Source organism: Leguminivora glycinivorella, chromosome 8 (assembly GCF_023078275.1).
Source record: "Leguminivora glycinivorella isolate SPB_JAAS2020 chromosome 8, LegGlyc_1.1, whole genome shotgun sequence".
In the NCBI taxonomy this organism is placed as follows: Eukaryota; Metazoa; Arthropoda; class Insecta; order Lepidoptera; family Tortricidae; genus Leguminivora; species Leguminivora glycinivorella.
Genome location: NC_062978.1, coordinates 5,017,040 through 5,304,048, shown reverse-complemented (window position 1 = coordinate 5,304,048; position 287,009 = coordinate 5,017,040). Strand labels below are relative to the sequence as shown.

The window sequence follows — 287,009 nt, the reverse complement described above, 5'->3', positions numbered from 1 at the left end:
CGCATCTGACACGCGTGTACAGCGGACACTTACCGCACTCTTAGTTAATGAGTTAAAACATGGAAAATATTTAAATTAGTTGAAATTATCCGCCAGTCGAAATTTCACCCTATACCTTTTATATTATTTATATATATATTTATTTACACTGACGATCTCGGAAACCGCTCTAACGATTTCGCAGAAATTTGTTATGTGGGGGTTTTTGGGGTGAAAAATCGGTCTAACTTATCCTTAGGTCCCGGAAAACGCGAATTTTCGAGTTTTCATGCGTTTTTCTTCCCGCGCCATCTCGTGTGCAGTAGTTGTACTGTTAAGACAGAATTCTTTCGGTCGATGTAAGTACTATTTATCGCAAACACTAGATGGCGACACAGGTCAAGGCTAAAACGAATAGAAAATACACTATTTGAGTTTTTGTGGCGAAATGCGCGCCATCTCGTGTGGAGTAGTTGTGTTGTTAAGGCTGAGAATTCTTTCGCTCGATGTAGGTACTATTCATTTTTGAACTAGATGGCGACACATGTCAAGGATACGAAACAGAACCGAGCGAAGCTCGGTTGCCCAGATATTATTTTATAATCGCCAATACCTTCCCAGTTTCAACTCATCACTTATAGATCAGTCAATGAATGCTCAAAAGGGGGGTCTAGGTGGAATGGCCGAAAGCAGAAAGTTTCACTACGGGATGTTGTTAGGGGTAGTCAGGAGACATACATACTAAAAGTCCTCGGACTTTGGACGTGATCTCGAAGAGGGGGGATGAAAAAAGGTCCCAAATTTTGGTTTTTTGGTCATATTTCAAAAACTATGCGTCATACGAAATTTTGGTTTACTAGACCTTGAAAGCTTATAAAATTCTCTATAAGTTTGATCTCGAAACTTTTTTTCTATTCTCAACCATTATCTAGGTATGAGCTCCTAAAAACTGTTAATTTTTTAAAAATCGTTTTCCCCCCACTTTTTGCTTCATACATTGCTCCATATCTTGAAAAATATTTATCTTAGACAAAAGTTTTCTTAAAAAATCTTGTAGATCATTCAAATACCTTTCATAATATGAGTACATATGCTTCTGGGTCATGTACCGTTGAATAATTATACGACTTTAAAACGAAATGAAACAATGTATGTGAAAAAATGTATGTGATAAACGTGTAAAATATGTATTTCATGAACATGATTGTATTATGATGCTGTATAAATGCATTCACACAACAGGTAACAATACAATTAGCTGTACATAAAGGCCTTCTCACACCCACATCTACCACTACTACAATCTGTGGTGCACCGGCAAAATATTGACTTCAGTATTTCTTCCGGAGCAGCTGGTACTTTGGTTTGCACAGGAATCAGTAAGTTGATTTCGTTCCGTGCCATCCCCATTCATCATCCTCCTTGTGTTATCCCGGCATTTGCCACGGCTCACGGGAGCCTGGGGTCCACTTTGACAACTAATCCCAAGATTTGGCGTAGGCACTAGTTTTACGAAAGCGACTGCCTTCTTACTTTCCAACCCGAAGGGTAATTAGGACTTATTGGAATTAGTCCGGTTTCCTCACGATGTTTTCCTTCACCGAAAAGCGACTGGCAAATATCAAATGACATTTCGCACATAAGTTCAGAAAAAAGTCATTGGTATATTAGCGAGGGAGGTAAAAAAAGTGTGGAATACTAATACAACTAACTAACTTAGTTTCGGAGGTAAAAACTGCAAATAACAGCTTAAGTTACAATTATTTCCTAACTCTTAAAAGTTTTCTACTACTATTCTACTTTAAATCAAATTTTAACGTAAAAAAAAAGTTTTTACTTGACGAATACTGGACCAAGTGCGCTAAAATACTCGTATACTGGATCAAGTACTCTTAGATCATAAACTGTTATAAATTTGAAATTCTCATGAATGCAGAAATAACCTCATTGATTTCGTTAAAACAAATCCGAATTTTTATGTTATTACGTGAACAAATATGTTAGTTATGTTACTTTGTACCTTTGAACGGCTCTCCTCTGTAAAATCATGAGTTTGCACTTGCCTCAGTATCCTTAGGAGGTATGGATATAACTTACACGTGTTTTAATTTACTCGCTGCCTCTTTGGGCGGAATGATACTGATCGGTATTCTTTGTTTGTTTGAAATGCTGTCGGTCTCACACCTTACTACTGTCAACACTGCAATTCTCTAACCTTGTGTGTTACTGTGTTTGTTGTCCCAAATAAATCAAACAAATTGAAACTGTTTCTTCCATGTCATCTGGATCAGATGTGACAACTGTATCTTAGACAATATCCTCCTTCCTCTATCCTGGGGGTGTCGTTGACTTTCGATCCGGAGGTTGCGGGTTCGAACCCGGCTCGTACCAATGACTTTTTTCTGAACTTATGTGCGAAATGTCATTTGATATTTGCCAGTCGCTTTTCGGTGAAGGAAAACATCGTGAGGAAACCGGAATAATTCCAATGTCCTAGTTACCCTTCGGGTTGGAAAGTCAGATGACAGTCGCTTTCGTAAAACTAGTGCCTACGCCAAATCTTGGGATTAGTTGTCAAAGTGGACCCCAGGCTCCCATGAGCCGTGGCAAATGCCGGGATAACGCAAGGAGGATGATGAATGGGGATGGGCACGGAACGAAAGCAACTTACTGATTCCTGTACAAACCAAAGTACCAGCTGCTCCGGAAGAAATACTGAAGTTAATATTTTGCCGGTGCACTACAGATTGTAGTAGTGGTAGATGTGGGTATGACAAGGCCTTTATGTACAACTAACTGTATTGTTACCTGTTGTGTAAATGAATTTATACAGCATCATAATACAATCATATGTTCATGAAATACATATTTTACACGTTTATCACATACATTTGTTGTTTCATTTCGTTTTAAAGTCGTATAATTATTCAACGGTACATGACCCAGAAGCATATATATGTACACATATTATGAAAGGTATTTGAATGATCTACAAGATTTTTTAAGAAAACTTTTGTCTAAGATAAATATTTTTCAAGATATGGAGCAATGTATGAAGCAAAAAGTGGGGGAAAACGACTTAAAAAAAATTAACAGTTTTTAGGAGCTCATACCTAGATAATGGTTGAGAATAGAAAAAAGTTTCTAGATCCGCCTATTATGCCTCTACGAAGCATTTTCGTTACATTCTGTGAAATCTTCGTGATCGGCTACGACTTAATGCTACACTAAGAGAAAATATAACCAGTTTTCATGTTCGTTCAACAAGTTTTTATGGTTAAAATAGCGCCTACGTGCTCTTTGGTTCAAACAACAAGCTACTTGTCATTTGAATCGGCAATATATTTGAATCAACAAGTCGATTTTATAAAAACAACCTGACACGTATTGTTTTAAACATACGTTTGGCTGATTCAAACGGTTAAACCGCAACAAGTCGAACTTGTTAAATTCACAATGCAAATTTCTCTCAGTGTACGAGTGCTACGAACGTAGCTCGTAGTCCGTAGCTCAGCGGTGAGCGAGTTAAGCCGGGTCCAGACATGTATCATTTGCCCGATCCGATCACCGTATCCGTATCGCCGACGCGTATCATGATCGCATATGTGGACGGGTAATGATACGCGTATCATGATACGCGATCTCGATACGCCGTTATGATACGGCCCGACCCATGTCATGTCGGTTTTTGTCCGATCATCAAAGGTGATACAGATACGGACGGGGGTCAGTCTGGACGCATCACTCGCGACGCTCGGTCGGTTGCACGTGCGCGTCATTTTCGTGTCCTTGCCGTGAAATAAAAACAATGAAAATGTTATTAAATTTATCGAGGCCTATAAAGAAAAGCAAGTATTATGGGACCCCAGCCACAAAAGCTATTACAACAGGAATCTGAAGCAGGAAGCCTGGGATGAACTCTCCGTCGAAATGGAGTGTACAGTTGGCGAATTAAAGAAAAAGATGGATTATTTATTGGCAGCCCTTCGCCGTGAAAAAGCAAAAATCATTAAAACCAGCACAAACTGGGCAATTTGATACGCGATCATGACTATTGTGAAGATACGGATACGGAGCAAATCGGAGGCGTCCACAACTTGATACGGGGCTTGATACAATACGCAGATACGGTACGGTGATCGGATACGGTGATAGGATCGGGCAAATGATACATGTCTGGACCCGGCTTTAAACGTTAATTCAATGTCAAAACAAATTCTTGAAATCAAAGAATTATTCTGGGTATCAAATAACATTAAGCAGGTGACTATTTACAAAAAAAAAATATTATAGGAGATTCTTACACAGATTGACTGAGTCCCACGGTAAGCTCAGAAGGCTTGTGTTGTGGGTACTCAGACAACGATATATCCATACTAATATTATAAATGGGAAAGTGTGTGTGTATGTTTGTTTGTCCGTCTTTCACGGCAAAACGGAGCGACGAATTGACGTGATTTTTTAAGTGAAGATAGTTGAAGGGATGGAGAGTGACATATCAAGGTACGTTTTGTCTCTTTCTAACGCGAGCGAGCCGCGGGCAAAAACTAGTATAAAATATAAATACTTATATACATAGAAAACATCCATGACTCAGGGACAAATATCTGTGCTCATCACACAAATAAATGCCCTTACCGGGATTCGAACCCGGGACCGCGGCGTAGTAGGCAGGGTCACTACCGACTAGGCCAGACAGGTCGTCAAAAAAAAATACTTTTATTATCTCGCTCAATCCAGCCAAGCAGATTTTTTTTTTAATTTTAGTACGAGTAGGTATTTAATGTTTCAAGAAGTTTTACACTAATAACATAGGTAGTTATTAAAAGAATAGTTATTTAAAAGCAGAGGGTCAAGTAAGGTTTTTTTTTTACTCAACCTTAATAAATAGGTTATCTTTAAAAAGTCAGCCCATTTTACTATACTAATGCCCTTAACTCGTGAACGCTGCCCGGCCATGAAAATTAAGCTGTTACCGATCACTACAATGGTTGAATTTCAACAAGACACAAGAAAACATTTTTTTTATTAAACGGGCAATGTTTTCAATTTCGGAGCACATTTTATTTTCGGCCGCTAACAAAGTTAAGGACATTAAAACAGCACGACATCTAGGGAGCGTAGAAGGGACTCACGTGAGAAAACTCGCCCGATCACATTGTGACTTTGAAGTCAAATCAAAGAACATTTCATACGAATTTGGACCAAATTTTAACGATTTATGGTTGAAATTCCAAGTGCATGTATAGGGTGGGAGAATGGGACTTGGGCTCATGGGGGTAGATCGCGTACGACTCTCGAGGGACGGAGCCGCGCCATGACAATATTTATTATTTATTTTAATTATCTTATACTTTTTGTACGGTTGTTTGTGTCATGTTTGAAATATGATTTTAATCTGATCAGACAAGAAGTGAATTTTCATGATCGTTGCAATTTAGGCCGAATATCATTTCTCTTTTTATTTATATTACTTTTTATATTACTTTTATATTACTTAAAAGAAGGTTCTTGTTTGGTTTCTATATACAACCTGTGTAACCAATAAATCATTTTCATTTTTCATTTCTTTTTAAAATATAAAAAAAAATGGTTCTATTAACGGAATTAACATGCAGTGGCTAGAATAAATAGGTACTTACAGTGCTAATTTATACTAAAGATGGAATCATTAATTTTTTTTATATTAAACGGGAATGTAACGAAACTTGCCGATTTCGTAATATTACATTCCTTTGTTTATTGTTTTCCCCAAAAAAGAAAATTAATTTTTAAAATCAATCGGTCAGGCGAGGCGATACGTCTGATCGTTTGGCTCCTATCATATAAAACCTTCATATCTTTTACAGCACATTTGAAGCGCTGGTAGCCTAGCGGTAAATGCGTGCGACTTTCGTTCCAAAGGTCGCGGGTTCGAACCCCGGCTCGCACCAATGAATTTTTCGGAACTTGTGTGCGAAATGTCATTTGATATTTGCCAGTCGCTTTCCGGTGAAGGAAAACATCGTGAGAGGAAACCGGACTAATTCCAATAAGGTCTAGCTACCCTTCGGGTTGGAAGGTCAGATGGCAGTCGCTTTCGTAAAAACTAGTGCCTACGCCAAATCTTGGGATTAGTTGTCAAAGTGACCCCAGGCTCCCATGAGCCGTGGCAAATGCCGGGATAACGCAAGGAGGATGATGATCTTTTACAGCACATTAAAACACAAGCGCAAATCCTATTTCGTCGGAAACAATATTCAAACCATAGCCAATTTACTAAATGTTGAAGGTTTCTTATTTTCACCGTGACCCTGTAGGTATTACTACAAAACAATCAGTAACACAACTAACCATAGACCTTACCCTCTTGGTAACAAAGACTACTCGGCAACAACCTTGCACGAGTTTTTCAGATGAAAAACAAAGAGTCCCGCGTAAAATATGTGAACACTTAGCAACCTGCAATCAAGGAACAGCTTACACGTAGTTTTTCACTTTCCCTGAAATTGTAACTTTTTCCTGTATCCTGTAGTATTTTGTTGTTGTTTTGAGCATTATTTTAGGCATAATTTACTTTGTGCGAGACGAGGTATTTTAATGCGATTTTTTTGCATATTAAGAGGCTATTGGCTGACCTGGACAACTTGCCCCATTAGAATTATATTGTCAGGGGCAGGTATAGACCGTGATTACCTTTTTGTTTTTTGTCGAGCGGTGATCTAGCGGAAAACTACGTGATCATGATGCGTGATCATTTAATGACGTTATTAAATGGATTCCAACCCTCAACAAAAATGTATGCAGGTGTTACATATTTGGCTCCAAATTATTATTTTTAAATAGGTACCTACCTACATTCAATGTTGTGTAATCGTCCCAGCAACCAGACAACATATTCCTTGACTTTTATCCCATTTAAAATATGAACTCATGAATTTGCGCCCCGCGATCTAAATGGATAATGTGCCATTTATAACATACATACTTACATACTAATATTATAAATGGGAAAGTGTGTGTGTCTGTTTTTTTGTCCGTCTTTCGCGGCAAAACTGAGCGACGAATTGATGTGATTTTTTAAGTGGACATAGTTGAAAGGATGGAGAGTGACATAGGCTACTTTTTGTCTCTACCGCGAGCGAAGCCGCGGGAACAAAGCTAGTGCTACATAAAATTTTAGTTTCGAAAACCAATTTTTACAGCATTAGATATACGTATAGTAGAAAGGTGTTGCTAATATGAGTTTTAAAAAATTATTTATTTATAAAAGAAAAGGAATCGAAATTATGATTTATAACTGTAATATATTTCCCGTGACAACTTAGTATTTTTAGTGGCATTTTCAATAAAAAACACGTTAAGATTAATTCAATGTGGTGTTATTGTCCAAGCGCCAAGATACTAATACACTCCTTGACCTTCTCCCCAACAAAACAGCTTAAAAAAAAACTCGTGTAAGGTGAAAGTACACTGAGAGAAATTTGCATTGTGAATTTAACAAGTTCGACTTGTTGCGGTTTATCCGTTTGAATCAGCCAAACGTATGTTTAAAACAATATGTGTCAGGTTGTTTTTATAAAATCGACTTGTTGATTCAAATATATTGCCGATTCAAATGACAAGTAGCTTGTTGTTTGAACCAAAGAGCACGTAGGCGCTATTTTAACCAAAAAACTTGTTGAACGAACATGAAAACTGGTTGTATTTTCTCTCAGTGTACTAGTGCTCAACACGGAACTAGTATTCGACATGGGCACTTTATATCAAAGTCATAAAAGGTTAATTTGAACGAACGAATATCCATACTAATATTATAAATGGGAAAGCGTGTGTGTATGTTTGTTTGTCCGTCTTTCACGGTAAAACGGAGCGACGAATTAACGCGATTTTTTATGTGGAAATAGTTGAAGGGATGGAGAGTGACATAGGCTACTTTTTGTCTCTTTCTAACTCTCACTTATCTAAAATGGGGATAGACTTTTGTATGGAGCATTCCGTAATTTTCGCGAATTTAACACGAGCGAACCCGCGGGCAAAAGCTAGTTTTTCTATAATCGAATAAACCTTGTCAGTGTCACTTTGACATAAAGTACCCATGTCGAATACTAGTTCAGCGTCGAGTACGATACCCTGCGATCTAAACTGATAATGCACTGGTTATGTCGTGTCATAACATTCCATTTGGTTTACTTCGCTTTTCTACACCTAAATGCAATGTTGCTTTCTAAAAAAGGGCGCCTAACACTATCTTGACAATATTTTTTAATGACTACTTTTTTCATTCAGTTGTCCAAACAACCAGACACCTACTAATAGATACCCCTTCACCTTGCCCCTAACAAAACAATTTTGATGACCGGTCTGGCTCAGTCGGTAGTGACCCTGCCTGCTAAGCCGCGGTCCTGGGTTCGAATCCCGGTAAGGGCATTTATTTGTGTGATGAGCACAGATATTTGTTCCTGAGTCATGGATGTTTTCTATGTATATAAGTATGTATTTATCTATTTAAGTATGTATATCGTCGCTTAGCACCCATAGTACAAGCTTTGCTTAGTTTGGGGCTAAGTTGATTTGTGTAAGATGTCCCCAATATTTATTTATTATTATTTATAATTATCGTGACAAAAACAAACTCGTGCGCTTATGCACGATATATATATTTGCGCCCCGCAATTTTTTTCTCTATACCTACTACTTCGGTGGCAAACAAGCATACGGCCCGCCTGATGGAAAGACGTCACCGTCACCTGGACGTCTGCAACTCAAGGAGTGTCACGTGCGCGTTGCCAACCCATTAGAACGTGTACACTCCTTTTTGCTATGTTATACTTAACATGTGTACTCACAGCAAATTTAATCTATCTAATTTGATAATGCGTCACAGCGCCATTAATGTAATGCATAATTCACATTTTCACCATCAAGTGTGTAATCAATTTTGCTCATTAAAACTTTCTTGGCTACTTTTTTTTTAATAATTTATCCAAACATCAAGATTCCTTGACCTTGCCCCAAACATAACAATTATAAAAAAAAACTCGTGCATAGTTTTTCTCCGCCAAATTTCTACGCCTAAAGGCAATATTTCTTCTAAAAAGGATTAGGTAGGCACCTACCTAAATAATCTTGAAGATTTATTTAAATATCCTTATTTATTTAGGAGCTTTTGTCTTTTTGACGTGGCAGCTCCATCGTTTCAAAAACAGTTGTTAATGGGTACCCTAATTAAACATTTTTTCAATTTTTTTATTTTACCACTTTGTCGGCGTGATTGATATACATATTGGTGCCAAATTTCAGCTTTCTAGTGCTAAGGGTCACTGAGATTATCCGCGGACGGACCGACGGACAGACAGACATGGCGAAACTATGAGGGTTCCTAGTTGACTACGGAACCCTAAAAACTATCAATGGTCCGAACACTCCAAACAACAATTGGCATATGATTAATCCTTGACCTTGCCCCCAACATAACAATTAAAAAAAAAACTCGTGCATAGTTGCGCCCCGCGATCTAATTTGATAATGCGCCGGTTATGGCGTGCCGTGCGTGCCCCAGTCGCGATAATTTGATTTGCTCCCCCTTCCCCTTCTATCCCCCTCCCTTCCCCCCCTCGGCCACATGCCGCTGCACTGTTTTTAATTAAGGAACGCGGTTGGAGACGAACTCACTTGTATTTTCTTCAAGATGGTTTTGCAGGCTTGAGAAATTGACTTGTTAAGTACTTGGTGCTTACTAGTCACGATCAAAGATGGCTACATTTTTTTTGGTTTTTTCTTATTTAATACTTATATTTAATAGTACTGATGTAATCATAATAAATAAAGAATGTTCTAAGTTAAGATGTGAGTGGCAGATGCCAGTGTGAAAGGTCACTTTTATTCAAATTCAAATGACATTTTTAACTCAAAAAAATACACCTTTTCAAAACGAAATATTTGATACATGAGGAGTCAAATATAAATTTAACAAATTTTAACTCGTACACAGCCAACTCATAAATTGTTCCGGTTAAACATTTATATGTATTATTCCATATAAACTAAACAAACCCTTGCATTGCGATTCAGCGAGGATATGCTGCCAGCATCTTGGGCACTATGTCTCTTTAGATTTAGATTTTTTTTTTAATGGCCTAGTTCATAATATTTATTTTATCAAATTTTAATTTAAGTGTTAAAAATAAATTTTAAATCTTTTAACAGACCCTTATATTAAAAAATAAACAAAAATTTCCGATGCATTACATACCGTCATCGACGCAATCCATCATCAAAACCCTTGAAAACTCAACTTATATAGTTAACTTTTCGACTTTACATGTGAACATGTCCAGCGGGCCCGGCCTAACCAAAATGACAATCGTTGACCCGAGCCGCCGCTCGAAACGCATTCTGTCTCTGTCGCGCCAATACAGAAGAGCGATAGGTATAGACGGCCAAGGGGCATTTCACGAGAATGTCGCTTACGACATGCAATTCTTCTAATAATTCTGAAGACGCCAAGAAAGCGAAATTGTACAGACCTGTCTGTCAACCGGTTAACGAATTGGCAGTATTTTGTGCTTCACGGATTTGATTGAAATGCTGCCATACAAGGCAAAAGCATGTCGCAAGCCACTTTCTCGTGGAATGCCCCTCAACTAAATCTTGGCACTAAAAAAAGACAAGTTTGAAAAATGTAGGTATCACCGGCCATAAAACTCGTTGGTGGAATCATGAACGAGCCATAACACTTAATAGTGGGGACGTTTATCGACAAAAAGAGGCCAAACCTTTTTTTTCTTGACCAAAGCATGAAACTTGGCACAGTTGTTCCTTATATCAAAATAAGCCGATTAAGATCGGGAGCCTTCGGGAGCCTCCCCCCTGGGGCTCGGGAGGGGGGGTCAAAGTACCGCTTCACCCGGCTTGCTTTGAAAAATTCTAACATAGCCCGTTTAGTTCATAGGTCATGTTTGGTATCGTTTTCGAGTAAATCAATAACGTAGAATTCATTTTTGGTACTAAAATTATAATTTAATGGTAAATAAAATAAAAAAAAATTAAAAGTTTGAAATTTTCATCTATGATTTACAAATTAAAGTCATCATAAATGTCAAACTGTTTGCTTTTTCTACAAATGAAAAATATGATATGAAAGCCTATTTAATATAGATTATGAATAATATAACTTTTACCCACCTTTACTAACGTTAAGTTTCATAAAAAAAACTTTAAGCCGCGCGGCGTCGGGACGCCGCGAGCGTAATTTTAAAATACCTTTATTTTTAAAAACTCTATTAGAACCCGTTTAGCTATTAGGTCATGTTTAGTATCGTTTTCGATTAAATTAATAACGTAGAATTTAGTTTTGGTACTAAAATGACCATTTAATGTTAAATGTGATTTAAAAAAAAAATTAATTTTCTGTGAGTTGCAAATTCAAGTCACGATAAATGTCAAACGGTTTGCTTTTTCTATAAATATAAAAATATGATATTAAAGCCTATTCACAAAGGATAGTACGCGTTCACCTACGCGAGCTTAGACTGTGTGCGGGGAACGCGCCTCTTTCATATATTTGATCGCCAGTGTCAGAGGTGTGTTAATGCATAAATAGAAAAAGATTCATTATTATTGACTCTGGTGTCGACAACGGCAACACTCGGGTCGGACCACACGATCTAAAGACCGACTGTACCTGTTATTTATTCATTGTAGTGAATCCTGAAAGAAATTTATATAATAGTATTTTATACAATCGTGATATAATACAAAACTTTTCAGTCGAGTACCATGTGTAGTACGGTACGAGAGTGAAAAGCTTAATTATATCACTATTGTATACAATACTTTTTCTACGAGTCATCATCTTCATCATCAATGGATGGAAATATGTATCACCATTCATGCAAGTTAAAATTAATGTCAATAGAGTCGTTCACCGTTGTATCAACATCGAATTACCTAGCAACCTATTGTTTGTAATAACCGTCTCTGATTGGCCGATAACGCGACAGATAAAAAAAATGTGTTTCAGATGCAGGAAAATTTGCTAGGTATCGCAAATTAGTATAGAAATTGTATGAAGTTCTATTTTTGAAATTATTATAGTTAACTAAAGTCAATTATAATGAGCTTATTATAATTGAGTCGGAACTGCCATAGAGTATCCAACACTGAAAAGTTAGCACTTATAGTTTAGTCTGTGGTGTCCTAATTGACAGATTACTCATACTCATACTATACATTCCCTTCACAGAAACATAGCTGGGTACATATGGAACTGCATAAAGAAGGCTCTACCCTCTTTATGCAGTTGCATCGGTTTTTGCAACCTGATTTACATTTACATCTTGTAACTTCTAAGCATATACTGGCCACTTCAGTGTTGTCTGACCAGTGTGGTACCCATTCGTCTCCTTCTTCCTTCCATCCCCAAGAAGACGGACTTGGCAAATTTTGGTGTGGCACCAACGCCTGACTCCAAACAAGAACGCCCTGAGTCCCATTTCTCAAAACTGAAAGTTACAAGTTACAAGCGGAAGTCTCTTTCCAACTTGTCATATTAGACATTGACAACCAGTTGAAAATTGTAACTTGTAGCTTCGAGAAATGGGCCCCTGGTACACTGTGCGCAGTATATGCTGATCCAAGGCAGCCTCTGAAGGAGGTATGTTCTCCAATTGTCGATCTTTTCTGGTACCTAAAGCCTAAAGAGGTAGGTACTTCGACCACTCATTCACCGTTGCGCAACGACTTGGTCTGAAACAATATGTGCATTATCATTTTAGAGTCTACAACTATCAAATTACAACTTTTTGGTGGATCACGTAACCTTCAGTTTTACCCAATTACGTTACGTACCATAGAAAATTATTACAAACTTTAGTAGAATCTGATTTGCCTCTGATATTGCTCCATCTTGTAATAGTTTGACACCTTGAGTGGCCTGGCTAAGCTTCAAAGCCAAAAGAAAACGTTTCTAGATTAGACATAGTATGGGATAGGTACGATAAACGCAGCTTGAAACGATCAACAAGGGAGAAACATGGCCACCCAAGGCTTCAAACTATTACGAGATGGAGCAATATCATAGATAGGCTAATCAGATTCTACTAAAGTTTGTAATTATTTTGTATGATAGGTAAATGTGTAATAGTGAAGGTGATCCACCAAAATGTTGTAATTTGATAGTTGCAGAATCTGTTTAAATAAAATGACAATGCACATATTGTTTCAGATCAAGGGTCCTTACGCAACAGTGAATGAGTGCCGGAAGAACCTCTTTACTAAAAAAGATCGAGACTTGGAGAACATACCTCCTTCCGAGGCTGCCTTACTTCATCATATACTGCCATTTGTCTAAGACTGGGGCTAAAGACATGCCAACCACACCCTTGCTGCCGACGCATTAGGACACCACGGACTCCACTGCCAGTCTATTGCTGGCCGAATTTTGTGACACACTGCACTTAACGATTTAATCCGCAAGGCTCTCGGCACAGCGAACATACCGACAACCCTCGAACCTGTCGGCTTGTCAGCAGCAGACGGAAAGCGGCCTGATGGTTGCTCGCTTTTGCCTTGGTTTCTGGGACGACCCTTGGCGTGGGGCGTGACCTGTGTGGATACCTTGGCTCCGTCCAACGTCTAACGCTCGGCCCAGAAACCAAGGACTGCTGCTGCAAAACGCCCAGTTTAAACGCGCAAATATGCATTTTTTAAAAACAACTACATATTTGCGGCAATTGCATTTGAAATATTTGGACCATGGTCATCAGACACCAAGCATTTCGTGAAGGAAGTTTCCACCAAACTTGTCTGGGTGTTTGGTGACATACGCATAGGCTTTTACATCATATTTTTTATTTAAAGAAAAAGCAAACGGTTGACATTTTTGTTGACTTGAATTTGCAAATTATAGATGAATTTTTTTTTTAATTTATTTACCATTAAATTATAATTTTAGTACCAAAAATAAATTCTTTGTTATTAATTTACTCGAAAACTATATCAAACATGACCTAATAGCTAAACCGGGTCTAATAGAGTTTTTAAAATAGAGGTATTTTAAATTTACGCTCGCGGCGTCCCGACGCCGCGCGTCTTAATGTAATTTTTTTGTGGAACTTAACGTTTGTGAAGGTGGATAAAAGTTATATTTTTTATAATCTATATTAAATAGGCTTTCATATTATATTTTTTATTTATAGAAAAAGCAAACAGTTTGTCATTTATGATGACTTGAATTTGTAAATCATGGATGAAAATTTCAAATTTTTTAATTTTTTTTTATTTTACTTACCATTAAATTATAATTTTAGTACTGAAAACGAATTCTACGTTATTGATTTACTCGAAAACGATACCAAACATGACCTATTAACTAAACGGGGTAAGTTAGAATTTTTCAAACCAAGCCGGGTGAAGCGGTACTTTGACCCCCTCCCGGGCCCCAGGGGGGAGGCTCCCGAAGGCTCCCGATCTTAATCGGCTTATTTTGATATAAGGAACAACTGTGCCAAGTTTCATGCTTTGGTCAAAAAATTTAAGGTTTTTCAATAAACTCCCCAACTATAAAAACTGATTGAAAATGTAGGGGCAAGGCAAAGGTTTAATCCCGATTGAAAATTTGAATTATGCGCAATTTTTTTGACATTTTGTGAAAAAATTTGGTTGACCGTCTATAGTTCGCAAGGAATACGATATTATCGTAAGCGTGCATTTTAGCTACGTAACCAGCCGACGGCGTAGCCGAATGGCAATCGTCGACGCCGGACGCCGACAGAAATGCAGTCTGGCTCTGTCGCGCCAATACGCAAGAGCGATAGAGATAGATAACGAAACAGATATTATAGTGAGCGTCTGTGCATTTTGGCTACGTAACTAGTCCTTTACAAGTATCGGAGGGGGGGTGAAGGGTGGGAGGCGCTGCACCTGGGTCCGTGATTGATGATCCAGCCATCGCCATGATTGTGACGAGCCATTAGCGCAGCTGATGTTATGATTCTTACGATCATGATTAGTTGAAGCCAAATTGTTGGCAAGTAGTGCTGGTGGATCTGTGAGTATATAACTAGATAATTTTTAAGAAAAAAAAACCGTCGCCTTTCGGGTTCTGGTGAAAGCTACTTGCGAATGTTGGATTATGTAGAAATGTGTAAGTATTTTTTAAAACTGCTTTTAATGCTGGTCATTTCTCAAAATTTTGCCACCCCCACCTGTCAGTACGTTTATGTTAGAACTTTTTTTTTTAGTATACAATATCTTCATAAATAAATTATCAATACATATTAAAAGACAGTTTTTACATAGAGGCCTGATGCTTTGAAATCGATTTATTTTATATTAATGAAATAAATAATAATTGTAACTAAGTTTTGTCGTTCACCTTCCGTGTCCCAACGCGGAGTACTCATGTTTCGAGTTGTTAAAAGTACACAAATTATTAACTTTACTTACCTTTATTGCTGTATTTTATTTGCATATATCCTTAACTTCTAAAACTAGACTATCTGATAATAATATTACACTTATGTTCCAAGTTATTTGGCTTTAAAGTTTGTCCACGGCCGTTTTTGTCGTTGACCTGTCGAGACAAACTCGCAAGCACTGTGCGATCCCTACTCCACCTCTGCCGCCCCACCCCGCATGAATCGAAGCCGCCAGTATCGGCCACCACCTGCAAGCAACGGCACGTGCTCACTACGCCTTGATTATAAAATAGAAAATTTTAATTACCTCGAACGGGAGTTTGTAACGGGTAAGTAGTCGTTATTCTGTCAATCGTAATTTGGTTATTGTTTGAGATACTGCATTAACTGTAACATATGTTTCGTATTTTGTTGCTTAATTTTTAGGCACCTAAATATTTAGTTCGTTCGGCAAATACTTTTTGAATTTTGGCGAAATAACTGGCATTTTGTCGGTCACCTGTGCATCGTTCACCTGGCTAAAATAGGCAAGTGAACGACATTTTGGGACAGGGTGACGACAATAATGATAAATTTACCAATCGTAATAATACTTTTTTACACCTTCAATATTTGTTTTGTGCGTTAAATGAGAAAAGTATTACTGTTTTATCGGTTTAGGCTGCATTTCTCAAAGGATTAAATAAATATTATAATATTATAAGGACATTCTTACACAGATTGACTGAGGCCCACGATAAGCTCAAGAAGGCTCGTGTTGTGGGTACTCAGACAACGATATATATAATATATAAATACTTATATACATAGAAGAATTGTTGCTTTTTTGCGGTGTGTGTCCTTCACCTGTGCGATAAAGCCAGGTGAACGACTCAGTGACAGGAAACCGACACGTCGATCACTTGTCATAAGCCAGATGAACCATTACGAGGGGCGATCAATCGGATCAATAAGTAATGATAATGAGTATTAAAACATAATCTAGAATATGAGTATCCTTATATTTTTATAATTAAAAGTAACTCTTCTGTGATTTATTTACATATTTTAATTTTTTCATTTGTTTTTTGCCCCCTTTAAAAAATGAAATCTTAATTATAGTCTAAATACCATGTCAGTAAGCAAGTGCTTGCTTGAAGTGAAGTCACTTCATTATATGTACTTCAGAGTAACTATTATATTACAATTTTATTTAAAGGTCGGGTATAAAATATTAATGGCCCTTATATTGCCTTCAATATGAGGTATGTCACTTGTAGCTTTAAATACACCAATTAAGCAGCACCCTCGGCAATTTGAGGGTTCGGCCAATTTTTATTTGATTGTTTAAAATTTTGTTATTTTAACTAATCATTTTTTTTATATAAAAAGAAATTATATTCTTCTTTAATACTAAATATATACATTCAATAAAAAAAAATATTCAAAATCGGTCTAGTAACGACGGAGATATCGAGTAACAAACATAAAAAAAAAAAAATACTGACGAATTGAGAACCCCCTTCCTTGAGATTTGGGCGGCGGTTAAAAACTATTATAATGCTGATGGGCAGGTGAATGTCGTCCATATCAGGTGAATGACCACCAAACTACAGGTACGACTACGGACGCAGGTTAGCGACGCTTGTCGTTAACTTGTCAAATGTGTCATACAAATTTGTACTAATTTGTCGTTAACCTGCTGCTGTTGTCGATAACCTGTGTATATTTATCCTTCACCTGATCATGGTGTCGTTCAACTGAATTTTAATCGATCATAACTTCTAAAATAATTAATTGATATCGGTGCCTTTGACATTTTTGAAATGTTTGAGACGCATTCAAACGATCCCTACAAAATTTTTTTTAAAAATGCGACATTTAAAAAAAAAACAAATCTTTCACCTGTCGGTGCCAAAATTTTGAGAAATGGCCCTAAATTATTAGATGGCTTATAATTCTTAGGATGCTTAACAAACATAACTAAATAAATGTCACTGTTCTTGTCAGGAGATATGGAAACGACCATTACCGAGCATAAACTAATTTATTCATACATAGCTTAGTCTACCCACACTGTTATGATTATCAAGATACCTACAACCCCCCTGTTACAAAAGAAATTAAATTGTACAAGATAAAACATCTTAACTCATCATCTCACCTTAAATTTTTAATTTTAATTACAATAGTTAGGTAGGTACATTGTTTTGGCAACAAAGTATTGCGAATAATTGATTTCATCTAATTTTAAGGATAATTGCTTCACTTAGGTATTATGCATAACATAATCAACTAGAAACATAATTAGGTATTTAAATTGATTACCTTTTTTTTTTATCCACTGATTATTGTGAACATTTTCGACATTTTCACCCGCATGCTTTGGTGTTACATAATGTTAAAATATATTTATATATTACCAATTGTTTAAGTTACAACATGCATACCTAATAATGATTTATGATCGAATTTTCTAGCACTTAGTGTTATTTATTAAACATGTAGTTTTTTTTTTTTTTTTTTTTTTTTTTTTTTTTACCGAGCATAAACTAATTTATTCATACATAGCTTAGTCTACCCACATTGTTATGATTATCAAGATACCTACAGTTCTGAACTTAAATGCATGCTTTTCTTACAAAACTACCAAAGTCACTATGAGTGTGCCGTTCAGATTTGAGGAGTTCGGTTCTGACTATCATCAGCAGTTCCACTGCACCAAATGTCACTGTTCTGGACGAAAGTGCATGCTGTTCTTATAAAAATACCAAAGTCACTATAAGCGTGCCGTTCAGATTTGAGGAGTTCGGTTCTGACCATCATCAGCAATTCCACTGCACGAAATGTCACTGTTCTGGACGAAAGTGCATGCTGTTCTTATAAAAATACCAAAGTCACTATAAGCGTGCCGTTCAGATTTGAAGAGTTCCGTTCTGGCGATCATCAGCAGTTCCACTGCACCAATGTCACTGTTCCGTACCTAAATGCATGCTGTTCCTTTAAAAACACAAAAATCACCATATGTATGCCTTTCAGATTCGAGGAGTTCCCTCGATTTCTCCAGGATCCCATCATAAGAACTGGGTTCTGAGAAAAATGAGACCAATCTGTATGCATATACATTCAATCAAAAAAAAATTTTCAAAATCGGTCCAGTAACGACGGAGATATCGAGGAACAAACATAAAAAATAAAAAAAAAAACAAAAAATAAAAACATACAGACGACTTGATAACTGTCCTTCTTGAGAGATATGAGGCGACGGTTAAAAACTACATAGAACTCCTCGTACCAAACCTGTGGCGTAAGGCCAGAAAATGTGGACTGTAAATACATTGTGGTTTTTTTTATTGTTTTTTGTTAAATTCGACGTCGTTAGGTTCATTATCGCGAACCGAACCACCCGGTATCACTTTTTGTTTAATTGTAAAAAAATATTTTCATAGTTTTCATACATGATAAATTAGGTAGGTAAATTAATCAATGTGTTTCAAGTTAGTGTCAAGTAATTGACGTCACATGTCATCCATACTTCCATACTAATATTATAAATGGGAAAGTATGTGTGTCTGTTTGTTTGTCCGTCTTTCACGGCGAAACGAAGCGACGAATTGACGTGATATTTTAAGTGGAGATAGTTGAAGGGATGGAGAGTGACATCGGCTACATTCTGTCTCTTTCTTACCCCCTACTCCCCTAAAATAGGGGATGGAAATTTGTATGGAGCATTCCGCAAGTTTCGAATTTTACGCGAGCGGAGTCGCGGCAAAAGCTAGTACCTAATAAATAATACTAAGACATTATAAAGGCGTAGTACTACACTTATTGAGCCATTAAATCTATTTTTTAATAACTCGATAACAGGAAGAGCGAAGGCGCTAGTTTCTTTGAGATTAATTGTAATTCACCTAACCTTCTCTTAAAGTTAACGGAAATTCACAGGACTCCGCTGGCTCGGCCACCTATGTATGGGACAGGATCGTGGTGTGAGAAGAGCATATGTGGGATACCTGGGTGGAAAACGTCAGCGTGGGCGTCCCAGATATCGCTGGTGCGAGGAAGCCCTGAAAGACCTGCCCGCACTCGGTGCAGAGCGGCGATCTCTTGTGATCCTTTTTGGGTCGCTGAGCCAGTGAGGTAAGTAATATGTAAGTAAGTAAGAAGAGGGACTACTTATACGTCAGAAGCTCTACGTTGGCTTACCGGGTTCTGCGAGTTGAGCTGCTGGCAGAGGCGCCCGCGTCGGTAGTTCTTCTGCTGAGTTGGACACTGTATTTCTGGTTTACGTTGTTATTAAATTCTTCAAAACAGATTTTGAGATGACACTGATTTTATTTTGAAGTTTGACATTTATATAGCTTCAGCAATAACAAAAGGTTATATACCTTTTAAACAAACCTCTTTAAAAAAATTAAAAATTAGTTTTCAATGAGGAGGCACACTCAAAGGTTATGACAGATGGCGCCACCCTATTAGTCCATACGTGAGAGCGAGAAGATGATATGGTTTTTCTCTCTGTCACATATGAATGACAGTGACATGCCTAGACACTTGCACAGGCGCCGCCTGGCGGGATAAAATGTCAGTGTGCCTCCTCATTCTTTTCTAAACATTGACGAATCAATCTTTATTAAAGTTTTAGGTCTTATATGTACCTAATATTGTTGTCTTTATATTTTTTTAATAGGATACAATAGACGACCCAACAAATCGTGTCACTAAATAAGGCGCGAAATTAAATTTTTCTATGGGAATGAAACCATCGCCCCTACATTTTCAATCAATCTTTAAGTGTTATCGTCGATGATTCCGCCAACCTAAATTTTCCTTCTACCGTTTAAATATGTTTAAGTTTGTCTCACTCATATAGTTTAAATGCGTTTACCCTTAGCTTAAGTTAATTACTCCCTTATGTTATATGGTATTAGCTAAATTGTTACCCAATAGTTCTCTGATGTTTGCTATTGTAGTTTTACTTACTAGATAGTGTTAAAATATGTATTATTTCCGCTGAATTGTAAAACATGCTGAGTACACTTGTTTTGGATCTCGTGCTAGTTTTAAGCCACTTAGCATAAGATTGAATTGTTATCAAGATTTTGTACGAAATCTGTTTGGTGTACCTAATAAAGTAAAATAAAAAAATAAAAAATAAATAAAAATAAACCTCAAGGTTTAGGGAGGTACGCGTTTTATGCAGACTATTGGCCGATAAGCCCCACATTGTTCAAATCGCCACCTTTTCTAAAAATTTGGTTAGGAAGGCCACAAATAGATCGGACTGGAGTAACCTGCTTGACCAGACTAAGGCCCACCCGCTACTAATGCCTCAAGTGATCTTAGTGACAAGATTTGCTTGACCGTCTATATTTACAGAAGAGGTACTCATTTTCCTTGACGATCGAGGCATATAGATATAGATATAGATGTTTATTGGTAAAATATTCACATGTACACGTCAATTACATACAACGATTATTTAGAAAAAAAAAACACATTTCACATTAGGACATTAGCACATTAGGCACAGTGAGCTGCAAAAGTTGGTTTAAAGATATTTTGTTTGTCTCAAAAGAAATATTACATTTCACTTATTGAGATAAGTATATACAATTGTAAAAATTAAATTATGCTACTGAACATTAATATATAGTAGTACAAAATTTATAAATAATTATGGTTTTCATTATGATATTCATTATTAGGGTAATAATTAAATTGACACATTAATAGTTACTTAACAGATGATGAAAGTGCATGACGAATTTATCAATGAATTCATTCATAATTTCTTCATGCAATGTCGAAACACCAAATTCATCCGTCACCTATACAGTGTGCCCATATAACCATAATCGGTCGCCGTTCCTACGCAAATCCTCCTATTTTGTGTACACACAGGTCTTCGGGTCTCAATGCTTAGTCGCAGTACGGTCGACGTTTAATCGCGGCGACCCAAATGGGGACGATTGGTAACAGGCACAAATGGTCACAGAAGTGTGCACTACGCGTGCACACATTGTTACCGTTTGGCGACTACTTTTCCAAAATCATTCGTTCATTTCATTCTTTTCAAATGGCGACTGTCAGAGACGTGAGAGACGTCAAAGTAAAAATGAAATAAAATCATTTGACATTAAAATGTAATGGCGTAAGAATTTGTTAAAGATAAATATTGTTTGCATTTGTAATATAATGTGGGCTAATTACCATGGCCAATTAAATTGCTCGAGTGATTTCATAAAATAAGTCTAAATTTATCAACGCGCCATCAATTTACCTCAGTTTAACCAGTAATAATATTATTGACTACTCGGTGTTTGCGTGTTATGTATATTGATTGGTGAAGTTTTAGTGCTCCGGTGCATATACTATACTGAAATAATAAAAATAATGCCTAGAAAACCAATAAAGTTGTTAAAATATGGATTAAGACGGTAATATTCCATGTAAAAAACAGTCGCCAAACGGTCACCAAACGGTCGACAAACGGTCGCAAAATGGTCGCAGCGTACACGCGTGACCGAAGGCAGTGAATGCTTCTTGTATTAATTTTTTCCAGGTATCCTCAAACTTTATAAACAATTAAATATGCCGTCGTACTCAGTTGCCCTCACTAAAGAAGATTAAAAAAAAAATGTAACGTGCGTACCGAGCTGCTGGGTTGTAAAGGATCAGGGATCATATTATTATGGTCTTCTATAGAGCAACTAGTATTTTGCGGCATTTCACAATTGACACTTGTTGAAGTAGTCGTCATTAATATTACTATCAACATTAATTTCAGCGATCTGTACTTCTTTTGTCAAGATTTTTGTATAGATAAGTATCTACAAATTTGTAATGTTAAAGAGACATAAATAAAACGTAGTAGAGTAAATAATGTGTTTTTTTTGTAACCCAAACAAAATACTTGTAGATACGAGTGCGGAAAAGAGGAAAATCGATACGAGTAGCGATATATTAATACACGAACGAAGGGAGTGTTTTAAATCGACACGAGTTGTGAATGTCCTTTTCGCACGTGTATCGTACGACGATTTTCAGTACCTAAATCTAAGCTAAGAGTTTCGACCAGACAAGAAATGAATCATTGCTTGATTTGCTCGCACTACTGCGTTAAAAAAGCAGCATCTGTACTGAAAAAAACTATCATTGCGCAACAGAAATTCTATTAATATCACAGTAAATACTCTATTTCATTTGATTCCTACTTTTATTGTGTAAAGCAACACTACACTTCATTTTTATGAATAAGAATTAAAAATTATATATTTAATACATTAAGTAACAATAAAGTGCTTATCTATTTGTATTATCATTCTGCACTTTTATTAACTTTCCCACATTTCTATAAAATGTCGAAGAGTGCTTAAATGGTCGTCGTCGTTTATATTATTTAATTCGCTCATATTTAAATGATTCAAAGCAACCAGTCCACAACTTCACAAGACAGTTTGAGAAACCTTCGTATTTCAGATTGTCATTTGCGGATACAGTGGTTTAGGAACAGTTCGGTAATCAGACCTACACATGTGTGTACAAATTCTGTCAATGTCACTGTCAGAAACCGTTCTGACAGTGACAATGACAGCCACAAATTCGTCCACATGTTGTTACCGTTATGTGTGCAAACGTCGACTAATAAAGTGTCGTTAAAAGTCATTCTGACAGTGACATTGACAGCCACAAATTCGTACACATTTTGTTACCGTAACGAGTGCACACGACGACTACATTTTGTTATTGTATCAATACGGTCGCATTGTTTGCACGACGTTACCACGCGTTATGTCACATTTGACAGTTAGTTACTGATTTGAAGATTTTGCGACTGAAATGGTTGTATGGGTGTTACCATCATGTGGGCTTTTCTTAAAGAAACGTAATCTAATCATGCACTTAATTTAATTAATAATTAAAAATATTGACTTTATAAACTTTCTAACAAAAATTTCATTGCCAGCAATGTACAGCACACACAGTTGTCAAGTGAGGGCAATGACAGCTCATAAGCACACCTCGGACACTGGCGATCAAATATATGAAAGAGGCGCGATCCTAGCACACATTCTAAGCTCGTGTAGGTGAACGCGTACTATGCTTGTATGAGTGAAATATGACAGGTCGACTGTTCGTGTTTTTGACAGGCGGTAACTGTGAGGTAACCGAGAGGGGGTGGGCGGCACTTTCAGCGGGGAGCGGGAGTGGCCATACTGTACGATAGTACTCTTTATTATACTCTGTCATAAGTAAGAGCGATGTGACAAGTAATAACAATTAAGAAGTGCACGCATTACATTGTAATGTTGGGATTTCGTAAAATTATTTTTTCGGTTAATTTAAATATTTTAAATAACTATGATTTGCTGATATGCGAGGAGAACTAGGGAACAAATCAAATTATTTTATTGAATATTTTTGACTTGTTCTTTTTCAAGTAGTCACACTACTATATATAAATTATAAATTGAAATACAGATATCATACACGAAAGAAAAAACGGCAAGGCCCACTCCATGCGCGTGCACGCGCTACGGCGCTACGGCGGGCGTGTGGTCTAGTGGTAAAGACGTTAGCCGCGTAAGCTGAAGACCCGGGTTCGAGTCCCTGTTCGGCCACCAGTGGGCCTTGCCGTTTTTTCTTTCGTGTATGATATCTATTTCAATTTATGACTGATGTATTATTATTGGTTTTAATAAATGCCCGGGTGGTGATAACACACTGTATACCTAACTGCACCTTATATTAGACACCGTCCGTACTCAGTAAATAAGCCGACCGCGCTATTTGCCATCAGCTCCTCCAAAGTTCGGAGGGTAAGATCGCCCGGTCCGCGTCGCTTGTCAAAGCGGCCGCTGGCTGTTTGTACAACTAATGAGCGGGCCCCAGGAGACGTCGTGTTTGCTCCGGCGCCCCGAGCCAGTGGAGATACTGTAGGTACCGTGAACACAGAATATATAAAAGTCCATGAGTGAAGAATACGTCTCGAGAGCGAGGTATTTTTCAATGTTTTTTTATGACGACCAGTCTGGCCTAGCGTGTAGTGACCCTGCCTGCTAAGGGTTCGAATCCCGGTAAGGGCATTTATATGTAGATATTTGATCCTGAGTCTTCTATGTATATAAGTATTTGTATATTATATATAACGTTGTCTGACTTGTCTGAGTACCCACAACACAAAGCCTTCTTGATCGAGCTTACTGTGGGACTCGGTCAATCTGTGTAAGAACGTCCTATAATATTTATTTATTTATTTATTTATGACAAGGTCCGGTTAGTGCGCGTTTTTTCGTCGCACGATCCCTTTCACCAGATCCCTTTATTACTTACCTATTAGTATATACAGGGCCGGATTAAGGGTAGAGCGAGTGGAGCGGCCGCTCTAGGCGCCGAATGGTAAGGGGGCGCCAAAATCGTCATTGCGTGGGCGCACACATAGCCCAAAATGGCGAGAGGAGCCGGAAATGAATTTTATTCAGATATTGCAAATCTAGATTTGTGATTGTGATTCAGATTATCTGAAAAGTTGCACCACAATGCCACCATGTACAACATTCATAAGGTGGGCGCCGTTGCTACTGTTGCTAGGGCGCCGCGAAAGATGTTTCTAGCTCTTGGCAAACCACATTGTTGCGAGGCCGAACGACAAAGACAATGTTACGTCGCTATCCAAACGCTCAGTGTTTATCCGCAATTCAAAGCGGAGTTCCTCTTAAAGCCAAAGGCGCTAAACGTCTCACAGAGGCGCAATTATGTATGAGATAAAGGAGCGTAAGCGTGATGATAAACGCAGTTCTAATAATAATAATTATTATTATTTGAAGCCCGTCGTGTCCCACTGCTGGGCAAAGGCCTCCCCCCAATTTCTCCACTGATCTCTTTCCAGTCCTATGTCTGACCATTCCTCCAAGAAGGAGTCCAGTTCATCCCTCCATCGCCGGCGGGGTCTGCCGGATCCCCGATTAGAGTTTTCGGGCTCCCACACTGTAGTGAGTTTGGCCCACAACTCATTAGTTCAACAGTTCTAATAACCCAAATCTAAATACCCCAAAATATGCCAAAGGCCGAGAGCATAATTAACCAAAACATGAGAGCATAATTAACCTATTTAATTCCAAGGTTTGCTCTTCCGCAGTTCTGCAATTAGAGTCGATGCCATGCCTTACCTTGGCCGTGAAGCCCGTGAACTAATGACTGTTATCATTTATCGGTTTCTTGGTCTGCCAGAGCTTGGTCTTTGACCTCTTTTGTTATATCCCAGCCATTTGTTCTTGTCCTAGTGAACTCCTCAATGAACACGCCGCACAGGAAAGCATTAACCTCGCGTACGTATGTCCTATGAAGACAGAGATTTTATAGAATCAGCCCCCCCCCCCCCCCCCCCACTCCCCTGCCATAAATAATGGGAAAAATTTTCGCGCTCGCTTCGCTCGCGCTTACAATTTCTGTCTGTGAGCATACATGTGAAATGTTTTACTTACCTAGTCAAATGGTTGTGACCTTTCTGATGGACACAGCGAATCTATGACCATTTTGGCATCGAACCTATATCTCGCTCTACCCTGATCGAGTGCGCGGGCCGGCGCTGAGTATATAAGGCTGTTGGTTCCTGTACGTACGTACGTACGTACGTAATACGTTACTGTAGTAAGAAATTTAAATCTATTCTATTCTCAATAAAAATATTAAGGCTGCTTTCAAGAGAAACGTCAAAATAATGTAAAATTGATAGTTTTAGTGGGTGAAATACTACACTTTCCGTTATCTAATAGATATATTTAATTAAAGGTTCAATTAGAGCATCTTATTATCTTGATTCTTATCAGACGGGATTTTCGAAAACTAACTCACTAAATTATTTATGATTTCTTTTCTGATGCACGTTTAGGAAAACCCGCGTATAGTGCTGAATTAGTCGATCTTATTTGTAAAATTTGGACAATTTTGAATACCGAAACTGGTAAATTTATAATACGTATATCCTGTACTACAATCTTCTCAGACTACATTTTTATTATAAGGTTTTGAAAAAGAGTAAACGAGGCTAAGACGAGTAGAATTTTTTACAGAAATTACCTAAAATTAAGTGACAATTTCTTTGAAAATCCACATCACATTGAAATTATTTTCGTACAAAATTAATCTGCAATGTTTACTAAAATTGCTCTTATTCCTTTGTGATTATAAATTTCTATTATATATTTTTGGCATTTTTTTGAAAACGAGCCTTCACCGTTACAATTATTACCACTTTTGGACATTTTCTCATATTTTTTTAGACCAAGTAGTAAAAGTCCTATAATATGTTATATATTTGTAAACTATCTATATTTGCTGTCTGTTACCTATAGGCGTCACGGAAAATATATGGAGAAAATGAACAGGGCCACCATACGGTTTCCTAGGACCAAAAATTACATGCATTTCCCGCTATCGAGTAGCTAAAGTATTAGCACAATACGCACAATGCATAGATAATGTAAATGTATTTTCAGTACAGATGGTGTTTTTTTACGCACTAGTGCGAGAAGTGGTTCATTATATGCCAGGTCGAAACTTCGGAGGCTCATCTGTACTGAAAAACGTCGTACGATACACGTGCGAAAAGGAAATTCGTAACTCGTGTCGATTTAAAACACTCCCTTCGGTTTAATTTATCGCCACTCGTTTCGAACTTCCTTTTTTACGCACTTGTATCGTAATGTACTATATCATCACATATCCACATAATGTGGAGTTATAGAAAAATCGTATGTATGTATCAGGGACCGGCCCGCTATCCCTTATACGGGGTTTTGTATGGGTATTTCGTTAGGCTTAACTTACCCTACCCTTTTGACGCGATACCCTTTCATTTTGCTTTTAAAGCCCTAACGAAAGCGCTTACCTAAAATAGCCCAATACCCTTTCAAAACCCTTATCATCGGCTCAGCCTAACGCCATAAGGGTAAGCCTTATATTGGGTTTTATTTGCTTTCCCTTATAGCATATCGTGCGAGTTTAAATCCTGTACCTCGCTCATAAAGCACACATTACTCCGAACGAAATAACATACGATCGTTACCTACGGCGGCACTGTGTGTGATATTTGCGCGTTTCTGTCTGATGGAAACGGCTGTAGTTAAAATAAGGTTCAATTTTCAATACCAAATACTTATAGTTATGATAGGCTCCTGCTTTGCTCAGGTGTAACACAGGCAAACGCTGCTTTTTAGGGTTCCGTAGTCAACTAGGAACCCTTATAGTTTCGCCATGTCTGTCTGTCCGTCCGTCCGTCCGTCCGCGGATAATTTCAGTAACCGTTAGCACTAGAAAGCTGAAATTTGGTCCCAATATGTATATCAATCACGCCAACAGAGTGCAAAAATAAAACATGGAAAAAATGTTTTATTAGGGTACCCCCTACATGTGAAGTGGGGGCTGATAATATTTTTCATTCCAACCCCAACGTGTGATATATTGTTGGATAGGTATTTAAGAATGAGTAAAGGGTTTACTAAGATTGCTTTTTGATAATATTAATATTTTCGGAAATAATCGCTCCTAAAGGAAAAAAAGTGCGTCCCCCCCTCTAACTTTTGAACCACAAGTTTAAAAAATATGAAAAAAATCACAAAAGTAGAACTTTGTAAAGACTTTCTAGGAAAATTGTTTTGAACTTGATAGGTTCAGTAGTTTTTGAGAAAAATATGGAAAACTTCGGAACCCTACACTGAGCGTGGCCCGACACGCTCTTGGCCGGTTTTTTTTATCGGACTTGTCTTAATGAGTAGAATCGTCCCACGATAAGTCTGCATAGATTTTAATAGCCCCGCCTCTGCAAGGGTTAAGTAAACGTCATAATTTCATCAAAGTTTGACGTTTAAAATAACATCTGCACTGGCGAGGGTGTGAAAATCGTTGCAAACTTATCGTGGGACGATTCTACCCGAAGTCTAGCTGATGCTGAACCCTGGCTGCACCTAGGGGAACTCGGGTTTAGTGTAATACAGGCAAACGCTGTTTTCGTCATCGGACTTGTCTTGATGAGTACTTGAGTGAGCAGTACCCGAAGTCCAGCTGATGCTGAACCCTGGCTGTACCTAGGGGAACTCGGGTTTAGTGTAACACAGGCAAACGCTGGTTTCGTCATCGGACTTGTCTTGATGAGTACTCGAGTGAGCAGTACCCGAAGTCCAGCTGATGCTGAACCCTGGCTGCACCTAGGGGAACTCGGGTTTAGTGTAACACAGGTAAACGCTGTTTTCGTCATCGGACTTGTCTTGATGAGTACTCGAGTGAGCAGTACCCGAAGTCCAGCTGATGCTGAACCCTGGCTGCATCTAGGAGAATCCTGTTTAGTGTAACACAGGCAAACGCTGTTTTCGTCATCGGACTTGTCTTGATGAGTACTCGAGTGAGCAGTACCCGAAGTCCAGCTGATGCTGAACCCTGGCTGCATCTAGGGGAACTCGGGTTTAGTACGTGTAACACAGGCAAACGCTGTTTTCGTCATCGGACTTGTCTTGATGAGTACTCGAGTGAGCAGTACCCAAAGTCCAGCTGATGCTGAACCCTGGCTGCACCTATGGGAACTCGGGTTTAGGGTAACACAGGCAAACGCTGTTTTCGTCATCGGACTTGTCTTGATGAGTACTCGAGTAAGCAGTACCCGAAGTCCAGTTGATGCTGAACCCTGGCTGCACCTAGGGGAACTCGGGTTTAGTGTAACACAGGCAAACGCTGTTTTCGTCATCGGACTTGTCTTGATGAGTACTCGAGTGGGCAATACCCAAAGTCCAGCTGATGCTGAACCCTGGCTGCACCTAGGGGAACTCGGGTTTAGTGTAACACAGGCAAACGCTGTTTTCGTCATCGGACTTGTTTTGATGAGTACTCGAGTGAGCAATACCCAAAGTCCAGCTGATGCTGAACCCTGGCTGCACCTATGGGAACTCTGGTTTAGTGTAACACAGGCAAACGCTGTTTTCGTCATCGGACTTGTCTTGATGACTACTCGAGTGAGCAATACCCAAAGTCCAGCTGATGCTGAACCCTGGCTGCACCTAGGGGAACTCGGGTTTTGTGTAACACAGGCAAACGCTGTTTTCGTCATCGGACTTGTCTTGATGAGTACTCGAGTGAGCAGTACCCAAAGTCCAGCTGATGCTGAACCCTGGCTGCACCTATGGGAACTCGGGTTTAGTGTAACACAGGCAAACGCTGTTTTCGTCATCGGACTTGTCTTGATGACTACTCGAGTGAGCAATACCCAAAGTCCAGCTGATGCTGAACCCTGGCTGCACCTAGGGGAACTCGGGTTTTGTGTAACACAGGCAAACGCGGTTTTCGTCATCGGACTTGTCTTGATGAGTACTCGAGTGAGCAGTACCCGAAATCCAGCTGATGCTGAACCCTGGCTGCACCTAGGGGAACTCGGGTTTAGTGTAACCCAGGAAAACGCTGTTTTAGTCATTGGACTTGTCTTAATGAGTATTTGGGTGAGCTGTACCCGAGATAGAGCTGATGCTGAAACCTGGCTGTACCTAGGGGAACTCGGGTTTGGTGTAACATAGGCAAACTCTGTTTGCGTCATCGGACTTGTCTTGACGAGGACTTGGGTGCGCAATAGCCAAGACAGCGCTGTAGCTGAGCCCTGGCGGTATCTAGGGCAACTCTGGTTTCGGTGCATTATAATATAGAAATATTTCATGCAATGTCAAGTTAGGCATAAAACATAATATTAACTGAACAAAAATCCTACCAGAAGTGAATATTAACATCAAGTAGTTAGAACAAATTTATTAATTTGCCATACATAAAACACTTTATTTATGTCTAAAAAAATACGTATGTATATCCATTTGAATATCAAAATTAAGTACAGTCGATTTCACTAATAGTAACACAGGGAATAAAGAGAATACTGGAGTTCCAAGCGTCTATAGACTGCGGTAACTATTTACTATCAGACGGGCTGTATGCTTCATTGCCACCAGAAAATTATTTCTGTTTTAAACGATCTTCATAGAATTCACAACAATCAACAGAAATAGTTTGACAGATTCTATGGTACTACTCAACTCAACCAAGTACCAGTCATAAAGACGAGTCTAAGATATTTCACACGAAATATACTATGAACAGAAAACAGCGTTTATTTATATTGCACCGAACCTGAGTTCCCCTAGGTACCACCAGGTCTGAGCTACAGCACTGGCTTGGGTACTGCGCACCCAAGTCCTCATAAAGGCAGGGCCTATAACGAAAACCCGGTTTGTCTATGTTGCACCAAACCTAAGTTCCCCTAGGTACAGCCAGAGTTCAATATCAGCTTTACCAGTACTCATCAAGACAAGTCCGATGACAAAAACAGCGTTTACCTATGTTGCACGAAACCCGAGTTCCCTAGGAATAGCCAGGGTTCAACATCAGCTCTACCTTGGTTACTGCTTACTCAAGTACTCATCAAGACAAATCCGATGACGAAAACAGCGTTTGCCTATGTTGCACGAAACCCGAGTTCCCCTAGGAATAGCCAGGGTTCAGCATCAGCTCTACTCTGGTTACTGCTCACTAAAGTACTCATCAAAACAAGTCCGATGACGAAAACAGCGCTTGCCTATGTTACACCAAACCCGCGTTCCCCTGGGAAAAGCCAGGGTTCAGCATCAGCTCTACCTTGGTTACTGCTCACTCAAGTACTCATCAAGACAAGTCCGATGACGAAAACAGCGTTTGCCTATGTTGCACGAAACCCGAGTTCCCTTAGGAATAGCCAGGGTTCAGCATCAGCTCTACCTTGGTTACTGCTCACTCAAGTACTCATCAAGACAAGTCCGATGACGAAAACAGCGCTTGCCTATGTTACTCCAAACCCGCGTTCCCCTAGGAATAGCCAGGGTTCAGCATCAGCTCTACCTTGGTTACTGCTCACACAAGTACTCATCAATACAAGTCCGATGAAGAAAACAGCGTTTGCCTATGTTGCACGAAACCCGAGTTCCCTTAGGAATAGCCAGGGTTCAGCATCAGCTCTACCCTGGTTACTGCTCACTAAAGTACTCATCAAAACAAATCCGATGACGAAAACAGCGCTTGCCTATGTTACACCAAACCCGCGTTCCCCTGGGAAAAGCCAGGGTTCAGCATCAGCTCTACCTTGGTTACTGCTCACTCAAGTACTCATCAAGACAAGTCCGATGACGAAAACAGCGTTTGCCTATGTTGCACGAAACCCGAGTTCCCTTAGGAATAGCCAGGGTGCAGCATCAGCTCTACCTTGGTTACTGCTCATTTAAGTACTCACCAAGACAAGTCCGGTGAAGAAAACAGCGCTTGCCTATGTTACTCCAAACCCGCGTTCCCCTAGGAATAGCCAGGGTTGAGCATCAGCTCTACCTTGGTTACTGCTCACTCAAGTACTCATCAAGACAAGTCCGATGACGAAAACAGCGTTTGCCTATGTTGCACGAAACCCGAGTTCCCTTAGGAATAGCCAGGGTTCAGCATCAGCTCTACCTTGGTTACTGCTCACTCAAGTACTCATGAAGACAAGTCCGATGACGAAAACAGCGTTTGCGTATGTTGCACGAAACCCGAGTTCCCCTAGGAATAGCCAGGGTTCAGCATCAGCTCTACCTTGGTTACTGCTCACTCAAGTACTCATCAATACAAGTCCGATGAAGAAAACAGCGTTTGCCTATGTTAAACCAAACCCGCGTTCCCCTGGGAAAACCCAGGGTTCAGCATCAGCTCTATCTTAGGAACTGCTCACCCAATTAACTCATCAAGGCGAGTTGGATGACGAAAACGGCTTGTTTTTATGTTGGCAATTAACGTTTTCAATGTGTAATGTTAATGGTTAATTGTATTGATTTTCGGCCAACACTGTATATTTACAGGCATACATACATATTTACATAATTATATTCATACATACATACCTACATACATTCATACATACCTACATACATTCATACGTACGAACATACATACTGATCTATGGGCGACGATGATCATTACCAGTCATCAGTCCCTTGTCTCCCAGTTCATTAAAAATAATTTCTAGCCGTGTTCTACTTTTATCCAACGAAAACATGTTTCGTTGCAAAATTAAAAATAGGGCGCATAGTGCGGAGTGGCAACAGCGCATTTTCCTTCCTGTTCTTACAATAGCTTAGATTCATAATCCTGTCTCTTTCACGCAAGGCTCGACTACGCTTTAACAAAAGGGAAAGCCTTATAAATAGCGCTTAAAATAAGGGTAACCCTTATTAAAGGATTGCAAGCCGTATCGGATAGCGCTAAGCCAATGCACAGGGCTAGCTTTATTGTTTTGCTTAGTTTTTTGTAAGGGCTAGTCAAATGAATGGGCTTGCAGTTCGAAAGGGAGAGTCTCTCGATTGGGTCGTCCTTACGTTAGGGATTCCCAATGAAAGGCTTGTAGCGCGGAAGGGGTTGTCCGGTCCCTGGTATGTATGTATGTAATCGTGTGTATGTATGTATGTATGTATGTAATCGTGTGTATGTATAGAAAAATCGTCCTCCCTAGGGACTTATGAATACTTTAGTAAAGTATTGTGTAGTCGTCGGATTAAAAAAAAACTTTAGGTATTCTTTTTATGGGCCTAAGTTTTTAAATTTGCAGCTACAAACGCCATCTATCGCGGGAGCGTGACAACGTCAACGTACGCAGTTAGATTACATCGCCTGAATAACGACGTAGCACAACGGCGCCGCGTAAGCTCACCCTCCGTGCCAAGCCAAGAGCTTTCACAAATTTCTGATAGATGGCGTTAATAACATACTCGTAAAGTTGTGATGCTATTGTTGGTGAACTTTTTAAAGCTTCATACAAACTTTGCCCTCGAAGTACTTAAGAGATTACTTCACATCACCCTTTCCTAGAAAGGGGATTTCCCTAACCCGCTAGTAATATTAATGCCATTACCAGTCCAAAGATTCCAAAATTAAATTACGATTGTAGAGAGTCAAGGCGTGAGTATTATTTGGTATTATTAATATTATTATATTCTTTGGTCAAGGCCCTTAGCAACGCTAGTTAGTCAAACCGAAGTATTTTCTTTTCAAAATTTACTCAGCTTATCGCGAGGTCAGAGTTACTATTACATATTTAACTACCTCTATGTTACTATGGTAATAAAACTAATAAAGGTGCACTATGCTATATATACAGGATGATTCAGGAATTTCAGGATACGTTTTTTTACTGTCCGATGATTTTTGTCTCGTCAATGACAAATATATCCATTTTAATATCATCGGATTCTGGTTACTTTTGAAATTTTCTTTCAAATCAAAGTGTTGTCATACCGTTTTTATAATTATTTATTTCATGTTATTATGTGACCTTGATTGTAGATAAATGCTTAAGTTTGTCCTTTCCAGAGAGCAAAAAAAGAATTTTTACTAATACTTTTTCTTTTTTTTTTTGCTATTTTACCAGAACGACACCCTGAACATTTACTAACTGTGATGATTTTATTAAGTGTGTTGACTTAGCTCACGTCTCATTAATCACCCCGTATTATGGTATTGGCAGTCACTATAGCGAATTTATCAATGAATTCATTCATAATTTCTCCATGCAATTTTGTAGCACACTGCACAAGGTAATAAAACAAATATAGCCCCTTCTGGTTTTATGTTTCAACTATTTTATTAGCAATTAACAAAGTAATTCAGGTGGACACAAATAAATAATCTATAAGGTACAAGTAAGTAGTGTGTACTAAAACATCCTGATCACTCCAACCTCTTAGTCACTCGACTAAGATTCCATAAATTGAGACTAAGTAAATTGTACGATATGTAAGGCCGGTTTTTCTGTCAACGGACCGTCGCGCGAAGCGATTTGCACGACCAATTTGTATATAAGTTTGATGTTGTCGTCCGCACGGACCCGCTTTACTCTCCCTGACTTACGATTACAGAGCTAGACTGCGTTTCGATCGACGTCTAGCGTAAGGTAACGATTATAATTTCAGCTAGGCCGTCTGTAGTTAACCCCTCACGCGCCTTGTTCCAGATCTGTCCCAGGCAATTTAAACTGTAATTAACAGATTGAAAGTTATTAATTCAGTAGCCAATTTTTGACAACGGCGTTCCAGGGGTTAATATTAATACATATTAGTTCGGTTTCCATCGCTCCACGAGTAAAGTATAGCTCTATGGTATATTAGGCTCCGTATGGAGATGCTTATATTAACTTATGTGAAAGTTACGTGGCGTTGTTGAATTAGGAGAGAAACTTGAAAGCTCAGCTTTTAATTTATTCTAATTAGTTTAATTAACATCGCGTACGCACTCGGCCGCCGCCACGGCGAACCGCCGCCATGCTCAAACGAGCCTACAGCGTACGTTCCTCACTGCATAACCATAATCTTTGTACAGCATCATATTTCTCTCTAATTTCATTACCACAAACACTCGTGATTACAAAACTATATGAACCTTTTTGTACAATCCAAATTGACAAATCTACCCTAAAACTTACTTTAACTTCTACATTTACAATAAATCTTAAACATCAAGTTTGGTCGAAAACAGGAATGTGTAAAACATGTGACTAGAATTTACTAAAACTTAACATCGACCTAAATAAATAGATATTACATACTTTCAAGAATTTTCATTAGAAATTAGTAATAATTAAAATACTCACACCTTTGTACAGGCATATATTTATACCGAACTTACTACGAAGTGAGATCTTATAACTTAAACAATGACACACAAAACAATAATCAAACAAGTATGAATATTCTTTCGACGACACATACAAGCAGTACAAAACTACGTTATTCTTAATTATTTCTAATTGTAATACAACTCGTTGGGGCTTGCTGCCATCGCCGACGACCACGCCATTTCATAATGACAGGAATGATTCAAACCATGATCATACAACTTTACATGTGCGCAAACTAAGATTACATCGATGAGTATTTTATTGTAAAACATGTAAAAAAAAACAATATTTTTTGATTCAGTCTTATAACACGTACCAGTATAAGTAGCAAATTCAATGAAGGAATGTAGTTGTACGTTCAAACACTGAGACCCAGATTTTGCATTAGTATGTTTACAAATAATAAATAAGATACATCTACTTTAAAGTAATATTTCACATAAATAACTTGAGATCAATGGGGAATTGTCTAATATTTCCTCAGGTGTTCACTTCACGTTTTGATAGGTACACGAACATTCATTCAATTCCTCGTTTACCTGCGCCGATCCAACACAAAAAGTGTCTTCGACGGGACAATAGGCGCATCTCGCTTATATCCAATTTGGAGATTCAAACATTTGTGCAAATATAACTGCGATTTGAGCAAAAACGTTAACACACCTATTCTTTCGCTCAAGTTTCTTTCAACTCCGAGATCATGCATGTATCTATCGGCTTAGAACCGATATAACACAAAGCAAGCTGTGTACATTTGGTATTTTCTGCTATGAGATTCACAACCTGGTCTCCACCCAGAACTCGTCCGTATAACTTAATTTCTAGATTTTTAACATCTAGGTATTTGTAGGATGTTCTGAACAAGTCTTGGATCGCCGTCAGCGAAATGAGACCGAATGTGTGATGAAGCCCGCTGGTTAGCGGTTGGAGATCAGAAATGCACGTCCTGGACATCTGTGGGTGTGTCTGGCAGCTGGGTGGTGTCGTTGGGCTGCTTGACGGGCGGCGCGAGGCGCGGGCGGGGCTCCTGGGGCTGCGTCTCGCGCGCGAGCACCCGCTCCACGTGGCGCGCCACCAGCTCAGCTGCGGCTGCGGCCGTGTGCGTCAGTGCGCACAGCTCGCTGATCGACATTCGCACGCGCAGGCCCCGCGCTGCTGCCGTGATGCACGCCACCGCGATTAGAGATGGTGGCACCAGGAGGAACTCGGTTTCTGTGGGGAAAGATTTACATCAATAAAACTTGTCATGAAACATGTATTTTGTCCCTCTTTTGAAGCATTATGAACATCAAAATTATACCAAACTACCAAATGAACGAGTTCGCGGAGACTTTAGCGAACTTGGCGTCCCGCCCTCGAATGGACAGAAAATACTTTCGGCAAAGAAGCAAATCGGTCTTTGTCGGTGTTAGACGCCATGCAAGATGCAGTCGAGGCCAAACTAACTTAACGGATTTCCTCCGCATCACGCAAAAAAGTTTACTAACTAGGTATAATAATTAACTCTCGGTTATATTATAATGCATTTTCTTTATTTTAATGACCAAATTACTTAAAGCCCAACTTAACAATTAGGTGCATACAAATTGAAAAACAGAAACTGTGATACATTTTTAATACAGAAACGATTGTTGCTTTTTCACCACACCTTGACATTTCATCGAGATGAAGTATTCGTTCAAACTTCTACAAATCGTCTCGTGTTTTAAGAGAAATACATTTTCATAAAGTTAACCGGATTCGGCGCATCTGTTGTGGCAATTATAGGAACAGGTGGTTCGAGCGGACACCTTGCATCTCAGCGGCCTTGCCTACCTGCGCCAACTTAGCATACGATCTTAATAAAAAGTAATAAAAACAAACACGCACTGACCGACGATCGAATCGAACATATTCTACAACAAAATTTTGATCCAGTGAAAAAGTCAACTATTCCTTCGACGTTTTGACGTTTAAAGAAAACGCATTATTCCCGGTCGACTGGAAAGGACCGCAGAAAAAATCGGTGTTACATTTTGCACAATACCGAGCAGTCTATTGTTGTTTAGAAGAATAAGGAAGGAGTCGACCTCGAACAGCTGCCAGATTTGTGCACTCCGTCCCCGTCTGCATCTTTTTGTGTGCGCCGGGACAATGGCACCGAATAATGGTAATTTACCATCTTAAGTCGTCTAGTTAAGGGCACAGCTGCAATTTCGCCAAGTTAGAAGCGACCCCATTTTGGGAGAACGATCGAGGCTAAGACTAATCAATAACGATCCTAAATAAATATTCTATTATGAAAAGTTGCGTTAGGGAAGGCATGTCAAAGTTCTAAACAATAGAAGTCAGTGAGTTATAAATATAAATTTATCTACAAGACAAGTTTCTATTGAAGCTCCCTCGTAGTCGGTGACCTAACGGTAGCAGTATTGAAGCGTAAACACGTTTGAAGATATTTAAAGTAAGTTGGTAGTGGCCCGCGCGGCGCAGGCGCAGGCAAGACGGCAGATGTGTGGACACCTGGCGGGACCCTTCCGCTCTACCTCCACTAGGGTCACTGCCCACCTACACCCGTTTGTAAGTAAGTACTTAACTCGACCATGCCCTTAGACACTTTTCTTCACGCTATCTACCCCTGAAAAAACATTATCGCCACACGCGAGCGCTGGCTGCTTATAACTTTAATCAGAAAAAGCGCCCTAGACACACAAGCGCCTTATACGTTACCTAGGTTTATTATGTTTAAGGTGGCTAGCGGTCGTTGATACTAAAGCGAGTTCATATTTAAAGAGGTTACCTTGTGGCTCAAGAAATATGTAAGGTCAAAAGCTTTTTAGTATTTATGGTTATGCGTTATGCGACCTTTGATGCAGACGAGACATCAGAACATCCAAACATGCCGACTAAAACCTTAATTTCGGCACTTTTAGATCCCTTATCAGCATGTTAAAGCCGTTTACCTAACGTCTGGTAAATTATAGGTATGAAAGTCTTAGAAAAATGTTCCCAGATTTTCCACTTTTGCAACAACGCCGGTCACTCCGAACGATTTCGTTGGACCCATGCCACAAAATGTTAACGAACAGTGTTTTGGTTTTTGGTCGCATTACGGACAACGATTGCGCGGTGCATATCAGAGTAGATCTCAACAGGCGCGGGCAGCGGAGCGGCGCGATCCGTTGCGCGACAGGTTGCCTGTCAGTTGGCACCAACATCTGCTGGCCAAGCACACGCCAAGGGGCAAGACACCCCCGCGTCTTACCACTTGCCCCTTGCCCTTCTAATTGTACACTTAATAACCCCAAGCAACAGACATCGAGGACCGTTAAGTTCCGTTTGACAAACCCGTCTCGTCTAACACAAATAGATGCACGAAATTGCAAGGGTTGCAAATAGTCAATGTCTAATTGTGCGAAACGGGTTGCCATTTTTATGTTCGCCGTTTAGATTTAATGTCTTATTTTGCAAAACAAGTTTTTAGTAATAGACTCGGGTGCATAATGTTTTATAGTTTTTTGCTTGGGTTATAAATTAGAAGTGGCAGCTTATGAAAAGACAAGCAACTTCACATATGTATGTGCTCAACAAAAGCAACTGACATTTAAATGTCTTAAAGAACCTTGAAATCATTGCGCGTTTTTTGCACTCGAATTATTGGTTGAAGAAACCAGTTCACATGGTAAATAGATAAGCAGTAAAAAGGATAAAAACGAGAACATCCGCATCCACCTCCAAAGAACGGAAACGCGAGATTGTTGGTTCCGAATTTATAAGACACGTTGAGATTTGTGAAAACGAATCGAACGTAACTTAGAACTTGTTACTCGACTACTTGAATATAGACTTTAGTAAGTTGGGTTGAGGTTGATGCTTAGCGTTGGTTGGGAAGGGTCGGTACGCCAGGTGCGCGCCGAGACGATCTTTTGTCGCGTACCTTTGTCGGGGAGAGGTAGCACAATGCCCGCGGGACGTCTTCGATTGTCGCGAGTCAGCTGTCGCGGCCCCGGCACCCAAGCGGCCATGACACGGTTAGAACATCGGAGATGCAAACTCAACCTAACTTGAACTTAAACTGGATTTGGACAAGATTTTGATATGAGATATTAAGTGGTAGCGGCGCCTACCTGGCTACTAAGACCCCGACATCTTAAGTAAGACGTTTTGTTACAAAAAAAAAATCGAGGCAGTCACGGCAACGACGGGGCTGATCAATTACATTGAACAATACAATTTGCATAAAGAAAAGGGGCTGATCTCGCTCAATATCTTTTAATAGCGGACCATAGACTAGTTATTAAGAGGAAGTTTAGGGTCAAGTCGTGCTATTACCCTTTCACACCTCGTGTGCTGTGTACCAACACCAACAATTACGGGCCACTTCCGGCGGAGACATGTGACACCAACGCACGAGCTGGCCACCCTTGACATAGCTCCTTCGTATTGGGCGATAATGCCCATAATCAAAATATGTAGAGAAAAATGTATGCCAATCTTAAAACTTAGGTAGATCTAATTTTCCGGATTGTATTTCAACACTACTTTCAATTTAAGTACCTAAGTTATTTCGTACACTATACCTACTTATGTAATGAAAATTACTTGGTACAAACTGTATGTATAGATTCAATAATGGGCGAGACGACTAAAAAAAAACTAATTAGTCCGTCAGTTAGATTATCAACGAATTTTAGACACGTATTTTTTTCTTTTTTATCGTACCTAAACGAAAAATGACGACGGTACAGTACGTTGAAGCTTCGCGTGACGTCACGCCTAGGTATAATTTTTACTTAGAAGTGACGTCACAAGCCCCCACTCCGGAACTTTGATGCTCTATATCTTTGTATTTTTTAATTAATTAGAAAAAGCGAAAAATGTGTTCAGTATTTTTAGACGATCTAACTGACGGACTAAACAGAAGGCCATTTTTTTATATAGTCGTCATCCCTATTTGACTTGACACTTATTTCTATGAGATTTTTTTTTACATTGTTCTTAAAATTTAATAGTGTTGTGTAAAGGTGCCAAATGCTCACAGAATAGATACAATCTTACAAGAACAAACGAAAGATGAAAATTTTGGGATGATTGGTAGATCCACGTAAGTCATTTCGGTAAACATAAACCGAATTTTCGAGCAACCAAAGAGAATTCCGACGCACGTGATCAATGCCGTGGACCAAAATAAGGGTAGCCAACTGTCACCCATAAATAACTGTTATCAGGCTCCGATGGACCATACGGGCCTAATCGGGCGCAGTGTTAACACTGCACAACTGCCAATGGTTAATTAACCTAATATCTTCCCACTTTCATGTACTTTGTATTACCAATTAGATTTACAATTAGACTGGGACTTACAGGAGAAACTAAGGAATTAAATAGTAATAAAGGAGAACAGCTTATTTAAGAGTCAAATTACTTACATGGAACAACATATTCTATTCAATTTCAAAACCGAATTGATTAAAAACCAAATTCAGTTAATTCGAACAACGCCTAGGTAGTTAATTTATTATTCATAATTCATTTATTGTCTGTAGAACATAGGTAGATACAATGATGGAACATAACAATGAATACGTATAATCACCATGGTTTTGCTAACGAAGTAATATGAAACAATAATTCAATTCTAACGTTTCTACGGCTTCCCTAAAATCCTTATTGCAAGACTTATTGAAAGATATAGAAAGGCAGATAACGGTTTTGATGTTTGCGATATGCCCTCTAATCTCTAACAGAGGACCTGCGTTCTAACATCATCATCATCATCATTTCAGCCATTAATCGCCCACTGCCGAGCATAGGCCTTCCTTCGTGTACGCCACTTATCCCGGTCCTGGGCTAATCTCATCCAGAAGTGCCCCGCAGTTTTTCGAATGTCGTCCACCCAACGAGCCATAACGGATGCCAGGCGCTTCTTACATCTGATAGCGGCCACCATTCGGTCCTGGCGTTCTATAACATCACCCTACGCTTTGTAAACATTACCTAAGTAGTGGAAAGCTACCATGTAGGTACTCGTGAGTACAAATAGAACAAGTAGGTACTGATACTTTTTATAAACTTCACGACTAAGGTTTCAATTATGGAATGCACGTATCAAGTATCCCAGTTTCACGCATACGTCGGTTACTGTGGCTTACGTACTAATGTTATTATGGAGTTATGGACCCTAACCGGTCATGCTACGTAATTGCCACTGACCAACAGTGACCCTCCACCAACCCCGAAGGGTTGAGCTTGCACGATCAGTGAGCACGTCGTAAAAAAATATTTATCATGCATGTTAATACTGGCAGTACTTGACATTTTAATTGTAGGTACATAGGTAGTCGGCTGTAAAACGCGAACTATCATAGTCTTTCGGCATTTATTGGTTTTTGAAACACGTGGCGACACGTGTTTTAAAAACAGAGACCAAAGAAAGTTGGAAGCGATTTTGGTGCTAGAGTTATTATTTTAAGGTTGGTTCATTGGTTCAAATTGTCTGTCACCGTTACAGCGTCTGCTAACCTTATTGTATGGGTAGTTTCATAGTAAACCGCCTGTTAAAGTTGATCAGTCTATTAGTACGAATGGTGCCTCTGTCACTAAGTTATTATAAACGAATCCTTTATTGTGGTCTATTATGTGAAGGTACCAGTAAGCTATGATACGATAGGATACCTACGAGATTTAGACAGATATTTAGCATCCTTTCTAAAGGGGTTAAACTTTAGCTAGACAATCTCCATCCTTCCTAAATATATATTTGAACAATTCTTACGTTCGGTACTGCAGGTATCTATTTTTTTTTGCCTTGAAAACAAAATTCATCTTATTCATCCTACTGCACACGTGGATAATTAAAGCGGTCATCCCACATTATAAATAATAAGTCCTAAAAGTGTACCATTAAAGTTTTTACGTATAATTCGTACAGTGGGGTCAGTGGCTGAGGGGCGCCGGCGCAAGGTGTGCGATATCACAGCCGGGCATGTGCGTTCCGATACACTCCCCCCCCCCCCTTCTCCCCCCTGTCACTCCGTGTGCACGCACTACTATGACTTACATAAACAAAGGGACGATTTGTAATTAAGCTAGAGTTTTTTGTACTTTTAGCGGACACTAAAATTTATTGAATGCGTTATATCGGCGGTCCTCCGAAAGATTCGAAATAAACGCGAGTTAACCGTGTTTTTCCATATTTAAAGCATGTTCTCAAGTGCTCTAAGGTTAACTGGAATAAAATAAATCACTAAAAGATTCTATTTTTGTTTTTGTACAAATGTAAGGATGCGGGTTGTTTTTTCTGTTTACGAATATGTTTATTTTTTGTACTAACAAAGTGTTTAAAGCCTCATATGAACTACGCGCCATGTTGCGGAATTTTATTAGAACGATTTTCTTCATACTATACTGAACTGTCACCGAATTCATCGCGTCCTCTTGTCAATAGTCATATATTTCTGGTCAAGTGGTCAGGCTTTACATAATAGAAGTAGTATTACTGCATACTACGATATGTTTGACGAAAGTTTAACCTTAAATGAGGCATGAAACCGATTCGCACACGCGCTTACCAATTAATTGGTACCTACATTCATACCAAAGCAGGAAGTTGGGACCCGCATGTTACACAGTAGGTGTATTAGAGAATTTATGTACTAGCAAAATACCCACACACGACACCTAAAGATACTATATCTACCTACAGCGGATAATTTAAAATAGGCAATAGTTCTTTATTGGCATAGTATATAAATTTTAGAATACAATGACCCTGAAAAAAGTCTTATAGCAAAATTGGTACTTGAGTTCAGTAGTCGTTGGCTATAATATTTATTACACGTAAGGTTTTCGACCGAATACCTATTTTGATCTTTTCGACGACTCAGGCAAGTCAAGCACCTCGTCGCCGAAGTGTATAACTGAAACTGAACTTTATCCATATGCCCTGTAATATATGTTGCTCTGTGGTCCGTGATCGATCTATCCGTCATTGCTGTTGAACCTGCAGTGCCAACATACAGGGTTTTACACCAGCCACTGAGAACCTCAGGCTCCCCATAAGCTGTAGCATATAGCAACTTTTGCTATGGGAATGGGACCAACCCGGACATCTTTTTAGGGTTCCGTAGCCAAAATGGCAAAAACGGAACCCTTATAGTTTCGTCATGTCCGTCTGTCCGTCTGTCCGTCTGTCCGTCTGTCCGTCTGTCACAGCCGATTTACTCGGAAACTATAAGTACTACAGTGATGAAATTTGATGGGAATATGTGTTGTATGAACCGCTACAAAATTATGACACTAAATAGTAAAAAAAAGAATTGGGGGTGGGGCCCCCCATACATGTAACTGAGGGATGAAAATTTTTTTTTCGATGTACATACCCGTGTGGGGTATCAATGGAAAGGTCTTTTAAAATGATATAAAGTTTTCTAAAAAACATTTTTCTTAAAGTGAACGGTTTTTGAGATATCAGCTCTCAAAGTCGTAAAAAGTATGTCCCCCCCCTCTATTTTTATAACTACGGGGTATAAAATTCTAAAAAAAATAGAGGTGATGCATGCTAATTAACTCTTTCAACGATTTTTGGTTTGATCAAAGTATCTCTTATAGTTTTTGAGATAGGTTGATTTAACTGTAATTTTGGTTAAGTTATTGGTTTATTATATTTGCTGCTACGGAACCCTTTGTGCGCGAGCCCGACTCGCACTTGGCCGGTTTTTTTTTTTCACTTTTTCACAATTTTGACATTTTACTCTATTGATGATGTGTTTGCCGAATGTGGTTGATGCAACTAGCCCTTCGTAGAGAAACGACTTGATATAGTAAATAAGTTTTTTTTCAAAAATTTCATTTTTGGCACAAGCTTTTATCGCCGACTGTACCTTTCTTTCAACAAGCATCGATACGACGCTTCATAGCAACGATACGACGTTTCATAACAGTAATCCTATAACGACGCAAGGATATGACGTTTCATACGAGGGTCATGCCAAAAGAAATTAGATACTCAAAATTTACATACTTTATTCTTTATTACAGCTATCTATTTTTTCGAAGTATTCACCGTGAACACGTATACACTTTTCCATTCGTCTAAACCACTTAGAAAATACCGATGACCACTCTTCTTTAGACACCTCAGAAATTTCATAATTATACGCAGCCAGGGCGTCTTCTTTGTTCTCAAATCTCTTTCCTTTTAATTTTTCTTTAATTTTAGGAAAAAGGTAAAAATCACAGGGGGCTAGGTCAGGGGAATATGGGGGTGGGGCAGAATAGCCACGTTTTTGAGCTGAAATAGTCAAGTGTTCTAGCGGAAGTGTGCGGGGCAGCGTTGTCGTGGTGCCAGAGCAGGTGCCGGGTTCCTGACTTCGGCCGCTTGTCACACCAAGCTGACAGTACTCTTGGGGCACAAACTGTCACATACCATTCTGAATTAACTGTCTTTTGATCTTCTAGCACTATTGTAGCAATATGTCCCGGCTTGCAGAAAAATGAGGCAACCATTTGTTTTTGTGTACTTCGGGTTCGGCGACATTTTGTTGGCGTCGGTTCATCTACAAAACACCATACTGTGGACAGTTGCTTTGTTTCGGGATCGTAGTTATATAGCCATGTTTCGTCACCTGTAAGTATATCATATACGTTTTTTTTCTCGCCTGCGTCGAATTTATCTATCATAAATTTGCACCAATCCATGCGACGGGGTTTCTATAAATTGGTGAGCTTGTGCGGCACCCATCTTGAAAAACGCTTATGAAGAGACAGTTTACTATGAATTATAGTTTGCAATGCTGCTGATCCAAAGCCCAGTTCACGTTCGAGCTCTACATATGTAATTCGTCGGTTCGCACGAATATTTTTTTCCACAGCCTGTACATTTTCTTCAGTGACTGCGGTTGGCGGCCGTCCGGTCTTCGCCTCATCTTTAAAGCTCTCCCGTCCTCTTTTAAATTCAGCAAACCAATTAAAAACAGTTGCACGTGAACACGCAGACTCTCCAAAAGTCGAGACTTTTTAGTCTCAACTTTAACTTTTGTTCAAAACACTCTTGAGGTTTTAAACCTTTTTTAAAGTCATAATATATCATAACACGAAAATCACGTCCAGTAACCTCCATTATTGCGGAAAATTCCCGCCAAAATTATTTAGAAAAAAAATAATTAAAAAAAGAATCCTAAGAATTTCCAAGTGTTCCATTTTTAAATTTATAAGCAAATAACCTACCTTTACAATGGTGTATAACTGGCCAGTATCGATCAAATGACCATGGAGTATCTAACTTCTTTTGGCATGACCCTCGTAACAGTAATCCTATAACCACCTTTCTGCTCCATCATCAGATCAGCTCCATGATACCATAACATTGCATTGTCACGTGATTTACATATTATGTGTGCAAAATTTCAGCTCAATCGGAAACCGGGAAGTGGGTGGGTTAGCTTTTAAGTTTTGAGCCAAACTAACATACAACTAGCACAAGGTAGTAGAATAAAAGCTTGTAAAGACACTTACCAGTATAACAGACGGATGTAAGCGTCAGGGCGTGAGTGCGCACGAGTGGGTTGGCGCGACCCCACGGCACCCGCGCCAGGAACGGCTCGATGAAGTCGAACGCTGTTGCGATCGACAGCTGCCAGTTCAACCGCTGCAGCAGCAGTAGCTCCCATTGCTGCAAGAGAAGGCCAGCTTTTAATACTAGTATTTTCTATTTATATCTACAAAAAATAGTATCTTTTTTTATAGCGTGAGAACTGAGGGAATATACGCTGGAACGAGGCCAAGGCGGTGTCTCAAGATAGAAAACAAGATCTTTTATATAGTCCTTAGGACATACAACAACAACAACAATCTTTAGGTTTTAAGTAAATAAATGTATACAAAATCTACCCTCAAAAGGTTCCTTATTTCATCTTACTTTCGGGGTAGAAGTGAGACAATTTCTGCCGTCTTAAAGGATTATTTCCGAGATCAAAAGTATCCTAAGTCCTTCCCCGGGACTCAAACTATTTCTGTACCATATGTTAACTAAATCGGTTAATATATAATTTTAGGAGGAGGTAGGGCATAGCGAATGATATTCCGCTTTGTGTGGTAGGGCACAGCACAGCGGATATCGTCTCGCTCGAATCTAGAGCAGAGCCCAACTGGGGTAGTACCTCCGCCTTACAGAAGACCGCAGCCAAATAGCACTAGACCCTACTCATAGTGTTGTGTTCCTGCCGGTGAGTAAGGCTGCCAGAGCTCAACGAGGGTGCGGTGTGCTGATGACGAGAGGACTTACGGAACTAACTTGTTCCGTCTATTGTCCTTTGAGTCGACGGCAACCCGAACCCTCCTTAGAACTTGTACATTCCTTTTTGCTGTGTACTTAACACAGCAAAAGGGAGTGTACAAGTTTCTAATAGGGTGGCAACGCGCTTGTGACACTGTTTGAGTTGCAGGCGTCCATAGGTTACGGTGACCGCTTTACATCAGGCGGGCCGTATGCTTGTTTGCCACCGACGTAGTATAAAAAAAAATATATATATATATATTATAAAATAGGCAGCAAACGAGCAGACGAACCGCCTGATGGGAAGCAGTTATCGCCGCCCATGGACATAAGCACCATCAGGTGAGCCACTTACGCATTACCGACCTTTGAGAACCCTAATAGCGACTTATTTAAACGTAAAGAGGTAACAAACAGACAGGCACATTTTTGCATTTATAATATTATGGGTTTTAGGTATCTGCAGGTACGAACGGCAACCATTGTGTCTTCCAAGGGAGACACCCCATGTGAACCTCGTCCCTTGCAACTTTATAATTTCACCCAATGCAATTACCATCCACTTATTTAAGGAGGACCCGAGAATACGTATTCTTTGCAATTGAGTCGTAACCGTCATACTCGGCGGGTCAGGAAACCGCAAAAAGTACAAATCGGCACATGTGAAAATATAAACCAAGGATTGTTTATAAAAGGGGAGCCGGATATTAAAATAACAAAGACAATGTGAAGCCACAAAACTCCACTATGATAGAGTTTCCGTAATTAAAATGTTTATTTATCTTAACAAAGTTCATTCATCCATAATAAAGAAAGCTTATCGGTTATTGAAATACATTTGGACTAATACTGTAAACAAAACCACATTGTAATAAAAGAGATAAACATGGTCGCACGATAAAATATCCATTGACATGAAGTTTAATTGAAGAAGCATGTGTTGCCTGTAAGCTGCGTAATAATTCGTAAGGCATGGGAATGTGAAACTGACCCTACGCGATACGACCTCATTGTATATGCGTACGATGAGTTTATCGTTGACATCGCACGCATTAATTGCAAGGAAGTATGTCCCACGACGCCATACGGCACCTTGAGTATGCGAGGCGCTTCTCACGCTCTGTTATATTATATGGTATTTTAATTTATACTTAATTATGGAACCTATGCATTTTGTGTTATGTTATCTATCTAAGCATCAAGTGAGATGTTCCCACAAATGTTATGTTATAATTGGTTTACAGTTTAGTATTCAATAACCTGGGTTTCGAGTGATAACGTAGGAAATTAATTTTTTGACACCTGACTGGCGGTGCGTGTGAATCTAGTGACAAAGTCAACGCGCAGCGACCGCTCTAATTGATCGAGTCGCACCTGCCTACCTGGATATTACGCATTATGATATTTTGGAGGACTGTGGGAATGTTCTGTATGTCTGTCTGCACAATACAGTGCACTATACAAATGCAGTTACTTTCTCCAGTGCAGCAACGTGTTTAATTGTTAATGCCAACAATAGCAGCGCTTTGAACCACCACATTCTTTCGTCATTAGAACATGTCTATGCTACGATTTTAAAGGTAAACTAATGGGAACTATAATAAGCCTTATCTTGATATCAGTTCGCCCACATTTCCGTCGGAAGCCCGTAAGTAACCATAACCAGTGCCCGAGTCGTCACAGGCCGCGACTTACAATGACGACATTTCCCTCCCCAAGAAAGTGTCGGAAGAAGTAATTACCGGAAACCACAGGCGATTTAAGGAAACGGGTAATATGGGGGTCATCTTTGTAGGGTGACATTTGACTCGGCTAATCGAGACTTGGCCAAAACAATGGGCAGCGCAGGTTGCGGTGGCCGAAGGATGTAGGAACCACTTGACCTTTCGCGGTTGAATCACGCCTTCATTAGATGGTATCATAATGTGGTTTAATTAAAGAAGCCTACGTGATTGTTTAGAGCACGCTTGCTGCTTTCGTGTGTCGTAACTCGTTTCCGGAGTAGGATGTTTACAATTATCACGGCTAAGGAAAGAAAATGCTCTGTAGGTAATACGATCTTTTCTGATGCTAATAATCGTTTTGACATTAGACATTGGATAGATAATTCTACTACTCCGTTGCCTCAATACCTCGGAACATGAGAATTGGCATCCGACCCAAGACTTTTCTTGGTCCTGTGCTACTTTTCGCCAAATGACTGGGAGTTCACGCAGATCCGTCTGGACCCTGTTTCTCCAGCGATACCTAGGGCGTCCAGATAAGATGTTCTTCTTCTTGGCAGCCCTAGACTTCCTGAGTACAATCATTAACACTCCGAGCTCCGTGGCAATGTCACACCGATAGAGAAAGATAACTTGGACACGAAACGAAGCATTATTTATTGTACAGTAGTGCAAAAATAGCTATCGAAATAATCCTCATACATACACGCCTTTTACAACTTAGGACATATTTTTAGATCACAGGGTTAGCTACAGGGCCACATATACGCCTTTGCAACCTAGATCTTTGTATACGTAGATCAGATAAATACTATCTTTCCTTATGTCATTAATACAGTTAGAAGAAGACAGGTCATCTATCTTCACGACATACCTACCTACGCGGCCATCATGCGCTAGGCCTACAGGTAAATACTATCTTTGTACTTACCCTAACTTCATGAGGGTGAACTGAGTTGTCAGTATAAGCACAGAGGAGGTCCACAGAGAGGGGGTGACACTGTCGGAACTTGGAGGCGAGCAGCATTGCTGTAGCCGCCAGCAGTTGCAGCTGCTGCCGCGAGATGGCGCGCTGCGCTAGGAAGCGGTCCATGTAGCTCACGGCCAGTGGGAACACTTGCTCCTCGCATTGTTGCTCTTCGCAGACCTGACAAAAAAATATGATAAACTTTACAACCTTGACAAATATATAAGTCGCTGAAATCTGCGATGCTTTTAACCCCTTAAACGCCGCCGTTACTATCGAGCGCGAGCCGTAATTTTGATCGTTGTCAAGAAAGCGCGCGTCATCTTTCGCGGTCAAGAGGTTGAAAGTTAAGGCACAGTATAATAAAGAGTACTATCGTACAGTATGGCCACTCCCGCTCCCCGCTGAAAGTGCCGCCCACCCCGTCTCGGTTACCTCACAGTTACCGCCTGTCAAAAACGCGAACAGTCGACCTGTCATATTTCACTCATACAAGCATATAGTACGCGTTCACCTACACGAGCTTAGACTGTGTGCTAGGAACGCGCCTCTTTCATATATTTGATCGCCAGTGTCCGAGATGAGGTTAAGGATAAGCAGCTGTAAATAATAATAAATCACTACTTCATTAAAATAATTTCTTTCATGAACACTTAAAAGTATAAAAAAATTACAGAATGTAGAAAAAATGGGTATTATTCATAAAATTAATAAATTAAAAAAATATAAGCATTTTCAGAGCTTTGAATAGAATAGAATAGAAGAAATTTTTTCAGAAAACGCTTAAATTTAGGGATTACATAGACAGTACTAATTTATTGTTAAGCGTCACTGATAGGGTCTCCACTCAGCTTAATCTCAAGATACCACTTAAGGATCTCGACGCTGGTCTTCCGTGGAAACCCTTCCGAGAGAGCGCAACTACATGCTGTACATAATAGTGTTTATATATAGGTAAGTGCAAAACCTGAAATAGATACCAAAGATACCATACACCAAAGAAAAAGCGGTATCAAAACTAATAACATTACTTTGTGAATGTTAAATTCTACTGTACTAAAATGTCCCCGAAGCGAAATACGATGTCAAGCAAAAACAGGCCGCGAAAACATGTTTACAAACAATCGCGAAACGCATTCTGAACCCGACCATAATACCCGCGAACCATTACGGGTTACTTTCGCGTAAAAATGGTTAAAAGAGGGATGAATCGACGGTTCCATTTTTTCATTTTTTTCCCCTTCTACAGTACTTTTTTCTGACTTAATATGAAAGGATAGCAAAGTTTTTAAACTTTTTACCTGAGCTTACTGACGGTTAGAAAGATTCCGTGCGCATTGAAGAGTTAAGCTCAAAAACGCTGATAAAAAAGTTTCCGTTGGTAGGCATTAGTAAGGGCTCAGTGCTTACTACTTCATAAAGACCTTGTGGACCTTAAGTGTAAACCTTAAGAACTATAGTGCAACGGTTGTTTAAAGCGCAATAAAGCTCTAAGGCTTGTTATTAACTCCATACGTTACGAAGGCTACTGCATAAATATGGATCAGGCCCGTAGCCAAGAATACAAATCGTTAACACTCCGTGGCGACCGATACGCAACTGTCTCAGTCTCACCAATGAGCAAGAGCGATAGAGAGATTATTATGATAACGCTACTGAGCGTGCACGGTTGTACTCTTGGCTACGGGCCCTGGGATTAATTAACTCACAAAGCGAGTAGCCTTTGAGTAACCTGATTAAACTTTGTTTGTTTTGAACGCAAACTTTTATTTCATTTGCATTGTAAAAGTACCTACACGGACGTTCAGTTCATTCATAAATTAGAACCATGTTTTCTTCATCAAAACAAACGTAAGTATATTCAAAGAGATATATGTATTTTAGTGTTTTCATCTGAACCATTTAAAAACAAATATATTTTCATTGTAAACAAGTATGTAGTAGTACTAAGTAACCTATTGCGCAATAGCCTTCATAATTCAATACCGGAGGGTAGTTATAAAATTTATAAATAATGATGCATATGTATAATAATTACTAAGTAAATATGTAGTAAGTTGCACTTACTATATGTATAACGAAATGCTATAACTACTCAACGTCTATCATTTCTTAAATAATAACAACAATAATATTTACTTAATTGTAAATGCATAGCGATTTCAGAAATACAGGTCAATGAACTTTGACTTGAGGTCAACGACCTTTCTGATAAGATGTCGTTAAAATCCAGGTATTTATCGCGTTCAATTGTTTATTAGTTTTATGCTACTTCTTAAGTACTACAAATCAATAAGTGTTCCAAGAAATGTAGGAATTTTTACATATTACATTGTATAATAGATACTAATAAAAGTAATAAGGTACTATCAATAAATATGCTAAGTAAATATGCTATATGCGCACTTACGTATTAAGTTTAAATAAATTAAAGACAATGTTAGTCTGTGCTAATATTATAGGATTTAAAATAATTATCACACATATTTTTATTAGATAGGCAATCTATGAAGATTTATATATACCTAGATAAAAGATACAGCTAAAGAAACTTAAAGATACCGCCATAAAAATCCAACTCACCTCGAGCATCCAAGTGGTAACGACCTTCCTCATGAAGGGCTGTATATCGATCTGGACATGCTGGAAATAGTCCGTGTGGAGTGCGTGGTACCTCTCCAGGGCTAGCAGGTTCCCCAGGAGCCTGGGGTCCCGGTCTAGAGCCCGGTCAGGTCCCGCCACGCACATGTCCCGGCCTGCACTCCCAGATGACACCTGCATGTTCTCTTCACAGGACAAATCCATCACTGCACTGCACGATTAAAAGTCGCGAGCGACTGAGTAGGTTAAGAAGTCGCTCGAAAGTCGGAGCGCGGTCGGCGTGCGACTTACAAGCGGGTGTAAGCCGAACTGAGGGCCCTCGTGGGTCTGTGGAGGCATGCAAGGGTCTGCCCTAGGGGCGCTCCGGTGCGGGATCGCGAGTGGACCAATTTTTTTGTGCGTAAGAAGTAAGAAACTTTGAAGTGAACTTATGGGATGGGGCAACAAAATCTTTTATAATTTTATCATATCTGCCCGTTCGACTGTATTTCTATACTTATCTCTGTCATGGTAAGTATTCAAAAGCTTTTATATTGTAATGAAATTGGGATAGGTATACCTATAATTTATAGGCCACTAATACTTAAATTAGAATTTATATAAAAATGTTTGGGGGACGAGAGTATTTATTTCCATGTTCATTAGTGCCTTTTCACATTATCCGATCCGATATCGGATGTAGGACCGATATCCCATACATTTTATCCGCCATCTTTGATTATTGCTATGGATATCTGTCCTAGCGAGTGGTTCATCCGATATCGGATCAAAGATAATTTTTTTGACTATAAAACATCAAAATAAATGAAATCCATCAATTTACAGTGTGTGGTGAAAAAGTACTTACTTACCTAAAACTATTTTTCTAATCCCCTTATTAAAAAATAGGGATGTACTTTTTGAAAATTATTAATCACTTAGTAATAGGTACTTTACAAACTGTATGCACATATGTGACACCTATAGTAGCATAAGTAGCAGGCGTTCATAGCCCATAAGCTATGTGCATACTAACTATACCAAGTGCCAACACATACCGTGTGCCTGTTTGCCACCACCTTGTCACTGTTTGTTGTAGTCGCCGTTTTGAACGGGAATACACCACAAGCACCCTTGTTGCGCGACTTGTATGTCCTTTGCAACCCCTAATACTTACGCTAAATTTATATACGTAATACCTTACGTATTATTCTTTTCCCCTCACTAGCTCGGAAACACGTGTTTTGTCCTTTAATACCAGCGGGTAAAAACGCATTTTATCCACTAGTGGGTAAAGTAATTTGACCTTGAATAAAGTCAAATTAACTGCTTTAAAATTGATAAAAGTAGGTGAATCTAATAATAAAGATGATTTACCACCTGTGGAACTACTGGAAGCAGTGATAAACGCATTTTTTGCGTTGTAGTTTCCTCGCTATAGTGAAGGGAAAAGTTTTGTGTTACACTCGGGTGCAAATGTATTTTACTTCTCGTGTGTTAAAAAACTCGCAAGTTCAGGATTCTATTCTCGAACCACTCGCTTCGCTCGTGGTTCAACTATAGAATCCTTTCACTTGCTCGTTTTTCAATTCCACACTCGGCGTTAAAATACAACTTTGCCCCCTTGTATAACAAATAACTATTATGTTCAAGTGAAGAATATTGAATGGGCGAAGTAACTTCGGTCGTTGAAATAGCTCGTATTAAATATTACAGGCGTGTTCAATATTAAAATGCAAGTCGTTTTCTAAATTAGATACATTTTAGGACGGTCGCCTCCTTTCGTTCTAATTACTTGAATTTCTTAGATTAGGTACCATTTATTTTTAAGATGTAACTGAGCCCATTTCATAGAACACCTGTACACCGTAACCGTAACCATTAAAACTTGCATTTGGCAGAATTTTATATATTTTCTATATAAACGTATCGACAGTGCTAAAACACTGCTAAGTAATAGGTAGATAATACCCACATTTGAACGTTCTGAACTTTGAAGGTAGATTACTTTGGAATCATATATCATGGAATCCAAAGTGTGTGTGTCTGTTTGTTTATCCGTCTTTCACGGCAAAACGGAGCGACGAATTGTCGTGATTTTTTAAGTGGAGATAGTTGAAGGGATGGAGAGTGACATAGGCTACTTTTTGTCTCTTTCTAACGCGAGGACTGTTATTTGTCTAAAGCAAGATATCACCCACAAGTATTCTCCCCATCTCACACGTGCCACACACGTTTTCCATATATTCAATCAATGCATCAATAAAAATCCAGTTTAATTTAACATTACTTTATTACTCAACAACGAGCCATGAAATTTACAGTTATATTTTCTTTACAATGGACACGTTTGATATTTTACAAAGGACAAAAGTTCGGAGGGCCGGGAGGGCAGCTGCAGGCCGGGTGCGAGGACATTATAACAATCCGGCCACACCTGATAAATATACCTCATTATTCCATTCTCTTTCGAGATTTCTTTGTCCTCCTGAGGCGAACGCGTGCGCACTGATTTTTCAAACATAAAAGGAGTAGCACCTGCCTTAGTTTTAAGCATAATCGGGTGACGTTTCTCCTTGTTTTGGATTACTTTTTTGAGGGGTCAGAGTATGTAATGTTGTCTGGTGAAGTTACTCTTTGTTTTGGGTTACTCGTTAGCATCAGAGAATTTACTATTGTAGAATAAAATCAGTGTTCCACTTTCCACTTCGCAGGGTCAGACGAGTTAGTCACGTATTACAAAGCACCTCCCTTAGTGAAAAGTTATTTATTCGGGCGACGTTGAGTACCTACTCCTTGTTTTGGGCTACTTCTTGACATCACACAGATCTTAGAAGTTGTATAGTCGGGAGATGTTCCTTGTCGGTTTACTTCTTCTTTGAGAATTTACTATTGTAGTATGGAATAAATGTGCAGATCACCTTCCAGTCAGTCAGGTATACACCCCATGTGGCAAAAGCGGCCCCGAATACCGCCATACTGGGAGCGAAGGCGGTTAGAATTTGTAAGTGCCTTTTTCCTAGCATTTTCACTTTGATTTTCTGCGAGCCGATTTTTGAGTCTCACGCGTTCGAATTCAGAAAATTGTCACTGAATATAATAAGCAACACCGATTTCAACCGGTATTTTAGTGACAAATCCCGTATGTGAGATTCAAAATTCGCCCCCCTGTTCCTGGTTTTTGTATATTTGTCACATAATTGACATGCGAATATGACAGAAGAAATACGATGACCCCAGTAATTTTCTAGTTTTAAAGAGGTCTTAAGGTACCTACTTCGTTCATATTTTGTTTTTTTTTAGACGTCGGACCAGCAAGGCTAGCACATGTTTGGTGCGACATGTAATATTAATGGGTGAAATGACTAGACCAAATATATAAAATATTAGGCTTTAATATGTGAGACGACATGTTGACAATCGGATAAGTATGTAATAATAGACAATCCCCGATGCAGGTATTACATAGATAAGACCTAGGGTATCTAAACTACATACAGGCACCATAACACGATAGTAGGTATATCGTTTCTACATACATAGATGACAATTATTTTCCTAATTGTAAAAATGACATGAGGACAAGGATTCGCGGCGTGATGATCTCATGCCAAGCATGTGATATCCCTGCAGAAACCTTCATCAGGGTTAGGTACTTTTTAGGTTTTTCCCATTTGTCCCACCTGAGTGACTACCGATGCCGATGGCAATACGTACAAGATCGAGACAAATAGAAATTATTTTATTGAGTGTATATTTGGTGCACCTCGTCAAAACCTATTGTCGAATAATCACAGATTCCATAATCAATTCATTTATAATTATTTGTTATACAAGAGGGCAGTTGTATTTTAACGCCGAGCGTGGAATTGAAAAACGAGCAAGTGAAAGGATTCTATAGTTGAACCACGAGCGAAACGAGTGGTTCGAGAATAGAATCCTGAACTTGCGAGTTTTTTAACACACGAGAAGTAAAATACATTTGCACCCGAGTGTAACACAAAACTTTTCCCCTCACTATAGCGAGGAAACTACAACTCAAAATATGCGTTTATCACTGCTTCCAGTAGTTCCACAGGTGGTTCAAGTGCCAACTACCAAACACTGTCGTACTTACCGTACCAAAGTCTAAAACAATTAGCTTATACATATCACCTTGACACTGGCAAAATAGTCCCACCAATGGGACTGAGGCCATTTAATTTTAAAAATTTAATCTAACCTATCACAAGTATGTATAAGGACTTTATTTGTCGAAAACAAGATATCACCCATAAGTTTTCTCCCCATCTCACACGTGCCACGCACGTTTTCCATGTATTAAATCTATGCATCAATAAAAATCCAGTTCAATTGTACATTATTTTATTACAACGAGCCATGAAATTTACAATTATAAGGACAAAAGTTCGGAGGGCCGGGAGGGCAGCTGATGCAGGCCGGGTGCGAGGACATTATAACAATCCGGCCACACCTGATAAATATACCTCATTATTCCATTCTCTTTTGAGATTTCTTTATCCTCCTGAGGCGAACGCGTGCGCACTGATTTTTTAAAGTAGCACCTGCCTTAGTTTAAACTTGTGTAACCGGGTGATTCGGCAGACAGAGTTAGGTAGGTACTCCTTATTCTCTTTCTTTTTGGCATCAGAAAGTTTACTATTCTAGAATGGAATAAGTTGTAATCAGGTGACGGACAGCGATACTTTGAGTATCATCAGGTGACTCCTAGTGTCTTTCTTTGCAGGGTCAGAGAACTTACTATTGTATCACTATCATGTCAGTCACGTTTGCAATGTGAGCTGCCTTAGTTAAAATTGATACCTCATAATTGTATTAATCGGCTTGTTCCTTGCTTTTGGTTTAGTCCTCCGAAAATTTACCATTGTAGAATGGAATAAATGAGCAGATCACCTTCCAGTCAGTCAGGTATACACAATATATGGCAGAAGCGGCCCCGAATACCGCCACACTGGGAGCGAAGGCGGTTAGAATTTGTATTTGCCTTTTTCCGAGCATTTTCACTTTGATTTTCTGTTCTTGGTTTTTGTATATTTGTCACATCATTGACGCGAGAGTATGACAGAAGAAATACGATGACGCCGGTCAAGAATATTATATACCATGGATATTGCGTGCCGAACATTACGTTGAAGCCAGAAAATTTGACCTTGAATTACGTCACGCCGGTCTTGCATCTCTTTCTTTAGGGTGTCCATGATTAAGCATACATTAGGGATATCCCGCGGAATTTGACGTATTACGTTTATTAAATTCAAATCCGATCAATCGTTTTATCACGAAAGTGAACATCCATCCTCACAAACTCAAAAAGTAAGGTACATTAGGGCAATTCCGAAAGTCGTCTAATTAGGAAAGTCGCATAGAAATCACCATTATTTCCGTCATATCAAGATTCCCCTTTCGGAATTATCTGAACATTTCTGTCATTCGGAATTACTCTAATGCACCTTACTAATTTGTCAACCGCCAATAAGGTCCATTTCTATACCACTCTGCAGTTACTTTGCCTTACGCCACAAAATACGGTACAGTTTTTACCAGTGGTAAACTACTGGGATTTTTTTTTCAGAACCGTTCCAGAATAAGAGCGTGGTGAGTGTTGCAACACGAGGCTTAAAATATAACTTTTCTTTTACTGACACCTGTATTTATTAAAAAATGTTTCAGTCACTTTAAACTATCACAATAATATTTTGGTAGTAACTACTGGGAAAACTAATCCCAGTAGCTATCAACCCCCGGTGTGGTAATTAACAATGTGGGGAAAATCCCAGTAGTTAGGACAGGTAAAAACTTGGTGGTAACTAGTGGGAATAGCCACAAAAATATAAGGGAAGTATTTTTCAATGGGGAAATAATGAAATACTAGGACGTTTTAAAACAGTATCTTTATTTTTAAGCGCCGCCCCAAATCTCAAGGAAGGTGGTTTTCAATTCGTACGTATTTCAATTCTCTTCGCATGTATATATATATATATATATATGTATCTCAATTTAATGTTTATGCCACGATATCTCCGTCGTTACTGGACCGATTTTTAAAATTTCTTTCTGTGTCATAATCTTCAGGCTTAAAGTGCAAATCTGCAAATTGTCGAACGCTCTGAAACATTTCCTTTTATCGGTACAATCGACAGCCAACGCTGCCTCCTTCCTTCATCTTTTGGAACACTGAAAAGTTTAATATTATTCATGTTAATTGTAAAGACATAAACAATAAAGTTGGTATTATTATACTGTGATATGAACTATGAACATAGAAACCGTACCAAGTTGATAGATTTAGCTCCATTCAATAAGAGTAAATACCATGCAAGAAAAAAGATTGGTCACCCTAGTCGTAAAACCACACATAGCATTATTTTTCTTTAAAGGTCATATTTATCGTTCTAAACCTATTCGTGGGAATTTTGATATAATTTGAGACAATGAAAACAATATAATGATAAGAACTAACCAAGATTACAAGCAAAATAGCAGAAAATTTATTGCCAGCGAGGTTTATGAACATTTTGGTAAAATAAGTACTTACTTGTGAAATTTTACGTCGGATTTCGGTTTCCATTTACTTCCACAATGGTTCACTATGCAATACATAGCGCAGAACTTAAGTAAATCGTCGAAAAACGTTTATTTCGCAAAATAAATATCTGAATCGGTGAATGACTTTTGACAATTCTGACATATCGGGCATATTTTTTTATTATTAGTGTTCCCATAGTACGCAGGAGGTAAATACCGGAGAAATAAGGTTTTTGATTGAGTTTTTTTTCGTATAATACAAAGAAAAGTAAGTCAATTTGATTGAAGAATGTTTTATACGTTTTTTTTAGTAACTAATCTGGCAATACATCACAGTGTCGGAAAGAGATAGAACATAGGAGTAAAGGTGAATGAACCTGGCTTCAACTCATTGGTCGGCACGCAAAATCCATGGTATATAATATTCTTGACGCCGGTCATTTTCTAGTTTTTCAAAGGTATAGTTCTAAAGAGGTCTTATAAGGTCCTTCGTTCATATTTTGATATTTTTTTAGACGTTGGACCAGCAAGGCTAGCACATGATTGGTGCGACAGTAGGTATATCGTTTCTACTTGGTTTCTACATATAGATGACAAGTATTTTCCTAATTATATAACTGACATGAGGACAAGAATTCGCGGCGTGATAATCTGTCGTCAATCATGTGCTATCCCTGCAGAAACCTTCAGGGTTAGGTACTTTTTAGGTTTTTCCTATTTGTCCCACCACTCCCACCTGAGTGATTACCGATGCAGACGGCGCTACGTATTGTACAAGATCGAGACAGACGGTGCACCTCATACTATTGTCCAACAATCACAGATGCCATAATAAAAAAAAAAGTAAAAATATTTATTTACCAAAATGAATCAATTAACAGTAACAGTTGGCAGTGACTCCCACACAAGGCTGAGCCTGTATCGTGAAATTCATTTAAATTAAAATGTGTGTACCAAGCGCCTACACACACTACACCACTTACAGACTGTGATAAGATAAACGATCACCAAATTATACTTACATCTCATCTCATACTCATAAAAAAACCGGTCAAGTGCGAGTCTGTCTTACTAGCGTGCCGAGGGTTCTGTAAAACTTTTATTCATTGATGTAACTATAGGTAGGTATGTAATTATAATTTTTTATATTTTTAAGACGAAAATCTTTTGTTTTCCGAAGTACTTATACCATTGTTTAACTAATTTTCTATACGTAGTGTACGCATGTTGGTTAAATTTAATTATTTTCCTTTTGTTTTATAAAAAAAAAAAACATAATTTATCTTCGGGAAACTTCGAAAAAAAACCCCCCTGGGTGGTATATGCGTTTTCACATTTTGTCCTATATATCAATAACCTATATCACTTTGTAAAACACACTAACTTTTTTGTACACATTAAAGACGCCATCTTTGACATTAGCTTTTGACATCTTCTTACATCCAAAATCGGGTGATCGGGGGAAATCGGGGGATGATATGTAATTGTAATCATTGAGTATGTATTGTTAATTATTGTTATAATTAATTTCTGTGGCTGTAGGGTTGAAATAATTGTACTTTTGTGTTTGTTTTTGTTTTTAAATTAATGTGTTATCTGTCGTGGCATCACCAAATGGGCCCAACGGAAGATCAGCGCTGGCTACATGGCTAGCATCATGCTGAGTTGGGTCCATTTCGTGATGAACACTTTTATGTCATTTTGTTCTTTGCCATTTTATGTTTGATGTCTGTACATGTCCGTACATGTTATGTGATCGTCATGAATAAATGTCTTTTATCTTTATCTTTTATCTTTATATGAAAACACAAGTTAACGATTTTTGGTACGGAACTCTAAAAATAGGATAGACTAGCTCATCAAAAACAATCTAGTCAACACGCGAATTATACGAATTTAGACAGGAAAACGCTCACAAACACAATGTGTTTGAACTGTCAATATTAGATGAGCTCGGGGGTACCCACGGGTATATAACGAGGCACGCTGGTTCTAGAGGCTGTGTACTATTTGGACATTAGCAAGAAATCATCATGAAGGCTGTAGCGGTAAGTTGCCCAAATAAATAGGTATAAATTCGCTATTACCTGCGAGTTAGTTTCAGTGCTTACATAACATTTTTGGCCAACATCGGCAATATCTAAAATTGTACAACAAGTATTTTTTCCCCTCACTAGCTTGGAAACACGTGTTTTGTCCTTTAATACCAGCGGGTAAAAACGCATTTTATCCACTAGTGGGTAAAGTAATTTGACCTTGAATAAAGTAAAAATAACTGCATTAAAATTGATAAAAGTAGGTGAATCTAGTAATAAAGATGATTTACCACTTGTGGAACTACTGGAAGCAGTGATAAACGCATTTTTTGCGTTGTAGTTTCCTAGCTATAGTAAGGGGAAAAGTTTTGTGTTACACTCGGGTGCAAATGTATTTTACTTCTCGTTTGTTAAAAAACTCGCAAGTTCAGGATTCTATTCTCGAACCACTCGCTTCGCTCGTGGTTCAACTATAGAATCCTTTCACTTGCTTGTTTTTCAATTCCACACTCGACGTTAAAATACAACTTTGCCCCCTTGTATAACAAATAACTATTAAAGATTTTAACCCAATGAATATAGTACTAAGGAACGGTGGTAGGTATTTCGGAAAATTTGGGTAACAGTTATTAACATACATACATACATACATACAATCACGCCTGTGTCCCATGAAGGGGTAGGCAAAGCACATGAAACTATTCAGGTTTCAGTGCCACTCTTGGCAAATAAGGGGTTGAAAGAAAACGAAACTGTGACATTGCAGTGACAGGTTGCCAGCCTCTCGCCAGTAACAGTTATTAAACTTTTAAAAAATGCTCAAAATAATGAATTACCCGTGTCATTGAGCTATTACTAGTAGTACAGTCGAGTTCATAAATATGTGTACATTTTTTCACCTTATTGCATAGAGTTAAGGTGAAGAAATGTACACATATTTATGAACTCGACTGTACATTATACTTCAATGACCTGTATATTCCTTAATAACCTAACCACAAAATTAAAATTTTGAAAAAAAAACCCCGACGCAGTGGACCATTTTTCATGAAACATCGCTAAAAACACTCCCCACAGTCCCGACTAACTCAGCTTTCAAACAAAAAAAAACTAAATCTAAATCGGTTCATCCATCCGGGAGCTACGATGCCACAGACAGACACACACACAGACAGACAGATAGACAGACAGACAGACACGTCAAACTTATAACACCCCGTCGTTTTTGCGTCGGGGGTTAAAAATATTAAATTTCAGTCGCAAATGATATTACAGGTCTAAAGTCAATCTAAAGATGACGTCACCTAAAACCTTGATTCAAGAGGCACCCAAACAATACGATTGCATCTAATCTGGTTTTTCCGCACCGCCAAACTACCTACATACCTAGATGACACAACTGGTTTATTTTGCACTTACATATTTGACTAATTTTGGCTAGACGAATAATTTTCGACTGTGATATTTAATATGTATCAGATTTTATTGACCGAAGATTTAGCAATTAAATTTCTTCGTTTGAACTTTGTCGAATTCACCTGTATCAATGCGATCCGGTCTTTATAAATTGAAATAGATATCATACACGAAAGAAAAAACGACAAGGTCCACTGGTCTTCAGCTTACGCGGCTAACGTCTTTACCACTTGACTAGACCACCCGCCCGAAAAAAAAAACAAATCAAAAAAAAATTCAATAAAATAATTTGATTTGTTATAGTTGTATTATTTTCTTAGTTTACCTTATCCATGCTAATAATATAAATGGGAAAGTGTGTCGTGTCGGTTTGTTTGTCCGTCTTTCACGACAAAACGGACCGACGAAATGACGTATTTTTTAAGTGGAGGTAGTTGAAGGGATGGAGAGTGACATAATATAGGCTACTTTCTAACGCGAGCGAAGCCGCGGCTAAAAGCTAGTACAAATATAAATATAAAATAGGTACCTACAATAATTGTTATGTTTTTCAGATTCTCCTCTTGATGGTGGTAGCCATGGCTTCGGCTCAACGAGGTGGTGCTGGTGAGTTATCATTTTTTTATATGCATTTTTTTATACAAAATATATTTTAATATTATAGTTTCGCTTGATTAAACGTTACATGTCCATTATATTGTAATTAACATTAATTATTCAATTCAGCTGACATTCGATTACACAGATTCCTTTAACGCAGCAATGCTGTGCGAAATTGCAACAAAATAATGTAGGTAGGTACAATCAAATTGTAGCAAAACCTAAAATATGTTTTCTTTTCAGCAATTGATCCCGCCTTCGGCAGGCCTTCAGTTGGTGGCAACAACGTTGTTATCGGTAAGAAAATCCCTATATATTGATAATTTGTGACGTTATCCGGGTAAAGGGACCTTATTGTCAATGGCGTTTACGGCGTTATGAGCGATTTTTGTATACAGATACGACGCCGCGGGACGTAAGCGCCACCGACAAGGTCCCTTTACTCAGATAATGTCACATTTGGATTGGGCGCTTGGGCGGACTGTGGCCTGTTTCACCACAGTGACACTTCACAATTCATTCATTTTACGGAGCAAATCATTCTGCAGGTAATAGCAGAGGTATAAGTGGAAACTGTTTTGGCTTATGAGTTAACTTATGTTTTTTTTTATTACATGCTGTATAAATTTCCAAAAAAAAATCGATTTTTCTAAGAAATGTTGATATTTAATTTTTCGGAACAGTGGTAATTTTCCTCTATTTAATAATAATATAACTTGGTTAATATTTCAGCTAACCCAGATCCTGGTTTCTACTTAGGAGGTTCTAATAACGGTAAATATTAATATATTTAATTTCTATGCACATGCAACAAGACGCAAGGTGCGATAGGGTTATTACGAATGATAGATAATGTTAATATTTTCAACTTAAAATTAATATTAAAGTGCCTATTATTATTTCTATTAAAAAAAAATATTTTATGTTTAATGGTACTTTGACTAAACATCCAGAAAATATAGACTAAATAGTGTTTTCTAGGTTTCATTTTACTCTAAACTATTTTTTTTGTTACAGATAACAGGCCGCAATGTAAGACTTTTTTAATTATTTAATAACTTTATTACCTTTATTCCTTTGTAAATAATTTTCATTCAAATAGTCTGGTGGTATTATGTCTTACACTGAGCTAGTTATCTAAGTATTGTTCTAATAAGTACAATTTATGCAAAATTTCCGGTTTTATATTTAACTTCATATAAAAAAGTTATTTACTTAATTCAATCAAATCCAACTATAAACAAAAGTTTTTTTTTCTTTTACAGATAACAGGCCGCAAAAATGTAAGCATTAAAAAGATTATTCATTTGTTTTATTATTCATTTGTTTTATTTACAACGATACAACTATTACAGTTACCTAATACTGTAGTGTACAATCTTAACCTAATTATGTTTATATAATTCGTGATATATTTAATTATTAATTTTTTCTCAGCCTGATAGTTAATTATACTTTTTTTTTCATTTCAGACCCTAACCCTGCCGCCCGCGGTTAACCAACGAGATTAAATCATGCATCCCTACAATAAACAGGTCTTTCTTTATACTTTTAGGTATTTAAAAGAACGTAAACAAATATGTATTTTGAACACTTTTGAGCAGTTACAACATTTGTCGATTAACCAAGTAAATACAAAAATCAAGAGGATCGGTTCTGACACTGCGCGACTTGTCTTTAACCTTATTTGGTCGTGTAATGTTTTCATTTACCCTCCGCTGCGCTGCGCGCTGGCAAAAGAAGCATTTTGAGGGTAGATTTTGTTTACATTTATTTAAATATCCAAAACTAAACGTATAGTTTTTTTTTTATTTCATGCTCGAAAAGTGGATTATTGTATAGTTGCAAAAAAAAGTGCAAACAATTTAAGTATCTTTTTTGTATCATTAAAACTTATTCCGTAATTTCTAAACTTTAAATTATTTGATCATTTACTGGGATTATCAATTTATACTTAAAAATAATGTTTATTTTGAAATAACATTTATTTTAACAATCCTTATTCAAAACTCGCCCAAAACCCTATCGCAATAACCTCAACGTCCCCCCAACTCAGTTACCTACAAGTCCTACAACTACATATCGGCAATCGTTTTTTTTTTGCAGATAACCTTCAGCGTGCAATGGCAAAGGAAAGTGGCAGAATGAAATAAAACAATAAAATTTAACAATGTTACTGAAATCTAAAATCATGTTCCATACAAACTCCTCTTCCGCCTTCTAAAACACAAAACACAATACAAATATATTGAACAAATCGTTTGCTTATATAAGGCAAACAAACACAATACCTATTTAAATTGGCCATTTTTTGGCGATGTGACGATACTCGTAAGTCCGTGTTAAAATTATAAGTAAACAGAATTAATCGTTTGTTTTAATGATCTACGCTACCTTTACTCTAGATATAAGTAGATAGTCTATGGGAATTTTCAGAATTTGGGACCCAACATTAGCATAATGTAGATTACCGCTTAAATTTTTTGTGTATTACATAAACTTTGAGCGATAGTCTACATTCAGAATGTGAAAAAAGTAAATTTTTAGACATATTTTATGCTTAATTGTCGTCACAAAACTGAAAGCAAGTTACTTTTGGTTAACAACTTACGTTACTTCAGCAGTTCTCGAAAAGTTTGTACAAAAATTAAGGAAAAAGTTAAATTTGTTTTTATTATTCCTATTTTGTTATCAAGATTTTTTTTGAAGAATTGAGATTTTAGTAAGTTTTATTTCGTCATTAAGGTTCTCTAGTATCTATATTTTCTTAATTATAACAATTATCCTGTATAATATATATCTTACGAAAGTCGACTTATATTACTAAATGTTGGTAAAAAATAGGATCAATTAAAATTTGCTGACGTGGCTATGTACAAAGTTGACGGGAACTGCTCACTTACGCTCATTGGGGTGTTGCAAATTCTGAAAATGCCCAAGCATGTCCTATAAAAAAATTGAAGTCTGACTGTGTGGAATTGAAAAACGAGCAAGTGAAAGGATTCTATAGTTGAAATCGAGAATAGAATCCTGAACGAGTTTTTTGCACCGAGTGTAACACAAAACTTTTCCCCTCACTATAGCGAGGAAACTACAACGCAAAAAATGCGTTTATCACGCAGTAGTTCTACAGGTGGTAAATCGTCTTTATTACTAGATTCACCTACTTTTATCAATTTTAAAGCAGTTAATTTGACTTTATTCAAGGTTTCAGTGGATAAAATGCGTTTTTACCCGCTGGTATTAAAGGACAAAACACGTGTTTCCGAGCTAGTGTGGGGAAAAGTAACAGTTGCACCGGCGGGGCTGACAAAATCGCTGCTTACAGCTCTATAACACTGCAGTGTTTCAAATTGACATACATACGAGTATGATTCCCACAGAGGGCTACAGTGTGACTACAGTCAAGCGCCATACGCCACATGCGATAGTCAAATTAGTCCACCACGCTGCCCACAGCGACCACTAATAATTATAATTACGAACTTATCGTTTTGTCAACCCATCCCCATCTTGCGCTTATCTGAGCGAATTATAGCCGTCATGTGTGAGTGAGCTTCGTTCCAATGATCGTGGTTCCCACCGTACACAAATGTTCCGATGACGTTGAGTGCGTTTTCACATTATCCGATCCGATATCGGAGGTCGGACACATTTCAAAGGCAAAAATTAAATATGGCGGCTTCAATGTATGGGATATCGGTCCTACATCCGATATCTGATCGGATAATGTGAAAACGTACTAACTGCCCGATTCGAATAACAATAGAGGTCAGAAATTAGCTCTAAATACGATATGGATCGGATATGTATATCGAATCTTATTATTGTTTCTTTAAAAAAAACATTTTTACACAAAAATATATTCTCATGGGTGTATCCATGTAGGTATACGATGTTTTGCACATTCTGCAACTGACAGAGGGTGTAAGCCTAATAAGCATAGGTACATCGGGGTTTTGGGAGCGGAAATGATTTACACTAGCCCAAAAATGGTGAAAACGATAAAAGATAAACATTACTTTAACATTTCTAGGTACATTTGGAGCCAGTTACATAGTTAAATATAATATTTCAGTAATTCAAATGACTATAAACAGAGTTACAAATACACGAATTCATTCCCGCTCTCAAAACCCCGATGTATGCTAATAAGTTCTTGACCTTTGGTCTAGGATATTTGTTATGATTGAAAGCTGGAAGAAACATACACAAATAAATTAGGTACTTTTTGTACCTAGGCTACACCGTTTAAAATAACTGTGGTGACAAGATAAGAATTTCACCACCCCCTTTCTTCCCGTGGGTGTAGTAAAATTCGATTGCGTGGGATATGGGTTTACACCAAAGAGGATCGAGTATTACAGAGAGTTACTGTCAAAGTAAAATGTGTAATCACAGTGTATAGACTGCCATCTCTCTACACAAGCTTAAAACTTTTGAACTTCAGTTTTGACAATTTGGCCCATATTCTTAGCTTGATATATGTTAAAATTAGGGATGTACCGACTAGTCGCCGACTAGTCGGGAAAGCCGACTATCCGGCCGCATTTATAGTCGGCGATTAGTCGGCGACTAGTCGGCAAAAAGGGCCGATTAGTCGGCACTTCATTAGTGATAGAAAAACAGTACAAAATTAAATTACCAGCTGAAAATTATGTTTGTATTATGTTGCTATTAGTAATTCCTTTTTTTGTCAAAACAACAAATATCTGTTATCACCACAGAAATAAATTTCCTACCTAGGATTATCGACTTCATAGGCAGGATCACTACCCACTAAGCCAAGCCGGTTGTTAAAAATGGAAAATGTATATAAATATTGTCAACCTTTGAACATCTGTAAAAAATCATGAAAAGCGCGAACAAAGGACCAATAATGACATTCAAAATGTGAATTTATCGAAAATTATGTTCTGGCCGACTAGCCGACTAGTCGGCCGACTAATCGGCCACCCAAGCGCCGACTAGTCGGTAGTCGGCCTAGTCGGCCAAATCAATAGTCGGTACATCCCTAGTTAAAATGTCAAACATTAATATTAGCGCCATCTAGTTGAGCGTACCCCAAAGTTGTAATGCCATCTAGGCCACCGTGCCTTTTTCTGTAAGGTACTGAGGTACGTTTTTTTCTTAGACTTTACCTGTCTATACGGAATTATATATGTCTTTGGTTTACACTAATGTACACTAAATTGATATACTCTGTCAAACAAGTCTGTCAGTAAATAAGAACTAAGAAAACTATAGGTATCCTTTTCTCTAGCACCCTAAAGAAAAGGATGCATTTTTTTTTTTTTTTTTCATGGCTTTTACTCCTCGCTAATTTAAGCGGGGTGAATTCTGCCAATGTCGAGGTGAAGACTTTTGACTTTTTTTTTATTTTTTAACGAGAGTGTTCGGTGAAATTTTGATAATGTTTTTGGAAGGATAGGTTGGGAACCTAAAACGAAAAAAAAAACAACGTTATGGACGACACAGACAAAAACAAAACATATTACATAACACATATGACACTGTACCAACATTAGTGAAAAAGAGCGGGAAGCGGATGACAGTTTGTTAAAGCAAGCAACATAGCGGATGAAATAGAGGAAGAAAAAACATAGAAATATATATTATATAAATTATATATGATATTTTTAACAATGACTAAGACTGAAGTTTACAGTTTTATGTTATGTACGTGTATATACTTAATTAGAATTGCCGTTAAGGGAGGATCCATAAGAGCGAGAAGTGTATTGAAATTAACAGGACGCGGAATAGTAACAGGTAAAACGTCATACAAAGAGTAATTGAATCTCGAACAAGAAAAGAAAATGTGATCTACCGTGCCTTCGTCCAACCCACATTCGCACAATGAAGTATCCCGGACATGTATCTTAGCAAGGAACACAGGCGTACAAACTGGTCCTAGGCGTAACCGACATATTGTTGAGGTAACCCATTTTGGCTGAGTACGAAATCTGAAAAACCATGGCTTACGAGTAATCTTTTGTTGAATGCGCCCATAATGTTTTCCTACTACCAGTCTGGAAGAATTCCAACGGTTTTGCCATGTGGTGACTAAATCAGTTTGAGCATTGCTAAGAAGGTCAGAACTATATATACTGTTGTAGCCTGGTGATCCCAACTCAATAGCTTTCTTTGCCCATGAGTCTGCAGATTCATTACCGTCAATACCACAATGGCTGGGTATCCATGCAAGAGTAATTTTTAATCCCTTTGTGTCACATTTTCTTAACATAGCCTTTATTTGCAGAATCAATGGGTACTTTGTCTTCATTTTGAACTGATTGCCCATAATAGCTTGAAGGCAACTCCTGCTATCAGAGAAAATGATCACTTTTTGTATATTATGGGAGTCAGCATATGCTACAGCCTCTAAGATAGCAGCAGCTTCACCTGTAAATATCGAGGACTGTGGAGGGCACTTGAACATTAAGACAATGTTATATTTGGGAATCACTACTGCTGATCCAACACAATTTGCGGAATCTATTTTGGAAGCGTCAGTAAACACTGGTAAGTATCCTGGCCATTTTTTTAAGAGGTTGTTGAATTTACTCTGCGCTCCTGGGTCATCCTTGTATATTCCCAGATCCAAAATGATATGAGGGGAGAAAATTAAAGTTTCAAATTTTGATTCATACATGGGGTTTGTTCCTGAGCTGTACATTATAAAAGGGTTTAAATTATTTAATTTAGAAAAACTTATTATGATGTTAGGGAATGGCTTATGCATCCAATATGGGTTTTCAGTGACCGTTAAAGCAAGAGACCGCAAGCGTGGGATCAGCAGGTGATTGGAGTTGGAGAGAGCCTTTATGAGGAACCTATCGGCAAGATACTGTCTACGAAGTGCAAGTGGAGGCTCGACACATTCCACCTGCATGGCGTTCTTTGCAGTTGACTTCATAGCACCAAGTATGATTCTTAGGCATTTAGCCTGTATGAGGTCTAACTTTTCCAGGGGTTTCTTGTTACATGGTTCTAGAATGAATGAGCCGTAGTCCATGTGGCTGCGTATTATTGCATTGTAGAGCAGTTTTTGGCAATAAGGATGAGAACCCCACCAAACTCCTGATAGTGCTCGCAAAACGTTCACCCCTTTCTCACATTTGTCTCTTATATGTTTAAGGTGTGGTTCTCCTGACATTTTGCGGTCCAAGATGATGCCTAGGAATTTGGTTGACTCATAGTTGGGAATGACTTCATCACCATAACGGACATCCACAATGGGCATTGCCCTTCTGCGACTGAAGGTCACTACACAGCTCTTAGAAGGTGACAAAGACAGGCCATGCTCTTCCAGCCAATCTTTTAAGTAGCTAAGGCCCATATTCAGTCTTGAAGAAGCTGTATCTTCAGATTTTGCCGACGCATAAAGTACAAGGTCATCTGCATATTGAAGAATTTCACAGAAGGGCAACACAGACTGCTCCAAATCGTATGTGTAAATGCTGTAGAGCAAAGGGCTGAGAACTGATCCCTGAGGGAGGCCCTGCCACAGTGTACGTGGAGGGAGATAAGAGTTGCCACTACGTATCTTGATGGACCTTCCCATGAATAAGTTGGAGACAAATTGTACCACCTTCACGGGAATGCTCAGGTGTAGCATCTTTGCTCTGAGCACCGGAAGATGGACATTATCATAAGCAGCCGAGATGTCAAGAAAACATCCTACTAGTAGATCATTGTTGGAAAGTGCTAGTCTGATGTCTGTAGTAAGAATATTCAAGCTGTCCATGGTGCTCTTACCCTTACGGAATCCAAATTGGGTGTTAGCCAGCAGTCCTCTGCTCTCAACATACCATTCTAGCCTATTTTTAACCAGATGCTCAAGAATCTTGCCCATAGTTGCAGAGAGTGCAATCGGTCGGTACGAGCTGGCATCTTCTGGGTTCTTAGCAGGTTTCAATAACGGGATGATAATTTGGGTCTTCCAATCTTCCGGGATCTCACCTGTATCAAACACCTGATTTAAAATACCCAAAAAGTATTCCAGTGATTGTGAGGTTAATTTTGTCAAAAAGCTGTATGGGATACCATCTTCACCTGGCGAGGTGTTGCGCAGTCCTTCCAAAGCCAACTTGAGCTCAGCATACGAAAATGATTCATCAAGACTACTTGTCGAAGGGGGAATCGGAGGAATAAAAATACACGACAATTCTGGAACAGTTGACGGGGCCAGTCTGTCAGCAAAGTCTGGTAGCCACAATGAGCTGTCAGCCGAGGATACAGCATCTGGTCTAAAGGATCCTCTGAACCGCTTTATACTTCTCCAAAGCAGGGATGGAGGAGTTCTAGGGGACAAACTCTCACAGAATCCCTTCCATCCCCTTTTCTTTGTTTTAGATAAGAGACGTTTGGTGCGTGATGATATTTTTTTAAAAGTGATGAAATCCATGATGTCACCTCCGTTAAACCTCCGCTCCGCGTCATCTCGTTCCTTTACCGCTTTCGTACAGTCAGCATTCCACCATGGTGGAGAAGGGATTTTATCCCTTCTGGGTTTCTTCTGAGGGATATACATGTCCGCTGCTTCCAAAAGTAAGTTTTTGAATTTTGCATATTTTTCTGAAATTATATTCAAATTTGAGTATTCTTTAATCCTTTCTTCGACAAATAGAGAAAATTTCGGCCAGTCCGCTGACTGTAACTTATATTTCAGAAGCGGTTCAGGGGCCGGAGATGGGAGCACAGATGAAGGCTTAGAAATAATAATGGGGAAGTGATCGCTGCCAAAGGACTGACGAAGTACAGTCCAAGATAGTAACGACGCCAAATTAGGAGAGCAGGCGGTCAAGTCCGGGACGGATTGTGGATTTTGTCCTGGATATACTCGATGAGTGGGAGAGCCGTCATTTATCACGCAAACGTTGAGGTCATCAAAAACCTCCAACAGAGATAACGAAAACCTGTCCGAATGGTACGATCCCCAAGAAACATTGTGCGAGTTAAAATCACCTAAAATTATATGAGGAGGCGGGATAGAGGATAGTATAGAAGACAGTTCCGGGATAAGATCGAGGTCTGGATGAGGTATATAGATAGAGACGAAACTAATGCCCATGACCTTAGCGGCAACGACATTAATTCCATCCCCATGGGGTGGAAGAGGAATTTGACAGAAGGGGTAACATTGCTTAACAATCAACGCACACCCAGCGCGCCCGTCATTACGGTCCTCCCGAAGACATGAGAACCCCGGTACCCTAAAAGAGCCCCAGGACGTAACCATGTCTCCGAAATGGCCGCAACGGACACCGCTTGGTCATTGATCATCTGAGTAAGTTCAGGTTTCTTTGGGATTATACTCCGACTATTCCATTGTAAAAAATTGACCTGGTGACCTATTGTGAAAGGTGAGTCGCCCTGCAAGTGTGACCATTAAAGGCGCAACGTCGTTCGGTAGTATGTCGCTCCATTTCGCGATGATGTTTGTAAGGAGCTTCAAGCACAGCTCCATTAGGTCCTCCTGAGGGGTGACTCTATTGTAAGCACCATTCAGGGCCTGGCCATTGGGGAGCTGTGGTGGGGGAGTTCGGACAATATTATTGTGAGCCTCTCTGTCATAACCCGGGGAAAGAGAGACCCTCGGCCGGGGTGCCCGATATACTGTCTTGCGATAAGAAGTTGTAGACGGAGGTGACGGCATAAATACATTAGGATGGCAGGGTGACTCAGACGACCTAGAGGGGTCTGGAACCTGTTCGAACATGACTCTTGCCACGTCTGAGTATGGCCGACGAACTGCTGAGAACTGAGCGGCTGCCTCTGCATAAGAAATATTCTGTTCGGACATAGCAAGTTTGATAGCTTTCTGCCGACCAAATTCGTTGCATGTTTTATCTGTAGCATAATGTCTGCCCGAACAAAATAGACATCTCACATGTTCCGGAGCAATGTTACATCCATCACCAGGGTGCTTTTGTGAACACTTGTAACACCTAGCATCAGACCGGCACTGTGCTTGGATGTGACCAAACCTGAGGCACTTCCTACATTGGATGATTGGCAGCTGATACACTTCCACAACTAATGAGGTGTAATATGCGAAGATCTTAGACGGCAAGCTTTGTCCCTCAAAAGTCATGACTACCGATTGGGTTGGCACCCAGGATGGGGAGCCATCATCTTTTAACACCTTCCGTTGAAGCCGACGAGCTTTAAGGATTTTCCCTTTACCTTCTCTGATGGTTGTCCCGTTGACCAATTCCTCCATGGACCAATCTGAAGGAACTCCTCGTACCACTCCCATTCGAGATACATGATATGAAGGGATATCAGCGGTAAACTTATTTTTACTTAGAAGCGGGTGTTTCAGGAAGTTATTTGCATCTGCCGCTGTGGAGAAAGTGACTGCTACTCTGTTGCGACCTACTGATTTAATGCCACCGTCCCTTTGGATGTTATTAACATTTGCCTGAGTTAGTAAGAGGCCTACATTTATGGGTTTTAGAGTGGCACTGGAAGCAGGGGCGTCCTCCCTAGAAACATGCACAATGAACGGCCCATCATCGTCGGCACCATACTCTCGTGATTTGCTGTCTAGACTGGGGTGTTTGTATAAATGTGGGTTGGATTCAGTTACGGAACTATTGTTTATTTCAGTTGACTCTATTTGATTGTTCGCGTTTGACTCTACCACATTACTATTACCGGACTCCTCAACTGTAATACTTGTATTAGCCTCCTGTTTTTCGGGCTCGGGGCCGGACCAATTACTATTTTTTTGGGGGAAGGCTCCAGCTTGGTTGGTGATAAATCAAAGTTACGCTTGCGTGTGGCAGTGTCCCAGCTCATATCATTACTGTCGCGACCAACGCGAAACTATAGAGCCCCAAGAATATTCCCCTGCGGCAACACTGGCGGCGCCCTCTGGGTGGAGCCATAGTAAGTATCTCAAAGTTGTCAAACTACGTGCCACGTAGACATTCCACGAGGCGCGAGAAACGCGCCAGTACTTAAAAGTGTAACACACAGTGAAGTGATCCACGTGCTATCCAGATATTGCAGAGACGACTAAAGCTAAGTATTTATTTATACTTGGTGGCTCACAGTGGTGTAATGGTATCTCTTACAATTGTTTCCATATCTAACTAAAGGCTATTACCTCGATTATCTTAGTAACAGACAAGGCGCACTAAAGGTGCCACTAGGTGCCGAGTTGTTTATCTAAATAGTAAGTATGGTACTCAATCCTGGAAGACTAGTTCTCCAGAGGCGCAAGCAGACAAGGCACGCTAAAGGTGCCGGTAAGTGACAGGTAGACACACTTAGAATAAGCATGCATGCTCAATCATGGTGAGACCGCGGCGTGCTCGGCTCAGCCCGGGGGTCGAGGTCGCCGGGGGTCGAGGGGCACGTCGGCGGCGTACCTGGCTCAGCCCGGGGGTCGAGGTCGCCGGGGGTCGAGAGGTACGTCGACGGCTCACTGTTCTCAATCCTGGTAAGACTAGATCGCCAGAGGGTGAGGTGCAAGTCCACGGCGTGCTCGGCTCAGCCCGGGGGTCGAGGTCGCCGGGGGTCGAGGGCACGTCGGCGGCGTACCTGGCTCAGCCCGGAAAGACGAGGTCGCCGGGGGTCGAGAGGTACGCCGACGGCCCTCACTGTTATCAATCCTGGAAGACGAGTTCTCCAGAAGAGTCGGTATGATAGGTACGAGGGTGTTGACAGTTCAGCACGTCCTCACACCCGCCGAGCTCCAGACAGACGTGCCGTAGTGTGGCGGTACGTCTCGACTATCCACTTGGGCGTGTAGGCGTCCGAGGAAGAGGTATTTGGTGTACCCTGTCTGGTTGAATAAGATCAATCCTTAGTATGAGTAGTATGACGATGATGTATGTTCTAAGGGACGGTTGTTAGGAGAATACCATATTCATGAGCACTTAAAACCCACAGATCACGGAGTGACAATCAGCCGCCGTAACATAAAAGCAAGCGAAGCAGATCAGAGGCTCACCTGGCCCCGAGAAGGTTGGGACAGCGTGAGCGTGGATGAGGAATCATCTATAGAAGTGTCAGGTATGTATACCATGCATTCTGTTTGGTGGTCAGTATATATATTGACCACACACACACAAATAAGTTGCCATCCTTCTCCTTTACGGACTCGTAAATGTACCGTAGGCGGCTAGGAGAGGGGTGGCGACATTGGTGGTTAGTGCTGGGATTGAACAGATATAGAATCAAGGCATAACCTAAAATGAATGCAAGGTATACTATCCTAACATTAAACGTATTATTCTAAGAAAAATAACATGTGTGTGTCAATAGTAACAAAAATTGCAAGATTTGTACTTTAAGTACACGTGCGGAATCATATAATTACAGGGTCTGGTTCAACATCAATTTTGGCTCATTTAGTTATGAAAGTTACTTCAAGAGCTCAATAAGTGAAGACTTTTAAGAATAAAGTAATTTCATTGACTGTGTAATACGGCAGGATATGAGAAAATACATCATGGCGTACTCTCTCGGCTAAAGGATGGTTTACTTACTTATAAGATACATTTTATTCCCCGTATAAGAAAAAAGGCTCAATTGTTATAAATAATGTTTAAAAAATAAAAGTATGAAGATTTCAGTATTCGTCCGAATTTATGAAATTAAAAATTCATTATTCAAAAATAAAAGGTCATGTTATTGAACAAAGTTGCTTCAGTTGCTTCCGGGATACGTCACGAATACGTCTCTGATTGGCCAAAAGCGAAACATGGCGGCCATCGCGCCATCGCGGCGGCCATAGCACGAAGTAGTGTTGCTACAGTTACAGTAAGAAGATTACCCGAAATGTCGGGAGAAAATTACGACTCGAAAGGATTAACCGGATAACTTCAGTGAAGAGAAGAAATTATTTTACAAACGGATTCGACTTGGAAGGCAGTAATGAGAATTTTCTTATAAGATGAATGTGTAATTAAGTCAAACGGTCATACTGAACTGTGTATAGATATAAGTCGGTAAGAATTTTGTCTTTGTGTTCGTAATTATATTGGATTGATTAGTATATAAGCTAGAAGATCTTTTCAGGGATAAGAAGAGAAGCACTAGCCTATGGTATACTGCAGGTATATCTTATAAGTCTTATAAGACAAGCGTAAAATAAGAAGGGGCAGAGGAATTTTCCGCTTTGAATTTTACTTGATACATGTGTGTTAAACTTAATTAGAATTAAGATTTTAGTATTAAGTATTTGTATAAAAGTAATAACGATGCATCTAAAAGGACCGAAGAAGAAACAAGTTACGGTTAGTTTATTCGTTAAATATGTCAGAAATCAGGGAGTTCTGACTAAGGCTGGCAACACTAATTCCCGTAGAGAATACGCTTTACTTTGAAACTTTGTTTACGGAGAAGCTGCAACAGCGCTGGTTCCCAAGAAGTTTGCATCCAGTTTATAGGTAAGATGCAGTTGTTTTGTACAATTTCAAGTGCTTTATAGAAGAATTAAATTGGTGAATGAGTACGATTATTGAAAATATGTGTATTTTACGTCATAGGAAGACAAAAACACGAACCGGCCTCCGTGAACCATCACGGACTCGACACATACCACCGGATTAGACGAGAAAAGAGAAAAGAAATTCCTCGGTAAGTTTTTAAATAACTACTTCGTCATCACATGAAGTTTGTTCAAAGAAAAACCAATCGTCAGCTAATTTGCCGTAAAGTTAGCGAAAACGACCTCGTGGTTTTTGCAAAGAAACATGGCGTGTTTAAAGTTCTAAAGTAGAAATAAAGTTAGTTAAGTAAGAATATTACAGTCAATATTCAAGTTTTAACATCCGTATTACGTTTTATTAGAGATATCTTGAATACTTTGACATTGTACTTGTTATTGGCGAAGATTAACTTGGATGAAGAAATGTATTTGCAGCGGAGTCAAAATGGCGAATTCTAGTATTCTTTAAAAGTTTAGAGAAGCTTTTAACATCGTGAGATATTATGTTATGCATATCTCGCATATTTTTCCTGAACTCACAATGTTGTTTACTTATTCCTTAAAGAACTTTGAGAAAATTTTTTTTATGTTGATTGTGTGTATATGTGAATTAACATCTTCTTTACAGGTTTAGTATAAGAAGTGAATTTGTGTCAATAGTGTTCGTTAAAATACGTCATACAAATTAAATACAAAAATAAAACAAATGAGTAAGCTGAATGAGTGAAAGTGACAGTGCAAAGTTATATTATAGTTACCTGCGTGTAAACGTCAACGTTACTGACAAGCACTGATAAGAAGTGATAAGTCTTAACATAAATTTGAGTTCAATAACATGTCTGTGTGTATGTTATGTTTACAGATATTCCAATTTTCTTTAGTGATATTCAATTTAAAGTGAAATAATTTAAATTTGGAAATAAAAGAACTCATTAATTAAATTAATTTTAAAGTGAAAGTATTAAAGTTTCAAATAAGAGTCCTCATAAATTAAATTAAATTTTAATCTTTTGTTACTTTTAACTATTGAGTGTTGTTTTCCATAATAAGAATAGATTAATAAAAAATAAACAATTCCTCATTTCTAGTAGCATTCTAAAATAATTAAAGAAAATGTCAGAAACCTATCCTTGTGAAGGATAATTAAATAGACTTTTCCCAATAAGAGTTTTAATAAAAGATACTAGTTTATAGTATATATTTCTGTACCTTCCAGGACAAGATGGACGAGATTCTCTTAATCAGACTTCGAATCACCAGTGAAAAAATTGGTGCTGAATTGGAAACAATACCCAGTACGGTTCGGTCAGAAAACATAGGACAGGCTCAGGTCGTCTATAACAGACTGCAAGCTGCAGTGAATAGGCTCAACGCTAATTTATCAGAATACTTTCGTTTAGCTACAACTCCTGCATCAGATGAAATTTTCTTGATTAGTGGCCAGCAGCTTTTAGCAGAAGAGACTTTAGCAGAACTCAAGGCGAAGATCGACCAAGTCACCGTATCCCGTGAGACCCAGGAAAAGCCGCCTGAAGTGAATTCCTCTTGTCGACTACCGAAACTCCAACTACAGGTTTATAACGGGGATGTGCTTTCCTGGTGCGAATTTTGGGATAGTTTTAGCAGCAATATCGACTCAAGAAACTTACCTGATGTAGACAAGCTGTCTTATCTTAAAACTTCAGTGACGGGTGATGCTAAGAAAGCTATTGATGGCCTGCCTACCACTAACGGAAACTATAAGATAGCGGTCACTCTACTAAAGGAACGTTTTGGCAAGAAAGCTCATCTGATTGATGCCCACTATGCTACATTATACAAAATCGAAGCGGCAAAAAGCAGCGCAGAAGATTGTAGAAGAACTTTCAACGAGGTGGAGCGCAATCTTAAAATCCTAGAGTCTCTTGGCGAAAACACCAACCACAACCATCTTCGTTTCATGATTTTGGAGAAATTTCCTTCGGATTTAATATACGAAATAAAGTTGAAAATTCAGAATGAGTCCACACAAGAACTCCGGGAACAATTGAATAAAATTATCACTGCAAAGGAAGATGCAGAGAGAATTGCTGGAAGGAAACGATCACATGAGGTAGATGACAGCACTGTCGGTACCCTGCATGTGAACGCAAAGCGTGCGAAGAGAATGCATCATTTCCAACAGGGAAATAATACCTCAAATACTCAACATTATCAAGGAAGTACTAATAGAAAAGGACTAAATAGAAAAGGAAAATTTCAAAGGGCCAATGAACCCAAAAAAGGAAACAAACCGAGCGTATCTAATGTTGCAACATCTGCTAACAGATCTACAACTGTTAACCCAAAGGAAAAAGGGAAAATCTTAGGTTGTATATTCTGCAACGGCAAACACCGCAATTATACGTGCCAGGACGCTTCTACTTTAGAGGAAAGAAAGAAGCGGTTGACCGGAAGATGCTTTATATGCTTTAGGAAGAATCATCTTGTAAAGGACTGTAAGGAAAACTGGACTTGTAGACTTTGCCCAGGAAAGGAAAGGCACAACATGGCCTTATGCCCTTCAAATTTTCCAAAGGATCCCAAAACAAAGAAACAGTCTTGACTATTTCAGAAAGAGGAATCACCACTCTACAGACAGCTGTTGTTTATGCTAACCCCTTAGGTGATAAGAATAATGTATTGTGTAAATACCGTTTAATTTTAGACCCAGGGTCTCAACGTTCTTATGTCACATTTCAAGCGGCCAAGGAGTTGAAGCTTCCAGTCGAAGAAGAAAGTCTCTTGACAATTTTCACCTTCGGTGAAGATCCTCCGAAGGAAATACATAGTCCTATAGTGATTCTACAGTTAGTAACTAGAACAAATAAGAAGATAGTTATACAAGCTAACTGTGTCCAACGCATTTCAAGAGGATTCATCCCAAATGTCAAGTTACGGGGCGTACCCGAGTCTTATGTACTGGCGGATGATGGTTCTGTAAGCGGACAGGTGCAGATTCTAATCGGAAACGACTACTACTTTAACATTATTTATGAAACTAAGATACAACTAGATAGTAACTTGTTTCTAGTGGATTCTGCCCTTGGATGGATAGTCAGTGGCAAGACGGAACCACAGCTTGAAGAGGAATCATATGTAGTGACTTATGCTCAAACTTGTATTGAAACGAAGCTTCATCAACCAGATTCACCTCTTTGTGATGGAGACATTAAAAACCTTTGGGAATTGGAATGTATAGGAATTTGTGATTCACCTAAAGCAACAAGAGAAGAAGAAGCTATTAAAAATTTTAATGAAACTACAGTAAAAATTAACAATAGATACACGGTAAGCTGGCCATGGATAACTTATCCGCCTGACTTACCTAATAACTTTGGAATCGCCTTTGGGCGTCTGTCAAGTTTACTGAAGCGCATGGACCAAGAAACCTTAATGTCATACGACGATACATTTAAACAACAATTAGCTAAGGGTATAATAGAAGTCGTACCCACATCAGGAACGTCAACTGGTAACGCTATTCACTACCTACCCTTCCATGGAGTACGTCATCGAGGAAAACCTATGCGAATCGTGTATGATGCTAGTTCCAAGAGTAACAAGAACACCAAGAGTCTGAACGAGTGCTTATACAGAGGACCACTCATGCTTGAAGACCTTACAGGGTTACTCATCAAATTCAGGACACATCACATAGGATTGACGTCCGACATAGAAAAGGCGTTTTTACAGATGGCATTACACGAGAAGGATCGTGACGTTACCAGATTCTTATGGCTTAAAGATACCTCTAAACCAGTATCTCAGGATAACCTACTTTACCTAAGATTCTGCAGAGTTCCATTCGGCGTGATATCTTCACCGTTTCTACTGAATGCGACTATTAAAGAACATTTAAATAATGCAGAAGATCAGCATGTCAGGCAGAAAGCGAATGACATATACGTAGACAACTTTGTTTCAGGCTGTAGTACTACAGCTGAAGCAATAGAGCTTTACAAAAGTTTAAAAGGATCTTTTCAAGATATTTCAATGTCACTCAGGGATTGGAGTTCTAACTCCGAAGAATTCATGAAGATGGTCCCTGATACATGTAAAGAAAACAAGATAAAAGTACTTGGCTTAGAGTGGGACATAAAAAAGGACACCCTCCAGCTGAAGCCCAACCTCCAAGAGGAAGCAGTCACAAAAAGAGGAATACTGAAGACTATCGCATCAATTTATGACCCGTGCGGTTACGCGGCACCTCATACATTATCAGCTAAACTTTTTCTGCAAGGACTTTGGAAGGCCGGAGCATCTTGGGACTCACCATTATCAAGCGAGCTAACAGAAGAGTGGAACATCATCCGACAGAACCTAGAAGTCATAGGAAAGGTATCGGTGGATAGATGTTACATGAAGACACCAACGGAAGCGAATTACCAACTGCACTGCTTCACAGATGCTTCACTACAAGCCTACGCAGCATCGGTGTTTCTAGTCTGTGGCTCGAAGAAAAGCTTTATCATGGGTAAATCCCGTCTGATACCAACCAAGGATCAAGATAACCTCAAGATACCCCGTCTAGAACTTCTGGGAGTACTGATAGGCTGTAGACTGATGAAGTTCGTCCTTAAGTTTCTGCAACAGAAAATAGTAAGACAAGTCTTATGGACCGATAGTCAGATTGTCATCGAATGGTGTAAGTCTAACAAACTACTTCCTCCCTTCGTTGCCAGACGAGTAGAAGAAATCAAGACAAACAAAGACCTGGAGATAAGATATCTACCATCAAGCTTGAACCCAGCAGATGTAGGCACAAGACCCCTTCGTGCAGAGGAGGATAAGGAGAAATGGCTGAATGGTCCGCAGTTTATAACAGAAGATCCACAGAAATGGCCAACCACATCCGGCAGTGAGCCAACCAGTTCTCTTCTGACAGGGGAGGGTCTTGGGTTCCAAGAAGACATAGAGATGGTCGATAAAGAAGATCCAGTTGTTAATGTCAACCCGATGAAAACGGAGGAAATTATAACACCAAATGAAGTGATAGGAAATAATCAGTCAACAGACGACAAGCTTCATAAATTAAAAGAAATTCAAGCTAAATATTTTCCTCTAGAGGTAGAAGGAAAAGAAACCAATCTAAGTCGAAACTTAGGAGTATTCAAGGACATTGATGACCTATTGAGATGCAAAGGTCGTATGAAAAACGCAAACTGGTCGTTCGACAAACGATACCCTATACTCATACCAAAAGAGTCAGATTTCACGAAGGAAATTATAATGAAAACTCATCAAGAGAACAAACATGTAGGTGTCAGCCACACGCTTGATAAAATAAGAGAAATGTATTGGATTCCTCAAGGAAGAAGTAAAGTCCAACGGATATTAAAGGGATGCCCTGAATGTATGAAACATGATGGAGGACCTTATAGACTACCAGAAACCCCTGCTCTTCCTAAAGAGAGAGTCAATTACAGCTCTCCTTTTACGTACGTTGGAACAGACTACCTGGGACCACTTCTAGTTAACAACGGGAATGGCAGTTGTAAAAGATGGATTAGCCTTTATACATGTTTAGCGGTAAGAGCCATTCACCTGGAAGTGGTAAAGGATCTAACAGCGGAAGAAGGTCTTCTGGCCTTAAAAAGGATGATATCAGCGAGAGGCGTGCCTACCTTAATTACATCTGACAACGCAGCTCATTACAAGTTACTTTCTGAAATTCTTCAAGACCCATATTGCATAGAAAAGGAGATTAAATGGAAATTCATACCGCAATTAGCCCCATGGCATGGAGGATTTTACGAAAGGTTGATTGGCTTAACCAAGAATTGTATGAAGAAAACCTTACAAAAACACTTATTGAATGACAGCCAGCTGGCAACAACAGTTAAGGAAATAGAAGCAGTACTTAACACAAGACCTTTAACCTACGTGGATTCAGAACCTGACCACGTATTAAAACCCTCAGACTTTCTTACCATGGGAAAATGTATCGTAATGGAAACGTCGAGCATGGATCCTATTACGTCACATGGGACAGTAACCAAAGACAATCTAATTAAAGGTTGGAAGAAAGCGCTCATCATTCTACGAGAATTCAAAGAGATGTTTGAGAACAGGTATCTCCTAAATTTGAGAGAAAGATACTCCCATCATCCTAAGGAGCCTAGAGTGACTTCAAAATTAACGCCAAAAATAGGTCAGATAGTGCAAATAAAAGGCGACACGAAGAATAGGATCAATTGGAAAGTTGGGAAAATAGTATCTTTAAAGGAAGGCGCCGATGGTGTATGTAGAGTAGCCACGGTCCAAGTAGGAGATACAATATATACAAGATCTATCGCGCATCTCTACCCGTTAGAGATCGAAGATGGAGAGGAACAGTGTAAACAAACGTCACATGAAGAAAGCGTAGAAGAATCTGTACAGGTTCCTGACGTCCCACATCCAACAAGAAGGGACGACGTGATGAAAGAATCCACTAACGACGTTCTTAAGACTTCTGAGCAGAAATCTTATCAATTAACAGAATTAAACGAGTCAGAAGAAATACCGTCTGATTCAGTCTTATTAGAGCCTGCATCTAGTCAGTTACACGAGCCTGAGCCTAAGTCCATACCCGAACCAGACCCACTCGCAGTCAAAGACATGACGTTCTGCGAGAACACTGATCCTGAAACGCACCACCTAGAGAACATCGCGTCGGCTGAACATCACGACGAGTCCAGACCTAAGAGAGCAGCGGCGCTTCGTGCTCTTGAGAAGATTAAGGAGTGGACCAGCAACTTAGTCGCAGTTTTGCTGCCTGTAGTGGGGAGTGTCGCGACCAACGCGAAACTATAGAGCCCCAAGAATATTCCCCTGCGGCAACACTGGCGGCGCCCTCTGGGTGGAGCCATAGTAAGTATCTCAAAGTTGTCAAACTACGTGCCACGTAGACATTCCACGAGGCGCGAGAAACGCGCCAGTACTTAAAAGTGTAACACACAGTGAAGTGATCCACGTGCTATCCAGATATTGCAGAGACGACTAAAGCTAAGTATTTATTTATACTTGGTGGCTCACAGTGGTGTAATGGTATCTCTTACAATTGTTTCCATATCTAACTAAAGGCTATTACCTCGATTATCTTAGTAACAGACAAGGCGCACTAAAGGTGCCACTAGGTGCCGAGTTGTTTATCTAAATAGTAAGTATGGTACTCAATCCTGGAAGACTAGTTCTCCAGAGGCGCAAGCAGACAAGGCACGCTAAAGGTGCCGGTAAGTGACAGGTAGACACACTTAGAATAAGCATGCATGCTCAATCATGGTGAGACCGCGGCGTGCTCGGCTCAGCCCGGGGGTCGAGGTCGCCGGGGGTCGAGGGGCACGTCGGCGGCGTACCTGGCTCAGCCCGGGGGTCGAGGTCGCCGGGGGTCGAGAGGTACGTCGACGGCTCACTGTTCTCAATCCTGGTAAGACTAGATCGCCAGAGGGTGAGGTGCAAGTCCACGGCGTGCTCGGCTCAGCCCGGGGTCGAGGTCGCCGGGGGTCGAGGGGCACGTCGGCGGCGTACCTGGCTCAGCCCGGAAAGACGAGGTCGCCGGGGGTCGAGAGGTACGCCGACGGCCCTCACTGTTATCAATCCTGGAAGACGAGTTCTCCAGAAGAGTCGGTATGATAGGTACGAGGGTGTTGACAGTTCAGCACGTCCTCACACCCGCCGAGCTCCAGACAGACGTGCCGTAGTGTGGCGGTACGTCTCGACTATCCACTTGGGCGTGTAGGCGTCCGAGGAAGAGGTATTTGGTGTACCCTGTCTGGTTGAATAAGATCAATCCTTAGTATGAGTAGTATGACGATGATGTATGTTCTAAGGGACGGTTGTTAGGAGAATACCATATTCATGAGCACTTAAAACCCACAGATCACGGAGTGACAATCAGCCGCCGTAACATAAAAGCAAGCGAAGCAGATCAGAGGCTCACCTGGCCCCGAGAAGGTTGGGACAGCGTGAGCGTGGATGAGGAATCATCTATAGAAGTGTCAGGTATGTATACCATGCATTCTGATAATTACGTACCTAAGTGTATATGACCTACACTGTATGGGGAAAGTAAATTGCTATCTTAGGATATTTTTTATAGAATTTACAATATTCATACTAGAATCTTACCTCGATTTTTTAGCGCCACCTATTAAATACTATCATAATTACACTGATGATGCTTACAATTTTTTTTTAAACGTGTATTGACGTGATATCATGATATTAAAATAAAGAAGCATGTGATTTGTTCTTATTAAAAATAAAAATAGCAAAAATATATGGGGAAAATATGATTTTGGCCACTTCCAGGTTGCGAAACAGCGCCATCTAGTTTTAAGACTAAAAGACCTCTACATTTCAGGGATACGCTTTTTTGTATGGACTTTGTCCCGTATTATATCGTCCTTGGGTATAGTAACAATCTCTCACGTCACGTTTCGTGAAAAATAACAACCATAACGTTTTTTTTTCGTTTCACCGTATAGTCGGATAAAAACAGAAGATTTTTAATTTAAATAGTACGTTCCGATACCATAGTAAAAAGCGGTGATAGATATAATTTTTAGAATGATGGTTTCATTGTTGTCAGCTACAGAGTAAGAAATCCAAATGAAGTTGTAATATTTTAAATCACTATGTTTACTAAATAATAAGATTAATTTTAACTTCATTGATCGACAATAAAATCGCATAACATAAGGGTTATCTAACAAATTACAAAGTAACAGATCGCGCCAGTTTTCTGTCACTGTCACTACTGTCAACTGTCAGTGTCACAACACCGTCAACACCACGAAATTCAACGTAACGACCTCGTAAAGACGCGTCTGTAATAATAAATAATTGTTTAGTATTATAATTACATAAATACAACTACTGTAACCAAATCAGAGTGAAAAAACTAGTAAGTATGCTTACATAATTGTCCACTATCACAAAATCTATTGAAGTATCCAATCAGGGACGACAACCGTCGTAACAACTTTGGGAACAATATAAATAATTAAAACTACAGACACAACACAACTACTAACACTATTATTGTTAAACAAGAGACTTATCTTTAGTCGCTGTACCATAAAATAGAAGTTTGCTAACCTTACTTTCGTACGTCTATTTTTCAAGTATTCATCCCATACGTCTGTTTCAGCAATTTCCTTCAAACCATGGCAACTGATAAAGACCCGCTTACCAGTGAAAGATCTGGAAGAGTGAGAGAAGTCGGCAATCACGCTATTTGGAGTCTATCATCTTGTAAACCAGGTATGTTCCATTATTACATTTACTATTTATTTGGAAAAACATGTTTACATGGCTTGACAGACAATCCAACGCGCCATGAAACTTAAACAGAACATAATAATTATTACAAAATGTAAGAAATAAATTAATCAATTGCGTGAGTGGGTGAGTGAGGGGAGAGTTCAAGATCGACACAGTGCATCTCGCAGGCATCGCGTCACCGTGGTCTGAGGGGTACATTGACAGAGGGCCTATAGTTCTCTGTCAAATGTGACAGATGAGATGTGAGATGTCGATTAAATGTAATCCATGCTGCCTTGCATTTTGTATTTGGAGTAGGAAATGCTGGTAACTGTACCGGTTGCATTCCGAAACAATCTTCTTGTCAATGTTTGAGGGTGGCAACTGTCTAAACCAGTGGTGAGCAAAATTGAGCAAATGTGGGCCAAAAAAACAAATTTTAGAGGCAGGCCAAATTTCTATGAAAAATGCAATCAAGTGCATTTTTACTACAGTGCTGGCCATGAAAGACACTATTTTTAATCACCACAGGTATAAACCATTGAATAGAGAAAATGGGGTAATATCATTGTATGTACAGTGTAATAATGCTATTAAAGTTGAAAGCACTGCCCTATGTTATTTCCAGGGCTCGGATATAAATTTTCAAGTAATCATGTACTAGCGGCAAAACCTTTAAATTTCGTTTTCACTCGAAAAATCGTTATTTTTAAACCGGCTTTTAAGGGAATGCTTTCATAAAGGTTTCATTAGATTAACCGGTTAAGAACAAAATAAACTGGTTTATTCCGCAGTGTGATACATAATACTGACAAAACCAAACAAAAAAAGTCGCCGCGTGAACATAGGTATAGGCCACTCGTCGAATAAACTGGTTTATTTCGGTTAAAATAAAGTTATAACGTTCGTGGGAGTAAAATCGAAATAAACCGATTTTAACCGGTAAAAAATAAACCGGTTCCGAGCCTTAGTTATTTCCTTCAAAGTGTCAGTTATTATTTTTATCACCCACAGGCTTCGGTATAGACCAGCTGAGGGATGACTGTATGGACACATATTGGCAGTCCGACGGACAACTGCCGCACCTTGTCAACATCCAGTTCCAGAGGAAGACCATGGTGTCGCACATCTACATCTACACGGACTACAAACTAGATGAGAGCTACACTCCCAGCCGGATATCTATAAGGGCTGGGACACACTTCAATGATTTGCAGGAAATTGAAGTGATTGAATTAATTGAGCCGAGTGGTAAGTCTAACATGGGGATATTTGGCTTGTAGATTACTAATATAATAGTTGTGACTAGCTAAGGCTTATCCCATTTAATCATACTTAATACACTGTGGTAATCATTCATCTACATCAGGTTGTCCTAAAATTTAGACTAGCCATAATATAGTAAAATTGGCAGCTGTTTGTAAATACCCACAGATGATGAAATTGAGTCTAGCCCCATAATAGAGGGTAGGGTGCGTATATCTGGTCAAGTATGAAGCAAAAGTTGAGTCATATAGACTACATTAAAATTATAAATTATTGAAATGCTTGCCCTAGGAATTGATTAAAACTAGCTGCCCTATTAATCCTACTAGTGCTAAAATATTTTTTTTTCTTTCAGGATGGGAAATGATACCAATCAAAGACATGCATGACAGACCAATAAGAACATTCATGATCCAGATAGCAGTATTGAGCAACCACCAGAACGGGAGAGACACGCACATGAGACAGATCAAAGTGCATTCTCCATGCGAGCCCACTTCCTTTGATATTAATAAGTTTAGGAACTTTTCTACTGTCCAATTCCAGCAGTACACTACTATCCGATAAAAATAATCACTTCTGTCCGGGGCTGCTCACTCCGCGATTCTATCGCTACGCTACAACTACATGTCGGGGGCCCAATAGAATTCAATGTCGACTGCTCGCGTGCGGTCCGTTTGTTAACGTAGGTAAGAATTTAGAATGTCGGCATTTTGTGAATATCACAGGAGTGAGCCTTCTGTACTTTTACTATTATATATTCTGTTAAGAGTTACTTGTATAAATAAAGTCAAAGATTCTCTATTACTAATGTCTGCAGTCAGTCCTGGGCTAACAATGCAGTTCTATTTGAAAATGCTCTTCGTTACAAAGTCAAACATGTCAAGCAAATCAAACAATTTTAGACTTTATATGTCAATGGGTCGTTACTTTCATGTAACGTGAGACACTGACATTAAAGTTGGTGTCTCACAGAAGTATCGCTTATCTATAATATTATATTACGTTTTCATTAATATTATAAAAAGAGTAAACAATATAGATGTGTCTTTTCATCGAAGAACACTTTAGAAAATTATTATAAGCATTTACTCATATTTTTTTGGTTTCAAAATCAGTTACAACGTTTTAAAGCATTGTTAAGATTGTTTAACTTTTTAATGCCAGAAAGAAATGAATCATTTCATTGTGTCTTGCAATACCTAAAATGACCAATATGCTGCAGGTCGGCAAATAAAAATCCATAAAACATTTATCATATTATATTAACAATAAATCTGTTCATTACGCCGTGTCTTGCGTGGGCGACGGTCGCGCGACCGTCGCCGTCGCGTCTCATACTTCCATATTGATAAGGTTTGATTTCGTATGCGTCGCATCGCCGTCGCGCGACCATCGCGCGACCGTCGCCCACGCAAGCCATGGCGTTAAACAAGTGTTCCCTCAGTCAGATTCCTCACTCTCGGCCTCCTGTAGCCACTCAAAGAACTTGACCAGCGAGGGCTGCGTGGCGATGGGGCTCTCGTTCTCCTGAAGGTCATTGTACCATTCGAGTAGCGAGTCCTCGTCCACGACGTCCGCTCCGTATAACAGTTGTATGACTTGCCCCCCCTTTCCGTTGAGCCATTCGCATTTGATACAACTTTCCTGGAAAGATAGTTTACTAATTATTAACAAATTTAAGTAATTCAACTTTTTTTACATCTACACGCTTAGGTACTATCAACTGCAAAACTGCATGGCGAATTTATCAATGAATTCATTCATAATAAAATAGGAGTAAACAAGTGCCCCAAAATAATTTTTTTTTTAGACTTATATTGGTTTTCCGTGATCATGATGCATGCAACTGCGTCGAAATATCGGGAGCTCCCGATCACGGTCTATATCCCGGTCAATATAAGTCTGAGAATACTTACTTCAACAGCTTTCAAACAATCCATGATCGAAGATTTAGTCTTAATATAGTTAGCCAAAACAGGCCTGAAGAACTTTATGATATCTTTCACCACTGCTACAACATTCTTAGTATCCGTAAGTACTGGCAGGCTGAGCAGGGCCCGTACTACGAAGAAATTTACTTCATGCAACTGAATGTTATAAGCGTATCTTGAAGAGTTGATTTCCAAAATCAGGTAGTCGCACTTTAGTTTCTCATCGTACCCTCTGGCTAAACTGTCGATTACTTCTTGAAGGAAAACTGAAAATAAAAAGTGTTATAAAATTACGCAGACCATTAATATTATCAGAATTAGGTAATAGGTAGGGTAGGTATTTTTTCAGGAGTTTTCTATTTTAACACCAATGTGTACTATTTGTAAGTGCGATAGGGATCGCGCGACCATGCTTCCCGTGCTAGAAAGCCAGCATGCCAGTAGTAAAGGCAGGGATATGTACTTATTTGAAAAATGTAGACCTGATCAGTTTCGCGCTTTTTCCTACTTTAAATGTTGGCTTGTCAGAGTATACCTTAATATCGTAAATGTGTAATAGTACATTACATCAGAGGCCGGGAAAATGAGGATTTCCGGCCAAGTGGATATATACGGCCGAGCGAGGCCGGATAGGCATACGAGGCCGGGAATCCGTTTTCACGCCGAGGCATGTATAGTGCTTTTCTCAAACATACAATGTCTAAAGGACAACATTTTTAAAAAAAAGTTACTTTGCAGGCCTAGGCCTAAAAAATAATATGAAATCCCTTTACAGTCCTCTCGAGTTGTTGCGCCCAAAAAGCGATACTTCCCAGCCCATTTTAAGGAACGTAAAGACAATATTTCATTGCATGTTTGAGAAAAAAGCTTTATTTATTTAATCTTTATTGCACAAAAGAAAAATCTTTAAAGCATTCTCTACCAGTCAACCTCGAGGCTAAGCAGAGACTGAGCGGTGCTACAATTACAACAGTAAAATCAAAACAAATGAAATAAAAAGTAAACTATGTTTTCATGAAGTTCTATCTTTTTTATAATGGTAAGCGATTACCGCCACCCAGGGACATGGACACCCGCGACAGAGAGGAGTTGGAAGTGCATTGCCAGCCTTCAAGATGCGAGTACGCTCATTCTCGAAAACGTGTTGTCGCGCCTTTGCAAGTGCGAGCAAAAGATAGGATTTTTTTTTTCATTTCAAGCTTCTTGGCTCATAATATTGATACATGCAACACAATACAAATAATGCCCCAGACAATGCAGATCACACCAAATACAGCGTCTCTCTTTAGTATTGTCACACCTCGGACACTGGCGATCAAATATATTGAAAGAGGCGCGTTCCTAGCACACAGTCTTAGCTCGTGTAGGTGAACGCGTACTATGCTTGTATGAGTGAAATATGACAGGTCGACTGTTCGTGTTTTTGACAGGCGGTAACTGCGAGGTAACCGAGAGGGGGTGGGCACTTTCAGCGGGGAGCGAGATGGCCATACTGTACGATAGTACTCTTTATTATACTGTGTATTGTTTACTTACTATTAGTATCATCAGGTACTGGCGAGTCAGGTATCGAAGATTCCGCACTGCTGTCCGAAGAGTAGCATGATTCGCTGTCGCTCCAAGTTTTCTCGAAGCCTATCGCTTCGTCCTCCTCGCTTCCCGTTGACTCGTTCTCCCATTCCGTTCCACTTTCTGATGTAGATTTTGCGAGTTTATGCTCTGTAATGTAAGAAAAAGTTTGAAGACGCTGACAACACCCAATGGCCTTGACGCTAGCGTACACTGTCTATTCGTATGGGAGTAAGTGAGAGCGCGATGTCACTAAAAGAGGGCGGCTAGGTACGAAAAGTACGGAAAACTATTAAAATAAAATAAAAAGATGCATTATTTCTGCAAAATGTTTCGTTAGTGTTTTAGATATGTATATTTTTGTTATTGTAATATTAATTAAAGACAACTAAGTGAATAATTGAACGACATAGAACCGTTTAATGACGAACTCGAGACCAATCTTTGCAATTTTTTTCTATCGAGCCGATTTCATTAAATCGTGTATCGAGTACGGCTATGTTCGTTGAAATATAATGAATAATAACATGTAATTTACTTGCCTTACTAAAACTAATAGTTTGTCTTTAAAAACTGCGCAAGTAACATCAATTTTGTGCAATTTTTGGGTGTTGTCAGCCCCTTAACTGACATGTTGGACTTAAAATATTATTTTATGGATGAACACGTTTATAAATTCCTATGCTGAATACCAAGCGCACAGCTTGATGGCAAGTAGACAACATAGCCTAAATAAGCTTACATCTCAAGATGTGGTTTACGTCGAAATACCTGCCAAATATTTCAAAAAGGTATCACATTGTTGTGTATGTAGGTAGTACTTATAGACGCTCTCACAGGCAATTCGTATAAAAGTACGAGTAAATTCCGTCCTTATGGTAGCGATGATTTAGTAGGTAGCTTTTCCGTCACAAATAATAGGAGCGTAGACATCCTTATTCCATATCTTAGACCATTAATTATTAAGTTTTTCAAACTGGGAGTCATTGGGCGCGTGGCACACTGGATAGTAGCAAAGAGGATCGAGTTAAGGCACTGGTCCCATCGCGAGCTAGTAAGCTATGAGCTATCGACTATAAAAACGAACAAAAGATAAGCACTCCCGTGCAAATAAAAGAGACACGGCGATTTTGATAGCTCACCGCTGGGCGAGTAATTATAAACATCGCCGTGTCTCTTTTATTTGCACAGGAGTGAGTATCTTTTGTTCGTTTTTATAGCCGATAGCTCATAGCTTACTAGCTCGCGGTGGGACCAGTGCCTAAGAGAGTTACTGTCGAAGTAAAATATGTAATCACAGTTCATAGGCTGCCATCTCTTGATACAGGCTTAAAACTTTTGAACCTCAGTTTTGACAATTTGGCCCATATACTTAGCTTGATATGTGTTAAAATGTCAAATATTAATATTAGCGCCATCTAGCTGAGCGTACCCCAAAGGTGTAATGCCATCTAGGCCACCATACCTTTTTCTGTATGGTACTGAGGTACGTTTCTTTCTTAGACTTTATCTGTCTATGCAGAGTTATATTTATATATGTTTTTGATAGTAGGTACATTATAAAAAATCTGCATGCACATTTACCATTTGAATCCAAGCCTTCTTCCACCACTGACCCCTTACACTTAGTTCCCCTAGACAACTTCACATTTGCAGTGAGAATCGTCCCATTTTCTAACTCACAATCATTCTCAACTACACAATTCTCATCAATAAAACTGTTGATGATTTTACAGTTATTTTTATGACTGTCTGGTTTCCAATATGGCTGCCGGAGATTGTCACGTTTTTGCCTATGACGCAATTGCTACCGATGACGGATTTGTTTATGACTGTGTTGTCGTTGATTTTGGTATTGGCTCCTATTAAAACGTCTTCTTGGACACTGCAGGACCTGTAAAAATATAAATAATATACCTACTTTATAGGTAAGAAAATATATATGGGTGAATCAACTTTTTCTTGCCTGTTATTGCCATGGTTACGGTCCCCTGGGTCACGCTGGTTTTATGCAAAATTATGCTACTGAAATTATGCAAGCATGCATGTAGTCCATGTTTGTAGGTGGCAAATTAAGGAAAGGGCTTGTTAACACCATAAAAATGCATGTTTACATAGTTTAAGTAGCATAATTTTGAATAAAACTAGCGTGATTCAGGGGACCGTAAACCGTAACCATGGCCATAACAGGCAAAAAAAAGTTGATTCACCCATATTTTACAAAGTTGTTTAACCGCACGCAATATTGGCAATATTAAACAGCGAGCGCGAGCATAGCAGTGGTTCAGAATGTGGAACCTTGAGCACTGCGAGGGTTGCAAGACACGTAGGTTAAACAAATTTTGCCACTGTGTTGAAACACCACTGTGTAGATGTAACAGAACTCGACTGTAGCTATTCCATGGTTTAGGATGTGTGATAGTGGCGATAGTGCTACAAAATATTGTTTACTCCCCAAAAAAAGTGATGACGCATTATACATTGACTTACCTACTCAAAGTAGCAGTCTTGTTGCAAAAATTGTGGTTACCCATGAATTCGTAGTTGTCTTGGTACAGAGAACCACTCTCTATAGATAACGGCAGCGCCCAGTGGTGGATAATGTCGCGACTGTAAAAAAAAGATACCAATTTGGTGGTGGTGTAACAAAAATAGGAAATTGTGCAATAAACTAAACAAGTGGCGATAAACTAAAACAGAGTTCGAATTTTTTCCAGGTGGCGCTATCATAACACATTATAATTATATCAAACTAGCTTTTTCCCGCGGCTTCGCACGCGTTAGAAAGAGACAAAAAGTAGCCTATGGCACTCTCCATCCCTTCAACTATCACCACCTAAAAAATCACGTCGATTCGTCGCTCCGTTTTGCCGTGAAAGACGGACAAACAAACAGACACACACACTTTCCCATTTATAATATTACTATGGACTATGGATAAGGATTTTTTTACCTACATTCCAGCAACTTTTTAAGCCTGTTATAAAAACAAAACTTATTCATAATTCATAATTTCTTTATTGCATCCATGGTTACATCTAGGTGTTACATATTTATATTGGTTTCACATGGACCCTGACAGGGTACAGCAAGTCTTAAATCTAAATTATGCTAGGTATTGAATCGATTATAATATTACAATATTGAATTTAACAAGGTAATTATGTAAAAGTATATAATAGGAAACAATGAAATAGGACATAAAGGTAGGTATGTCAAAAAAGAATTAAAATTATGAATGTCACTTGAAGTTGCTACGTATACCAAAATAGATAATATGTCACAGAATATTCAATTAAGAGGGTAAGAAAATAAAAATAAGATTAAAATTATATTAATTAAATTGGCGTGTGTAAATTTGAACTAAAACTAATAGCATTCATTATCATCATTCTTTTCATCCAAAAAATCATTAAGTTTATAGTAGCACTTACTTAGTAATAAATTCTTCAATTCGTTATTAAATTGTTTGTGTGATGTCTGAGTTTTAATATCGTCACTAAGTTTATTATATATTTTGATAGCCATCATTTTTGGGCTTGTTTTGTGTATGTGTAGTTCTGAACGTTCCGGTGGCGCCAGGTTATGTTTGTGCCTACTCTCGTACCGTCGAGGACGGTCGGCTATTTTTGGAAAAAGACTTGGATATTTTCTAACGAACTTACAAATTTCGAAAATGTACATTGAAGTGACTTGAGACAGGGTCAAGCTATAATGGCGTCATTTATGCGAACCTGTGAGCAGACACTTGCCAACATCATTGAAGGTATGTACACTTGTACAGTCAACCAATTGGAATCCTAGATCCTAGGCCACTGTAGAACTTTGTCATTGTGACGTTATTAATCAGCTTATAAGAGATCTCTTACTGCTTGTCATTTTGACATGGTTGTAGAGTGGCCCAGGGTTCCAATTGGTTGACTATACTTATTTAGTTGCGTTAATTTCCATACCTTATAATTTTAAATGTCCTCCAGTTAGTCACAGTGGTAGCATACATATTGTCCTTCAAAAGCACGTAGTACAACGAACTGGCCAGTATCTCCTCATTGATGAGTATGCCATTGATGAAGTCGTCCCTGGTTTGAAAATCGAAGTTGTCTGAGAACAGCGGAGGCACAGACGGTGAGCACAGCGCTATGTTAGCATCGAGCAAGTTGTGGTGCAGTTTTACTTCAGAATGGCTGAGGACACTTTCCTATAAAATGAGAAAAACAATCTTTAGGGCCTTAGAACTTTTTACGTCGTATACACGAAAAAAGTCAAGGAAGCGTAATAGCCTAGCGGTAAGTACGTGCGACTTTCGTTCCGGACGTCGCGGGTTCGAACCAATGCTGCAATGGTTGAATTTACCGAAACAATAAATATGACAAGTCTTTGAGTACACAAATAGAGCTTTGGTTTGAAAGAAATAAAAATGAAATCAGACTAATACTTCTGGAGTTATGGTCGATTTTTTAAAACTCAATATCCGCCATCTTGGATTGTCGGCCATTCTGTTCAGCTACCATTTTGAGATGGCAATCATGGTTTTTTAACATCCTTATAAGCCTACCTAACTGCTGTAAAATGGAAACTTAGTACACCCCCAAATTATACCGTTTGGCAAAATTGGACCAGGCCCCAATTTCATATAGGTGACAGGTGCGACAATTGTCACAAAATATTACATATGTAGAATTATTGGTTTCACCACGCTGACAGGTGCGACAATTGTAGAATACAATTGTCACGACTAACCATAGGGATAAATGTATCAAATTATGAATAGTAGTTGACTCAAATGGCAATAAGTAAATTTATTTAATGGATATTTTTATATTTATTGGCTGACTATAAATTTAAATGCCTTTGTTAACTTCGATAAAACTTATTTTAAACTATTCATTACCTAAATCCTCTCCCACCATTATATAATTTTCTTCGGTAACATTATTTATGTGTATCAAGTAGGCATTGGTTATGTGTTAGTATTTTGTTTCAAAAACAATATTTCAGTATGGATATAATAAGAAAGATGACTATCTTAAAATTGATTTCCGACCGCAAATTCGTGTTATTTAATAAATTTGATAACAAATTAATATCCGCAATGAAAGTTAATACTTAAATATAAAGGAATAGCTCAACGTTTGATTGAAACGGGTGTATGGCAAAGAAATAGAAATATCTAAGATATATACCTAACTTGGCACTATACTAAGTATTTAATAAGTTTGAATTATTAAGATATATAAAATTTATTTCTTATAAACGTGAATAAAAGAAGAAGAAGTAAAAACATTGACCATTAGGTACTACAATAAAAATATACAAATAACAAATTAAACAAATTAAAACTATTCTAAAATGCTTAACTAAACTAAAAATATTTGAATTTGGAATTCGGTGTACCTATACGAAGGTAACTCGTTCATTTAAAAACGCTCAAATTAATTTGAGGGTATTTGTATAAAATAATATTAATGATAGCTATTTAGGTGCATAGGTATGTAGTATTTTTTATGATACATAAGTTTAAAAACACAATTTAGTATAATAATATGTATTAACGCAGAGAAATCTCAAAAATATACCTAAGTACTAATAATGTTACGAAGGGGCCAATAGCGTTTACTAACAGCAACACTCTTAACTAATCATCGGTAGGCTTTATGCCCTTGTAATAAGGTACTAACATTGCTGCCGATGGTACAAATGATAAAAATAAATTGAGATATCCGTAGTTTGCTACAAATTTAATTTCATATTTACGTAGCATTATTGAAACTTATATCGACGGCGAAGTAACAGGAACTCCTAACTAAGTACGAAAACCTAAGGAATTACTATCACTATCACTAATAGTGTCACTATACCACTCGCATGGGCAGCCATTTTGAACAACGCGTATGTCAACCACAAATTACTACAATTGTCACACAATTCGACACATCTTAATCCTCCTGTCGAGATTCACCGACAATTCTACAAATATGTCGCCTAGAAATAATAATTATTGTTTCACAACATAATTGTAATACATACAATTGTAGCAAAATGCCTGTCATGTTTGTAAGCAATTCTATAGAAAATATTTCATAAAATTGTAATTTGTCACCTGTCATCGACAATTGTCGCTCGACATATGTCACTGACAATTGTAGCCTTTTTGAAATAGGGGCCTGATATTTGCCAGTCGCTTTTTGGTGAAGGAAAACATCGTGAGGAAACCAGACTAATTCCAATAAGGTCTAGTTTACCCTTCGGGTTGGAAGGTCAGATGGCAGTCGCTTTCGTAAAAACTAGTGCCTACGCCAAATCTTGGGATTAGTTGTCAAAGCGGACCCCAGGCTCCCACGAGCCGTGGCAAATGCTGGGATAACGGAATAAGGAGAACGATGATACACGAAGGTCAAGGGCGCAGTCAAGCTAATGTAAACGTTAGTAGAACAGGCGAAGGTTGCTGTTCGAACGGGGTAATTGCGTTTTCACATTATCCGATCCGATATCGGATGTCGGACCGATATCCAATATATTTACGCCGCCATCTTTGATTTTTTCCTTTGAAATCTTTCCGACTTCCGATATCGGATCGGATAATGTGAAAACGCACTAAGGCAAAACACTAAAATAAGTGTCAGTAAGTTTTAGACCTTGTGTGAAAAACAAAAGTCTTTCATTTCAATGACAATTTCAGATGGATTGGAACGTTTCTACGTAACTACGTCCATTTGTCCACGGTGCTGCTGTTTACTTCAACACATTCACTGCCAGTGACTCGGTAGTCGGGCCATCTGTTTGTAGACGCATTTTGCTACACACATGAATTTTCCGTGTTATCCACTACACTTGTAGTGTGTAGCATATGCTGGCACTTAAGACGATACGGTAGGTGTCAATTCTCCATACAAACGCTCTCGACTATTTCCTCCCAGGTTTTTGAAGATAGAGCAATGATTTTTCAACACAGATTGTTATTATTTTTATCTGTGTCGGACCGTTTTGATTTTTTTGATATCCTGCTTTTTAAAGACTCTAGAGCCAATCAAAAATTTCCAAAAACGGCCTTTTTCATTGTGGCGCAAATAAAGGTGTGATACTCAAGATTGGTAACAACTAACCAAAAAAGCTAAACGGTCCGACATAGATTATTTCATTGATATTCATATTCTCAAATTTCGTTCCGATTCATTAAGTTTTGAAGGAGGAAAGAGTCGAGAGTGGAACCTCGATTTTAAAGATTTTTTTGAAATATCTTTTGACTGAGTTGTTCTTAATGGACAATTTGTTTTCGATAAATCTAGTTAATAACACTTGTATATTTAACTAAAATTCCCAAGTTGAAAGGGGGGCTCCTTTCCATTTTAGCATTTTCGCTACCGTATCCTCTTAATGTGTTAACATATTTAGGAACAATAACTTGCCAGTCAGGTTTACTTCTTGTTGAAAATAGGGGGATTGATGCTGAATGTGTTAAATTACATAAGTTGTTAAATTTAGGCATGTGAGCAACATTAAAATAGATAAAACTACAGAAGTATGATCCTTCTTACCAAAGGCAGTGTGATAGTTTTATCCTTAGACTTGGGTTTGTATTTCTTGTGAATCAGTACTTTTCGTGTATTTCCATCAGCTGCTAAAAATATGGGTTTGTCTGTACCAATGAGAGGGTGCTCCCAAGACACTTTCTTGTAGACCAGAGTCATGGCTGCTCCTTTGTCTTTCTTGCATAATGTTCTGTAAGAGATATTGTAATAAAATAATGTAAGGTTCTTAAGCTGAGTTTAGACCAGCAAGTTATTGCTGCAAGTTTTGAGATGCAACTATAGGTAAGAGTGAGTGGCAAATATCTGCATCTCTTTCTTGCGTATACTTCTGTCTCAAAACTTGCACGTCTAGATTCAGCTTTAAAAAATATTTTTATGTGGCTCGTTAAAATATTGCTTCAGCATAGAAAAAGTTTAATGATGTAAATGGAAATGTTTGGACTGACTCCACAAGACAGGCCTATCATAGTGTGGTGGTCAAAGGTAACAAACACACATGTAAAACTTTTTTTGGCAAATAAACTATTTTTTTTTATAATAGAAGATTACAGGAATATCATAAATAAAATTATAACCTAACCACAAAATTAAAATTATGAAAAAACCCCTGACCGCGACATAGTAGACCGATTTTCATGAAACATGGCTAAGAACACAAACTAAATCTAAATCGGTTCATCCGTTCGGAAGCTACGATGCCACAGACAGACACACAGACAGACAGACAGACAAACAAACAGACAGACACGTCAAACTTATAACCCAGTCGTTTTTGCGTCGGGGGTTAAAAATCAAATAACAACAGGTGGTCTGATCCCTAATAACGGTCTACTCCAGACAGCCCCTGTTCCTCTGTTTAACGTCAGCTCTCATACCAATTTCACCCTTGGGCCAACCCAGGATAAACCCTTTTTGGCAGTTCATCCAATGAGGGCAGTTCACAATAGATATAAATTTGTGTATTGTGACCTGACTTTATCCCCTGGAGCGAAATTATATACGATTTATAGACACACGGTGTCTATAGGACGCTCCACGGGTTAAGAAATAAGGTGCTATGAAGTTACTTCAAAGTGTCGTAATAGGCTAGTTTCCTAGACTTAAAATAAAATATTTTATGCAGTGCACAAAATAAAGCACCACATAATTAGAAGAAAAATATGGACAGTCATTATGTTTAAACATAATTTCTATTTAATAAATCAAAGAGAAAGTTATAAAGTAAATGAATTGATGTCACTCCTCAGTATTTCATAGCAATTGCATATTATCAAGATTTGACAGTCCTTAAAAAGAAGCTGATTTGACTAGTAGGAAACTAGCCTATTTTAGAAACTGTAGAGTGGTTGTTAACAATTATTGTATGGAGCATTTCTAATTTTTTAAATACAAACAATCTACAAAATTATTAAGGTTAGCTGGTAGAGAATGCCTTCTGGCATTAAGTTCGCCTTTTGTGAAATTTTGTACTGTGCAATAAAGTTTAAATAAATAATAAATTATCCCCTAGTCTAGGTTAACCATAAACAAGACTTACTTATGTTGCTCCAGCATAGAAGCATAAGGTATATTAGCGATACTGTTGATGGACATCAACACAAAGTACCCTCGGATCAGACCAGCAGCATCTATCTCTCGCATCACATCGCCCATGGTTTGGCAAGTGTCCGACATCAGCACCTGTGCGTCTAGAGTTAGACTCCATGGTGCTCTCTGCTCTTTCGCTTTCCTGCAATTTTTAATTTACAGCTGGGTGGAGAGTGTTAAGAAGGCTATTATTAGGACAGCAGAAGGCCGTGCTGAATGGAGAGCTATGGTGTGGAAAATAATGACCTCATCTGGTCACAACCATCAGTCATGAGGAACCGAGGAAGAAGAAACTCCTTGTATCTTTTATAAGATTCATAAATAGGTGGTATAGGTAATTAGGTAGTCTATTTAAATAAATAAATAACAACAGTGTCAACAGTACTGACTTTAGTATTTTCAACACAAAATGTGTAAATAGAAGAAACAAAACTATTATTGATGTCGTAATCATGTAAAACTAAGCTTTAATATTAATTTGTAAAAAGGATGAATATTGAAATTAAAGAAAAATATATTAAGAATATAATTAGTATTAAACAGAGAACTTAGAAAGTAAATAATGGCAAAGAATTAAAAAACATAAATATCTCTATGTTATAAATGTTTTTGAAGTACCTTAAGTGCTCCTTGATTTTAACTCCATCGTTGCAACAAAATAATATCACTTCGTCAACTCCTCCCAAAGCCAGAGATTCAAGGACGTAGTTTACCAGAGGAACTCCAGCGACCGTAAATAAGCCCTACAAATAAAGTTTTCATTCATATATTTGAATTTTAAAAAGATGATGAAATCAGTCTTGACGTACGTACAAAAAAACTAAAGTATTCCTTACCATTGGTTTGTATTTTGTTATAGGATCAAAGTTATTATTAAATATATCCATTACAACTACCGCTTGGACGGCATTTTCTTTCTCCATCTTTAATACAAAATATTTTTATTTCGTTTTTAATATTTTATTTTCAGGTTAGAAAAGAAAAGGGCGTACGTCACTATTTCAACTGACATTGACAGCTTGTTGCACTCTAAACCTGTTTGAGACACTATTTTACACTTCAAAGTTTATTTTGGGATCTCACACCTCGCGCCTTAATGTGCCGTGTGCAAGAGCCGTTAAATTATTTGTATTTGAATTTCTGTGTATTGATCGGATATTTTTGAGCACCCGAGCATTCTGATATATCTGATGGTGACTGTACATGGGTTGATCCAATCAAAAATAACACTTACAATCCATTGTTTGTATGCTGGTTTCCAAGGTTCTATCGATTTATAAGTAGATAAAAACTACGATATATTTACTTAGCATAGTTATATTTCGATATTAGTAATAGATGAAAACTAGAACTTCTGACCACTAGTACCTAGCAGTATTTATTATTAATGATTAAACGAACTTACCTGAAGCCCTGAAGTGAAGTTCTATTTAACAGGAATCAGGAAATATGGAATACGATTTTTCGCGAATAGACTATGCAATATGTGGTATTACGTACCCGGACACGTTAAAAATATTACCAGCGCCTGGGCCAAAAACACAACAGAGGGTCAGTGATATAATTCCCGTAATTTTAATCAGACATACGAAGAAACCGAGGTGGGCACGGATAGGAAGAATAAATTCCCATTTGTACCTACCGGTCACAAATGGGATCAGCGTCATTCCCACTTGCCCCAGGAATTAAAATATTCATTCTGTGCCCGGCGAGCATAGTTAGGATTAGGAATTAAACTATTCCCATCCATCCAGGTGGTTTCATCAGGTGAGACGGGCACAGATGGTGTTGATTAACTTTGATTAATCTTTTATTTTCTTAATTCCAGTTTGTAATCGGCGACAAGAACGGCGTTCTTCAATGTTTGAGTATAAAAGATGAAGAGGCAATCGTTCAATTTAAAACCCTGCCGGGGAAACCGATAACGGCTGTTCAACTAGCTACCAACGATGGTAAGCCAGCAACATGTTATGTTACCTACCTACCTAGTATATATAGGTAGAATCTAGAAGAGAATTCATCTTTTGATATAATATTTCATATGATGAATTCGGTATATTGGACAAGAGAAAAAGTATGTAAGCTGATATTTATATGCAGATGCATACAAATGTAATATAATCTTACAGGATCGCAAGTTGACAAAGTGTTTGCTGCATCAGGTAATGAAGTTAAAGGCTACACGAGAAAGGGAAAAGTGTTTCTGTCAATCGAAACGGCTCTATCAGAAACTATCACATCCATGTATGTTCTCTTCATCTTACTAATAAAGCGATTCTTTTAATAAATATTTACAGAAGTTATTGTAAAAATCATTGCAGGTCTATTCTGATGGGGGACCTAATTCTCTGCAGTGGCCGAACCGTGACGCATTATAGGGATTTGAGGGAATTCCATTCCTATATTTGCGAGGATAGAGTTCTAGATATTGCGTCATTTGCTACCCCCAATGTAAGTTTCAAATGCAGACCTTGTGCTTAACATTGATAACAATATGGAGTATACTATATTAGATAGCTTACCAAACAAACCAAGTAATTTCCAGAACACCAGAGTAAGGCTTCTGGTCCTAATTGCCAATAAAGGAGCAGTGATGCTGGAGAACGGGCAGGTCACAGCCAGGGCGGTGGTAACCTCAGGCCCTTCAAGACTAGTTGTCCCTCCACCGATGCACGCTTCGGATATTTATGCATTTTACGGTGCTGCCGATGGTTCCGTTGGACTCGTGGCTTACGAAGAGTAAGTAATTATCTTAAACACCGCTCTTCCTACGCTAATTTTACTAGCTTATAGTCTGTGCCGAAAGAAAAACAGGCATATGATGTATTCCCTTACATTTCATGAATTTTCTGTTTCTTAATCAGCTGGCTTCTTGGACAGTAGGTAATGGGACTAATGGGCCCATTATCGCACCTAAACCTTTAGTATCCAGTAATGTCACATTCCACGAGTTATGGACTCTATGAAACACTTATATTCATGCGCTTTTTTGTTTTAGGTCAATGCTCACTAGTAAATGCCTGGTGGAGGGCAAAGGCTTGGGTTCAGTGATGTGCCTGGGCTGGTACTTTTCCAACGGAAACTCTCACCTCGCCGTTGGTCGTCACGATGGCTCTGTGCAGCTCTATCTCATCGATATGGAGAACCTAGGCGACAAACCTCGGCTAAAATATACATATGTGCGTTTAAACTTAGAATACCTCCCTAATGAAATAAATGCGGGATAACGCCAATAACTAAATAACATACTTAACGAATCTTTCAGTTTTCGGGAGAACCGGTTACGTCAGTCAGCGGTGGCTGTGTGGGCACGGAAGAGAACGAACTGTTGGTAACCACCTTTTCGGGCAGAGTCTTCGCTCTGAGGTCTCGCCGTCTGGTTTCCGGATCCGGCATGTTTACTAATGTTCCGCCAGATGTTATAGCGGCTAGGAGGACTAAACTAGAGTATGCTTGACGTTTGTTAATCCGTAGCTTGGTCATAGCTAATTCCTCATCATGAAATCTTCTTCATGTTAGCACTCACTTTCTGCTGGATTTAGGCCGCCTACTTACGTGGATCTTTACATTAACCGTTTTTGCTTTTGTTTTCATCGAGCCACAGACCAACCCCTATAGACATCTATTACAAGACGACTCGCAGTGGCCAGCCTTCCTAGTATTTGCACTGATATAAGCGCGGGCGCTCGCCGTGCCCGATCAGTATCGACCAAGTAACAGACCCGAAAGCAGCGCGTGTTTTTCGCACAAAAAAATTGGAAAAGGGTATTTTGATGCCTTAAAGATGTCCACCTGTAGTGTGAAATGGTGTGGAAAGGTAACAAGAAGCTCAAATTTAAAAACAGACGGCATTACATTCCACAAATAAGTCATATTTATAATTTATTCAGAGCCGGCATAGGTCAACTTACATTGGCCACTTACGCGTCAGTAGAGGGACAGTCATACTTCTGTCCCTTTTCATCTGGCGCGACTGCCCGCCGTCCTTGAAACGGCCAATCACAGCGCGCTTAACACATTCCCCGCCCGCTCCTCGCACCCCAAACACTGGCGACTCGTATCGCGCACAAAATATACAAGATTTCTACTCTATAGGAGGTTCTCTGTGCATCGAGCCCTCATTCTATACCTATACCCTCATCCGATTTGAGTTTCCTATTAATTTCGACAACCATCCATCCAACCAACCATCTTTAAATCAACATCTTTTAATCTCATAAATTAACGTTGTATTTTCCCAATTCATTTTAATACATAATATTTTTCTGCCCAAAGGGCTGAAGTGGCTCGATTGGAAAAGCAGGCCTCTAATGAACGGGAGAAATATCATAGGAATACCCGGTCCTTGGAAAGTGGAGTGACAACTCCCCCGCTGTTGGACATTCAATATGAGGCGAGTACTGTCCAATCATAAAGCCAGAATAGAATCGACTATATAGGCAAATGCTATGCCCCGATTATAATGATTTCTTGTGTTGCAGTTGTTAGGAGCATCTAAAGACGGTTGGCAAGAAGCAAGAATTATGGCTCCCGTGCCTTTAGACATGCTCTTCATATATTGCAACCGAAAGTTAGACATGAAGACTGACAGTGCAGCGGTGTTAAGTGTTTGTCCATCCCAGGTAATATTGGTAACTTAGTACTTTCGTAATTTATGATTCAGAGGCGATCTTAATATGCAGCAGCAGAAGTGGTTAATAAGATGAAATTTTCAAAATTGTTTGAAAATTTGCAGTTGGGGAGAGGTGGCAAAATGGCCACTTCTGCAGGAGTCAGAACGCTAGATGTCCTTTGAAAGAACCAAAGAGATAAACACTCGAGTGCTTTCAAAAGTTAACCATAATTTATGCTAACGTTTTATTTAATTAGGGATCATCATCAGATTTCCTAGCAACAGTACGGTGCCAAGCCGGCACGCGTCGCTTGTGGGTCCGCATGCGGCACGCAGGCCCGCCGCTTGCCGAATGTGCCCGGGTACTGATATACGCGTTGCCGGCTGGTGCGCCGCGGGTCGCCCGTCTGATGACACTGAGATTGCCGGCTCTCCCTTACTACTCTCAGCACGAGGATCCGGATTCGGATAGTGAAAGCCGGTTAGTATACACTACAATTTATTTTGTTTAGTATACCGGGTACCCGGTAATTAATGGACAACCTTTTAACCACCAAGACACCTTATACTGATCCAGAAAATCGATTTTTAGGTTTAGTAAAAGTCGCCTGGTTTTCGAGATTTTCACACTTTTAAAAATTTTAGGTAGTATTAAAATTTTAAAAATTGTGAAAATCTCGAAAACCAGGCGACTTTTACTAAACTTAATGTCATCAGTATAAGGTGCCCCTTGATGATTAAAACTGGTTTTCGAGATTTTCACAAAATTTTAATACTACCTAAAATTTTAAAAAGTGTGAAAATCTCGTAAAAGCGACTTTTACTAAACCTTAAAGTCGATTTTCTGGACCAGTATAAGGTGCCTTCTTGGTGGATAAAAGGTTGTCCATTAATTACCGCGCGGGCACCCTGTATACCTACTTACTACAAATTTATTTTTTTCGAAATGTGTATTGACGTGATAACGTGATTTTAACATAAAGAAATATGTCATTTGTTCTTATAAAAACACACAAAATATTTGGGGAAAATATGATTTTGGCCACTTCCAGGCAGCAAACAGTGCCATGTAGTTTTAGGTTTTGTAGGCTCATATATTTCAGAGATACGCTTTTTTGTATGGGCTTTGTTGTAAGTCAGTATTAAATCGTTTTTGATGAGATTCTTAGTTAGTACGGTTTTATGTTTTCTTCCAGAGTATGGTGTGTTCTGACTGTATCGGGAAGTTTTTCTGTGGCCGAGATGACGGCGTGGCTGTCAGAGGCGTTACCAGGGGAGCTACCCAGGCCCGCTCCGTTAGTGTCCGTCGCTCGGTCACACTCCCTTCTGAAGACGATCCTCGTTTGTCGATTGCAGTATGTTACTATCGATTCTCGAGATTTATCTAATATGAGCGTATACTCATAATTTAATATATAAATAAATAATATCCCAACGTTCACTATTACAGACGTGGCCAAGCCGTATTTAAATCGGATAACGTTTCCACGATAGCTACGATGAGAGAAGTGATTTCTAATTGCTCCTTACGAAAGAGTATTCGCCTTGAAACATCTTGTGGTAAGTACCCAAGTAACATTTTAGTGCTATAATTTTGGTTTTCGACGCCAAAAGCTACTATAGATGTCGTATAAAGGTTTTCGGCGTGACCGCTTGTCGTATAAAAGCCTCCAGTAACACCTTTTAGCTCTATAAGCTTATACCGCTAAAAGGTGTTATTAGGAAGTGATGTAAACGTTTATATCACCATTTTATAGAGCCGCTATAGGCCTGGTCTATAACAGGATCAAATATGACTACTATAGATCTATATTATTGTATAATAGTGTTAGGAATCACTGCTATGCAATCAATTTGCGCTATTAAGGTTCCCGACAAGCCGCTATTAGTTGTTGCGTTATACAGCTAAAAGATGTTATTAGGAAGTGATGTAAACGTTTATATCACCATTTTATAGAGCCGCTATAGGCCTGGTCTATAACAGGATCAAATATGACTACTATAGAACAATATTATTATATAATGGTGTTAGAAATCACTGTTATGCAATCAATTTGCGCTATTAAGGTTCCCGACAAGCCGCTATAGATGTTGCGTTATACAGCTAAAAGGTGTTATTAGGAAGTGATGTAAACGTTTATATCACCATTTTATAGAGCCGCTATAGGCCTGGTCTATAACAGGATCAAATATGACTACTATATAACAATATTATTATATAATGGTGTTAGAAATCACTGTTATGCAATCAATTTGCGCTATTAAGGTTCCCGACAAGCCGCTATAGTTGTTGCGTTATACAGCTAAAAGGTGTTATTAGGAAGTGATGTAAACGTTTATATCACCATTTTATAGAGCCGCTATAGGCCTGGTGTATAACAGGATCAAATATGACTACTATAGAACAATATTATTATATAATGGTGTTAGAAATCACTGTTATGCAATCAATTTATGCTATTAAGGTTCCCGACAAGCCGCTATAGTTGTTGTGTTATACAGCTAAAAGGTGTTATTAGGAAGTGATGTAAACGTTTATATCACCATTTTATAGAGCCGCTATAGGCCTGATCTATAACAGGATCAAATAACCTACTAAAGAACAATATTATTGTATAATAGTGTTAGGAATCACTGTTATGCTATCAATTTGCGCTATTAAGGTTCCCAACAAGCCGCTTATAGTATTTTTAGTAGTCGTATTTTAACAGAAATTAAAACCTAACTATACCACTATTTTGGGATATAGTGGCTTTGGAAAACACTGCTACAGTATTTAACACTGTAGTAGTGATATGAATACCATTATAGAGCTATTTTGCTGTATAATGAAGTTTTCAGGATACGTTTATATAGCTTTGAAAAGCGTTAATAGTCGTTTTCTAATGCCTTTTATATCTCATCGCCGTATACGTCACAATTACTCTTTTATATCACAGAACTGTAGAATAATGGTTTCGGTATCTCTTTTAAAACACAATAGCGTTATAGCTGAGTTTACTATATGTTTTATAAAAAAAAAACTGTTTAGAAGATCTTTCTATAGTAAAACATTGAAAACAAGTATTGTTTTCTATATAAAGAACTTATAAGTTAAACTGGATCATAGTTAAAGTCTCATGCAACCCTAATTGAATCCACAATGGCGGGCTCATGGCAGTGAATGCGTATGACAAGTGACATAGTCGAACTATAAAAGCGTATGTTTTACTTCTCGGATCCATAGTAGAAACTATGGTGCCAATAATTTTATTGTATTAAATTATATTTATTTATTTTATTCAAAACAGGTATAAATCGAGGGCGCACTTAAAATACTCCATTAAACTAATATTCTTTTAACGGTAAAATTTCCATCGCATACCTTTTTGCAGTAATGATGGAATTATACGAAATCCAAATTATTTTGATTGACACTAAACTTCACAAGTTCACACGCCACTTTTCATAAAGTTCCTCGTTTAGAACAGTTTTTGTTAAATATTACACACATTAAATTATTTTAGAAATTTCATTCATTCGCATTAAAAGGGACGGCAACTGCTATTACAGAACAAAAAACCTGTATAACGGAATCTCAAATGCTACTATAGCATAAATTGATACTATAATAGCGTTACTGTGTCCTCTATGTCAACAAATTAGCACAATAGTCATCATCACATCACCATTATAGACCTTAAACGTCACGGATGATACTGCTATAGCCCTATTATATCACTAAATGGCTGCATAATTGCGCCAAATCGGCTCTACAGTACCAATATAGACTATTTATAGGACCATTTAATGTGATTTAATTTGGTGCTCTCGACCACTATAGGACCAGAAATTGTTACTTGGGTACCTATGTTGATTTTACCTGCACGAGGCTAGCTAAGCTAGACATATTATACCGAATGACATAGAGTTATATGTACCCTCAGTTAACGGACTAATAAGTAATGAGACATCTTATTACAGATATACCAGAAGCGACATGTATAATTTCATTCAAAAGAATAGAAGAGCAATTCAAGGCAGAGCATAAAAAATATAAAGATGTTTCTTTGAAAAAAGCATTAGAGTAAGTGTTAGAATCACAAGCATATATTAAAGTTAGCTCAATTGGCACTGACGAATCAAATGGGAGCGAATTTATCTAAAAACTTTTTGTCTTTGAGCCTAGTTGAATAAATAGGTCAAAAAAAGTAATGCCCATCATGGGAACAGTTTCATTAAGTAGCTTCAAAGAGAAGGACGTTCGCTTCTCACAGCGTTTAGGCAAATAGGCATAGTAAGTCCGTTTTCACACTATCCGATCCGATATCGGATGTCGGAAGGATTTCCATAGAAAAAATCCAAGATGGCGCCTGTAATGTATGGAATGTCGGTCCGACATCCGATATCGGATCGGATAATGTGAAAACGCACTAAGGCATTTTGGTGTGTTTGTTCCCATTTCCATCGTCGGCGTCGGGGACAGATGGAAAATAAAGCTAGGAACATACTACGCGGACGTCCGTCGTCGCGCGACCGCGGACAAGGATCTGGACAATGAAGCTAGGAACATACTACGCGGACGTCCGTCGTAAATCGACCGCGGACGGGGATCTGGACAATGAATATACACTTAACCGTGCAAACTATCGGTCGACGGTCGTGGACGTGGCCTTGAGCGCATGGACGTCCGATGGAAATCTGGCTCGCTGGATGTTTTGGTCAGCCGAAGCCACGTCCCCAAGACCGTGCACACTGATCGGTCGCGGTCACGGTCGCTCAACGGCGGACGTCCGCGTGAGTATGTAACCGTGCAAACTTCTTCCGATCGTGGATGACCGGCGCGGGGACGGGACCGATGGAAATCTAGCGCTGATTTTTTTTTCATGAAGCCACGTGAGGTTGGAATTTGTAGAAATGCTCCATCATATCCAATAGCGAACGCCGGGATGTGACGGGACTTGGAAAAGCGTGATTTCGTTTTGCGCCCACCCCTTTCATACTAAGGTGGTCACAAATGGGAATGTGAGAGGCGGACTTCCTTGTCCTTACAGTACCGGAATTTTTTATTTGGTTTAAAATTGAATACGATTTATTATTAATCAAAACTAATAAAATTTTATATTTCAGTGCTTTAGATTTAGATGAAAATGTGTTAGCTGACAGTGAACCTGTACTATGCGAAGACTATCTCAGAGTATGGGAGGCACCATTAGACGATGAAACAGACGCTTACTTTCAAATTCTTATTGGTAAGATGTAATCTTCGTTTAATTATATCAAAAAACGTTTTACATAAAACTGATGTTGTTAAGCGAAAAGTTTTCTAAAAATTGACATTGAAATTAACGACTTTTCCTTTTGACAGAAAGGGCAAATTATATTACATACATACAATCACGCCTGTATCCCATAAAGGGGTAGGCAGAACACATGAAACTACTAAAGCTTCAGTGCCACTCTTGGCAAATAAGGGGTTGAAAGAAAACGAAACTGTGACATTGCAGTGACAGGTTGCCAGCCTCTCGCCTATGCCACAATATATTGCCGTCCGATTTCTGTGGGTTGGTTCCTTTTGCTTGAACTACAGTCCAAACATAAGTAGGTAAAGTTGGTAGTGTTGGTACCTAATTGCGAAAAGCTCTACTTTACGAATAAGTAATAAAAAGGTGGAGGCCTATTCCTGTTTGCCTCCACCAGGCACAGATTGCAATTTATTCCTCTTTGTCTTCACCTCACCGGAAACAAATCGGAATACACCGACAGGTATACGCCATCTACAATTTTATATCCATTGGCATAGGTACCATTGGCGGCTGGTGAAAATTTCTGCTAGGCAACACTGAGCTAAACGAAACCTACCTTAAAATTAATAGGTACTTTACTAGTAATCAATTTTAGGCAAGCCGATGGGAATCAGCTTGTACGGACCAGCCGCTGCTGATAGGTACTTACTTAGTTTCAGGCAGCTCGAACATTACAATAAATTTTCTTTTACAGATACTGTTATGCAATGGTATACTGACTGGAAAAAGAACTCAGTATACAGATCCAACCAAGGCAATGACAAATCAGAGCTTCTCTCCGCTCTTAAGGAATGCAACTTGGACATAATACATAAAATACTAAGTAATGCTAATGAATCTCAATCACCATCATCACCAGACCTTCCAATCAATAAAATATAACATGCAATAAGTTTTTTATTTAATAAATAAGGAATTTACATACCATCCGATCCACAGTGCAGGAATTGTAATAAGGAAGCTTAACCTTCAGAAGTTTCGTCAAATTAAATTGCCAAAATCTTAGACTCTTCCTTCACATTCCATCAGGTGTGACTAGGGTCAATCGTCAATCAGTATATAATAATTATGAAAATTATATATAGCATCAGTATCAGCCTAATTGCCTTTCAGGTCGGAAGGTCAGATGGCAGTTGCTTTCGTAAAACCAGTGCCTATGTCAAAACTTGGGATTATTTGTCTTAGCGGACCCCAGGCTCCCATGAATGAATGCCGACCCCAGGCTCCCGAATGCCGGGATAACGCAAGGAGGATGATGTTGATGATATATGGCATCAGTATACATGCTTCTGTAGTGGTACTGGTTGGTTTTTTTTTTATTTATATTGGCAAGAATATACATTATTTGTGAGGAGATCTAGATTTGTATGGATATGTTATTTCAAGATATTTGTCATACTGGTGGATGGCATCTGGATCTTCGTTGAATCTACTGATTTCCGTCAGATGCTGCGATAAGTTATGGATAGAATTCATTTGTTCCTTGAGAAAAAATGTTGTGAGAAAATGTATGCAATGATGGTCCATATCCTTTTCCGCAGTTGAAATCAGAGTTTTTATTAGCTGAAGAAAAATTAATTAATTTTATAAAAGTATTCTTTTTTTGTCACATGATAGTAAAGACAACCCCGCTGATGGGGCATGATAGTATCTACCTTTAAAAATAGACTACCCTTGACATTCTAAAGTTAGATAGAAATGGGTAGTCTATCTCACAAGCATTCTTCCTGTTGTCCTAGAATAAAATTTTAGGGCCAAAATACATACCTCTGTAACACAATGTTCCATATTTAATGCATGTTTGAAAGCTTCAACAAGTGTAATTTTATCTTTAGACACAGGTGCATTTAATGCCTTAATCGTGGGATTTCCTCCTCTAAACAGTTGATACTGGATCAAATCCTCCATATGCTGGAGTTCCTCATGATACATTCTCATGAAGAATCCTCCGGTACCGAGTCTAGAGACACTAGGGTGGAGAAAGGTTATGGCCAGGTTCAAGTACTCGTGAGCAGCTTGCTGTTCAGCCTGGATTTGTTTATTTACATTCATTTCCAAATCCTTACTGTACTGGTGTTTATAGTAACAACTGTCACTGAAGGACACATTGAATATATTTTGCATTGAAACATTTCCCCACCAAAATCGTTTTAAAATAACTAAAGGCTTTTGGTTCTGCAGAACAAACATGATTTAGCCACTATTACTACTGAAATAATTTATATTTAAAATACAAACAAAAGTATATGCATTTGTCAAAATGTAAGAGACCAAATAGATTTATAAGGCTGCTACATGTAGTATGACAGTAAGGTAAGTCTCTAAAAATTAATTTATTGAATTGAATAAAACACAAATAAACTATAAATCATGTTTATTACTTGCCTACTTATCTACAATAACAACTATTTATGGTTAAGTTATATTCTATGAACATTACATTACTTTTGGAACGGATAATAGTCCAAACCAGAATTATATTTAAATTTGTAAGTAAACCGGTTGACCTGAGTCTTTCCAACTTCTATCATTTTCTGGACTTCTTCTCGGTAAGCAGGCGGCAACAGTTCTCTCTCCAGGGTGCACTTGTGATCGCTCTCTGTTGGAACCTTGTACACACGCTGCCGCACTATATCTACATCTCTGCTATATTCTTCTTTCAGATCAGCTACAGCTTGTGTTGCTGTATCAATCTTGAACACGAAATAGTTTGCTTCTCGATGAACTAAACCGTGAGCACTTGTTTTGTACGGCATTGCACGAAAACCCAAGTTCTCGATATCTCGTATGATACCTCCGCGATTAAATATGGCATGTGAAACACGTTTAAGTGCTGTTTTCAATTCAGGTTTCGGCATGGCCCGTAACATTAACGCTAACTCGTAACTAGGCATTTTAATAACAGATTAGGGAATTAATAGTAACTAGGCTTGTGTCGTTCACGAACTATGAACTGTTAGGAATAAAATCCCATCAATGACCGAAATGAACTGAATCTTTCCGTGGTCTGAGAATCGGTCTTTGCTCATTTAGTTCAGTATAGGATCGGCGAGCGCGAGCGGTTGGGATCGAGAACGAATGTGTGACTACGCCGACCGAGAGCGAGAGCTACTTAGCAGAGCAACAAAAAAAGTCGTTTTCATATTAAACTTCGGTTACTTACAACCTTTCGGCCCGGAATGTTACTATCTGTAGACTATTCGTATCATTTTGACACTATTCGGTCCCATTCGTTCCGATCTTTCCGACCGCAGTGGTCGCTGGTCTGGCTGAACTAAATGAGCAAAAGACCTAAAAGAGCGAACTAGTTCGTGGGAGCGATTGAACGAGATCGGAGCGCTCCGATCAACGAACGAAACGGCACAAGCCTAATAGTAACCTACAAATCGAAAGGCCAAATTTTGTTTTGACAGTTTTGACAACTGTTTTTTTTTTTGCAACGAATTAAAAAAAAGGAACGTTTAAATACTGGAATATTAGCCGGAACTATATATTTCATTCGATACCGCTTGATACCGCTCGTCTGTAATGTATTCGACCATAGAGTATAGACGGATTTTTTTTGTGTATGTCTTTATAGTGGCAACATTGTTTTTACCGTCATGGCCGTGGAGGCGTTTGCTTCGCTGTTTTCCTAATGTTGTAGAATTTATTTTTGGTTTTCATGATGAAATCGTTTACTAAGTTTGTATCAGAATATTGTAAAACTTGGGACAAATCAGGAAAAGAACAATTGTATGTATAACTTTTTATTACGTTCCACAATCGATATGTTTGTTTGTAACATCTACCGCATGTTAAAAAATGCGTAACCTTTGTTTATTAAATTACTAAGCGTCTGTTAGTATGATGAAAGTCAAAAACATCGTAGTTTATGTTACGGATAATCATCAGCAATATGTTTGAGACAATACATAGTTACATGCATTTTCGTCAAGCGGTTTCATAGTCAAGACCAGATCTCATATTTGCAAGACGTTTACCCTGTGTTATTAATATAATAAATAAATAAAATTTAGTACCTATTAAGTTTCATAGTAATAATTATTGATTTCAGTATCAAAGCTGTGACACAATCTATAAAAGATGAAGAAAAGAGTCCATTGTTGACAAAGTCTGGAAAGCTATCAGGATTGTCTGAGAATATTTACGACCTACTGCTTTGCGGGCTGCGCGGGGCGCTGAAGAGAGATGCTGTTCTGTCTGCACTCCAAGAAATATGTGTCAGTATCATATTGAAATATAGTTTTCAATACAGATGGTGCTTTTTGCCTACACTAGTGCACAAAAGTAGCAGAATTTTTGGCAGTTGAAGTCTTTAGAGGGCCATCTGTACTGAATAAAGTTTTACACATGCGGAAAGGAAATTTCTGAGTTCAAACTTCCTCCTCTCCTCATTTAAATTGTAATGTACTTTTATTTATTTCACCACAATAGCCTCAAAAATATTTTGTTTTATCCACCAGAGCAGCTTGATTATGAGAATAAAGTATTTAATTTTAATATCATTTAAATGTCATTTGTAATGTTTTACAGTTATTATTTTCCTGTGATTTTTTGTGTATTACTCTGAAACAGTTTTTTTTTTAGAAACAGTAACATTTGAACCCTTGTAATGCTCAAGCTTTGCAAATCATTAGTTTTGCAGTTTGATTGTTCGATGTATTAGTATAAGGAGTAGGAACAACTTTGCCTCCTTGTATAACAAATATCTGTTTCCAAACTCTTCATACTACATTGTGTATAAGGTTACTGTTTTTTATAGGCTCTACATGCAGATATACCGTCTATAGTTCTCGACGTGGTTTGCGTACTGATGCAGAGACATGTACAGACATACAGAGTGAGGAGCGCTCCAACTTCTGCTATATTGTGAGGGAATTAGAATCATTTATATCTGAAAAACTTTTGAAGGAAAGGCTGGAAATTGATACCCTACAGGATGTTGGTACATTGAAGAACAAAAACTTTTACACCAAATTTATCAAAATCAAGACAAAGTTGTAGTAAGTATAACTTTTAATTTGTTCCTGAAACACATCTTAATAAGATGTATTATCATAGTGTGAATTAAGCCTCATTTAGATGGTGTGCGAAGTTGCAAGGGTTTTAAGTTATATTTTAGGCACAAATTAACATTTACTAGGTTTAAAAATAGGTCAATCAACTTTTTCCTGCTTGTCATTGCCATGCTTACGGTCCCCTGAGTCACGCTGGTTTTATGCGAAAATTATGCGACTGAAATTATGCAAGCATGCATGTAGTTCATGTTTGTAGGTGGAAAATTAAGGAGGAAATGTTAACAACAGAAAAGTGCATGTTTGCATAGTTTAAGTAGCATACTTTTACATAAATTGTCCTCACTTCATTTAGGTAATAAGTGGTCCTCACTTCATTTAGGATTAGGTACTAATATAGTTATTTAAGATGTCTTGTTATTGCTACTAACAAACTATGGACACATGTTAGTCTGAAATAAACACATTTTATTTTATTTTTATTATAAAACCAGCATGACTCAGGGGACCATGGCAATAACAGGCAAGAAAAAGTTGATTTACCCAAATAACTTATTAATTCAGAAAGGTGCCACTTGTGACTCATGTGAGTGTATCTTAATGACCCTGCAAATGGTGTTCTCTTGTGGTGTAAAGAACTTGGCCGGAAATCCTTTTTTCTGATGTAATGTACTATATTTGTCATAAAGAATTTCATAATTTACTTCAGCCATCCACAAATAAACATGATGTTTGTATTTCTGGTAATTTGTGCATTTGTAAATGTATATTCATCTGGAATATACATGGGCCGAATACGGACTTTGCCGAATGCGAATATTCGGCCGAACGTTCGGTTGAGCTGTTACCGAAGCGAAATTTCGGCCATTGGCCGAATATGAACATTGGTCTGTGGTCAAGAGTAAGCCCATTTATAGTACAAAAAAAAATTGAAAATCTTTGCCGAATTTGCCTAATACCGAATATTCGGCCCATCTCTAATCTGGAATGTTTGTTTGTAGTGCTTCATGATTACATAGTACAAAAATATACATGAAACTAGCCACCCCCTACATAATTCTAGTGCCTTAATAACTATTGATTATGGGGGTCTCTTTATAGTAGTTTTAATTTTCGAAAGTACTTGTATAAAAATAAACATGTACTAATAACCCACCCCATAACGAAGTACTAGTTATTCCTTATTGGGTATAATTTAGTAAAGTGTTACTTTGGCATACTTTTTATAATTTACTAAAGTGTTGTTGACAACCGGTCTGGGCTCAGTTGGTAGTGACCCTTATAAGCCTCGGTCCTGGGTTCAAATCCCAGTATGGGCATTTATTTGTATGATGAGCACAGATATTTGTTACTGTCATGGATGTTTTCTATGTATATAAGTATGTATTTATCTATTTGAGTAGGTATGTATATTGTCGCTTAGCACCCATAGTACAAGCTTTGCTTAGTTTGGAGCTAAGTTGATCTGTGTATGGTGTCCCCAATATTTATTTATTTATTTTACTTTAATAAAATATGACTATGCCATTAAACTGATTAGGTTTACATAATTTATTTACTATGAAGTAACAAAGTAAAGTATTATCTTTTTCCACAGTTATAAACAACGTAAATTTAATTTATTCAGAGAAGAGAGTGAAGGATATGCGAAATTAATTGTAGAGTTAAATCAAGAAGTTACAGAAGAAACAGAATGGAAAGGATTATTAGAAATCATTCAATCACTTATAGGTACGTATTTCGTAGGTAGATATTTCGTTTCACGAGAGCGACATACTGCAGATCGTAAGAACCACAGAACTAAATCAAGATAGAAGGAAAAAGTGTATCTACTTCGCGTGCGGAAAAGTTAAATAACGAGCAACACTGTTCGCCGCGCAAGTCAGTCTGCTCCCGACCGCTGCCCGCGAGTGACATACAGTGAAAAATACAAAATGGGTCGGTATTCGATAATTAACTGTTCAAACAACACCAATAAAAGCAAGGGTGTTAAACAAAGTGTTTCCTATCATCGGTAAGTACTATTTGTCCTAAAATATTTTTTATTAAATAAAAAACACGATTTTCCTATTTTTATCATCAAAACATTAGCTGAAGTACGGCCGTCAAACTAGTTTTCCATTGCGGCTTTAATTGGACGAGTCCGACTTGGCGTGCGTTTAAAACAAGCGATATAAAAATAGGCTATTCAAACTGTCGAGACAAAGTGAAGGTAGATTTGTTATTTTGTCCGTCGAACTCACGTCGAACTTAAGAATAGTGGTGCACCACGGAACTATATCGTCATGTATGCTGCGATTTCCTTATTCGATTTAAATCGATTTTGCGAAGCAGTGGAAATTATAATTATGTTTTTATATTGTTATGAAACTATACATATAAAGTACGAGTGAAATGTAAATTTAACTTTAAAATAGGTTACAGTTACGATATTAACGTTGAATTTGTGGTCGGCAGAAAAACAAATACAAACATAATATTTTATTATGAATAAAAATAACTCTAAAAATGTGTTAATGGTTAATTATATTTATATATTACTAAAAGTTGTAACAAATAACATGAGGATAATGCTGTGAGTACATGGTCGATTTTCTTAAAAATATTACGAAATATTAACTAGTATTAATACCTACCTACTAAAATCTTTGTTCCTGGTCTTAGGCAAATTATATACCTACTAGTGAATTGTTTGTCATCACACGAATACAGGTATATACTTACTTCATTTCACAACGAAGATGAACATCCGATATTTTTAACTTCGGCGGGCACCCCGCACGCAACCTCCACAATCGATCGAATGGGTTACGCGGCGACAACGTTCCCATCACTAAAGTGACGTCATAGGCTCGACACAAAACGTTACACGCTCGGTTTCGCTGTTAATCGCCGAGCATTTTCCTTCTATCTTGATTTAGTTCTGTGGTAAGAACATATAAATAAGGTTCATAGACACTGCTGTCGTGAGACGAAGTAGGTACGCAAACGCATGTTAGTTGTAAGTTGCATTGTGGTTTGTGGTAAACAGCTTAATTAAGGCAAAATATGTTTGAGAGCGCACTATTCGCCAACAAACTGGTTCCAATTTGGCGAAAACAAATGTAATACATTAGTCATAAGCTTTTTGAAATAAATAAAAAAAATGAATAATGTAAAAGTTTAATTAAGTACTTTTCAATAAAAATAAAATTAATCCAAATTGTATAAGTTTTTTGTAATGTACCACACAATATAGCCAAAAATTTTAACTTCAGTAACAACATACCATCATACTTAGTTTGATTTCAACCAACTATGATGAGATGAGCTATGTTAGAGATAAGGACCAATATATTGAAATCAACAATAGTATACAGAAATTAGTTTTTATCATTATTGTCTGTTTATTTTATAATATGTTAGCCATTTAAGTTGCGTAATCACTTTAAACATTTTTTGTTTTGAGATATCTCAAAAAAGTATATGGTATTAATTTCGAAATATTGTTTAGGAAACACCATTAGTAAGCAATGATTTGATGCTACATTTCTCATTTACAGGTTGTTTCAATTTGGATCCAAACAGAGTATTAGACATAATACTAGAGTCTTTCGAGGCTCGTCCCCACCTAGACTCGCTATTCATATCCTTAATCAAGAACTACATGGGTGACCCGCAAGTTATATCAGAAGTTTTAGGATTCAAGCTGGGCAATATGGAAGTGTTAGAAAAGTATGATGAACCGCCGCCCCTCATGACAGTTATAGCACTGTTGTTGCAACATCAAGTTATAGCTTTGGACAACATCTATCCTTGGGTAAGTGTTTTAGTACTCTGTATTGGTGTAAAGATAAAGAGTTAGTTCTTTGATCACCAAAGGCTTCAAATAATGTGAGTGGTTACAGCCTTAGGCACTGGTCTCACCGCAAGCTAGTAGTCTATGAGCTATCGGCTATAAAAACGAACAAAAGATAAGCACTCTCGTGCAAATGAAAGAGACACGGCTATATTGATAGCTCACCGCTGGGCAACTATAAACAGCGCCGTGTCTCTTTTATTTGCACGGGAGTGATTTTTATAGCCGATTGCTCATAATTTACTAGCTCGCGGTGGGACCAGTGCCTTATATAATAAATTGTGCATTTTTTTGACATGGTTGGTTTAGGTGCTAGTAAGTACAGAAGAAGAAAACAGAAGAGTATTAGAAGTACCAAATATTATATTATGTAGTCTGTAATATGAAGGGAGGGATCAACACAGGTCACAGGCGCCTATTATTAGCCGTTAGTAGCCGATACCTGGAATCCATTACGACGCCGAGCTCAAAAACCAAAAACCTGAAATTTGGTGTGACGTAATATGTGGATGATCCCTAAGTGTTAATATAAGGAATAAATAAATGAAATGAAATTATTAAAAATGCCGAATATTCTTTCAAAAGATTGATATAGGATGTATTACACTGTCTGCCAAAAGCTGGTTATAATATTTCATTAATTTACAGTTACGCCCTGATGATACGATAATGGCCAAAGAAGCGGATAAGGAATTTAAAGCCGTACAGGAGTACATTCGCAAGATCAACATTGTGTCCACTAAAGGACCACAGGCCAATGCCCCCACGGAATTTGTTGAAGATAAATCTGATCCACAGGTAAATGGCTGTTCTATGTTTTTTTGGTGCAAATTTTAGCCAGTCTTGAAATGGAGTCTAAGTTATGCTGTCTTCCCTGGTCGCAGAAATGTACTCTGGCTCTGTCGCGCCAATACGCAAGAGCGATAGAGATAGATAGCTACGAAAGAGATATCGTGAGCGTTTCATAGCGTTTGTGCATTCGGCTACGCATACTGACATGGTTAAGGTAGACTTGTGATGCTTTCACTTCATGGTTTATTTGCCCACAAATCGAGACCTTACTGGTGAAACCCGATAAGTTGAGCAAACTGGTTTTTGAAATTCGAACTATGTGTAATTTCCACAATGTTGTTATTTCAAGGACAAAAATTAGCGAGGAAACTCAAAAAATTTATCACTGGTTTCACCTCTTTATCGAAATGACCAGTTCACTTCAAAAACATAGTTGTATTAAAGGACAACAAGTTAAATTTATTATTTGAGTCATAGTCCTAAGTCCTGTTGTCCTTTTAAAAGGACATTAAATCTATTGCCATAATCAGTTTTTTGATAGTAACAAAGATGATTGTCCATAGGATTATTGGGGCAACCAGAAGCTGGTACTGAGCGAGGCGCTCTTGCTAGTGAACGCGTGGCGCGAGTTCGCGGCGCTGGCGGCGCGGCTGCCCGGCGCCGGCCTCGCCGAGCGGCCCGCGAGGGCGCTGGCCCGCATGCTGCACGCGTTAGTGGAACCGCTCTACAGGAAGTAAGTACTGGGCCGGGCTGGGTAGCTCGTCGGAGGAAGTGTACATACACGGTTACTATGCCAACCAGCTGGTGTACAGTGAAGTGGGGTGGCGTGAGTTCTCAGCGCCCAGCGGCCCGCGAGACCAACTAGCATGCTACACGCACAAGTCGAGTCGCTCTACATGAAGTTAGTACACCACAGAACTATGGCTTTATTGTAACTCAACATATGTTATAGAAGTTATAGGCATTCCAAAATTTAAGTGCTTACCCTGTGACGAATTATACAAGTTGCCTTTAGTCGCACTTGAGCAAGCGGGAAATGTGCACGTGCAAATGGTTACGACGAAAGATATCTTTCTGAATATGAAAAAGATGGATGGAATGCGACTATAATACAAAATAATATATTTTTTCATAGATGTAGAAATAAATATGGACGTATTTTGAATGTTAGACATTAAATAATAATACAAATTGTTGAACCATAATTGTATGATGTGTCTGTCTTTTTTTACCTTTTGATTCTTGTGTTTTGTACACACACTTAACATAAAGAAGCTTTATATATCAAATTATAAAGCACTTTCTTTCTGACTGAGCGAAGTACACAATTATGAGCATTTTCAGAATTTGGATCCCCCAATTAGCGTAAGTTGTTAACAAAAATTAACTCGCTGTCAATTTCGTGACGACCATTAAGCATAAAATCTGTCTGGATATTTACTTTTTTCCACAGAGAACCTCCTATAGAGTAGCAATCTTGTATATTTTGTTCGCGATACGAGTCACCAGTGTTTGGGGTGCGAGGAGCGGGCGGGGAATGTGTTAAGCGCGCTGTGATTGGCCGTTTCAAGGAGGCGCGCAGTCGCGCCAGATGAAAAGGGACAGAAGTATGACTGTCCCTCTACTGACGCGTAAGTGGCCAATGTAAGTTGACCTATGCCGGCTCTGAATAAATTATAAATATGACTTATTTGTGGAATGTAATGCCGTCTGTTTTTAACTTTGACCTTCTTGTTACCTTTCCACACCATTTCACACTACAGGTGGACATCTCTAAGGCATCAAAATACCCTTTTCCAATTTTTTAGTGCGAAAAACACGCGCTGCTTTCGGGTCTGTTACTTGGTCGATACTGATCGGGCACGGCGAGCGCCCGCGCTTATATCAGTGCAAATACTAGGAAGGCTGGCGACCGCGAGTCGTCTTGTAATGGATGTCTATAGGGGTTGGTCTGTGCTTTTTTCACATTCTGAATGTAGATTATCGCTTAAAGTTTATGTAATTAACACAATAACAATATTTTTATTGAAATTTCATGCTTAATTTTATTATCGTCACAAAACTGACAGTGAGTTAATTTTTGTTAACAACTTTCGCTAATTGGGGTGTCCCAAATTGAAAATGCCCATATACAAATACTAGTCATCTTCCCCTATAACATTCTAATAACTTTTCTTTAGACATTGCCGAGTCGCTCCAAAGATCATGGGCACGCCTATCCCGCCGCTGACGTCCCCGCTGGCGCCGCCCGCGTGCGCCACGTTCGAGGATCTGAAGGAGACCGTCATCCCGGCACTCATCCTGTTGGGGCCTTCGCTGCATTATGACCCCATTTTGATGTACAAAGTAAGTTCAGTAAAAATTCAGACAGAAATTTAACAGTACCATTGAAAAGTTTAACATTACGATTAGGGTCTCCTCTCCCCAAACATATCGACCAATCGGCTTTCGTAGACCAAAATTTTATTGGTCGTTAGTATGAACGCGCGAATTTGGTCAACTATAGCCAATTTCACGTCAATAGGTTTGAGGAAACCCTTTAACTTTAAATATGAAATTATATAAAATTAAACATCTTTACTTATAGGCAAGTACTGGCTCATATTACCTTCATCTTCACCTTCAAATTATCAATATTATGGTATACATATATCTTAGATGTTACTATGACTTATTGCGCCAGGAAGCCGGCCTCAGAATTTTCTTAAATTTGAAGAAGGGTTTTAGCCAAAATTACTATTTAGTTTCAAAACCAAAAGTCGCATGTTGCATGTATATGCGATCCAGATCGATATATCGAAAAAGAGATGAGGAAGTTTCGATTTCCCTGTTTCACGGTAGGCCCTCTAGTTTAATTTTAAAGTTTTATTGTCATTTCATCTTTTCTATACGACTGTAATATGTGTTCTTAAAAAGAAAATGTTTTCTTCTAATCAGGTAATACGTATACTGCGAACGTCGCGTTCGCTCAAAGAAGATCCCCTGCAACATGAAGCCCTCACTGTGCTCGATGCCGCCATCTTGCCCTCGCTCACGCTCATGGAAGGCAATTGTTGCATGGCAGAAGAAGTTTACACCCTGCTCAAACTTTATCCATATCAATGCAGGTAAAAAATAATGCTACTATTCTGCTTGGCAAAGAGTAGAAATTCAAAAGTGGCAAAATGCTGTTTCATCCCGTTTTTAACCCCCGACGCAAAAACGACGAGGTGTACGTTTGACGTGTCTGTCTGTCTGTGACAGTAGCTCCCGAACGGATGAACCGATTTAGATTTAGTTTTTTTCTTGTTTGAAAACTGAGTTAGTCGGAAGTGTTCTTAGCCATGTTTCATGAAAATCGGTCCAGTATGTCGCGGTCGGGGGCTTTTTCAAAATTTTATTTTTGTGGTTAGTTAGGTTATCTTACAAACTGTTATGTTTGAAAAGACATTGCAATGTTACCACTTGCATTGAATCTTCAAATGCGATTTCCAACTGACAGTGCGTACCGCTGTCAGTGTTACGTTGCGTTAAATGTTACGAAGTTTCACTTCCGCGCGAAGGGACTCCATGCACTATTTTTTAATTAACTAAAATGACTCATTTTTCCAGACAAAATTCTATCACTCACTGTCATAGTTCCTTTTTTCAACATGCAACTATAATTATTCGCTAGGTGCATGACTGGTGCTGTCCTTATATGTAGATCTATATGAAAATTCGTTTCAAGCTGCGGCTAGCATTACGAATTATTTTAATAATCTGCGCCACTTAATTACTAGATACTGCCTCTACTCTCGCTGGAAGAACGAATCAGGCGAGCGTCTACCAGCGCTACTCCGCGTTCGAGGCAACTCGCTCCAGCGCATCAAGCACATCATGAAGCGAGTCTCAAAGGAGAACATCAAACCCCAAGGCCGCCTTATCGGCAAGCTGTCTCACGCCGCGCCACAGTTCCTCTTCGACTACATGCTACTGCAGGTACCATCCCTGATTATTGTTACTAGATACTGTCTATAGAAGAACGAATCGGGCAGCTTCTACCAGCGCTACTCCGCGTTCGAGGCAACTCGCTCCAGCGCATCAAGCACATCATGAAGCGAGTCTCAAAGGAGAACATCAAACCCCAAGGCCGCCTTATCGGCAAACTGTCTCACGCCGCGCCACAGTTCCTCTGCGACTACATGCTACTGCAGGTACCATCCCTGATTATTGTTACTAGATACTGTCTATAGAAGAACGAATCGGGCGAGCGTCTACCAGCACTACTCCGCGTTCGAGGCAACTCGCTCCAGCGCATCAAGCACATCATGAAGCGAGTCTCCAAGGAGAACATCAAACCCCAAGGCCGCCTTATCGGCAAGTTGTCGCACGCCGCGCCACAGTTCCTCTTCGACTACATGCTACTGCAGGTACCATCCCTGATTATTGTTACTAGATACTGTTTATAGAAGAACGAATCGGGCGAGCGCCTACCAGCGCTACTTCGCGTTCAGGCAACTCGCTCCAGCGCATCAAGCATATCATGGAGCGAGTCTCCAAGGAGAACATCAAACCTCAAGGCCACCTTATCGGCAAGCTGTCGCACGCCGCGCCACAGTTCCTCTTCGACTACATGCTACTGCAGGTACCATCCCTGATTATTGTTACTAGACACTGCTAGTAGCTGTAGAGGTATGATTTATTGAACACGGCCTGAGGCCCATTGCTTAAAGCAGCTAGTTCCAAATTACAAGCGGCAGTCAGACAAGTTTAAAAGAGACTTCCGCATCTAACTTTGAGATAACTGAAGACTCGCATTCTCGTCGTCCGATAAAATTAATCTCTTTCACGAATTTCCCATTTTGCACGTACTTAGTTTTGGAAATTTAAGTTTCTTCTAAATTGCCTAGAATTGGCTAGAAAACCATGACGCTCATCCCATAAACTAGCTCACTATGAAATGCGTCTAAAGATACACATCGGAAAGCGTCTTTTGTCTATGGATGAACTTGTCAAGACTAAACCATTAAATTGTTTCCAGATCCAAACATACGACAACCTGATCGGTCCCGTAGTGGAGTCTCTGAAGTACTTAACCGCCCTGTCTCTGGACGTGCTCGGCTACTGTCTGCTTGAGGCGCTGGTCGCCTGCCGCGCCATGAGAGGGGCGGCTTATCCGCCGTGGCTGCAAGCGTTAGCTGCCTTCGCTGGTGCCGCATTCAAAAAACACAACATTGAGCTGACTGCCTTGCTTCAATTTGTGGCCAACCGACTCAAAGCACACCAGAGGTATGTAGCAACAATTCTGACATCCAGTATAAGGATTGTCCACTAGAAGCGCTGGTATGAAGTTTTCTAGTAGTTGGTTCACAAGAGCTGACATTAATGAAATGAATGAATGGAATTACATATGTGTGTGTACATCACGCTAATTCGGTGGCTCTGATAATATTTGAACATTGTTTATTCCATGTGTGGCTTTCGTGAATCTATCTTTACTTTTTAATTACACGGAACACCCTGACTACCTATTTGTTTTTTAAATAGCCTTTTTAAATAGCATCATAATATTAATTGTGTTATTACAGCCAAGACCTGCTTATATTGAAAGAAATAGTACAAAAGATGGCTGGCATAGAGGCTGCTGAAGAAATGACAGCCGAACAATTAGATGCTATGGCCGGAGGCGAACTACTGAAAGGAGAGGTAAGTGATTCTTACAGAAACCGGATTGTTTTTAGGTCAAATTTTAAACGCATTTTCGACTGATTTTTTTACTAGATTTGTAAGTCTTGTCACTAATACTAATACACTTATAAATAATGTTTATATCTGGGCTACCGAGCTTCGCTCGGTTCTATTTTAATATTATCACGTCTTTAGATACAAAAAACTCTTATAAATACAAAAACAAAAAAAAAAGACAAAAAAACAAAAAACTTAATTTCTGGCCGGGATTCGAAACCCTGACACCTACGATCTATCTGCGTACATTAGACCGACCTCGTACGACTGAGCTAAGCGGAATCGAGCGCGCGCGGCGAAATTAACGACCATATTTTACGTTTACTAACGCGAAAGGAAAACTCATGAAAACTCAAAAAATCGCGTTTTCCGGGATCTAAGGCTGCGCTAGATCAATTTTTCACCCCGAAAACGCCCAATAACAAATTTCAGCGAAATTGTTAGAGCAAAGTTTGACGAGATCGTCGGTATATATAAATAAATAAATAAATATACAAGAATTGCTCGTTTAAAAGTATAAGATATTCTCAGACTTATCAGACAAAAACAGCTTTGTGAAAAGTATGAGTAATGTGAAATTTCTAAGAAAATATGATATTTATAAAGACACTCACTGGTTCTGTTCGAGGTGTAAATTTGGCTTTGACAGACTGGAGTGGATGAAAGCTACATTGCCATTATTTGTCACTTTGATCGTTTTCTAAAAATGTTTTCTTTTAATAGGCTGGATACTTCTCTCAAGTGCGCAACACTAGGAGGTCATCGGCGCGGTTAAAAGAGGCCATCGTTGGCAACAACCTTGACATATCACTCTGCATACTGGCCGCTCAACAACGCCACTGTTGTGTATGGAAAGGTAAGGAAATAAAAATCACGTGTCGAATCATAATATACTAATTATATTGCCCGTCCTAGCAGGGAGGACAAAGGCCTCTTTGATGCGTTTTTAGAGGAGAAAAAAAAACTCCTTTATAAGCTAGGCGTCCACATGTCCGTATCGTACGCATGGGACGCATCGCATTTAGTATTCGTAAAGAACGTCACACAAGTGCGCCCACCAATTCACGCCGTACGCACCGTCATTTCAGTGGAAAAAATGCGATGCGTAGGATACGGACATGTGGACGAGTTTATATGAAAATATACCTTTTCTTTTTTACATCCTGTTCCCTCTGCTGGGGTGTAGGGCTCAAATCATATTTCTCCCTTTACTACGGTGGCAGTTCAAGTCCTACCATCCTGAGCCCTCGCTGAGCCGAGCGGCGCCAAGTCGAATTAATGAAAATATAACTAAGATCCTACTACTTTTAGATATCGATGAGGATATATCAAGCGGTGAGCCCCCCGGGTCGCAGCTGAAGGTGGTGGGGCGCCTGGCGGACCAGTGCCAGGACGCGCTGGTGCAGCTCGGCACCTTCCTCGCCTCCTCGCACGCGCCCGACGAGTACGCGGCCAGGCTGCCGCCGCTGCAGGTACGCGACTTCTACTCCTAGGCTGTCGAGACCAGTGGAACACAAGGCATCAGAAATTAATTTTCCCTGAAGCATAAGAGGTGTGCTCTTTGGTCCAGACTCCAGAGTGGCCGCTCTCGCCGAGTTCACGGAAATCTGCCTCCTCTATTCGCCCAACGATATGGTTGACCGACGTCGGTCAACGCTCTTACTGCTCGATTCTCACTTCGTCTTTTCAAGGTGGCCAAGCCATGAAGACGATGTGCCTCGGTCTTATCTCTTACGAGTTCCCAAACTACCATCGTCTCTATTCACGTGTCCTAAAATCTTCTAAACGTCTACACCTTTACGGGTACGTGTAACCTTACCTTTTTCTTATCTTAGCTTTTTACATTGAAAGGCTCTAGGTAACCCTCTTTTAAATACTTCCTTAGTGTCCCACTGCTGGGCAAACGCCTATTCTCCGGTATACCTATAATGACGCTATGTTTTTCTTCCAGGAACTCCTCCGTGATTACCACGTGGACGCCGACGTCGCGTTCTTCCTCCACCGACCAGTGTTAGCACAGAAAGTCGCCGCCAAAGTCGAGCTGCTCCGCAAAAGTTCCGACAGCAAAACCACTAGCCCCGAGATGGCGCTGGAGAGATACAGCGTCGCATCTAAAGAGGCTTTGGAACCAGTAGTTCAGGCCATCACACCTCTGCTGCCTCTGAGGACCTGGGAGGACATTTCACCAGAGTTCTACGTCACGTTTTGGTAAACCTTTTTACTAATAAAAGTTTTAACAGCAAAACTACTAGCCCCGAGATGGCGCTAGAGAGATACAGCGTCGCGTTTAATCAGGCTTTAGATTCAAAATTATTTACATTGTGATGTTTCTGACCAATCTGTCACTTTTCTTTATTTTTTTACTGTAAAAAAAAGAAATTAGAGAAAGCCTAGTTTAGCTGTTGAGTCCAGAATGTCTGTCTGTATAGTATTTAGTTTATGAGAGATTCCAATAAGAAAAACTATAACTAAATTCCACCCCATAAAAAATCTCAACTCCGCATTTTTGGTGCAAGGCAACGAAAATATTAAAAACTTTCCTGGTTATAATTTGCAGGTCTCTGTCGATGTACGATCTAAAAGTCCCCGAAGACTGTTACGACCGAGAGATAGAACGTTTAAAGGCCGCCGCAGCCGCCGCCGCCAAGGATTCCTCGCAGGGAACCAAGGGCAAAAAAGAGCAGGAGCGGTTCAACACGCTTATAGATAAACTGCAGGTACTTACATTTTGATTAGTTTTCTTTAAAGCTTTAAGTGTCGCGGTGGGTAAATGCCTACCTACTCCTCTTGGTTTATTGCAGTATCTGTTGAGTTGCTCTGAAATGTATCAGGTTCTAGTTTAATTTGATTGACAGTCCTCAATTGTGCTTTTTCTGGAAACTTTCTGCCTCGCGCAGTTAAATTTTACAAATGTCACCTGCATTTATCTATCGATATATCAATACAATTTTGAAGAGAAGACCATACCAACTTCTATCATTTAAGACCAGCATATTGTACTTTCAACAGTTCTCAAGTTCTCCACAGGAAACTGTGTGGCAGTTGTTGCTTTTGTGTTTTTAAACCCTTGTAGTTAGCGCGACCACTAAAGATAGCATCTGATATTGGATCGGGCAATGTGAAAACGCTGTCTCGTTTCAGGAGGAGCGTGTCCGTCAGCAGGCGCACGTGGCGCGCGTGGCGGCGCGTCTAGCTCGCGAGTGCGCCGGCTGGTTCCCCGCGCGCGCGGTCAAGTCCGCCAAGAACGAGACGGTCACGCGGCTCATGCAGCTGTGCCTGTTCCCGCGCTGCGTGTTCACGCCGGCCGACGCGCTCTTCTGCGCCGAGTTTGTGCACACTGTACACGCTCTCAAGACGCCCAACTTCTCCACGCTGCTGTGCTATGACCGGGTGAGTCACAGGTTGTCAAGTCGGCAAGAACGAGACGGTCACGCGGCTTCTTGTTCTTTAACTTATGTCTGTCCATCACAGGTGTCGGCTTCAAGGACTTATATGTATCACACTAGTGAGATGCGAACGAGTTAAAAGCGAGGAGAGTTCACCGCGAGCTCGCCGGAGCAGGTACTACTAGATTCTTTATAAATACATTGGGCGATCGCGGCGAGGGCGCTCGTCTCGCTTTCAACTTGCTAGCGCGATAGACCACTAATATTTGGGGTAAACAATAATGTGGTGTTTTCAGTTATTCTGCGACATCACGTACTCGGTAATGTCATGCACGGAAGGCGAAGCGGCGCGCTACGCTCTATTCCTGTGTCGCGTGCTCGGCACGGCTATGCGCTGGCACGCAGACAAGGCCACCTTCCACAAGGAGTGCGCGCATTACCCCGGCTTCGTCACCAAGTACCGCGTGTCCAACCAGTTCACCGAGGCCAACGACCACGTGGGTTACGAGAACTACAGGTGGGTCACATCACACACTACTGAACTACAGCTCGGTCACACCACACTATACTGGATTACACCTCGGTCACACCACACTATACTGCACTACAAGTCAGTCACCTTCACGCTATACTGCACTACAGATCGTTCACACCCACACACTATACTGCACTACAGGAGGTCACTTCCACACTATACTGCACTACACAGATCGGTCACACCACATACTATACTTCTCCACTGGTTGGTCACACCCACACACTATACTGCACTACAGGTCAGTCACCTCCACGCTATACTGTACTACAGATCGTTCACACCCTCACACTATGCTGCACTACAGGTAGGTCACTTCCACGCTATACTGCACTACAGATCGGTTACACCACACTATACTTCACTACACCATTGGTCGGTTACAGCACACAATATACTGCACTACAACTCGGTCACCTCCACACTATACTGCCGCGGCTAGCACAGCGGAGCCACGTCAATTTTATAGATTTTACATTTCATGTAAAATGTTGATGTAATTTTCCAGACACGTGTGCCACAAGTGGCACTATAAGATTACGAAGGCGATGGTGGTGTGCCTGGAGTCGGGCGACTACGTGCAGATCCGCAACGCGCTCATCGTGCTCATCCGCGTGCTGCCGCGCTTCCCCGTGCTCGCCAAGCTGGCGCAGATCATCGAGAAGAAGGTTGAGAAGGTAACGACACTGTAGCTTAATAGCCGAGTCCACACAGAGCGACGAGGCACGTCCCGAGGCCATGTGCTCACGCGGCGAACGTCCAATGTAGCCGTGCCTCGGCCGGGGCAGGATGCTTAGCCAAGAAAAACGCGCGCACTGTACGTAGTGACTAAAGGACATCGTCTCCGCTGGCTTGCCCACAAAGGTCGGGCAGTCCAAAGGGCACACTTGGGTCGACCATCATTTTGAGTCATCGCGCCAGCCAAGTGAAAGTGATACTGAAGCCTATTGGTTATGCCAAAGTAAATAGTATTCGCTGGCTTGAATACCTGACTGAAGATTAGGCAGTTGCTTACTTGGGTTGACCAACTGGACAGACAGACAGACCCTATGGGGATAAAGTGAATCTAGTTTTTAGAGATAGAAGCTCATTGTATGTATGGATGTATAAACTCGTTTTACAAAACACAAAACATTGTCTCCACTGGCTTTGCCACCTGGGTGAAGTGAAGTTCAGTCATCAGTCTTAGTTGGGTGGATAGTGACTTGTTTATCATTGTAATTACCATTGGATGGATAGAGTGGACCCAGCTTTACGTGAGCTGACGTGATATTTGGATATAGTGAGGTGGCATACTCTTTTGTTGGAAGCAAAGAAATCAGATTTTGGGTTAAGCCAAGTATTTTATTTAGTCGGCTGTGTGCCTGGAGTTGAGCATCAGGTCTGTAATGAGCTTATTGGAGTGCTAAATGAATAGTAAATTGTGATATTGTTCGGGTTTTGCTCTACTTTTGTGAAGCATTTCTAATGCTGTAACGAAGAAATGAAATGAAATTAAAAAAGTATGTATCGACTCCACCACAAAGTATACAATAGTTTTCTTATAAAAATAAAGTAATGATGAATATGTTTTATCAGGTGAGAGAAGAAGAAAAGACACAGAGGCAGGACCTGTACGTTCTGGCGACGGGCTACAGCGGTCAGCTGCGGAATCGCATGTCCAGCATGATGAGGGAGAGCGAGTTCCATCAGGTTAGTGTATTTCAAGTAGAGAAGGGCATTTTTAGGGTTCCATGCCAGAAAGGTACAAAAAGAACTCTATTTTAAAGTCGTTTCACTCGACTTTGTATGTTTGTTTCATGTTAATTACACGACTGGGCGTTTAAATTCTATAAATACAATTCGAGTGGATAATGTTAGCAAATTTTCAATTTCCATCGCACGAACTCTGAATATAGTATTTGCTGTTATAATATACAGATTTTTGCATACAGCGAAGCGTGTCGTACGAGTTAGATCGGTACACAGTCGAAGACAATATTTAACGGTTAATGTGAATGTGATGCACGCAGATATTTTCAGAGATTTTCTTGAAGACAATGCGTGTTAAAATGTTGTAAATAATGATGTTATTGTGTGGGCAGGTGGTGCAGCTGCAGAGCAGCGACAAGCACAAGGCCGCGCCTGCGCCCGCGCATGCAGCCGCGCCCGCGCCCGCGCCGCGCGACGACGCGCACGAGGCGGAGCCGGCGGCGCACGCGCAGGGTGTGTATATTAGCTCAATATTGTTACCAGAGACGTATAACGTGTAAAGGGAATTTAAACGGGAAGCGGTAACTTCGTTTAGTGCGACGACCTAAAATTTGACGCTCACCAGCCGAAGGACAAAAAATTACTAATGTTACAAATACATAATTAAAAATAAGCTGATCGATAGTGAGAACTGAGAATCAAATGAACGCATCATTTTGCATTACTTTGCATCCTCAGATTCAGATAAACGAGAATCCCGCACGAGCGACCGGCGCCGAGAGGAATCCGAGCGTGACAAAGAATCCAAACGCGAAGCACGAGTGTGAGTACTTTATTACATATTTATTTGAGATAAATGTGGTGAAACAAACAGATCTACATTCTTATTCGTATACATACTCGTATTACATATGTAACCATTGATCATAAACATAATAGGCCATTTATATAGCTACAAAAGTAGGTACGTTCATAATAATCGTTAACAAATACATATTTAATATACTAAATTGATGTATTATTCTTACGTTTAGGACCTCTAAAGAAAGAGCCAAAGAAGAAATAAGAAGCAAAGAAAGATCACCCAGAGAACGTCAACACAGAGTAAGTTTAAACATGTCATTTGAATTCGAACCCAGGACCACGCATTACCTGCGTTACTCGTATGTGATTCCTTGTAATTTTCTCAAACATGCAATGAAATATTGTCTTTACGTTCCTTAAAATGGGCTGGGAAGTATCGCTTTTTGGGCGCAACAACTCGAGAGGACTGTAAAGGGATTTCATATTATTTTTCAGGCCTAGGCCTGCAAAGTAACTTTTTTTTATAAAATATTGTCCTTTAGAGCATTTTTTTTTTATTTCATTGTATGTTTGAGAAAAGCACTATACATGCCTCGGCGTGAAAACGGATTCCCGGCCTCGTATCCCTATCCGCCCTATATACCCACTTGGCCGGAAATCCTCATTTTCCCGGCCTCTGATGTAATGTACTATTAAAATTAAAAGGATTTATATTATGTTATTGCTGATTTAGTTGATACAACAAATGAATGATCATCAGATATTGCAATGAAATCTTAATGAGTTCTCGTACCATCTTAAATTCTAAATGGTCCTTTAGCTACCCAAGTTCCAATCATAAATGTTTGGTCCACGGATTTTTACCAAACACATACCCCACGGCAGTTTATTGCTCTCTAGAAAATAAAAAATTTGAAAAAACCCCCGACTGCAACATAGTAGACCGATTTTCATGAAACATGGCGAAGAACACTCCCGACTAACTCAGCTTTCAGACAAAAAAAACTAAATCTAAATCGGTTCATCCGTTCGGGAGCTACGATGCCACAGACAGACAGACACGTCAAACTTATAACACCCCGTCATTTTTGCGTCTGGGGTTAAAAAAGGATAAGTATGGGTGATCTACAAGAATGTGGCATGTTTGTGCAGGAGGAGCGGTACCTGGAGAGCGTGTCGCCGCCGCACGACCATCGCCATCCGCCCGATGACATCGATCGAGGTAACTATTTTTCCAATTTTTCATGGACGTGGCAACTGGCACTATATCCTTATCCGTGAAGCGGAAAGCCAATGGTATGATCGGTGTCCTCTTTTTAACCGGCTTAAAAAAAAGGAGGTTCTCAATTCGACTGAATTATTTTTTTTTGTATGTATGTATGTTATTCGATATCTCCGAGAATTGTGAACCGATTTCCAAAATATTTTTTTTAATCAAACAGGTATAACCCCGAGATGGTCCCATTGGCACCAAGTCACGGTCTGATGATGGGATCTGTAATGTTTTTAGTGTATTTTTCAAAGGTACACCAGTATTTACGCCTGATGGTAATAATTTTATGTGGCTGAGCTGATGATGGAAGGTCAACTCCTCAATGGTTAGGAGTTAAAGGATGATTCTTTCACTACTGTACGCATATTCGGACTGATACTTATAATATCAATAGGAACCACTAAAAATCAAGAAATAATTAAACTTAAAAAAAAAAAAACTGCCTTCAAAAATAAGCGCGTTACAAAAAACGGAGAAACTAAACAGCAAAAAAGAATAAACCTTGGAATTCAGATTTCTTATCGGATTGCAATAATCTAAACATCCAAATTATACAAATCAATTATTTTTGGAGTCGGGGCCTTGCACCAACTACAAAAATAATTGATTTGTTTATAATTTGGATTTTAGTTTCTCCGTTTTTTGTAATTTTTTGCGTTTCTCCGTTTTTTGTAACGCGCTTATTTTTGAAGGCGGTTTTTTTTATTATTCGGTTACCGCCATATTTGTGAAACGGATTCTATCGTATAATTTTACGAGTCCGTAACATTTACAGCCTTCGAGGTTAATGATCTAAGCCCGTTCTTTCTTTTCGTCAATAACTTAATGTTGTGGCCGCTGTACACATATGGCCAACGGTTCCACCAACCCTTTGTGAAACCCCTTGGCCAAGATAAGAGCCGCTGTTTACACATTGGCGAACCAATCACTTGGCATTGGCTCTTCATGAAAGATGGACGTGGAATGGAAAAGTCTAGGAAATTCTAGGTCAATTCACGTTGTCAGAAAATTTTTATTAAAAAATAATAACCCCGTAGTAAAATTAAATTATTTGAAATATTAACAGTTTTTTGAATATTCTGATAAGAATATTTATCTTTTTTAGGAAATACATTAAACATTTGCAAGGTTATTTTATTTCCTAAAATCTACACTATTATTGGCATAGATAAACTTATTATTTTCGTAAATATTTCACTACTGTCCTCTCTGACGGCTGACGACCAACTGAATGAAGCGCCAACGTGTAAACGCAGTTGGCCATTGGCGCCAAGATCCTTTGATGTGTGGACAAAAAACCGACACCAATCGGTTGGCCGGCAAGCGCAAGCGCCAACTGCCAACTTACGGCCAAGTAGCCCTCTACACGCTTGGCCAAGGGGGTTGGTGGAACCGTTGGCCATATGTGTACAGCGGCCATTATGTATAAACGTCGGCTCATAGCAGTAAAGGTTCATGTATTAAGGCAATCGACATAGTATCTTCTACAAATATGATTCTGTATGTGGACTTTATAGCGTTAGTCCTATACGGATCCATTTACACAACGAGCGAACTGTGATTGTCTGAGCATGTAACTTTAATAACATTGCGGACGCTTAAGGTTACATACAATTCAGCACTTCCATCAAATACCGCAACGCAATGTAATGAAACTCGCATCTCGCATGAGAGTTCTCTCACCGTGGAAATATCGCTCTAACTTTCCAAATTGTTCGCAGATGTGAAACGGCGTAAAGTTGAAAGCAGCAATAACGGCAAGGTGAGTATCGTTGTAAGTAGCCGGCCTCGCGGCGCGCCGGACTGAGGATTGGGCTGGGCCACGACTGCACCAGATATACCTCGCTAGTGTGAGCTACTGCGTGGGATCTCAAGAATCGTGTGTTACAGACTTTATGAACATTAGCCAGTGATACAGTGTTAAAAAAAATAAAAAATAAAAACAACGGACGGTGTAAAACATGTCAATGGAATGAAACTACGGCGCCACAGCAAGATCGACAGAGTAAATAAAGAAAATGTAAATTGTGAGAGAATTGACAACGGCACGAACGACGAAGGAAATATTAAGAAAGCGTTAGAAAATCAGCGCAAAGAACGAATTAACAAAATAAATATGACTACAAATTATAATCATAGAAAAATAAGTAATAGACAACTTGATTGAAGACCATCAACGCCATTAGAAATAAAGAAAACATAGTGTAAGAAATCAATATCAGCATAGACAACGGAGATAACAAATGAAACCAGTGACTACAAATAATATAATAATAGAATAGTAACATATGACATGTAAGATATTTTGATTTGAATGAAGAACATCAACCAACTCAGTGAATAGCCTCTAACTGCAAGGAGAGAGAGTACGTCCACACATTATGTTAAGAAGATCGACAACTGATGCGACGCTTCGTGTTTCAACGGAAAAGATAAGACAAGAATTCTCGACGACTGATCTTTGGAAACATAAATAAATACTAACATTTTACTGAAATATGAAGAATTAACCATGATTTTAAATGTGATTTCCCCGTGTGAAACTCCCATCAAGATTTTATGAAGAAGGAAGATGAAGAATATAAAAAACTTAAATATTAAATATTATCAAACATTACTAAACTTTCCATACCAGGAAGCCATAAAAACAGAAAAGCTGTGAGTCGTTGGTCTATCAGCCCAGTCCAAGTATGCTATGGTAAGGTTAATCTTTTGAAGGTTGAGTCAAATGATCCAAAGAATATGTGCAACAGAATTATCTACTGAAGAAAAAAGGAGCCTACACCAATCAAGAGGAAACCAGATTTTTGTGATGCCTGCTGAGAGATACAGACCTATTGAGTATACATAATTATAACAGAACTGAAGACGACCATTGTGTGCAGACGAAGGATTGTTCTAGAAGAAATGCATGGATTTGATACCAACTAAATATAACTCTGTTGCCTTATTCAATGTTTCCTTTGACCCAATCATATAATAATAGTATTTGCTAAATTATACTGTAAATATGTAGAAAATAATGAAATTAATTGTTACTTGGTAATTTAAGCATATAATATAACGTGTTTTTTTGAATAAGCAGGGCAAAGAGATTGAGGAACGATCACCCGAGAAGGAAAAGCGAAAGACAAAAGTGAGAGGTGATGAGCGTAAAGAACGTAAGATGAGCCGCAAAAGGGTAAGTTGGACAACACATACACTAAATTTGCGGACACGCTTAAACATATTTAACTAACTACAAATAAATATCAGTTTTAAATTATCTTTTTTGCTCGTAAAATTGACAAAATATTGACATAAGATTGCTTGCTTGAATACTAAGTAAAATCTAATGACCCATATTTAGCGGCATATTATATGGCAATAGTTTTTGTTTTACAAGGGAGCAAAGTTGTTTAACCGCACGTGCCAATATTGATATCTAAGCAAGCGAAAGATTCCAATATTGAACCGCGAGCGTAGCGAGGGTTTTAAGGCATCAAGGTGGCAAGATTAAACAAACAAACTTTTCCACCGAGTGAAACACAAATTTTTTCACCACACCAACACAAACAAAATACTGACTATAAAACATCCAACTAAACCAAATCCTTAAATCTATTCAATATTTGTGATTCAAAGTCATCATTTATAGATAAATGCTACCAGCCAGCTTAAGACATCAAGCTAAAATTTGTATGGAGAATTGTTCCTGGGACATGGTGTGTTTCTATGTAGTAGGTACAGTCAAGTGTAAAAATATGGGTGCGTACAACTTATCAAAAATATGTCCCATAGCACTTTATGTCGGCGGAATAAGGTCTCGGTACATATTTTTGAGCGGATAAAATCGATACGTATTTTTGCACTTGACTGTACCAGTAGTGTAGTAGGTACATGTAGTAGGAGGTAGGAGGTAACAGGGCGACCGAGCTTCGCTCGGAGTTCTATTTTACTATATCGCGTCATTAGATTAAAAAGTCTCTTACGGGTTAGCTCATGGCTGACTTGTAAATGGAATTACTTTGCATTCTTGTGGATAAAATGCAATTTTGCTATCTGTTTTCGAATAACAAAGTAAGCCTTTACCAGTTGGTGTGGTGAAAATATATTTAATTTACGTCTGTATAAGGGTTTCCTCAAACCCTATCGACGCGGATTCGGCTCTAGCCGATCAAAAATCGCTATTAGTATGAAGACGCATACGCGTCGTCGTCATGTTCATACTAACGAGCGATTTTTGGTTGGCGAAAGCAGATTCCCCGTCGATATGTTTGGAAAGATCCTAAAACAGAAATTATCATTTAATTTAGCGCAAACGTTATGCGCTCATTTGTCTGTAGTATTATGATGACTTATAAAACGCAATTCTTTTTTATATGAACATCGAACCATGAAAAAAAGGGTAAACAACAAATATAATTAGATTTTTCTTCTGTAGGATAGAGCTGATGAGTCAGCAATTTTAGAACAGAAAAGACGGCGCGACGAACAAAAAGGTAATAATAAATATATTATAAGTAAAGATCGTTATCAGGGTGCACTTTTCGTGGCAAGTGGTACGGTTGGCAAAAAAAAAACAAATACATTTAAATATTCACTTTATTCTTAACTACAAAATAAATACTTCCCTTCTTAGGATTACACCTATATTTTTGAAACAATATACGTCAAATGACATTAATTATGTATGCCATAAAAATACATTACGCGATGTGTAATTATATTATTTAAATCCAAATAATCAAATGCACTCTAGATACGACTAATTATCTAGAATTGTTATTCAAGTAGTTCAAGTCAAAAGTAGTGCACGAAGTAAGACGAGCACGGAGGAGTGTAATAAAGTGCACGAATAATCCCAGTATCTTCATTCACAGTATGGATATGACACAATACCTAGATTTTATAACAACCTTCTTGTAACTTCTGTCAACGTAGAAAGGTCATTTAGTTATTTAAAATGGATTTTTTCTAATCGACGTGAACAACTGACATCCAAATATGTTGAACAAATTTTAGTTATTTATTCAATGTAATTTGGCTACGAAATTATAAATATGTATATATTTCATAATTTGTTAAGTATATGTAGTGTTTTAAATACTTGTGTATTTGTTTTTTTGTCAACCATACTCTGCCACCAATACAGCACGTTGATAACGATCTTTAATTATAAGAGCTTTTGCTTCTTAGTTCTACTTGTCCTTAGGTCAGATGTGTATTGCGCCTCACTCCCTCGTTATCCAAAAGTGCATGATGCAATAAAAAAATAATGGTTAGTTAATAAATCGCTTCAATATTTGTGTCGAATGCGTTAACTAAATCAAATATTATGCTTAAATGTTGCTTGTATGTTTTAGCTGTTTTAAAGATGGGAGGCCACCAAAACGGATCTCAGGAAGATCATCACTACGAGAAATATCATAAACGGGTAAGGAACTACTGTACGGCACTTTTTTATCTATGTATAGCAAAGACCTATATAACTCCATCTAGACGGATAAAGTCTAAGAAAAAAACGTACCTCAGTACCATATAGATAAAGCAGTGGTGACCTAGATGGCGTTACACCTTTGGGGTAGGCTCAGCTAGATGGCGCTAATATTAAAATTTGACATTTTAAAACATATCAAGCTCAGAATATGGGCCAAATTGTCAAAACTGAGGTTCAAAAGTTTTAAGCCTGTGTGGAGAGATGGCAGTCTATGCACTGTGATTACACATTTTGCTTTGACAGTAACGCTCTTTAATACTCGATCCTCTTTGATGTATAGTCAACCATATCGAGGATTTACTGGTGAAACCTGATAAATCGAGATAATTTGTCCTGGAAATAACAACATTGTGGAAATCGCAAATATTTCGAATTTCAAAAACCAGTTTGCTCAACTTATCGGGTTTCACCAGTAAACCCTCGTATGGAACCCTAGGCCACTCTACAACCCTGTCAAAATGACAAGCAGTAAGATTTCGTACGGTCTGATTTATAAAGTCACTATGACATAGTTCTACAGTGACCTAGGGTTCCAATTGGTTGACAGTACCTATATCTCCGCCTAGCAATCCTAGCACCCCTAGTACATACAAGTTTTGCTTAGATTGGGTCTAAGTTGATCTGTGTAAGGTTTCCCCCAATATTTATTTATAGTATGTAAAGTCCTGACCTAAGACAGTTTTTTTCATATTCTAAGATTAATATAATAGCATTGTTCACAGACGTTTCTGCTTGTTTGAAATTGTACTGTATGAAATTTAGGGCTTGATTACAATATTCGCTCTAAATGTGTACATAATTTTGTTGCCAGCTAAAGGTTACGCGTATATGAATTGTTCTGTAAATAGGCCAGTCGCGCACGATTGCAAGTCTGACTGCTAACCCTTCGGAAATTACAACATCGGTGAAGAAGAATCGCCGCCACAAACTTTTCAGTTAGTCTATTTAGAGTTAGACCAATGTAACTCTGCAGTTTCTGCACCTCAATAATGACAGCCGCTTAGAAAAGGAATGTAAGGTGTACTCGGGTAATTCCGAACGTCGAAAACCGTCGGCAAATTCCGAAAAGGGACCCTTATTACTATGGAATCACGGGTGATTATCATTTGAATTTCGGAATTTTCCGACGGTTTTCGACGTTCGGAATTACCCGAGTACACCTTATTTCTAATTTATAGCAATATTTCTTGGCTGTCACCAAGAGATGATAATGATGATTGCTGACAGTAGAACATAGTACATTATATTCTTTCTTGCGTTATTATGGCTTAGGCACTGATCCCACCCCGAGCTAGTAAGTTATGAGCTATCGGCTATAAAAACGAACAAAAGATAAGCTCTCAAGTGCAAATAAAAGAGACACGGCGATATTGATAGGTCACCGCTGGGCGAGTAACTGTAAACATCGCCGTGTCCCTTTTATTCACTCTGGATTGATTATCTTTTGTTCGTTTTTATAGTCGATAGCTCATAGCTTACGGTGGGACCAGTGCCTTATTGCCAAGGATCATAGGAGTATGAAAATTAATCGCGAGAATTGGCGCAGGTACTAGTTTTGACGAAAGCGGCTACAAACTGATATTTCTACTTCTCCTTCTTGTGGAATTAGACTGCTAGCCCTAATTGGGATGAGTTTGGTTTCTCCTCATGTTTCTCTTCGTCGCACTTATCAAATGATGATGATTTATTTCGTTCGAAAATTCCCAAACACTCATTGTTACGATTCAGGGTTCGAACCCATGACTATTGGATTGGCAAAGTGCCATGTTGAAAACTAAGCCACAGGCGCTCTCATGGCAGAATACATCACAAACTTTTTCTTATATTTTTCTATCTAAAGTACTTTTCTGGCTGCATATAAACTTGGTCTAGCTCTAAAAGTACTTTCTTTTATTGTCAAGTAGTTAATACGATCGTAATAACATTATTTGTTTATAATAATGATAAAATAAATATAACAAGGTACGGGTAGCGTTTAGAAGTTTAGGTTTATAATAAAATTAATTAATATAGTGTTTTAAGTACGTGCTGTAAATTAAATGTGTAATGGTGAAAAGAAAATGGATTAAGTAGTTACTGTAGTTAGACTAAACTATTTGGTATGGATTTACCTATAATTACGGTTAGAAATAAATTAAATAATTATAAATAACACTATAGGCAACAAACAACAACGATGTACAAGTACATAATGTTCTTGAGTAAATATTTAAAGAATGGTTTTTTTACAGGAAAAGTCGCCGTTCAGGGATCGCTCGCATGAAGAACCAAGAGATAAACAATATCCTTTTTAATATAATTATGTCGGTGTGCCTAACGCGTAGGTAGCTTCTATGCCCACACCGGCATCACAATTTGCGTTATTAGCCGGGTCCACACAGAGCTAGGCAATATCCTCGCGCGGCAAACTTTCAGTGTAGACGGGCCTCTGCCAACCGATCAGCCTGCCTCATCCACATTGAACATTTGCCGCGCTAGGACATTGCTTCGCGACATGCCTCTCTAATTATGTAAATATAGTTCTGTGTTTATGACGTGGCAACTTCTACCAGGAACGAAGAAAACTTACTGTCGTAATGCTGCCACCGAGATCAAAAGCGGTTGGAACGCACGGACTGAGGGAGAATGTCCAGGCTAATATTGCAAAGTGTGTTCAGGTGTTTGGCACTCTACAATTTGAAAGGATGGGCGCCGCCGGTATAAGTTATATAAAGAATAGCGTATCATTTCGGATTTAGGGCAGGTTGCATCAAACCGTCTGTCACCGTTAAAGCGTTCGTTAAATTTTAAATTGTATGGGAAGTTCCATAGACGTCTGCTGCGTGACGATGATGTGTCTGTCAAATGTGGTTGATAAAACTGACCCTTATTGTACCTAAGTGGTTTTTTATTTTAAGCTGAATCGTTAAATTTATTAATTTTACAATGATGCTTACATATCCGTAAATTACTCTAGAGCCATATCAAGACAGTTGGCAACGATTTTAACGGCTCCGCCAGTGCAAATATTATTGTGTGCGTGTGGATTGAGTGAGCACCTTCCGAAAATAAAACAAAAATATGCTGATCATTTTAGTAAAAGTTCTAAAACAATTGTAAAACGAATGTCAGCAGTTCTCGAAAAGTTTGTACAAAAATTAAGGGAAAAGTTAAATTTGTTTTTATTAATTCCTATTTTGTTACCAAGATTTTGTTGATGAATTGAGATTTTGTTAAGTTTTATTTCGTCATTAAGGTTCTCTAGTATCTATATTTTCTTAATTATAACAATTATCCTGTATATATCTTACGAAAGTCGAATTATATTACTAAATGTTGGTAACATAACTTTTTAACAAAAAATAAAACCGCCTTAAAAAAAAAAAGCGTGTTACAAAACACGGAGAAACTAAAAAGCCAAAAATAATAAACCTTCGAATTCAGATTTCTTATCGGATTGCAATAATCTAAACACCCAAATTATAAACAAATCAATTATTTTTGTAGTCGGTACCAGACCTGTTCGTCGCCTTGCTATTTCCTTTTTGCCCTACCCAACCATACGCAGGCTGGTCCCGACTCCAAAAATAATTGATTTGTTTATAATTTGGGTGTTTAGATTATTGCAATCCGATAAGAAATCTGAATTCGAAGGTTTATTATTTTTGGCTTTTTAGTTTCTCCGTGTTTTGTAACACGCTTTTTTTTTGAAGGCGGTTTTATTTTTTGTTAAAAAGTTAATTTATTTGTTGATTTTTAGTGGTTCCTAGTGATATTATATGTATCAGTCCGAATATATGTACAGTAGTGAAAGAATTGTCCTTTAACTCCTAACCATTGAGGAGTTGACCTTCCATCATCAGCTCAGCCTCATAAAATTATTACCATCAGGCGCAAATACTGGTGCACCTTTGAAAAATACACAAAAAACATTACATGTGTCTATAACATTTGAAGAGTTCCCTCGATTTCTCCAAGATCCCATCATCAGACCACGACTTGGTGCCAATGGGACCATCTCGGGGTTATACCCGTTCGATCAAAAAAAAATTTTGAAAATCGGTCTACGATTCTCGGAGATATCGAGTAACATACATACAAAAAAAAAAAAAAAAAAAAAAAAACATTCAGTCGAATTGAGAACCTCCTCCTTTTTTGAAGTCGGTTACAAATAGGATCAATTAAAATTTGCTGACGTGGCATTGTACAAAGTTTACGGGAATTGCTGATATCTGAATTTGTAAAAAGATAAATCAAAAGATACAGTCATTAACATGTGCTCACTCAGTTCTCACAACTACCAACGAAAACGAAAACAATGAAAAACATAAGATTTAGACCGCTATTATATGTGTATAGTTTAGTAAAAGTGAAATGGGAATTTGTAAAATACAAAACGAACCACTAACGTGTCAGGTTTTTTTATAATAAATTTTTGTAAGTGCTCACTCAGTCCACACGTTTTGAGAAAGTTAAAAATGTAAATATCTTAAGATTTGTAGCACCTCAGACACTCGAAAGTACTTCAACATTTAGTAAATTTTTTATTAAATATCCACCATCTAATATTTTATATTCGTTGTCTGGTTTTAAAGATATTCAGACATAACTTTTCTCATACAAATGTATCGTGTAGGGTGGCCACACTATGTCGGCTCCTAATACAATACATTCACTGTTTTCGTTGGTAGTTTGTGAGAACTAAGTGAACATGTTAATGACTGTATCTTTTGATTTATCTTTTTACAAATTCAGAGATTCGTTTTACAATTGTTTTAGAACTTTTACTAAATGATCAGCATATTTTTATTTTATTTTCGGAAGGTGCTCACTCAATCCACACGCACACAATATTATTTTAATTGTAATTCTTCAATGAAATTATGAAATATACTTGCATAGGGGCATCAAAATCGTTGCTTAGTCGGGTCTGACTAAAACATCTGAAAAGAATTTGAACGTGCTGGCTGGAAAATGTGAAACATTCACATAGTACGATTCAAACAAGATTTGTCAAATCGACGCTAAAAGTATGCGCCCACGGGCGACTTTTTTGTCTCTGAGATGTGTTTCTATGAAAAGTTACTTACTACGGCACTTTCATACCAGCCCATAGTCCGATGGTGTCAGAGACAGAAAAGTTGCGGCGATAATGTCGCCCCTGGGTGTTACAATACAGAGGCTAGTTAGTTTTAATACGAATTACAACAAACTGATTCCTTAACCATGCTATACTAGGCGGTCTAACGAGTCAAAAATGAGAAGATAAGAAGAAAGAAGAACATGCGTGGCTCCTGAGTTTAGTGATAATTCAAATAGTCGAATTAAGAAAGTACATTGCATGAAAAGTGCAATAAAATATGTTTCTTGACATCTAAAAGTGCTTTTTCTAGCGGGGCGCGAATCCACTTTATATCTGGGACGCAAAGATTGTCTCTCATCTGAACTCCTACTAGGTCCTGATATTTATAAAATTCTGCCCTACTAGTCAGCAGTAGAACAGCCTGCCTAACCGAAATGACAATCGTTGACGCTGAACGCCGATCGAAACGCAATCTGGTTCTCTTGCTCCAATACGGAAGAGTGATAGAGATAGCTAGCTACGATAACGATATTATCGTTCAAATGTTACACGGTATGTGTAGGAAAACTACCCTATAATATTTAAAGTACCACTTGCATCGGCGGGGCTGTTGAGATCACTGTAAGCTTAGCGTGGCATGACTAGTCTTGGATAACTGGATAAACATGAACAGCGTAGTGTACTCGATACGCAAAGATAATAATCCTACTTACCTAATATCCTCAATTCCCACCCATTACCAGTTGTACCTGCTGGGAAAAATATTCTTCCCTTTTACCACTATGACCAGGAGAAAATTTATAATTAATCCTCCACAATTTTTCTACCACCATCTGACCTTAGGCCTTACCTCAAACCTATCGACGCGGAATCGGCTTTAGCCGTCCAAAAACCGCTCGTTAGTATGAAGACGCTTCCAGGTCGTCGTCGCTGAACGCATGCGTACGCATGTACTAATGAGCGATTATTGTACAAGCCTTGTATTACAAGTGTGTTTCCATGACAACCCATACGATTTGACAGTTCGCGCACTTGTAATACAAGGCTTGTACCTTTCGAGAAACGGGCCCCTGGGGCCCGTTTGATTGTAGGCACATACCTATGTAAACATAGAAATATATACAATAAAGACTAATAAAGCAAGTAATAGAAATATATACAAGAATACTAAACTAAACTATGTACTAACTTAAAATTAATTTATAAATAAAAAATACTCCTAAGTCGTCACTATTTGTTATGATGCCCAGAAGGCTGGCAGCGTTACCTCTTTGGATAGCCAGACTTAATCTCTGACTGAAGTAGCTGCCAGCTCTCTGGTCACCAGAGGCATCCACGAGGCGCTGGGATATCTCTACAGAGATTTCGCGCTGGGCCCCCACGGTCCTAGAGTTTCGACGCCGATTATTGGGCCCGCGAAAGCCGATTCCACGTTGTTAGGTTTGGGGAGACCCTTTGGGTCCGTTCCGTAGACTCTGCTCGTGCCAATTTTACTGCAGCTGAAGGTGCCTGGTGTTACCAGATAAGGTAAGCAATAGACGTCTTCTGGTAAGTATGTCAGTTTTTCCATATCTAGCCATTCTAGGCTGGTTAGCGATTGTCTTTTCACGGTTAATGTCAAATCCCATAGACAGGTAGGTTTACACCTAGCTACAGGAACACTTACCCCCTTATTCATAAACGTACTCTAAAGTTATCAAGCCGATAAAGTTCGTTTGTCCTTTTCTATCACACCAATACGTCGGAAAGGGACAAACGAATGTTATTGGCTTAAGAGTACGTTTATGAATAAGGGGGTTATAATATAACACTGTTTTGTTGTCCGTCTGTCTGTCAAGACCCTTTATGTCGACAAAGCGTTAGGAGTTTTTTTTAGTTAATTATGCTAGTTTACGCGCGGGATTAGCGAGAGAAAAACACGAGCTCACTTTACCTTCATATGTCGCGGAATATCATTTTAGACAAAGGACCGCAAAAAACGTGCAGCACAATACTGCCCTCATAAGGCAATTGGCGGTATCCTAAATAAAATTTTCTCAAACATGCAATGAAATATTGTCTTTACGTTCCTTAAAATGGGCTGGGAAGTATCGCTTTTTGGGCGCAACAACTCGAGAGGACTGTAAAGGGATTTCATATTATTTTTCAGGCCTAGGCCTGCAAAGTAACTTTTTTTTATAAAATATTGTCCTTTAGAGCATTTTTTTTTTATTTCATTGTATGTTTGAGAAAAGCACTATACATGCCTCGGCGTGAAAACGGATTCCCGGCCTCGTATCCCTATATATACCCACTTGGCCGGAAATCCTCATTTTCCCGGCCTCTGATGTAATGTACTATTTAATGCGAACATATACCTTAAGTTTTCTAAATGACAGTTCCATTTTCAAATGCATTTGATTTTGAGATACCGCTAATTGCTTTATCGGGGCAGAATATCCCCACACAGGTCTACAGTCTCTTGACTCTGAGAAAATAATAAAAACGAAAAAGCTGTTTATATCGCAAAAAAACTTGTTACATTTCATAACTCTCAAGGGAAACAAAATCAATATGGTACCTCCCGTTGACCTATAATTATGATATTTCCTATTGTCTTACATTACTGTGCTGTTACACGGGCAACAAAATTGCCAGCAATTCATATACCATTGCCGCGTTTATTCAATACGCACCAGCAAACGCAGCAACGGTATGATTGTGTTGTCCGTGCAACAGCAATAACAGAATAACATTATATAAGATAAACTGAAAATTACTTTTTATTTGATCCTTCGGCAGGCGGCTGTTTTTCTGAACGTGAACTGTTTCCCCTCTTAATTAAATCTGGCTACTTAATTATGCACTTAATTTTAGGATCGTTTGCATATAATTAAACCGTAAGGGCGCAAGGGCGCAACGTTAGATATCATATGAACTTAGCATTTCCGAAGTAAATACCACTACCTACTTGTCAGGGTTTGAAAGGATAATTATTAATGATTCATTAATAATTAATGATAATTATCACGATGATTATCGTGATAGTAAAAGGTGGATAATTATCGATAGATAATAACAAAAAATGGAGGATCTTGGCTTAAATGCCAAAAAATATCATTTATATTTTTCTTACGAAAAATGTAACAAATTTCCTATACATGTGATAAATATTGACGAGTTTCATTTTTACAAGGTAAATCATACAAATAATGAATGATAGAGAGAATATCCTGTAAGTATTGCAATTATTTAGATTATAAACGTATGTACTCAAATGCGCCTCTCCTTAGCAACATGGTAAGAGTTTCCGAGTTAACATTACAAAACAAACACAATAATAGGTATGTATACAAACATAACCTCAATAACCAGAAGAGCCAGAGGTGCGCTACAATTCAATTCACCACTTAATCAAAAAAATGTAATTATTAGCTTTGTATACTTACCTACAATTTAGATTTCGCCAGCATTCGTCAAGTTTAAATTTGCATAGATAGACGACAATAAAAATACAAAGATTTCACCGAAGTTTCTAGTCAACATCAAAACGAAACGAAGAGATGTAAAAAAAAGAGTGCTGAATGAAATGAAATGTGCACTGACAGATACGTTCCGTTCTAACAATTGTTTATTTAATTTTAAAAATTGTGGCTCTACCATGAAAGTCCAAATTTGTTTATCTGTCTACCTATCAAAGATACATTAGCGATTTCATTGTTTTTTATTGTCATTTTACCCGAAATGTACATTAAAGATTTAAGTATTAGTACTAAATTGGCCCTGTCGATGTGATTCGTTCATTCAAATCAAATAATGAACGGCTCTTCGTTGGAAACGTCATACTGATTTTCATTATCTGTGGCATAAATGATCTGAATGAATGAATGATTCAAAAGCCATAATAGAATACTGATAACGTGTCCCAACAAACTAAGTGATATGTTTAGTGGTATATTATTGGAATTAATGCAATTTGTTAATTTTTCATAGTCATAAAGCATATTACATCCAATAACAGTACAAAAAATCAAATGGTTAAAAGGATATATTTGGATGTAAATGAGTGTCAAATAGTTCTAGAAAGGTGTGTTAGCAGCCATTTTGAAAATGGCACTCATCTGTGATGATTGATAAAATGCCGAAAACCTTTTAGCCACTGAGGTAAGGCAAAGCTTATTTAAACTTGTTATTACTTTTAAAATAGTTTCTCTTGTTTAGCATAAAACATACGCAATAATCATAAGTCATATGTTTAAATACACACGCCGCCATTTTGAATTTCATAGATTCGGAAGTCATCGAACTCATAGATAAGATAGAATTGGATCTATATATTTTTTAAATGTCACCTTCGGTTAGTTAATTGTTGTTTTTACCACGTGTAAAATTTATTACGATATGGCTTTTATGTTTTACGATATTTTATGTGTTAGATTTGTAAGTTTAAAATCATCGGTTAACCGCAAACGAAACTGTCTCGTATAGGTTAGTATTGTATGTCATGTTTACTAATTCCGATAAATCATAAAAAGTGAAACGATACCTCTGTAAGCGAATAATAGTTTAGTGAAATGTGTTATTGTTAAAAGGTGCATATTTTGTATAAGATCATGAGTTATACGATTGGATATACAATGTAAGTATGTATGCCGACTGTATAATATATTGAAAAGCCCACAAAATACCGGTAGTCTGGCACTGACGAACAAAACTAAAGCGTAAATCATATTTCTTAAATGTCGTGGTATAAATTTACCATTAATTAGTCAATATTATTTGGAAACGCATAGTGATGGAAATCGATGAAGAATTGAATGAGTTTGCCATTCGTTCCAATCGTTTTTGTGACGGCGCGTCGGCCATCTTATTATGACACAGTGATGTTGCACGTATCGGTAGTTTAAGGGACTTTTTTGTATCTACTGTTTTTTTTTGCTGTTTTTGTTTAATACTTTATAAATGTAATAAGTAAAATAATTAAATACAATTCCATGAGTTTTCTTTCGTGCGTTAATACATATATTTAGCTATCCATGATCCTAACATAATGAAGTGCAAATAATTATGTGTTTGATTTTCAGTCCCTGAAGAGCCGCGCAGGCCGCGATCGCGGTGCAGTTAGTAATAACAGGCAGTAAGTAATGGTTTCTTAATTTAATTCAACAAAAGAATATGGCATAGGTACATTGATGGTTATGCATTCAGTGATCAGTGGGGCGAAAGTGATACTTAGGCACGCCACAGACAGTCTTAAAAATTCATAATCTTAGAAAAGATTTGTATGCAAACTGACACTGACAGACGTGCCGTAAAGGCATTGAGGTATAATACACTATAGAGGACACTGCGAACAAAAAGTTTGCGCTACGAACATAAGTCCAATGGGCTTATTTATGTTGCCTTAGTCAGTATCTGCGCGTGGCGTGAGGAGGTTGTTTCTGCCTGCACACAAATAAAATGTAAAAATGCCTTCCTGCGCAATAAGATACTGTTTAAGCCATACGAGAAAATCAAATAAAAGTGACGGTGTCACATTTCATCGGTTACTAGACAAGCCATTTTGATCTAACTTCATTTAAGTAATTATTTTAATGAAGGGACGCTCTCCTCAAACGCGAAGCTATCGCTGCCATTTTGTCGAATGAAATATAGATTAATTGAAATATAGTAAATGCATAGTGATGTATATATGCATCATGCATTTTATGACTCTATTGATAGTATGTCAAAATTCGGATTTGAATAAATCTTTGTCAAGGTCATGCATTTAAGGGCTAAGAACCTGTTGAATAACCAAACCAAATAATAAAATAATTTCCGTTTGATAAAATAAAAATTGTGATGGTTACAGACAGTAATTGTAAGTAATTTAAAGTTATTTCGAGGTGTGATGACAAATTATTTATGTTTCTAATGTACTTCGAAATATAGTACTTTGAAATATAGTAAAAGTGTCGCGTCTAGGTGGTCATTGGTCAAATCGTATTCTATGACACGGTACCTCCCCATGCATGCGCCCCGCGCTGCCGGCCGGAGCATAGACTTTGTTTGGGTTGTCATTTCCAGTAGGTACAAGTACATAGTAATTCAATGCTTAAAGGCAACTTATGCTCCGTTAGGCTTAGCATTGCTACGAGCAATGACTTGGATAGGCGTAACTTAAAATAACTACGTCCCTAGGCGTGTACGACCACAGATAAAATAACGGCGTTAATTTTAAGAACCGTAAATATCCAATAAGTAAAGTGCCATGGCTAGCCCTGTCATTAATTACTAGATCCCTGTCAAAATTATCTTTTTTTTTTAAAGTTTTTTATACAGTATAAAGATGTACAAGGCCGATTGATGTTGTTGGTAGGTATACTTGATTCCAAAATTAGGCGAATTAAATTGACAATGTTGCCACATTTTGGCCAGTGCTAAAAAAACATATTTATAATTAACACATTACTTTTCGATATCATGTAAAAATTAAGATTACTTAGGTTAATATTTCATACATTGACATATTAGGTAACTGTAATGGTAGATGTAGATGTATGTGTGTATGCGCGTGCTTGGGGTCAATTTTTGGTTTATTTCTGTCAATAATTAATATATTTTCGTGGTTAATTGGATAATTGGTGTAAGCTACATATATATGTAAGCGATGGCCGGTCTGGCTCAGTCGGTAGTGACCCTGCCTGCTAAGCCGCGCTCTTGGGTTCGAATCCCGGTAAGGGCATTTATTTGTGTGATGAGCACAGATATTTGTTCCTGAGTCATGGATGTTTTCTATGTATGTAAGTATGTATTTATCTATTTAAGTATGTATATCGTCGCTTAGCAAGTTAGCACCCCATAGTACAAGCTTTGCTTAGTTTGGGGCTAAGTTGATCTGTGTAAGGTGTCCCCAATATTCATTTATTTATATTAGATTTAAAAAGATGTAAGCCAACGGTCACACACTTACAGACACATTTTTTATGTAAGATTATCCTAGCCGTAAGAGCTATTCTCAATCTGGAGGTGGCAGGCTCAAACCAAAGAGTTGTAGGATATTCAGTACGAAATGTAATTTCGTATGTGCCAGTCGCTTTTCGGCGAAAGTAAACATCGTCAGGAAATCGGACTAATCCGAATAGGACCTAATTTGCCCTCTAGGTTGGAAGGTCAGATGGCAGAAATTTGCTAAACTAGTGTCTACGCACACTACGAAGAGATGTAGATCAAGCACGATGAACTACTTCATTTTATTTGCTTTTGTCAAAAAAAAAATGCGCTTTGATAGGTTCAGCAAAACAAATAAAACAAAGGTAGGTAGGTAAATATATATTTATAAACGAATGTATTCGATTTATACCTGTTACTAAAAAAAAATAAACCTGTTAGCATGTAGCATTGAAATTTAAACATAAAAAAATTAATTACAGGTTAAGTCACTGAAAATGGAACAAGAACCTCAAGTGTTTTCTTCAAATATAACACGAAGTTCGAAACCGTTGAAAAATGATCTCACTGATCTCTTAAAAGTTGATCCTGCCCAACCTATTCTACAAAAGACATACGATAAAAGAAATACTTGCGATTTTATACCAAAAACAGGCAAGACTTATGAACCAAAGAGAAAATCAAAATTTAAGGTTAGTACTGTGAGATACGTTAGACAATTGTTTGAAAAGGATGTCTACTCCACCTTACTTGGTGATCTGGAGAAACAGCAAAATATTTTACTCCGCAAAATTAAAGCCGGTTCTGCTAGAGACGAAAGTACAAAGACGATTACTAGAAATATATTTAAGTGCGATAAACCGGTTTCAAGATCCGCGTGGCAAATGTTGACAAATCTAAACCCTGAGGAATATTCACATCCTACTCAATTTGTTTTGTGGAATGGTAAACGCATTCGGGTCAACGGTAGCAAAGGCGGATCGTGTAAGTTCTTATGCAAATACGATCTAGCTACGAGACAGTTCCCGAAAAGAACAAAATCCGCATTCAAATGTAAACCTGTGATAAAAAGAAAAGGGTTACTGCAAAATTCCTTGAGTGTAAATTTTAAACCTGGCCCACTCAGGAAAAAGATTTTTCTTGATCATTCATATCAAAAATATCATGTTGGCGGGATAGAGTTACAGAATTTACCTAAGCCTGCCCTTGAGATTAATCCGACCGTCGGAAAAACGATAGACCCAACCATATCCCATTTCCTTCAAAACATGCGACAGGAAGATGGAACAATTACTGAGAAGTGGGCTGAGTTTTCAGTTTCCGTGTTAGCTACGGTAGAAAATGAAATTGTAAATCAGATTGAAAGTGAATGTTGTGTAACATTCGATCTGAATTATAAATGCGACCAACAGCAAATATTAATGCGTCGTGATCTAAATAGTGAATTTGCACCGGCACCGCTCATTACCAGCAACATTATAGACGATCATCATAGTTCTACACCACAGGATTCAGCTGTAACATCTGAAATTCAAAGCGTACTTGACAAGATCATAGATTCTGTAGAAATCAGCTTGGAACAAGACAATATGTACACCGGAGAAGACGAACCACGTGATGTAAAATCAGAAGAAAATGAAAACGTTACTATTCAACCTAAAGAAGCCCGACTAAAACGAAAATGTGGAGAACTGGAGAGACTAGATGTAACGATTATTCGATTAACAGAAAATGTTGAAAGAACAACTCATACGTGCCCGAGAGCGTACTGTAGCATGGGTTGTGTTTGCCCATCGTTGGAATGTGGCTACAATTTTAAAACGCATTGTGGGCGAATAGAATGTATGTTTGAATGTAAATGTGATTTCTCAAAATACAAAGTAGTTGATTCACTGGAACGCGATTGTTCTAATTTATTGCCTGGTTTGCTCAAATTTGACAGTGAAATAAATTCAAAAATGGCCAAGGAAGAACAAAAATTCCATCATACTGTAATCGTTACACCGGAAAACAGCATGTTGTTAAAATCTAAACGCAGAGATTGGAAATCTTCAAGAAAATACGCAGAGTTCTTTAGCAACATGCCCCTAAAAAATGAATGCAAACCCGAAAAAGTAGCAGAACTTGTAATTGAAAAACTTAATCTACCAAATGTGGAACCCTGGTGTATGGTACATGGGTTATATAAATGTTTTTGTAAATGTTTGTTTACTGAAAACTCTGCTCCTGAGGTAATAACCGACGAGGTTAAAGAAATAAATAGCGGTGGTGCACAAAATAACGAAACCGTAGATCTAACTGATGATGTGGATAAACCTAATATTAGAGCCATTAGGCCGCGTGTGCCTTCATACAGAAACGTATGTGACAAAAATCCCACAAAGACTTTCAAAACAATTGAAAACTTGCTAACAGATAACCGCACTCAGCTAGCTATGCATGATAATTGTTCTAGAAGCGCACGAGTAAAATCTTATAAAGGGCGAAAATTCTCAGATGGATATTATTTTAATGCAAACAGAAAGATTTCCGAAATGGAGCAGCATGACAAGTCACTGCGTAATAGATTGGATTACCTTTATCATGCCAGTACAAGTAACCAAGACGAAGTCAATTCGAATAAAGTTATACCTGGTATATTACCAACAAAATATGTGCCATCTGTACCTACCGAATCCCTACCTCCATTGCCACCACTGACATCAGCCCCGACTGTTAAGCAAGCCACTTCATCTGAAAAAGCCTTAAATACTAAAATAAACTTGTATACAAATCGATTACCAGATAAGAAAAATTAGTGGCGTGGTTAGAAATGAGTTACAAACAGTATAAACAACGCATCAATTCTGGAATTGTAAAAGTTGCACTAGAACCACCACATTTTGGAAAAATGGCTCTCTATCCATGGGAGTTTATTTTAGGACGATATAGAGATAGAAAAAATCTGTTTTTGATTACTACAAAACCGCCATATCGCTTATTTATGGCAGTAGATCCACAAAATCCATTCTTCAAAAATTGCATAAACATAAATGATATCCGTTTTGCCGATTTACCCAAATACCCAGTGACTGTTAAAAATTTGCTTGCAAATGCAAATGATCTAAAGGACAACTTCTGCATATTATCGGGCTTATCACATTGTTGGGAATTAATTGGTTCTGTTACTAAAGTGGGTACTCCGGCAGAAGTCAACGAAAGTATCCAAGTGAGTGACGAAACTGACGAAGAATTAAAACATAACACCTCCGACGTTATGAGTGATACTATTCGTGACGATTCCGAAGATTCTAACGCTACAAGCGTATCGCTAGGCCAATATCGCCAAGAAGAAAATGTGAACTCAGATAAAATAATTGAGGATGATCATGATACGTCATCTGATGAGTCCTCCAGGTGGTTTGTAATGACTGTTGAAAATGATTTTGAGGAGATTCAGTTTTACAATAAAGGATTCTTTGTCAAATTGGAAAGCATAATCAAGGCAATTGATGTAGCACGAGCTTCAAAGAAAACAGTGAGATTATCTTCTCCAAAATGTGCGGATAACAACACGGGCCCGCAATTTGGTATTTATGCTATACCAAACGATAACGAGCCTTGCGTATTTGTTGGACCTTACGAAAAAGGTGAACCACTTGGTATAGAGACTGTTAAGAATATGTCCGATATTCGTAAACAAAAGAGGACCAAAGGTGTATGGATTACGACAAAAAAGCTCGAAAACTTTAATGTTATTGACAATCCTTTGTCATTCATGCCAAAAAATGGCTCAGATACTGAAATTATGACGCTCGCTGGAGATTCTGCGAATACCGATGAGGGTACTGCTAGTTTTGTGGCAATGGCAAAAGGCGATAATAAAACTGCTGGCCTAAATGCAGAAAAACAAATTTCAAATGGAACTTGCAACTCAAAAATCTTAAAACCTATTAAAATCTGCAAGACTAACGGTTTCTTTCAACTTGGGCCAGACGGAACTCTAAAACAAATATCGCCGCATCACATTAATGAACAGGGCCAAGTTTATATTCCAACTTCAATCCAACCAAAGATGATCACCGCACAAGTATGTACTCCTAACTCTATTAAACCCAAGGTTATCCACGCGTCCATTTTAAAACGGTCTGACTCTACTTACGCTCCTTTATTAAGCAAAACTCCATTATTAAAGGCTATACCCAAACCTACCATATGCCATGTCAATAGGAAAATTATTACAATACACAAAAAACCGGTTGCTGAAATAGCACCTCAAGTCAAACAATCCAATAGCCCAAAGATATTAGCAGCACCAAGCCCAAAGGACGAGTCTCCTAAAAAAGAAAGAGGAATGTTTATTCTCAAACCAGAAGAAATAAATAAAAGACTAATGCAAAGTCAGGCTTCTTCAAATTTAGAATATTTAAATGCACACCAATCTGAATCAGACACTGGAACAGATGCCGAGTTAGAAATGGATATAGAAAATTTTCTAGCGACTGCAGAAGAATGTGAACCTCCAAATGATGATGTTTTAGTTATATCTGATGATGAAATTGATGGGCGTAAAGGCGAAGCACTTTGGAAAGAGGTGTGGATCGAATGCAAATCCATCGAAGGTTTAGGTTGGATTCGAGGAAGAAAGAACAATCAGGGCTCCGTGAGTTTTGAGTTTCCTGGATTCAACTATACGGACTTCTACAAGCAAGAGGAAGCATTCACTAAGCTCACTCAGTAAGTATTTGCTTAATATGATATAAATTATTTTAACAGTTTATGGTAGTTTTACTATAAAAAAGATTTTTACTATATAAAGAATATGCACCGCTTTAAAAAGAATAGGAATACCTAGATCACTTTTATGCGAATTTAAAATCTGGCTCAAATACGTTAGTTCAGTGTCTAAATTTAGATTACTTATCTAAGGAACTTCCACTCTATATACTATGAAATGTTTTTTAACTTTCAGAGTTTTCTCAAGAAAAATCTACATTCCAAAATCAATACATTTAGATTGGCAAATAGTAGAAGCAGAAAAAGATCTATGTGCCAAGCATATGCTAACACAGGAGGAATTAGGTCCTGATTTCGTAAGTATTTAAAATGGTTCTTTTGGTTAAATAGCCGTAATTATGACGCCTTTGATAGTACTTAAATATATTTGAGCGATAATATTTACTTATGTATTAAGTATGCAAAAATCAAGTGATTTTATACTTAGATGAAAGAATAAGATGACATTATTATTTTAAAATTAAAATGACTACCTACCTTCTTTACAAAATCTCTTTCTGCATGTGCACCTAAATATCGGGAGAGACATAGACATTTGGTATGTAGTTTATATTTCAAAAAGTTGTGTTTTGTTTATTAGGTAATGACTAGACGAGGCATTCGGAACAAACAGGAGTTGTTAGTGAGCAAGAAAGTAAAGAAAGAAATTGTAGAAGAAAGCGAGGACAGTAATTCAAAAACTGAGAATAACGTTAGCGATGCCATGGATGACGACGAAGAGGTCTGTACCTATATTTGAAGATTTTCGGTAATCCTCTGAACGCCCAGGATCAGGAGACCGATTTTTGAATTTCGACCGCATTTATTCGAAAGTCTGTTATTATTTTTGGAAAAGGACGGTTAGTAATTTCAAATCTGGTGGTAATGCCTAGTCGATTTCAATTCTGTCTGTAGATTTTAAATGGTGAGTAAACGTAGTAACTTATTACTTATTGAACGAAATTCAGAAATCGCCCACCTGGTGCGTCGCATCGCATGTCGTGTCTGTGACGCTAATGACCACTAATATGTGCTTAAATGAAAATGACAATATTACTGTTATAGCGTCTTTCATAACAGCTACTCGTATAGTTGTCCTGCGCTACTAGCAAAATCGACTTCATCAGGTATTCTTGGCGTTCAAAAGGTTAATAAACCTAGTTATGTTGTTCCGCTGCGAACAATTAACATTTGCGAAAAGTAGACTTTAAATTAATGTTTGTTACAAGTATAATCCAAAGCAATACAGATGTAATGTGAAAAGGGTTTCTTTCGTATGTTTCCGGAAACGTTTGTATTTGTCATGCTAGTTCAGTCAATGTCAGTACATCTTGTACTGAGACTGACTGAAATAGCATGCCACGTTCGTACGTTTCCGTAACAATACGAAGGCAAATCTTTTCGCACTACATCTGTACACGGGTTGATTTCAGGCAGTGGACATCGAGAGCCTGGAAGCGCAGAGCCAACAGCTAGAAAAGGAGGGCGAGGAATTACTGAAGGCGTTTAAAAGCAGCGCCAGCGATATCGACCAAGAGCTAGAGTTGGACGGCATGCGCGAAGAGATCGCCTCGAGGCTTCAGAGCATGGTAGCTGACACTTAAGGTCGGTTGCACCAAACCGATCGCTACCGAATTCAGCCTTCGCATTTTTTTTTGTGTGGGAAATTCCATAGACTTCTGTAGCGTGTGTGTCTGCTAAATGTGTTTGTCAACGCAACTGGCTCTTAAGTAGTGATACACCTTTTTACATCAGACAAGACTAACGCGAGCAATCGCCGCTAGAGGCGCTAGTGTACGAGTAGATGGTGGTCCCAAATGTCAAATGTCACTGCTTGTGTATGGATTATGTCAGTTTTATGTGATATTTCAATTATTAAAAATATCTTGAAACTGATAACTTTTACCTGTCCGTAAAACAATCACTAATAGCTGTCATTTGGACCATCTACTGTGGCGTCAAAGCTGGTTAACACAAAAACGGTATTAAATACATTGTTTTATGCGGTAAACGTAACGGTAAGAGTGTTTTCTATCATTCCGTTGATCGTATATGTTTAAGGTTGCGTTTATCGCACAAGAACTACAACCTACAACCGATGTTTCTCGGAATTTGACAGATGACAGCCCTCTAAGCCTGAGAAAAGAGGATAGAGTATTATAGACAGTTACTGTCAAAGTAAAATGTGTAATCACAGTGCATAGACTGCCATCTCTTGACACAGGCTCAAAACTTTTGACCCTCAGTTTTGACAATTTGGCCCATATTCTTAGCTTGATATGTTTTAAAATGTCAAATATTAATATTAGCGCCATCTAGCCGAGCGTACCCCAAAGGTGTATCGTCATCTAGCTCACCGTACCCTTTTCTGTATAGTTTTGGGGTACGTTTTTTTCTTAGACTATCTGTCTATACGAAGTTATAGGTCTTTGATATGTGTTAAAATGTCAAATATTAACATTAACGCCATCTAGCTGAGCGTACCCCAAAGGTGTAACGCCATCTTGGCCACCGTACCTTTTTTGTATGGTACTGAGGTACGTTTTTTTCTTAGACTTTATCTGTCTATACGGAGTTATATATGTATTTGGCCTGAGTGAAGTGGTTGATGCAAGTGGGCGAAGATTATGCATGTTTGAGTTATATCATTTTTGAAGCTTAAGCACAAAACCCGTTTCAAATATGAAGCTTAGTTAAGTACAGTACAAAGAAACAGAATCCATCTTGTGTTTACGTACATTTAGCGTTAGAGAAGTAGAGTAATTTCGGGTCGTGAAAAAGAACATGGTTAAGTGGCTTAGGTGTTACATCATCTTTGTCTGCTTTACTATCTCAATGTTGAAAAGCAATAAGTGTCTTTTTTACTGCTGCTATACTTAGACACGCTCACTTTGTCAATAGAAGAAGAAATTCATTAAATGTTGGCGCCTTAGCGCCACAGAGAACCTCCTATAGAGTGCCAATATTGTAAATTTTGTGCGTGCTACAAATCACCAGTGCTTGGGGCGCGAGGAGCGGGAGGGGAATGTGTTTAGCGCGCTGCGATTGGTCGCTTCAAGGACGGCAGGCAGTCGCGCCAGATGAAAAGGGACAGAAGTATGACTGTCCCTCTACTGTCGCGTAAGTGGCCAGTGTAAGTTGACCTATGCCGGCTCTGAATAAATTATAAATATGACTTATTTGTGGAATGTAATACCGTCCGTTTTTACATTTGAACTTCTTATTACCTTTCCACACCATTTCACACTACAGGTGGACATCTTTAAGGCATCAAAATACCCTTTTTCAATTTTTTTATTGCGAAAAACACGAGCTGCTTTCGGGTCGGTTACTTGGTCGTTACTGATCGGGCACGGCGAGCACCCGCGCTTATATCATGGCAAATACAAGTAAGGCTGGTGACCGCGAGTCGTCTTGTAATGGATGTCTATAGGGGTTGGTCTGTGCTTAGCGCTTAGTTACCTAAGGGTTGCTGTCCTGTACAAACTATGATTCTTCTCCTTTCTACTGACAAACTGAGTGTATGGGATCGTAGGTAGGTATATTATTGACTGATATAATTGGTTTTCGCCAGATAAGTATATTTTGAACAGTTCGAGAACAGTTGTTCTCTATAATTTCCTATACTATCTTGTGCGTTGTTTCTGTTTTTATTCTTTATAGTTTATTATTTATAACCCTACCTATAAACACTATATACCTATAATTATTATGAATATGTATTGTAACAGGCTTGCAAACTAGTGATGTGTCGTTCTTATCAAGGGAAGGTTCCCTGGCACGGCATATCACTAATTGCAAACCCAATTTTATGTTTCCGACGATAGGCAATTTTCGAGCCTTATAATTAGCGTATGTTTCACTATTACTTATAATTGGTTTTTCACCACACCAACTGTTAAAGGCTTACTTTGCTATCCGAAAACAGATGGCAAAATTGCATTTTATCCACAAGGGTGCAAATAATTTCATACAAATTTTAACTTGATGTGTTGAGCTTGCTGGTATAATAAATGATGATTTTGAATCATAAATATTGAATAAATTGATAGATTTGATTTAGTTTGATGTTTTATACTGAGTTTTTTATTTCGTATTGGTGTGGTGAAAAATTTTGTGTTTCACTCGGTGGCAACGTTTGTTGAACCTTCGTGCCTTCTAACCCTCGCATCGCTCAAAATTCCACTTTTTGCACCACTTTCTAAGCTCGCGCATATTGGCACATGCGTTTAAACAACTACTTTGCCCCCTTGTAAAACAAACAACTATTGTCGCATTGATAAATAATTTACCTGTCCACTGTACAGTAGTAGTTTACTTTTGTACTGTCTCTAAGTTTATAAGGTATTGTAAATAGATATTTACTTAAAAAACGAAAGTCTGTTATGGCGGGATTTATGCAAAATGTAAAAAGTTGATTTTGATTGGAGCTGATCGATTTTAAGTTGAAACTTTTAGACTGCTATAAGAATTTTGGAGCGAAAGAATTTGAGTTCTTTTAGACTGTGGTTGCACTTCGAAGGTGGATTTTAACCTTAGAGTAAAAAAGATCTGTGATATTTATGTGTAACTTTCAACAATTGGACGTTATAAAATTTACAACCCTGAATCAATAAAGCATATATTTTCTGTAATTACCTACAGAATGTAGTGCATAAGCATTTACCATCGTATTTTAACGGACAGTCTCAATACACATCAGAATGTACAGTCGACTACAAAGAGATGTAGATAGGTAATGTATCCACTTTTTCACCTTATTGCTTTGTAATAGAGATGGGCCGAATACGGACTTTGCCGAATACGAATATTCGGCCGAACAATCGGTTCAGCTGTTACCGAACAGAACATTCGGCCGAATATTCGGTTCCACTATATTTAGTACCTGGCTTAGAGTTAAAAACTTTTCAATGGTTGGTAATGGGTACTAACTAAGGCTTTTAATGTTCCTATAATTTAGTCAATAAGAAGTATAAGAACATTTTGATTTTTCTTTCTTAAGCTACGTTATTTTTACTTTTTTACATAGTTATTGTAGGTACTTATATTTAATGCATTTTTAACCCCCTTTCGTCCTTAGAATTCTGACATAGCATGGTACTATCCCATGAATTACGAAACAACTTGCGCTATTTATTTACTTTGTTTATTCGGCAAATATTCGGCAATGTAACCGAACTATTCGGCCGAATACGAACATTGAAAAACTTACCGAATACCGAATATTTACCGAATATTCGGCCCATCTCTATACTTTGTAATAAGCAGGCTTTGTAAAGCAATAAGGTGAAAAAGTGGATACATCTCTTAGTAGTCCATTTAGACTGTACAAGAATTCGCATACGAGTTTTATTACACTGCGGTATTTGATGGCTGTGCAAAATTGTATGTAATCTCAACAGCCCGCAATGTAACTAAAATCGCATGCGAGTTCGCATGCCGTTTAAATCAGGCCTAAAAAATATATGCGGACGTTTTCGAGAAACAACAATGGTAAAAGATTTTTCATCACATCATGGGGCTTGTACTTTCTTTATGTATAACGTCAATAGTCTTTTCAATTTGAATCTTGTGTCAAAAAAGCCATTATTGTATTTTCGTTAAATTACGTCTTACATATGTGTAGGTACTTTACATGTTAGATATACCCATTACTTGTATTATAAATATTATAATAATGGTAAATGTATTAGCTAATGTAAGATTCCCAGATAAATACATCAGGGGTTCCCAACCTTTTTCTGAGTCGAACACCCGTTGGTGACAAAACTTATTCGTTTTAAATTTGTGTATATGAGTAAGGACCAAAAAGTCACGGCATCTTTACATAATAGGCTTGAATAGTTGGGACCTCTTAATCTATATACGATAATATTATGAAGTGAAGCGCGAAACAGTTGAACAATTTAGTATCTTGCCGCTGTCTCAATGAGAACAAAGTTACAGATAGCGTCAGTATGGGTTTTACCTGTCAGTTCTTGTTTTATGGAAGTGAATGGCTTAGATGTACTATAAAGACCATTTTAACCAAAATACTTAGAACGCAATTAGAGAAAGCTTGTCCAAACATATATATGACGCCCGCTATGTAAATCTTTGATAGTTGCTGAAAAAAAAACTGCAACCATGACTCTGGTCAGTTATGACTCGATGCTAAAATGTTCAGCTAGGAACAAGTCTGAGGCACAGTGGGTACAATTGTTAGCTTATCAATCTTATCATCCCCTCATATACATATGTCACGTTTGCTGAAATGATAAGAGAATAGTTTTGCTGGTTCAAAAGGTAGGTCGTCTGTTGTCTAAAAATAAAAAGTAAAGGATTGCTTTGTTTATGAAAAAGGACTAGTCAATTTTATGGGTCTACTAACAGACTTTTAATTGTTGTTTTTAATAATCTCCGTTTTTTAGATTTATAACATCGGTGCAAAACATTAAAGCTGCGAGTTTTGAATGATTCACGGTTATTTTCATTAGACTTATATTGACCGGGATATAGACCGTGATTACCTTTTTGATTTTTGTCGAGCTCCCGATATTTCGACGCAGTTGCATGCATCATGATCACGGAAAACTGACGAAGTCTTCAAGTCTTCGTCGAAATATCGGGAGCTCGACAAAAATCAAAAAGGTAATCACGGTCTATATCCCGGTCAATATAAGTCTAATTAAAGCTGCGATTTTAATATACAGTATGAAGTGCCTAAATTTTTAAGACTTGACAAACGTTAAATTTTTAATTGCTTTCCAACTTAAAACAAAGTCAAAATGACGGATTGAGAACGATTTGGTAATAGGTAAGTAGTTAATTAATTAGGGCTTGTAGCGTTTACTATTTTTAAAAAAGTAAAGCTATGTTTTAAACAACTGACGTACAGCGCCATCTATGTAGTTCGTAGTCAAAATTGCCGCTATAAGCATTTTGCATAACATTTCTCGTCTTCAGACAACAGATTTGCCCTAAGTCATGTAAATAAACCCATAGCCATCACGGTGTCGCTTATTTTAAATGTACATACATACATTCAGACTGATTTTAGAAGGTTTGGACACTAAGTTCAGACCGTTACTTTGTCAAATAAGAGTTAATAAAACTACATGATTGAAAAGATTATATTTTATTATGTTAAGAAAAGGTTTCCTTTCTGAAATACTGTAGTGCAGGTACTTCTACATATATTTTAACAAAATGTGTTATAAAAGTCAAAGCGAAGCACGTGGTTTACGAAAATTGCCACCGGGGTGGCTTCGGCCAAGGCCATAGCGTGATATTGTTAGGTATTATATACTTTTCTACATGGTTCTATTTTTCATAATAGGCATGAGAATCAAGGACAAAACCCAATGATTTGTACATACATATAGTGCTCCCAGCATGTTGATCTTCAACGTCTACTAAGATTGACGATATGTAGCTAACCTAACGAAGTTTGAAGTGATTTTCTTGCTTCATCAGCGGTAAAACTTGTTTGCTAGTCTTACGTAATGTATATCTGAAACATAGACACATATTACTTTGTATATATGTACCAGTTTACGAATGGTGGCAAGTCATGGGCGTCAAAATGGCGTCAAGATATCAGAGTTGTGCTAAGAGTAGAAATGAATAGGTTCTCATTGCCACTAAAACATATTCTGCTTTAGCGAGTGGCAATGCTTTGCTTGTCATAAATTCTAAACTTAATATTTTTAGTAGATTTTTAATTTCGAAAGTTCTTCAGTTCGTATACGAGTACACATAATTGTTAATTACCGATGCCACAAAATCTCTCCCACCAGTATGAGTACAGACAGCACAAAGAACTCTGCAAGCAGCAGGAACGCTGGCGCGGCCTGCCCGAGCGACAGGGCGCGCGGCGTGTGCCCCGAGCAGGGGGGCATCTGTCCCCCCACGCGGGCTTGCGTGGCCCGCGTGTGCCCTCGCTCCAACAGGCGCATCATGCTGAAAATATTGACTTATCACACACAGAGTGGAAGAAATGGGCCCTGGAGGGATAGTGTCTAAAATCTGTCTCGTCAGAGCAGCAGGAACGCCGGCGCAGCCTGCCCAAGCGACAGGGCGCGCGGCGTGTGCTCCGAGCAGGGAGGCATCTGCTCAGCAGGCGCATTATGCTGAAAATATTGACTTAAGCACAGTCTCCATCTGACATATCGCGGGCAAAGTTCTCACCAATATCGGAACAAGTCTCTATTACCCGTTTATCGTACCTGTACGAGTTGTTTGTCCTAGGGTACCCCATAGGGGCATATGAGCATTAACTGGCAAACTACCAGTTCGCTGGACACCGTTTCAAGAGTCTTACAGACTCGAACGTGTAAGACATCTTTGCAGGTATCTATAGCCTATGGCGACTACTTTACCTACTTGTTTGATACCATGTGGTATAAAAAATATGGAGGAGCGATAAAAAGACAAATTATTTCTTTAACGTATCGATTGCCACCTTGGTTGCCTAGACTGGCTGGTGACTGTTACATGGGCATCCTTGATCGTGTGCATGGCTAACTGACCTCCACACAAAGAACTGCTTGTAAGGGCTATTCTTCTGGCCCATGATGTAGACGGACGACGGCGGCATGCTCTGCAGCCCGGCCAGCGAGCACAGGTCCTTGTCCGCGAACGTTCGCGAAATCACTTTGCTCGCCGTGTACGGCTCCGTGTGGTACGCACATTCTGTGTATAATGGGACTAAATTAAAAAAAACGCTTTAAGATTGCTGACAACATAATAACACCCTAGTCACTTAAAACGGTCATGTTCGTAGTGACCCACTGAAAGAATTTCTCTATCACTGTAATCATTTCAGTTTTTTGAACCACACACGCCGAATTTGAAAAAGTGTGACTGTTCCTACTGAAAACACGCCTAAGACCTCGTTGGGTAGGTAATTGCCCCCACTTCGTTCTTGTGTACTAGTTACATGAATGGGACAATCCTCTTCTGACTTCTATGAAGCGAAAGTTTTCTGAGACAATATGTCTGTCAGATCCTTGCTGAAAGCAAGTGAAATTTGGACTATAGGTAATAAATGCGATAAGTATTACATAGAAATAGTTTAGTAGGGATAGTTTTCTAACGTGACCAAACCCTCCAGTTACTAACTGCTGGATTGGAATCGCTGCAGACGCCTGAGCCATTTGGCCACATGAGTCATATTTGGATGGATGGATGGTAATATTTGAATGCCAGACACTGGTGTTGCTCGAAGGATAAAATGGCACTTATCGTTTAGGTGCTTACTTCCCGTACGCATTAGTTCTATCCCATCCTCGATGCTTGCAAAGAGAGGCAGCGTTCGCTTGGCGTTTATTACTTTCTTCGTGCGCAATTCGTCTTCTTTATCGTTCTTGTAGCCCATGTAGTAAAAGAATCCGGGGTTCTGCAGAGAATAAGTACATTATTATTGAGATTTGAAAATGTGTCTCAAAATAATTTTTATGGAAAAAAAAACCGCCGCCCAAAGGGTTCTGGTGAAAATTACTTGCGAATGTTGGATTATGTAGAAATATGTAGGTATTTTTTAGGGTTCCGTAGTCAACTAGGAACCCTTATAGTTTCGCCATGTCTGTCTGTCCGTCCGTCCGTCCGTCCGTCCGTCCGTCCGTCCGCGGATAATCTCAGTAACCGTTAGCACTAGAAAGCTGAAATTTGGTACCAATATGTATATCAATCACGCCAACAAAGTGCAAAAATAAAACATGGAAAAAAATGTTTTATTAGGGTACCCCCCCTACATGTAAAGTGGGGACTGAATTTTTTTTTTATTCCAACCCCAACGTGTGATATATTGTTGGATAGGTATTTAAAAATGAATAAGGGTTTACTAATATTGTTTTTTGATGATATTTATATTTTCGGAAATAATCGCTCCTAAAGGAAAAAAAAGTGCGTCCCCCCCCCTCTAACTTTTGAACCATATGTTTAAAAAATATGAAAAAAATCACAAAAGTAGAACTTTATACAGACTTTCTAGGAAAATTGTTTTGAACTTGATAGGTTCAGTAGTTTTTGAGAAAAATACGGAAAACTACGGAACCCTACACTGAGCGTGGCCCGACACGCTCTTGGCCGGTTTTTTAAAACTGCTTTTAATGCTTTAATTATTTGATGGCAACACAAATGAATATACGTATACCGTTAAGGTTTGAGAAGTTTCCTCAAAATCCGATTATAAGAAATCGAAGCTTGACCAAAGACTTGAAAACTCAATATGCTTAACAAACATAACTAAATAAATGTCACTGTTCTGAACGTAAATGCATGCTATTCTTATAAAAATACCAAATGCGTTACAACATTGCGTTGATAGATGTATCGCCTCACTAACATCAAGCCACTGCCTGGTGTACCCTATATCCTCAAACACCAGCTCGAAGTCGCTCTTGATCAGGCCGTCCAGGGAGTCCAGGCTCGGAGTTTGTTGCATGCTTGTGAGCCCCATCACGGTGTTCGCTTCTAGCTTAGCTTAGGTACTAAAGACAATAAAAGTACTTAGGCCGTTTTCACATTATCCGATCCGATATCGGATGTAGGAAGGATGTAAAATGTAAGATTTATGCGCTTCCAGGTCTTCATTTATGTATTTAATAGATCATTATTACTAAAAAACGATATAAAACGCAAAAATTGCGGATTTAATGCCGATGGCACTCTCCTACAACGGTTTTTGTCCGAGGCACCATGGAACTGCCGATATCGGCAGGACGCTTCCGACATTTTTTGGCATGCCGGACCCCCCGTCAGTTGTCGGCCGATAATATTTTTTCAGTACAGATGGTGTTTTTTTACGCACTAGTGCGAGAAGTGGTTCATTATATGCCAGGTCGAAACTTTGAAGGCTCATCTGTACTGAAAAACGTCGTACGATACACGTGCGAAAAGGAATTTCGTAACTCGTGTCGATTTAAAACACTCCCTTCGGTCGTGTTTTAATTTATCGCCACTCGTTTCGAACTTCCTTTTTTACGCACTTGTATCGTAATGTTAATGTACTATATTTTGCCTGACACCCGTATTTTTTATGCTCGTTATTTTAATTTTACAATATAATATTTAGGATATAGTGCTTATAATTATTAAATATAAAACATTTTTAAATATTTTTAACACGCTTTTATTAGGTCGTCGTGTATGTAACTAACTATGTAATGGAATCTGCGGAGGCTAATTTAACCATCTTCCAAGGATCGTAGCGTAATGAAAATTGGCAGCTATATGTAGTTCCGATGACAATACAATAATATGGTACTGTTGAGCTGATCTGATGATGGAGTCGGAAGATATGAACTGGAACTACATGATGGAACATCGTATCATAGCCGTTTTTGGGTTTCTTAGAAAAGTCTTGTAATGAACTTTGACTACAATTAGGTTTCAAGGTCTGATGATGAAGCCGAAAGATATGAACTGGAACTACATGATGGAACATCGTATCATAGCTGTTTTTGGGTTTCTTAGAAAAGTCTTGTTATGAACTTTGACTACAATTAGGTTTCAAGGTCTGCTGATGGAGCCGGAAGATATGAACTGGAACTACATGATGGAACATCGTATCATAGCTGTTTTTGGGCTTCTTAGAAAAGTCTTGTAATGAACTTTGACTACGATAAGGTTTCAAGGTCTGATGATGGAGCCGGAAGATATGAACTGGAACTACATGATGGAACATCGTATCATAGCTGTTTTTGGGCTTCTTAGAAAAGTCTTGTAATGAACTTTGACTACGATTAGGTTTCAAGGTCTGATGATGGAGCCGGAAGATATGAACTGGAACTACATGATGGAACATCGTATCATAGCTGTTTTTGGGCTTCTTAGAAAAGTCTTGTAATGAACTATGACTACGATTAGGTTTCAAGGCCTGATGATGGTGCCGGAAGATATGAACAGAAAGGGGGGGGGGCTCGAGGGGGGGAAGCATGAAAGAAAGATTAACGTAGTATTTAAAATAAGTTGGGTTAGCGTTTTCTTGTGACCTTTCAGAGCAAACAAAGGGGGGCTCGTGGGGCGAAGCCCCCCGCATAAAAGAAAGATCAACGTTGTATTTAAAATAAGTTGGGTTAGGGTTTTCTTGTTACCCTTAAGAGCAACGAAAAGGGGGGCTCGGTGGGCGAAGCCCCCCGCATGAAAGAAAGATCAACGTAGTATTTAGAATAAGTTGGGTTAGCGTTTTCTTGTGACCTTTAAGAGCAAACAAAGGGGGCTCGGGGGGCGAAGCCCCCCGCATGAAAGAAAGATCAACGTAGTATTTAAGATAAGTTGGGTTAAGGTTTTCTTGTGATCCTTAAGAGTAAAGAAAAGGGGGGCTCGGGGGGCGAAGCCCCCCGCATGAAACAAAGATCAACGTAGTATTTAGAATAAGTTGGGTTAGCGTTTTCTTGTGACCTTTAAGAGCAAACAAAGGGGGGCTCGGGGGGCGAAGCCCCCGCATGAAAGAAAGATCAACGTGCTCGAGGGGGGGAAGCATGAAAGAAAGATCAACGTAGTATTTAAAATAAGTTGGGTTAGCGTTTTCTTGTGACCTTTCAGAGCAAACAAAGGGGGGCTCGTGGGGCTAAGCCCCCCGCATAAAAGAAAGATCAACGTTGTATTTAAAATAAGTTGGGTTAGGGTTTTCTTGTTACCCTTAAGAGCAACGAAAAGGGGGGCTTGGGGGGCGAAGCCCCCCGCATGAAAGAAAGATCAACGTAGTATTTAGAATAAGTTGGGTTAGCGTTTTCTTGTGACCTTTAACAGCAAACAAAGGGGCTCGGGGGGCGAAGCCCCCGCATAAAAGAAAGATAAACGTTGTATTTAAAATAAGTTGTGTTAAGGTTTTCTTGTGATCCTTAAGAGTAAAGAAAAGGGGGGCTCGCCCCCCGCATGAAAGAAAGATCAACGTAGTATTTAAGATAAGTTGGGTTAGCGTTTTCTTGTGACCTTTAAGAGGAAACAAAGGGGGCTCGGGGGGCGAAGACCCCCGCATAAAAGAAAGATCAACGTAGTATTTAAAATAAGTTTGGTTAGGGTTTTCTTGTGACCCTTAAGAGTAACGAAAACCCCCGCATAAAAGAAAGATTAACGTAGTATTTAAAATAAGTTGGGTTAGTGTTTTCTTATGACCTTTCAGAGCAAACAAAGGGGGGCTCGGGGGGCGAAGCATAAAAGAAAGATCGACATTGTATTAAAAATAAGTTGGGTTAAGATTTTCTTGTGATCCTTAAGAGTAAAGAAAAGGGGGGCTCGGGGGCGAAGCCCCCCGCATGAAAGAAAGATCAACGTAGTCTTTAGAATAAGTTGGGTTAGCGTTTTCTTGTGACCTTTAAGAGCAAACAGAGGGGGCTCGGGGGCGAAGCCCCCGCATGAAAGAAAGATCAACGTAGTATTTAAGATAAGTTGGGTTAAGGTTTTCTTGTGATCCTTAAGAGTAAAGAAAATGGGGGCTCGGGGGTCGAAGCCCCCCGCATGAAAGAAAGATCAACGTAGTATTTAGAATAAGTTGGGTTAGCGTTTTCTTGTGACCTTTAAGAGCAAACAAAGGGGGGCTCGGGGGCGAAGCCCCCGCATGAAAGAAAGATCAACGTAGTATTTAAGATAAGTTGGGGTAAGGTTTTCTTGTGATCCTTAAGAGTAAAGAAAAGGGGGCTCGGGGGCGAAGCCCCCGCATGAAAGAAAGATCAACGTAGTATTTAGAATAAGTTGGGTTAGCGTTTTCTTGTGACCTTTAAGAGCAAACAAAGGGGGGCTCGGGGGGCGAAGCCCCCCGCATGAAAGAAAGATCAACGTTGTATTTAAAATAAGTTGGGTTAGCGTTTTCTTGTGACCTTTAAGAACAAACAATGGGGGGGCTCGGGGGGCGAAGCCCCCCGCGTAAAAGAAAGATCAACGTTGTATTTAAAATAAGTTGGGTTAAGGTTTTCTTGTGATCCTTAAGAGTAAAGAAAAGGGGGCTCGGGGGCGAAGCCCCCCGCATGAAAGAAAGATCAACGTAGTATTTAGAATAAGTTGGGTTAGCGTTTTCTTGTGACCTTTAAGAACAAACAATGGGGGGGCTCGGGGGGCGAAGCCCCCCGCGTAAAAGAAAGATCAACGTTGTATTTAAAATAAGTTGTGTTAAGGTTTTCTTGTGATCCTTAAGAGTAAAGAAAAGGGGGGCTCGGGGGCGAAGCCCCCGCATGAAAGAAAGATCAACGTAGTATTTAGAATAAGTTGGGTTAGCGTTTTCTTGTGACCTTTAAGAGCAAACAAAGGGGGGCTCGGGGGGCGAAGCCCCCGCATGAAAGAAAGATCAACGTTGTATTTAAAATAAGTTGGGTTAGCGTTTTCTTGTGACCTTTAAGAACAAACAAAGGGGGGCTCGGGGGGCGAAGCCCCCCGCATAAAAGAAAGATAAACATTGTATTTAAAATAAGTTGTGTTAAGGTTTTCTTGTGATCCTTAAGAGTGAAGAAAAGGGGGGCTCGGGGGGCGAAGCCCCCGCATGAAAGAAAGATCAACGTAGTATTTAAGATAAGTTGGGTTAGCGTTTTCTTGTGACCTTTAAGAGCAAAAAAGGGGGCTCGGGGGCGAAGCCCCCGCATAAAAGAAAGATCAACGTAGTATTTAAATAAGTTTGGTTAGGGTTTTCTTGTGACCCTTAAGAGTAACGAAAACCCCGCATAAAAGAAAGATTAACGTAGTATTTAAAATAAGTTGGGTTAGCGTTTTCTTATGACCTTTCAGAGCAAACAAAGGGGGGCTCGGGGGCGAAGCCCCCGCATAAAAGAAAGGTCAACGTTGTATTTAAAATAAGTTGCGTTAAGATTTTCTTGTGATCCTTAAGAGTAATGAAAAGGGGGGCTCGGGGGGCAAAGCCCCCCGCATGAAAGAAAGATCAACGTTGTATTTGAAAAATGTTGGGTTAAGGTTTTCTTGTGACCTTTAAGAGCAAACAAAGGGGGGCTCGGAGGGCGAAGCCCCCCGCATAAAAGAAAGATCAACGTTGTATTTAAAATAAGTTTGGTTAAGATTTTCTTGTGATCCTTAAGAGTAAAGAAAAGGGGGGCTCGGGGGGCGAAGCCCCCCGCATGAAAGAAAGATCAACGTAGTATTTAAGATAAGTTGGGTTAGCGTTTTCTTGTGACCTTTAAGAGCAAACAAAGGGGGGCTCGGGGGGCGAAGCCCCCGCATAAAAGAAAGATAAACGTTGTATTTAAAATAAGTTGGGTTAAGGTTTTCTTGTGATCCTTAAGAGTAAAGAAAAGGCGGGCTCGGGGGGCGAAGCCCCCCGCATGAAAGAAAAATCAACGTAGTATTTAGAATAAGTTGGGTTAGCGTTTTCTTGTGACCTTTAAGAGCAAACAAAGGGGCTCGGGGCGAAGCCCCCCGCATGAAAGAAAGATCAACGTTGTATTTAAAATAAGTTGGGTTAGCGTTTTCTTGTGACCTTTAAGAGCAAACAAAGGGGGGCTCGGGGGGCGAAGCCCCCCGCATAAAAGAAAGATAAACGTTGTATTTAAAATAAGTTGTGTTAAGGTTTTCTTGTGATCCTTAAGAGTAAAGAAAAAAGGGGGCTCGGGGGCGAAGCCCCCGCATGAAAGAAAGATCAAAGTAGTATTTAAGATAAGTTGGGTTAGCGTTTTCTTGTGACCTTTAAGAGCAAACAAAGGGGGCTCGGGGGCGAAGCCCCGCATAAAAGAAAGATCAACGTAGTATTTAAATAAGTTTGGTTAGGGTTTTCTTGTGACCCTTAAGAGTAACGAAAACCCCCGCATAAAAGAAAGATTAACGTAGTATTTAAAATAAGTTGGGTTAGCGTTTTCTTATGACCTTTCAGAGCAAACAAAGGGGGGCTCGGGGGGCGAAGCCCCCCGCATAAAAGAAAGGTCAACGTTGTATTTAAAATAAGTTGGGTTAAGATTTTCTTGTGATCCTTAAGAGTAATGAAAAGGGGGGCTCGGGGGGCAAAGCCCCCCGCATGAAAGAAAGATCAACGTTGTATATGAAAAATGTTGGGTTAAGGTTTTCTTGTGACCTTTAAGAGCAAACAAAGGGGGGCTCGGGGGGCGAAGCCCCCCGCATAAAAGAAAGATCAACGTTGTATTTAAAATAAGTTGGGTTAAGATTTTTTTGTGATCCTTAAGAGTAAAGAAAAGGGGGGCTCGGGGGCGAAGCCCCCCGCATGAAAGAAAGATCAACGTAGTATTTAAGATAAGTTCGGTTAGCGTTTTTTTGTGACCTTTCAGAGCAAACAAAGGGGGGCTCGGGGGCGAAGCCCCCCGCATAAAAGAAAGATCAACATAGTATTTAAGATAAGTTTCGTTAGCGTTTTCTTGTGACCTTTAAGAGCAAACAAAGGGGGGCTCGGGGGGCGAAGCCCCCCGCATGAAAGAAAGGTCAACGTAGTATTTAAGATAAGTTGGGTTAGCGTTTTCTTGTGACCTTTAAGAGCAAACAAAGGGGGCTCGGGGGGCGAAGCCCCCCGCATAAAAGAAAGATAAACGTTGTATTTAAAATAAGTTGGGTTAAGGTTTTCTTGTGATCCTTAAGAGTAAAGAAAAGGCGGGCTCGGGGGGCGAAGCCCCCCGCATGAAAGAAAGATCAACGTAGTATTTAGAATAAGTTGGGTTAGCGTTTTCTTGTGACCTTTAAGAGCAAACAAAGGGGGACTCGGGGGCGAAGCCCCCCGCATGAAAGAAAGATCAACGTTGTATTTAAAATAAGTTGGGTTAAGGTTTTCTTGTGATCCTTAAGAGTAAAGAAAAGGCGGGCTCGGGGGGCGAAGCCCTCCGCATGAAAGAAAGATCAACGTAGTATTTAGAATAAGTTGGGTTAGCGTTTTCTTGTGACCTTGAAGAGCAAACAAAGGGGGCTCGGGGCGAAGCCCCCCGCATGAAAGAAAGATCAACGTTGTATTTAAAATAAGTTGGGTAATGGTTTTCCTGTGACCCTTAAGAGCAAATAAAGGGGGGCTCGGCAAAAAAGAAATACTTAAATTTTGTTTGAATTAGTTGAAATGTGACAATATTTTCTAATCGAGTCAAACAAAATCCCACTAGCTGAGAGCTTCAAAACAATGTATGGCGAAAGTATGTCTCTCTAATGTCTTCAAAATATCCGCGATGGCACATGTCTATATTGTCTATCTTTTACGGATAACTTACTAGGTATAAACATTTTTATGATAATACCTTAATAAGAAGGTAGGCTCTAGTTATTATTAAGTAGCAATAAGCAATAAGTACACGTTAAGCCACAAATGGCATGTAAAATCCGCCTACTTGAAATAAATTTATGTATAAATGTTAAAAGTATTTCATTATTAATGACTAAAAAGTATAAAATAAATTAATAGTTTAAAAAACACTATAAAACACGCTTTTATAAATGCACGTAAAAGCCAAAAATAAATTATGGATCGTTCAAGTTGTCTCTATTTGTGAGCTGAAGTTTAAAATCTATGTGCTTTTAATTATAATATTTGATTGTAAAAGCGTGGGGCGCTGGAACAGGAAAGACTTTCTTGTAAACAAATACTAATCCGAACTTCCTGGCGAATGAAGTTGCATAAGAACATAACGTTTACATATGCCGCCTAAGGGTTACCAAAGAGAACCAAAGATATCTCGTCCACGAACAAGAACTCTGCATCCTGTCACTGTAGACACTTTCCCCTTTTGTACTTTGATTACCGGAAAAAAGCGGCGTTCTAAGTGTCGGTGACTGTCGACTCTCCTCGCTACTAGCGCATATTTTGTCTGAGTTCGACAAACTGGTACCTACTTTGAACACTGACTTTTAATTGATTTGACTGTTTAATGTAGAACCTACTAGTTATGCTGCAACTCCAGTTAGCGCGTCAATCTGTGTAACCTCCTTCCCGTAACATAGCATAATTTGATTTATCAGCAAGTTATACAAAAAGTCTTTCCTGTTCCAGCGCCCCACGCTTTTACAATCAAATATTATAATTAAAAGCACATAGTTTTTAAACTTCAGCTCACAAATAGAGACAACTTGAACGATCCATAATTTATTTTTGGCTTTTACGTGCATTTATAAAAGCGTGTTTTATAGTGTTTTTTAAACTATTAATTTATTTGACACAAAATCATACTTCATTGATTTGGAACAATGCGTTTTATCGGACCGACATCCGACACTATCGGAAGCGTTTATCGGATGTAGGATGTCGGTCCGACATCCGATATCGGATCGGATAATGTGAAAACGGCCTACAGGCTCACTCACTCACGTCCAGCCACTGTCGGTTGTCCGGAGATCACTGTTCATCAGACCGTTCTGGGACTTAAAGCTAAGCTTTTCCTGTTACAAACAAGCATTGCGTTGACAGATACGTATCGTCTTACTAACATCAAGCCACTGTCGCGTGTACCCTATATCCTCAAACACCAGCTCGAAGTCGCTCTTGATCAGGCCGTCCAGGGAGTCCAGGCTCGGCGCGGCCGCGCTCAGCAGCCAGGACACCACGCTGCTGGTGTAGTAGTTGTACAGCAGCATGCTCGTCAAACCCACCACGAGGAGGGCCAGCTTGCGACCTAGGTAAGAGAAATAAAATGGGTATAAGCAACCAAGGCTGTTTAGAGCTACTAATAGGAGGACCTAAGGTACGGGTATCAAAATAAAGCGCATCGCTTGCTTGACACTCTCAACAACATTTGTATAACAGGTGGAATTAAGTAGGTATTGGTTTAATGTGTAACTTTTAAACGCATCTTACTGATTGATTATCATTAAAATTAATCTTACCGGAACTATCTTTTTCCGACTGATGTCCATCGTCGTAATCTGAAAAAAAAACTAAAATATTATTAAATATTTTTCATTTCGTTCCCTGTTCGTGGAATAAAAAAAATACAATAAAGTAGTGGGGGCTCAATGTGATCTGAGGCTTCTTATTTATTGTCCAAGATGTGTTCGACGAAACCGGGAAGCGAAGCGGTAACGTTGTTAAGCGCAGCGGCTGGAAATTTGATGCTTCCCGGTTGGAGGACAGAAAAAGACCCTGTTGGACCGCCAACACCTTTGGAATTTGATTATGGTTTCTAGTATAATTTGGGTTCCCTTCTAACATGTCAGAAGCCAAGGTTAGAACAGAAGAGCGGACCTTGCTGGAACCCTGCGGCCAGCACGCTGAACACGCCATAAGCGCCGGGCTCCGGACGGTGCTCAGTCGCGGCCGCGGCGGCCAGCACCAGCGCGCACACCGCCCCCGCCGTCGCCGCGCTCCACCACACGCCCTCAGACATCGGCGTTAGGAACCGGTTCTCGTAGTCGCCGACGCCTGTGTCTGGTATCGTGTAGTAGAAGCAAAGATTAGAACAGAAAAGTGAACCTTGCTGGAACCCTGCCGCTAGCACGCTGAACACGCCATAAGCGCCGGGCTCCGGACGGTGCTCAGTCGCGGCCGCGGCGGCCAGCACCAGCGCGCACACCGCCCCCGCCGTCGCCGCGCTCCACCACACGCCCTCAGACATCGGCGTTAGGAACCGGTTCTCATAGTCGCCGACGCCTTTGTCTGGTATTGTGTAGTAGAATTTGGTCCTGGGGTAATGCAAATTGAAATGGAGTTACTCCAAGTTGCAACATGTTGGTACTAAGTTTCACTCCATATGAAATTGTTCTTAGTTAGGTTAGGGTTTTAAATGATTTTGATCCTTTACACAAGTTTGAGTGGCTTTTATCTTAAATAATAAGAAATTGTTCGTTTGAAGACGCACTGAAAATCTCTTGAATCTTATCCCAAGCTTAGTAAGTAGTTTTTAGCCTCTTTGAACTTCCGAATGGTTCTGGTTTAGGAATGTTCAAAAAGACGATCAGTTTATGTTCACCAGGACAATTATTACCAAATTAAGGGGAACAGGGTCCTTATTACGCGAAAAACTTCTTTTGAGAGAGTTAAGGGAAAGGTTTAAGTTAAGTATATTATGCTTATCCTTAATACTTTAAGTTCTCACTGAAGCTCTATGACTGTTGGGAAGAACGGATCCATCCAGTCCAACCAGCTGGAAAAGAGCCGAGCACACGTCGATGAGATGTCCTGTTCACGCCACAATAGCACGTTCGAGATGGCCTGGACCAAAGAATTAATATAATACTCACTAGGAGAAGAACGCCAACTTCATTCAAAGTGAATAGATGTCAAGATAATGAGGTCAGTATTTAAAATGAGGGCCACTATAGGGCCGGACGGGACGGCGTGCCCTGGCTCTTTAAACACCTTGGAAGTAGATTACGTGGCCACATTGACGACTGCCTCCGAGAGAGTATAAATTCTCGTTGTAAGGTGGGCAGACTGTGCCTTTCGAAAAAGGGTAGTCCAGCTGACTGTCCCTTAGGATACCGTCCCATTGCCCTCCTAGATGAAACTGGCACGATGTTGAGCGCATCATCGTATGTCTCATCTACTGCTGTGCACGCATTTTGGAAGACACGTGCCCAAACATCAGAGATCGGGTTCTGGGAGGAGCGATAGACGCAATTGATGCGCTGCATAAATACAGCGGTCTGGTAGCAGAGAAAAGGTAGGGAGCCATCGCAGTATCTCTTGACATTGCCAATTACTTCGGCTCTCTTCCTTATGTGGTAATAAAATAGGCGCATTGCTTCCACGATGCACCTTTATATTTGAAGATCATCATTCACCATAGGGCATTACCTCGCAGATAGAGAAGTGCTCAATGAATCAGGAGGAAGATGCCTAGAAAGACGAATGGAGTGTGGTGTTCCTACCGGCTGCGCCATGTAAACGTATAGGGACAGGTCCATGAGGCTACGTGCTCAAATCAAGGCTGACTTCTTTATTCTTCTTCTTACCCACATGCATATTCATAATAATCATAACCTACCCACAGTTTTCCACAGGGGTCGGTACTGGGTGCCTGCTCTGGAGCATTGGCTTTGACTTGGCTATAAGAGTAGACCAACTTCTCCGCATGATCACCATTTGTTATGCCGATGACACAATAGTAGCCGTGAGGGGAAGAAGGTACCAGGATAATAAGGAGAGCCACAGTGGCAACTGAGCTCACAGTTGGGCGCATTAATTTGTTTGGGCTTGCGGTGTTACTTGCTACGACCGATGACGTGGTTTTCGAGGGAAAGGTTGGCTTCTGTCCGATGAAAGTGATTGCTGCCGACCTAGCCAAAATGATAATCGTCGACGATCGAAATGCAATCTGGTTCTGTCGTGCCTATATGCAAGAGCGATAGGGATGTTGCCTGTTGACGGTGAGGCGGTCCCTCTTACGCCCCAAATTAAGCTTAAATTCAAACCAAAGTTGGTACTCCGAGGAACATTTTATCAAATTGGTTCCTAGCCTCGTCGGAACTGCTTCGGCGCTGAGTAGACTATTGCCCAATATCGAAGGACCCAATGCCCCATATCGGCGCTTATATGCGAACGTCATCCGCAGCGTGTATACAAAATTTCAACTCAGTCGGTTGAACATTTCTGCTTCAAATTGGGTTGCAAGATTTGACCTCAACATACATACAAACATACATACATACATACATACATTGCAAGTTAGTAAAAACCATGTCAAAATAGCTTTTTTTACTTGTGTTTCTTTATCCTGTCAACAGTCACTTTACCCTGCAGAGTGATGGCAGGATAAAGTTACACAGGATGTAGTGAAAATCTGATTAACTAGATATTATCTCCGAAACTGTTGATAATACAACTGTCATAATTTTAATATAAATAGTTATACTTCAATACAACATTAAAATGTTATTAGTAAAAAGAACTGCCGTATTAATATTTTACAATAATCATGCCAGAATAAAGTGGACATACCTGTTACAAACTCCGAACGTCACACTTTGAAAACTTCTAACCACAAGACCGCAGCACCTCACACACAAACCTTTACACCAGCGGCTAGAACCATACTGGCTACGTGTTTTACGTATATTAGGGTCTCAATAAGACTTTCTGTGTGTGAGTGAGGTGCAATACCACGGACGCACAGGATATAGAGAAAATATCGCTGGACAAACTTTGAACGTGAAAATTTGTGTTCAAAAGTAATCGAAACATCCCGTGCAACGTATATTTAAGAATATAGTAGTATATTCTCTACAAAAAACGATATTTTAATATCATACAACTGCAATTCAATAATCTATAGAGCAAAAACTTGAGCAGTGTCGCGTTCTGACAAGGCAGGGTACAGTAGAAAACGGTCTTCTTTATTTTTTTTTACAAAAGTATTATATTTACAGAAAAAATATGTTTTGGCCTCGATGTGTCACGTTAATGCCTACTTATGAAAATTTTAATTATATGTGAAAATTATATATTTCGCATACTTTCTATTCAAAAACGTGATGGCAGGGTACGATGCCACTTTTTTGAGAATTACCCTATAATATTTGATTGTAAAAGCGTGGGGCGCTGGAACAGGAAAGACTTTTTGTATAACTTGCTGATAAATCAAATTATGCTATGTTACGGGAAGGAGGTTACACAGATTGACGCGCTAACTGGAGTTGCAGCATAACTAGTAGGTTCTACATTAAACAGTCAAATCAATTAAAAGTCAGTGTTCAAAGTAGGTACCAGTTTGTCGAACTCAGACAAAATATGCGCTAGTAGCGAGGAGAGTCGACAGTCACCGACACTTAGAACGCCGCTTTTTTCCGGTAATCAAAGTACAAAAGGGGAAAGTGTCTACAGTGACAGGATGCAGAGTTCTTGTTCGTGGACGAGATATCTTTGGTTCTCTTTGGTAACCCTTAGGCGGCATATGTAAACGTTATGTTCTTATGCAACTTCATTCGCCAGGAAGTTCGGATTAGTATTTGTTTACAAGAAAGTCTTTCCTGTTCCAGCGCCCCACGCTTTTACAATCAAATATTATAATTAAAAGCACATAGTTTTTAAACTTCAGCTCACAAATAGAGACAACTTGAACGATCCATAATTTATTTTTGGCTTTTACGTGCATTTATAAAAGCGTGTTTTATAGTGTTTTTTAAACTATTAATTTATTTTATACTTTTTAGTCATTAATAATGAAATACTTTTAACATTTATACATAAATTTATTTCAAGTAGGCGGATTTTACATGCCATTTGTGGCTTAACGTGTACTTATTGCTTATTGCTACTTAATAATAACTAGAGTCTACCTTCTTATTAAGGTATTATCATAAAAATGTTTATACCTAGTAAGTTATCCGTAAAAGATAGACAATATAGACATGTGCCATCGCGGACATTTTGAAGACATTAGAGAGACATACTTTCGCCATACATTGTTTTGAAGCTCTCAGCTAGTGGGATTTTGTTTGACTCGATTAGAAAATATTGTCACATTTCAACTAATTCAAACAAAATTTAAGTATTTCTTTTTTGCCGAGCCCCCCTTATTTGCTCTTAAGGGTCACAGGAAAACCATTACCCAACTTATTTTAAATACAACGTTGATCTTTCTTTCATGCGGGGGGCTTCGCCCCCCGAGCCCGCCTTTTCTTTACTCTTAAGGATCACAAGAAAACCTTAACCCAACTTATTTTAAATACAACGTTTATCTTTCTTTTATGCGGGGGGCTTCGCCCCCCGAGCCCCCCTTTGTTTGCTCTTAAAGGTCACAAGAAAACGCTAACCCAACTTATCTTAAATACTACGTTGATCTTTCTTTCATGCGGGGGGCTTCGCCCCCCTAGCCCCCTTTTGTTTGCTCTTAAAGGTCACAAGAAAACGCTAACCAAACTTATCTTAAATACTATGTTGATCTTTCTTTTATGCGGGGGGCTTTGCCCCCCGAGCCCCCCTTTGTTTGCTCTGAAAGGTCACAAGAAAACGCTAACCCAACTTATCTTAAATACTACGTTGATCTTTCTTTCATGCGGGGGGCTTCGCCCCCGAGCCCCCCTTTTCTTTACTCTTAAGGATCACAAGAAAATCTTAACCCAACTTATTTTAAATACAACGTTGATCTTTCTTTTATGCGGGGGGCTTCGCCCCCCGAGCCCCCCTTTGTTTGCTCTTAAAGGTCACAAGAAAACCTTAACCCAACATTTTTCAAATACAACGTTGATCTTTCTTTCATGCGGGGGGCTTGCCCCCCGAGCCCCCCTTTTCTTTACTCTTAAGGATCACAAGAAAATCTTAACCCAACTTATTTTAAATACAACGTTGACCTTTCTTTTATGCGGGGGCTTCGCCCCCGAGCCCCCTTTGTTTGCTCTGAAAGGTCATAAGAAAACGCTAACCCAACTTATTTTAAATACTACGTTAATCTTTCTTTTATGCGGGGGTTTTCGTTACTCTTAAGGGTCACAAGAAAACCCTAACCAAATTTATTTAAATACTACGTTGATCTTTCTTTTATGCGGGGGGCTTCGCCCCCCGAGCCCCCCTTTGTTTGCTCTTAAAAGTCACAAGAAAACGCTAACCCAACTTATCTTAAATACTACGTTGATCTTTCTTTCATGCGGGGGGCTTCGCCCCCCTAGCCCCCCTTTGTTTGCTCTTAAAGGTCACAAGAAAACGCTAACCAAACTTATCTTAAATACTATGTTGATCTTTCTTTTATGCGGGGGGCTTTTCCCCCCGAGCCCCCCTTTGTTTGCTCTGAAAGGTCACAAGAAAACGCTAACCCAACTTATCTTAAATACTACGTTGATCTTTCTTTCATGCGGGGGCTTCGCCCCCGAGCCCCCTTTTCTTTACTCTTAAGGATCACAAGAAAATCTTAACCCAACTTATTTTAAATACAACGTTGATCTTTCTTTTATGCGGGGGCTTCGCCCCCGAGCCCCCTTTGTTTGCTCTTAAAGGTCACAAGAAAACCTTAACCCAACATTTTTCAAATACAACGTTGATCTTTCTTTCATGCGGGGGGCTTTGCCCCCCGAGCCCCCCTTTTCTTTACTCTTAAGGATCACAAGAAAATCTTAACCCAACTTATTTTAAATACAACGTTGACCTTTCTTTTATGCCCCTTTGTTTGCTCTGAAAGGTCATAAGAAAACGCTAACCCAACTTATTTTAAATACTACGTTAATCTTTCTTTTATGCGGGGGTTTTCGTTACTCTTAAGGGTCACAAGAAAACCCTAACCAAATTTATTTAAATACTACGTTGATCTTTCTTTTATGCGGGGGCTTCGCCCCCCGAGCCCCCCTTTGTTTGCTCTTAAAGGTCACAAGAAAACGCTAACCCAACTTATCTTAAATACTACGTTGATCTTTCTTTCATGCGGGGGGCTTTGCCCCCCGAGCCCCCCTTTTCTTTACTCTTAAGGATCACAAGAAAACCTTAACACAACTTATTTTAAATACAACGTTTATCTTTTTTTATGCGGGGGCTTCGCCCCCGAGCCCCCTTTGTTTGCTCTTAAAGGTCACAAGAAAACGCTAACCCAACTGATTTTAAATACAACGTTGATCTTTCTTTCATGCGGGGGCTTCGCCCCCGAGCCCCCTTTGTTTGCTCTTAAAGGTCACAAGAAAACGCTAACCCAACTTATTCTAAATACTACGTTGATTTTTCTTTCATGCGGGGGGCTTCGCCCCCCGAGCCCCCCTTTTCTTTGCTCTTAAGGATCACAAGAAAACCTTACCCCAACTTATCTTAAATACTACGTTAATCTTTCTTTCATGCGGGGGCTTCGCCCCCCGAGCCCCCCTTTGCTCTTAAAGGTCACAAGAAAACGCTAACCCAACTTATTCTAAATACTACGTTGATCTTTCTTTCATGCGGGGGCTTCGACCCCCGAGCCCCCCTTTTCTTTACTCTTAAGGATCACAAGAAAACCTTAACCCAACTTATCTTAAATACTACGTTGATCTTTCTTTCATGCGGGGGGCTTCGCCCCCCGAGCCCGCCTTTTCTTTACTCTTAAGGATCACAAGAAAACCTTAACCCAACTTATTCTAAATACTACGTTGATCTTTCTTTCATGCGGGGGCTTCGCCCCCCGAGCCCCTTTTCTTTACTCTTAAGGATCACAAGAAAACCTTAACCCAACTTATCTTAAATACTACGTTGATCTTTCTTTCATGCGGGGGGCTTCGCCCCCCGAGCCCCCCTTTGTTTGCTCTTAAAGGTCACAAGAAAACGCTAACCCAACTTATTCTAAATACTACGTTGATCTTTGTTTCATGCGGGGGGCTTCGCCCCACGAGCCCCCCTTTTCGTTGCTCTTAAGGGTAACAAGAAAACCCTAACCCAACTTATTTTAAATACAACGTTGATCTTTCTTTTATGCGGGGGGCTTCGCCCCCCGAGCCCCCCTTTGTTTGCTCTTAAAGGTCACAAGAAAACCTTAACCCAACATTTTTCAAATACAACGTTGATCTTTCTTTCATGCGGGGGGCTTTGCCCCCCGAGCCCCCCTTTTCTTTACTCTTAAGGATCACAAGAAAATCTTAACCCAACTTATTTTAAATACAACGTTGACCTTTCTTTTATGCGGGGGGCTTCGCCCCCGAGCCCCCTTTGTTTGCTCTGAAAGGTCATAAGAAAACGCTAACCCAACTTATTTTAAATACTACGTTAATCTTTCTTTTATGCGGGGGTTTTCGTTACTCTTAAGGGTCACAAGAAAACCCTAACCAAATTTATTTAAATACTACGTTGATCTTTCTTTTATGCGGGGGCTTCGCCCCCCGAGCCCCCCTTTGTTTGCTCTTAAAGGTCACAAGAAAACGCTAACCCATTTATCTTAAATACTACGTTGATCTTTCTTTCATGCGGGGGGCTTTGCCCCCCGAGCCCCCCTTTTCTTTACTCTTAAGGATCACAAGAAAACCTTAACACAACTTATTTTAAATACAACGTTTATCTTTTTTTATGCGGGGGGCTTCGCCCCCCGAGCCCCCCTTTGTTTGCTCTTAAAGGTCACAAGAAAACGCTAACCCAACTGATTTTAAATACAACGTTGATCTTTCTTTCATGCGGGGGGCTTCGCCCCCCGAGCCCCCCTTTGTTTGCTCTTAAAGGTCACAAGAAAACGCTAACCCAACTTATTCTAAATACTACGTTGATTTTCTTTCATGCGGGGGCTTCGCCCCCGAGCCCCCCTTTTCTTTGCTCTTAAGGATCACAAGAAAACCTTACCCCAACTTATCTTAAATACTACGTTAATCTTTCTTTCATGCGGAGGGCTTCGCCCCCCGAGCCCCCCTCTGTTTGCTCTTAAAGGTCACAAGAAAACGCTAACCCAACTTATTCTAAATACTACGTTGATCTTTCTTTCATGCGGGGGGCTTCGCCCCCCGAGCCCCCCTTTTCTTTACTCTTAAGGATCACAAGAAAACCTTAACCCAACTTATCTTAAATACTACGTTGATCTTTCTTTCATGCGGGGGGCTTCGCCCCCCGAGCCCCCCTTTGTTTGCTCTTAAAGGTCACAAGAAAACGCTAACCCAACTTATTCTAAATACTACGTTGATCCTTGTTTCATGCGGGGGCTTCGCCCCCCGAGCCCCCCTTTTCGTTGCTCTTAAGGGTAACAAGAAAACCCTAACCCAACTTATTTTAAATACAACGTTGATATTTCTTTTATGCGGGGGGCTTCGCCCCACGAGCCCCCCTTTGTTTGCTCTGAAAGGTCACAAGAAAACTCTAACCCAACTTATTTTAAATACTACGTTGATCTTTCTTTCATGCTTCCCCCCTCGAGCCCCCCCCCTTTTCTGTTCATATCTTCCGGCACCATCATCAGGCCTTGAAACCTAATCGTAGTCATAGTTCATTACAAGACTTTTCTAAGAAGCCCAAAAACAGCTATGATACGATGTTCCATCATGTAGTTCCAGTTCATATCTTCCGGCTCCATCATCAGACCTTGAAACCTAATCGTAGTCAAAGTTCATTACAAGACTTTTCTAAGAAGCCCAAAAACAGCTATGATACGATGTTCCATCATGTAGTTCCAGTTCATATCTTCCGGCTTTATCATCAGACCTTGAAACCTTATCGTAGTCAAAGTTCATTACAAGACTTTTCTAAGAAGCCCAAAAACAGCTATGATACGATGTTCCATCATGTAGTTCCAGTTCATATCTTCCGGCTCCATCATCAGACCTTGAAACCTTATGGTAGTCAAAGTTCATTACAAGACTTTTCTAAGAAGCCCAAAAACAGCTATGATACGATGTTCCATCATGTAGTTCCAGCTCATATCTTCCGGCTCCATCATCAGACCTTGAAACCTAATTGTAGTCAAAGTTCATTACAAGACTTTCCTAAGAAGCCCAAAAACAGCTATGATACGATGTTCCATCATGTAGTTCCAGTTCATATCTTCCGGCTCCATCAGCAGACCTTGAAACCTAATTGTAGTCAAAGTTCATAACAAGACTTTTCTAAGAAACCCAAAAACAGCTATGATACGATGTTCCATCATGTAGTTCCAGTTCATATCTTTCGGCTTCATCATCAGACCTTGAAACCTAATTGTAGTCAAAGTTCATTACAAGACTTTTCTAAGAAACCCAAAAACGGCTATGATACGATGTTCCATCATGTAGTTCCAGTTCATATCTTCCGACTCCATCATCAGATCAGCTCAACAGTACCATATTATTGTATTGTCATCGGAACTACATATAGCTGCCAATTTTCATTACGCTACGATCCTTGGAAGATGGTTAAATTAGCCTCCGCAGATTCCATTACATAGTTAGTTACATACACGACGACCTAATAAAAGCGTGTTAAAAATGCCCCCTTCCAGTCACACATACACACTGACACAACCTTCACACGTTTATACTAGAGGCGGTCTCAAGCAAATCCCTGCGGACATGAATGGAACTAAAATTGACAACCGGTTTAGCGCATGCGTGGATCCAGAGGGGGGGGGGTATCATGTCATGACCCCTCCCCCCGGGAAGCCAAGGTTGGCCATACAAATAGACCACGGACCCCCCCCCCCCCCCCCCCACCTGGACACGAAGCTGGATCCGCCACTAATTCTATCGATAAACATAATTTGTGGGTTACTTTAGTTTTTGCTGTAATGAAATAAAAGGCATATTATTTATGTTTACATATTTTATTATTCATAAATACATGTTTTAGATTTACACCGAAGCACCGATTACACCGTTACAATCTGCCACTTTATTTAAAGAGTATTAAGCAAAATATTTCACTAATACAAATAACGAAATAGAACTTTCCGCAACACTACACGTTTCACATGAAAGCTTAACTACATCTCCCATGGATCTTCCAACTGCTAATTTACTATTTACTTCACAGTTATAGTTCTAGCTAGATTAGCATGACACTTTTCCTCAGCGAAGCGAACCTTCAACAACCATTGACACATTGTATTGTGCAATAATGTGGAATTTACTGATTTACTGTGAACTCCTGTTATAATTTTCACATGAAAAGAAATACACAGCGATAATAACAATTTTTAATAAATTTGCATATATCGACATTGACACATATCAATCAAAATATCAGTGGCCAGAAAGCACCAGAAAGCTAGAAATAGGTTGCACAAGGATGTTATTAGCTAAAGCCGGGAGGCCGGACTTAAGTAACAGTTAGGAGAAAAAAAATATTTTTATTCCTGGTATACACGGCACGAACGACCAATTACTACATGCGCATTACAAGGGGTCTTATCTTACTAAGAGAGTTAACAGGCCTTGGCCTGGACACAAGATTAAATCATTGAATGTAGTAAAAAAAAATATCCCGAAAATCACCACCAATGGTCAACAAAGTGGCAGGGTGAAGTTTACAAAATAATAAATAAAACATCCAGGCGTGCAAGTACGGTCATGCGATATGGCACAGAGCGTCGGTGCGTCCTTTACGCGCGTCCTGTAAGTGCGAGCTCGCGGTATCCAGTGTTTTATTGAAGATGCTATATGGCGCAGTCGGTAGGATAGGTACTGACGATTTATGCCAGCAATAGCATAGGACAAAAGGTTCATATCGGGTTACTATTTCTAATTGTAATACAATTTTAGATATTGTGTTATATAAATAATCTTACCTTAGTGGAGTTCCGCTCGGGCGTCCCTATCCAGCGCCCCACAATAGTATAATTGAAACTGAAAAATAAAACAAGTGATGTATTTAGTTCGCACCTAAGTTCACTCATCATTTATGCAAATCGTGCTGAGCTGATAATGTAGCCAGGAGTTGAATAGTAGAATCCTTCTTAATTGCATCCAAGGACTATGGATGAAAGTATTCTACCATCAGATTCCCTTCCAGAGGTTTATGGATTATAACACTTTAAGTTCTCGCGCTTTGTACACATATTTAAAGTCACATACAACCACTGCTACTGCTGGTGTCTTCCGCGACCACGGCCAGTGCAACCTGGCCGAAACGTTGGGAAAAAAGGTAAAAATAATGTTAATTAATCGCGTTCGACCTGTGTGTGACTTTAAATATGTTTATGGATTATATTGAGGAGGAAGAGATTTCCTTTACAGATGATACTGACCGGAAATTATGCGTGTCTTTCAGCAGATTGAGCAGCTGCGAGGCGACCTTGGTCATGGCGGCCACTCCCTCCGTGAACCCTGGCTCGTACAGCATTTCCTCGTGGAACTCTTTTGAACTGTTGCGGATCTGTACATTAATGGCATTGAGTAGAAACAGGTACTTTGTTCCCTAAGTGCTATATGTTTAAAATTATATCACAACTTAGCTTAAAGTAGAAATTATGCTAAAGTCTTCTAGATTTTGCAAATGTAAGCTCGAACACGGTTGAGGCAGTAATTTGTGGCGTCACAAAGTGTGCAAAGAAAAGAAAGATACATTTTTTTGTTCTTTTTTTTCGTAATTCGGAGTAAAATTTAGTGTTCCTTAAATGTAAGAGAAAACGATTCATGGACCTAAAACGAGTGGAAAAACTTGTGGTTATATTATTATGTAATTTTTTTACCACCGATACGGCGCGAAGCGTCAAATTATGAAAATCCCAGCGATTATAGTACTTGAAAACATGGACCAAAATCTCCAGACCTGCAAAAAAAATCAATGGGAAGTTGGTATACAAGATATCCCGAACAACTCAAATAAAAATATAACAGTCATTTGATAAGAGGTAAGTGAAACGTACCTACAAGTATGACTACTTACAAATCAGCCATCATATTTGCTACCTACCATATATTTTGGGTGATTCGTAAATCTATAAATATGCAGTTGATCATCTCGCTCCCTCGTAGATATTGGTGCAATAAAGCCAACTATAATGACTTTATAGCGAAACATACATCCATACCAATATTATAAATGGGAAAGTGTGCGTGTGTCTGTTTGTTTGTCCGTCTTTCACGGCAAAACGGACTGACGAATTGACGTGACTTTTTAAGTGGAGATAGTTGAAGGGATGGAGAGTGACATAGGCTACTTTTTGTCTCTTTCTAACCCCCCTCTTTCCTAAAACGGGTGTAAATTTGTATGGAGCATTTCATAATTTTATATTTTTAATAAGGCAAAAGCTAGTAAGTTTATAATTGTTTAAATACGCCACTGCACCTCGCTCCGATGTCCAAGCTCCCAGCTCTCTGGTCTCCAACGCGTTGCCCTGCACCCGACCAAAATTGAATACGTCCGTAAGCTGGTAGGAATCTCCTGTCCGATATCAAATAAATAATCGTTTAATAATAATCGTTAAATAGGAAATAAATATTTATTTAAGTATTATCAATATGTAATAGCGTTAACTTTATCGATATTAGTTTAGCTTTAAGTACTTACATTTCCAAGTAGCAACTAACACAATCACATTTAAAGGCTTCAACAAGTAGGCATAGTGTGTAAAACATTATAGAGGTAATTAACCTCTTTACAATCTTTACCCCTGAGGGTATCTGAGTATAACAAATGACAGTCAATAAGAGTTACCGCAAGAAGAAGCTACTGCAACGTCAGCGTTCACGCTAAGCTTCAGGTCCTGGAAGTTTTCCTCTACGAAACCAGAGTTACTGCAGTTGTTGTTCAAAACCAACCAGAAATGCGTGTCATCGAACATCGATGACTCCGAGGCCTAGAAATAGTGGGATATTCTCAATAATTTATATGAAATCGGGAAAATGTTGGAGCTCTTTTTTATTTACATTGCGAGCCTATTTATTATATCTTACTGCTAGCAAAATAATAGCTCCGGCATATCGTAGAAGACTGTTAGACATTTGTACTTATTTGCAAAATGAAACTGCTACAAGAAAGTAGGTTAGTTTAGATTACAATTGCGACCCCCTACAAAATGAAAAATGCTTTCCATAAAAAAGGGTCGGTTCTTATGCTTCACGTGTATACTGTATAAAAATTCTCCCCAATTTCAGGTTAAAATAAAAGTCATAGAACGCCACATCTCATCGCGCCTTACATTGATCAAGATCTCCGGTGTGTTGAGACAACCTCCATCCAAGAGTACCCCGACGCTGGCCTCGTATTGATGCAACAGCCGCCTTAAATTTATCGAACCTTGGTTTATCAAACCAACCGTGGCTCGTATGCCGTCATTCATCAATAATCGCAGCATGGCTTTGATTCCTACAAGTTTGATTAAATCAGTGGTTAGAAAGTTTCATTTGAAAGCGGTTCCGTGTGGCCCAGCATTTCTACGAGCAATTAGCTTGCGTTTCCACTAATATGGCAAAGGAGCCCAACAACAATCAGACCGGCGGACACCAACAACCTGTAAGTTAGTTGTGTGTCAGGCCATTGCCTTCCGTCGGAGTGATCATCAGTAGATGCCTTAATTAAGTAAAAACAGAAACAAGTTTCTGAAAGCAGAAAGGGACAACAGGACTCGACCCTGAACCACTGTCGAACTTCGCTGTATGTATGAAGGTTTTTTCCTTCTGTGCACGAGGTAGCAATTAATATTACGTATTATTCAGTGACTAACAAAGCAATATTCTACGACAACGGTATCTCACCAGCGGCATCCTCGCACGAGAAGATCGTGACATACTTGACGTCCCTGTGCCGAAAGTAGTCGACGGCCATGTTTGGCCAAGTCGCGAGACTCACGGCACTCGTCGCCAGAAATATCAATCGCCACATCTGAAGATAATTGTGATGTGAGATCTTTTTGAGCGCGGTTACCCAAGACGTAACCTTCAAATTACGAGTAATCATTTACAGTCAGACTGTGCAAATCTTACAGATGTTACAATATTAATAAACAATTATAGCTTGTGTCACAATCAACCGTTTTACGGTATACAATATACATAATTATTCCTATAACTAAATAAAATTTAACTTAAATAATAAAAACAGTGACCTAGTCTATATTGTAGGCATTTAAATAAAAATAAAATATATTGGGGGACACCTTACACAGATCAACTTAGCTCCAAACTAAGCAAAGCTTGTACTATGGGTGCTAAGCGACGATGCACATACTTAAATAGATAAATACATACTTATATATTCATAGAAAACATCCATGACTCAGGAACAAATATCTGTGCTCATCACACAAATAAATGCCCTTACCGGGATTCGAACCTGGGACCGCGGCTCAGCAGGCAGGGCCACTATCGACTGAGCCAGACCGGTCGTCTTACTCGGACTATTTAAAATGGTGTAAACGAAATCTACCCTCAAAAGGCTCCTTTTAACAAATTAAAACATTACACGACCAAGTAAGAGGTTAATAAAGGCAGTTTGCTCAGTGATACATCCATTTGGTTTTTATATTTGGTTGGTTAACCGACAAATGTTGTCTACCCGAAAAACAAATTATTTGTTTACGATCTTTTAAACACCTAATAACAGAGTATAAATACCGTGGAATATTTTAAGACTTCTAGGTTTAATTTTTAATTCTATAATGCAGTGACATGTAAATAATCTATGCCATACGATAAATAATAAATAATCATTTACATTCCTCGGAAAGCCGAACGCTAATGTAACTGGACCATTAAATGTTCAAAGAGTTAGCATTTTGTGACCTGTTTGGTCTCTGAATCTGAAACAGAACGACCTAAAGCCTGACGAAATATATGACTACGGGCTATGTTGCGTACAGATGGTGTTTTTTTTTACGCACTAGTGCGAGAAGTGGTACATTATATGCCAGGTCGAAACTTCGGAGGCTCATCTGTACTGAAAAACGTCGTACGATACACGTGCGAAAAGGAAATTCGTAACTCGTGTCGATTTAAAACACTCCCTTCGGTCGTGTTTTAATTTATCGCCACTCGTTTCGAACTTCCTTTTTTACGCACTTGTATCGTAATGTACTATTCTATGTGTAATATTTCTATGTTCTGAACTATCACCGCATAGATCAGAATAACAGCGCCCTCTTGACAATAGTCGTATATTTGGTCAAGCTTTACAAGGGAGTACCAAGTTTTTGGTTTTAACGACCCAGCCACGACATTGGTCTAAGCGCGGCAGCGGTGAGCGGGAGCCATACGTGCGAATGAAAACCAAGTCTCACTCCAATTTGGCTTTTAGACCAATGTCGTTAATCTGTACCTACCGTCTCCCGCAAACCTATCACACTGGCGAATCTGTCTGGTGACACTGACCGTAGCTTTACAATGTAGATACATGTAGACACACCTATGAAATATAAAAAGGGATTTAGCAATTACTTTGCAACATGAAGCCTAGAAAGTAAAATTAGCTTAGAGTAGGCAGCTCCTGCGTTTAATATAATATAAGTAGGCTATACATACTCCAGACTACATACCTACTGTTCTTATCGGTTAGTAAAGTTGCCAGAGCTCAACAAGGATGCGGAGTGTTAGAGTCGGCAACATGCATAGTACCACCTCTAGAGTTGCGAGCGACCACAGGCTACGAAGACTGCTTACCCGGGATGTATGAAAATCGTTGTCTTCCAAGTATTCTCTCGGAGTTTCGAGACACGTGGCCAATAATTCCAAAGTTATAATTTTTTATTGAAACTTCAAATGCATAATGTAGACCTATATTACGTAACAGTCAGGTAATATTTTTATTCAAACTATTAGGAAATATAAAAAATATTATGTTTTCCAACAGGAGTAAGCTCCTCAAAAAGTATTATCAGTGTACAATGTATTATTAGTTCAAAGCGTGGTCAACCTGAGCAATTTGCAATATAAGTTCTGCAATCATAAATGCGACCGACATGATTACAGTCGTTTATCGCGATTTGTGATCATTAAACAATATTTCTGTCCATCAGTCTTCGGGGCCTTATTTTCTACATATTTGAGCAACAGGGCTTCATTCGACATGAAAAAACTGACGATTCGTGTTGATTTTGCCTAGATGACAGAATAGATCCTAATCGAATATGGAAACTCAAAAATGTACCTGATTTTTCATATTAAGCTGGTAGTAAACTAAACTAAAAAATAAACACATCAGTTTACAATAATCATTTAATAGTTCTTAAGTATAAATGGCTGCTCGTGCTCGATTCGTCAACTAGATCTTGAGTTGATATCCTTAATGTGTGTTTTGGTCGGTAATCTAAAAAATAACGTTATTACATTATAGATTAATTACATGACATTTTTTAAGAAAAAAAATATCGGGGACACCTTACACAGATCAACATAGCCCCAAACTAAGCAAAACTTAGTACTATGGGTGCTAAGCGACGATATACATACTTAAATAGATAAATACATACTTATATACATAGAAAACATCCATGACTCAGGAACAAATTCTCTGTGCTCATTACACATATAAATGCCCTTACCGGGATTCGAACCTTAGGTAAGGTACAGCGGTTCAAATCTCGACTGGGGGGCAATTGTAACTGATCCATTTTTTCCATTATTACACTATGATGTTGAGTTCTACATGTATCCACTGAACACGCCTACCATATTATATAACCGGTGGACACTCTATTGTAAAACATGGAAAAAATGTACCTGTTACATTTGCCTCCCAGTCGAGATTTGCCGCGCTGTACCGTATAGTAAGTATAGATCATACTGCTGGTACCTTGACAGACTCTCCACGGAGGCAATGCCCTACTTGATTCGCGCGCTGCCAGCCTTCTGCGATGTTCTCGTTCACTGAAACACACATAATACATCTCAGGCGGGTTCTCTTTCCCTCTCGTTTTTTTCCCTTTCGTTTTTCGCATAACAGACTTCACATAATCGGTTTTTGACGAATGTCATGATGTCAGAAAACTTTTTGTCATAATCTATGAAACTTACGGCAAACTTTTACAAAATCGTTTTCTAGAATGATGTTGTCGATGTGGTTATCACATCGCAAATTGATGTAGCCGCGTAACATACTCCGGTATCCGTTGAAAACATCAGTGTGCGTAGCGCTTACGATACGCTCACGATAATATCCCTTTCGTAGCTATCTATCTCTATCGCTCTTGCGTATGGGCGCGACAGAGCCAGACTACCTTTCTGCGATGTTTCGTTTTCGTTTCGCGTCGCAGAAATGCCATTCGGCTACGGGGCCTGACTACCTACATAAGTACTATACAAGCGTGCAACCCAAAGGCTAAATCACATTTTTATCATAAAATATACAGGGTGCCCGGTAATTAATGGACAACCTTTTATCCACCAAGAGGGCACCTTATACTGGTCCAGAAAATCGACTTTAAGGTTTAGTAAAAGTCGCCTGGTTTTCGAGATTTTCACACTTTTAAAAATTTCAATGGATATTAATGGACAACCTTTTAACCACCAAGAGGGCACCTTATACTGGTCCAGAAAATCGACATTAAGGTTTAGTAAAAGTCGCCTGGTTTTCGAGATTTTCACACTTTTTAAAATTTTAGGTAGTATTAAAATTTTAAAAAGTGTGAAAATCTCGAAAACCAGGCGACAGGCCTTTTAACCACCAAGAGGGCACCTTATACTGGTCCAGAAAATCGACATTAAGGTTTAGTAAAAGTCGCCTAGTCGCCTACTTTTACTAAACCTTAAAGTCGGTTTTCTGGACCAGTATAAGGTGCCCTCTTGGAGGTTAAAAGGTTGTCCATTAATTACCGGGCACCCGGTATAAGAGAGTTAGGTACCATTATTGCACGTTTTCGCCACTCGTTTTACTTGATCCCGGGTAAGCTCGGGAAAATCGACTGTAATCACGTCGATTGCGCCGCTCTCGACGTATCGTCCGTCCTTGTCTAACTGGGGACATAACAAATTACAAAATTACTACGCCACAGGTTAGATAATTACGTGATTTTCGACAACCCTCAATAGTATACAGGGTGTAAACCTAATACGGGCGAACCTCTTATCGGTGGAAAGTATAGGACATAAAAAATTGAATTAGATAACTTTTACTTAAAATTGAAATATTTTTTTTATCCATACAAATTAATTCGGCCCGCAACGTAATGCAAACATACTCGCGTTAAACGCTCGTTGACAGTTGTCATTGATTGTCATCGCAACCATGTTTACAGTACATTGCTGCTAGGAAATTTTTCAAAAATTAATTATGGGGTGAAAATTAAGAGTAACTCAAAAACACCTCTTAATTGATGATAACAATATTGAATTATATGCCTGGTTTCATTTATCGCCCTTATTAGGTTTACGCGCTGTAGAGTGCCATGCAATATAAAGGGACATTACGATTCCACCGAAACTACTGTCAAACTTTGGTTTTACAGAAGTGTCCTTTCTGTATTTATGAGGACTATTTTATTAGAATTTCAGATGGGAAGGATATTTTTTTGACAGAGACGTACCGTCTGCAGTCCGTGCTATTGCTAAGCTTCGAATGAATTCAACAACGGAAATTTTACTGCCTTGGTTGAATTTGCTGCTTTAAATATACTATTTGTAATTTATTATTTTTCGCGATTTCCAACTGACAGCGTTAACCGTTTAACGCTCAGTGTTGTCACTTCCAACTGACAGCGTCAAACATTTCACAGTGTTGTCACTTCCAACTGACAGCGTCAAACATTTAACGCTCAGTGTTGTCACTTCCAACTGACAGCGTCAAACGTTTAACGCTAAGAGTTGCCAACTCGAATTTTCACTTCTTTCTTACGTTTGTCACCTGGTACACTCATAGTTTTGTTACATAGACCAGGTACTATACACCGTATTTTTATTGAGTTTCGTTAACTTCGGCATATAGTTAGGTCCATTATAGGAAACAGAATGGCATAGTTAGTTTTCTTAAATTTGTATGTTTAAAAAAAACCAGACACCTGCGATAGATGTTAACTTCAATTGCTGTTGAAAGTAAGTGTCAAAACTATGACATGTTAATCGCATATCGAACACACAAAGCCCGTTTCTTAACAGCAATTGATGTAGCATCAATCGCAGGTGTATGGTATTTATAAGAAAATAGTTACAAATTAAAAAAAAACTATAATTATGCTACTCTGTTTCCTATAATGGACCTAACTACACCCTGTTTTTATGGAATTCCGTTAACTTTAAGGGAAGATTCTTTAGGTCAAATAATTTCTCTAAGAAACTAGCGTCTTAACTCTTACGGTTATCGAGTTATTAAAAAAATGAAGATAATTACTGAACACGTGTGTGATAGCCTTTACCAATTCCTAATGTTATTTGTTTTGACATGTGCCGTCAATCACTTGAAACTAACTTGAATATTATTCTTAAGGGTCTCTCACACGTATAAATTCATTTATTATGTATGAAAATGATGAAAAAAATTTTTTTTTTGCGAATTTAACTAAAAGTGATACAGGTTGTTGTCTTCGGTTACCGCGATAGTTACTCATGAAATAAAACTACTCATACTGTTCGTTAATATTTCTTGTATGTGAGTAGTTTTTGCACATTGTAATTTTTCCTCAGTCACCCGTTGACCACGAACGCTGTAAAGAGGTCGAAACGTCGGGATGAATTTTAAATTCATTATACGCGATTTAATCCGTTTCCATAGTTTTATTTCGTGATACAGGTTGGTTCCTGATAGTGAAAACAAAAAAAACACGGTGTGGAAGTTAACGGAATTCAACAAAAACACGGTGTATATGTATTTTGTAATGAATTTACCATTCCCATGTTCATGTACCGGCATAGTTCGACGTTGCTGCCGTGTGGACCGACGTCCTTTATGTTTTTGCACGATTCTTCTGCATCTTTTATCTTCTTCGTCAGCTCCGCTGAAAACTTATGCTGGAAAAATGATAACAGTAGGGCTAGCACATGATTGTCTCGAGAGAATGTCGCCGCGAGATAGACTACTCGTCCTTTTGTCATTAATACAATTAGACAAAGACGTGACAAACTCTCGAGACAATCATGTGTTAGCCCTACCGGTTATACCTATTTAAATTAGGAAAAGTTTAAAGTTTGTATGTTACATTTCTGATATTCTGAAAGTTGGTCGCTGTTCTCAAAAGTTCTCATTTTGGTTACCAAATAGTATTTTTTATTTGGTTTTAAATTAATGAATTACCTAAGTATACCGTACTGACCGTATGTCATTACCTACAAATTCCATTGTGACAATTAACTCTCCGTTTCATTAATAACGTTACTAATTTACCAATTAAAACGTCTTCCAAGAAATAGGCAAAGGTATATTTATGCCAAATGTATACCTGCTTAGTTATGTTTTTAAATAATACTTATTTTAAGTACCTACCTAGGGTCATTTTTACTTCTCTCGTATTCGAAATAAAAATTAGGGTTTTAACATTTCTCTTAGGTGAAAGATTTCAGTCTCAGAGTACTGGGAAAAATGTGTTATTCAGTAAGTAGGGTCAGATTCAATCGAAAGCCACATAAAAATCACTATTATTTCCGTCATATTCAGATTCAATAGTTTATTCATAGTAAACACATAAATTATTTACATACAGTAATTACAAAAAATTACAAAAAATAAGATTAGAAAAAAAAAGTATGTAGGGTTTACCACGAAATGGTCCCGCCTCAGCATCTTTGACCGGCATCAGCGCTGATCTTCTGGCGAGACCAGTTTGTGGGCCACAAACGCAGCTTTGCGGCCTGCCCTTCCGAGATATCTGAACGCGCCTACTATTGCGAGGCGGTGATCAGCGCCATCTGAACTGCGGGATTAAGATTCCCCTTTCGAAATTACCCGAGCATTTCTGTGCTTCGAAATTACCCCAATGCACCCTAGGTGCTTTCACAAGCCCGTTTTCAATAAAAGGACACATATAATCCCTTTTCTAATGCTCAAAACACAAGTAGGTACTTAGGAAGGCATACTTACAGAAACAGGGTCCGCAAGAGCGTAACCTGCCAGCACAACTAAAACTACCGAAAGCCGCAGAGCCGCCATTTTGTAATGACAGAGAATGTTCCACCTCGTGCCCACTTCACGCTCTGACTGATTCTGACCGCCGCTGGACCCCTATTTATCTATTCTGACTTATTTACTCGTTAAGTAGGCACACGTTGAGTTCCGACGTATTGCACGCGGTCGCCATCATAGATAGAGAAAAAATATAGACGGAAGGTTTTAAGGAGGAACGAAATTAAATCCTTTACACTCTCATGAACCTATACAGAACTACCATATACAGAAAGAAAGGTCTCGACTCGATATTTAATTAGTATCTACCATGGTATTGGTAGCTACTGCTTTTTTTCTCGAATAATTCAATATTTTTTATGAATAATGTTTGTTCACCAGCTGGGCATCTCATATCACATATTATTATATTGTAATGAAAAATGGTGCCGTGATGACGTCACATACCAGTCATCTAGGGGTTTCTGCAATTTACGGTCATAATATTAATAACAAAAACAGCGATATAATCATCATTAGCATACTAGCGCGAGGGAAAAACACACCTAGTTAAAGATAAAATCTCAAGAAAATAATAATCCTTGAATCTAGCGCAAGTTTCGTACTTCGCACTTGGCCGCGAGGCCCGCGCGGTTACTCACTGAGAGCGTCGTTTTTGTGTGCCAAGTCGTATGAATGAGTGTTTACTTACTTAAGTATTTTTTGTCGATAATGTCTAGGAACGATGATTTCATTCACATTTTTCCTCGTCTTTTTATAGTATGGTTACTGACGACAAAAAATGCTTCTAAATGTGTTCTAAATCTACGAATTACATAACTGTGTTAAGTGGAAAAACACACTTATCTTGGTATAATCGGACAGACACAGCTTGAGACACAGACAGAAATAAAAATCTCAACATTAAGGAAATATTTCTTTTATTATAAACGGTACACATAACTATGTTACTAAACCTAATACTAAATAATATTATTATTTATTTTATATACACAAACATTAAAACAATATTGCTTTATAATCCATTAATTTTAATTTAATTTATTATCATTTTCAGATATAGATAATAAACTATGCAAGTAGGTATTTTTTTAAATAAAATCTTAAATTGAAAACAAAATATTTTGAAACTACATAGATATAGTAACTGGGAAACTAAACAACGTAAAAATCAAACTTACACCGGGCCACTAATACTAACTAATTAACGCTCAAAGCTTTGATTTGTCCATAATATAACATACTTGCGCAGATATTGAAATGTGGAAAGAGATATGGTAAAGGGCCGGCTTATGGCATATAATTATGTATCAGGCAAAATGGGCAAATAGTTTGATACAGCAGGGTACAGCATATTAAACATACATGTGATCAACTATCCGGCCATCTTGACTGCTACTATATATGTGACGTTCTCTGGGTAAAGGGACCTTATTGTCGATGGCGCTTACGTCCCGCGGCGTCGTATTTGTACACGAACATCGCTCATAACGCCGTAATCGCCATCGAATTATTAGGTCCAATTAGGTCCCTTTACCCAGATAACGTCACATATTTGATGACTGTACTAGTCTTTATTTTCATTACTGGATTAAACTATTAACAAATTACAAAAAATACTACATATACAATATGTCAACATTCTAGCTAGGAACATCACAGCTCACTAAGGGGCACAAGCCTAAAACTTAAACATATCAATACCACAAAGCAATACATACAATATTTGTAAGATTTATTTAAAGTATTTATTTGTCGATTTTATCATAATGGTCGGTAAGATGATTATGTATGAATATATAATTCAACGAGGACTAGCTTGCACGGTGTGCTTCGATAAAAAAATAGTTAAGCTCTGGAGAAACTATTACAAAGTTTCTCTTGATTATGTTTATTCAATATCAAATAAGGTCAACCAAATCTTGACACCCACTGGCCAATTGTCTTCATAAAACGCGTGCATTCCTAAACCTTGACATTGGCGGAATAATCGATAAAAAAATTCAAATCTTAAAAAAATATTGAAAATGTAGGGGAGAAAATTTAAATTTGGTGCCATTTTTTGTGCCAAGATTTGGTTGATCGTCTATAGATATAAGTGCAGAGTAGAGCACATAACCTATACCGGATTATACCAAACATTTTTTATATTACCTAGGTCCTTTAGATATCGATGCAAACGTGAACGACATTTACGATAAAACGATCTAAATGAACTAAAAATGTCGACAAATGTAAAATAAATAGACAAATAGATTTATAGAAGATATCTTTATAGAGGACCGGTATACATTCAATGCATAAATATCAAAATACAAACAGGTCACTCTGTAGTTACGCATCGGTTGTCTATATTTGTCTAGATTGTTTATGAATAACTATAGATTTGTGTTCACTAATTATTACTATATCTGTTCAATCACAGGGACACCATATGAGTCAAATAAAAGTATTTACTATCAAATAAAAGTATGTTCGATGTGACACAAAAGATTAACCGATATCTAAATCGAGTCCTTCTCGTCGGAAAAATAATTCAAGTAACGGTCTCCTCAAACATATCGACGTGAAATTGGCTTTCGCCGATCAAAAATCGCTCGTTAGTAGGTACGAGTATGAACACGCGTACGCAATATGACCGACTAGAGCCGATTCCGCGTCGATAGGTTTGGGGAAGCCCTAAATCGGCAGGGTCAACCGCTATAAGTATACAGCGTGATAAAAAAATACTCAACGCTATCAGCACGAAGCGATTATCACACTCGGAGATTTGCTCCTGGACTTGGGGTCAGGGTTTGTATATGAGTTCTATGAGTTGTTGGTGTCGGTGGAGGGGCGGCGCGCGTTGTTGCGTTGCGGGATGACGAACTCGGCGTGGCGCGGCGCCGTGAAGGGGTTGGTGGCGGCGAACGGCCCGCTCACCGAGCCCTGCCGCTCGCGCAGCGCCGCGCGCCGCGCCGGCGGCGTGCCCGCACCCGCACCCGCACCCGCGCCCGCGCCCGCGCCTGGCTGCGGGCGTGCCCCGCTACAAAAAAAACATTGTTACGTTTCAAGTCTTCTCATTAATTAGAAGGACGAATCAGGTTCTTAAAGAGAAACTTCAGTCCCAAGATATTGACAAACGGGAATGGTATGGAATCTTTCACCAATAAGATACCATCGTATTAATGCTAGTTAAGTATAACAAAATATAAAAAAGCATTATATTTTTCGTACACTGATGTGCTCAATTGTTTCTGTTTTTCTGCATGAAATATAAATTGTTTGCTATCGGGGCAAATGATGAAAGGAGTTTTTTACGAAAATACAATATAGACTTTTAGAGAGAGATATATAGAGGTAGGTATAAAAACTTGAATTTTGCAGTTTATAATATTTCGTTACGAAGGTGAGAGTTTGAAAAAGGTCACAGTGAATTAAAATAAGTACTTAACATAATTGTTGCGATCATAATGGGTAGGTTGATTTGTAAAACTAACAACTTCTAAAGACGTACACTACAAAATTTATTGATTTTAGTGATTTAGTCATTAAGCGATTAAGAGAATGAAGTGTGGATTTGTAAATGAAATATTTAAAGGAACCAGTTGGAAATTCAAGTCAATATATAGTAAGTAGGTAGCCTTTGTGCGAAATGATTTGTTTAGGACGTGGTATACAGAGACTAATTTGTGATATTTTTTGTTAGATTTTGGAGTGCGATTTTTAGATCATGTAATCATCTTCCTAATTTGCCATTTCTACGGCTCCTCGGAGTCTCAGTTCCGCTTGCTATTTGATCCCAGGATTTCTCGTAGTAAAGGCCAAATTATATATTTTGATTGAGCTCGTAATATTAGGGCTTTTAGAGTCAGTCTATTGTGATGTGGGGACTAAAGGACAAGTCGATTGTATGGAATATAGGTTTATTCTGTTTAGAATTACAGTGTGCCGATACTTATATAGTGTGGTTAGGAGTAGTAGTGTGAGTGTGGCCTGTCACACTACATCTCCCTCCCCAGGGAAAAAAAAGATTAATTATCCATTGGGATTAATCTTTTTTTTTTAGGTAGCAAACAGTGTATAGTCATTTTATTATTGCAGCGTGAATGCGACATGAACAAAATAATACAAAAGTTAAACAAATACATGAATCGACAACCATATATAGGCATTTTATAGTCAATTAGAAATTTTATTTTTTATGATGGTTAAAACACTTTTTTAATTTAAATAATAAGCCTATTAGTTACTAATTAAATTTAAAATTTTAGGGAAATACGCTGTATTAAATATCATATTAATAACAATGTAATATCCAATATAAATCGAAAGAAAAATATCTATATTCCTACAACAATAATATAGAAAAAAAAACATTTTTCAAAAAAATTAAGTACTTGCTTACTAACTATAAACTAATTTCTGAGCGCTTCGATGACAAAATGAAACTCAAAATTTATAATAACCTAATGAGTTACATGTAAAAAAATATCTTCAACAATTAAACATTTGTTACATTTTGAACTTAAAAATTAACATTAAAAATATAAGTTTAATTCAGATTCCTAACCAATAGCAGAATTCCAGTATAACTTAACGAAATATTTAGATCAATACGATAGATGATCAAACATATATTTAAACCAACACACTAATAATAAGAAGAACCCTTAGATTAACATGAAAAGATATAACTTAAAAGATCCAACGAAGCAAAATTAAAAAAAACCTAACTTCATTTTGATGTAGGGTGAGGTTGCCAACAATGAGCCACCAAAAATTTAAATCTTAATAAGTCAGTCATAATAGGTCCAAATTCAATTTTTTTTATTCAGTGCATTTGTTATTTATCTAGCTCTAAATTTTCATCATTATTTTTTAATAAAACTGAATAGAAGTCGAGATATTTTAGTTTTTTTAAAAGATGAACAATGGCTCATTGTGTACAATCTTTGGTACAGACTGAACCGGTACTATGTATTCAATGAACCGGCCTAGTACACAATGAACCTACCATTATATAATTGCATAGTTTTTGATAAATAATTGCAAAATATACAAACTGATTTAGGTAAATATGGGGCAATTAAATAAATACAACATTTACAATGTCAAAAATGCTTATTTATTTAAACTAAGAGTAGTTTACTAATGTAATCGTCACAATATTCTTCGTTATATGAAAAATAAAGTCTTGCACTTCAAAAAACTTAAATAATATATGTATTATCATATATTTTTGTACTATATAGTAACGTTATATTAGATATATTTATATTAACTCTTAAACATGGCAAAAGTGGTACAAAATAGACCTTCCAAAGGCTAACTAGAGAATTACCTAGAGAACCTCCTGGTTCATTGAGTACTCTAGCCTTGTGGTTCAATGTGTGCTAGATATACATTTTCACTTTTTAAATTCGGTAAAAAATAAACGGCACAAGAAAGCCGCATCAGTGAATGTCAAAAAGATAGAGAAATAGTCACTCCGCACAACTGATTAATTAGATAAATCAAACATAACTACATTCTGAGAAAATAAAAAAACTAAATACTTATTTTTTTTTGTTTTCTTGTCCAAAATCACAAAATACTTCACTACACGTGCAAATTCAACGCGGACCGGCCGCCGACTGGGGAGCGAGCGGGGGAACCTTAGCGGCGCGTGCCTATGTTCGCAGTGAAGTTTGGCAACGTCGCATTTTCGAATAAAACCGTTGGTTCCTTGTGTACCACTGGTTCTCTGTTGCCCACCTTACCCTACGCAGTGTATTCGTCAATACACCACGTTTTTGTCATTTCCACATTTCACTAAACTTGCAAGTTTTACATTTATTTTCCTTAATAGACGTCTCATTTACTATAATATATCATAACATAACATTTTATTTCATTGTGCATCTAAAGCGTGCAATACTTGGCAAGGGTACACAACGCATTTACTTGGTCGGCCGACCTTTTATTTATTTATTTATTAGCTCAGGATACAAGTATATTTATTTTAAGCGCGCACACATAATTTTTTTTTACACATACAGACAGTTCTTTTAACACACATCAAAACCTTCCACGTGTCCAAGGCGTCCCCACGATTGATACTCGACCAAATCATGGTCAGACGGCCAAGGATTCCGTGCCTGCCTTGTATCCTGGCGTACCCTTGCTAACCTAATCGCACAACGACGCCTCTCGGGCCATCGTTAATGCGACAGGCATATTTATTTATACATATTCACTTTATTCCTTTCACATTACCCTCTCACGAAAAAAAAAACATTCAAAAGCCAAACACTTACTCAACACCGTGAAACCTTCAACACATAAGAAATTCAGAAACTCTTAGTTGATCAGGCCAATCGTTTACTGAAAAACTTATGTGCTTGCAGTTTACCCAAACACTGCTAAATACCATATTTTAATCGAACAATTTCATTCTCTTTCGTTCTTATTCCATCTTAATTTCAAAACTCAAATAAACATAATATTACTTTCCGTATCTTCTCATTAGTACACACATTCAATTTAAAACTTAAAACCTCCAACCATAAAATCCAACTTTCAAGCAAATCTGACCATAGCACACCTATACCTATACTGTAAAACAAATCATACATATCCCGTTACTATTTTTTTTATACATTATTCATATTCATTATTATAATTTAACATTTTAATTTCATATCCATTATTACAAAAACATGTCATATCCGATAATTACAAATATTCATACGATATCCGTCATCTTAAAAAAGAATTCTAATAGTCTAATTATAACATTATTCTCTTAATTAATATTAACTAAACCAAATCATTAAATCATACATAGGTAAGTATTAAAAGTGAATCTTTATTTTATCAAGAAAAGTTATGGCGAAATTTATATTGTACCTAAAGGATCTAAACAGGTGCATAATAATGACACAATGTTTACTGAAATTTGATCTGTAATTACGGAAGGCGCATACTTTACCATCGCGGTGGCATCGTGACTAAAGCTATGTTGAAATTACCTCTAAGTAACTTGCGCAATGTATTCGCGATACATTTAAAACATTGACACATTTATGAAATTATATATTTGAAATTGAAAACATTTAAGGTATAATCATACAGTTTAAAATGTTCGGATTGATTTGATTTCATTAAAAATTACATTTAGATACACAATAACTATGTACCAAATACCTATCAACCTTTAACCATAAGTATAAGTATTAGTTTCGTCAGCAAGGGACATAGTCCTGCTCAGTTATGTTATTTAGTTTATTATTTTAAAATCAATTTAGCTTACAAAATAATGAACAAGAAAAAAAATCAGTCATAAAAACTTATACATACTGTAGATACTTAAACTTATAAAATGTCCTTTTTACTTAGTTCTGGCACGGTTCACTTACGTCACTTTCTTAAGTTTTTGATTCCCTACACGGAGTACACGACCTAACTTTTGTCAACACTGCTGCAGCAGCAACAGCTGCTCCTGGACCCGTAGATGCCATTCTCGACAAAGGACACGAACTACTCCCTGCTCCAAACCATCCTTACACTTTCCGCCTTTTTCCTTTACCGATATTGCATAATTCCATTTTTATGTATTTCACTTTTCCGACTTCCTTTTTTTTATTAAAGTAACACAAGTATTTCACCGAGTGCTTATTATCAGTCCGACGCACTTTATAAGAATACATTGTTAAATCCACTGTCCACTATGCAGCACTGTCACATTGTCAATATCACTTTTTATTTATGTTTCGCACATTTGTCCATTAAATTCCTATATGATTTTTTCCATCGCTGGCGCGGCGCGCCGCCAGTGCAGCGCACGGCCGCACTGGCAGGATCGCCATGTGATGTGGGGACTAAAGGACAAGTCGATTGTATGGAATATAGGTTTATTCTGTTTAGAATTACAGTGTGCCGATACTTATATAGTGTGGTTAGGAGTAGTAGTGTGAGTGTGGCCTGTCACACTACACTATGGCTCTGCATGAACTTTTTGACAGTACAAGCTTTATTTTTTCATTTCGATAACATTGAAGGTTTTATCACCATTCCTAATATGGAATATCTTAGAAAAACTTCTGAACTATAAGGATAACAAATTTGGTTGATACTATTTTTACGAAATTACGAAAGTTTTAGAAATAAGTAAGAATCGAAATATATCACAAATCAGTCTGAGCATAGTTCGCCTTATGGAGAGCGGAGAATCTACCATGACCGCTAGCTATGTTCACCTTTTTTGCGGCACCACACAGCAGTTTAGGTCGCTTAAGTTAGCTTTGCTTAAGATCACCAAAAGGATTGCTGAAAATGGTAATTGGCACATTGAAATAAATTGTACATCATATTTTAGATCTGTAATCAAGTAATCAATTGAAATTTTATATCAATCAATAGGCTAATTTGTTTACCTACTGCCAATAAGAACTTCACGCATATAAGATTTTAGTACTACCGTTTGAACAACTGATATTGTTAGATTTGTTAGTATTAATCTTGTATAAAATAAACCAACACCTCCTTCAGATACATCCCTAACCCGATAGTCACTCTACGGAAAGCACGCTCGGAGCGTCGACAGTGAACACCTCCACTATTACAATAGTCGACGATGTCTTTGGATTTTCGTTTACCAAAACAGACCCCTCAAAATAGGATTATGTATGTTCTTCATAACTACGTTCGGACAGTGTCGTCTCGACAGTTATTCGCAGAGTGAACGTTTCGGCGACTGGCAATCACTCGTCTGACGTAGCGATTCGTCCGAGCAGCGGGCAACTAAGTAAAGAAATTGCTTTTATAAACTAATACTTAGTCGCCATCGATCGAGTCCCAAACATGCTCGAAGCATGTTCCTCGAAAATTTGAAATGCCACATTATGAGTACCTGGGCACAGCGTTGAGGTCGGCGGCGGCGGACAGCTGCCGCGGCGGCAGCGCGGGCGGCGCGGCGGGCCGCGCGCCGGGCCGCGGGGGGAGCTGCGACAGGCAAGGCACGTTCAATGGGAGAATCTATAAAATACTACACTTAATACACCGATATACCGGATATTCCTAGGCATTTCCTTTGATGGAGGGAAACCGAGTTGAATTAAAACAGGAGCTAATTGACAATCTAATTTTGAGTTTGACCTGACCAGGGGGTTGACAAACTTTTGGGGCATTGCATGAAAAAGTCCACCGTTGTCCCGGATACACGTGAATTATCTTGGCCGGAAGAGGGTCTGGAGGAAAATTGGCCGTCTACTTTAAACGCCGAAAGGAAATCTCAACATACAAAATAATTGCCCTTACAGGGTCTGTCTGTATTACATGCTTTATGTAATGTGTAATATTGCAGCATTAATAATGCGTTTGTAAGGGGAAGCTCATTAAAAGTTCCGGTCCACTGGTGGCTCTGGAGCCAGTACCTAGTCGTTTCTCTATGACGCTAGGGCGGAAGATGAAGTATACTAACCAGGGGCGGATCGTGTGTGCGAGCAGGCGCGGCTTGCGACATGGCGCGCGCGAGGCGCGCTTGCGGCGCGGGCGGCGGCGGGCGGCGCGGCGGCACGCTGTCGCGCCGCGCCGGTGCGCTGCCGCCCGGCGCCGTCCGCTCCGCTGCCGGGCGAGGCGGCTCCTGCACCGATACATGCATACAGTCACGCCTGTATCCCATAAAGGGGTAGGCAGAGCACATGAAACTACTAAAGCTTCAGTGCCACTCTTGGCAAATAAGGTGTTGAAAGAAAACGAAGCTGTGGCATTGCAGTGACAGGTTGCCAGCCTCTCGCCTACGCCACAATTTAACCCATATCCCATAGTCGCCTTCTACGACACCCACGGGAAGAAAGGGGGTGGTGAAATTCTTAACCCGTCACCACACAGGCCCACACATACAGTATATATGGCGCTATATTACCGCCCTTGTTAGGTAATGACCTCATTACGCAGCTATGTCAAAAATTTAAGTAGCCATAAATAGCCATATGTACTGTAAAACGTTGTACTGTAGTTGTGTGTAGTTATCACACTTGTATCGTAATGTACTATTAATGGCAGGCAGCATTTTGCCGCATTCATTCTTTCGTGTTTTATTTAAAATTTGTATCCTATTATAAACGTCGAAATTACTTAGACACCTTTACGGATTTATAAAATGAACGGAATGTTGTCGATCCTCTGTCTTAATTGCTACATAATATTAGTAGATTTATGGAGTAGGTAAAATAATCTAAATATGTAGATTTTAACCGCAAATACCAAAGAAGCCATAGCCTTTACAAATTGACATAGGTCATTTTGTTTACCTGCGATGCTGTCCGCGGCGGCTCGGTCCGGTTCGGCTCGGGGCGGCTTGGTTCGGGTCGACTCGGCTCGGGCCGGCCCGGCTCGGGTCGACCTGGCGCGACTCGTGGCGACTGCGGGTGGGTCTCGCCTCGACGCACGTCCGTCCGGGTGGGTGACGGCTCCTTCGCTGTTCGCGGGTCTGTCGACCGGTTCACTGGGGATCTTCTGTCTACCTGCAACTATACAAACAAACATTTTGTTTATCAGTATAACGGAATAAATGAAACAGTCAACCCAAGATGCTGCATCGATGGCACACCTTTGCAAATAAAAGTTTGAAGTATAGGTTCGTATCCTACCGACTGCGCCACTTAATCTATAATGTATATAAGTAGTTTTGGCTTTTTCTGATACTTCTTCTTCTTCATATCTCTCTATCAAACTCTTTATTCACTCAGTATAACTTCTTGAAGCCACCTGTAATGTAGGCACCTTATGTAGGAAACCCACCCGAGGACTGGTCCGGTTCTTAAGCCAGGGTACGTCCGGTCGGGAACGCTCCGTCGCGCGGCGGGCGCGGCGCGGCCGGGGACGGTACTCGCGCCGCCTGCTCCAGAATCGCCTTACCTACTTAAATGGGCCCCACGTCGGACTAATGAGTTGACGCTGGGCGGTGGACGATATTAGCAAAGCAACTATATGACGTCCTACTACATATGTAATATAGGCAAGGTACCTGAGGACTGGTCCGGTTCTTAAGCCCCGGTGCGTCCGGTCCCAAGTCAGACACGCTCCGTTGCGCAGCGGGCGCGGCCAGCGCGGCCGGCGAAGGCACGCGCGCCGCCTGCTCCAAAATTGCCTTCTTTTGCTCGTGGCCCGCGGCGAAGTATGAGAACACGCAGAGAACCGCGTAACATATCTGGTCCGCCTGGAATATCGTAAAATACACAGCGAATTAAAATACAGGTTTGGTTGGAGAATCGAAGGGTTAGTCACTGTTAAAAGTTGCAAGATTTTTCATATTTTACTGCTGAACGGCGATTCGTCAGTTTTATTACGTTTGGTGTAGGTAAGCGATCCTTTTTCGCCACTACTTTATTTTATTAAAAAAAACTGACAAGGCCTTAATGTTTGAATCAATATTACTTAATAAAATTACTTATTGAAATAAGTAATGTACAAATAAAGTTACGAGAAGGGAACGCAGTAAAATATTTTTTGTTATTTTTAGGGTACTAATGCTATCAACTTGAAATTTGGAATAGTTGTGAACATTGTGAACCTCTACAAATAGAAGGTATAATTTTTTTAAATTTATTAATTTTAATTGTAGAAAATGGCCAAAATGAAAGGGGGGCAAACTGTAAATTTCAAGTTACTAGGTCAAGTGGGGTATCGTTAGAAAGAGCTCAAATTGAACGTAAATAAACTATTTTTTATATTTTTTTTGTTGTGGAAAAAAAAAAAAAAGAATTTTGAAGGAAAATGTAAAAAAAAATACCCCCCCCCCCCCCTTATCTCCGAAGTTTACCAACGAAAAATTATGAAAATTTTAAGAAACATTGATTTTATGCTAAATATTACAGGAAAAATATAATCGTGTTTGTATCTTGAAAACTTTTTTTTTAATTCACAAAAAACTTTTCAGATTTTTACTTTTAATTTACCCACCTTTGAGGATGTATATAGTACTTCAAATTAATACGAGATGTTACTTAAATTATCTTCTTTCCAATAAAGTAATAATTGTTTAAATCGGTTAACATTACAAAGAATAATCCCTGAAAAACCAACATACTATGGTCGCGGAAATTAGTTAGCGAATTCACCGAGAGATGGCGCTATACACTATAATGCTCATTAGTACCTATATTTTTTTCTAAATTGATGTAAAATTTTAAACGAGTGTGTTTTTTTATTATTTCAATAAAATGTTTGAAACAACATAATAAAATTAGTAATGAATTTAGTAACCACACCTCACCAATTGTGTATGCCCACGTGACGTATTTTAGGTAAAAATGTATGTCAGTGTGTTAAGTTAAAAGTAACTTGGTAGTTTTAATTTCAAGCCCATGAAAGAAATTAATAGCAAATCGCGTTATCTCCAAAAGCACCACACTACATGTAGGCATCTACTAGTCTTATATAGTAAAAAAAAATGGTATTTGTACCTACATTGAACTTATCGAATAGACTAAATAGTAACACTAATAAATAAGTAACTAATGAATTCAGTAGGTATATTATAAAAGTAAATCAATAAACTTATAAAATTAGCTATCTCCCTTGATGCAAACGATCCTAGGTAGGAAGAGCTGAACCACGCGTAGTGTAGAGTGAAGTATTCCAAAATACATACAGCCACAATAATTCTAAGGCCTGAATGGATGCTCGCAGCGGAGCGTTCGGCGGGGCGTGCAGCGGAGCGTGTTCGCCCGCGCGCACGATAGCAGGCTCGACTCAGAACACTTGTATGAACTTTAATTGTTTGACATGCACGCTGCACGCCCCGCCACGCTGCACGCCTAATACGAGCTTGCACTCAGACTTTACACTAACGGCCCAGCCACGACATTGGTCTAAGCGCGACAGCGGTGAGCGGCAGCCATACGTGCGAATGAAAAGTCCCATCGCTGTGTCTCGCTCCAATGTATAGTCGCCGCTCACCGCTGTCGCGCTTAGACCAATGTCGTGGCTCAGCCATTAGTGTAAGGCCTGAGTGCACGCTCATATTGGGCGTGCAGCGGGGCGGGGCGTGCGGTGTTCATGTTGAAGCGCAGTGTTCTAATTAGACGCCCTACAGAACGCCCGCCGAACCCTCCGCTCCAAGCGTTCACTCAGGCCTTACGGCTCAGCCACGACATTGGTCTAAGCGCGACAGCGGTCATTGGCAGCCATACGTGCGAATGAAAAGTCCCATCGCTGTGTCTCGCTCCAATGTATGGCCGCCGCTCCCTGCTGTCGCGCTTAGACCAATGTCGTGGCTGAGCCGTAAGCCATGCAATAGTTTATACATATCAATCACAGATAAGATCAAAAGAGAGCGAGCGAGAGACCATAGTAGCCAGTCAAATATTATAAGCGGACGGAGTTGAAAAGAGGTCCGAGTTGGCGTAATCAGGGATCGGATACCGGTATTTTTTTCGCAATAGTTCCGTACGTTGACACGAGAACTTTATTTTAGCGTTTTTGGTCCCTCTAAACGGCATTCTTTTTCGTTCAGTGAACAAACGTTTATGAGTGGGAACCGTTCCGAAGAACGGAATTTAAAATTCCGTTCTTTAAAGAACAGTTCGCTGGAACGAAATTATTTCGGTTTTTCTATTTCCAAGAATTTTCACGAACAGTGGAAGACATGCGCAAGCATTCGAGCATACCTTCTAAGATTACGCCTCATTTCAGATTGTTAGGAATTCATTCCTCAAATCCGATTCGTTGCGTACCTATGACTGATCCGTACATTTAAGCTAGTCCTATTAGGTACTATTAATTTACTTATTAAAGCCTTAATTAATTATTTACTTATTCAAGCATTAATTTACTTATGCATATATCCATTTAACTAAAATATGGATTTATTAATAACTTTAGACGTTGAATAAAAAGTTAAAAGCAATAAATATTAAACTAAGTTAGTACTATTAGTAGGTAGGTACGTCTAGTTGCGAACTAGCTTGACAATACATAGTTAATTGTAAGATCAAAAACAAAAAACAGTTAGTCAGCATGATAAAAAGGTAATTAAAGCAAAGAGTAAAAAATAATGCAAAATAAAAAAACACATTGTGTACATACATCCGTACGAGCTATGAAACGAAAGGTGCATAATTCATTTCACTTCTAGTGCTCTCGATATCGATATCGATATAGTATCGAGAAAGCCATATGGAGAAGAAACGATGCAGGTCAAGCACTACTTTCTCTGCCTACAACATAAAGAAATCAGATTTTCAATAAAACAAGACATAAAAAACTATAATAAACATACAAGACATTTTACAATGTTGACCCGGAGAAGATATCAATAGGCTAGTTTCCTATACTTAAAATAAAATATTGTATGCAGTGCACGAAATAAAGCACCACATAATTAGAAGAAAAATATGGACAATAGTTATTTTTAAACATAATTTCTATTTAATAAGTCAAAAAGAAAGATATAAAGTAAATGAGTTAACCGTGACGTCACTCCTCAGTATTTCATAGCAATTCCATATTAGCAAATCGTTTTGATAGTTCATAAAAAGAAGCTGATATGACTAGTAGGAAACTAGCCTATTTTGTTGTGTTATTAATTAGTGATCTGTAACATGTAGGTAGCTATTTCATGGCAGGCTTTTGCCGAAAGTCGGTCGTTAGTCGATTTTTGGTCGGCTAAGGCCGATTCCGCGTCGATAGATTTGGGAAAACTCTTACAGTAATCTTAATTAATAATTTAAGCATTTACAGACCGATCACTAACAATAACCTTCTTTTAATATCCACTATGAAATCTTCTCCTCGGTTTAGATACATTGATTATAATAACACACAAATAAAATAGCACTTACCATTATTGATTTGTACTTTCTCTGTATTATTTGCCTTGTTTTTGGATCTGTAAAAAAGGTTTAAATTATTTTTCACCGCACCAACTGGTAATATTTCTAATTTCTGATTTCTTATACCTGTCGCAGTTTTTAAAAACTGAACGATTATAGTCATCAATACTGTTGTAACGTACGGGACACCATATAAGTAAAGTAACGAATTTTTCATGAGGCGTTATTTTATTTTCAAATGTCGCATGTGTAAGGTTATTTCTCGACACTAACACTTGTCTTGTGTACAGAACAAATGAAAAAGCGTTTTGTTAATATTTCAAAGAACATAAAAAAACTTAATAAAGGAAAGGAAAAAATAATAAAAGGAAAGAAGGAAGGAAAGAAGTTCTCAAGATTTTTATAAGAACTGTGGTGAGTAACTTACTAAATTCTTCTAAAACGAAGATACCGCCGTTCTGCGTGAAGCACTTCCGGATGTGGTCGAGCCTCACGAAGAACTGGAACACGGAGAAGAACAAAACTGTGACACTCGTTGAAGTATAAGGTACCATTCTCTATATTTATTAGTAACCCTGTCAGGCTAGCGTAGCTTGAGTTCTCGCGCGTGAGCCCATACATCTAATCTAACTTGAAGTTGGTATGGACTCGCGCTCGAGAGTGCAAGTTGTGCTAAACCGCCTGGCCATGCTGTGGAGACGAACGAATCTCGGCCAGTTCAACCTAACTAGCATGTTCATGTCCTGTTCAATGTGTGTAAACTTTACCAAGGATCGGACAAACGCCCGTCATTTCGAAAATGTAACTCTGTTCCGTACAGTAGAGACTTCCTTATTTTATGATGTTAACATTTTTCTATTTTATAAGATATTTTAAATAACACTGTGACACAAAATAAAAATATTGGACTTGGATCGAAGCCGCATGTTACTATGTAGAACACTTTGAACAAATAAAGAGGGTGATCAATGGTTTAAACAAAAACCGGCCAAGAGCGTGTCGGGCCACGCCCAGTGTAGAGTTCCGTAGTTTTCCATATTTTTCTCAAAAACTACTAAACTTATCAACTTCAAAATAATTTTCCTAGAAAGTCTTTATAAAGTTCTACTTTTGTGATTTTTTTCATATTTTTTAAACATATGGTTCAAAAGTTAGAGGGGGGGGGACGCACATTTTTTTCCTTTATGAGCGATTATTTCCAAAAATATTAATAATATCAAAAAACGATTTTAGTAAACCCTTATTTATTTTTAAATACCTATCCAACAATATATCACACGTTGGGGTTGGAATGAAAAAAATATCAGCCCCCACTTTACATGTAGGGGGGGTACCCTAATAAAAATTTTTTTCCATTTTTTATTTTTGCACTTTGTTGGCGTGATTGATATATATATGGGTACCAAATTTCAGCTTTCTAGTGCTAACGGTTACTGAGATTATCCGCGGACCGACGGACGGACGGACGGACGGACGGACGGACGGACGGACGGACAGACAGACATGGCGAAACTATAAGGGTTCCTAGTTGACTACGGAACCCTAAAAACGAATCTTCCGCAATTCGAAAGATTAAGAAATTAATAAAAATCCCCAGTTTAAAAAAAGATTTTCTGTACATAAAAAAATATTTCCAAGTCATCCCACAATTCAAAAATTCTTGAACTACAAAGGACGAAGTTACACATAAAAAAAGCATTTAAAATTGTTAAGGACATAAGGACTGTTTTACAAAATATTCCCGGGAGTTTTAGATCTACAGCTATGTCTAAATTTCAAGCAATTTTTAATAGGAATCCTGACTACATCACCGTGAAACATATTCATGAGAAAATTAACTCCGAGGCACAATCATATTGGGAGAACAATATACCAATGTCAACGATTACATATGCCCCTATGACGTCCGTAGACTGTGAACGGACTTTTTCAACGCATAAATGGGTCCTAAATTCACGTCGTTATAGGCTCACACCTGAAAATTTAGAAAAAAATTTGGTCATTCTATTTTATTGGCGAAAGTAATTTTCGTAATAATAATCATTAACTAATTTGTCACTGGATATAAATTATATGGTCCAATAAATTTATAAAACACTTACAATTTTTATGGTTCGCAATAAATGATTATCTTATCTTATCTTATCTTATTAACATAAGGAAGTCTCTGCTGTACGGAACAGGGTTACATTTTCGAAATGACGGGCGTTTGATCCTTGGTGTAAACACAAGTATTTAACAAAAATAGCGGGACTACATTTACGGCCATATTTGGCATGAAAAATAAAAGTAGGTATATGGAAAAGTTCTTGCCCCTCTTAAGGATTTGCTCATTTGGGACGAGCTGTCACTTTGAGAAGAAAATTATGTGGCGCAAATATTTTTTATGTGGTACCGAAACTGCCCTTAAACGGATGCCCATTATTTTTGTTAAACCTTGTTACAACTTGTTTAAATATGGGATACGGAAATTTTAAAGAAATAAGAAGTAAATTATGTTGTATGTAACTGTAAGAGTGTGAAAATTAATGAGCTACATAACATCACATGCGATGAAATAAGTTCACACATTCAGCTAAGTAGTAAGTCGACTAACTACTGCCATCAAATCGAGTTCTAGCTTATGTACACTTTAGATGGGGAGGTAGATATTTATGTCATATGTGACATTATTAACCTACAACTATATTAGTCAATTATGGGGGACGTGAATACTTACCACATTTTAAATATAAAACATATGTACATTTCTCAAGCTTGGATTTATTTTTGTATCAAAACATTCAACCTAACAAACCTTCCTTGAAAACACGTTAGAAAAGTTGTACAAAAATAAGCATTCCATTTGTTATACAATAACTGACATTACGTTCGAAGCGGATGATTATGTAAAGTTTATAACACTCAAACATGCAAACATGCGATACGAGCAGCGCAACGCGTATTCTGCGTATCGGGCGGATCCACTAATGCCTGTTCATGTGAGCAACCTTACTCATGGCAGTCAGAAGATAGCGAACGCTCAATGCTGCAGACAGGCAATTAGTGTATCTCACTAAAATACTGTAGTTCAAAATTCAACGACAAAAACTGCTACTCAGGGTCTTCTGCGTGTCGCGTTTCTGTTGGTTGAATGTTGACAGCAAGAGCACTTGAGCAGCGGGAGTGCGGTGTGCGGGGTGCGGCGTGTGCGGGGTAGGAGGGGAGCGGGGAGCGGGCGAGGAGCACCACGCGGCCGGGCCCGGAGCCGCACCAGAACTTGTGAGATGGCAATGCTCTACGACTGACCTCCGACCCGCGTCCGGCTCGGGGCGGACGTGACGCGAGGGTTCCGGGAGACAGACACAAGGGACCAACGAACCGACCGCCGCGGAGGGCGGGGCGAAAGGGAATCGAGACCGCTCGCCGGACGATCCGCGATACGATTGCAAGCTATCGGGTGCGATAATAAACAAATAAATAAACAAAGGGCTTCTATGTGCATGCACGACGCGCGCTTCGGCGCTCGCCGCACTCGGGAGAACTAAAACAACGCTAACAACGGCTAAAAACAATCTGTAAGCCTCAAAACTACAAGTAAAGCCCTACGACCTCGAACGATCATCGCTAATTGCATGTCAATGTAACCGTGATAGAGATCATAAGGTCGTGTCGATCATCGTAAGAGCCAGCCATTACTAGTGCATGAACCACTGAGTACCTCGAAATCCTTGAGCGCAGCGGCGCGGGTTCGGCGTGTCCGGGAAGAGTAGAACAGACAAAAAGAAGATTAGTTGGGGGCGGGCGAGCGCGTGTCAAGGACCATCTCAAAAGTTCCTAGCGTCGCGGGGGCGCCTCGGCCGGGCCGGCGACGAGCGCGGGTCGCGAGCCCGGCCCCCGCGCCGAGCGTGGCCGGGCCGCTAGCATGTCGCGAGTCGCAGGCCGGGCCGCTCACGTGGCGCGAGTCGCGGTCCGGCCCCGAGCGCCGGCGCTGCCCGCCACGAGAGCCCGCGGCCGACGAGGGAGGTTGCAGACAATAGCACATGCACAAAGTATTGTACGGAATAGGTACGAAAATCAGATGGACAACGGTCAACCTTAAAATGTAAAAACTTCTAACTATTACATCGATTGTAGTAATAGAGAAAGATAACTTATGGGCAAAAATAGTGATTTTATTCGACCAAAGCTGAATTCGTTATGATTATAGAATGATTATTAATTCGTTCTCTACGAATACACCATTACTTAAAAAGAGTTTCGATATTATACTAATATAAATAGTTAATATAAATATTAAAGAGAAAAATTGGACAATGAAGAAGAAGTTAAGATAGGAAAGTTTGAGTGGTCCTTGAATCCGGATTAAATTTTGCTAGGATCTGAGGGGCAAGCAAGTTTAAAATTATGATTTGCCATTCAGCGTTTTGAAATATATATTTGATTTAGACGATATCGCGGCGGGCGCCTTTTTGTTTGATATCGTAAGAGATGGCACATCGCGTACGGTGGATGAGAAAGCTTCGTACGTTGCCCGGTGGCGACGCCGCGGCCGAGCGGCACAACAGACAGAAGCGCCTTCGCCGTTCATACCGACACGATCTCTGAATGAAGCATTACACTGACAGATACCTTACCTGGCGCACCGGGTAATGACCATACCAAAACAGTGGTTCACTTGCATTGCACAGGTGTTCAACAGTTTTGGTAAATTCATTACTATAAAAGATAAATAAGCTGACAAAAATACTGACATATACGAAAGAAAAAAACACATACCTTGCTGTGCTGGAACAGCAGGCCAACGCCTTCCATGCACACCTTCGAATTATAAAACAATTAGTATCTATTCAATTCAATTCAATTCAAAATATCTTTATTCATGTAGGCCTAGTTACAAGCTCTTATGAATAGTTCATTACATATATATTATGATCTTAATCTAACCTAATTATCAGAGCAATTTATTGTTGTAAATTATTGTTCATAATAATATTGAGTCTATAATATACAATTTCATATAAAAATAATCGTTAAACAAAAAATATATAATTAGGTATTTTAAAACAGTAAACTAACTTAATGTTATAATGTAGTTTCGATGTCTCAAATCAAAACTTTCTTTATATATCTGAAAGTTCTTGTTTATGGAAACATATTTTTTAATAGTACCATAATATTTTAAATTTTGACAGATTAATAGCAGCAAATAATAATTTTGAACAGCCGTTTTACATAAGCGGGGGGCACAACCCGGGAGCACCTACTACAAAGTAAAGTGACGACTTAAATAGATTGGGGGCAGAGCCGGGAAACCCCTACTACAAACTACATGGCTAGCGCGACTAAACTGGGGGCAGAGTTGAGGAGCCCTACTACGGAGTTGATCGTCACATTGATTGCAAGATCGGCGCTGGAAATAGTCTGCATTATTTAAGATGAGGCCTTAACGTGACATAAAAAAGTACGCGGTGTTTTTTTAAAGGTAAAGTAAAGGTAAAGGTAGAAGGAGGTAGGGCATAGCGAATGATATTCCGCTTTGTGTGGTAGGGCACAGCACAGCGGATATCGTCTCGTTCGAATCTAGAGCAGAGCCCAACTGGGGTAGTACCTCCGCCTTACAGAAGACCGCAGCCAAATAGCACTAGACCCTACTCATAGTGTTGTGTTCCTGCCGGTGAGTAAGGTTGCCAGAGCTCAACGAGGGTGCGGTGTGCTGATGACGGGAGGACTTACGGAACTAACTTGTTCCGTTTATTGTCCTTTGAGTCGTCGGCAACCCGAACCCTCCTTGGAACTTGTACACTCCTTTTTGCTGTGTACTTAACGCAGCAAAAGGGAATGTACAAGTTTCTAATGGGGTGGCAACGCGCATGTGACACTGTTTGAGTTGCAGGCGTCCATAGGTTACGGTGACCGTTTTACATCAGGCGGGCCGTATACTTGTTTGCCACCGACGTAGTATAAAAAAAAAAAGGTAAATAACCGAGGGATCGGGTTAATCTGGTTTAGGCAAACCTTTTTACGATAGTGTGACCATCCGGCTCAGACATACATTTTTATTTATTTAGCCAACTCCGTTTCTATAAAATACCGTATAAGGTAATGGCGCCTATTAACGTGGTACTTAAGGCAGATTTCAAAAGATACCAAAAAATTAAGGGTATCAAAGCTCATTAACGACCACAAATATTTTTTTTATGGAAGAGTATTTATTGAACTATTAGTTTTGAAGAGTTTTAGGATCATTTTAGTTTATTATATGTCATAAAATGATTACTGAAGCCAACATACCTAAATTTTCTATTACCGTGGTAATGAACAGGTTGCAGTTCTATTAACGCGAATTGAGATTTCATTACCGAGGGTATGAATGACAGTGTTTTTCTGCCATCGGTAAATAGAAACCCATCTCAAAATTCGGAGCTTAATACCGACGGTTGAATATACAAATTATGACAAATACATATACCTATACTATCCTCCTTTATGAATACCCACAGAAGACTCAGTTTCACCTAAGAAATCTGTACTTACGGTACAATAAATGTCATATTTTGATACAAGACTAATATGTCGCTCGGTAATAGATACTTCTATAGGAACCCATTACCGACCCAAACAAATATTGCATGGATCGGTAATAGATTCTTATATATTCTATTACCGAGGGTTATCTGATCGTACCATCGGTAATAGGCATAAATTGGAGTATTATAAAATCTAATTCCGACCCATAAAAACAAAGTCATACAGATGTATTTTCATTACAAATCAAAATAAAATATTGCAACCTTATATTAAAACCAAGTTTACATAACTGGTAAGTAAGCATCAGACTTTATGTCAATGTTTAAAAAAATTGACAAATTAACGGTTTTCATAGAAACTACGAAATCAGTCAAGAAGTTTTTGCTAAAAATTAAGGTTTTGTTGAATAATTTTCATACCGCGTAAATAGTTCTTTGATAGCGTGAATAGATCAAGATTGAAACAACTGTAAGACATTATATAACTAATCACATATACTTAAAATAAAGCAAAAGGAACTAATATCACTACTTTAACTATTACCGTGGTATACCACAGTAATAGAATCTACTCACGAAATGGCGCCTTTCACCGCTGTCTTTTAATTTCCACTTTAAACACATTTCCAGGCTAAACAATACGTAAAAAGTACTCAGAAGTCATGAAGAAAACTATAAACAATAATTTGAAATGCATAACTTTCACCTGTTTGCCATAATTATTACGTAAACTACTAAATGAGATTGGAGTTCACTTAGGTTTAGCGTCACACGTCAGTATGACACAACCTCTTCTCGCAGCCCCGTGGCAAAAACTGTCAAATAGCGAGCGTCTTCTTTCATTCACACTCTCTATCGCCTATATGTGCGTTAGTCAACTAAACAGGCTTCCTTTGTGTGAGTAACTTTTTTTAAGAAATTGGTCGGTTTGCCTATAAAATGCGTATTTGCAAATGCGGCGGTAATGGACGTCGATTTCGATACCCGCGTTGATAGCCGCCGTTACCTTACACGTGTTTATCTATTTTTATTAGCTAATATGTTAACACAGTCATTTGACGAGCAAGTCGAAATTTCCCGCTGTGGGATTTGCCGCATTGGCCTTACAAGGTTACCTAACCTCTTCAAGGTTACCTAATCTTACGACAAGATTAGCTCCCTTACGATCTTGTCTTATCCTATCTTATCTTAAATACCTGTATAAGTCCGCCTTCTCCCGAGGCACAGTCTTGTATGGGGAACTCGCCTCCGAGCTCCGCGGCGTCTTGACTCCGCCCACTCTTCTCCATGGCCTCTTTTATACAATAGTATAGCGATTTGCACTGCAAGTATAAAAAAAAATAAAAATGTAAACCCGACAACCTTCAAACCAAGAGTGAACAGGCATCTTCTGGGCGAGCTCACTCCATCGTAGGCCTCGTTTTAGCCTTTAGCTAGTCTTTGGCCAAAAGTAAGCCAATTTATAATAAAAAAAAACCTTACATATCGACGGTGAAGTAACAAGAACTCCTAAGTACAGTCGACTACAGAGATATGTATCCACTTTTACACCTTATTGCATTGTAATAAGGTGAAAAAGTTATACATATCTTTGTAATCGACCTGTACTTAGGAGTTCTTGTTACTTCACCGTCGGTGTGAGAAATTGATTCAGAAAAGATAGGGATAAGAATTGACAAATTCTTTATTTTGACACTGATATATCCTATCCTATCGTAGAGTTAATTTATAGAGTTAATTTTGATGTTTATCAATCATTTGACTATGTGCGGCGGGGCGCCGTACGGCGTGCATGTTAAACAATTAAAGCTCATAAAAGTGTCCTGGGGGGTTACCATGACGTACTAAAGACGTTCAGTTTAGGTTGAGAGAAAGGGACACAGCTATAGCAGTTACATAGCTCCGTCCCTCTCTCTCAACCTAAACTGAACGGCTTTAGCACGTCATGGTAAACCCCCTGAGTGGATGCTGAACGCTACAATAAGTAAAATTATACCAAATAAAAATTTGACCAAACAATAGGCTACTTGCCTCCTAGTCAAATCAACTTCTTTCTAAGAACTGTTAAAACGAATTTGAATGACTTGCTACTATGGAATTTATATAAAATCGAATTGAGTGACGTCACGATCAACTCAGTTACTTTATATATTTCTACCTGACTTATTAAATAGAAATTGGATTTAAAAATAACTTCTGTCCATGTTTTCCTAATAATTACCTGATGCATATTTAAAAATATTTTAAGCGGGTTACTCACGTATTAAGTCGATATAGCGTCAAACAACAAAACACAACACATGTCGAACGCTATATCGACTTCATACGTGAGTAACCCGCTTAAAATATTTTTAAATATGTATGAGTCTCACGGGAGTTTTATAGTTAAAATTATCTGATGCTTTAATTCGTGCATGGTATAAAATATTTTATTTTAACTACAGTCAAGTTACCTATTGATCGCGAAGTATACCTTTGCCAAACAATGAGAAGTGAAAGTTGACGAAAAGTTTTGTTGCGAAACGGGAGGACACCGACTATAAAATGGTGACTGAAATTTCAGCATGAAGTGTAGGTGTATTACCTTTTTCGTATAGTATTTATGCAGTTGCGTCTGACCACCATTCTTCCTCCAAAGGCACAAAACTCGTATTTTCGGACTGTATGTCATATTGACAAGCCTTTCGTACCACCATCTCTCCACGATTGTTCCTGCAAAACATACATAAAATATAATATGGCTTTCAAATATAGTCACGTGAAAGTAGCTTGAGATAATAAAGAACACAATCCGAGGGGTGAGTGATAACCCAATAAGTTGAGACAATTTGTTTTTGAAATTCGGACAATGTAAAGCCTGACAAGTTTTTATTTGACCCTCGCCACGTTGCGGATTTTCAGCTGAACTAATTTATTTTACTGGCAAGGATTAATATTTGACACCCATCGTCAAAAGTCATTGCGTCTGTCCTAAATCAAAACCTAGCAAGTGCATTGAAAATACACGTCCCCTGCTAGGTTTTGATTTGGGACAGCCGATTGTATGTCAGTGATGTAAACGAGAAGTAAATATTTTCAATTTTCTAACGGTTTCATCGCAAATTTGCCCAAAATAATATTTAAAAAAGTGAAAATAATTATACTTAAGGTGATAATTTACTAACAACAAAAAAGGATGAAGGATTTCACAGTATTTCGATAACAATGTTCCGAAATCGTTTGTTGACATGTCCGGTACTGACAATTTATAGTGCGGTTGTCCTGTACTGATTATATTAAAGCGAAACCAGTACACGCTGTCCCCATTATATATGACGTCCGCACATTATTGCCATATGAAAGCGGTTTGTAGCGACACTCTTTCAGGGTCAAATAAAATCTTGTCAGGCTTTACAATCTGTTAAATACTGCCAATACCTACTGCTCGGTTTATGGCCGATAGTCCACTATCATATATTTACATACATACAACATAGCCGCTGGCAGAATAACAGCGTCCGTTTCTGGCAGTTCTTGTGGCCGCTGCGCCTCGAGGCCCTCTGGCACAGACATTAGCTGAGCCACCTACCTTTTCAATTAGTTTGTAAGCATGCCTGTGTACTTTTATAATGTACCTGTGTTCAAACTTTTGAATAAACGTCTTTATTATTATTATTATTATAACATACATACAATCACGCCTGTTTTCCATATAGGGGTAGGCAGAGCACATGAAACTGCTAAAGTTACAGTGCCACTCTTGGCAAATAAGGGGTTGAAAGAAAACGAAACTGTGACATTGCAGTGACAGGTTGCCAGCCTCTCGCCACAATTTACCCCATATCCCACAGTCGCCTTCTACGACACCCACAGGAAGAAAGGGGGTGGTGAAATTCTTAACCCGTCACCACACGGAACAATTATCACATATTTATCATGGAAATATGATCATAGGCAACATGCCGTCCTTTTTCTTCACGTTGGAGAAACAGGGAGGCAGATCATATTTCTATGATAAATATATGATAGTGGACTATTGGCCTATGTGTGGTAGTCCTCGTGCACCGTGAACGAGGCCTACAGCCGCGAGGCCGCGGGGCCGGTGACGTCACACTCACCCTGCGTAGAGCGCAGCACGAGCCTGTCGTCTCGAACCTCCATGAAGTGTAGCTCGCCGCTGGCGTCCGTCAGGTACAGCGTGGCCGAGGCCTACAGCCGCGAGGCCGCGGGGCCGGTAACGTCACACTCACCCTGCGTGGAGCGCAGCACGAGCCCGTCGTCGCGAACCTCCATGGAGTGTAGCTCGCCGCTGGCGTCCGTCAGGTACAGCGTGAACGAAGCCTACAGTCGCGAGGCCGCGGGGCCGGTAACGTCACACTCACCCTGCGTGGAGCGCAGCACGAGCCCGTCGTCGCGAACCTCCATGGAGTGTAGCTCGCCGCTGGCGTCCGTCAGGTACAGCGTGACCGAGGCATGCAGCCGCGAGGCCGCGGGGCCGGTGATGTCACACTCACCCTGTATAGAGCGCAACACGAGCCCGTCGTCGCGAATCTCCATGAAGTGTAGCTCGCCGCTGGCGTCCGTCAGGTACAGCGTGACCGAGGCATGCAGCCGCGAGGCCGCGGGGCCGGTGATGTCACACTCACTCTGTATAGAGCGCAACACGAGCTCGTCGTCGCGAATCTCCATGAAGTGTAGCTCGCCGCTGGCGTCCGTCAGGTACAGCGTGACCGAGGCATGCAGCCGCGAGGCCGCGGGGCCGGTGATGTCACACTCACCCTGTATAGAGCGCAACACGAGCTCGTCGTCGCGAATCTCCATGAAGTGTAGCTCGCCGCTGGCGTCCGTCAGGTACAGCGTGAACTAGGCCTACAGTCGCGAGGCCGCGAGGCCGGTGATGTCACACTCACCCTGTATAGAGCGCAACACGAGCCCGTCGTCGCGAATCTCCATGAAGTGTAGCTCGCCGCTGGCGTCCGTCAGGTACAGCGTGAACGAGGCCTACAGCCGCGAGGCCGCGGGGCCGGTAACGTCACACTCACCCTGTATAGAGCGCAACACGAGCCCGTCGTCGCGAATCTCCATGAAGTGTAGCTCGCCGCTGGCGTCCGTCAGGTACAGCGTGGCCGAGGCCTACAGCCGCGAGGCCGCGGGGCCGGTAACGTCACACTCACCCTGCGTGGAGCGCAGCACGAGCCCGTCGTCGCGAACCTCCATGGAGTGTAGCTCGCCGCTGGCGTCCGTCAGGTACAGCGTGAACGGGGCCTACAGTCGCGAGGCCGCGGGGCCGGTGATGTCACACTCACCCTGTATAGAGCGCAACACGAGCCCGTCGTCGCGAATCTCCATGAAGTGTAGCTCGCCGCTGGCGTCCGTCAGGTACAGCGTGAACGAGGCCTACATCCGCGAGGCCGCGGGGCCGGTAACGTCACACTCACCCTGCGTGGAGCGCAGCACGAGCCCGTCATCGCGAACCTCCATGAAGTGTAGATCGCCGCTGGCGTCCGTCAGGTACGTCATGAACGAGGCCTACAGCCGCGAGGCCGCGGGGCCGGTGACGTCATACTCACCCTGTGTAGAGCGCAACACGAGCCCGTCATCGCGAACCTCCATGAAGTGTAGCTCGCCGCTGGCGTCCCTCAGGTACAGCGTGACCGAGGCCTACAGCTGCGAGCCCGTGGGGCCGGTGACGTCACACTCACCCTGCGTGGAGCGCAGCACGAGCCCGTCATCGCGAACCTCCATGAAGTGTAGCTCGCCGCTGGCGTCCCTCAGGTACAGCGTGACCGAGGCCTACAGCTGCGAGCCCGTGGGGCCGGTGACGTAACACTCACCCTGCGTGGAGCGCAGCACGAGCCCGTCGTCGCGGACCTCCATGGAGTGTAGCTCGCCGCTGGCGTCCGTCAGGTACAGCGTGAACGAGGCCTACAGTCGCGAGGCCGCGGGGCCGGTGATGTCACACTCACCCTGTATAGAGCGCAACACGAGCCCGTCGTCGCGAACCTCCATGGAGTGTAGCTCGCCGCTGGCGTCCGTCAGGTACAGCGTGAACGAGGCCTACAGTCGCGAGGCCGCGGGGCCGGTGATGTCACACTCACCCTGTATAGAGCGCAACACGAGCCCGTCGTCGCGAATCTCCATGAAGTGTAGCTCGCCGCTGGCGTCCGTCAGGTACAGCGTGACCGAGGCATGCAGCCGCGAGGCCGCGGGGCCGGTGATGTCACACTCACCCTGTATAGAGCGCAACACGAGCCCGTCGTCGCGAATCTCCATGAAGTGTAGCTCGCCGCTGGCGTCCGTCAGGTACCGCGTGAACGAGGCCTACAGCCGCGAGGCCGCGGGGCCGGTGACGTCACACTCACCCTGCGTGGAGCGCAGCACGAGCCCGTCGTCTCGAACCTCCATGAACCTTAGTTCCCCACTGGCGTCGGTCTCGTGAACTGTGAACGAGGCCCGCCGCAGCAACCGCGAACCCAGAGGCTTCAGGTCGATGTCGTTGCCGTGCTGCCATAACGAACAATTTGGTTAATTCTATCTACTTGCTATACTCATAGTTGCGTTTTTACATATCCAATCAGATATCGAATGTAGGACCGATCCATGTATTTAGGCCATCATCTTTGATTTTCGCCTTTCTTCCTACATCCGATAATGGATCGGATAATGTGAAAACGCACTAAGAATGAGTAACCCCACAGTAAATATTGGCTATTTCATTCCAACCATGTTTGGCTTTAAGAACACAACTATTGAGATAACGTATCTTGTGAAATAAGAAGATAAAACACTGCCGTTAACTGTCGTTCATAATATGTTTGACTTGACATTTCCGACACAAAAAGTAAATGTCAAGATAAATGAAAACTGTGTAACTTACCAACGTATGAACAACGTCAAGCAGGTGATTGACTTCTTGGCTATAAACGAGTCCTATATGGCTCTTCGCAAGTAACCTCCGGACTTTATTCCGGACGATATCCGCTTGTACGTCGAAAAGAACCATAGCTGCAGTCAGATTATAAAGAGCGGTAGAAAGCAGTCTATCCTCTTCATGTTCTAGGCGTTTTCTTTCCGTCTCACTCAGACATTTGTACCGTTCCATCATTTCATTGGCGCCTTGGTCCATGCCGATCATGTCACGTTCTTGACTCACGGCGTCTAAAAACGCGTCTTCCCAGAACTGCATTTGGTCCCATAGGTTAGATCTCTCCTTGCCTTTAATTGAAAGAAAAACAAATATGTACAAGAAATAAAACATAGGTGATGTCTAGCCAATCTTTGAAATTTAGGTATCGTCAAGCACACATTTCCAGATGATCAGCGCGAATGCAAGTGTGGAGAATAAGTACTTATTTAAAGTTTTATTTCGTGAAAGTGAATAATCGAGCATCTTGGATGTATCATTTTGCACGTTAGAACTATGCGAGCCATCTTATCGGCTTAAACCTCTACCGGCTTAAGTTCATCACTTTATAAGGACTAGCAAGAAAGCGTGCTCGGCCCAGAAATTTTAAAGAAATATTTATGGGGAAGGTATGTTTATCGACTGTTATTAAGCTTCGCCTTTGGCCCGACTCGGAACTCCGTCTTACCAATAAGTCCTTGGAACAGGTACGTCCGTGCCGTATCCGGAGACGTTACGGGCGACGTGGCCGGCGCTCCGGCCGGAGGCCGGTATCCACCGAGTGATGACTTCGACGAAAACACGCTCGAGGCCCGAGGCTTGCTAGTCGCGGCGCCGCGACCCATCTGAGTATGAAAAGTACCTAATTTACCTCATGTATTTTATGATACTTAATTCTGTTTGTGAGGTATAAATGTTGATGTTAGACATTGTCGACTATTCCCCGATGACTTGGTCTCCCGTATTCTCTGTTTGTATAGGTCAGCAGTTCTCGAAACGTTTGTACAAAAATTAAGGAAAAAGTTAAATTTGTTTTTATTAGTTCCTATTTTGTTACCAAGATTTAGTTGATGAATTGAGATTTAATTAAATTTTATTTCGTCATTAAGGTTCTCTAGTATCTATATTTTCTTAATTATAACAATTATCCTGTATATATCTTACGAAAGTCGACTTATATTACTAAACGTTGGTAACAAAATAGGATCAATTAAAATTTGCTGACGTGGCTATGTACAAAGTTGACGGGAACTGCTGAGGTATGCGTACATGGCAAATGTTTTTTACAGAAACTTTTTTTGTTAATTGTGTATCTATTTTTTAACTGCTACAACTGAAGGAAAGAGAAGTTTCTTATTTCTAGAAAAGACACTTAACATTTTAATGAGTTTTTATGATTATTATAAAATAAATATCTAAGTACCTATGAGTTATATTTTATTGCTAAATGTCGAATCCATAGTTGCCTAACGTCTTACCGTGTCCGATAAATGGTATTAATTGCATTCACCTAAAGAACCTTCCATTATAGATAACGGAAATCAATAAAAACAAAGCAATAACTGAACTAAATATACATCCAGCAGTGTGACTCGGTATTTTCTTAGAACCTCGAAAAACTACTGCGTATTTTAGCAATATTTATATGTAGTGTTTCTACTGTTTATTGGCATGCTCGGGTCACTAGTATCAACTACAGCGAGACAGGTCGTGGTTGGCAACTAGGTACAAGTCTTTGATCAGAAGACGGCAGTTTCAAGATTAGTCATCAAGTCGAACTTTGTTATTTAAGTTACTATACTTTTTTCAAATGACTCTTTTCCGCCAATCAGATCAATATCCTAATATAGTTGTAAAAGATTTCACATATTTTCAAACTTCACTTAATAGTGATCCTTTGGTGCTTACTTTCATTCAGATGGATAATAGTTATTTGTTTTACAATAGGGCAAAGTTGTTGTTTAACCGCACGTGCCAATATTGATACCCGAGGAAGCGATAGATTCCAATATTGAACCGCGAGCGTAGCGAGTGGTTCAAAAAGTGGAATTTTGAGCGTTGCGAGGGTTTCAAGGCACGAAGGTTAAACAAATTTTGCCACCGAGTGAAATACAAAAATTTTCAATTTTTGAATTAGTACAAATCCCAATTGCAATTGGGACAAAACTTGGGTTTCTCAAAACTGGGTGTATTTAATCCTTTAACCCTTAATTTGGCAAAGTCCGGTGGGACGGACAGGTGATAAAAAAAATATTTCGCTTTTTAGGTAGAATTTTATTTAATTTAACATATGGAAAGAGACTCTTTTATGATACATGCTTTGTATAAAAATACTATTTGACCACTGTCAACACTCGTTTGACAGTTACTCGTCAAGATGGCACCGCATCAGAAGTCAACTGTTTTTAGCAAAATATTTATGCGTTTTTCTTTTGGTTTTTGTAAGAACAGGGTATTTCTGTTGTATAAATAATAAAATATATTACATAATATTTGCAAGTGGTTATGTTTTCAATTTATTTCTCAATTTCTAATACTCATAATCATCATCTAAACAAGTTGTCCGCCGCACCGGACAGTGCCAAATATATACTAAATACGATTTGTCCGCCGTGGCGGACTATGCCAATGTTGCGGTGACACGTGTTGTAACAAATTATTATATTTTTTTGTTTATTATTTTGATTTTCTTGTTTTGGTGGCCTGATTTTATGCTTAGATTTTTTATTTAATCCAACAGCGTGTGGTGCTGGACCAAGAAGTTAAAATTTTGGCACTTTTAGGTATACGTAGTGCGCGGATATTGTGAATGTTACATGTCGCGCGAGGGGCAATAAACATTAAAGAAAACCGGGTAGATCAAAATTTATAATTTCTTTGTCTGCCCCGAACATTGATATAATTAATTTCGGGTAGTTTTGTGTTGTTTACATCTTCGACGACATTTTGCGGGGACATCACTGTCACATCAGTCTGTCGTGATCACGGCCTGTGCAACCTGGCCAAAAAGTCGGAAAAAAGTTAAAATAATGATATTTGACTATAAATATGTGTCAGTTTGATTTTCATACAAAATTATTATATTTGTTAATTTTTAAAATAAATATATGTTAAGAAATACTTGTTTATTTTAAATGACCGTATGTTTGGCAGTGTCCGCCTCAGCGGACATATTAATTTATCCCAATATTTGGCAGAGTCCGCTGTGGCGGACATATTTTTTTTCAAAAACTAATAAATCTAGATTTTTTTAAATATTTTTCGGACGCTTTAAAAACACCTGTTATTCAATATATTAAGTAAAATCGGAAAATTTATGTCACCAGAGTCTCTGCCAAATTAAGGGTTAATCATAAACTCTAGTTACCAAGTTACCAACCCTAGGGTGTTACATATCCAAACCAATTGCAGATCAACGTCAACAGTCCCATGCCAAGTATAAATAGAAATTATCGACAAGGAACAGTGGACGTCGATGCCATCAATCGATTGGTGTGGTACGTATAACACTCTAACACCATCAACTCGCGGCAAGCAGGCGCTAAGCGTCACAACAGCGACTACGACTTACATTGAGGAACATGACCTCCGTATCAGAGAGGTTGGACTTAAAGGAGGCGCGGTGGTCGAAGAGATTGGATCGGTTGGTGGTGATCGAGCCGCTCTCGTCGCCGGAACAGTCGGAGGACGGCGCCGCCTGCCACACACAACCTCTGTAGCCGACGAACAATCCCCGACAGCCAATTGTTATGTGGGACCTCGGTAAAACGAACGCCTCGACAAAAAACGCTACTTGGGTAGACCTGAGACGGGTTCAATTAGATCTGGCGGGTAAGCACTGTCTCGCGATATGGCAATTTACGTCAGTGCGACCCTTTCGCACTTTCTGCGATAAGGACGTACCGTTGCGATAGGCTATTATATCACGCTACTGCTGGTCGATTGCAATGACTTTATGTAAAATTTTCCACGATGCTACACGTCCTCACTCTTTATATTCATGTTCGTAAAAAGTTAGTTTGGAAGACTTTTATGTTACGCTAGAGCAAGAGCGTGCCAGGCCGGGACGAATTGATGTGTACGTCACACCGACTTCGGTAGTAGCTAGGTGTTTTACGTAGACGCATTCCAACATTGGCAGCTTCAGACGAAGAAAACCGCACCATCTTACCGCCGAAGTCGTAAGCGGATTCATCGCTTCAAATTTGTTGTATGTAGTAGGTATGTAGTTGCACATGCGATGAAGTCGAAATTCCAAGAACAAATTAATATCTACTACCATTGAGGCTCGTGTTACTGAGGTTCCACAGTTTGATCACGCGAATAAAATTCCGTTAATTTATACCCCGGTCTCTTTGCTCGTTTACATCACTCCGAGTCGTATACGGTCGTTATGCGACGATTATTATGATACGGGATGCTACTGTATACCTATATTACCACTATACGTAAGTAAAAAGTCACCACGAGTGCGCAAGCACGTGTACTAATACATTGCGCACTTTAAGCCAGTCGTGCAAGAGTTATCCTTACGTTACGCGCAATCTGAAGCAAACAATGCAAACATGCTTACAAACTCGCGGCGTACTTTTCTGGACGCACCTTACCAGCCATGGCAAGACGAAACGAAATACAGGGTTAAATATAAGTATAATAAATATCACATTGCGATCGTATTCTTAAAATACAAAATATCACATTTACTATGAAAAAAAGTTAAATGCAGACACGGAATGCACAAAAAATACTTAATATTGCATAAAATGGCACTTCGTTATATACATGTATACTTCGTGTCATGCTCAAGAATCTTAAATAAATATTAAGCCCAGAAATGAGCACATTTACTGGTCACAGTATATATCCCATGCAGTAGCACAACTTGGACCCCCGTGTTGGTGAAACTTACGTCGGATTCGAAGGAGGTCAGTTTACTGAACAGGAGGTTTCGCTTTTGGTTCAGCATGTCTTTGAACATCTCGGTGGTGCTTTGGGCTTCAGACGAATCCATCTCGGGATAGTTCACTGTCGGCACATCTGTGTAAAAATATTTAATGACAATGGACTGTTAAATAATAATGAAGAAAGAAAAGCCTCTGGAAAAATCTTTATTCAATCTTCATTCGCTGAAAAATTTAGTTAATACCATAAGTACTTTCAATGTTTCGAATGATCGTCTGATCGGCGTTTAGTTAATACAATAAGTAGGTATGCTAATCTTCGCCTAGTATTCAAAGTACAAGGTTATGCTTAGTTGGGGACTAAGTAGTCAGTAAGGTGTTCTCAATATTTGTGTGCCTGTAAGGCCGTTTTCACATTATCCGATCCGATATCGGATATAGGAAGGATGTAAAATGTAAGATTTATGCGCTTCCAGGTCTTTATTTATGTATTTGATAGATCATTATTACTAAAAAAACCGGCCAAGAGCGTGTCGGGCCACGCTCAGTGTAGGGTTCCGTAGTTTTTCGTATTTTTCTCAAAAACTACTGAACATATCAAGTTCAAAACAATTTTCCTAGAAAGTCTTTATAAAGTTATACTTTTGTGATTTTTTTCATATTTTTTAAACATATGGTTCAAAAGTTAGAGGGGGGGGGACGCACTTTTTTTTCCTTTAGGAGTGATTATTTCCGAAAATTTTGATATTATCAAAAAACGATCTGAGTAAACCCTTATTCATTTTTAAATACCTATCCAACAATATATCACACGTTGGGGTTGGAATGAAAAAAAATATTAGCCCCCACTTTACATGTATGGGGGGTACCCTAATAAAACATTTTTTTCCATTTTTTATTTTTGCACTTTGTTGGCGTGATTGATATACATATTGGTACCAAATTTTAGCTTTCTAGTGCTAACGGTTACTGAGATTATCCGCGGACGGACGGACGGACGGACGGACGGACGGACGGACGGACGGACGGACAGACAGACATGGCGAAACTATAAGGGTTCCTAGTTGACTACGGAACCCTAAAAACGATATAAAACGCAAAAATTGCGGATTTAATCCAGATGGCACTATCCTACGACAGTTTTTGTTCGAGGCACCATCGAACTGCCGATATCGGCAGGACGCTTCCGACATTTTTGGCATGCCGGACCCCCCGCCAGCTGTCGGCCGATAATATTTGTATGTGTGCGTATATAATGTAGGTATACGTTTGTAGTAGTGAGCGTGACAAAAATGGCGTCTATTAAACAGTTTTTAATGATGAATTTGTGTTGAAAAAAAACCGGCCAAGAGCGTGTCGGGCCACGCTCAGTGTAGGGTTCCGTAGTTTTCCGTATTTTTCTCAAAAACTACTAAACCTATCAAGTTCAAAACAATTTTCCTAGAAAGTCTTTATAAAGTTCTACTTTTGTGATTTTTTTCATATTTTTTAAACATATGGTTCAAAAGTTAGAGGGGGGGGGGACGCACTTTTTTTCCTTTAGGAGCGATTATTTCCGAAAATATTAATATTATCAAAAAACGATGTAAGTAAACCCTTATTCATTTTTAAATACCTATTCAACAATGTATCACACATTAGGGTTGGAATGAAAAAAAAATATTAGCCCCCACTTTACATGTAGGGGGAGTATTCTAATAAAACATTTTTTTCCATTTTTTATTTTTGCACTTTGTTGGCGTGATTGATATACATATTGGTACCAAATTTCAGCTTTCTAGTGCAAACGGTTACTGAGATTATCCGCGGACGGACGGACGGACAGACAGACATGGCGAAACTATAAGGGTTCCTAGTTGACTACGGAACCCTAAAAAAGATTGGTATTCATCGGTCCGAATTGCGGATACTATTTTTTCATCTTTTAGTAGATATAGTTAAATGTAAAATTATTTATTTTAGCTGCTACTCTTGAGTATTTTTATGAACGTTATTTAAATTTTACAATAAAATATTTGAAATGTAGTACGTATAATTATTAAATATAAAAAAAATTAAAAATATTTTTTGATACAAAATCATACTTCATTGATTTGGAACAATGCGTTTTATCGGACCGACATCCGACACTATCGGAAGCGTTTATCGGGTGTAGGATGTCGGTCCGACACCCGATATCGGATCGGATAATGTGAAAACGGCCTAAGGATGAGTAGGTAAAGTGGAGTACAGACTGACCTGACTGCGAGCTCTTCCTCGAGCAGGGTTCGGACGGCGTGTCGAGGTAGTTGTCGGCGAAAGCTGAGCCACCCATACCGCTCGGCTCCAGACCGGCCACCTGTGTAATGTGTCATGTCAATAAAAGCAAATGCACACATCCTACACGACGGAAACGCAGTGCCGGGTTCAGCACTACCAGCGCCCTGGGCGATCGCGCCCAGATATCATTCTAAGAGACCCTCTAAATAACTGCAATTCAGACCTATACGAAAAAATCGGGCAAGAGCGTGTCGGGCCACGCTCAGTGTAGGGTTCAATTCAATTCAATTCAATTCAATTCTTTATTGCTTCCATGTTGGTACATAATTATTGTAGTTTTCCGTATTTTTCTCAAAAACGACTGAACCTATCAAGTTCAAAACAATTTTCCTAGAAAGTTTTTATAAAGTTCTACTTTTGTGATTTTTTTCATATTTTTTAAACATATGGTTCAAAAGTTAGAGGGGGGGGGGGACGCACTTTTTTTTTCCTTTAGGAACGATTATTTCCGAAAATATTAATATTATCAAAAAAAGATCTTAGTAAACCCTTATTCATTTTTAAATACCTATCCAACAATATATCACATGTAGGGGTTGGAATGAAAAAAAATATCAGCCCCCACTTTACATGTAGGGGGGGTACCTTAATAAAACATTTTTTTCCATTTTTTATTTTTGCACTTTGTTGGCGTGATTGATATACATATTGGTACCAAATTTCAGCTTTCTAGTGCTAACGGTTACTAAGATTATCCGCGGACGGACGGACGGACGGACGGACGGAGGGACGGACGGACGGACGGACGGACGGACAGACAGATATGGCGAAACTATAAGGGTTCCTAGTTAACTACGGAACCCTAAAAAGGCGAAGGGGCGCCCTTTTATATCCTGCCCTATAGGCTGATGCTTATAGGCTGCCTGTGGGCAGTAGCCCTACCCTAATGCTGCCATTGAGAAGGCGTTTTACAGGATCATGGATTTGGTAACGAAAAGCTTTAGAAAATACTCTTTCTTGATTGGATTCCAGACAGTAGTGCACATCGTCTGTGTTATATTGCATCCACACATGTGGATTATGCGAATATCGTGATGGAATCTATCGCTGTTTAAGGCTTATGAAAGAAACCCCATCAAAAATGTTTGCCCGATCATAAACTGGCCTTAACATTACCTCCTTGCTCCAGTAGTGAGTGTGCGCCATCTCAGTCAGTTGGAAGACGGACGCCATGCCACCCAGCCCGAAGTTGGAGTAGGTGTGCTCGAGCCCGTGGACCACAGCTTGAAGCACCCGCAGCATGCTCTCCCACTCCGGCTCGCTGTGTTAGATAAGGACATACCTCCTTGCTCCAGTAGTGAGTGTGAGCCATCTCAGCCAGTTGGAAAACAGACGCCATGCCACCCAGCCCGAAGTTGGAATAGGTGTGCTCGAGCCCGTGCACTACGGCTTGGAGCACCCGCAACATGCCCTTCCACACCGGTTTGCTGACAAACTGTAAGAATAATTACATTAGGTAAGGTGCAGACAGCCAAAAACGTGGTTTACCACTTTTCGACCTTATGTGTTTGAAATAGAGTCGAGACTTTGTCGTTGGGCGTAGTCTTCCGATTCAGATTTCGGTTGAGTTTGCTCAGCACCATGTTGCGTTAGGACTCATCTATCAAGTTCAAAGGTTAAAGTGAACGTAATACTCGTAGAGTTCAACACCGCGCTGTCGGACCCCTCTATTTCTAACCTACCCTACCTACCTGTGTTAACCTTCAAATCAAGGCATCTTCTGGGCGAGCTCACTCCATTGTAGACCACGTCTTTGCCTTTGGCTAGTCTGTGGTCAAGAGTAAGCCCATTCATAACAATAAAAAAGGGGTATTTAAAGTGAACTTACCACATCATAGACTTTGTCGTTGGGCGTGGTCTTTCGGTTGAGGTTGCGGTTGAGCTTGCTCAGCACCATGTTGCGGTAGGACTCGTCTTCCATAAGCTTCTTCAGCCGGTTCAGCTTCAGCCAGCCCACACCTTCGCCCTCCAGGACGTGTTGCACCAACTGTGTAACATTATCAACATTGTACCAAAGACATATATAACTCCGGATAGACAGATAAGGTCTAAGAAAAAAACGTAACTCAAAGCAATAGAGAAAAAGTTACGGTGGCCTAGATGACGTTACACCTTTGGGGAACACTCGGCTCAAGATGGCGCTAATATTAATATTTGATATTTTAACACATATCAAGCTAACAATACGGCCCAAATTGTCAAAACTGAGGTTCAAAAGTTTTAAGCTTGTGTCGAGAGATGGCCGTCTATGCACTGTGATTACACATTTTACTTTGACAGTAACACTCTATAATACTCGATCCTCTTTGGTATAGTATAACCACGTGTGTGGGCGAAATTAGCGTGCTATGAGATTACAATATTATGTAAGCCTCGTGAAATTGCATAAAATTCAATTTTTCATGGCAATGTAGTACTGGCTTATAATTTCCTTACGAGGTTTAGGGACGTGGTGCCCGAAATTTAGCATATTTTGAATTTTAGATTAGATTATAACTTACACTAACATGCAATATATACGAATAAATACATACTCGTAATATACAACTACACAAATAGCAAATAACATAAATATATAATATATAAATTAAATATATATTTACATAATAAAAACTACAACTACAAAACCGCATACATCCAATACCTTAGTCTTCATCAGAGAGCCAAAGCTTTTTTAGATTAGCCTTCAGCGACGCGACCGACTGACACTGATTAGAGCGGCCCGGCGCGTGTATGACTCCGGGTATGTCCCAGCTCGACTTCTGTTGTCTGTCTAATAACAGTAATAACCTAACTACAAAATTTAAATTTGAAAAAAAAAAAAAACCCTGACATAGTGGAACGATTTCCATCAAATATGGCTAAGAACACTACCGACTAATTCAGTTTTCCAACAAAAAAAACTAAATCTAAATCGGTTCATCCGTTCGGGAGCTACGATGCCACAGACAGACACACACACACATACACAGACAAACAGACAGACACGTCAAACTTATAACACCCCGTCGTTTTGTGTCGGGGGTCGGGAGTCAAAAAAGACATTCTTGGCTGAAGAAAGCCTGGTTCTCCACCCCTTCGGACTACTTTGGTTTACCGGCTGCGGCGCGCGCGCGGCGGGTGCGGCGTGATGCACGACCGGAATCGCTCCACTCGTAGCCCGGTTACTACTTGACTGCCAACAATACTTACGTCGTTGAGGAACGCCTGGTTCTCCGCGTTCGCACTGGTTCGGTCAAGCGGCGCAGGCGCCGGCGCGGCGGGTGCGGCGTGTCGCACTAGCGGCGACCGCGCCACCAGCCCTCGGGCGCCACCCGAGAAGGGACCGAACGAGGCCGCAGCCCCGCGACCGGCCCCGCGCATGGCCTCGTTCGGCTTCTGCTGCTTGCCTGAAAAATTAAATCTCATAAATACCAAGTTGTCAAAGCGGACTTCAGGCTCTCAAGAGCTGTGGCGAATGCCGGGATAACGCAAGGAGGATGATGATAAATACCAAGTACCTGGGGGCGAGCTTCGCTCGGAGTTGTACATGAGCTTTGATAATGCGAAAAATAAACGCATGAATAGTGATGTGCCAGTTGCGGAAACTTTAAAAAAATAATTAAATTTCTTGAAAAATTCACGCAACTTTCACGAAAAATAAAGGGAAATGGAAAGTGTTCATCCATATAATTGTCCATATAATTGTCATTGGAAAGTTTCCGAAGTTTTCCTATGTAAACATTTCTGAATTTTGTAAACTTTCCTTCGGCACACCAGTACCTAAGCACGAAAACGTTACCCAGGACCTAAAACTAAGCGAGATCGCTTTTTCTGGGTCCCGGGAAACTTCTGTGGGATTTAATACCCCTCATCCTTTTTTAACCCACTTAACCCCCGCTTATAAACATTCTTGAGAACAGTCATAGTACTTTATTTCACATACAATATAGCATTGGGTATGAATTGCTCCCGGTTTATAATATTACCTAATATTGGGTTGGCACAAAAGTAATGAGACACTTGGTTTACGTTTTATATTTTTTATTATTATTACAATACAAAAAGCTTAGTCGATGATGTAATCACCATTAGCATCTATGACTTCTTGCCAACGATCCGGAAAAGTTTGGATGCCTTTCGCCCAGAACTCTGATGGCTGTGCCTAGAAAAAGTTGTTCAACTCCACCTGTACATCATGGAAATCATTGAATTGTTTACCCCGCAAATGTCGTTTCAGAGCTCTAAACAAATGAAAGTCTGATGTTGCGAGATCTGGAGAATAAGGTGGGTGGGGTATCGTCTCCCAGCCCAAGTTCTGCAGCTGTTGGCGAACGGTAGATGCGACATGAGGTCGAGCGTTATCATGTAGTAAAATTACAGTGGCTCGTCTTCGTCGTTTTTTCTTGATAGCAGAAGATAGTTCGGTGAGCTGTGTTGAATATTTGTTAGCGTTTACAGTTTCATTGTGTAATAGTTCATGAAACAGCATGCCTTGCGAGTCCCAGAAACAACAAAGCAAAACTTTTAAGCGGTTCTTTTGACTCAGCTTAGGTTGAGTTGGTGGCGTTTCTTCTCGAGGCAGCCAAAAAGCACGACGTGTATCGTTCTCATAATAAATCCATGATTCATTTCCCGTAACCAGATCAGTCAAAAACTCTTTACGTAGGGGTCGCAGCAAAAGTGATTGACAGATGGCGACACGGACTGCACGACTGGCGTCGGTAAGGATGTGCGGTACCCATCGAGCCAAAACTTTTCGATACCCAAGCTCATGCAGATGGTATTCCACAGCGTGGTGACTGCAGTTAAGTGCTTCCGCTAATTCACGAGTAGTAGCATCAGGATTCGACTGTAGTTCGCGGCGTAAATCGTCATCATTGAATGCAGATGGTCGCCCTGAGCATGACTGACTTTCAAGGCTCCTGTCTCCTGATTTAAAACGGTTAAACCATCTGGACACCGTGGCATGGCTTGTACTTTCAGCGCCCAATGCAGTGTTGATATTGTCAGCCACAGCCCGCGCACTATGGCCTAACAAGTACTCGTATAAGTAAAGTGGTCGAACTTGTCGCTCGTTCATTTTATTTCAATCTAACTAAACCAATCACGAGGGCGGCTTTATATACCTTCACATTAGAAGTACCTAGAATGCTCTACAACATACTAGAATATTATCGAAAACAATTAACTTAAGAAAGGAAATGTATAGAGTTTTGTAGAGTGTGTCATTACCTTTGTGCCAACCCAATAAATTAACCGCGTAGTAATAAGTATGTACTTAACACACGCAATGATCGGACTCTTGGCGTCATTTCTTACATCATAAGGTTCATTATTTCGAATACGTCAAACAAATGACGCGCAATTGTCCGATCTCTGCGTAATAAGTCAGTAGTCACTAATCGATTTTCTCCCGAATTATCTAAGGCTAATAAACGGTACACATGTATTTTTTTAATACCTACTTATCATAATTACTATTAAAAATGGTCATTAGTTAAGCTAGCATAAATCATTATTAAATTTTATAATATGACCAATATAATTCAGATATTGGAGCCCGACTAGTTAAACACCACGCATCTAGGGATATAAATTGTAACTATTAAAATCTAGCATCATACAAAATTATGTGCCTTAATAATTTTACTATCCGACGAGTAAAACTAAAAGAAGTATTATAAGAATTATTTAAAATTAAAAAATATAATATTAAGAGCCTATACACGTCCCATTGCTGCACACACACGCATAAGGGACTTAGGCTCTAGTCCCCGTAAAAATAAAAGTGTTGAAAATATTCTAAAGCAAAGAAATGAGTACAGACTATAATATTTCGGATATATCGTGGATGTGCCTTAGAGGAACGTTTGAGGAGCAAGTTGAGCAGTTGCTTGGCCATGTGCGACTGTCGGTGGAACAGTTCGAAGGAGACCTGCTGACATTGCACCAGGATATCCTTGATGCAGTGGGGTCACGCTGGCCAGGTAAATTTATTGCTATAATTTGACCCAGACAGTAATATTTTCTATTACGATTCAAGCGAAGAATTTCAATGAGGAAATTCTAAACAAGTGGCGACTAAACACGACCGAAAGGGTGTGTTTTATTTCCCCTTTCGAAAACTTTACGAAAACCTATAAATTATTACCCACGAAAGTATATTTTACATCGGTATGTTTCAATGAAAAACGTAGCCGCCTGTATAATCATGCGTTAGATTCTCGGTTATGGATAACATATTTTCCAAAGCATAATATTTTATCCTGCAAAACGTGTACTTTTTATAATATTATTATTTTATTACAGGTTGCAAATTATCACTGTTCGGTTCTCTACACCACGGCACAGCTTTGAAGACCAGTGACGTCGATTTTTTCCTACAAATCCCTGTCCCGAACATGAACGTTGAAGAGTTTTGCAAAGAAGCTAAAACTGTGCTAAGCCATCGTCCTGACGTGTTCAAGATTCTAGTCGCCATCTTTCACGACGACCCCTGCCGGAAGGTTACCTTCAAACATTTGCCATCAAACAGGGAATGTGATTTGGTCGTAACTTCCCCCGACTTATTCAGCAAAGAAAAAAACTATAGAGAATTAATCCACCACCTGTTACATTTGGATAAGAAAATCCTATATCTAGTGATTCTAGTCAAATATTGGGCAAAAGTGCATAAACTATTTGGACCATACTTTAGAAATTATATAATTATTATGATGGTGATTTTCTTCTTGCAACATTTGAATGTTTTGCCTAGCGTACGGGGGCTACAACAAAACGTCCCATATTTATTGTATCGACACTGGAACGTAGCCTACGAGGAGGTTACGTATTTTAATAATATTCAGTCGCCTCTTAAACAATTACTGATGGGATTTTTCCAATTCTTCAGCGCTTACAACTTTGAAGAAAACGTGATTTCCGTGTACGCCGGTCGTTCTATTGCTCGCGATAGTTTTACAGATATTTGTGATGTTCCAAAGGACTTTGCACTATATAAAGACAATCTGAGGCGTAAGTTATGCGAGCCACTTGATCTAAGTCCGCCGATGTGTGTGCAAGACATTTTTAAGCACAGCAGAAACTGTGCTTATGGTGTTTCGACTGAACTCTTCCAAGATATAAGGAAGTGTTTCAAGTCAGCGGCGAAGCTGTGTGCATCAGAATCTGATGATAACTTTCTTATTGCTATTCTACAAACACAAATTAGGATTGTCTAGTTTCTTTTACAAACTATTCCCTGCCACCAAATATTGTAAGTGCCTTTAAAGACCCAAATAAAAGCTTTCCTCGTAAACAGCATTTACCTTTATATACAAATATTACAAATAGGCGGCGAGCCCGAGCCCTAACATTGCCATATACTCAATATGTACGTCAGGAGGTTGGTCATTTGCAGCGCCGTCGAGTCTATGTACATGTATAATAGTACCTTTAGATCCGAACAAGTCGCTAAACATGCTGGTGGTGGAAGCAGCTAGTCCGTTGAGATCGGAACTGATGTTGGAGAAGAAGTCCCGATGAGTCGCCGCCAGGAGGTTGGTCGTCTGCAGCGCAGTCGAGTCCCGCCGGGGTGGCCCGGACGGCGGAGAAGGGGCGTCTTGGCTTTCACCCTTTTGAAAAAAAAAAAAAAACACCATAATTAGGCCGATATCACGCTATCATAGAAATATGATCATAGACAACATGCCGTCGTTTGATATGATAATGTAATATGGGCCTTATATAAATTTGCTACTGAGTGGAGTGACTTTGGTGCCAAGAAGCAGAGTATCCTCCGTATTTGCCAAGAGTGCTCATTTAGGCCTGATTTAGACGGCGTGCGAACTCGCATGCGATTTCAGTTGCATTGCGGGGTGTTGAGGTTACATACAATTTGGCACAACCATCAAATACCGCAATGTAATAAAACTCGTATGCGAGTTCTCGTACCGTCTAAATTATTCGGTACACAAGGTAGAGAATTTTCACTATAGCTGCTTGAAATTCTGTGCTCTCTTTCTGTACCTACGAAATATCTAAAAAACATAGAATCGAAATGTTAAGAGTTAACGATTTAAGCAACAAAGCAAGGGTTAGGTCCGATCTGAAGACAACTTCATAGGTCCGGAAAAAAAGGCTATGAAGGACCAAACAAAGACTTACATACATACATACAATCACGCCTGTATCCCATGGAGGGGTAGACAGAGCACATGAAACTACTCAAGTTTCAGTGCCGCTTTTGGCAAATAAGGGGTTGACAGAAAAATAAACTGTGACATTGCAGTGACAGGTTGCCAGCCTCTCGCCTACGCCACAATTTAACCCATATCCCACAGTCGCCTTCTACGACACCCTCGGGAAGAAAGGGGGTGGTGAAATTCTTAACCCGTCACCACACGGACAAAGACTTAAACACCAAAAAGAGTGGGATGCCCAGGTAGATCTGAAACATTCAAAGCTCTTTATGCAGAGGGTAGACTCTGGATGGAGCAATAAGCTAGGAAAACTAGGCAAAAGACAACTCTAAATTATAACGGGGGTGTCTACAGGCCATTACGGGGTCAAGGAATTTTGGCCAAGATGGGGCACGCTGACAACACTGATTGTCGCATGTGTGGTGAAGAGGAAAATACCGTCAAAATACCAAAGTCACTATAAGTGTGCCATTCACATTTGAGGAGTTCTGTTATGATCATCATCAGCAGTTCCACTGCACCAAATGACACTGTTCTGAAAGTAAATGCATGCTGTTCTTGTAAAAATACCATAGTAACTATAAGTGTGCCATTCAGATTTGAGGAGCTCCGTACTGATCATCATCAGCAGTTCCACTGCATCAAATGTCACAGTTCTGAACGTAAACGCAAGCTGTTCTTATAAAAATACCAAAGTCATTATAAGCGTGCCGTTCAGATTTAAGGAGTTCCATTCTGATCTTCATCAGCAGTTCCACTGCACCAAATGTCACTGTTCTGGACGTAAGGACACGCTGTTCTTATGAAAATACTAAAGTCACTATTACTGTGCCGTTCAGATTTAAGGAGTTCCGTTCTGATCTTCATCAACAGTTCCACTAAACCAAATGTCACTGATATGAACGTAACTGCATGCAGCTCTTATAAAAATACCAAAGTCACTTTAAGTGTGCCGTTCAGATTTGAGGAGTTCAGTTCTGATCATCATCAGCAATTCCACTGCACCAAATCAAATGTCACTATCCTTAACGTAAATGCATGCTGTTCTTATAAAAACACAAACATCACTATATGACGCCTTTAAGATTTGAGGAATTTCCTCGATTCCTCCAGGAGCCCATCATCAGAGCTGGGATTTGATAAAAATACATACACATTCAATAAAAAAAACAAAATCGGTCCAGTAATGAGGGAGATACCGAATAACAAACATTAAAAAAACCAATTGATAACCTCCTCCCTTGAGATTTGGAAGGCGGTTAAAGAAGACGGCAAATTTGAAAAATGTTAGGCTCACCGTCCAACTGTCTTCATAAAACGCGTGGCTTCCTAAACCTTTGTGGGCGGAATCATCGACGAGCCATAACATAGTTACTTAAAAAAATATTTGAAATTTAGGGGCGAAGTTTTAATTCCCAAAGAAAATTTGAATTTCGCGCCATTTTTAATGCCAAGATTCTGTTGACCGCCATGACAGATGTCAAAAATAACGAAACGACGATATCTCTTCAGTTTTCTAACAGATGGCGTTAGTAAACGATGTTTTCTAACTCTTTAGAGTTGTACTAGATGGCGTTAGTAGTACAATATTTAATACAAAACTGTGATTTAATTTTTTTATAAATGGCAATAAAATAATATTTTTTTACAGATAACACATCTAGATATCAATATAAATTACTATGTTAAAGCTCAACTTTATAGGCGTGATAGTTTTTCCGTAATCCGTACCACAAGAGTCGGAACATTGTCGAATTTAAGAGGGCTTCGCTACGCTCGCCCTGATAAGGGCTTAGGTACATTTCATATGCTTCAGTCAAAAAAATTACTTTTGTTAAGCACTAGGTAATAAGGGACTTTTTTAGTTGAACACAAATGGAGCCAATGGAGCAGATCTGTTCCTAAGCATACCGAAGGTGTCAAAAATTATGCAAATAGTTACACGGAGAAAAAAATCTCGTCCATGATACCTAAATGCACCGTCGAATTCAAATATCTTGTAAAACTATTCTCACCTTAAGCAGTCCTTTCTTAGCCGCGGCTTCTTTAGCGCTCTTAGTGAGGTCTCCCAGCGTCGACTTCCCAACATAAGTCAGATCTTCGAAAGTGTTCTTGCTGACAGCCGTGGCAGTCTTGCTGGCTTCTAGGGCAGACTTCGACGCTTCTTGGACGCTTTTAGACGCTTCCTCTGCGGCCTTTTTGGCGTGTAGCGTCAGCTAGAAACATTTAGGTTTTGGAATATGGCTGTTGTGAGTTGAAACAAGTGGTAGGGTTGCTGAGAGAAAATCGTAAATTCATGAAAAGCTGTGAATCGTGTCGTAGAGCAGTATCTAATGTGCAAAAATTAAAGTTAAAATATAAAGTCAGTTTTACGTTCTAAGTATTTTGTTGTAGCATCTGTGTTAAGTTTAGTTAATAAATTGAAGAATTATTAAGAAAAGCGTATGAGTTTAGTGACCGTAATATGTTCTTGTCAGGCCCCGTAGCCGAATGGCATTTCTCCGACGCCAAACGAAAGCGATACGCCGCTGGCTCTGTCGCGCCAATACGCAAGCGCGATAGAGATAGATATCTACTAGCGCTTCGTTTCGTGAGCGTTTCGTGAGCGATTGTGCCATTCGGCTAGCCACCCAGTACACTATAAACTTAAAAACGTATGGAAGTGTTGCACTATGCTTAATATGCTTATGTTATAAATCATCGTGTAAGGGATAAGGTAAAGTTTCGATGGAATTAGATGGAGTTAGAGCAATCGAACCTAAAATTCTAAATATTATTTTACTAGCTAAAACTACTTACTCTCATTTATTCTAATTGGCTATGATATCTACGTTATATCCTCAATGAGTAGAAATAGTATTAGAGCAAATATATCTAATGACAATGTGCGATATTAGCTAGTAGCAAAATGTATCACATCTTGAATCAGGACGATTGATTGCATTTATATTTCTATTTTAATTACTTATTAAGGCTAAGCGATTTCGTTATACTTAATCGAAAATAAACTACACTAAGGGTGGATACAGACGAACTGCTCTGCAGCCCAACTGCAGTTTGTACGAACTGCACACTGACGTTGGAATAGTGAACATATTAAGATACTTATTACAGTTCTCATACAAGTTGAAGTTGGGGGGCATCTCTTGTCCATATCAGCCCTAACAGGTGTCCACGCTGACTCGAGAACTGATTTTTGTTATTTCTGTCGATGTTTTGGCCGAAATGAAAATCTTTTGACATTTAATCATGCTTATTGGCTTGGGTTTTGTCTCGTTCTCGACTCAAAGCGGGACTCAGTGGTGTTAGCTGAATTAGAAATCAAACTATGCTTATCAGTAGAAAAGACGTCGATAAAAAAAGTCGATAAGGGTTGCATTCGCATAGAACGTATGTTGACCGGGAATACCGGGATATAGACCGTGATTACCGTTTTGAGTTTTATTGAGTTTTCCGTGAGTGATCATGATGCATGTAACTGCGTCGAAATATTGGGAGCTCAATAAAAATCAAAAAGGTAATCACGGTCTATATCCCGGTCAATATAAGTCTAATGATTCTAATGAAACTACCTAACTGTGAATCATTCAAAGCTCTTATAAATTCCATAGAATTTGAGGTTGGCGCCCTTTCTACTGAGAAGCTGGGTTTGCCAGAGTATAGTCATTATCATAGTTGTCAATGTCATGTCATAGATGCTTCCAAGCGGGCACGCAGTGATTAATACCTGTCCGAAAGGCGCAAACAGTTTCTTTTCTTCACCGTCTGCCGCTTTTCCTTTCTTCGAATTTTAATACAAATAAAAAACATTAGTCAAACCCCTTTATCAAAGTTGCGCTGTGAAACACGGTTGGCAAAAAGAACGAAATAAAAATATCTAAGTATAATTACTAATATCACTAATATACTAATAGGGGGTATTAAGTAAAACGGTGTACCTACCGCGAACAATGTTCGGCATGTTGCCCCTTTATTATACATATACACTTGTAAATGTGACAGGGAAGCAACACGTCAAACGTGGTTCACGGTAGACCCCCTGTGAACAAACTTATCTAATCGAGTTAAGTATATCATAGTGAAAACTTCTCAAAATATAAGCTAACCCCATGGTTTAGTACCTGTGTATGATAAGCGCTGCACTCTGACGGCAGAATATTGTGGTAATAATAAAAAATCCTATTGATACTATACATTTATATTGAAAACTTTTTTATAATGCCATATAAAATAAAATTTACAATAAATTCTTAGGGTAAAATTGTATCTTCGACAACAATAGGGCATAAAAAAATTAAACAGCTACCTTGATAGCGGGGTTTGGTTACAAAAAGCTTACTTATTTAGTGTAAGGCCAAGGCCTGAGTGGGCAATCGGTCGGCGAGGCGTGCAGCGGAGCGGGCTCGCCCGCATGCATGCTAATGCACTTGCATGAGCTTCAATTGTTTGACATGCACGCCGCACGTCTCACCCCGCTGTACGCCGAATATGAGCGCGCACTCTGTCCTTACACTTAGATTAACTATACATAAAGCTCCTCGTACCTTGTCCATATGTGCGAGCAGTCCCTCCTGGCTGCTCTGGCGGGTGGTCTCCCGGACCAGCTCCTTGGCCTGTGCCGCGAACTGCTCCAGCAAGGAGGTCTGGGACGCTTGCCTAGACACGCCACTGTTTGCTCGCTGGAACAAGAATAGTGAAATGTAGTATATTTCTTTCAAAAGTCTGGATTATATAAGGATTTTTTAATGATGAAACTAAATTCTGAAATTTAATGTTCTATCGCTCTCACTAGTTTCTACTAGTTTTTGCTGCCAGTGCTGTCCAGGATCTTTGGCGTCGTCGTTTAAGAATCTAACTCTCTGATACTGTTGCTGTCCATTTCCTATTATATTGTTCTAGTTCATTGATAAACCACCTTGTGGAGGGTGCGAGGGTGTGAGCGCACTGTCACTAGTGGAGCCGCTAGTACTGTGCTCGGTATTTGGCGTTATCGCCGAGTTTGAGTCCGACTCTCGTCCGAAACTGCTCTTGTCCATATCCCAATTTTTTGCTGAACTCACCCTGACGTGTGGAGGATGTGACGACGTGGGCGCTCTGTCGCTGTCACTAGTGGAGCCACAAGCACTGTCTATGTTCTTTGGAGTGGTCATCGACTTAGACTATTTTTAAGCTCACCTTAACGTGTGGAGGGTGTGACGGCGTGAGCTAGCGCTGTCTGCAGCTCGGCCGCGAGCCACCACGGTCTTTGGCGTCATCGTCGAGTTGTAGTTCGACTCTCGCCGTGTCAGTATACAGTTATTATAGTTTGTTTCAGAGCTCACCTTGACGTGTGGAGGGTGTGACGGCGTGAGCGCTCTGTCACTGTCACTAGTGGAGCCGCTAGCGCTATCTGCGGCTCGCCCTCGAGCCACCACGGTCTTAGGCGTCGTCGTCGAGTTAGAGTCTGACTCTCGTCCAAAACTGCCGCTGTCCGTATCCTGGGTAGACAAAAAATACAGATATTAGTTTATACTTCGTTGGATATCGAACCATTAACGGGTTGACTGATTAGAGACGGTTCTTTAAAATGGTACAATGATTTAGCACGGTCGCCAGTTATTTTTACGTGGCGAAAACTATCAGCCGGCGTAGCCGAATGGTAACCGTCGACGCCAGACCCCCACAGAAATGTAGTCTAGCTCTGTCGTGCCAATACGCAAGAGCGATAGAGATAGATAGCTACGAAACAGATATTATCTTCAGCGTTTGTGCTTCAACCACTCGTGAGTAGGTTGAAGGCGTTGCATTACCATTTATGATCGCGTGGTACTGGTTGGATCGTAATCGGACCGTAGTCGAGACCCGGCTTCGCATGGCATTTCAGATTGTACTGTGAACATATTACGTAGGTAAGAACAACGTTACAGAACTCACGCTCTTCTTAACTGACGGGGAGAGTTCAGCAGGCAGGTCACCAGGTGGTTCGTCATCAGAGAGCTCGGTATGCTCACTACTGAAGCCGGACGGCGACGCCTTTAGTTTATACACATATATATAAGCAAGGACAACGTTACACTCACGCTCTTTTTGACCGGCGGGGAGGGTTCAGCAGGCAGGTCGCCAGGTGGTTCGTCATCAGAGAACTCTCTATGTTCACTGCTAGAGCGGGAGGGCGATACCTTTAGTTTATACACATATAAGTACATAAGCAAAAACAACGTTACACTCACGCTCTTTTTCACCGGCGGGGAGGGTTCAGCAGGCAGGTCGCCAGGTGGTTCGTCGTCAGACAGCTCGCTATGCTCACTGCTCGATCCGGAGGGTGAGGGAGATGTGGACGCGCGTCCACGCGGTTCCGCCTCGCCGAACATCAGCGATGACGGCGGGCTGTACACCTGTCGAATTTTTAAATAAATAATTACAATTCTTCCTTGGAAACCTGGTGCCTTCAACATACACAAAGGACTCGGGAAGCGCTTCGTGGACGCATCGGCATTTTTCAGCATGTAATTATAGTATTTTATGCAACAGGCGTTTAAAGGAGGTCAAAAAAGACACGAGTATTTTCTTGACTCAGTTAAACACTGTTGCATACTTTTTCTACGACCATGCACTTAGTTGTTAATAGTTTTCTTGAATAACTTTCGTGAAATTCACAATGTTTCCTGTATTTTGACGCAAAAAGGCTTGCACTGTCAGCTCAGCTGCCTGAAGCCTTCCCGCGCACGCGCGCAGTATCGTTATAACAATGCGTTGCCATGGTTACAGAGCCAAACAATGCGTTTTCAGTTTTTTCGATACTGCGCGTGCGCGGAAAGCCGGCGGAATAGACTTTTATGTAGGGTTTTAAAGATCTATGCACGACCCTGTACATGACGAATAACAGTTCGGGAGTAGAAAAAAGTATATAAACGCAAATGCATTTCGCTGTTTTGGTTATAACATATTATAATTAGTCTTATACAGTAATAACAATGGTTTAAATTGCATTTTTCATTGAATGTTCTTGTCATCAGACTGAGGGCTGTAGCCAATATTCCCTAACATGATACGCCAACAATTTACGTAATAATAAAAGCAAGTCAAGTAAACTTACCGTTCCAGGGTCTAACGATGAAGATAGGGTCATAGGCACTTGAACCACTGCGCTGTAGGTTTCTCCAATCACGTGTTGTTGGTGTGGGTTTCCTTTCAAAAAATATTTACCGTTAGTATTAAGTTAGCAGAAAACGAGGAAGATTGTAAGTTAAGCCCCTCGGAGCTTGGAAAAGGACATGCAGAAACAGATAAAGATAATATACCATAAATTCCTGCGTCCCGATGCCAATTTGATTATTCGAATTCAACATTGAAAACCGCTACCGAAAGGTGCAATGTGCGCCTGGACTAATAGTTTTAAGTTGGCATTATAGGTTAAGTAAAATTTTAAGTGTTGACCAACGGAAACCACATGTAAGTTTATAATATAAATGTATCGCTTAACTTCAAACTCGGGTAAATCCATTCTGCTTTAAGGTTGATTATGTATAAGAATATACATATATAATCTGAAAAAGAATCAACCTTATAGCACACTGCATTTACCATAGTTTGAAGTTAAGCGACACAAATATGTTCATAACATAAGTACCTGGTGATAGATCAGACGAGACTATTTCGGAGACAAAGTCACTGAGCGATGAGTATGAAGAGCTGGTGCTTTCGGCGGCTTCAGAGTCTGATCCACTTTCATCTGTGAACAAGGAGGTATGACCGTGATAAATTCGTGTCTAATGCCGCATTATGTGTTTAGTGTTGCAACCAAGGCGCACCAGACTTTCAATTTCACTACGTGACTTCGAATAAGACGATTATTGAGGCTGGTTTTTTTTTCATATGTACTTATTGACCCGAAATCGGTCAGGAGTAAAACGTTATCAATGGTATGACCTGTAGGCTAGTTTTGATGGCACTGGGTGTGAGTGACCAGTCTTAGTAACTCAACCACGACGGAAGCAATCCTCTTAGAATAAATAAATCAAATAAATAAATATTGGGGACACCTTACACAGATCAACTTAGCCCCAAACTAAGCAAAGCCTGTACTATGGGTGCTAAGCGACGATATACAAACTTAGATAGATAAATACATACTTATATGCATAGAAAACATCCATGACTCAGGAACAAATATCTGTGCTCATCACACAAATGAATGCCCTTACCGGGATTCGAACCCAGGACCGCGGCTTAGCAGGCAGGGTCACTACCGACTGAGCCAAACCGGTCGTCGATTCGTCAAGTCGCCAAAAAGATAGACCAACGCAGTACCTATTTCAAATTAGTTAGGTTAGGGTTTTCTTAAGAAGATTTAACAGACCTGTGGGCTGGTTCTCATGGCGCTGCAGCTGTCGCAACGCGCCGTTGAGCGAGCTGCCGTCGTCCCACACGGCAAACCGGATGGGTTGCAGCTGCTCTGCGAACCACTTGGGCTTATCGCCGACTTGTCGTGGGTCAAACAGACCCGTTTGCACGCGCAGGAACGCTACGTTGCATGGTGTGAGTGACCACTCCGCTAGGAACTCGACCGCCTGATGAAATTAATAAGTCATCATTTTTATATAAATAGCAGCGTTTGGAACAGGTTTTTATAAGGAGTTTTAAAAATACAACAAGAACTAGGGAGTAGGTAATAAATATTTTTTTAAGCAAACGCATTTTTGCCTAAGCTGAAAATTTGTGTTGCTGACGCTGAGTCAAAAATATACACCCCGCAGAACTATTTTCGAGCATCCCTGCATAAAAATATCTATGCCAAGGTACCAACAGTAAAGTAAGCTATCAGTAAAATTTAAATAAAACTATGGAAACGGATTAAATCGCGTATAATGAATTTAAAATTAATCCCGACGTTTCGAACTCTTTACAGCGTTCGTGGATTATACGCGATTTAATCCGTTTCGCGGTAACCGAAGACAATAGTAAAATTTAAATTATTAGCTCATAGAATGCCCCAAGATCTTGCGTGTAGTCTTAGAACTTAACGGTCTCGATGTAAGTGCTGATATGATGCCCTACCTGAGTGCGTGCGAATTTGTTGAGGAATGAGGTGGTCCGCGGCCGAGACCGCAGGAAGCTGTTTATCTGGAAGGCGACCACGGGCCGCGGGTACAGCCGTAGCGTTCGCGTGTGCTCCATAAAATTTGCCAGGATGTTTTGAGAGTTGAAGAAGCGGACCTGCCGAAAAAAACAATATGAATCAGTACAGGAACACACTAACTTTGTGTAAGGGTTAGCCTTAACCCTCGAAAAAAAAATTGTTAAATTAAAAATGTCTTACTAATCAAGTCCTTTCAAATGATATACAACATGTCTTCCTAATTTCATTTTATTTTTTTGCTTCGTTACATTATGACCTCTAGAGGGCGCCATGTTTCGTTTGCGGTGACGCCATATAGCCTATAACCAGCGGACGATTAAGCCAATTCGAATGACATATCGTTTGTCAAATTCTTGCTTAAGTAGTGCATTAATTTGAATCTGTAAAAGCGTCCAGCGTCTAAATTGCGGATCTCGATACAGCGTGAAATGCTGGGAATTAGACAGATGAAAAACGTGTACTCCGCGTCTGAAAGGCAACGCATCGCCTCGAATATTTCATAAAACATTTTGAATGTATGTCTATATTAGTAGTTACTGTTACTGAGTCCACATCATTGCCGTAGATAAGGGTATTGAAGGTTTGGGGAGAGGCAAGAGAGCCACTACGCTGGCGGCGCCGGCGCTCGCGATGGACACACGACGACTTTCGGGCGTGATATGTATGTGTGTACTAGTAGTTACCATGGCAACCTGTGTTGCAACATCCACAGAGTCCACATCATTGCCGTAGATGAACGGGTTGAAGGGCTGGGGGGAGGCGAGGGAGCCACGTTGGGGCGTGTGACCGACGCTAGCGGCGCCGGCGCTCGCGATGGACACGCGACGACTTTCGGGCGTGCTGTGTATGTGTGTACTAATAGTTACCATGGCAACCCGCGTGGCAACATCCACAGAGTCCACATCATTGCCGTAGATGAGCGGGTTGAAGGGCTGGGGGGAGGCGAGGGAGCCACGTTGGGGCGTGTGACCGACGCTAGCGGCGCCGGCGCTCGCGATGGACACGCGACGACTTTCGGGCATGCTGTGTATGTGTGTACTAATAGTTACCATGGCAACCCGCGTGGCAACATCCACAGAGTCCACGTCATTGCCGTAGATGAGCGGGTTGAAGGGCTGGGGGGAGGCGAGAGAGCCACGTTGGGGCGTGTGACCGACGCTAGCGGCGCCGGCGCTCGCGATGGACACGCGACGACTTTCGGGCATGCTGTGTATGTGTGTACTAATAGTTACCATGGCAACCCGTGTGGCAACATCCACAGAGTCCACATCATTGCCGTAGATGAGCGGGTTGAAGGGCTGGGGGGAGGCGAGGGAGCCACGTTGGGGCGTGTGACCGACGCTAGCGGCGCCGGCGCTCGCGATGGACACGCGACGACTTTCGGGCATGCTGTGTATGTGTGTACTAATAGTTACCATGGCAACCCGCGTGGCAACATCCACAGAGTCCACGTCATTGCCGTAGATGAGCGGGTTGAAGGGCTGGGGGGAGGCGAGAGAGCCACGTTGGGGCGTGTGACCGACGCTAGCGGCGCCGGCGCTCGCGATGGACACGCGACGACTTTCGGGCATGCTGTGTATGTGTGTACTAATAGTTACCATGGCAACCCGCGTGGCAACATCCACAGAGTCCACATCATTGCCGTAGATGAGCGGGTTGAAGGGCTGGGGGGAGGCGAGGGAGCCACGTTGGGGCGTGTGACCGACGCTAGCGGCGCCGGCGCTCGCGATGGACACGCGACAGCTTTCTGGCGTGCTATGTATGTGTGTACTAGTAGTTACCATAGCAACCCGCGTGGCAACATCCACAGAGTCCACATCATTGCCGTAGATGAGCGGGTTGAAGGGCTGGGGGGAGGCGAGGGAGCCACGTTGGGGCGTGTGACCGACGCTAGCGGCGCCGGCGCTCGCGATGGACACGCGACGACTTTCGGGCGTGCTGTGCGGCAGGGATTGCGCGCCGTCCGTTGATGACCGGAACGTTGGGGCTTGCACTCTGCAAACGAAACAAAATTAGCCATGGTTAGACGAGGGGAAGTATGGGCTAGGAGGGACAGCACAGAACTTAATTTAGATAGAAGAAACAAATTCATATATTTGTATAGGGGCCGAGCGTGTCAAATTTTGTACTGAAGTTGATTCTTGCCTGTAATTTTAAATATGTCTCAGGCTCTTGATTGTTCATAATTTTTGTGTTGTTGCAATTGAATATCACGTAACGGGGCATTTTTTATGTTTTGGTTGACTTCAACATACAAAAATTGACGCCCGAAAGCTGCAAGCTGCGAGTAAAGACGGACAACTCAGTGGATTTCACTGAGTTCATTTGACACGCTAAGTAGATACGTTTGCTTGATCTATGGTATATATGACATCTGTGAGGGACAGAGTGTTTTTTCTTGAACTGGGTCTTCGTTCTTCGTTCTACATTTGTTTAGCGTACGTAACGTACCTACGAGCAAATAAATAAGCTCTCATAGGGTGAAACATTCGTTTGTATACATAATTTCAATCACGTTTGACATTTTGTAAATCTTATAAAAAAACCAGGAGTCGCCGGATCCGGTACTATTCTGGTGAATCCGCAATAAGAAGTAACATGAGTTACGATTTTATGACATGTTTTATTTAATCACGATGCAAGTTCAAGTGATAATCTAGCTCTAAATAATTGTTGTTTAGGTTCCCGACATATGCATAGATCCTTTCATTTGCAGCTGTAGTTGAAATAAACACTCAATGAAGTCGTGACTCACGTTACTTTTACGTGGATTAACCCATTATTTTCCTAGAGCAAATCTTTGATTAATAAACTAATAGATAATTAGAAAGGTAATCTTTATAGGTTAAATCAATAACTTACTTGAGAGTAGCCCCGCCGACGCTGTCTCTTCTCGAAGGCATGAGGGGCGCCGTGGCTTGCTCCGCCGAGCTGTTTGTGAGGCTGCTCAAAGCCTGAGAAGCAAACAGTCAATAATTAACACCCTGTATATAATTAACACCCTGTATATATGGCAGACAACCTGGTGAGGAAATTCTTATCATATAATAAGAATAAGTCATTAATGCTGTAGGTATATGTCATATGTACAAATATAATCTTAATTATTATAAACTACTAAATAGACTGCTACAAAACAATGATAATATGTTATAAACTGAATCTTAGGTTGTCCCATTCAGACACTCGTCCTTACATTATATGTTTACGTTTTTAAAGTAAAACATATGTCTAGCAATAAATACTTAAACAGATCCTTTTACACCTATTTTCACAATTCACAACCTATTAAAATCACTCATTTAGCTTTTACATTTTTCCATTCGTTATCAATGCTATTATTCTTCTAATTACAAAAAAACAATAGGTGAAGCCTATGATAAAATCGAACAAAATAAGAAGAATATTTAATGTGATAACTAAAAAATATACCTAGTATACCTTCCTTCCTAATCCACTAATTTACAAACCAACAAACGCTACGAGTATGTTGCCAAAAGCATTCGTTATTTTTTTAACAAATGTCATTTCAGTGTCTATAGAAATTCGTACGAGGTCTACCATTATTTATTACATAGATATATAATTACATACTTACTTAAAAAATATCTATTTTATTAGCTGAAAGGATTTACTTAAAGTCATTGCACATAGGCCTTCATCAAATGTATCATGCAAAACACACAAGCAAGCACAAAATACATGTCACTTTTAAACTTTATCGGGGGACGGCATAATATAATAACGTCATGAACAGCGGCGGAACCAGATTCCTTCTACGGTGTTAACATGGTTGTCATTTTATCACGTATCACTAATCACTATACCTATCTTTTTTGTACTTACATACTTATAAGAAAGTGACAGGCATGGTGTTAAAATTTACAGTAATGCTGACGTATGTTCATATCCTACCGACTGCGCCATGTCAACAAGCATGATTTACATTTTATTTATAATAATTATAACACCAATATTACTTATATGTTTTGTCAGAATGCAAACTGTAACGATACAATTTTAGACGATATCTTTGATGATAATGATGATACAGTAAAATATTAAGTCTTTATACATGTTGGTGTCATGACATTGTGATGTCGTAGTACCACGATAAAAAGTAAAAGCGCGTTATAAATGTACCTATTTTGTCATATGTACGTACATTTGGACCAAACGATCAATTTGCTTTACTACTAACCAGATAAAGGTATTTAAGATGGGTCATCATTAGCATTAGAACACCACAAGAAACAAACAGAATGTGCGAAATGTAGCCAAACCATGCCAAACACAACAGAAGCGAGGAAATGGACTGAAATTGTGTCACAGTTGTAAACTTGGTTGACGACTGTACCAGTAAAACTTCACAACGATACTGATGCGATGTTGACATAATAACATATTCGTATACTTATGGAATTGGACAGGTACAGTCAGCAATATAAATATGCATCGTTTGAAGTGTCAAAAAGATGTACTTATAAAAGACTTCATTGTCTAAACATTAAGGTTGTGTAGGTATACCTATAAATAAAATAAAATAAATAAATAAATTTAGGACATACTTACACTGATTGACTGAGCCCCACGGTAAACTCTAGAAGGCTTGTGAGGTGGGTACATAGACAACGATATAAATATAACATACAAATACTTATACATAGAAAACATCCATGACTCATGAACAAATATCTGTGCTCATCACACAAATAAATGCCCTTACCGGGAACCCAGGACCGCGGCTTAGCAGGCAGGGTCACTACCAACTACGCCAGACCGGTCGTCTATACATATTTTTTGCACTTCGGCTGTATTCATATCTTTGTTGCTGACTGTCGACCTATGCCCACGCCGCAACAGTATGCTATAAATTGGCTGCTGCAGTAGTCGTGAAATGTCTATTAAGGAGCATATTTGGTTGAGCAAGTGATCAATTGAAGTAGAGGAAGTTAGGCTGGAAGTAGTATATTATGAAAACGAATATTATGATAATGCTTATTGTACATGTACCTTCCCAACACTTATTTCAGTCAATTGAATAGCTGAATGTGCCATTTTAGAATAATACTACTAACCGTTCTGAAATGTTTTAGGTAAGTGAAATAAAATTATGGTGGGTGAAATGTTTTGTCTACCTCAATGTTTACATTTCTAAAATGGCAGCATTCTCCAACATAGTACTGTCTTCTGAGTAAGTATATTGTCGTGAATATATCAGTCAAAGTGTGCAATAAAAGATAATAGTAATATTTACACCAGATCCGTTGTTATCCATAAGATGCATGGCCTAGCGAAGAGAAGTGAGGGCGAAGTTAGTCAAGTCGGAATAAAACTTAGGAGAACTGTGGTTAACCAAATAAATAAAAAAACATTTGTATTGTACTCAGGTATAAGAATGTGGGTAAAGTATGTTGTGTAAGGTTAAATGTTCTTATTTAGAAATGAAATGCTTTAGATATTAAGATTTCCAGAAGACAATCAGCAGGACTGCCGCACCACGTATAACAGTAATCAATAAATACAGTTTGAATGTCAAACTTCTTAGGTACAGCCGGATACAGAGAGAAGTGAATACCCTGCAAACAAATTTATATGCAGGAGGGGGAAGTGGCGAAAATATGGTACCTACTTTTCTCTTCCTTGGGTAAATCCGCTATAAGTGACAATCTTCAGATCGCAATTTTTATTTTATAAATATAAAGCAGAAGATTTACCTACTTACTAATAGAATAGGTACGAGTTTTCATATTATACGATCCGATATCGGAGGTAGGACCGTTATACATTAAAGACGCCATCTTTGATTTTTACCTTTGTAATCCTTCCATCCGACATCGGATCGGATAATGTGAAAACGCACTAATAAGAGTATTTTAAAATAGCTGTTATACGAGATAGGACAGTAGCGACATCGACAACAATGCGCCAAGTGCATTTAATAGAAAGAAGGTGATAAGACAGGATAAGACATGATATCTAGAAGGAACATTCATGTACCTGTTTCAAGTGACTTTTTAGTACGGATCCTTCGGGTTCGGGCAGCGGTGGTAGTTCGTGGTCGTTGCCGCTAGGGGCGCACAGTTTCGTAGCGTCGAGGTCCACTAGCCAAATGTCATCTGGTAACCTGTAGAAAAATATTTTGTTTTTCATTAAATTTAAAAGGAAAGCATATGTACAGAAAGGTATATATATTTTTTTATTATTTATAAGGCACACAAAACAGACAACATTCAATACATTATTATAGCAGCTACAAGTTACAGGTTTAAAATAAGAATGCCGTCCAAAACATGTATGCACAGCAAGAAAAAATATAAATGAGTATTAAAACCTATCCTAAAATTACAAATTACATTTTTTTAACACGCTTTTATTAGGTCGTCGTGTATGTAACTAACTATGTAATGGAATCTGCGGAGGCTAATTTAACCATCTTCCAAGGATCGTAGCGTAATGAAAATTGGCAGCTATATGTAGTTCCGATGACAATACAATAATATGGTACTGTTGAGCTGATCTGATGATGGAGTCGGAAGATATGAACTGGAACTACATGATGGAACATCGTATCATAGCCGTTTTTGGGTTTCTTAGAAAAGTCTTGTAATGAACTTTGACTACAATTAGGTTTCAAGGTCTGATGAAGAAGCCGAAAGATATGAACTGGAACTACATGATGGAACATCGTATCATAGCTGTTTTTGGGATTCTTAGAAAAGTCTTGTAATGAACTTTGACTACGATTAGGTTTCAAGGTCTGATGATGGAGCCGGAAGATATGAACTGGAACTACATGATGGAACATCGTATCATAGCTGTTTTTGGGCTTCTTAGGAAAGTCTTGTAATGAACTTTGACTACAATTAGGTTTCAAGGTCTGATGATGGAGCCGGAAGATATGAGCTGGAACTACATGATGGAACATCGTATCATAGCTGTTTTTGGGCTTCTTAGAAAAGTCTTGTAATGAACTTTGACTACGATTAGGTTTCAAGGTCTGATGATGGAGCCGGAAGATATGAACTGGAACTACATGATGGAACATCGTATCATAGCTGTTTTTGGACTTCTTAGAAAAGTCTTGTAATGAACTATGACTACGATTAGGTTTCAAGGCCTGATGATGGTGCCGGAAGAAAAGAACAGAAAAAGGGGGGGGGGGGGGGGTCGAGGGGGAAGCATGAAAGAAAGATCAACGTAGTATTTAAAATAAGTTGGGTTAGCGTTTTCTTGTGACCTTTCAGAGCAAACAAAGGGGGGCTCGGGGGGCGAAGCCCCCCGCATAAAAGAAAGATCAACGTTGTATTTGAAATAATTAGGGTTAAGGTTTTCTTGTGATCCTTAAGAGTAAAGAAAAGGGGGGCTCGGGGGCGAAGCCCCCGCATGAAAGAAAGATCAACGTAGTATTTAGAATAAGTTGGGTTAGCGTTTTCTTGTGACCTTTAAGAGCAAACAAGGGGGGCTCGGGGGCGAAGCCCCCGCATGAAAGAAAGATCAACGTAGTATTTAAGATAAGTTGGGTTAGCGTTTTCTTGTGACCTTTAAGAGCAAGCAAAGGGGGCTCGGGGGGCGAAGCCCCGCATAAAAGAAAGATAAACGTTGTATTTAAAATAAGTTGGGTTAGGGTTTTCTTGCTACCCTTAAGAGTAACGAAAAGGGGGGCTCGGGGGGCGAAGCCCCCCGCATAAAAGAAAGATCAACGTTGTATTTAAAATAAGTTGGGTTAGCGTTTTTTTGTGACCTTTAAAAGCAAACAAAGGGGGCACGGGGGCGAAGCCCCCGAATGAAAGAAAGATCAACGTTGTATTTAAAATAAGTTGGTTTAGGGTTTTCTTGTGACCCTTAAGAGTAACGAAAAGGGGGCTCGGGGGCGAAGCCCCCGCATGAAAGAAAGAACAACGTTGTATTTAAAATAAGTTGGGTTAAGGTTTTCTTGTGATCCTTAAGAGTAAAGAAAAGGGGGCTCGGGGGCGAAGCCCCCGCATGAAAGAAAGTTCAACGTAGTATTTAGAATAAGTTGGGTTAGCGTTTTCTTGTGACCTTTAAGAGCAAACAAAGGGGGGCTCGGGGGGCGAAGCCCCCCGCATAAAAGAAAGATAAACGTTGTATTTAAAATAAGTTGGGTTAGGGTTTTCTTGTTACCCTTAAGAGTAACGAAAAGGGGGGCTCGGGGGGCGAAGCCCCCCGCATGAAAGAAAGAACAACGTTGTATTTAAAATAAGTTGGGTTAAGGTTTTCTTGTGATCCTTAAGACTAAAGAAAAGGGGGGCTCGGGGGGCGAAGCCCCCGCATGAAAGAAAGATCAACGTAGTATTTAGAATAAGTTGGGTTAGCGTTTTCTTGTGACCTTTAAGATTTAAGAGCAAACAAAGGGGGGCAAAGATAAACGTTGTATTTAAAATAAGTTGGGTTAGGGTTTTCTTGTTACCCTTAAGAGTAACGAAAAGGGGGGCTCGGGGGGAGAAGCCCCCTGCATAAAAGAAAGATTAACGTAGTATTTAGATAAGTTGGGTTAGCGTTTTCTTGTGACCTTTAAGATTTAAGAGCAAACAAAGGGGGGCAAAGATAAACGTTGTATTTAAAATAAGTTGGGTTAGGGTTTTCTTGTTACCCTTAAGAGTAACGAAAAGGGGGGCTCGGGGGGCGAAGCCCCCCGCATAAAAGAAAGATCAACGTTGTATTTGAAATAATTAGGGTTAAGGTTTTCTTGTGATCCTTAAGAGTAAAGAAAAGGGGGGCTCGGGGGGCGAAGCCCCCGCATGAAAGAAAGATCAACGTAGTATTTAGAATAAGTTGGGTTAGCGTTTTCTTGTGACCTTTAAGAGCAAACAAGGGGGGGCTCGGGGGGCGAAGCCCCCCGCATGAAAGAAAGATCAACGTAGTATTTAAGATAAGTTGGGTTAGCGTTTTCTTGTGACCTTTAAGAGCAAGCAAAGGGGGGCTCGGGGGGCGAAGCCCCCCGCATAAAAGAAAGATAAACGTTGTATTTAAAATAAGTTGGGTTAGGGTTTTCTTGCTACCCTTAAGAGTAACGAAAAGGGGGGCTCGGGGGGCGAAGCCCCCCGCATAAAAGAAAGATCAACGTTGTATTTAAAATAAGTTGGGTTAGCGTTTTTTTGTGACCTTTAAAAGCAAACAAAGGGGGGCACGGGGGGCGAAGCCCCCCGAATGAAAGAAAGATCAACGTTGTATTTAAAATAAGTTGGTTTAGGGTTTTCTTGTGACCCTTAAGAGTAACGAAAAGGGGGGCTCGGGGGCGAAGCCCCCGCATGAAAGAAAGAACAACGTTGTATTTAAAATAAGTTGGGTTAAGGTTTTCTTGTGATCCTTAAGAGTAAAGAAAAGGGGGCTCGGGGGCGAAGCCCCCGCATGAAAGAAAGTTCAACGTAGTATTTAGAATAAGTTGGGTTAGCGTTTTCTTGTGACCTTTAAGAGCAAACAAAGGGGGCTCGGGGGGCGAAGCCCCCCGCATAAAAGAAAGATAAACGTTGTATTTAAAATAAGTTGGGTTAGGGTTTTCTTGTTACCCTTAAGAGTAACGAAAAGGGGGGCTCGGGGGCGAAGCCCCCGCATGAAAGAAAGAACAACGTTGTATTTAAAATAAGTTGGGTTAAGGTTTTCTTGTGATCCTTAAGACTAAAGAAAAGGGGGCTCGGGGGCGAAGCCCCCGCATGAAAGAAAGATCAACGTAGTATTTAGAATAAGTTGGGTTAGCGTTTTCTTGTGACCTTTAAGATTTAAGAGCAAACAAAGGGGGCAAAGATAAACGTTGTATTTAAAATAAGTTGGGTTAGGGTTTTCTTGTTACCCTTAAGAGTAACGAAAAGGGGGGCTCGGGGGGAGAAGCCCCTGCATAAAAGAAAGATTAACGTAGTATTTAGATAAGTTGGGTTAGCGTTTTCTTGTGACCTTTAAGAGCAAACAAAGGGGGGCTCGGGGGGCGAAGCCCCCCGCATAAAAGAAAGATAAACGTTGTATTTAAAATAAGTTGGGTTAGGGTTTTCTTGTTACCCTTAAGAGTAACGAAAAGGGGGGCTCGGGGGGCGAAGCCCCCGCATAAAAGAAAGATCAACGTTGTATTTAAAATAAGTTGGGTTAGCGTTTTTTTGTGACCTTTAAAAGCAAACAAAGGGGGGCACGGGGGGCGAAGCCCTCCGAATGAAAGAAAGATCAACGTTGTATTTAAAATAAGTTGGGTTAGGGTTTTCTTGTTACCCTTAAGAGTAACGAAAAGGGGGGCTCGGGGGGCGAAGCCCCCCGCATGAAAGAAAGAACAACGTTGTATTTAAAATAAGTTGGGTTAAGGTTTTCTTGTGATCCTTAAGACTAAAGAAAAGGGGGGCTCGGGGGGCGAAGCCCCCGCATGAAAGAAAGATCAACGTAGTATTTAGAATAAGTTGGGTTAGCGTTTTCTTGTGACCTTTAAGATTTAAGAGCAAACAAAGGGGGGCTCGGGGGGCGAAGCCCCCCGCATAAAAGAAAGATAAACGTTGTATTTAAAATAAGTTGGGTTAGGGTTTTCTTGTTACCCTTAAGAGTAACGAAAAGGGGGGCTCGGGGGCGAAGCCCCCCGCATAAAAGAAAGATCAACGTTGTATTTAAAGTAAGTTGGGTTAGCGTTTTCTTGTGACCTTTAAGAGCAAACAAAGGGGGGCTCGGGGGGCGAAGCCCCCCGCATAAAAGAAAGATAAACGTTGTATTTAAAATAAGTTGGGTTAGGGTTTTCTTGTTACCCTTAAGAGTAACGAAAAGGGGGGCTCGGCGAGCGAAGCCCCCCGCATGAAAGAAAGAACAATGTTGTATTTAAAATAAGTTGGGTTAAGGTTTTCTTGTGATCCTTAAGAGTAAAGAAAAGGGGGCTCGGGGGCGAAGCCCCGCATGAAAGAAAGATCAACGTAGTATTTAGAATAAGTTGGGTCAGCGTTTTCTTGTGACCTTTAAGAGCAAACAAAGGGGGCTCGGGGGCGAAGCCCCCCGCATGAAAGAAAGATCAACGTTGTATTTAAAATAAGTTGGGTTAAGGTTTTCTTGTGATCCTTAAGACTAAAGAAAAGGGGGGCTTGGGGGGCGAACCCCCCAGCTTGAAAGAAAGATCAACGTAGTATTTAGAATAAGTTGGGTCAGCGTTTTCTTGTGACCTTTAAGAGCAAACAAAGGGGGCTCGGGGGGCGAAGCCCCCGCATAAAAGAAAGATCAACGTTGTATTTAAAATAAGTTGGTTAGCGTTTTCTTGTGACCTTTAAGAGCAAACAAAGGGGGCTCGGGGGCGAAGCCCCCGCATGAAATAAAGATCAACGTTGTATTTAAAATAAGTTGGGTTAAGGTTTTCTTGTGATCCTTAAGACTAAAGAAAAGGGGGGCTCGGGGGGCGAAGCCCTCCGCATGAAAGAAAGATCAACGTAGTATTTAGAATAAGTTGGGTTAGCGTTTTCTTGTGACCTTTAAGATTTAAGAGCAAACAAAGGGGCTCGGGGCGAAGCCCCCGCATAAAAGAAAGATAAACGTTGTATTTAAAATAAGTTGGGTTAGGGTTTTCTTGTTACCCTTAAGAGTAACGAAAAGGGGGGCTCGGGGTGAGAAGCCCCCTGCATAAAAGAAAGATTAACGTAGTATTTAGATAAGTTGGGTTAGCGTTTTCTTGTGACCTTTAAGAGCAACCAAATGGGGTTCGGGGGGCGAAGCCCCCCCGCATAAAATAAAGATAAACGTTGTATTTAAAATAAGTTGGGTTAGGGTTTTCTTGTTACCCTTAAGAGTAACGAAAAGGGGGGCTCGGGGGGCGAAGCCCCCCGCATAAAAGAAAGATCAACGTTGTATTTAAAGTAAGTTGGGTTAGCGTTTTTTTGTGACCTTTAAAAGCAAACAAAGGGGGGCTCGGGGGGCGAAGCCCCCGCATGAAAGAAAATTCAACGTAGTATTTAGAATAAGTTGGGTTAGCGTTTTCTTGTGACCTTTAAGAGCAAACAAAGGGGGGCTCGGGGGGCGAAGCCCCCCGCATAAAAGAAAGATAAACGTTGTATTTAAAATAAGTTGGGTTAGGGTTTTCTTGTTACCCTTAAGAGTAACGAAAAGGGGGGCTCGGGGAGCGAAGCCCCCCGCATGAAAGAAAGAACAATGTTGTATTTAAAATAAGTTGGGTTAAGGTTTTCTTGTGATCCTTAAGAGTAAAGAAAAGGGGGGCTCGGGGGCGAAGCCCCCGCATAAAAGAAAGATTAACGTAGTATTTAAAATAAGTTGGGTTAGCGTTTTCTTGTGACCTTTAAGAGCAAACAAAGGGGGGCTCGGGTTGCGAAGCCCCCCGCATAAAAGAAAGATCAACGTTGTATTTAAAATAAGTTGGGTTAGCGTTTTCTTGTGACCTTTAAGAGCAAACAAAGGGGGGCTCGGGGGACGAGGCCCCCCGCATAAAAGAAAGATAAACGTTGTATTTAAAATTATAAGTTGCGTTAGGGTTTTCCTGTGACCCTTAAGAGCAAATAAAGGGGGGCTCGGCAAAAAAGAAATACTTAAATTTTGTTTGAATTAGTTGAAATATGACAATATTTTCTAATCGAGTCAAACAAAATCCCACTAGCTGAGAGCTTCAAAACAATGTATGACGAAAGTATGTCTCTCTAATGTCTTCAAAAAGTCCGCGATGGCACATGTCTATCTTTTACGGATAACTTACTTTACTAGGTATAAACATTTTTATGATAATACCGTAATAATAAGGTAGCCGCTAGTTATTATTAAGTTGCAATTAGCAATAAGTACACGTTAAGCCACAAATGGCATGTAAAATCCGCCTACTTGAAATAAATTTATGTATAAATGTTAAAAGTATTTCATTATTAATGACTAAAAAGTATAAAATAAATTAATAGTTTAAAAAACACTATAAAACACGCTTTTATAAATGCACGTAAAAGCCAAAAATAAATTATGGATCGTTCAAGTTGTCTCTATTTGTGAGCTGAAGTTTAAAAACTATGTGCTTTTAATTATAATATTTGATTGTAAAAGCGTGGGGCGCTGGAACAGGAAAGACTTTCTTGTAAACAAATACTAATCCGAACTTCCTGGCGAATGAAGTTGCATAAGAACATAACGTTTACATATGCCGCCTAAGAGTTACCAAAGAGAACCAAAGATATCTCGTCCACGAACAAGAACCTGCCTCCTGTCACTGTAGACACTTTCCCCTTTTGTACTTTGATTACCGGAAAAAAGCGGCGTTCTAAGTGTCGGTGGCTGTCGACTCTCCTCGCTACTAGCGCATATTTTGTCTGAGTTCGACAAACTGGTACCTACTTTGAACACTGACTTTTAATTGATTTGACTGTTTAATGTAGAACCTACTAGTCATGCTGCAACTGCAGATAGCGCGTCAATCTGTGTAACCTCCTTCCCGTAACATAGCATAATTTGATTTATCAGCAAGTTATACAAAAAGTCTTTCCTGTTCCAGCGCCCCACGCTTTTACAATCAAATATTATAATTAAAAGCACATAGTTTTTAAACTTCAGCTCACAAATAGAGACAACTTGAACGATCCATAATTTATTTTTGGCTTTTACGTGCATTTATAAAAGCGTGTTTTATAGTGTTTTTTAAACTATTAATTTATTTATCACTTTAAATTATATTACAATTAATAAATAAATTAAACAAATTAAACAATTCATAATTAAATCATCAATTCTAGTTATGTTGTTGTTGTGGTGTACGATGGCCAAGAACCTTGACAACTTGCCTCCTGAATACGGCTAACCGTGAGTTGAAGATATCGACATCGTATATGGGATGAACCTATGGGTAAAAGGGCCATATCTAGGATAGCACCTTCAGGCGTGTAGCCGTTCCTTGGGTGGGCACCATGGCCTTGAAACATTTGTACCTAGTGTAAGCGTCTGCTACCCCTGTCAAAAGCGTCTATCACCACATTTTTGATCCAGTGCACCAATATGTCAAGTGTGTGTGACAATGAATTAATGAATGAATGATGAATGAATGATGAATGAATGATGAATGAACGATGAATGAATGATGAATGAATGATCAATTAATGATGAATGAATGATCAATTAATGACGAATGAATGATCAATTAATGATGAATGAATGATTGATGAATGAATAAATGAGTGAATGATGAATGAATGAACGATAAAAGAATGATGAATAAATGACGAATGAATGACGAATTAATGAATTGCTACACTCTTTGTGATTGGCTGGGCTTCTCTATCACCAACTCACCTAAAGTTCTTCTTATACTGCAGGAAGGTGGCCGGTATGCCGATGAGGAAGGGCGTGGGCGCCAGCAGCAGCTGCTCCGCGCAGTTCATGCAGCTGGGCAGCAGCGGGATGGCCGGGAACATGTACTCCAGCGGGTACAGCATGGCTACCAGCGCCATTACTGACATGGAGAGCGCGTTGTAGTCCCGAGATTGGACCACCACTTTGTTTTCGAGGATGATCAGGGTTAGCACTTTGAGGCATGTGTCGACGCCTGAAAGGGAATTGCGAAATTAATATTTGGATCAGTAGAAAAATAAATCTCTTGGAATAATCTCATTTGGTACTTGCGATAATAATATAAGTGGATTTAAAACCTTATGTAAGAAAATAGTCTGAAACATTCATCCCCTAAATATTCTACGTTCAATATAGTACATTCTGCAACAAGGGGAGGAAGTTGAATATTACTAAAGAGAGTAAGTTAAATCGCGACGGCTTGCCGAAGTGATTTAAGACTCGAGTTAGTAATATTTATACTACCCGAGTTACACTCAATGTTTTTCATCACACTCGCAATGTAAAAAATATGTAAACAAATGTAAAAAAGTTAAGTACGGTACAAGAAATTTCATTATTCCCTTGGGAGAACGATTTTTCTGTAACTCACGCTCCGCCTGCGTGCAATAGCACATTTAGGTAAAGTGCGGGTGTGATGAAAAGTATTATATTGCAATAAAATATACACCTTCTCAAACTACTCATATTAAATTATCTCACCTCATCTATTTATCATTTTATCCCTGCAATAAAAAGGACTAGGAGACTATTCAATCTTATTATAGGATTAAAAAAACCTACACGTCGCCTACGCAGCAATTATGGCAGACGGTGGCTCATTAATGTGTTTATCGGTAAAGGCATTACTGCTAGAAATGTACAAAGTATTTTTTGGTTAAATTGTGGGCTTAACTTTGTGGCAAATGAAGATAACAGAAAATGTTTTGATATAATGTAATAAATAGGCTTTTTATGAGCTACCTTTAATATTCACAGCCATATCAGAATGGTGTTATGTTACGAGATTTGAACGGACAAATATAAAAGTAGATAATTCTGAATACCTATAATCGTATAAATAAATGCCCTCACTTAGGATTGGCATCCATATCCATGATAATGCAAAAATATCTGACACAAACATATTTCTAGAACCATAAGAGTAGGTCAGATGTTTAAGCAGCCTTCTTTTTGTACGATGTTATTGCCGATGATTATACCTACTTACCTACGCAAAATTTAAAGATTACCTTTTAACCTCCGGGGTCCTGGTGCCCTCGTACGAGTACATAAGGAGCACCTCGAGCTCCACGTGGGTCTTGCCGGGCACCGGGACCGGCGCTGATAGTAGCCGGATGACCCTCGTCTTGATCTCTTTCACGTCATTAGGAACGACCATATTGTTTACACTAGCTTGTACGTTTGCTTTCAGGAGCTATAAAGTTACTAACCTAAAAGCTCGAGCGGTAGATGCAGTGGAAAATCCACGAGTGTGAATCTCGTGTGGTCGGGCAGCGCGAAGAGCAGTGGCGAGTGGGCGGTGGGTGACAGCACCTCCAGCTCCACTCGGGTCTTGCCGGGCACCGGGACCGGCGCTGACAGGAGTCGGAGGATCCATGTTTCGATCTCTTTCACGTCGTGCAGGACTATTGTTGGCGTGTTGTCGTATGCTTGGCCCGTGAGGACTGACCATACTGTATCCCTGTGATGAAAAAGTGAAATTTAGCTTTGAGTGAAATTTATTAGGTTGATATAATATTGAGGTTTGTGAACCGCGCGTGAAATTTGCAACGCAAGTTTTTTTCGCCCTGTGGAACTTTGCTCGGTTTCAACCTTTTATCTTAATAACTCAAAATTACTTATATTATTAAAAGAAGATGGCGGCAAGCCGAGAGAAAGCTCTATTGGCAAGTAGCGGAAGCGAAACTACGTCACGGCGTGGGGCGGACAACTACTCGTAGACCTGACATCTATCTATCGGTTATCGTTGGTTTTACTCCCTCAATAAAGATCGAGGAAGATAAAGTCGCCTTCAAATATTGGACCGGTTACGGTCCTCCCAAGTGTGTTGAAATATTTTAGAGCACCCTAGCAGCTTCAATATACATATCTGAAGGTTCAATGAAACACATAAAATCTTACCTAAATATTTGTCTGGACGCGCCTACGCGCCGCGGACTGGAAGACTCGTTGCAGGCATCGATCAGCCTCTTCAGGATAAACAGGCACTCGCGGAATGTGGAGAAGAACGGATGGTGCGACAGCAGGCACAGCGACGTCAGGGAGTGGTTCCGTATCCGCTGCAACAAAAATATACTGTTAACTATGTCAATATTTTAAATTATAAATACGAGTAAATACGTCATTTATACGCCATATCATCGCGGTCGAGCGAGCGAGTTGATGTAAGCCCTGAGTTCTACTGGTTCAAGGTAGCTGTCAGTATCTACGAGTAGAACTCCAAAGGTTTTAAAAAATAGAACAAAAACGACGTTCAGAGTACATAGGTACCTACCTGAGTAGGGCAATACAGAAATCAATCCTCAATAGAAGTTTGAAATATACTTTGATCTATGTGGCACTAACATTTTGTAATAGCAAGCCAAGTGTAAAAGACTGTTACGTTCAATTTTATTGCCATATTTTTCATCACAAATCCCTCGATGGCCCGACTATCAGATCAAACACGCCCACTTAAACTTTGCAGAATATTTTCTATTCAATACAAACCTATTTTCCAGCTTGCATACGAATAGGAAGGTCATTGTTATGTTTACTAGCGGCCCTGGCATTCATTGTGTTGAGAACTCTATTCGTGGCCTTGTGAAGTCGCAACCACTCTGCTTATTTTTAGCTTACTTCTGAGAAATGTTGAAGTTCAAAATATTCTTCGTAAGTTAGCCGCATAACGAATTGTTTAAGTAGCTCAACAAAGTTATTTTACCTACTGAATTTCGCAACTATGTACTGTATATTAATTTCGCTAAGTATTTACACCGTTTTGTATTTATATATGAACTGCAACTCTTATCTCCTGCTACCTCATTATTTCGCATCATGCGCTGAAGCTAGTACTGCCATATGTCGCTTGAAGACACACGTTGCTGCACCTATATGGAGATAAATTTCCCTAGTGGTCGGTCACCTGTCGGTCAGTTACCTGTCGCTTCCTACTAGCAAGGGGGCTAAGTGAGTGGGACCCGCCGCTCTCAAAGTCAGGTGCAGCCGCAAGCCGCGGGCCTAATAGCGTCGCTACTGGTCGGACAACGTGTTAGTCAGTTACCTGTGACTTCCTCGGGGACTAGGCGAGTGCGACCCGCCGCTCTCAGAGTCTGGTGCAGCCACAAGCCGTGGACCCAGCGTGGCGCTGCAGTCGCTAGTGGTCGGTCACCTGTAGGTCAGTTACCTGTCGCTTCCTACTAGCACGGGGGCTAGGTGAGTGGGACCCGCCGCTCTCAGAGTCAGGTGCGGCCGCAAGCCGTGGACCCAGCGTGGCGCTGCAGTCTCTAGTGGTCGGTCACCTGTAGGTCAGTTACCTGTCGCTTCCTACTCGCACGGGGGCTAGGTGAGTGGGACCCGCCGCTCTCAGAGTCAGGTGCGGCCGCAAGCCGTGGACCCAGCGTGGCGCTGCAGTCTCTAGTGGTCGGTCACCTGTAGGTCAGTTACCTGTCGCTTCCTACTCGCACGGGGGCTAGGTGAGTGAGACCCGCCGCTCTCAGAGTCAGGTGCGGCCGCAAGCCGCGGGCCTAGCGTGGCGCTGCAGTCGCGCTCCGAGTCGCTTGGAGCCACGTTGCTGCTCCTATAGTCACTGAAACATTCGCGCCGCGTTAGAAATGGACATCTTCAACTAATCATAAGTTCCAAAACGTACAATATCGTGTTTTATGCTTCTCTAATCTACATTTCTTCTATCTAAGTAGGAATGTAAATAAGTACGAGCTTAGAGTAAGTAAGAACAGCTTAGTTATTCGTGTTTTTATCATTTGGTCATATGAACAAACGAACATGTATCTGAATTAATATTTACCTAACTCTAAAAAAATGTGCAGTCTAACCGAATGGTCGGTAGTATTTAACGCAGATGTATGTTCTATAGACCCAGGTCTAGCCGTGTCTGTCTACTTTGGTAACGTAAAGCACCTGGAGAAGGCCGAGTCGGAACTTTTCTCCATGGATTTGCGCCACGACTCGCGACGCCGCACGTAGCGTTTGCTCGGTAGTAGGTTCCGTACCGGATCTAACCGCGTATTAAGAGGATACGGTAGCGAAAATGCTTAAATTGAAAGGAGCCCCCCTTTCAACTTGGGAATTTTAGTTAAATATACAAGTGTTATTAACAACTCAGTCAAACGATATTTCAAAAAAATCTTTAAAATCGAGGTTCCGCTCTCGACTCTTTCCTGCTTCAAAACTTAATCAATCGGAACGAAATTTGAGAATCTGAATAACAATGAAATAATCTATGTCACCGTTTAGCTGTTTTGGTTAATTGTTACCAATGTTGAGTATCAATGAAAAAAGCCGTTGCATGTTAGTATGTAAGGACATAATGAAGTTTTTGTACGCCATCAGGCAGAGTATAGTGCTACATATATCATATTGTTTACCACCACTGTAATCAGTTTGACATATACTTACAAATAAAACACTTTGGACTTTGGAAATTTTTGATTGGCTCTAGTCTTTAAAAAGAATAATGTCAAAAAAATCAAAACGGTCCGATACAGAGAAAAATAATAACAATATGTGTTGAAAAAATCATTGGTCTATCTTCAAAAACCAGGGAGGAAATAGTCGAGAGCGTTTGTATGGAGAATTGACCCCTACCGTATCGTCTTAACCACTAGTCTACCTTGTAACGTAAAGTACGTATCACCTGGAGAAGGCCGAGTCGGAGCTTTTCTCCATGGATTTGCGCCACGACTCGCGGCGCAGCGTGGAGCGCTCGCGCGGGCCCGGCGCCGGCGCGCGTTCCACCGCCCGGTAGAAGTTCACGCAGATGCCGTACCGGGTCTTGCCTGTTGGAATACATCTTCTTTTATTGTTCTCATAGCTCAAATAAAAGAGAGGCTAATTTCCTATACTTAAAATGAAATTAGTTTTATGGGGAAACTCACCAGACGCCCTTAAGGCCTTTATAGCCCAAAAAAGATGCATAAGAGCAATTTGGGGTCTTCACCCACTGGAATCTTGTAAGCCAATATTTTGCGAAAATAAAATTCTTACGCTCCCATGTATGTATCTCTTAGAGGCAGCTAAATTCGTGAGAAACAACATGGATTTATTTATTACAAGGAATAATGAGAATAAACGTACAATTACACATAAACCATTAAATTTACCTGTAGCAAAATTACAAATTTTTAAGAAAAACTCATATTATATGCTTAGCAAAATTTACAACCAGATACCTAAGGAAATTGAGAAATTGCCTACAAACATTTTCATAACTAAATTTAAGAAATGGTTACTTCATAAAGGTTTTTACTCAGTTAAAGAATTCCTTGAAAATTTAATGAAGATTAGAAAATGAATAATTTATTTTTTATATTATATATTACTCTAGATTTTAAATTTTTGACATTTTACTTTCGATTGCATTAATGAAAATAATTATTAGGTATTTTAATTTTATTTATGATCATGTTTTGGAATTGACTTTTTACTCCAATTGCTGTTTTTATGTATGATTTGCTATAGGTATAATATTTTAATTTACGTGATTATTCCGATATTGTATAAATATTACTCTAATTGGTGAACTGAAAAAATGACTTGTATATATAGATTAAGATCAACATTTGCATGTCACTTTGCGACGAGGTAGTTGATACTCACTTTTATGTAAAAATATGTAAACCTGCATGCACACTATCTTATGCAAATAAATGAATTATGAATTAAAATATTTTATGCAGTGCACGAAATAAAGCACCACACAATGAGAAAAAAAATATAGACAGTACCTAGTTATGTTTAAACATAATTTCTATTTAATAAGTCAAAGAGAAAGATATAAAGTAAATGAATTGACCGTGACGTCACTCCTCAGTATTTCAGTAATTCCGTATTAGCAAATAGTTATGACAGTTCTTAAAAAGAAACTGATTTGACTAGTAGGAAATTAGCCTATTCAACTGTCAGAAAAGCCATCATTCTTGCCTTAGTTGTCCAATTTAGCCACTTTTAACAGACTGATTAAGTATTAATAAAAACAATTTCTCTTACTGAAGTGAACTTATTATTATTTTTTTCTACTCCTGAACTGTTATTCGTCATTTACAGGGCCGTGCATAGATCTTAAAAACCCTACATAAAAGTCTATACCCCAAAGCGTCCACCGGCTTTCCGCGCATGCGCGCAGTATCGAAAAAACTGAAAACGCATTGTTTGGCTCTGTAACCATGGCAACGCATTGTTACAGAGCCGATACTGCGCGCGTGCGCGGAAAGGCTTTGGGCAGCTGGGCTGACAGTGCAAACCTTTGCGTCCAAATACAGAAAACAGTGTAAATTTCACGAAAGTTATTCAAGAAAACTATTAAAAACTAAGTGCATGGTCGTAGAAAAAGTATTGTATGCAACGATGTTTAACTGAGTCAAATATACTCGTGGCGATGGCGTCTTAATAACAATTTTCGGCTTCGCCTCAAATTGTTACTTACGCCACTCGTCTTTTTTGACCTCCTTTATATTATATCATATATTTATATTTATTTATTTCCCATATAGGTATGCAAGATACACTTATGTCCGTCAGTTTTTCCCTATAACTAAAACAACTGTTATTACTTACTAATAACTTTAAACGCCTGTTGCATAAAATACTATTAAGACGATACGATAGAAAACGTTTAGGATAAATTCGCCGGATTCTCTCAGCGAAGAACACAAAAACAAGCTAAAAGTCAACATTTGATAGCCTGAATCGGAGTTTTCAAGCTTGCAGGATGAGTACCTATAGTTTAGTCAAAGCTTTACCCGAGTTTTTGTCATAGAGGTGACACCGATACGCACACATGCACGAGAGTATAGTGAAGAGAGAGAGAGAGAGTATAGTCTACCCGAGTCCTTGTCCGTGAGCGTGAAAACGAAAGAGGTGGTGTCCCTGGCGGCCACGCTGCCGGGCGCGGCGCCACCGACACTAGTGACTAGTGCAGCGTGTACCTGAGTCCTTGTCCGTGAGCGTGAACACGATGGAGGTGGTGTCCCTGGCGGCCACGCTGCCGGGCGCGGCGCCACCGACACTAGTGACTAGTGCAGCGTGTACCTGAGTCCTTGTCCGTGAGCGTGAACACGAAAGAGGTGGTGTCCCTGGCGGCCACGCTGCCGGGCGCGGCGCCACCGACACTAGTGACTAGTGCAGCGTGTACCTGAGTCCTTGTCCGTGAGCGTGAACACGATGGAGGTGGTGTCCCTGGCGGCCACGCTGCCGGGCGCAGCGCCACCGACACTAGTGACTAGTGCAGCGTGTACCTGAGTCCTTGTCCGTGAGCGTGAACACGATGGAGGTGGTGTCCCTGGCGGCCACGCTGCCGGGCGCGGCGCCACCGACACTAGTGACTAGTGCAGCGTTTACCTGAGTCCTTGTCCGTGAGCGTGAACACGAAAGAGGTGGTGTCCCTGGCGGCCATGCTGCCGGGCGCGCGGCGCGGCCCCACCGACACGCAGCCCTCGGGCTGGCAGAAGTACACCATGTCCAGAGGCAGCGGGAAGTCATCGTGGTTCGTCAGTGGGTACCGCCGAAGCAACTCCGGTGCCTGTGAGATAAATAAATATATAAATATTATAGGACTTTCTTACACAGATTGACTGAGGTCCAAGGTAAGCTCAAGAAGGGTTGTGTTATGGGTACCCAGACAACGAGAGATATACGTACTAATATTATAAATGGGAAAGTGTGTGTGTGTGTGTGTCTGTTTGTTTGTCCGTCTTTCACGGTCAAACGGAGCGACGAATTCACGTGTTTTTTTAAGTGGAGATAGTTGATGGGATGGAGAGTGACATAGCCTACTTTTTGTCTCTTTCTAACGCATGCGAAGCCGCGGGCAAAAGCTAGTATATAATATACAAATACTTATATATATACATAGAAAACATCCATGACTCAGAAACAAATATCTGTGCTCATCACACAAATAAATGCCCTTACTGGGATTCGAACCCAGGACAGCGGCTTAGCAGGCAGGGTCACTACGCGCTAGGTCGGCGATCTTTCACCTGCCCTATACCAGTCATTTGGGGTCGGCGTAGCATGTCCTTCTATTCCACACCTTCTATCGCACGTTGAAATTAAAAATGATTACTCATTAAAGTTAAAGGTAAACGTTTTGAAGCTTTCCATCCCATTTAGAAGCTTTTGCAAATTAAAAATGGCGCTCAAAGGCTTTCGGCAAACGTTTCAAAACCCTTTTTATCCTGAAAGAGAAACTGATTACATCGCTGATTGAAAAAGTATTACGTACTCCAATCCCTGAGTGCTTTTTCTGTTTTTTACTTGTTTACAAAGTTTCAGTGGAACGTCGATAAAAGTAATTTTTCTTTAAATTTTCTTTTATTATTTAACAAAGCCTGATTTCTAAGTTTAGACGTTTAAAGATCTTAGACGTCTATAGACGTCTTGGTATTATACCGGGATTAAATATCTTTCCATTAATTTATTAACAAAAAATAAGTCTAGTTACTTTATTTTCATTTACATGTAATTGTCCAAAATAGGATACAGGATACATACGCATATTAATAAGTAGGAAAGGACGAAGGTCTTTTTATAGCTGAAAGTTATTTAAATAAAATACCTATCTAAAAGATCAATTAACACAGTATTTCGTTTTTCTTTCAACCCCTCAATCATGCCAAGAGTAGCACTGAACATTGAGTCAGTTTCATGTGTTCTGCCATACAAGTGCGAGTTTATGTATGGTATGTATTTAAAATATAAAATCTTTTCGAAATGCCTTGAAATTATTAATAAATAAATATTACAGGATATTCTTATATAGATTGGCTCAGCCACGGCAAGCAATATGATTTGTTATTGCCACGCCATAAAATTCGCAATATCGAGGTTCTACTGTTTCAATCTAAAAAGGATTACCTGAACTGGGGCAAGGCCTTTCCCCGTTGTGTACGGCCGCGCGCCCACGATGGTTAAATAATCCACCAGCCGCGGGCACAGGTGCTGTTTCTGGATGTCCATATTTCCGAGGTTCGACTAGTCCAGTGCCTCGCTGCTCTATGCGCCGGATTGAGATAACCCATTGTATTTAATTAAGATATTGCTTGTCATAATTATCACTTTTTTAAATGCTGAAACAAAAGAAAAGGGTGACGTTAAACTTTCGTCAGACATGTTCAATTATTTAAATAAACGGCTGTACTCAGGTTATTTTCCTAGACCTCCTGCCTCCATGAATCTTGGGTCTCTTGGACCCGTCACGGGTCTCCTAAATAATCTAAAACGTGTCACAACAGTCGCGATAAAGTAAATAAATAAATAAAATAAATAAATAAATATTATAAGGACATTCTTACACAGATTGACTGAGGTACGGTAAGCCACGGTAAGATTAAGAAGGCTTGTTTTATGGGTACTCAGACAACGATATATATAATATATAAATACTTATATACATAGAAGACATCCATGACTCAGGAAAAAATATCTGTGCTCATCACACAAATGAATGCCCTTACCGGGATTCGAACCCGGGACCGCGGCGTAGCAGGCAGGGTCACTACCGACTGCGCCAGACCGGTAAGTAACATTAAATAAAAGAAAAGGTTGTTATCTCAGAGCATACAAAACTACAGGGCAGACAAGCCACCGGCGAACGAGTCACAGTTGTTAGCTCATTGAGCATACAGTTTTTTTAATGGCTTTTACCCCTCGGTCTTTTTTCCGAGGTGGATTTCGCCAATGACGACGTTTCTCAACGTACAACACACGTAAAGAATGGTCGGTGATCTGGAAATTTTGGTTTTGGGAAGGAATTGGGTCCTGAAATGAACATGAAATAGTACATTAAGATACAAAGTGCGTAAAAAAGGAAGTTCGAAACGAGTGGCGATAAATTAAAACACGACCGAAGGGAGTGTTTTTAATCGACACGAGTTACGAATTTCCTTTTCGCACGTGTATCGTACGACGTTTTTCAGTACAGATGGCCCTCCGAAGTTTCGACCTGGCATATAACGAACCACTTCTCGCACTAGTGCGTAAAAAAAAACACCATCTGTACTAAAAAGATTGTTATTTAGACATCACAGGTTGTTGTTGTGTGCGTGCGTGATGACAAGAATGGCAAGTCCTCCGCATATGCACAAACATAGAAATTTTGCTCGTGTATTGTGCAATGGGCCATTTAGGCAACTTGACTGTACTTAAAATAAAATATTTTATACCATGCACGAAATAAAGCATCAGATAATTATAAGAAAAATAGGGACAGAAGTTATTTTTTACTCCTTTTATAAATCAGATAGAAATATAAAAATAAATCAGTTGACCCTGACGTCACTCAATTCAATTTCATATTAAGTAATTCCATATTAGCAAATCGTTCAAAATCGTTTTGACAGTTCTTAAAAAGAAGCTGATTTGACTAGGAGGAAAGAGCGTCCATCTATAAGTGTGTGGGATCAAGAACTTGCGACAGGCATTCAATACAAATCGCTGGGCAAGTCCAATCCTCTTTCTTCCTATATCTATGTTTGTTATATCTTATGTTTTTTCAAACTTTCAGAAAGCTTGGAAATACGAAAATGTTTTAATGGATTGTTAACAGGAACAAAGTGCAAAAAAAAACTTTTTAAGTATTTAGGCTCCGCGCACACGGGCGACAAAACTGTTTTGTCTCCGTCGCTCGGTCTATGGGCTAGTATGAAGGTGCGCACACGAGGCGACGCAACTTTTCATACAAATACGACGGAGACAAAACAGTTTTGTCTCCCGTCTGTGGGGGGCCTTAATTTGTAACAAGACGTATCATGACAAAGTTTGTAATAGGCTTAACAAAATCGCCTGGAGTATTCAGGGAGAAAAACATTATTTAAATTATACTACTTATCTGCTTATTCTGGGCTATTTTTTTATTCACATTAAAAAAAAACAAAAGCAGTAAGGTACAGGGGGACACATCTCGACTGGGGGCAAATGTAACTGGTCCATTTTTTTCATGTTTTACAATGTTTGCATTATTAAATAGAGTGTCCACCGGTTAATATATGGTAGGCGTGTTCAGTGGATACATGTAGAACTCAACATCATAGTGTAATAATGGAAAAAAAATGATTAGTTACAATTGCCCCCCAGTCGAGGTTTGCCCCGCTGTACCTTAATCACTCCTACAAACTGCGATATACTATACAGCAAGAATGATATAATACGGGACTGCCAGAGCCTATACAAAATAGCGTACTCCTGAAATGTATGGGCATTTTAGGCTTAAAACTAGATGGTGCTGTTTCGCAGCCTGGAAGTGGCCAAAATCATATTTTCTCCAAATATATTTGCGTGTTTTTATTTATTGTACCAACAAATTAAATATATATTTATTTTTATATCATGATATCATGTCAATACACATTTAAAAAAAAATGTAAGCATCATCAATGTAGTTATGATAGTATTTAATAGGTGGCGCTCAAATATTAAGTTACAATTCTTAGTAAGAAGATTGTATATCCATACTAATATTATAAATGGGAAAGTGTGTGTGTCTGTTTGTTTGTCCGTCTTTCACAGCAAAACGGAGCGACGAATTGACTCGGTTTTTTAAGTGGAGATAGTTGAAAGGATGGAGAGTGACATAGGCTACTTCTTGTCTCTTTCTAACGCGAGCGAAGCCGCGGGCAAAAGCTAGTCCTATATAAATCATCCTGGCATATAGCAAACTGCAGTAACAGGATCCGATAGTCTCATTAATGATTATTAAAAAAAACTCAAATCTAACGTTATCCTAGAGCATCGCCATCCGTATTTTCGTCTCCATGCGGTCTCAGAGACTAGCGATTTCGGGCAGGCCTCGGCTCAGGGTAAATGGGTCAAGGGTACTGGGTCAGTACGGTGAGCCCTGCGGGTTTAATTGTGTCTTGAATCAATAACAGCCGATGAGTCCGCTGATTGACAACTCTTACCCACGACATTGGTCAAAGCGCGTCAGCGGTGAGCGGCAGCCATACGTGCCAATGAAAAGTCCCATCGCTGTGTCTCGCTCCAATGTATGTATGGCCGCCGCTCACCGCTTAGACCATTGTCGTGGCTGAGCCGTTAGGAGACTCGGCATTCATTGTTTGTTGTACATATCGACCCTTTAGCACAACTTGCCTTGTCGCGCGCGAGTTCATACATCAAGCGCGACTTCAAGTATGGACTCGCGCGCGACAAGGCAAGTTGTGCTACAGGGGCTGGCGGTTTAGCACAACTCGCGTTGTCGCGAGTCCTTACATTAAGCGCGACTTCAAGTATGGACTCGCGGACGAGAGCGCAAGTTGTGCTAGAACGGATATCTCTATCTATCTCTATCTCTATGTAAGTTTTCTATTATGTACAATCACCGTCGCATACGAGCATTAAAAATCTTACTGTTTATGCTCTAGAGCGTAATACAACCGTACACAATTTTATACATAAAAATTGGTAATTTATTTACTTACATAATAATGATTTTATTAGGTAAGAAGATTAAATTCTGAAGGGAACCAAATCTGGCACGCCATTTCCTCCCCTTTCAATTTCCCGTCTTTCTCTTTAATCAACAGGGCGCACCGGGGCGAAATCATGCCGTCAACGTCAAATACGAAAATAATGTTTAAAAGGGTTGCCTGTAAATATTATAAGAATTTTTCGCAATTATTTTTAAGAGGTAGGTACCTAGATAGACTTGAAGAAGATTTAGACCTTTGATTTATAATTTAGAAGCACCATTAAATGAATTATTTAACTCAATCAATAAAATAAACTTTTTATCCTTTTGAGAAATAATAATAGGTAAGTCGGGCATTGCAAGCGTCCATAGGCCATGGAAACTGCATACCGTATGCATGTTTGCGACGAAATTATAAAAAAATATTTAAATACGTTACCTACACTACACTACATACCTATAACGTAAAAGTAGTGGCATGAAGAATTATGTAAAAGGCAAAGTCAGGCTCTTTCAAATATTTCATGCCACTATTTTGTTGTGCCTAATACCACAGTATAATAAAGAGTACTATCGTACAGTATGGCCACTCCCGCTCCCCGTTCAAAGTGCCGCCCACCCCCTCTCGGTTACCTCACAGTTACCGCCTGTCAAAAACGCGAACAGTCGACCTGTCATAATTCACGCGCGGTACGCGCGCGCGGTACGCGTTCATCTACACGAGCTTAGAATGTGTGATAGGAACGCGCCTCTTTCATATATTTGATCGCCAGTGTCCGAGGTGTGCTAATATACCTAATGTTACGTTACAAAGCTACGCATACCTACCCGCTAGCATTAACAAGCGGTACCTCTCTGCTAGAGCGAGTTAATAAAACACTAATGGGAAAGACCGACGCTTCCCCCATTAGCCATTTGATATACCGTGAAAGCCTATAATGGAGTGCAGCCTGACGGTTAAGTAGCCACTTTGAGGGTAGGTACGAGAATGTGAATCGATACCACCTACTATCAATTAATAAAGGCGGTCTGTACCGTTCTGCTTAGAGTATACCACTCGTTGCAGTAGTAAAATATCACTTTTTTCTATTGTCTACAGCCATTGCGATTCTTAAAAGAGAAAGTTTTTTGTTTATTGCCAAATAAAAAAAAATCTTAAAAAAAAAAAAAAAGATTTTGCAAGATACATTGCTGAGAAAAGGGTTAAGTAGTCTATTCTAAAAAAAAAACTATTCTGGAATTCTATGTCTGGTATAATTTATCACCCTATAAGACTTACGCACTGTAGGCAATTGTGGGTAGGTGTGGGCATAGCGTTGATTAGCTCACCGCCCACGCAACTCATCCCGATAGCTAAATACAGTCAATTGATTTTGCCCTACAACGCTTGTCATCCGTAATGGTATTTTCCCAAAGTAATTACATCATTGAGCCTAATCAAGGTGTCTATCTATATATTTTGAAGCTAAAGGAAAAATTTAAGAAAAAAATAGTTATTTGTTATACAAGGGGGCAAAGTTGTATTTTAACGCCGAGTGTGGAATTAAAAAACGAGAAGTAAAATACATTTGCACCCGAGAGTAACACAAAACTTTTCCCCTCATTAAAGCGAGTAAACTACAACGCAAAAATGCGTTTATCACTGCTTCCAGTAGTTCCACATGTGGTAAATCATCTTTATTACTAGATTCACCTATTTTTTTATCAATTTTAAAGCAGTTAATTTGACTTTATTCAAGGTGAAATTACTTTACCCACTAGTGGATAAAATGCGTTTTTACCCGCTGGTATTAAAGGACAAAACACGTGTTTCCGAGCTAGTGAGGGGAAAAATATTTTAACTACTGGAAGCAGTGATAAACGCATTTTTTGCGTTGTAGTTTCCTCGCTATAGTGAGGGGAAAAGTGTTGTGTTACACACGGGTGCAAATGTATTTTACTTCTCGTGTGTTAAAAAACTCGCAAGTTCAGGATTCTATTCTCGAACCACTCGCTTCGCTCGTGGTTCAACTATAGAATCCTTTCACTTGCTCGTTTTTCAATTCCACACTCACCGTTAAAATACAACTTTGCCCCCTTGTATAACAAATAACTATTATTTGCACACTCACATCAACATGAACAGCAAGAACAATGACAAAATAAACAGACTATGTGTGTCAGCAAAAAGGATCAAGCTGAGCATTGTATTCCAGCACTAGGTAGCCGCATATCTGAATGAATGGAAAAATCGGGTCCTGCCAGAGGTATGAATTTTGCAATATTTCGTCTATTACTATTATGATCGCTTTGATAAGGACTGGTGGAAAATGGGTCAAAGCCGGGATACGTGGATAGTGAGTACGTGGTAGTGAGACCTTTGCCCAGAAGAGGGACACTCTACGCTCATATAAATAAATAAACTATTAAGGTAACGGCGGCTATCAACGCGGGTATCGAAATCGACGCCCATTACCGCCGCATTTGCAAATACGCATTTTATAGGCAAACCGGCCAATTTCCTAAATAAAGTTACTCACACAAAGGAAGCCTGTTTAGTTGACTAACGCACATATAGGCGCTAGAGAGTGTGAATGAAAGAAGACACTCGCTATTTGACAGTTTTTGCCACGGGGCCGCAAGAAGAGGTTGTGTCATACTGACGCGTGACGCTAAACCTAAGTGAACTCCAATCTCATTTAGTAGTTTACGTAATAATTGTGACAAATAGGTGAAAGTTATGCATTTTAAATTGTTGTTAATAGTTTTCTACATGACTTCTGAGTACTTTTTACCTATTGTTTAGCCTGGAAATGTGTTTAAAGTGGAAATTAAAAGACAGCGGTGAAAGGCGCCATTTTGTGAGTAGATTCTATTACTGTGGTATACCACAGTAATGGTTAAAGTAGTGATATTAGTTCTTTATGCTTTATTTTAAGTATATGTGCTCGGTTATATAATGTCTTACAGTTGTTTCAATCTTGATCTATTCACGCTATCAAAGAACTATTTACGTGGTATGAAAAATATTCAACAAAACCTTAATTTTTAGCAAAAACTTCATTACTGATTTCGTAGTTTCTATGAAAACCGTTAATTTGTCAATTTCTTTAAACATTGAGATAAAGTCTGATGTTTACTTACCAGTTATGTAAACTTGGTTTTAATATAAAGTTGCAATATTTTATTTTGATTTGTAATGAAAATACATCTGTATGACATTGTTTTTATTGCTCGGAATTAGATTTTATTATACTCCAATTTATGCCTATCACCGATGGTACGATCGGATAACCCTCGGTAATGGAATATATAAGAATTTATTACCGATCCATGCAATATTTGTTTGGGTCGATAATAGGTTCCTAAAGAAGTATCTATTACCGAGCGACATATTAGTCTTGTATCAAAATATGACATTTAGAGTACCGTAAGTACAGATTTCTTAGATGAAACTGAGTCTTCTGTGGGTATTCATAAAGGAAGATAGTATAGGTATATGTATTTGTCATAATTTGTATATTCAACCGTCGGTATTAAGCTCCGAATTTTGAGATGGGTTTCTATTTACCGATGGCAGAAAAACACTGTCATTCATACCCTCGGTAATGAAATCTCAATTCGCGTTAATAGAACCGCAGCCTGTTCATTACCACGGTAATAGAAAATTTAGGTATGCTGGCTTCAATAATTATTTTATGACATATAATAAACTAAAATCATCCAAAAACTCTTCAAAACTAATAGTTCAATAAATACTCTTCCATAAAAAAAATATTTGTGGCCGTTAACGAGCTTTGATACCCTTAATTTTTTGGAATCTTTTGAAATCTTCCTGAAGTACCACGTTAATAGGCGCCATTACCTTATGTAATTTTTTAATGTAATAATTTTTAAGATAAAAAAACTGCCGCCTTTAGGGTTCTGGTGAAAGCTACTTGCGAATGTTGGATTATGTAGAAATGTGCAGGTATTTTTGAAAACTGCTTTTAATACTTTAATTATTTGATGGCAACACAAATGAATATACGTAATTACGTATACCGTTAAGGTTTGAGGAGTTTTCTCGATTATAAGAAATCGAAGCTTTGAGAAATTTGAAGCGGCGGTTAAAAAGGTGGCAATAGTTCGCAGAAAATAATATTCTATGTTTAGCTCAGCACTTCGTTTCGTATTCTGTAAACGTTTATCATTTTGGCTAGTTCCACAGGGAACGCACGTCTAGTTTCTTCCTGCCATATTCGAGCAACGCTCATAAGATGTGACTAAAATGTCATTTGGGCATGTCACCTTACAGTGTTAACTGCATGGTATCGTTTTTAACGCGTTTCACTTGCAATATTACGAAGAATTGTAATAATCCACGTCAATTATAAACTTTGATACAGTACGACAAATTCTCATATTGACGTCAATCTGATGTCTTGTTGTGTCATTTTGTTAATATCGTTTTTGATACCATATGCATCTAAGGGCCGGTTGCATCGACACATTAAAACTAACGTTTCTTCAAGCAATAACCCCATTTTTGTTATACCCAATCCGTATCTTGTCTAATATTCGACTTAGTTTGAATCGGATCGTTAGTTCCTGAAGGCTTTGGAGGCTCTAGAAACAGCTTCCATATATTTTTATGACTCTCGGGAATTTACTATAGGTATATTAGGTACTTACAACCACCTGGATATATTTAATCTTTTAACCGCCGTGGGAAACAACCACCTAGATTAGAGGATAAAAACATCCCTTTACCGCCGTAGTCCGATAAATAAGACAAACAATATCCATTGTATTTTACCAAGGTCTCATAAATAAGACAAATCTACTTTTTATTAAGGTAATAAAACTTAAATAACAAATAAATAATAAGCTAACTCTAAAACAATAAAACAACTTAAAATTAAATTTAAAACTAATCTAAACTAAAATACATCTAAATAGGCCCCCGCGGCATTGTGCCAAAGATGCTGGCAGCATTCCCTAGCTGAATAGTAATGCTTATGCGTTGCAACAGTAAGCTGCCAGCTCTCTGGTCACCGGTAGTTTCTATGAGCTTTGCGCTCAGCTCTTTAAAAAAAATACAGCAATGGCGCTTGGACAAATCTTCGTATAACTTACGACAAATTTCGTAGCACGGCTTTGTGAATAAATAATCTAACCACAAAATTTAAATTTTGAAAAAGACCCTGACATAGTGAATCGATTTCCATCACACATGGCTAAGAACATTCCCGACTACTTCAGCTTTCAAACAAAAAAAACTAATTCTAAATCGGTTCATCCGTTCAAGAGCTACGATGACACAGACAGACACATACACACAGACAGGCAGACAGACGCGTCAAACTTATATCACCCCGTCGTTTTTGCGTCGGGGGTTTAAAAATTAAAGCGGTCAAAGGTTAATAATAAAAATCTCGGCACGTGTAATGTATCAAACATAAGTAACGTAACCTTTAATATGATAAAGGTTTCAAGAATATACACGTAAAGACGTCATTAAATAAGTGTACCGCGTAATAACTCAGAGCCTCCCACGGCGTAGCCACAGATGTCTCCTGCAGGGCGTCAATTGGAGTAAGGTTAACGAAATAGGCTACTCGTGTCTGGTAGGTATCCTCTTAAAAAAAGCCTCGAATTGCAGACCGAATGTACACAAAAACAATATTTTTATTGAAATTTCATGCCGATTGTCCCAGAGCTGTAAGAACCTCTTTTTGACACATGACAGCGTCCGCAAAACGTAAACTCGCGCAACCTAATGAAATTTTAAATAAAATCCTGTAATAATATTTAAAAAAAAACCAAGTACTTAAAAACAATATTTCGCTTACTTTAAACATAATCTAACACATGTTACATTTTTGCGGATGTTAGTGAGTATTTTACGATATTAATTTAACACGCAGGATTTACTTACTATGTCATTTATCATTCATTTTTATTTTTAAACTAGTGTTGTGGCAGAGTCTGTCATTTCGATTCAAATGACATTTCAGTAAGTTGACAGAAATCGTATATTTCTTTAAGCGCCTCCTTGTACATAGGGCCTAATCGATTCAACCAATTCGAAATTAATCGTTAGATTTGGCAAACGATACGTCTTAGCCACATCGCAACATACTACAAAACAAATGTGTCAAAAATGTGAACTTACAAATCCGGGACAATAATTATCGTCACAAAACTGACAGTTCTAATTCTAATTAAACAAGTAGTAAAAATAAAACAAGACAAATTCTAATTCAAATTGAAAATGCCCTAATAGACGGTCAACCAAGTCTTGTCACTAAAAAAGCGGCAAATTTGTAAAATGTATAGGGCTCATCGGCATGACAAAACGTGTGCCTTCACCTATAGACTTCGTATCGATGTTTATTAATGTCTGCGTATTTTCTAGTTCCGCCCGACGGCCATTTCTTTGCTATCAAGTACTGAAGGTGGAAAAAAAGTGCTAACTTTCCTTAAATTCTCAAGGCTGATTTTTATGTGTGTTTTATGTATGCACGTTGTTAGAAATTGGTAATTATCATGGCGGCTCTGGCCCCGTAGCCGAATGGCATTTCTCCGACGCCAAACGAAAGCGATACGCCGCTGGCTCTGTCGCGCCAATACGCAAGCGCGATAGAGATAGATATCTACTAGCGCTTCGTTTCGTGAGCGTTTCGTGAGCGATTGTGCCATTCGGCTAGCCACCCTGGGCTCTTAGTCCATTAGTGCGAAGATTTGGTTGACCGTCTAGACAGTTACTCTTGTCTCTACCTTCCTGGGTACCTAACCCTCTTAAATAATAGCCTCGAATTACACTCGAATTATAGACCAGACCAGGCCCCGTAGCCGAATGGCATTTCTCCGACGCGAAACGAAAACGAATCGCCGCGAAAACTAGTCTGGCTCTGTCGCGCCAATACGCAAGACCGCTAGAGATAGATATCTACGAGCGTTTCGTTTCGTGAGCGTTTAGTGAGCGTTTGTGCATCGGCTACGCACGCAGTAACGGCTCAGCCACGACATTGGTCTAAGCGCGACAGCGGGGAGCGGCGGCCATACATTGGAGCGAGACACAGCGATGGGACTTTTCATTCGCACGTGTGGCTGCCGCTCACCGATGTCGCGCTTAGACCAATGTCGTGGCTGGGCCGTAAGGTTAACGAAATAGGCAGTTACCCGTGTCTCGTAGGTACCCTCTTAAATAATAGCCTCGAATTACAAAAGGGTTAGCCATAAATTTTAAGCACACACTATACTTGGCTATGTAAGCGTTGGGAGTTGGCTCTCGACTAAATACATAGTCGTTAGAGTAAATTTATTTAGTTTGTTTGTTACTGAGGCCTCTGTTACAGTTTCAGATTATTTCAGGTGCTAGTTAGACATAATTTCTTACAGTATAAAGACAGCGAACATCCATGCTATTTAATATTATAATTGGGAAAGTGTGTGTGTCTGTTTCTTTGTCCGTCTTTCACGGCAAAACGGAGCGACGAATTGACGTGATTTTTTTATGTGGAGATAGTTGAAGGGATGGAGAGTGACATAGGCTACTTTTTGTCTCTTTCTAACGTGAGTGAAGCCGCGGGAAAAAGCTAGTAACAAATAACTTGGAGATACTCTAAGAACAAATTAAATTATTTTCATAGAAAATATTTTAACTTTTATTTTTTAAGTAGTAACACTAAGTAATAATAAAAAGCCGGTTAGCGGAGTACGCTGGTTCGATTCCAGATCGGAACACTGGAGGCCTTGGTCATTTTTTCTTTGTATATGACATTTATTTAATGTTTAACTTGGAGATAATTTAGATGTTACGTTCTCTGACTTAAATACACAGTATGTAAAGATAAATTGTACTTGATATCGATACGATAATGAGATGTTAGCTCTCACGCATCGACTACATTTTCACGCCGCTATATCTAGGAAATAACTACATACTCTTATGTATGTATTTTTTATCCTAGTAAACAGTTCGAGGCGCTCCTCACTCTCTCCATACAACGAACATATTTTTCCGTGACTTTAATCCAGAAACATTAGCAAAATCGTCAAAAGTAGTGTTGGAGTCACTTAACTGCGTGTCGGCAGAAAATAGTGAATATTCTTCCAGTATTTACTGTTACCAGTGAAATCTAAGCCGTGATGCTCGATTGAGCTTCTAGATGCCTACGTCAAATATTAGCTGTAGGTACGACATGGATGGGATATATCAGTCGGCCTAGCCGAATGACAATAGTTAACGCTACGCCGATCAAAACACAGTCTGGCTCTGTTGCGCCAATACGGAAGAGCGATAGAGATAGATACGAATACAATATTGTTGTAAGCGATTGGCCATTTGGCTACGGTCCCTGTGTGGTAAAGCGGGTTCCGATAGGAAGGCCGTGTTATCTCCGCTATCTAACGGCATTGACTTTAATGCTGGTGATCGCTTTAATGGAACACCCACTTTGCATATCGGTCATGCAAATGACGCAAACTTTTCAGGGTCTCATTAGAATATTGGTAAGTGAAATGTGGTAATTTGAGGTAAACTGTGTAAATTTAATACGGGATAAACTTTTAACAGTATAAGACCTTAAAAGCCCGCATACAAAGGCCGTAAAATAACCTAACCACAAAATTAAAATTTTGAAAAAACCCCCGACCGCGACCTAGTGGACCGATTTTCATGAAACATGGCTAAGAACACTCCCGACTCCCGACTAACACAGCTTTCAAATAAAAAAAACTAAATCGAAATCGGTTCATCCGTTCAGGAGCTACGATGCCACAGACAGACACATACACACAGACAGACAGACAGACACGTCAAACTTATAACACCCCGTCGTTTTTGCGTCAGGGGTTAAAAATAGTACTATTTAATTCCTGTATTCATCTTAGTGTAAGTATTTACTTATAACAAAGAGGATCAATTATTATAGAAAGTTACTGTCAAAGTAAAATATGTAACCACAGTGCAGTTACTGCCATCTCTCGACATAGGCTTAAAACTTATGAACCTCAGTTTTGAGAATTTGCACCAGATGTTTATCTTGATATGTGATAAAATGTCAAATATTAGTATTAGCGCCATCTAGCCGAGAGTCCTCCAAAGGTGTAACGCCATCTAGGCCACCGTACCTATTTCTATATGGTTCTGAGGTACGTTTTTTTTTAGACGGTAGCTGTCTAGTGTCTATACGGAGTTACATATGTCTTTGCTTATAATTATTATTGTTTATATATTTTCCAAAAGATTCACGTAATCCAAAAATGTTTTAGGGCTTATCTAATAATATGCTACAGCTCAATTTTACTTTTACTTTTATGTGTGGATCCCTACTTAAAAATATCCATACTAATATTATAAATGGGAAAGTGTGTGTCTGTTTGTTTGTCCGTCTTTCACGGGAAAACGAAGCGACGACTTGACATGATTTTTTAAGTAAAGATAGTTGAAGGTATGGAGAGTGACATAGGGTACATTTCGTCTCTTTCTAACCCCCCACTTCCCTAAAATGGGGGTCAGAAGTTTGTATGGAGCATTCCGCAATTTTCGAATTAACGCGAGCGAAGCTGCGGGCAAAAGCTAGTATTTTTATAAAGTTTACTTCCAAGCTTAGTAGTGCCTTACAAAATTCACTTAGGATTAAAATTTTACATATTGTTCGGGACAAAATCAGAAATCCTTTGGGGCATAGGTTCATATCCTACCGACTGCGCCATTTTGGTAATAAAGCATTACCATAAATATATGACTACGCGCCATGTTACGGAATTTCATTAGAACGATTTTCTTCACACTATACCATAAATTAAATATAACAAGATCATACCATCCCATACATTAAAATGCGACCGCCTACGAACGCGCTTACACTCCACCACACATAGATGGCGCCACAAATTTGGCCCGTGGCATTTATAAATGTAAGTGTTTACGCGATTAAGTCCCGTTTTGTTCTAAAATTATGAGTGCGAATCGTGTTAGTCTAAATCAATATAAGTGACTTTCTCGTGGAATGCCCCACAAACGCCAACGATAATATCGTTACCGCTATCTCTATCGATCTGCGGTACTGGCGCGACAGAGCCAGACTGCGTTTTGATCGACATCTAGCGTTAACGATTGTCATTCGGCTAGGCCGACTGATATATCCCATCCATGTCATACCTACAGCTAATATTTGACGTAGGTATCTAAAAGCTCAATCGAGCATCACGGCATAGACTTCAATGGATCAGTAAATGCTGGAAGAATTTTCATTATTTTCCTCGACACGCGGCCACAAAGGCTCCATTCATGTTATAGTAAGTCGTAGTAGCTTCTGACTGAGCGTATATGTAAAGCCACCAGATATATATGACTATTGTCAGAAGAGCGCTGTTATTCTGATGTATGCAGTGACAGTTCAGTGTAGTATGCTACCTATGAAAATAGTTCTACTAAAATTCCGCAACATGGCGCGTAGTTATATATTTCTGGTCAGGCTTTATGTAACAATCGCCACCAGAGTAGCTGTCAAAGATCTCACAAATATCGGATCAATCACTAACATCTTTATAATAGAGACGTGCTCTGATATTTGTGAAACCTTACGGCTCAGCCACGACATTGGTCTAAGCGCGACAGCGGTGAGCGGCGGCCATACATTGGAGCGAGACACAGCGATGGTACTTTTCATTCGCACGTATGGCTGCCGCTCACCGCTGTCGCGCTTAGACCAATGTCGTGGCTGGGCCGTTAGGCAGCTCCGATATATTTGATGGCGACTGAACAGTCGACTACAAAGAGATGTATCCATTTTTCACTTTATTGCATTGTAATACAAGTAAGGTGAAAAAGTGGATACATCTCTTTGTAGTCGACTGTACATGTTATTTTTTGGGTCATCGTACATATTTTGTTTACAGTATTTACTATTACATTCGCGCCTTTCCTGTAGAGTCTGCGCGTAAAGAAAATAGTCACAGAATAGAAGAGTGTATAGGGTTGCATACATTTTAAAACTCCTTCCGAATAGACTATAGAAATTGCAAAGTTTAGAGAATCTAAAGCCAACTTTTTTGCTGCACTCATCAGACATTTATTATTATTCGGCAAGATAATTAAGGTTCCTTCCGCTGATTATGGAGAACTAATAATGCGTTATACTGTAATATTCTCTACTCAAATGTTCCACAAAGGTACAGTCAATATCAAAAGTAGGTACAATGTTGGCAGATACTCCAAACACATTGTTTTAGTCGCGAATATTGATGATGACTTTAAGGTAATTTTAACTTCAAGACCCATTTGCACATGACAGAAAGTTGTTTAAGCTCAACTAAACTAAATCTATAGAAATCCATAACTTAAATGGAACGTTCAGAAATTCGATTAACAAACACCCCGGGGAGCTCCGAACCTCTTATGGAACTCAATTAATGGCACCAACTCCATTACTGCGACCTTGGTGCACTGAAGCCGGAGGGCATATTAACATAACATTGTTAGCAGCCAATATACTTGGAATTGCATTGGAAATGCAATTATGGCCTTCGTTCTTGGGGTAATCTATAGAACAACGGTTAAACCCTTTCACGAGGCAGATCCTAAGAAAAGTCTTCTGGAAACATATTTGGGCTATAAAGTCCTAGAAATAGGATCAAGGAAAAAATACGCTAGGTGATACACGATGATCTGCATTCATTCCTCAAAAGAAAAACAGAAAATACCTATTACTTTGTTGTCCATCCATCCACCTGACTGTCAAGACCCTTTATCTAAGGAATGCATAAAAGCATTTTAAATTAAAATTAAAACCGTCTGAAATGTAAAATTATGCGGAGCCTTAAAGCGGTGAAAAGTTCAAGCTTTTGAGATTACTTAACAAAAAGTTACGGCCGTCTAGGTATGTATGTCGAAAAAATGAATATTTCGATATTATAAAATATACCTTTTAAATTGAAATTGACCGGATACTTACTTCCTACGTTGACCTACGAGTAAACCTGAAAATTTGCCGAGCAGTATCACATTTCACTACAAGGAAAAATCTAGTAAAAATACAGGGAAAAACTGAAAACTTTAAAATGTCAAAAATAAAAATAAGTTCATTTTATACCAAAACCCTCGTGGGCGATTCCACACTACCTATCCGGTTTTTTATCTCTCTCGCTTAACAAATACTTAATAAAGTACCTAAAACCTAGTAGTTACCTAAAATGACAATAATTTAAGAAAATGTATTGGGCATCGAAAATAAATTTCAATCTAAATCGATCATAACTGTTCCACAACTATAGACCAACCATGGTCCAAAATTAACTGTGAATATTTCGTTCAGTTGTGCATTTTACCTACTAGGTATATTTTTTGTAGTTCTAAGGCTTAATTATCTATATAAATGAATGAAAATACTCTAACTAAACCAAAAGGACCATTAGTATTTTTTTTAAATTGTGGACCATAGTTTCAGTATTGGACATAGTTCGGGAGTTGTACGGTAGTAGTTTAATTTGAATATCCCAGTAGGTACAAGGACAGTGGTGACCTGAAAGGACGATTCACTCTCACGCAAACAGACACCACCAAGTTACGTCACCATCACGTCATTATGACGCAGTGTGACTTCAAACACGAGTCCAAAAGTGGACCGAGAACAAAAGTATAGTAAAAAATCAAGTGAACTTACCTACGTGGCCGTTTTTCACAATTTGCACATCGTTCGAGTAGTAAGAACTAAACAGTACGAGAGGCGTAGAGTGGCGCGTATGGCTCGCGAGTGGCGGCAGGCATGCGCGGCGCCCACGTTCGATACTGCCCCTCCCTCGCGTAACCCTGGGTACGTAGCCAAATCCACAAACGCTTACGATTATATCGTTAGCTATTTCTCTCTATAGCTCTTCCGAATTGGCGCGACAGAGCCAGACTGCGTTTCAATCGGCATCTAGCGTCAAAGATTAGTAGGTATTTAGTCTGGGCCGGCTGTAGGTACATTACCCGTGATTGATAAGGGAATGTTAAACGCGTTATCTTTGAGGCGGGAATAAAACAAAACATTTTTTTATTGATGTATCCTTTTATCCTCTGAAAAAAAGTAGATTAAGCTGGTATTAGGACGAACAGATATGGGGTGGTAGTAAATGCGAGGTGCAATGATGTGGATAATCAGGGCGAATTTCTAGTAGGGTATTAAAAATCAGCGGTCAGGCAAAGTAATTAAAATAAACAATAAAAACATTATGAAAAATAATACTTATATTGTTTTATTTAATAATAAAAATAGTAGGTAGTTACGCATGAAAACGACTGAAACCAGATACAAAATGTAGGTACCTATGTCAAAAGTTTTTCTTGATTTG

The 287,009-nt window shown here is 39.5% G+C and overlaps 12 protein-coding genes across 18 annotated transcripts; 6 read left to right on the top strand and 6 right to left on the bottom strand.

The window, feature by feature from the left end:
- Nucleotides 1–34,526: 34,526 nt before the first annotated feature.
- LOC125228855 (G1/S-specific cyclin-D2-like) lies at nt 34,527–51,926 on the bottom strand. Its single transcript, XM_048133551.1, has 4 exons — nt 51,587–51,926; nt 48,968–49,183; nt 45,553–45,709; nt 34,527–36,270 (listed from the first exon to the last, which is right to left on the bottom strand). The coding sequence occupies exons 1-4, from the start codon at nt 51,806–51,808 to the stop codon at nt 35,990–35,992; spliced, it is 876 nt and encodes a 291-aa protein (XP_047989508.1). The 5' UTR covers nt 51,809–51,926; the 3' UTR covers nt 34,527–35,989.
- Nucleotides 51,927–72,998: 21,072 nt separating this feature from the next.
- Nucleotides 72,999–83,637, top strand: LOC125228623. Of its 5 annotated transcripts, none has more exons than XM_048133275.1 (6): nt 72,999–73,080; nt 74,089–75,780; nt 76,848–77,472; nt 78,489–78,492; nt 78,951–82,504; nt 83,513–83,629. In XM_048133275.1, the coding sequence occupies exons 3-5, from the start codon at nt 77,428–77,430 to the stop codon at nt 82,445–82,447; spliced, it is 3,546 nt and encodes a 1,181-aa protein (XP_047989232.1). In that variant the 5' UTR covers nt 72,999–73,080; nt 74,089–75,780; nt 76,848–77,427; the 3' UTR covers nt 82,448–82,504; nt 83,513–83,629. The 5 variants fall into 5 exon arrangements, with proteins under 5 accessions (XP_047989232.1, XP_047989233.1, XP_047989230.1 ...); XM_048133276.1 differs by lacking the exon at nt 72,999–73,080 and having other exon boundaries at nt 73,725–75,590; nt 75,690–75,780; XM_048133278.1 differs by lacking the exons at nt 72,999–73,080; nt 74,089–75,780; nt 76,848–77,472; nt 78,489–78,492 and having other exon boundaries at nt 80,966–81,098; nt 81,983–82,504.
- Nucleotides 83,638–84,378: 741 nt separating this feature from the next.
- LOC125228988 (anaphase-promoting complex subunit 10) lies at nt 84,379–86,968 on the top strand. Its single transcript, XM_048133744.1, has 4 exons — nt 84,379–84,539; nt 84,786–84,898; nt 85,913–86,149; nt 86,520–86,968. The coding sequence occupies exons 2-4, from the start codon at nt 84,802–84,804 to the stop codon at nt 86,729–86,731; spliced, it is 546 nt and encodes a 181-aa protein (XP_047989701.1). The 5' UTR covers nt 84,379–84,539; nt 84,786–84,801; the 3' UTR covers nt 86,732–86,968.
- A 442-nt stretch (nt 86,969–87,410) lies between these two features.
- Nucleotides 87,411–99,724, bottom strand: LOC125228987 (translation initiation factor eIF-2B subunit epsilon; the record flags this gene model as incomplete). The annotated part of the gene is given in 11 exon segments (XM_048133743.1): nt 87,411–87,811; nt 88,084–88,364; nt 89,635–89,817; nt 91,252–91,407; nt 91,410–91,561; nt 92,158–92,277; nt 93,621–93,865; nt 97,203–97,386; nt 98,734–98,925; nt 99,402–99,526; nt 99,620–99,724. Coding segments are annotated over 11 exon segments (1,947 nt in total), but the record flags the coding sequence as incomplete, so codon positions are not given.
- Nucleotides 99,725–100,065: 341 nt separating this feature from the next.
- Nucleotides 100,066–109,566, top strand: LOC125229220 (Bardet-Biedl syndrome 7 protein homolog). The gene is made up of 15 exons (XM_048134014.1): nt 100,066–100,334; nt 100,612–100,735; nt 100,913–101,027; nt 101,105–101,234; nt 101,329–101,522; nt 101,782–101,962; nt 102,049–102,230; nt 103,059–103,176; nt 103,265–103,405; nt 103,653–103,876; nt 104,592–104,750; nt 104,846–104,955; nt 107,359–107,461; nt 108,505–108,626; nt 109,375–109,566. Exons 1-15 carry the CDS (start codon nt 100,233–100,235, stop codon nt 109,560–109,562), a joined length of 2,193 nt encoding a protein of 730 aa, XP_047989971.1. The 5' UTR covers nt 100,066–100,232; the 3' UTR covers nt 109,563–109,566.
- Nucleotides 109,567–111,039: 1,473 nt separating this feature from the next.
- On the bottom strand, nt 111,040–112,080 carry LOC125229221 (probable 28S ribosomal protein S6, mitochondrial). Its single transcript, XM_048134015.1, has 2 exons — nt 112,059–112,080; nt 111,040–111,604 (listed from the first exon to the last, which is right to left on the bottom strand). Exon 2 carries the CDS (start codon nt 111,572–111,574, stop codon nt 111,122–111,124), a length of 453 nt encoding a protein of 150 aa, XP_047989972.1. The 5' UTR covers nt 111,575–111,604; nt 112,059–112,080; the 3' UTR covers nt 111,040–111,121.
- A 203-nt stretch (nt 112,081–112,283) lies between these two features.
- LOC125228522 (THO complex subunit 2) lies at nt 112,284–142,562 on the top strand. The gene is given in 31 exon segments (XM_048133114.1): nt 112,284–112,415; nt 112,738–112,903; nt 113,446–113,488; nt 113,491–113,686; nt 115,296–115,429; nt 117,241–117,497; nt 118,185–118,334; nt 118,892–119,061; nt 120,509–120,674; nt 121,266–121,435; nt 122,090–122,288; nt 123,331–123,578; nt 123,878–123,995; nt 124,758–124,890; nt 125,340–125,506; nt 125,986–126,242; nt 126,592–126,751; nt 127,176–127,424; nt 127,717–127,937; nt 128,464–128,632; nt 129,534–129,647; nt 130,040–130,160; nt 130,386–130,470; nt 130,682–130,751; nt 131,604–131,673; nt 133,446–133,486; nt 134,810–134,905; nt 136,148–136,205; nt 137,070–137,140; nt 139,435–139,484; nt 142,421–142,562. Coding segments are annotated over 31 exon segments (4,251 nt in total). The 5' UTR covers nt 112,284–112,344; the 3' UTR covers nt 142,452–142,562.
- A 2,862-nt stretch (nt 142,563–145,424) lies between these two features.
- Nucleotides 145,425–151,988, top strand: LOC125228524. 2 transcript variants are annotated; one of them, XM_048133116.1, is made up of 3 exons: nt 145,425–146,408; nt 147,329–147,381; nt 149,660–151,988. In XM_048133116.1, the coding sequence occupies exon 3, from the start codon at nt 149,675–149,677 to the stop codon at nt 151,973–151,975; it is 2,301 nt and encodes a 766-aa protein (XP_047989073.1). In that variant the 5' UTR covers nt 145,425–146,408; nt 147,329–147,381; nt 149,660–149,674; the 3' UTR covers nt 151,976–151,988. The 2 variants fall into 2 exon arrangements, with proteins under 2 accessions (XP_047989073.1, XP_047989074.1); XM_048133117.1 differs by having other exon boundaries at nt 145,425–146,732.
- LOC125228523 lies at nt 151,988–156,137 on the top strand. Its single transcript, XM_048133115.1, has 4 exons — nt 151,988–153,893; nt 154,129–154,249; nt 154,534–154,674; nt 155,366–156,137. Exons 1-4 carry the CDS (start codon nt 151,990–151,992, stop codon nt 155,534–155,536), a joined length of 2,337 nt encoding a protein of 778 aa, XP_047989072.1. The 5' UTR covers nt 151,988–151,989; the 3' UTR covers nt 155,537–156,137.
- A 4,900-nt stretch (nt 156,138–161,037) lies between these two features.
- On the bottom strand, nt 161,038–186,927 carry LOC125229167 (ionotropic receptor 75a-like). The gene is made up of 15 exons (XM_048133956.1): nt 186,801–186,927; nt 186,245–186,411; nt 185,761–185,902; nt 185,392–185,487; nt 184,793–184,872; nt 184,349–184,476; nt 183,890–183,947; nt 173,867–173,982; nt 173,245–173,453; nt 172,659–172,697; nt 172,263–172,447; nt 163,173–163,311; nt 162,443–162,605; nt 161,685–161,873; nt 161,038–161,424 (listed from the first exon to the last, which is right to left on the bottom strand). Exons 1-15 carry the CDS (start codon nt 186,925–186,927, stop codon nt 161,352–161,354), a joined length of 1,911 nt encoding a protein of 636 aa, XP_047989913.1. The 3' UTR covers nt 161,038–161,351.
- Nucleotides 186,928–189,239: 2,312 nt separating this feature from the next.
- LOC125228935 lies at nt 189,240–194,194 on the bottom strand. Of its 2 annotated transcripts, none has more exons than XM_048133654.1 (5): nt 194,044–194,194; nt 192,855–192,977; nt 190,880–190,991; nt 189,832–189,905; nt 189,240–189,345 (listed from the first exon to the last, which is right to left on the bottom strand). In XM_048133654.1, the coding sequence occupies exons 1-5, from the start codon at nt 194,110–194,112 to the stop codon at nt 189,322–189,324; spliced, it is 402 nt and encodes a 133-aa protein (XP_047989611.1). In that variant the 5' UTR covers nt 194,113–194,194; the 3' UTR covers nt 189,240–189,321. The 2 variants fall into 2 exon arrangements, with proteins under 2 accessions (XP_047989611.1, XP_047989612.1); XM_048133655.1 differs by having other exon boundaries at nt 192,855–192,971; nt 194,044–194,185.
- Nucleotides 194,195–195,008: 814 nt separating this feature from the next.
- On the bottom strand, nt 195,009–286,469 carry LOC125228726 (MAP kinase-activating death domain protein). The gene is made up of 42 exons (XM_048133387.1): nt 286,340–286,469; nt 270,155–270,366; nt 268,637–268,817; nt 265,935–266,076; nt 264,725–264,866; nt 263,201–263,358; nt 262,510–262,760; nt 261,020–261,272; nt 252,776–252,902; nt 252,033–252,065; nt 249,638–249,729; nt 248,557–248,770; nt 246,694–246,852; nt 245,996–246,206; nt 245,267–245,368; nt 244,733–244,824; nt 243,867–244,031; nt 242,979–243,134; nt 242,202–242,336; nt 241,385–241,438; nt 239,673–239,873; nt 236,910–237,090; nt 232,688–232,884; nt 231,324–231,482; nt 230,778–230,930; nt 229,415–229,514; nt 227,185–227,312; nt 225,847–225,972; nt 222,964–223,120; nt 222,249–222,586; nt 221,734–221,875; nt 217,977–218,104; nt 216,589–216,714; nt 213,642–213,683; nt 212,584–212,592; nt 209,311–209,383; nt 208,893–208,939; nt 205,076–205,267; nt 204,360–204,578; nt 203,528–203,689; nt 202,958–203,049; nt 195,009–197,110 (listed from the first exon to the last, which is right to left on the bottom strand). Exons 2-42 carry the CDS (start codon nt 270,254–270,256, stop codon nt 196,894–196,896), a joined length of 5,958 nt encoding a protein of 1,985 aa, XP_047989344.1. The 5' UTR covers nt 270,257–270,366; nt 286,340–286,469; the 3' UTR covers nt 195,009–196,893.
- Nucleotides 286,470–287,009: the final 540 nt, after the last annotated feature.

Bases quoted from the DNA above. Each gene is read 5' to 3' on its own strand.
- LOC125228855 (XM_048133551.1), bottom strand. From the start codon at position 51,808: ATGGATTTGTCCTGTGAAGAGAACATGCAGGTGTCATCTGGGAGTGCA. The intron at 45,710-48,967 runs GTAAGTACAAAG...CTTCTCTTGCAG, and splicing joins TTCACCCTCATGAAGTTAGG to CAATGGGAGCTACTGCTGCT. The intron at 36,271-45,552 runs GTAAGTGTCTTT...CTTTCCCCACAG, and splicing joins TACATCCGTCTGTTATACTG to AAACCGAGTTCCTCCTGGTG.
- LOC125228623 (XM_048133273.1), top strand. From the start codon at position 78,167: ATGCCCTTCAAATTTTCCAAAGGATCCCAAAACAAAGAAACAGTCTTG.
- LOC125228988 (XM_048133744.1), top strand. From the start codon at position 84,802: ATGGCAACTGATAAAGACCCGCTTACCAGTGAAAGATCTGGAAGAGTG. The intron at 84,899-85,912 runs GTATGTTCCATT...TATCACCCACAG, and splicing joins TCTATCATCTTGTAAACCAG to GCTTCGGTATAGACCAGCTG. The intron at 86,150-86,519 runs GTAAGTCTAACA...TTTTTCTTTCAG, and splicing joins TGAATTAATTGAGCCGAGTG to GATGGGAAATGATACCAATC.
- LOC125229220 (XM_048134014.1), top strand. From the start codon at position 100,233: ATGGAATACGATTTTTCGCGAATAGACTATGCAATATGTGGTATTACG. The intron at 104,751-104,845 runs GTATGTTACTAT...TCACTATTACAG, and splicing joins ATCCTCGTTTGTCGATTGCA to ACGTGGCCAAGCCGTATTTA. The intron at 107,462-108,504 runs GTAAGTGTTAGA...TTTATATTTCAG, and splicing joins TCTTTGAAAAAAGCATTAGA to TGCTTTAGATTTAGATGAAA.
- LOC125229221 (XM_048134015.1), bottom strand. From the start codon at position 111,574: ATGCCTAGTTACGAGTTAGCGTTAATGTTACGGGCCATGCCGAAACCT.
- LOC125228524 (XM_048133116.1), top strand. From the start codon at position 149,675: ATGGAACAAGAACCTCAAGTGTTTTCTTCAAATATAACACGAAGTTCG.
- LOC125228523 (XM_048133115.1), top strand. From the start codon at position 151,990: ATGAGTTACAAACAGTATAAACAACGCATCAATTCTGGAATTGTAAAA. The intron at 153,894-154,128 runs GTAAGTATTTGC...TTTAACTTTCAG, and splicing joins GCATTCACTAAGCTCACTCA to AGTTTTCTCAAGAAAAATCT. The intron at 154,675-155,365 runs GTCTGTACCTAT...GGTTGATTTCAG, and splicing joins CCATGGATGACGACGAAGAG to GCAGTGGACATCGAGAGCCT.
- LOC125229167 (XM_048133956.1), bottom strand. From the start codon at position 186,927: ATGTGGCGATTGATATTTCTGGCGACGAGTGCCGTGAGTCTCGCGACT. The intron at 184,873-185,391 runs GTGCAGTGGCGT...TTTTTTTTGCAG, and splicing joins AGCTTGGACATCGGAGCGAG to GTCTGGAGATTTTGGTCCAT. The intron at 184,477-184,792 runs GTAAAAAAATTA...ATTAATGTACAG, and splicing joins CGCTTCGCGCCGTATCGGTG to ATCCGCAACAGTTCAAAAGA.
- LOC125228935 (XM_048133654.1), bottom strand. From the start codon at position 194,112: ATGGCGGCTCTGCGGCTTTCGGTAGTTTTAGTTGTGCTGGCAGGTTAC. The intron at 192,978-194,043 runs GTAAGTATGCCT...TCATTTTTCCAG, and splicing joins CTCTTGCGGACCCTGTTTCT to CATAAGTTTTCAGCGGAGCT. The intron at 189,346-189,831 runs GTACCAGCAGTA...GTTATTTTTTAG, and splicing joins TCCGTGGAGAGTCTGTCAAG to ATTACCGACCAAAACACACA.
- LOC125228726 (XM_048133387.1), bottom strand. From the start codon at position 270,256: ATGGACATCCAGAAACAGCACCTGTGCCCGCGGCTGGTGGATTATTTA. The intron at 252,066-252,775 runs GTACATGAATGT...TCTCTTCGCTAG, and splicing joins TAAAAAGTCACTTGAAACAG to GCCATGCATCTTATGGATAA. The intron at 221,876-222,248 runs GTAAGTTACACA...TCGTTATGGCAG, and splicing joins TTGACGTTGTTCATACGTTG to CACGGCAACGACATCGACCT.